This window comes from Pararge aegeria, chromosome 10 (genome assembly GCF_905163445.1).
Source record: "Pararge aegeria chromosome 10, ilParAegt1.1, whole genome shotgun sequence".
In the NCBI taxonomy this organism is placed as follows: domain Eukaryota; kingdom Metazoa; phylum Arthropoda; class Insecta; order Lepidoptera; family Nymphalidae; genus Pararge; species Pararge aegeria.
Window position 1 is genome coordinate 8,451,144 of NC_053189.1, and position 288,358 is coordinate 8,739,501.

Sequence of the window (288,358 nt, forward strand, 5' to 3'; positions counted from 1 at the left end):
TCATCCGGTCGCCAGATGCGACACTGTAATTGTATCCTCGTTATCATTCAATATAACTCATTAATTATTACTATAATTATAATTGGGGCTCTGTTGACTACTTTTTATTGTACTGTGTGTGTTAACGGAGTATTATTTATGTTATCTGTGTGGAGATAATAAGTCTCATATATTTAAGAACTTCACTTCAGCCTTTGGATGAGTGTAATCGTAATAAATACTACAGCGACTTGAGTCCGTATTAATAAAAAAATATTTATTTTTATTAGTTTCAGTTTTTAACATAGACTAGCTGACCAGTGAAACTTCGTCTGCACCAAATCGGTTATTACCGGAGAACACAAATAAAAAGACATTTTCTATAAATGAATCCTAGCTAGATCGATTTATAGTGACTCCAATTATACCGAGATTCCAATTATATAAATATACATGAATTGCTCGTTTAAAGCTATACGATACGTAACTTGATAAGCTATTCTAAGGTCAATTTAGGTTTATTAATACAGTCCTTAGTCTTACTCTTGCAACCATTTCCCATTATTATAAAGCCGTCAGTAAAACGCTATGACTTTTGGAAACGTCGTTTACTGCATCTTATTAAAAGTGCAACCAAAGGCCTGAAGTTAATTTTGCGATGTCAAATTTGAATTTTATCTAAAAGAACTGTCAAGTTAGATATCTCTTAATGTTATATACGAGTGTCAAACGATATCAGTGTAATAGAGTACGAGCCCTCGGGGTTAGCAATGAACTTTGGCAGCAACGATATTTCGTATATCGCTTGGGTTGATCGCAATGCTTTCCGATTAGCTGCCACTTTTACACTATAGGCTAAATGGAGCGATTTGAGCAAGAATACTATCAATTCAGTCGTTAAAAAAATCATTGCAACTGCTCTGCTAGCAGACGTTAACTTTGTATTATTGTGTCTATATTCACTATCTAATTCTCGACATGATTTCTGCATTAGAAAAGCAACCTTAACAGTGTTAAGGTTGACGTGGTCTAGTGATTAACGTGTTTGACCACAGAGTGACAGATCACAATTTTCTGATGGCATCTAGTCCCGGTTGGGGCCTGTTACGTTGTTGGGACTTCAGGTACTAGACGTGAAATAAAAGACGTTTTTCACGTTCTTAGCTTAGATAAGAAGGGTTTAATAGACTCAAGAGCACAAACAAATAAATTTCACCTTCGTTACAAGATTTTTTTTTTTTACTGAAGTATAATATTTATATACCTATTACGAAAGTGAAACGTAGGTGATAAATGAGAAATGAATACAATGGTCTACATTACTTTAGGCTTCTGTATTAGAGCTTTTTATGGCATAGCGAGTTCCGGGGTAGTACTATCGCCATGCTTATATTAGCCGATAAGCAGCATTGTTGCAATGCTGTGTTCCGGTCTGAAGGGCGCGGTTGTCGTTGTAATTACAGGCACATGAGGTTTAGCACCTACGTCTCAAATTGATGTTGCAGCACTAAGTTATATGCGTTTCAAGCAATTCAAATATCAGTTAATTGAACGGTGAAGGATGAGATAAAGTCGTGTGAAGTCCACCAATCCGCACTCAGACAGCGTGGTGGACTACGGCCGTAATCCTGGAAGGAGCCCCGTGCCCTATAGTAGGCTGGCAATGGGTTTATATGATGATTATGATACCTATATTGTTTTTCCACGCGGCTTCGTCCGCTAAAAAGCTTGGCGGCATGTTTTTGCTAATTGCACGACAAGCACCCCTAGCGCTCACCGCTATACCAATAATCGATCACCACCGGTCGTCAAAAATCGTCGTGCTACAACTTTTACAATAATTCCGAAAGATTCAACTCTATTTAGAACACGATCTCACAATACTCGTATCTAATCCGAATCAGGTCGAACAGTACGTACTTTTAATTATACACTTACGAAATACGATCTCGTAAACGTAGTCCCTATTGTCTATTGCTACTAACTCGTACATAGCTAAGGCGTTAATTGGGTGACCCTAACTGGCTACAAGTCCCATTAGGGCCAAGACCGTATCCCTTATTCCATAATTTCCGAATCCCCGGGGCCAATACGCCTGTAATTTTACTTTAATGAACGAAACTTCCGCCTTCAGTCCCCTGTTGATAAGAAAAGCTTTGGACTAATTACAAAAAAGAACTGGGGATTGTTAAATTTACATTTATCTTGATAGAGTAGTTTTTTTGACCAAACTCAAAAAGGTGGAGGTTATAAAGGTTCATTCGCTCGTCATATTTGAACCGATTGTGTTGACTTTTTCATATCTTCTTTGATCTAGAGGGTCGCATGTTCACTAATGGCGTATGAAATCCCCGGTTCGATTCCAGGATCGGGCAAAAAATTTAAGAGAATTGAGTTTAGTCATAAAATTAGGAGAACCCCAGTAATTCGGAGAGTTCGGTATTACTTGGTCTCGGTTATTTCGTTATAAGATTATTATTATATGATAGTAAAACTACTTCGCTACTGGCGACGACTTAAAGTGCTCCCAAGGTACGAAGTTTTTTATATAATTGGGTTGGATTTGTTACAGAGAAAACTAGAGTAATGTTCAAGATTTACAAATATAGCCTTTTTTTACACACAATTTTTTTACAAGCTTCTGGGGAATTTTTGTTGCATCTTGAAGAAAGACAGGACAATCCCGGGATAGTTAAAGATTTTTGCGGGCAACAACTAGCAGTTGTTATGATAAATTGGCAAGAAATATAACACATTTTAGTTGAAGCTGCCTAAAATAGTCCTGAGATCCAACAATTCCTTTTAAGCTTTGGGAGGGAAATAGCTTTTTCATTCCCAGTAATGGCCGTCCTTTTCGGGACGTTTTAATTAACTTCGACGTGAGAGCTTTTTTAGTTTCGCGATGAATTATTGATATGAAAATGCTGAGGAAATTTGATTGAATATTAAAAATTAAGTACCTTTTTATAATATTAAGACTACGACTCTAATAATAAGGTTATGAGTTTTTGGACCAAATTAAAAAATAACCCAGTTAGGTCATTTAATTAGCGCGGGTGCCCTGCCTCATATAGGAAACTATTATTTATTTATTTCTTGTTGTCATCAAAACTTTAAATTATTGTTTTAGTTCATTAAAACACAAAACAAACTATAATAGTTTGCAACGATTCCAGTCAATATTAATTTAAAATATCGATTTTAAAATTCAATACAAAAAGGTTCTTTATAGCATTTCCAGTATATGTTAGGAATATTCATATGCATAATTCCTACATACCTACAAGAAAATAGGAAGATAATATGCATGTTATCAAAGGTGTATTTGTAAGAATTTTGGGATGCCACAGAAGCAGTTTTGTTTGCTACATTTGGTAGATTCAAAGTGGGTTTCCGCCTTCAGTTCTGACAACAAAGACTTTCTTTACGCTACGTAGGACACAGTTGACGCGTTAACAGCCTTGTTTGTGTCGCATTTTCGATATAATAAAATGTAATGCACATGGGGAAGTTTTTCTCTTTACATTGTATAGCAAAGCCCTATGTGCCATGGTTTTTTATGTATATCTCGTACATAGGAACTGCCTCCCTTCCATTGGGATAGTCTTTAAGTCCAGTAGTGGACTGATATCGGCTATTTGACATAGAAATTAAGACTAATGGATGGCCTTTTTGGCTTCTTACCGACCGATTTATGCATACCTGCAAGAAGACTACGAGTATCTCCAGAAATAGAATTACCTAACATGATCCTTCTGTATCTACACTATTGTTGAAAATATAATAAATTTTTTTTTTCTAAAATAATGCAATTGCGTTGTGTATGTTTTTTTTAAGACAATTTTCTTTGTTTTCCATAAACGATTTAGAGCTTATAAAATATAATCCAAAAATTATAAAACGGTGGTGGAAATATAAAACATAAAACTAAAGTTAGAAGAAACGACATTTTATTATGTGGAGCTAAAATAACAAAAAAACAAAATAAATTTTAGATTTAAGGAGAGTTAAGAAACTTTATTATACCTACATTCATAACTCAAGCTAATAAGTACATATAGGTTTATAAACATTGTATTTTTTGGTTCAATAATCGAAGTTTACATGGGTCTGAATTAAAGGTTAGTTTTTTTTTAATTCAAGTCATTATAGCGATATTTTTTCTAATGAGAATGAGAATTTTGTCTTACTCTTACAAATACTATAACAAATTACATCAGAAATATTAAAATGAATTGACAACCCTAAATAAAATTTAAAATAGGCACTATAAAAAACCTTAAATAAAATTAGGAACACTATATATGACGACCGACTGGCGCAGTGGGCAGCGACCCTGCTTTCTGAGTCGTAGGCCGTGGACGTCACAACTGGAAAATGTTTGTGTGATGAACATAATTGTTTTTCAGTGTCTGGGTGTTTATCTGTATATTATAAGTATTTATGTGTATCATATTCATAAAAATATTCATCAGCTATCTTGGTACCCATAACACAAGCTACGCTTACTTTGGGGCTAGATTGCGATGTGTGTATTGTCGTAGTATATTTATTTATTTATTTATTTATATATTGTTTTGAAAGTCAATATTTTTATAAGTGCTTTTTACTTGAATGTTCCTACCATCAATGTTAACATGAAGTAAAGAAGACAGGCACATCAAAAGCGGTGCCCTTCTCCGTTTTTCATAATCACAACATCGCAGCGGGATAAAACTTTTTATGATGTCTTTAACCTTTATACCGGTTTGAATTTTAATGAGTTAATACATCAATACATCATCTTAACACAGACTAAATGAACAATTAAATCAAAGTCAAAGTCGAAAATATCTTGTTTCAAGTAGGCCCATAGGTGGCACTTTTGAAGCGTACATTACAAGAGAATTACACGGTAGTAAGATGATGGCGATAACTATATTCTTAAACTTAAAACTAAAACTACGAGGGTTCCAAACGCATCCTGGTCTAAGAAGAAGCCCACAAGAAACTTAGCTGGTGTTTTTTTTTTTGGTATTACCATTTCACAATGTCAAAAATACATATTACTCGTCAACCAACTCCAATTATAGATAGATAGTTCGGTGCAAATTCAGGCGCTCCTATAATAATATAACTAAAGTAGGTATTACTATGAAGTTTCTCAAAATGAAAATAAAAACAAGGTTCGGTTACGAAAGTGGATACCTACAGCCGTGTATGCAGCACAAAGTCGTGAAGTGTCTGAAGGCAAACATAGTAATTTAAATTTAATTAAATATTATATTTATTAACCTCCTATCTATCTCTCACTTTATTTTTCATTTCAGATACAATCTTACTCGCTAACTATGGGACTTAAAAGAAGGCTCAGTGTTACTCAGTGGGCGATGCTGATGGATGGCTATGCGCGGAGATCTGTAGAAGAACCGGAGTCACCGAAATATCTCGACGGCCGACTGGCGCAGTGGGCAGCGACCCTGCTTTCTGAGTCCAAGGCCGTGGGTTCGATTCCCACAACTGGAAAATGTTTGTGATGAGCATAAGTGTTTTTCAGTGTCTGGGTGTTTATATGTATTTTCTAAGTATTTATTTATATATAATTCCTAAAAATATTCATCAGTCATCTTAGTACCCATAACACAAGCTACGCTTACTTTGGGGCTAGGTGGCGATGTGTAGTATATTTATTTATTTGTCGTAGTATATTTATTTATTTATTTATCTGTGCAGCTCTCTCGCAACATACTTCAGTCCGGTTCACTTAAGACGCTCTCAATGTGCGTTATTCTTTATTTTGTCTACCTTTTCCTTTTAGTCTGTGCATATAATAGTGTTGCGCTAAAGAGTTATCGACTATCGAGTTTTCGCTTCACGCACGCAGCGGGGTGCCGCCGTGTCTGAAGGTCCCGACCGACCCCTGGTGGAAACACCTGCCCCCTCATTGCATGCGACATGACACAATTAACTTACAACCTCACACAATAATAAACCATACAGCCTACAAATTATGAACGCGTTTAAATAACTTTACAAAGCAGATGATAATACTCTCAAGAGCAAAGTCGTGCACATATTTCATACAGCGTGTCATCGCCCAATAAAACAGTACCTCTCGATAACTTGGTAATGCACAATGCCGACATACTTTAAGTTATTTCGAACGCAACTTTTATGACCGACTAAAAATATTTATATGCATATTTTAGAAGACTATTACCAGTGTAACAGCTAGGGTAACCAACATTCTCTATATTGGTGGATTCTTTCGAACAAATCGTACGTAAACTACTTTTCTTTTTTTTTATAAACATAGGCCGTGAACGCAGCATTGGTCTCTGGAACTCCCAAAAAAATAATTATGTGCAACAGTGGACGTCAAACGGTTGAAGTGATAATGATGATGATGAATCTTTGCTAAAAAAAACAAATATATGCCGATTGGTATTAGTTTGTCTCCTTTTCACAGAGCTGGTGCTATATACATAGATCATACGCAGGGAAAACGACATTAGAAACTCAAGGGGCTAAATTGAGAACCACGGGATCAAGCGATTAAGCCGGAAGCTAGCACAAGCCGGAAAAGGCTGTAAAGTGTCCTGCTCTTGAATGACACCTATCAATCAGTGGAATTCATTTTCTTAAATTTAAATATGCACTCTAAGTTGTGTTGCATACTCGTATTAAAGCATCAAGTTTTAACTTTTCTATTGTAGTGAGGCGATTGTAGGATGGTGATAATTATCCGAACTCATTTACTTAAAACTAAGTCTACGTAGGTGTCAACCCTGATCTCAGATGAAATTTCAATGATGTGCCAACTTCTATAATTTCGTACCAAAAACATATCCTATTTTCTTCGAGTTACATCATGGCCACCGTAGGCAAGCACCGCTAGCCAAATACTTAAGCGGTTTCTGTACAACCACCTATATATTTCTACTTACCATATTATAACCGAGTCAAACACCATGCATGCGCCATTACTTGTCGAGTGTTTGTGCATTGTAAAATAACCACTGCACCATTTAATATAAATATTTATCGGAATGTCGTTATGTGTGTAATTTATTTGATTTGATTTGATGCGTCCGCAATTTATTTAACATTCATTGCTTAAGATTGGCCGTCGCTTTAAAATGAAGCGAAATATGTACGTACGAACATTTGCACATTGTACGATCCGATATCTACCCTTAAAGATGTTCTGCTTCTGCAATCATAATGTAGAGGTAGTTTCTACGGTTCAATCAGCATCATATCATCATATCAACCGATAGATACCGATTGACATAGGTCTTTTGTAGGGATTTCTAAATTCCACGGATCTGTGCCGCTTGGATCCAGCGGCTACCTGCGATGCGCTTAATGTCGTCTGTCCACCTCGTTGGGGGTCGACCAACGCAGCGGTTACCCGTGCGGGGCTGCCATTCCAGCTACTTGGGACCCCAACGTCCCATCCACGGTCCATCTACGGTTCAAGACACTATTTAAATATTTACTCTATTGCAATTTTCCATTCTTTTGATTAATAATGCCTTTGCCTGCAATTTAACTTGGTGCTTAGTGATAATGAAGTCTAAGATGGTAGCGGGTGAACCTGGTAGGAGTATGGCAATTGTATTGAGCCCCTACCCATAACCGGTTTCTATGCTGTATGGAGATCTACACAACAACATCTGTTGGTCATACAAGATAGCCTCCCTAGGTATTTACTTCGAGCTTGCAACTCATTGGGTTATTACAGTAGGTTAAGTTTTTGAAACTGTCTTTTCTTTACTTATTTAATTACGTAGGGATGACTCATTCAGCTTTTTATATAGCCCGCTGAGTAAATTAACATTCTCAGTAGATTCATAATTTAAATTTACCATAGTTTAGAAAAATTAATTAAAGTTTAATCTGATACATTTAACGGTCGAATAAGTTGGTAAAAAGATCACGTTACGCACGATGTCGGGGTACGTCTGACGCTACGTCTTCATCTTACATCGGATCGCGTAATGTGAAAAAGCTTAAAGCAGCATAATAAAATCATTAATATTATTATGACTTTCTCACTTCGTTCTGACCTAACGACTTCTGACTGTATGAGATAAAAGTGTCAGCAATAATTCTGAAATACTGCTCAGTCGACGGACGTGTTCTATAAAACAACAATGTCTAAAATGTTATTTAAACTACATTCGAGCCGAGGTTCTGTCCGTATTTAGAATAAGAGTTTTATAAAAGCCATGGGATTTTTTTCTCATAATAGTTAATGATATAAAGGGTATACGCATCAGGCTTAAATGCACGGTCTATACGTATTCAAGTACATATATGTTTTCCTCGCAGTACATTCTTACATTATATATATTATATGTCGTCTTGTCTATCTACGTCATATTGTTAATACTCAGATGCCACTTTTGGAAGGAGAGCCGTAGCTTAGTCGTAAAGCGTCAAGCCTTGATTGCCTATGGGTACTAAGATGACTGATGAATATTTTTACGAATAATATACATAAATACTGCTAATATACAAATAAACACCCAGACACTGAAAAACATTCAGTGTCTGGGTGTTCATGTTCGTCACACAAACATTTTCCAGTTGTGGGAATCGAACCCACAGCCTTGGAATCAGAAGGAGAATTGCGCCAACTGGTCTTAATGTATAGGTATACAAACCTATATACTAGGGTAACTTGGCATAGTGATCTAGGGCTTAGCATATTCAACTATGAATCACGAGGACCTGGGTTCGATTCCCAAATTGTTCATTGGGTTTTCTTGTTAAAATGGTTGTTATTGCGGACTTATGGTTTAAAGCCCGCCAACCCGCATTTGAGCAGCGTGGTTCGTCAATGCTCTAATTCCAGGTAGAAGGCAATGAGGCCTAGCATTGTTAAGTTTATATTAACTCTGTTATGCTAAAAAGTAGAAAACAAGGACTGCCAATTATGGACTTATCGGGTAGGTAACTCAAGAGTCCATGCATTTTTTCATTGGGCCAACCATACAGTGGCTCAAGTGCCATTAAACGTTTGTTGTTCGTGGTCAGATATTAAAAATCAAAATGAGAAAGGATATAGGTACATGCCAAACAATAAAAGCACAATGTAAAAATACATGTTTTTCTATTATACGAATCCCCACAGACTGGAATCGGTGGGCGAATAAAACTTAACGCATGGTTTCCTTCAGCTTTTGTTTCCTCAGAATGCCTATGTTGTTGATTTTGTATTTTAGCATTATATTGTTTTGTGGTGAAGTTTGTGTACATTAAATGATAAAGACCACCCGGCGTGCTTGTACAAGCATATGCATTCGGCCTTTAGGCTGTAACCAGACTAGCGTTTATTTCGCCAGCGTTTAGCTATAGACGTGCAGCAAGAGTGACAAACTAATGTGTCGGTGGTTATTTTTCAATCTAGTTAACATAAAATTAAAGATTCTTTTATTCCTCTAGAAGTTACCCCTTGACTGCAATCTCAGTCTCCGGATGGTAAGTGATTATGCAGTCCAAGATGGAAGATAGCTAATCTGTCTAGGAGTATAACAGAAATATTAAGCTCATGACCCTAGTCGGATCCTACAGGATATGGTACAGAAATGCTAAATCGCAGCAGGTCTTTGTCAGTAAGGTAGTAACTAGTCACTGCCCAAGCTTCTCATCACACCAGAGCAGAGAGAATTTCCAAATCTCTGCCGGGATTAAAACCCTAGACATCCAACTTAAAACCTGGAGGTCTTCTAAAACGCTATGGGGGTCTCAAACACGTGCTTCACTACATCCTGAGTTGCTTGATGATCGGTGCATCTCCTAAATGTTAGACACTTATTTTTAAACGTATTTTTAAAAACATTTAAAGTGTTGCCTTGGCAGCTCACTTAAAAAGTCTGCACTCAAAATCAAAATACTATGAAATGGAAAGTAAGCTTTTCATACTAAATGTGGGTAAAAGTGTTTCACTTTAATTTAAAATATCACATATAAAAGTCCAAGAAAATTTTCAACGATATAATTCTATAAGAATAATTATTGTCGTATCTACTCACACTTAATAAAATCTCCACATATTTATCATAATATGTTAACGTAATATGTCTGTAAAGATTGTTCTAAGTATGAATAGCTACGACAATTATTGAGTATTACAAAATCTTTAAAATTTTTCCTTGTCTTTCATCTGTGATATTTTTAAATTAAAGTTGGAAAACAAAAACAAATACTCCCTATTTCAATAACATGGCAAGCCATTAGTATATTTCTTTCAGAAAATAGACAGTCTTCTAGTTTTATTAAACGCTAACAAAACGTTCATAAACGCAACTTTGGTCGTGGCTTTACACCAACACCAGTTGGTTTGCCTCAAAGCACACTGACACAGCAAACAAATACCATCGAGAAAAGCGCTCGCATTTGATTTTTATTCCGTGATCCTACAAAGAAAAGTGCTAGCTCTCAATACACGAACTCTTTGCAATTGCTCGGATTTTTCTTCGGAAACGGGAAAATACCTCTTTATTGTGTCCATTTGAATTGTTTAAAGGGAACATTTACATTGTTTGATGTCTAAACATTGAATGTGTATTCAACGTGTGCACACATAGTGTATATTTGAGTACAAAGCTACCGGGAAAATAAACAGGTACACCCATTTTATGGCTTTACTATTTTTCTATCATTTCATTTCATAATGTACCTACTTATTAAGTTACTCCTACTCCGCGTAGAAACCGATTAGTGTGGTATGGGTTTAAAATAATTGCCATACCTCTAACACGTTAACCTGCTACCATCTAAGACTGCAACATCTGGGTGGGAAGTATGAGTGAGAACGCAGTCAGGGGCTAATTTGTAGTGGAATTAAAAACTACTATCTAGAATCTTTAACGGCCGAGTGGAGCAATGGGTAGCGATCCTGCTTTCTGAGTCCAAGGCCGTGGGTTCGATTCCCACAACTGGAAAACGTGTGTGTGATGAATATGAATGTTTTTCACCGTCTGGGTGTTTATCTGTATATTATAAGTATTCATGTATACTATTCACAAAAATTCAACAGTCATCTTAGTACCGATAAGACAAGCTACGCTTACCTTGGGGCTAGGTAGCGATGTGTGTATTGTCGTAGTATAATATGTATTTATTTATTTATCGACTAGAAATTTCACTTATTCATCATGAAACTCATGTACTAGGATTTTTTCTAAATTACTAGATTCTAGTCATGGGTATTATAATTATGACTTCAAAAGCTGACGCGTTTTATAATTGCAGACGAAAAAGAGTATTAATTCCAGTTAGATAGCGCTTGATAGAGTACATTATAAAAGAAATAAATGTTTATTTAAATTATATATTAAGATACACTATTAGTTTAACTGGGGCAAAAGCGTAACATTGGACATAAAAACGTTAGCTTATTGTCATCACATGTAATTGTTTGAACTTAGGCAGCTCGTTAGAGCTCTTATTACTTGACACAACCGAAAATGCCACAGTAAGTACGCATTTTTATTATTTACCAACAACAATTTTAAGGGTTCCATTTTAAAATGAAGTTTACCAATCAACACTTTGCAAGACTCTTTCCGAGAAGAGACTCGTGCCTTGCAGTGGATCGGTAATGAGTTGATGATGATGATGATCGTGACGGTAATGATTTATAAAATAAAATAAGAAAAATTGAAAATAATAGTTTATTTTTTTCCATCGTCATCATTATATGACTACAGAGTACGGGTCTCCTACCACAATGAGAAGGGGTGAAGGCCGTAGTCCACCACGCTGGCCCAGTGCGGATTGGTGGACCCCACACACCTTCGACAACCTTATGTACAACTCTCAGGTATGCTGGTTTCCTCGTTGAAGCAAGTGATATTTTAATTACTTAAAAAACGCACATAACTTAGAAAAGATAAGCGTGCTGGGATTTGAACTCGGCCCCCCGAAAGTGAAGTCGAGCTCCTACTAACTGGCTATCACCGCTTCTATTTTTTTGAAAGGAAAATATCAGAGCAGCGATACCTGAAAGCGAGACATATAGGCCGAATGAATGGGTTTTACTTGTAAATTCTAACACTGATTTTTATTTATTTTTATACATTATACTACATAAAAGTATGCTAACGAATTGAGTAGGCAAGTAGTAAATAAACGTGATTCCTATTGATCCGACATATAGTCTTTCAGATCTCAGACTCATTCACCAAAAGCTATATGGGAATAAAAATAGTTTTAATCATATTTCCCGACGAGAAGTTTCTGAAACATGAAACTATCGCGTTGTTACCAACACTCCAAAAGGCTCTAAATACATTATCACCATCAAAGGGAAAATCGTCGACTAGGAAACTCAGTAAATGCGACGGGGAGACTAGACGAAAAAATTTGTTTCCGACGCCTACATGTACAGACTAGGCGCCATAGTAAATATCACATTATTAACTTTCAAAGCAAAATAAATATAGATATATCATCGCTATCCAATATTATACAAGCGAATGTGAGATTGTTTGTTTCGCTTTCATTTCAATATTACTCCTGAGATGGGATAATTACTTTTGTTGACCAAATCTACATTAACGAAAGTAAAGCTACGAGCAAAAGCTAGTTTTAAATATAAATGATGGTAAGCGTAATAGAGATTTCTAAGGTGCAGTGAGAGAGGAATATAAGTCTTATAACCCAAACTGCACCATTTTGGGTTGACGCGATTTAACTACGTTGTGTATTTTCTACTTTTAAATTGTTTTAAAAGAAATAAATACACATTTTGAGTTTCAAATTTCCACGTTCAACCTATTAGTGTATATGAGATACAGCTGATATAGCCCAGATGGACAGACAGACAGACGGACAGCGGATGCTTCCTTTTAGCACTCTTTGGATACAGAACCTTCACAACTAAAAACTAAAAAGTGTAAATAATTTCTGGAGTGTCTGGTCTTGCGGAAGGCGACGGCCGTGGCCAGTTATCACAAAGACGTGCTGCTAAGCGATTCAGCGTTCCTGTGCGATGTTGCTGACAGGTTAGCCCACTACTAGCTTTGATTGCCTCATCACTTACAACTAGTGACTGCAGACAAGGGCTAACTTGTATAGCCCTTGACTGCAGTCACTAGTTGTAAGATAAAAAAACTAAATTTTAATGGGTAAAACAGTGCCAAACAAAAAAAAAGCGTGGAATTGTTTTGAATTTAGAATATAAAATCTCCAACTGTTTTGAATTTAGAATAAAAAACGAATAATAACCTCTTCAGTTGTCCAACTCTGTAAGTACACGGACCGTATTCGCGATCCCCCTGTCGCGATAACACGCACGGCAACTGATGGTACTCGTACCTCGTACCTATTTGTAATTTACTTAAAAATATGGCGGAAGATAAGTGGGGGGTCTGCGGCGGCTAATTCTGAACTTTCACGGTGAATTCGTAATGTCTGATTGCGATCGATGGGACAGATACAAAGTACGAACCAGACATTATTGCTGTATTCATTTTGTTAAAGTAATACATGAACAAAACCGTATCACGATTTAAAAATCTTGTAAAAAAAATTATGTCTCAATATTTTTAAGTCCGACATAAACTCCCCGCCACCCGAGACAAGAGGTATCCATGAGGATTTCTCAACGGAAAAAAAGGATTTTAGGAATAAGTTGGAAACTAAGGTAAGGTTTTGTTTCAGAAATTGTTAGGTATTGAATTTTTAAACTGCAACCGTCTGCCTCATGTATCAGAGAGCACGTTCAGCTACCAGTACGGGTTGTTATAACTAACATATTTTTGAATCATATCAATTTGTGAAGAGTTATGACCTTTATCTCCGACAACATTTATCAAATCGTTATTAAAATAAGACAATACCTACATGCTTGATAGTGTACACTTTCAAGTATAAAAAGAATTATTATATTCGGTTCAAATTTAACGGAGCTATGAAGATTTAAACTTGAAAATTGATAAAAATTTCATCCCATTTCCCAGAGGAAACGTATTGTTTATCGGGATAAAAATTATTCTATATGTTTACCCGGAATATCAGCTACCATTATATCAAATTTGATTTAAATGCGTTTAGTAGTTATCACGTGATGCCCAGGCAGACAGACAGACAGACAGACAAAAATTAAATAAAAATCTGTTTTGGATTCAGTATCCAGTAAGTAAAGCAGTAAAGTATCCTGTTCAAAATTTTCAAAATATATTAAATATACAGAAATCTTCCAATTCCAGTTTTATTATAAGTATAGATAAATTACTACTACAAAATCAAGTCACGCTTTCATTGCAAATACCAAAGAAACGGTAAAACGACGCAGTTGATAGCATACAATTAAATGGAATGCGATGTAATCGTGGATAAACTATCGATTAATGGCATTAGCATTAACAAACTTAGATTCTATGCTGAACTTAAATCATTAGGTTCTTGAACGTGAATTTGTATATATAAATTTTCATCCATACGTTTTGTTTATCCTTTGATAATACTGCAAGAACAATTGATTAATGTGGTTATTTTTCATATACTATTCTGGTGGTGCCCCACAACTTCGTCCGCATGCTTCTCATAAGTGTACCTTAAAAATTGTCATTCTCAATAGACCCTGACCTGCGTTAACTGTCCAATGCAAAAAGGTTTTTTAAATCGGACTGATAGATTTTTTTTCTTGTTCCACCAACATCTTATAGTTAGCAAATTACTTGGCTCTCCTACCATATACATTGCCATCTACCAGGCATGTACTAATTTCAGCATCGACGGTAGGTGAGCCCTAGCTAATAAGTTCTAATCATAAAAGTCGGGATACAGTTACATTTGTCGTCTGCACCAGCATTGGTTAACACGACAGGGTATTACATTTAGGAGGACCTATGTCGACACGTCCACTGCCATACCCCTAACAGGTTAACTGCCACCCACCTTACCACATTTGACTGCAAAACGATTTAAAAAAATACATCTAGTAAGTAAACGAAGAAAGCCTTCTGTTAAAAAAAAATCTTAAAAGAAAACCCAAAGGAAACTTTTAAATACACCAGCTTTACTTTAGAATGTAGATAAATAAAAGCAACTTTGAGTTGTTAGTAGCCGAATTCGAATATTTGAAATCGCATTTACTTTTTGGAAAGAGAAGTTTACGGTTTAATACATTTGAAAGATTTTATTGGCATTGAGCTCTATCGTTCGAAAATGCTCAGACTTTAAATAGAAAAGTAGGAACTGTATTCATAACGAAATTCAATTTAGTAAAAGCAAAATCCAAACTTATACAAAAGAATGGGCTATGAATGAAAAATATTGAAATTTTACCTTTGTACAGAGTTTTCAGTTAGCCTTTGTTGATTGTTCATTTATTTTTTACTCAGCACATCGTCTTGTATAAACCCTGTACTTTATTTTCATACATCTTAGTAATTCTCTACGATATACGCACCAGCACAGAATGGTAAACTAATTGCTTAAATACGGGGCTGCAAATTAAACCCAATTTGTATTCAAGATTTATCTGGAGAAATCTAGTGACGCTTTAGTTATTAATGGGTAATATTTATTATTTAGATGCTGTACTCATGAAGTGGTTTCATGAATATATTTTATTCTTATTTAAAAGGGAGTTATCGCATAAAGACAAAGTATAAAAAAAAACTCTTTATTTTCATTTCTTTGATAATAACTCTGCATGATATTACCCAGGTGCACCTTTATACACTCCATGTTTCAATGTGCATTCTGATATGCAAGGGTTTTGTATATCATCAACATTATCATCATATAACATATTCATAAACCTATTACTGGCCCACTACGGATTGCCGGACTCCACACACCTTTGAGAACTTTATGCAGAACTCTCAGGCATGCAGGTTTCCTCCAGATCTTTTCCTTCACCGTTGTAGCACGTGATATTAAATTGGTTAAAACGCACATAACTTAGAAAAGTTTGAGGTGCGTGCTGGGATTCAAATTCTGCCCTCGGAAAGTAAAGTCGAAGTCCTACCGACTGGGCTATCACCGCTTTGAATATACCTCTTTATTATAGACGACCTGAGACTTCCTTGGCGCAGTGTAAAGCGTCTGTGTGGTCTTATAAGTTTTAATTTCTAAATTTTCTAGTGTCGTCATAGAGGCTGCGGACATGGCTTATTACCACCCTACTGACACGTGCCAGCTAACTTAGCGTTCCGGTACGATGTCGTGTGGAAACCAATAGGAAGTCATGGGTTTTATATAACTGCTATACTTAGACTGCATCAACACGTACCACCAGGTGGCCAACCAGCCAAAGGCTAAAACGAGGAGTAAAAAAAAAACTTTTATCCCTACTCGATACTAACATGGCACCAAACACTTCTTGGACCTATCGACATTGTGCCCCAAAATTTAGAATAAAATCTTGAAACAAATCAAAGAGAATAATAACTTCAAGATATTTAAAGCGAAAACTTATTGACATGAACATAAAATTCAACTAAGTATAGCTCTTTAAATTTTTTTTTTGTTAAACAAAGAGTTTCATTTTCCCGTCCATAACTGATCACAGCAAATGTTTCAGTAACTGATTTACTACCTGCTTAAATAAAGGAGGCGGACTAATAAAACAAAGGTACTCTGATGACAATTTATTATAAGTATTACTCATTGTTTATACTAGACAATAAATCACCGAAAACGCACCGTATTGCGTGACCCCCCACTGAGTTTCGTTCACCGGTGTTATAACTCTGTTTTGGTTTCCTTAACCCGTGACTAATGCAAGGGTCATTTGTAATGTCTTTTAAATGAAACGCCTTCTTATAAATCTACTGTTTACCTTAGGTGATTGAGTTCAATCATCTTGACATATTTCTGCAGAACATTTGTCCAAATCGTAAAAACCTAAGTTTTATCTGTGCTAGAATGTTCAGGGTGAAGGACCATTTATTTAAAAAGGAGGTTGACATTTGGCCTCGGTGGAAATTAATTAAAAAGAGCTGTAGAAAATCGCACAGAAGTCGGTTTTATAAATAAGAGATTCCAGAGTCTATATTTCTAAAGTCCATAAAGGAAAGGAATCAATTCAAGTCAAAGAAACATTTATCAAACAAGTATGCCGTCGATTCGCTAGAGACACCGCCTACCTGAAGTGTAGAACTGGAAATTGGAAACCATAACTCAACGAGTATTAGGGGAAGGAAAACTCCACGCCATCTGTAGGCCTTATCTATGCCTATAAATATCATACGGAACCCCGGGTCGAAGGAGTACGAAATAGCTATGAAAGTACTTTCAGTCGCTGTGTTATGGGTAATTCATGCACCCTCGCTTTCTAATTTTACGGGAATTTTTGGTAATTATTTTCAAAAATTCGTGACTTCCGTCAGTAAAGTCGATTTAGTAACAATTAAAGTTGAATAATGGATTAATGGTTCCTCATTAAAATTGGATTCTATTACGTAGATACGGTAAAATAATACGCCTAAATCTCAAATTTGTAATTTGTGAAAGTAAAAATAATGCAGTAAATACATTCTATGAATGTCACGATTTTTTTAACTACGCCATCATGAACTATTAGTTTGCTAATATTTCAATTCCTTTTCCACAGAAAATTTTATTTACAATTTAAGATAAACAGGTCACTATAAATAATACCAATACTAATATTTGATGTTAAACGTTGCCTCACTCACTTTTTTGATTTTTTTGCAAATGAAAGATCGAGAAAATTGCACAGGGGTTTTCTAGATTGATAATGATAATAAAAAGTCAGAAAAAATTGGGTTTCAGGTTGTCTATAGTTTTAACGTGTATGAGTTATTGTAACTCGATTCTACATGCCACATAGGTAAATTAAGTTTGTCTGGCTATTGTTAGACCTTCAAGGCTAAATTTTTTAGTTCTTCTTCCTAGATTGCCATTTCATTACGAGATGTTGATTTTGTCTCTTCCCAAACCAATGTCGCAAGTTTTTGAGCCATGATATTATTCAACGGGCGTTACCTCCACTGTACCTAGTGTGAAGTTGCAGAAATTAATAATGTTTCATGTTCCGCATTACTTGTACAAAATATACCAATTTTTTTCTTTTGTTTTCTTTGAATTCCAAGCACAGGCACCAATTGACAAAATCTTACCTAACGCATAACTCTATTAAAGGTTCTATAACAAACTACGTCATGCATCTTATTCTTCTTTAATTCTCGTAAAAACTTATGGCAACAACCGTTTTTGTTTTTAACTCAAACCTGCTTTGGTTTAAGGAAAAATATAATTTCGAAAAATCTGAAGAGACAGTCGTGAAATCTAATTTTGTACAAATGGCCACTTTTTGATACGAATAGTAAAACTAAAATTTTCAGGTGGTACAAAGTCCAAAGGGTCATCAATCTACCTAATTTCAAAAAATCTGTGGGGTAAATGTTGAAGTAAAGGGCGTATATTAGTGGAACGGACTATTAATACAGTGCTAATTCGATTGACCTTCTAAATTGTGTTATCTAAATTAGCTTAGTGTAATTGCTCTTCAAAATATCACTGGAACTGACATGGGGTTACGCCGTCTATTTTCTTACAAGAGCCATCATCCAACACCTGGTGTGAAATGCAATCAAGTTTAATTATTACGGGTATTAATAACAAGGGCGAACTGGGGACTGGTTGCTATGGTAACACCCCAAGTTAGAACGCAGGCTGCGAATCTACCACACAAATGTTAGATATTTATGAGCAAAGCTTATTAAGGGCTCTAATTATTATGAAAGTTCTACTCGTTTCCACTAAATGCTTAACTGAAGAGAGAATAACAGCGCTAACTATATTATTTTTAGAGAATATCCGAAATGTTATTTTTTTATTTAAGATATTAATGTTTTAGTTTACTGTTATAAAAGTTTTATGTAAATCTATCTCTAAGAAAATTTGTATTTGTTTTTTTATTATTTAATTCTATATATTTACTTAAATCAAGTATAACTGTTATGTTTAAAAGGCCATTCTCGAAATAGTCCGAGTTTTTCTTTTCGCTAAAGGTATCGAACATTACTTAAGAAATACCCCGAATGTCTTCAGTTTGGAAACTATTAAGCAGAATGTGTCGTACATGATTAACAAGCAATTTGCCGGTTTAGTGCTGCCTAAAGTGGTTTGATTACTCGTGAACGACGATTTTATTGGGCAACTAATTATTTAGAGCTCTGCCATTTGTTTGTAATAGCCTGAAGTAAAATTGCACATCAAGGACAAAGACGTTTTACTACACTTTCTACCAGCTTTAGATTCAATTCTCATGTATTTACAGGCATTATTTTTTCATACAATCATAAAACACGCTATTCATAAAAACTAGTAAAAAGAAGTGAAACAACTTTATAGAAATTTAGTACTTTAATCCGGTTTCTTAATCATCAAAATATACAAACAGATTTTTTTAATCTAGATATCCGGGATGTACAAAATTCTACAAATGTGATACTTGATAACAGTAAAGATTTAAGTCCGTTTTTAATAATTCGTTAAACTACACACAATAAATAGAATAAGGGTAAAATTGTATAAGGATATCAAACATTTTGAATTATATACAAAATTAAAATCAATCAAAATTATACTATATCACAGTCACTAGAGAAAGATAAACTAAATAATGACTACATTACGTTATATGGCAGTCTATACGTAAACACATCCACGAAGCTACAACCCCTAAGAGTACCATCTTCAACACCGCTTTTCGTTTAAAAGACTGTATGTATAATAAGTAGGTATAATTATTACGTTTTAGCAATTAAAAAATATTAACAATTGTACGTTTTTCTCCAATACACATAATTTTCATAATTATAATGACATCCTTTATACTTATGCAAAATAAAATTTAAAAGCGGTGTAACAATCCTCCAAATCCCTTACTCATAATTTTGACAACCTTTTTACATTGTTTATAATATACATTCCCCCTTAACTTAGTATTGCTTTTATTAGTTTCTAATGATATTTTAGAATTTATTAAATTAACTGCGGTAAGTATGACCCGAACATCCTGATGCGCCAGAATTTGTGGTAAACGCATGCATATCCCTGTACGGTGATTCTCTGCAACAATTTTAGATGAAAAAATAGTGAATTAAATTTAAAAGAAACTCAAAACATAACTTATTCATTTAAGTAAAAATATTAAAATAGCATTTATTTAAAAGTATGCTACATGTTACTGTACTCTTGATTATTTAATTTTCTTAATTTATTATCGTAGCTGTAATTTTTTAACATCTAGTTTTAAACACGAGATTTATAAATCTCCTACTAATTCATCATACTATTCAGTAATTCCTTAGTAAATGCTGTGCACACGTTTAAGTGGCTCACTGATTAGTGTTTAACATTTCCTACGTATTGTGAACAAGCTTTTGGTGTTCCTTTGATAAGTTAAAAAATCTTACCTCTCATATGGCGGCGGTGGAAGTATATCACATAAATTCATTCTACAATTTTGTTCACTACCTCTCCCTTGACTGGAATGTTTTGACTCTTGAGCAATTTGTCTAAAACTATTTTCTCTACCCAGCCATTGCCATTGAGGATAATCATACTCTACATCAGCAATTGCTGTCCACTCTTTATTCCCACCATGGTGACTAGATGATCGAGACTGAGTGGTTTTACATGATGGGCATTCATCCATTGATAACTCTTGAATATCATCACCGTCATTCCCACACTTTGTCATTTCACTGTAATCTTTTGTCAAAGTTGAACTACTACTCCGACAACACGTGGAGCATTCTTCATTGGAATATTGATTACTATCTGCAAATGATCTCACCATACTATTATCGTATGATTCTGGACTAACTGCACATTTTATACAACAATCTTCTGCATCTGTATGATCCTGCAACTATCATGCAATTATTTATATAAGTACTGTAAAGTTATAAGAATAACTACTTAACTAAGTGTATATCTCAAAAATACCTGATAGTTTAATTCAGTATAAATTGCGCTAGATGCATAAGGTTCCGGGGGGTGCCGTCTGTTATCTTCGTGAGACATCATATTAACCGCACTTGTGTGTTGTGGAAGACTATATTCGGCTTCCATAGCCATAGTACCTATAGTATGACCACCTAAAACGTTTGTATGTTAATAAATTGATAATATTTATGGTTAAAAATGTTCTAATACTTCATAAAACTTACTGTGCAGTAAACTTTGATGACAGTTTAATATTTCTATTCTTGGTTCATTTGATCCTTCATACAAGGGTCTTTCGCGAAGCCATACAGCTTCTTTACCCAACAAACATTGAGTATTAGTTATTGGAGTACCTACAAAATGATTCCTTTGTAGATTTATTTACGAGTATGAAAACTAGTGTGAATATTCAAAATAATCAGTTTAACAATAAATCGAATACAACATTAATTTATCAATATAACTTACTAGCAGTATTGTGACTCTTTCGCTGTTTAGTCTGCCTTCGTCGTAAGTAAACAATAACAACTGCCCCTACCACTATAATTGCTAATAGAAACAAAGTTAGCACTAGGAGCCAAGTTTCTTGGAACATTGACAATATTGCTTTATCAGTCGCAGGTTCCGTCCTGAAACAAAGTTTCCGCTGTTTGAACTGGTTCATGTAAGGGGAAAATAATTACTAACATAAATAAAACAAATCACAAGTAATAGATAAAGTTTGATAAAAAAAAGGAAACAATGCAATTAATTGCAATAAATTTGATTGAAATTGCAATTTATTAAAATACTCTAACTATCAAAAGAAATGAGTTGAGAGACATCCAATTAGTTAATGATATGGTAAGATAAACGATATTTAGAGACTTATTAAATCGTACGTTTTTAATTTCCTGATAAGGATCTTGATTCTTTATTGAATTTTAAATAAGTAACTCAATATTCAAAACTTCAGATTCAGATTTTTAAACTTACAGTACTTCATTGAAAATTAACGTCATAGATAACTATCATTGCTTTATCAAGAGATATATATGTTTAAATTTTCACGATCACTAAATTGATTTCAAAACTTCTAAAATACATCTTCTATAACATTCTATATTATATAATAGTATCTTCTATAAATATTACTAGATTGATGTACTTACTGTACGTAGTGTCTCTGCGAATGCGTTGGCAGCATGTGTATTTGAGTAGGTGTACTGAAGGGTCCATGACCACGTCGCGTGACGGCAGCTGCGCGTGCGCTGTATTTTCCACCAGCTCTGAGAGAACTAGCTGCTGCTGCTCGGGTACGTGCACCTAGTGACATCTGACCCACCACCCGACCGTTACTGGTCCCACCTACGCGCACCTCAATCTGTTTGCGCATTGATTGATTGTGAGCACAAATAATTATTATTTATCTTATAATATGACTATTAATAACTACGTGTCCTGACGAATGTATCAAAGACAAAACCGAATAATTCAAAGTCAGTGATCTAAAATTACTTATATCTAAAATTAAACATGTTTGATATAATTTGTAAAGTAGTTTTATTTTGGAGCGTAGGAATATTTTATTAAAGTATTGTATGCAAAATCGTAATCTATGATTTCAGAAGAACTCTATCCAATTTTATACATTTGAATACTGTAATGACTGGGTTTTTATTTCGATTTAGAGATTGGGAGAAATAACGTTTCTTAAATTCTCACCAAGAAAGCAAGAATCGTCGAATTATATGTACAACAATTTCGAACAGCTTTAAATTAAGGTTTTGGTGGATAATACATTAGTAAAGATGTGGTTCGTTATCGGTCGTAAACTTACTAAGTAACCGGCAAGTTCACCATTCCATGTATGAATAGGTGGTGGCTCCCAACGTATCCAAGCTGCTGTAGCGTTAATAACCCCTGCCGAAACATTTTGTGGAGCTGCGGTTGGAACTAAAACAAAAGCCACCCTTAAATATGAGAAGCTTCAATTCAAATAAAAATGTTTAGGCTCAATCATCAACTTACTGTCTTCTTCAGTGAGACCACTTTTCATATTGGACGGTTTGCCAAGTAGCAATTTGTAAAATGGCATCAAAAATATATTATATTTAGCATATGGCATTAACCCTGTCAATACATGGCTCGATGAACCACTGTTATGAACTGTCGTCATTGTAAAATTATCATATTTTGTTAATTCGATAAAACTTTCTAAAGAATTATTTGTCTGATGTATATTTTGGAACTCTATAGCGTGTTGCCGATTCAAAGAGGTACCATTAAACCAAATTTTTACACCTTCTAGGTATTCATTATAATCTGTTAACACCTGGAACGGATATTGGCAAATTAATTAATTCGGTCGAATAATTTTAGGTTTATGCAATATAATTGCGGCTGTTAGATTTCGATTTGCACTTACATCCCAAACAATTTTCAAAGTTGTAGAAGACACTCCTTCTACCCTTCTCAAAGCTAAAACATCTTGTTGAAGATATCGACGAGCCTGAACAAGCTCATATTGTGTCATTGGAGGATGGTTTTGTGGTTTATCTCCATACTCTGGATAGGGAGATGATGATTCAGAATGTCCATTAAATGAGTTAGCTTCTCTTCTTAAGACCTATGATGAATACAAAAGATATAACAGATGGAAATGAAGAAAAATCGATACTACACATAATATAAGATAGTTAGATACTAAGAACTATAGACGTATCTTAAACTACTCTGAAACCAAATTAAGAACGCTTACGAAAGTCTTTTGTAACTAGAATGTCTTATATAAGGCTAACCTGCAAAGTTGCCGTGTGTAAAGCACTTCCTGCTGCACTTACAGCTACACAAGTCAGTCTACCAGCATGTTGAGTAAGCACTCGATCCAAATAAAGAGACCCTGTCCCATGGACCGAATTTGGAAAGACTAGTTCCTGTTGTAAAACAAATGCATCAGATATTATCACTTGAACAGAGGGAATAATAAATAAATTTCTAGTAAAATAAAGTGATAGATTAGTGACCTGAAAACCTTCCATCGTCCAAAATACAATCGGCTTTGGTGTGCCATCTGCTTCACATTGAAATGAGACTGATTCACCTTCCCATGCTGTCTGATCGGAAGGAACTCGAGTGAAATGTGGTAAGGCTAAAATGCATAAAGATGTTTCATAATTTTATTAATTAAGGAACAGAATGTCATTATAAAACTATTCGCAACTTTATTAAAGTAGAAATGAAACAAAATTTATTGGATTTGAATATATGATAATCAGAAAATAATAATGAATCTACTGCGACAATTGGTACTATCTTATTTCATACTAACAATGTACTGTCAGTGAGGCACTGGCAACGCTAAATCCAGCCTGGCTTTCAGCTCTACATGTATAAGTCCCGCCGTCAGATTCCACAACCCTATCTATTCTTAGCGACCCTCGACGTATTATTGCATACGGTGATAATGACCCTTTATCACGTGACCATGTCACGGATACGTCAGTCTCTGGTGATGCCTAAAAAGAAATGCTTTTATTATTCTCTTAAATTAGGAATCAAATAACTAAAAAGAATAACAATAAAAGAAAAAAGTAGCTGCCCTTAAAATTAATGTACCTGCACGCGATACTTTTCTTCAGTACAAATTACTCAATTTAAATACTTAATAAGTTATTATTAATGTTTTTTTTTTAATATAAAATCTTAATTATTTAATATAATTATGTTGCAATTGTAGCCTGTCTCAAATTAGTCTCACGCACCAAACGAAGCGAGTTAAGGTTTAAATAATAATCATACTGCAAGTCGGTCACTTAAAAATAAAAATTCTATAGCAAGTCGCGACTGAAGTGTTGAATAATTAATAACAAAATGCTTCGTCATTATTTATGTTTCAAACATGCTTCTCAATTTTAATACTGCATTTAGCTTAATTAATGCCTAACTAAACTTATGATACAATAGAGTCATTAAATCTGCGATCAATAACATACAATAAGGTGTCAAAATAAATTTCACTTCTGAAGTGGGAGCCTGTTTTCGTTAATTTGATAAACAAAAAGCTGATAAAAAGGGTTCGTTTTAAAAGTGCGAATAAGCAATAAGTATGACGGTATATACAGTTTTAAATAAGAACATATTAATTGTAATTTGACGGCCGACTGGCGCAGTTGGCAGCGACCCTGCTTTCTAAGTCCTAGGCCGTGGGTTCGATTCCCACAACTGGAAAATGTTTGTGTGATGAGCATGATTGTTTTTCAGTGTCTGGGTGTTTATCTGTATATTATAAGTATTTATGTGTATTATATTCATAAAAATATTTAACAGCTATCGTAGTACCCATAACACAAGCTACGCTTACTTTGGGGCTAGATGGCGAAGTGTGTATTGTCGTCGTATATTTATTTATTTATTTATTATAATTGTAATATTTTTTTAAATAATTAATATGTCATTTTAACACTCAGCAGATACGTAAAAACAAAAATCAACCGATTTTTCTGCTGGATTTTTAATGGAACTGCATGTTCAATACATTAATGTTTAGAGCATTAGGTCAATTAATTTTTAGAACTCTGCTACCATTCATCAAATAGTTGTGTGTCAAATATTATCCGCTGTTTGCATAGTGACAAACAAAACATTCTTGGTAATTAACTACAAACCTGGCAATGAAACTCGATGTTCTGTCCTATTAGCGCCGTTATGTTATTGGGTTTCACTAGAAAATGCGGTCTGCGTAATACGAGTAACGTTGCAGGACGCGATTGTCTTTCCCCAGCCACGTTAGATGCCACACATCTATACACACCACTGTCTGACGGTAGACTTTCTACAATCTTCAAATTACCACCGTCTATTATTGTAATCCTATGAACAAACAATCAAGGTTGAGCCAAAACATTTTTTTTAAATATTTAAATTAAATAAATACATATAGTAAAAAGTTTAACATTATATTTGAAAGCTTACTTTTTAACACTCTACGAGTACCTGTAAATATCAGGCCAGCTCCTTTTCTTGTTTTTATTTGTGGACGCAAATTTTCTTTTTTGTTATAGCTCATATTTTATTTGTTTTTTTTTAAAGATAAATATATCCTGATAATGTCAGTTTAATAAAGTAATCGCATCATGAGAAAATATATATTAAGTTTTAGATACGAGTACCTTCCATTAACTTCGACGTCTAAAGTGTGCCCATCTTTTGTCCAATGTACTGAAGGATCAGGAACTCCTCTTGGAGACGAACATTCAAGAAAAGCTGGTTCACCACTAGCTACTCTTATATCCCTAGGCTCATTTCGAAAATCGTCCCGCAAAACTGCAAAAATAAAGAATATTTTCATGAGTCTACTTTACACTAATTGATTTAAAGTGCACTTTATGTAATATGTAAGGTTTAAAAAGCTCTTTTGCATGCTCCAAAACACTGCAAAATTATTTCAGTACAGTGGAAACGTTCATTTGAGTCTCAAGACGATGATATAGCTATAGCTATAACATATATTTTGAATAAACTATTGTCATCGCGCTGAGCCTATATTCTCCTGTAGAGTGGGTAGCTCAGACCGATTTTACCTATAAAAAATTTAGGAGATTGACCTTTTATATTCCCCTGTTCTTTTTTCTTCGTTCTTTGTTCTTATTCGAAGCTAAGCTAATTCATTTATTAATGATATAAAATTCGGCTCCTCAAGAAAAAAATAAGAGCTGCATGTCTTTACTAGACTTTGATTAAAAAAAATAGTGCTTTAGATCCAGGGAGGAAAAAGGGGAATACATTTGTATGGAAAATCCCGCCTATACTTTTCTCTTATAAACCTCTCCTATCCTAATAAATTGAATAAGTATTTTTACGTATACATGAATGCTACTTTCGAATACTCAATTTATTTTTCAAATAATATGATAAGCTAATTTTCTATTGCGATAGTCATACGAGAATTTTATAAAGTTCGCAATTTTAATATCTATGTTAATAAGATAAACATATATTTAAAAAACTTAACCGTATTCTCGCAGACTTAAACATTTAACTCACTAGACAATAGATTTTATTTGATTTGAAAAGAGTTTAACAAAAATGCTGTATATGGCTATACAATCTAAGGATTTCCATGGAATCTCCTAATAAGATAATGACTGTTCCGGGACTAATTGAAAGTAACACTACCTCGAGGGGAAGTAATTTTAAAAAAAATTATAATAGAAGAAACGAAATTGGCCCACAGAAATGGATAAACAGGCATACAAATACACACATTTAAGCATAGAACATTTACCTTATTCGGTTTAAGTTTATTCAAATATTTAAGTCAGCTGATTGTAAATATACTGCAAGTGTGATTGAAACCATTGAGCATATGAGATGTTTTGATTTGTTGATTGCTCAATTTGCACATACGTTCACGTCGTCCCATGTTACGTTCAAAGTAATACTTAGCTGTGTCAGGAATAATTACATTGTGAATGTTTACTGGAATAGTTTATATGAGGATCGAGGTAATAATCGTGTATATCGCCTATTCATACGGATGCTCAACAATCCGTGTGCATCGGGTACTGTTAGCATTAGCTGATGTTAACATTCTATTATATTTTTGATCTATAAGCGGAAAGGATCTTCCTTTCCGCTTATAGATCAAAAATAGCTATTATGTCTCATACCAATAAGAGCATCCACTAAAATATTATTACGATATAGGAGGTATAATATTAGGGATTTGTTTTATTATTAGAGGCCATCTCAATGAACAATCTTTTTGAAAATTTTATTAGGTACATTTTTCCTTAAATTACGTTATTCATTACTTCAATATAGCATTTTGTGTCATGTCGAAAATATTATGTTTATATTTATAAAGTGATTTTTACACCTTCTCATACCTTGCATTATAGCCTGGTGAAAGAGCATTATTTTCATAATATTAATTGAGATCGTTCTAGTTTATCAGTAATATTGTAAGAAATATTTTAAATTAAAGTATTTTGCTAAAAAGTTAGTAAGTATCTTGGAGTTCTTGGAGAGGAAGCTTCACTGTAATACATTCCTAAAAAAAAAAAATATAAGATCTCTATAAATTTTAGACTGCTTTTTTCCGTGTTTTCTTTAAATCCGGTCAGTATGAAGTTGTACAGAATAGAAGATGTCACGAGAATGCATCTATTCGATTTTAACTGCTCATGTATTTGTGACGTAGGTAAACTTAGGCAAACTTAGGCATGCTGTACGTAATTTTTACGTCACTAATTATACCAATTTTACTTTAGGAAGGTATGTGAAGCCCTATGCGCCAAGCGTCTATAAAGTTTTCTGTTCACGACCTTGTTTGCTTCGAAGAGATCGCTATGTTCGCTATGATCCCGATAAGACAACATTTTTTTGTGTATTTGCATTTTAGTTTTTTTTTTGTTCTACAAAAGATTTTCATTCATTCATAATCCACATCTTTGTAAGGAATTGCTTATATGACTACTATTCAGATCAACCACGGAACTCTTGTGATGATAACGAATATACCTGAAATGGTGAGGGTGGCATTCTTGCTAACCGCTTCCCCGACCGTGTTACGAGCGACGCACCAGTACACGCCCTCGTCGCTCTCCTTCTTACTTCGCATAACCCTAAAACCAAAATGACGTCATAAAGGGAAGATATTAGATAAGCCATACTCGTGAACGTAACATACCGTAAAATATGATTAGTTACAGTCATAAACGTTAATGCATTGCACAAGTGGCTACACGTTTTAGACATAATCAGCAAAACTGCACAAGTAAAGTGTTTGTTCTCAGCATCAACATCCTTTGTCTATTAATACGCAGATGCTGGACCTAGGCCTCTCATAGGAAATAAAGATTAAGAGGTAACATCCTCCACGCCAACTAGATTCACATTAACGGCTTACCGTTCCGGTAAAATGCGGCGTATACACAGATTTAGCTTACTTAAGGTTCAACTGTCACACTTCTTCCCGGTAGATTTAAAAAATATTTTTTCTGTTTTCTTAATGATTGCGATTAATCACTTTCAACCCCGCTCAGTTTGCTGATCCCAAGCTTCTTCTTTCAAAGCATAGAGGGATTTAAATCTTGGAACCTCTATGATACTTTAAAATAGGGTGACGGGCTTTTTTTTATCACATTTCAGTAATTATAACCGGGACTGACGGTTTAAGGTGCTCTCCAAGGCACAGGGAAATTTTTTAGTTCTAATATACTTGGTTAGCAAAAAAACAATTTGAGTTTATTTTGTGGTTGTATTTGTACATACAAATCTTGGGAATAATCCTGCAATTATTATAATTAAATAGCAATTTCACTCCATAAATAAACAAAAAGCTATATAACAAGGATGCAAACCCGGGTACGAGAGACAATTCAAAAATCATAACGCTATAATCAACGTCAAATTAACTTACCTAAGAAATAACAGTCCATCTTCTAGCAACACCCTGTGTGGGTGGTCGGTTGGCGCAAGGGGGAGACCGTCTTTATACCACTGGATGGTGGGTTTTGGCTTGCCTTCAGCTACGCATCTCAGCGTGGCGGGGTCGCTTCTTCCTACTATAGTATCAGCTGGGTGCTCCTTGATCCGCGGGGCCCGACTTTGGGCTTATGGGAAAACAATACGGAATACAGTCGATTCAAACATATATTTTATTACCACTTTATATAATATAGCTATTTTGAGCATATGCTACTGATATAGGAATTAAAATTAGACGTGTAATATTTTGTTACACCAACCATGTAGGGCCTTATTCGTAAACATGTGGCATAAAGTCGGAATACTTGTGCAGTCATTAGTGTTACTTCAACGGACAGCACCTATCTAATAACTTAGGATAAAAAAAAATCAAACAAATTAAAATATACTTTCTGACGTAATTAGGTTTAGATCGTAAAATCCTGGAACTAAAAAAGTTTAGATCTTCTAATGAATTATTCTGAACAGAAGCTTGTTAACCACTGTAGTAATGATGTGGTGAATTTAAAAGTTACAAATTATAGATAGGCCATGGGTACTTATGTACCTATCAGAGCTGAAATGTCCGTGACATTCGCACGGGTGCTAGCACCAATGCCATGAGATTTTAGATTTTATAGGTTTTATTTTATTTTATTGGCTCAGAAGCTTGTTACTATGGGCGATGCACTGCTCAGTCAGTATGGTGCTGCGATCGCTCGTTTTTAGACGTCAATAAACGTGCGAAAGTTTTGCATCCATAATGACCCTAAAAGGTACAAAAGTATAAATCGAAAAGTAGTAGGTATAATAGTATATGTTCTAAGAGAGGAACTTATAATTTATGTAACAGACACGTTAGAGCACAAACCATATTTACCGGTTTCTAACCACATAAACTAGGTACGGTACACTCAAGAGTACCAATGTAGCGTAGGTGCCACGTAAAAAGACCGCTGGCTGTATGACTTATACAGAACATTAGGCGATTCTAGTAGAAACTTCCGACTTAACGTTTTGGATAACGTTATAAAAATACAAATTAATGTATTTCAAGCGTGTGTTTAAACTAACTAACTCTTTTAAAAGTCATGTCTGTCGGTTTCTTGTGATTTAGATTACAGCCGGAACACAGATGCTACGAAAAGCAACCATGAAAAAAGACAGCAGATTTTAGATGTATTTCAATTGCATCTATTATTTCTATTGGGCATATAAAAACGTTGCTAATTTCACCCAATCACCTTTGTCATTACGAAATTAATTAATTGTATAGTGATCCAAGGCCTAATAAATGTGTTTAACAATTGACATTGGCAGGTTTAAAATCATGCTTCGGGATCATGATATAGTATATAAGTGTATGTGTCCATAGTTAAATGATTATACCGCGTTATAAACATTAATTAGCTGATAAGCTCGCATATATTTACGTATAATTTAGTGTGCTAAAAGTTATCCATTGCGTAGTTAAACTGTGAGTGTTCCTTTTACTTGACACCTACCTATGACTTATTTGTACGCATGCGCGTTAAACAAAAGAGTGCGGGTTCTGTTCCCGATCGCTACCAAAACTTAGCTTGATTTTAAAACATCAAGACAATATTCGTAACATTATCATAAGGAGGTAATATGCATAATATGCACAAAGCTCTGATATCGGTTTAAGATTTAAGCTTTAAGCATGTGTTAATTTCGTAATGTAGAATTTTGTTATTAAATTAAATACCTAACTACCTAAGTAGAACATGTTTTTATCTGAAGATTACTTTTTATTTATTTTTGAAATATGAAATAACCTAATAATTTAACAAATAAGAGGTTAAGTATTAAACTTTTTTATTAAATAATAAATTTATGCAACATCTTGGTAGACGATTTCAATGTTAAAAATACGTAGATATCTTTAATTGTTAAAGTTATCAAAATGTTTTAAAGATAATGAGGTAATAAAAAAACATTCCGCATACAGTAAGTAGGTTTAATTAAATGAAAGGAATAAAGTGACATTCTTAATCTTATTCTTCGAAATATTTAATGCGAAGCGAGGAGCTTTCTTATCAGTTTCGTTTACATCGTCCACGAGCAACTTAATTGGCAAAAGAACGCACAGTAGCTTTTTTTACTCACCTTTTATCACATGAAATGTGAACAGAAGAAGCAAAAGCACCCAGTGGTACTTGAACTGGTTCCATGCACGTTTGTTTCCTATGATAATTGCACTCGCGACCATACTTGACACTACCGATTAGTGATTACCGACACTTCGTATTTCACACATCACTAAAACACATAATTTTCACAAGTGAACTATGTAATAGACCATTCTAATTTTTTTTATCGTCCTATAGAAGTTGTTTACGTAAATAAATTCGGCAGTTTATCCCGTCATCGCGATGTATATGGGCACGAAAGTGACACAGCCACCCCGTCGGACGTCCAAAAGGTGACTGCCCCCCACTCTAGATGTCATTTCGCGCCGACTCAGTAGCTTTCGCGAAGTTGAGCTTTATGGGGATAAGCGGATAAATAAATAAACACGCTGTAGATCTGTGGATTTTGATTGATCTGTAAATTGTTTATGGCTGGCAATTTGCATGCGGTTTTTTATTATTATCCTTTGAGGTATGAGGTATTTTAACGAAGGCTTAATTAATTGAATGGCTATAAGTATTGTGGGATAGCTGTGTTAATGTGTTAATTGTGTGAAATAAAAAGGATATAAATCGATTAGTTTTGATTTATTATTTAAGGAATTCGAGAACCAGTTAGGTTCTTCATCATTCTTAGCTTATTATCCTTTTAATGCCAAACACACGTGTTCTATCATACGTGTTAAGAGAGCGGGACTATACGTTACGATTCTCTATGCTGCTCTAATGCGGGCTGTAACTATTATTTTCACATATTGTGGTAATAACCAATACTGAGTGCAAATTTAACGTCCAATTACTAAACGGGGCATAACGTTGTAATAGTTATGCAGTGCTCTGTCAAACTTAGTGAAATAGTACTGCATAACTAATAAAGTTTAATAATTAAAGTGTCAAGAGAACAGCTATGGGCAAGGCCATTTTCTTAGTTACGGCAAGGTGCTGTGAATTGCTTGACATAAAATCCTGATGTATACTTACCACTGTTTTTACAACCAGGTTAAACTGTACAACTAGAAAATAATGTAAACATAGCTTTAAACAAATAAAAAAATTTAAATGAAATCTCTGAGGTTGTACCACTTAAATTTCAAATACCGCATCTAAAAGTTAGGAGATTATGAAAAATAGATGTAAACATTAAAGAATTCACACATAACTTTCTTCACCATTCGCATACACGAAGTTAGTAAAAATACGAATTTGCAGTCGGTTTTGAAATTAATAGCTGATGACAATACAAAAACATAAAAATTACAACAGGCAATTACGCCTTTATTATTTTATGTAATACAAGAGTACATATATGGATAAGTCTTTATTTACACAATTAAACAAAACAAAGTTAGCAAAAACACATTATGAAATACATATATATGCGAAAAGGCGATTGTAAAAAATGGTCAATTTTGTTTGAAATACATTACATATATCTAGTAAAATATCATAAATGCGAAAGTGTTTGTTTGTTTGATAGTTCAGTTTACGCTATTATAACTAAGGAACCAATCGACTTGATTTTTCGCATAAGTTCGTAGAAAGGAAAACAATCGGTTTACACGGGATTTGTTAAATACGGCAATAACACGGAGGAAGTAAGAAGACTGCTGGTAGTTATATACTTTAGACAATAGTGCCTTTGTAGTCACTTTGTAAGGATGACCAAACGTCATATTTTTCCTTATACTTCCCTCCATACACATTTGGGAGGTTCTCCTAACTACAGTTACTTTATTTTTGCAGAATGTGGGAATGGACGACTTCCAATTATAATCTTTCGTTCTAAATTCTGGCAGTTTCCCGATTTAAATATTTTTAACACAGTGAGGTCAGTTTACAATATTAAATAAGTGTGATGTAATAACATTTTAAGACTTTCTGAAAAATGTTATAAACTAAAATGTGATTTATTTATATGTACATGTATTTAATAATGTATTAAATATCAATGAAAGTTATAGTGACGACACTGCTTATTAAATTATATAACTACGTACTGAGTCTATAATAACTTCAAACTATATGGCGTTGCTGTCGAATGAAAAATATGGTTTGTACGAAGCCATTGGGTTGGCACCAGTTAACAGGCAAGCCACCGCAGGCCACTAACTTGAAAACTATTTGCGTACTTTAATCCCGCCAGGTTGGGCGGCCAGGGCTGGCTTGGCTTGAAAAACTTTTAAACGAAGCCAATACCAAGCCAGCGTTGGATGCCAGTGAGAGAGGCAGCCAATGGCCTAAGTAAAGACTATGCTTTAATCAGAAACATTTGCTCACGAAACTTAATATAAAATAAGACCAAATTTACTTATTTCGTTAGAGTAGAACAGTACCCCTTAACTGTCAAACCAGTTACATGGACTTAGTCAATTTAAGGGAGGTAAATACGTGACTTGCATAGTTAAGGGGCATAATTGGTCGAATCCGGAGTCCAGGGAATCAAAAGACGTGTGTGTCTGTTAGGGTTTTCAGCAGTTTCCGTTAACGTAATGTCATTTTATGAGCCTGTGAATGCTAGAAACATTCATTCATTCAAAAGATCTTAATAGGTTAATAAAATTTTCTTAAAATAGTCGGTATAGTTTCGATTATTTGAATCCTCAGCTTATTCACGTCCTACTGCTGAGCTGTCTGTTTTTTTGCACTATGAAACTAAGACCTTTTGAATGATCAACTACTAGGATCTTTCATAGCAAGATTTGTTCATTGAAAAGTCAACATGTCCTGAGGATGCTGCTATTACGGAGCGTAACGTGCGTAGAGAGTACATCGCAGAAGATCTATTCAGTGTGGAGTACTTATACAAATTTAAAAAATCATACATTACACCGTTACGATTCTCCTGCTTTTTGTGAAGTGAAGCAAATTAATGTGCATTGCATATCATGAAATTTCGCAAAGCAACGCATGCTTCTAGCGACTTTTGAAACATCTTGCCTATTCTTAGAAAACATACAAAAACAAACAGAAACGTTTTCGAATTTATAATATTAATGAGTATGTAATGAACAAATCAGAGCAATAATTTAACACGCAGATAATTAAAGATTTCACACACCTTAATGAAATGAGGTCGGCAAAAAGCCATCGAGCAATGGCTACGTGGCACGTGCTTCTGATTTCCTGGACCCAGGGATGTGTCAATTGTGATCCTAAAGAACTCAAGTCACGTATTTCGTTACCTAACTCTGCGGTGGCTGATCTAAATTAGATGCTGGGTAAGAATTTTAACCTCATTATATACCTACTTTTTTGTTATATACTAACCTTATTCAGTTTCAATTGTATGAATGTTGATTCTATGGGATTGCTGTGCTTTCACCAGGTGCGGAAATGTGGATCTTAAAACTACTTTATGAATCTCTTGGATACAAATAGTAAGGAAAGAGATGCCACTAGAGTCTAAACAATATCATAAATAATTGTCAATTCTGTGGCTATTGCCTGGAACATCGTCTCCGTTGGGTTCAGTCTTTTAAAATCCGGCAAGAACAGATTGTTTTTCCAAAAAAAAGTTATCTTATCTCTGTCTCCAGATTGCAAGCTATCTGTATTCCACCAAATTGTCTTCGTAAAATACAGCAATCATATTTGTAATTGACGTGATCATTTTATGATTTTTATCTCCTAATAATCTGTTAAATTTATTTCTACTTTGTTTACTGTGGAGCAACCACTCGACTGCGCTTCAGATAAAATACTCCTTTGCTTATAGTGACGGATAGCACTCGCTGATAGAGATCAGTGATTTATATACATACATATGTACATAGAATTTTTCTGTTCCATTTCGCTCTTCTCACAGTATTTGAGTTTTTTAAGAATCAAGAAAAGTATTCCAAAATTTTATATTTCAGATGGATTAGAAAAAAACAAACGAAAGCCCTACCTAATCTATACGGTGAGATCTTGATTGCTGTCTATTTAATTTGTACTATCGCAACTCGTATCTAGTAAATGAAGCCAAAGTGAATTTGGTCCGATCCCGTAATTAAGCCATCAGTTCGAGACAAAGGAGGCTTCCTTTATTAACTTCACACTGCTGAAATATTCATGAACTTGTGTACACTTCGGAGTATATTTTGGGACTCATCTATCCCAATATATACTCTGTATACTGTATATACTGTATTTTGGGATAGATGCCTCCCAAAATAATATAGCAAAGTTCAATTTACCATGTCATATTGGCACCGGCTAAACGTCCTATTTGCATAAGCTTTCTATCGCAGTTTCCACAATAATTTATTATTAATTAATATAAAAGAAGCTATTACAATTTCATCACAATTGCAGTTTAATATGTACTGTGGAGCAGATAAATATATGTACCTACATTTGAATTAAATGTAATGATGTATAGTCTAAAACTTTTAAACAAGCATGTAATCTAAGTATTTTCGATTCCTTCTTAAAACTCATAAAAAGGCTAAAGTAAAAAATAATTACATGAAAACATGAACACTTTATAAGCGTCTAAGCTCATGCTAAAAGGAGGCGCAAACATTAATGGAAATATTTTTACTAAAAAGCACTAGAATTATTTAATTAAGCGGAGAATTTTACAGATATGTACTTTAATGATGTGATTTTGACAGGTCAAACATGCAACGTTACAATAAACGGGCAAAGGACATTATCCCTGGATTCTGAATGCAGATCACGTGTGACCCGGACTTACGCAGGTGAGTCTTACGACGACACAAATCACCAACGCGTGTTTTTGCATGAATGGTATCAATATAAGATTTGGAAGTTACTTCAGAGTTCCAAAATATTTAAGCTATGAGATTTAGATTCAAAAATTTGACAAATTGTGACTAAGTGTCACAAAACGTGTCCATTTTTTGAGGAGGAATCTCAAAATTCAAAATTCATTATTTTCAAGTAGGCCTACTTTATAAGCACTTTTGAAACGTCAAGTCAACATCATCGTTTTCTAACATCATTTTATAGTGCCGTATGAGTGGCCTCCTTCCAATCAGCCATGTCATTAAGGAATTCATCAATCGTGTAGTAACCACGATTGGTTAAATGTGTTTTAATATATTGTTTAAACTTAGGTAAAGGTAGATCTAATATTAACTTCGGTATCATGTATCAAAAGCCATATACACAAAGGATTTCTGTACTTTTCTCAGACGATATGCAGATATCACTAATTTATGTCCGTTTCTAGTAAGTCGACTGTTTATATCGACTTTTTGTTTATAATTACTTATGTTTTGTTTAATAAAGATTATATTTTTATAAATATATTGCGAGGATACTGTAAGTATAACTATTTCTTTAAATTTGGCATGAATGGATTCGCGTGATCTAAGTTTACATGTCGATCGCAAAGCTCTATTCTGTAGTATAAATATAGTTTTTATAACAACAGCTCTGCCCCATAACAAGATCCCATACGACATTACACTGTATTTGATTTATCACGATAACATATAAAATTCTTTTGTTCTTAATGTTCAAATTTATTTTCACGTAAAGAAGCCTCAAACGAAGAGAAGGGTTACATAAAATGCAATTTTATTTTCAGAAAGTAAACCTGCCTCCGGTAGTTCTCTGGATACTGGATGCGGAACACGTTTCATTCCGACTTGTGTCAGGTGAGCCTTGCAACGATGCCTTAATCGCAGACACGTGCTTCGTATCTTATGGTCTTTGGGATTGTTAAATAGAAAATAGATTATGTTATTTAGGGTTTTCCAATCACCAAATAGCTGAATAGGAAATCAATTTATGTGAATGGGATAACTTAAATTATTTTGTTACAATACACATTAGTTTGTTATCTTAGTTTTGTAAAATTTAAGTCAAATCTCCAAATTTTTGGATTTATTATATCAACTTGCACGAGAGTTATTACCAAGAAATATGTACTTTTCAATATAAATTTTGGCAAACACAGATATTTTAATTTAAAAAAACGAAAATGCAGATGAATTATATGTTCTACTAAGATATAATTAAATGCTTCTGAATTAATACGAAATTAATCTTATCAGTCATTTCGACTTTATAATTTTAACAAGATACAGTGAACCAGAGTTTATAACGTTTCAACTCTGTTCTCTGCTACTTAACTACAACTTTTCCTAGTAAACCTGTTATATAATTAAAGCATTTTTTTAAATAAAATGCAAGTTAATTATTTATGAATTCTATCATTATAATCTAAGATTGTTTGTCTCAAATTATAAGAACACACCATAAATGATACAATTATTGAGCTAGAAAATGGTTGGGCTAAAGCCGTATACTACAACTCCAAGTTTACTACATAAAGTAAACTGAATCGGATATTGCTGAGGATAGTGGACGCAAAGCACGTTTGTCTCGGACTTGGTCAGGTGAACTTTACGGTACATATTACCAGTACGTGCATCTGAATTTTAAAATACAGAGAAAACACAATAGTAGACGTTATATTTTGTATTTTGATAAGGATAAAAATCTGTTTATGAAAGGAAAATAAGCAATTTAAAATAATAACGATTGCTCTATGGCTTTGCATGCAAATACTCTTGTAGTAACTTGGAAATAAATAAAATAAAATTTTAGTTGCAAGCAACGTTAAAATCGTCACATTGCTGATGCATAAATACTCAAATATAACAAATCACAAATTATTTAGATTTAGAACCACACTAGACTTTCCTAATGCTTTCAGCAAGAAAAAGGTAATTAAAACTAGAATGGACTCTGTATATTGAGGGTATAAGAAACAATTATAATGATTTAATGAGGTATATGTTGTAAAAATTTACATTGAAGCTGAATATTTTACGTTGTTTGCTTAGATGCTGTAGTAGTTCATGCGAAATATGCAACAAAATGCCCCATTTTTATGTTTGTAATTGTTTTACAATTTATAGTAAGCACAGGCAGTAGTTTATATTGTTGTATTCAAAATATATAACCAATTAAATAGCCGCAGTATTTCAATGTCAAGGATAATGAAACCATGAGATACGTTCAGAATAATGAACATGAGACTTTCATCGAGCGTTGTTTTTTACTCGAGTCGCACTGGAAATAGAAACGGGCGATCGGCGCCTATGTAATAAATTCCCGTCTATATAAAGTATGTCCAGTATGCGCCTCAAGGTCCACTAATTCAATCAATTGACTGACCATAAATAATACGGAACGCATTCGCGATACGGACCGCACCGCGCTTAATTGAGCAGCACTGATACTGCTTCAACGACAAATCAATTAAGGCAGAAAAGATAAAAGAAGCATTGGTAATATAGAATGTAAAACAAATATCTGATGCGTACACATTCATTTGGGTGCAGTAAATGTATCTTTATATTATACAAGATTGTATTATAGCCCTAAGGTAAAAAAGACAGCAAAACATACCAACTCTTACTTAATTACTTCATTATAATATTGATTTTATATTTAGCAATCGACAAGAAATGGTCATAAATTAGTTACGTCTGCAAAAGCTACATAGCTCATATGTGGAATTGAGGGTACGCTTTTATTATATGATTCCTAAGGTAATTTTGGTCCTACCAATGCATAAGTTGAAGAAATATGTAAAAACACATTTATTACAGCGAGGTTACTATACAATTAATGAATTTCTCAATAACAAGGTTGCTTGGACACATCCCTAAAAAAAACTACTACCGGCCGTCAAACGGATTCATTTTTAGTTTAGAATTTTATGTGAATTTTTATTTGCCAGATAGTTTTTAGAACATCAAAGTTAATATAAGTAATCAGCAATTATTACTAAGAAGGGCTTTCGGTACGGAACATTGTAAAACATTTTATGTATAATGATCATTCTCTGGAAAAACTTTTTCTGATAAAATAAGTTGCCCATCTTAAAGACGTTAATCCATAACAAAAACAAACAACTCACAACATAGGGCGCTTTAATCCTGGTATTTGTCAAGGGTGCCTGCACAAATGAAATTGACAGGCTGCAGTAGAAAATTAATCGTGAAAAATCTTTCGGAACGAGAGCTGGGCACCGCGTCGGGGATAAGCCGAGCTGCTAAATCTTGCCACGTGCGCTGTCTATTAACAGTTGACACTATTGGGATGAAGCCAAAAGGGTGATTCAGTTTAATCGTGATCCCAAAAGTGATTTCGGAACATCCTCGCCACATAATGTAGTTTGCATAATTTAAAATCTGATAGTTTAGTTATTATTATTATAATTCTTTATTTGTACACCACATTAAGAATTTATTATACAAGAAAAAAAAAACATAAAAATAGAAGTAGAATACAAAAGGTGGCCTTATCGCTTAGTAGCGATCTCTGTTATGCAACCTTAGAATTAGGAAAAAAGAGGAGAACTAACTGCAGGTGGTACATAATATATAATTGACACATACGAATAACTAAATACTAATACATAAACTGATTTACACAAATACATCTAACATATAATAAATATTTAAAAAAAACTAATAATAAACTACATACCATATAATAAATACTTAGGTAAAAGTAAATAAATGCTATGAAACATCGCCTTCAGTTGGACAAATAATAACACTTAACGGCTTTTTTAAATATCGCCAGTGACTTTGACTGCCGTATGTTCATAGGAAGCGCATTCCATAATTCGATGGCTTGTACGGTAGGTTAATATCGAACACTACTAATAAAACTTTCTTATTATAACTATTTTATTTGTAAAAGTATTTTTTGTAGGGGAGGCCGGGGCTGAAAGTTCCGATTTTCAAATAACATGTAATTTTATGATAAAAAAATAAGATTTCAATTTTTAATATTTGATTTTATTAAAAAGTCTTAATCGGTCTCTGTAATAGTGAAGTCATTTCTGCTAGTTTCTCAATATATTTTTTTGTACAGGCATATTTTTGCATAATTTTGGAAAGGAACATTTAACCCCACTTTGGGGCGAGTTGTTCCATGTGTGGGGCAAATTGTTCCACTTGGATAATTTAAATAAAGTAAAAGGATAATATAAGGTTTCTTTAAAATAAAACAATAATTTCTATAGTTACGTTTATTACGTTGTTATGAAATGGTATAAACTTTAAAAAAACAACACAAAAAAATTACTAGCTACATCTAGATTAACATTTTGAAATGTTGACACTTCCATAACTGAACTTAAAAAAAGATAACAGAATATAACTGGCAATCTTCAGATAAATATTTCTTTTAATTTAACTATAATAGAGATTCATCAAGTTAAAAACCTTACAAACATAACTGCACTTATTTTAACTACATAACAAAATAGGTAACCTTCTTGCAAACGCTTCAATAATACATTTAATGGAAAGTGAGATCAAAACTTACAATTATAATAACTAAACAAATAACGTCAAATTATTTATCTCCTTGAGGTTATCAAATTATTTTAATTAAGTGAAATAAAATTACAATGAAGACAAGTCATCAGTCTTGTTTTAATAAGTCGTAATCAACTTTGGTAACTTTTATTCTTATTCATCGTTAAATTCTTCATCTGACTCACAGTTGGGACACACATAAGTAATGTTATCAGTTTCATTTATACATTTAACATGTGCCCAATTTTTACACAAGCTACATTCTATCCACTTTTCTCTTGGTAGTGAATTTGAATATGAAACACAACAAATTATGCAGTACCATTCCAGAACCTCATCATCACTATCACTCTCGCTTTCTTGTAATACTCTTCGTTTAGCTTTTTTTTGAGCTTTTCCCTTGCCTTTACCTTTTTCTTTATTATTGTTGTTTTCTTTCCCCTTGTTTCTAACTGCTTCGTCTTTCCTTGATTTCTTCTTTACCTGTTCTTCAGCTAATGCATTTTTTTCTGGCGTGTCGGTCAATACAGCTGTCTTTCTAATACGGCGTTTTGTAGCCATCTGCAATCTTGGGGATGCCTTTGGTAAAGGCTTTACAATTTCAGGATTAAACACAGCTGAAGCATTCATCTTTACTGGTGTAAATTGAAGTTCTTGGGCACTATTAATGGTCACAGAGGCAGCCTGAGATACATCACCCTGATCTTTTGCAGATTGTTGAGGTGGTTCACAAATCTGACCCGATGTGAAGTGTTTATGGTAATAGTTTCCGGCTGCAAAGTAATCTGAGGTAATATTTGAATATTGGATGGTCCTGGCTGGTCATCCATTTCAATCGTAACTAAACTGCTAGAAGGCTGGATGGGTTCCTCATTTGAAAAGAAAATTTAACTACACATTCATACGCAAGTTTTCGCACCTCTCCTGGCAGCAAACCGAAGTATATCGATGAACACTTTAAAATGTAGTTAACTAGCTCTTTTTCCTGTTCTGTGGTAAACACTGATCTGCTTTTATAACCTACGGTAAGATCTTTACCAGCTTTAATTTTTTTTACAAATCGATGTAATGTCATGTGGCAAATTTCCAGTTCTCTGGCTACCGTTTTTACTTTTCTTCCATCTTGTATGACAGCATTGGCAGCTTGACGTAATAACGTTTCGGATATTTCCCCTCTCTCAGTTTTCCGTTTGTAGGTACGTACCATCCTAAAAAAATGAAAAATATACTGTAAAAATGTATAGAAAATTTAAGGATCGATTGGGGTAAGTTGTTCCGGGGAACAACCAGCCCCTTTAGGAGGGAACTTGTAGCCCCAAATTATATTTTTGGATAAAAACTGTCATGCTAGCAAATTAACAAATTCAATTGAAAAAACATTCAAGCTATAAAATACCTCACAAATGCCACTCTAAAATTTGAAAGATGCACATAAATCGGTCAATAATAAAGAAAAATAGACCAAAAAGTTTAATAACGAAAAAATTTACTCACGTGGTGTTCTAATAGCACAGTGCACACGGCCACTCTTTCGCCGCCGTCGAAGCAACTAAGATGTCCGCCAAAGTGGCGCGGTACCTGATGCTTCAACGACGCACTTCACGTGAATTGCTATCTCTTTTCTTTACAAAGTTATTACTGTCGGAACAACGTGCCCCAGGAACTTCCAGCCCCGGCCTCCCCTACTTTAATTTGTTCTTACCTATAAACTAACGAGTTTTCTTGCAACCTAAACTAAACATAGGTCACTAACTCACATTTAAGCAACTCTGCAGGTATAACCTCTATAAGTCTTTCCTTTCTAGGAAAAAATTGAAGCTGATGATGATGACGATGATGACACAGATAATTATATTGTAAAGAAAAAATCGCCTTCTCGTATTTATAACATTTAGATAGATACGTGGATAGAAACCCATTAGTCAACACTCAAACTTTGAAAAGCACTGAGGTTTTAATGTCTGATTCTAAGAAGGTGTTTAGAATATTATATTGTGTCATCATAAAGTAAAAAGGAATACAGTATAACTTAAGAATAACATCAGTCACTGGCTGCTTTAATTATATATCTATACTTATTTAATAAAACTGTAACTGGAAGATTTTTGTACATTTTATATATTTTGAAAATTTAGACCGGGGGATGCTTTATAATCGATACTGAGTCCAAAAAAGATTTTTATTTAATTGTTCTCTCTCTGTCTGTTAGTCCGGGCATCACGTAAAAACTACTGATCGGATTTAAATAAATTTTTGTATAGTGGTAGCTGATATCTCGGGTCAACATATAGGATACTTTTTGTCCCGATAAACAATAAGTTTCCTCCGGGAAATAGGATGAAAATATTTATCAATTTTACTTCAAATCTCCGTTAAATTTGCACCGATTTTAATAATTATTTTTTTATTTGACAGATAACAGCGGGGCGCAAGGCACATGGGACAACGATAGGATGCATGCATACTATCCTACTTATATTATAAACGCGAAAGTTTGTGAGAATAGATGTATGTATGAATGGATAGAAGGATGGATGTTTGTTACGCTTTAACGCCACAACGAATGAACCGATTTGGCTAAAATTTGTCAAAGATACATACAATATAGTCTGGAATAGCTCATAGGCTTCTTTTTATCCCGGAAAAGCAAACAGCTTCTACAGGATAGCATCGCTATTTTTCCGAATTTGTCTTTCACAATACGCGCAACGGAGTTTTAGATTGAGGTGGTTTTTTGGATTGGCATAATTGAAATATTATAAAGCTTTTAACTTTTGTTTGATTTTACGCGCTAATCTCGGAAAATGCTGTTTCGTTTTTTTTTTTGGATTGGTAGTAACAATTATGGCTATATAACATCACGCTACGACCAATGGCTACTACCACAATTGATGCGAAATGTTGCAAAAATTTGTTGAAAATATCCTTTTTGATGCGTGCGATGCGTGATCTGTAAACGTTACGCAAAACGACGGAAGTATGTAGTAAGTATATCGGAGTTGCCGGAACTGTTGTTTCTTTTAAGTTCTATAAAACAGTCCGCGACAACTTACGACTATTTTTATAAGTCGACTCATTCGCGGAAGAAATCGCGCGGGTCCGCTAGTTTTCTTATGAATTTTAACTGGTAGTTCTTGCTAGACACAAACGAACTCACATGAAAATACTCATCAAATCAAAAGTAACGCTTTGATGATAAAAATGTACAAATTGAATTATTTAAAATCAATGTGAGATGTTTATTATTTAGAATAAGAGGAAAATTAATCGATAAAAAATTATCACCATTAACCACATCACAATAATGGAAAAATGTGTTTTAAACGTGGTATCGTGTCATAACAAAATTAGCGTCTGTGATTTTAGATGGAACAACAAGACAAGTAACATAATTCAAATAATTTTATAACACTTTAACTTTACTTCATTACATTGATTTCACTTTACGTATAAATTTCACATTACTTTGAGTTAGTGGTAATAGCAATCGATAAATTTAAATGCAATTTAAGCATCGGGAACTCCAAGACCTCCTTGTCACCATGTTCGCATTTGCTTTATAAATACGATGACTAATGACTGACTGGCATGATGATTGTCTGACACTAACATGAAATTAATATATTACTATCTGAAATTAAGCTATGATAGGAACTATAGAGTACTACTGAATACGAAAAGAAATGTATACCTCTGACGATACACAGCGCAGTACCAAAAATGTTTTGTAATTTGGGAGTTACTATTACATGGTAAATTATTTTCTTCTCATAATTTCAATTAACTTACAAAGTAAATAGAGTTGAAGGTGGGTAAATGGTGCTAAATTTCTTATAGATTGATTATGACTTTTACCTTACAATCAGTGTTGATGTATTCTTATGTTTGGAACACAAAAACCTGGCTACGGTATACAAGCTGAATGCCTACCTCTTATTGAATTTTAAACAGAATCCTACGAAAAACCAGTTTTAGGTTCCCCAAAAAAACAAATCGCATTATAATAGCTATCTATGACTATAGGACATCATAAATTATCTGTAAACAATAATATAATACAAAAGCATCTATTAATAACACATAATATTAATTCACTTACAAAGTAAACGCAAGTGAACGGGGACAAAAGGGGACCATATTTCTTACAGTTTATCGGAGCTTTTACAATAATATTACTTATCGCAGTAATAAGAGATGGCAATGGGTAACAAATTATATCGGTCCGGTTATCTTCAACGTAAAATGCCGAAGCTTGGTGGTCCCGATGGATTTCATATTGTATTCGTGAGAAGTATCAACTGTGTATAACTCCACATTTATTACATAGGTACCTACCTTCGTACTTTATTTATAAATGGTGTGGTAAAGTGTGGATTTTATCACGAATGACGGCAAGGATTTATCTTTGCTATAAATTTTGTTATTACTTTTTTTACTGAACTTTGTAGTCTGGTAGAGGTTTCATCGGGAGTTCGCAAACAGAACAGTTCCCAATAGTACCTAGTAACAATATCCGCACACCGCAAAAGTAGTAACAATATCACCAAATGTATGGAATAAACAATTCCATACATTTTGGATTCCTTTTTTTACGATCTTTCTTTTTTGTTAATTTCCTTGGACGGGACCTTCCTATTGTCACGCTTGACCGTAACAATAGGAAGATCTTCCTCCGAGCTGATATTGTGCTCGGGGACCGGAAACCGACTATTCATTTTTGAAAGTTATGTATGTAGCCGTCGTATGTAGTAACTTCCATTCATTTGTCGCCATCTATTTTAGTAACGTGAAGATCACCTTTTCTGGTTTGGACACAATAACTTTAGCGATTTCCAAATACATAGTAAAAATAAATATATAATATTGTAAATACACTACATAATTTTTGGTCTAAACATCGTTTTCTATTTATCACGAATGACTCTCTACTCGCTTGTTTGCCTTATTTAGAATCGAAAATGTATTCGCAAGAGAGACGTAATACCCACATGAATTTTCGCGATAACGGAGTTCCCCCTAAGAGACACGCTTAGCGCATTTGTACCGCTTTTATCAGGGGTAAACAGCTTTTAACAGATAGTAACTCAAAAAAGTTTTATATCACTTTTATAATATTATAAATCTCAAAGTTCCATAAATAGGCTAAAAAATGCACGACACATATCATCCTACTTTTAATACGTATTATTAATTCGCTGGTCTGATCGTCGTCTGTCTGTTGTCATTTTTACGCTGCCAGGGAAAAAATGTCGCACATCATCATCTTTATGTCAACCAATGCATTTCCACGACTGGACGTAGGTCATTTGTAGGGAGTTCCACATGATACGGTCTTATGCCGCTTGGGTCCAGCGGCTCCTTACGACTCGTTTGATGACATGTTTCCAGAACTATAAATCGCGCGTAAAAGACTATTTAATATCTAGTAAAATATGTAATGATTGAAATATATATAATATTGAAATATATTATATATTCGTATATATGATTAATCTATATATTATGTAGTATTAGTATGTAATGTATTTCGATTTTTTATCTTTAAATTGAGTATTGCACCATCCCATTTTCCGTACCAAACGTGCGTCACCAACCAAAGGTTGTCTGGAGGAGATCACGTCTAGCGATAAAGCCGCCTTTGCGCATATATATTTATTTACTTTTTGTACGCACATATATTGCTATAGAGCTGGAGAGTGATAACCGCTAATTTTCATCCTACTCAAAAGTTAGTTACAGATTAGTAGGCTAAGAAAATTCCTTTAGTACAGTACCTTAGCGAGCTGTAATTTTTTTTTAAAAGAACCTATAAATACATTGTTATTATTGACCTGCCCCCAGGATTATAACTTTAATTTATTAATATTATATTAGGAGATATTATCCTGGAGTTCAGGATATAATACCAAATAACCACTTATATATGTTTATTTGAAGTTTTGTAAATTAAGACTTACAAACCCCAATCTGCAATAATAAGGTTAAACTTGTATATTTTATATGTTTATTAAATTCATGTTTAAAGAACGAAGTACATAAAACTTAAACAAGTGAAAATCCCTCACTATTTGATAAAATTCAGTGTGCTCTGGCATTCGACTCTTTACCTAAACTCTGACACCCTCCCATAAAATACGGTACCTAGTGAATTGTTTCCAACATTTTGCCGGAAGACACAGAATGGATTCGGACTAATACACGAGCCCTTCCTCACCCTCGCATAAAATGGAAAATGCCTTCGGTTGCGATTTCCGTCGGACCATTGTCTGCTCCGTTGGGTGCAACCCTTCTATTTTGAAATTAAAACTGTTTTGTAAAGGTACAAATACGACCAAATCTGTTTGGTACATGAAAGCGTTACTTTGCGGAAGGCCGTGTTACACCCTTTGCTTTAATCCGCTATAGCCAGATTAAGTGGATTTTAGACACCATCCATCGAATTTAAGAGAAGTATATAACCCAGGTTTGCATTTTTCGGTTGTGAAGTTAACATCTGAAAATATCCTCCAATATCGAACCTAACTTGCGTATATACTATTTTTCAAAAGATCTTTGCGGTGTGCCGTATAATACTAATAAAAAAATATTCCTTAAATCACAAAAAAAAAACAATTGTCTTGTTATCGAGGATTATAAAAAATTAAGGTTTCTTTTCTCTTTTGTTTTATATAAATAGGAAAGTCAATTGATGAAGATTTTGAACGTTGAATGTAGTAATCAAATGTCCAAGGCCCTCTAGAACTACATTGGCAATGTTTAAGTGAATGATGACACGAGTTTCCGACATCCGTTGGGACGAATGAATCATCGCGAAACAAATAACTGACTTTAATCCTTCATACATAACTTTCGCGAATAGGTTCGACCTTTTACAATGTGATCAATTATTTTTAGTGTTTTTGCTGGCCGCGTCGTTTATGTCACTGGAACTTAACCACCGGTCAGCGACTTCCACTAATATTACTAAGGAAGTATTCCTTAATCTGACCCATCGACTAACTAAAAAACAACGCCTAGACATAAGTAAACTAAGGAAGATGGTGGGTCTCAGTAGGAAGCAGAATAAATGCAGACGCAAGTGCTGCTAGTCTAGTCTTAATGGTCTAGTCAGAATCTATTTGGGATCCTCAACGTCATTCCCTTGGTAACCAGGACTTCCTGCTTATAGGTTCCTGGATTGGTGCCCGTCGCTTTTCAGTGAGGTACAGAGTGGCGTAACTCTAATGTTAAGAACCTGTAAATAAAAGAAGTCGACATTACTTGAAGTTTCTATTATATTAATAATTGTGTTAATTATTGTTTGATACTCTTATATAGTTTAGTGAATCTCGAATCTATTCTTATTTGCCTAATCCAAAATTGCTATTGTTCTTTTGATATTTGGTTTTGGCATTTTGCCCTTCTTGTCACCCTATTGGTGTATCTCCAGTGGCCACGAGTACTGCATAGTTGTAAGAGTGCTAACAGGATCAGTTCCTCAATCAACTTAGTTGATTCAGTTGTGTTTACGTCGCTCAAATGCTTTATCTCGGCACGAGCAGAAAATTGTTTGAATAAACAAATAAGAACGTGCACAACATCCCAACTTCAAACAATAAACACGAAAACAATTATATTTTTGTTGTAGGCTTGCTTGTTAGTTTATTGTAGATTTTGATTACAATAATATACACGCTATTTGGAATGGGCTACTAAGCTGATGGGGTATTTATAATAATAAAAATCTTTTGTTCTAAATCCTTTTCGTGAGATCATTACTTTTATATAAATCATAACTAATAATAATTGTAAAACGTCGTCAGCAATTAATATGCAGTGACAACCATAACATCAGCTGTAACTAAGTAGCGATAGCCTAGTGGGTGGAACTTCAGCTGTCCTTTCGCGGGCACCGAGGTCGATCCCCGGCACGCACTTCTAACTCTTCGGAAATTAAAAAAATCACTTGCTATAGCGGTGAAGGAAAAATCCGCGAGGAAACCAGCATGCCTAAAAGTACTTGTAATGTTTTCAAAGGTGTGTGAATTGGCCAGCGTGGTTGACTAAGTACTGCCTGAACCCCTCTATCATTCAGGGAGGATACCAGTACCCTGTTATGGACCGGTAATAGGTTAAGAATGAATATCCATTTATTTTATTTTTTATTAACTTTAGAAGTCGTTTTAAAAAATATCGATGTATTTATGTTTGTTACAATTTGAATGTATAAATCAAAATAGCATGCTTCACCATTTGGATACGATACTCGACGTCCCGACATTCGCAAATAGTATAACAAATGCTTCTTTGTAGGTGTTCCATTAGTCATGAGTTACCATGAACTAACCGCAATTGGTTTTGGTATTGCATTCATGATATACAGTGATCCTACTTTATATGCTAGAAATTTAAATCGTTAGATGTGTACTGCACGTCTTAAAAGTGTCTGTGCTTTTGTTTGATTGATGCTTTTGTTATAGTGATACCTCAATCACTGGCCCGCTTGTTCTATCCCCTTCCCTTCTTCTTCCCTATAATTCTATTATTATAAATGTATAATCGTGCCAGAAGGGCTGAACGGATTTGGATGGAATTAGATTATAGTGTGGAAAAGCACAAAGGCTACTTTTCATCTCAGAAAAATATACGGTTCCCATGGGATAGATTTGTTTTCGTTTTAACAGAACAAGAGATAACTTAAGAAAACGACGTCTATAACATCTACCCTCAACTTCAGCTCATGTGGATAAACGTCTCGGCTACAATGCTTTGCTTTAAGCACTTGTACAATTTTATTTTAATACACGTAGCTCAAGGTTTTGTTTACGGATGAAAAGATTTCAAAACATAAATATAGGAAAGCAGAATGTCTCACCGCTGAGATGTTACAGAGTGCGGTGTGACATTGCACGTAAATAGGAGACGACATGCTTTTAGCGTTGGCTCAGAGACTCAACGGATAGTGGAAATGGGATCAACATTACTGACAGGGTTTGGTACAAGTGATGGATTATTGAAACAAAATATATTTTGAAATAATCTCATATCAAAGTATCTCATACGAGACGAGCGACAGATGACGCCGATTTTAGTTCGGAAATGCTTTGGACATTGGGGATTTCCTAATACAGATAAATTATCATTATCTAGCTGTACCTAAGAACCAATCTGGGAATAAGTAATTTCTGAATTTTCTCTTATCTGTTCTGAAGGCTCCAACCGTGGCTAGTTAGTTACCATCCCATCGACTGACACGTGCTGCCAAGCGATGAAGATTCTATATTTTCTAGGTAGGTAAATAGCTTTTCAAGAAAATGATATGATAGTGACATAATTACACTAGACACAGTTGTGTTGTATGCACTTAGCAGGCAGATGATATAAGACATTTACAATAAGACAATTCTCCAGAACGAGTTATAAAAACTGAAGACTTTTTATATCTCGGTAATGTATAAAAACTGAAGGTATTATTTTACGAAAAACGTACAAGAATACCTTATGTTTTTAAACATTAACTCTGTTTGCAAATACAAATAAATGATAATAAATAATTAAATATACTACGACAATACACTCATCGCCATCTAGCCCCAAAGTAGCTTGTTTTATGGGTACTAAGATGACTGATGAATATGTTTATGAATATAATACATAAATACCTAGAATATACATATAAACATCCAGACACTGAAAAACATTCATGCTCATCACACAAACATTTTCCAGTAGTGGGAATCGAACCCACGGCCTTGGACTCGGAAAGCAAGATCTACGAAATACAAATAATAACTTAAGAGGCGTAGGAAAGGGGTTATCCTCTTAAGGAGTAACCAGCTCTTGGTCTTTATTTAAGCATGTCCACTAGACTAACGAGGAAGTTAACTAATGTGTTATCTAAATTAACGTATAAATAACATTTAGGCCGTTGATGACCGATAGCAATTAGTCATCGAAGCGAGTGATTAAGATAATTAATAGCAATATCGATAGCAATATCTTTGTCTATCTAATATTAGTCGCAAATCGCGCGTGCTTGAAAAGTGAAGCGCCGATAGGAGCAATGTTGAAAAAGTTTATTGAAAGCACCATTTTGTAATCATCATCCACCAGTCCGCACTGGGCCGGCGTGGTGGACTACGGACTTAACCCCTTCTCATTGTGGGAGGACACCCTTGCCCTGTAGTGGGTCGGTAATGGGTTGATATGATGAGAAGGTTCATCGTCTTAAGTCATTCTTTCAAGAGGATAGACGTAAGACGATGAATATAAAACAAAATTACATGAAAGAAAAAAAAAATGTATTTTAAGTCAAACGTAGGTGTAGTTGCAATTCTTATTTTTAAAAAAATGTATTATCTGGGACAAAAAGTATCCTACGTACATCATCAGGAGGCAAGCTATATTATTACATTAATATGCCAATTTACAGCAAGAGTTTTACAGATACCTGGTTTGTTTATTTAGGCGAGGATAAGAAACGAAAAAAACCAATCCTCTTCCGCTTTTTCCTTGCAGAAATAACGTTATATCTTATTGAAGTAATGTAATTTCTGCCTGCCAATAATACAACTCTTAATCTGTATAATTTTTATTAGTTTACACTATAGTTTCGTTTATTTCACCCCTTATTTTGCGTTGAGGGATAAAAATCAACTTTACGAGCGAGATTCCCGGTGCTCTTTTATATCCGTTTTACCGCAGGCAATCTACTTTCCATTAATCTGTTACTACTGAACGCTTAATACAAAACAGTCGAGTAAATTAAGCCTTTTAATTCCGCGCTGCAGGGCGTAAGCCTCCTCTTATTAGGGAGGTACCGAAATAATCCGTTCCGCTGCGTTATTATACGCTTAGTACTGAGCCAATGGTCCTGCTGTTTCATAGAATTTACTGTCTTCCTATTGTCTTTGTCTATTAATGCAAAGCAGCGATAACTTAGTGGTTAAGACTTCCACTTCGTTTCGGAGGTAGCGAGTTTGATCCCAGGAATGCATCCTTAACTTTTTGGAGCTATGTGCGTTGTTAACAATTAATTATCACTTGTTTTTTAAGGTGAAGGTAAACAACCATCGTAAACAAGCTTGCATATCTGAGAGTTCTCCGTTATGTTCTAAAAGGTGTGTGTAGTCCACCACGCAAATGGACTACAACCCAAATTCTTGTCATTACTATAAATAGCTACATAATTTTTCTCCTACCAACTCTATATAAACTATGTGATGTGTGACTCTATATAACTAATTTTGATGAACATTCATTCGTATTTATCGCCAGTTATGGTATCGGCCTTTTCCCATAAGTGAGAATGATTTAGAGTTAAGACCCTACACGCCGCTTCCATGTGGGTTGTCGAACTTTTAGTAATAATCGGGACCAACTTATTTTCCTCTCCGGGCTGGTAAACAATGTGTGAGATGATAATGGAGCTGACTATTTTCAAACTAGCTTTTCTTAAAATTTGGAATTGCTGAAATTAGTCAATTGCGACCATTTTAAACCAGTTTATTACTATAATTTCAAAACCCGGTCCGAAATATACCCGGCTAATCGGGCTGTGTAAACCGAATACGGACAGATGGAAGCGGGCAAGCACTAATTGCCGCTTCACAGGGTAGAACTGAATTTGCTCTATATCGATTTGCTTAAAGCATAAAGCGTGCTTTAGTCTGCAAGCGATCACTACCCGGGCTATTTCAGACGTTGGTTACTTTCTGTAGCTATATGTCTGTTTGGTTCGAACAGGAATTTGTGTAATTATCGACAAATCATTGAAGTTTTGCTTGCTGTTATGACCCTAGTTTGTATATTAATAATAGGGTTTTTAAAATACATCCTTACTAATATTATAAATGCGAACGTTGGATGCGGAAGAAGGAGGTTTTTTACTCAATAAGAGCACAACGGCAAAAGTGATCTGAATGACATTTAGCATTGAAATAGATTAGTCTGGAATTGCACGTAGGCTCCTTTTTTTTTATAAATAGTATTCTGTTCCCGCGGGATACATTTGTTTTATTTTTCACATGCAGCATCGACATGTTTTTTTGCTTAGTGGTACTTTAGGGATCAGATAACATAATATACATACATACACATTAAAATTTCCAACCAACAACTAGTTAAATGTTATAAACCTATGTTGAAACGGTTTTTTTCCAAAACGTTCAAAGTGAATTATTGTACTATTGGTACAATTTAAAAGCCTTTTTCGTTTAAAGCTATCATGGGTTCATCAAGCGCTCATGCAACGTGCAATGTAATCTCTGAAACTTCCGACCGTTCTGATTTCAGAAATCTTTGTTTGCATTTTATAGTCCGAGCTTTATTTAGAAGCCCTTTAGATTTTATAAGATACTAGCGGACCCCAGCGCCATCTGGCGGGCTGATTTGTGAATCTAAACCATCCAGGGTGCCACCCAAACGCATACTAAAAAAATCATTCAAATCGGTCCAGCCGTTTAGAAGGAGTTCAGTGACATACACACGCACCCAAGAAATATATATATAAAGATAATGGTACTACTAATAATGTTGAACATGCTGTTTGGTAAACTATTGATATCTACCGATGTCGTCGAATGTCGAATGTCGTATTCCCGAAGATCCTTATGAAATTAAAATGGGTTTAAATGAAATCATCGGTTTAAATGAAAAAAAAAAAAACAATGGAATCGTTCGTATTTTTTTTTTTTTACAATTTGAACATTAAATCGTTTTTTAACAATAACAAGTCTTCAACAAGCTTATTTAACTATGTAAAAGAATGTATTACTTATTCCTGAATATACCGCTCCGATTTGTGCAATTCTTTTAGCGTTTAATAGTCCAATTTAGGAACCGAATTTACAAACAAAGAAACAAATAAAGAAATGGTAAAAGTATTGTTGTATGAACTATTGTAATTCATCTACTGTCGTCTCTCGAATGTCGTATTGCCGAAGATATTTTTTTTGTACACAAAATAGTAATGTTAAAATACGCGAAGTTAAGATCTCTTCAGGACCACGATCTTCATTGATGAAGGAACAACCATAGAGAGAGAGAAAAAGTAGGTACTATTTATTCAATTTGTAAACGAAATGAAATTGAAAAATAAAGCGTTTCTCAAATTTATTGTGTAAAAATGATTGAATCCCCGTGTAATAAATAAAGTAAATTACGTTTGATGTCGAAATTCAATTACTTATGCTCATTCTTCGTTTGAGTTCAAGAGGGATTGAAGAGATACGGCCCTTTATATTATTATGATTTTTCGTCAAAGCTTCGTACAATTTATTTACCTATTCAATCTCAAAAGTGGAGCTATTTTTGGATAAATCTTCATAATTTAAACATGGAGTAAGAAACTAAGTTCAATTATTTATCATTAAGCTCAAGATTTCGTTTTACTTTATAACCTAACAATTATGTAAAGGCCTGTCATTTTGTTCACAGTTGTAAGAGTTGTTCCATACCTTTTATAATTGTATAATAAATTTAAGCGAATATAAATTATTAATATATACTCGTAGTTTTATTAATTCATGTTCATCTAGACCCGAAGATCATCTGGAATTGAACCTACAATACAAGCATACAAACATATTAAAATAAGAAAATAAGTTTCATCTTTTCTATACTAAGACTTTTTTCTCGCGTAGTTACATATTATGTGAGTTTTATTAAAACGTGCAACTTTATATTCGAATATATTGACTTCTTCTTTTTGCTACTATCAGTTTAAAAGTTTCTATTGTGCTTGCAATTCCGTTAACATCGTATAGATTAAATTCACGCATACATGTCCAATAAAAGTATCATAGATCAAGGAGCAAAGGTATATTGCTGTGCACGTAATACAATTTAAACTTTTGAGGCCACATGAGCCTCGTCTGGTTGCCATAGCAACACCCCAACGGCTGAATTTTGGCAAGTGCAAGTAGGAAACGCTTTCCCGAGGTGAATATCATTAGTCCATCGAGCCTTCCTTACACGAAATAGACGTTTAGCCTGATTGAGTGTACGTTCTTGACAGTGTACTCGTAATACTTACGTAAATGAAAATATTAGGATAATACTTACAAAATTATATGAAGAAATAAATAATTCAAAAACGTTTAACTCCTTCGACCGAGTACCGATGACGACTAAGTGCATAATATTTAGAGGTTAGAGCCTAGAGGTTAGGGCTTCGGCTATATTTTCGGGGTGCCTGAGTTTGATTCCCGGCACGCACCTCGAATGATGTTCAAAGCGATTTAACATTACTTGCTTTAACGGAGAAGAAAAACATCGTGAGGAAACCTGCATTCCTGAGAGTTCTCCATAATGTTATCAGAGGCGTGTGAAGTCTACAAATCTGTAATTTGCCATGGACTATAGCCTTCTCATTCTAAAAGATACTCGTGCACTGTAATTGGCCAGAAATGGATTTATAATGATGATGAATGATAAAGAATAGTTAATACACTTGGATAGATACAGAGCAAGTATCGTTATAGTTTACGACGTAGCTCACTAGTACAAATAAACCTGACAACACATATGAGTGGGTCCGAGCCTTGTTCCAATTTGTGAGTATAATTCTTTCCGAAGTAATCCTAAGCATCTGAATTATTAATAAGAGTAGGGTCTGATAATTCAGAATCGCTATCCAATACACTTGAATCACTCGACCGCGATAAATGGATGAAATTGATTTATACCTAACCTCATATACCTATGTTGAGTAGGTATTGATTTGTACTATGTCTTCGAGCACATTATGGCGAAAATTAAGCTTAATTTGCTATAATCCGCGAAAAGCAGGAGTTTAATATATCATAATGATTTCCGCAAAGTAACGCCTGCTTCTATCTAATATTCGAGTATATTACTATGAAGACATTTTTATTTAAACTACTAGGTGAGGTCCTATGACCATTCTGCGCAATTTTTATGATGCACATTGAATTTTAAAACAATCTCGAACGCAACGCGATTCCTAGAGTGAATCAATACGTACTAAATCAGTGCGTTGTAGTTCACATTTTCGTGTGAGATTCTTTACTTATTCGATCTCGTGAAAGTTAACTACTATTTGTATGGATTCAAAAGAGCGCCCCCTAGTGACAATACAATTCACTATTATTGTAACTCGATGGCTTTCTTTTGATTCCATACAGTAAACGTAGGTAGAAAATCTCATACAAGGCACCCTGATAAAATATCAATAAGGCGAAATGCGTATTATTGTGCACTCCAGGTTACAGGCCTCGTCTCTCATAGATAGAACGGTTGTAGAGTATATCCAATGGTTGGCTTTAACGATTAATTCAACAAGTAAGTGAAAATAACCGTGACTGGAGGCTTAACGTGCTCTCTGAGGCACGGGGGTTGACACCAGCAATTTTCTAACTCCGAGCTGGTGAAAATTCCGGAATAGAAAATACCTTATATAATTTTTGGTTTAACCCGGGATTCGATCCCAGCTCAACATGCTAACCACTAGACCAACGAGTCACAGGGAGTCACTGGACAAAAGCCATGGAATATGGAACTCCTTCCAGGGTTGTATTGTCTAATATGGTTAAGGCTTGATTTAGAGACACTTAATTGTTTCAATACGTCACCACTTTCGTCTACATATTTAGAAAAAGATCAAAACAACTGCCGCAACAATAGGTAATTCATATAGAAACAGATAAGTGTTAAAAGTAATAAAACAGTACAGTAGTAAATGTGATACGCTTTTTCCCTTCAGTATTTCAGCTGTAAAATATACTTCAAGTAAATCCTTCCCGTAAAAAAGAGGCAATAAAAAATAACTGCAGAAAACGAATAAGGGGATATTTAAAACGAAAATACTCTTTCGGATAAGCAGAATATATCACCGAAGAGCAATGAAAAAAGAATCTATACTGAGGAGCAGTCAATACATTTTATTTACGGTTCTAAAGATGCCTACAAACTACGAAACTGAAATAGTAAGTAAAATGCACCTACTAAGGATTGGCCTTTTTTCTCCAACGTTGTTCGGTAAGCTGTAATGATTTTATTAGCACAAGTAAGCATTTGTAACATGAAGCTACTTTAGCAAGGTTTTTATGAACGTGTTAAATTCATAAAAATATTCATATTTTTTGATTGTGAAACAATTAAGTGCTAAATAGTATCTGATTTCAAAAGTAATGTAACCTTTGCTTCTTTAATTGCGCTTATGTAAACATTTTTTTAATACCGACCCAGCAACTGGCGAATATTCTGTACATTTAATCGGTGTCATGAAATTGATTACCCTAAAAATTATTTTCAATTTCGATAACACACAAATATTATGTAAAGACAAAGCTTAAATTGGAGGTCGCAGCATGGTGCTAAATGAAAAGAGTTAGGTAGAAATTGATTATACTAAAAGTTAAAGTATGATAATATTATAAATAGATAGATATAATAAAATTGATCTTAAAGAAAGTTATTAAATATTTGTGCCCCGAGCTCTCTAAAATTAGTAATTATGAGATAATTACGACTCATTGAAAGCGTGGAAAAAAGGAATAATGCTAATTATTTGTAAAAAAAAACATATTTCAGTCTTACGGGCTGTTTATGTATAAAATTCAGCCTCCGCATGATCGTGTTTACAAAACTCTAAAAGCTACTGACAAGCTGGCTTGAAATTTTTACAAAACATTGCATTTCTGTGTAAGAGTGTTTGTATATTTATTTACTTTTACCTCAAGTTCCCATGAAAATTGGAAATTCTTAGAGGTATCAAAAACAAATAATAATAATTGATCCACAGCATGCGTGGTCGTGTTTAGCTAGTAACTATGGTAAGAATGTTTACTTACAAGATTTTGGAGCACAAACTTTGTAACTGTACTTTTAACAACTTTTGCTGAGTATGTAAGCTGCTTTATAAGAGTAGGGATTTACTGATTTTAGTAGAGATCCGGGAGACCTTGTTATCTCCGTCTATATGGCGGCGATGTATGCTTTCTTAACCAAACGGACGATTGTTCATACTCGACAATGTGTTTGAATAAAAACAACATTTCTCGAGATTTATTTTTAAGGTTATCGCTTCGGGATATTGAAGCAGTTCTAATAACAAAAAGAGACTATAAATAAAAAGTATAATAACCAATGTATTTTTATGCTACCTTCGCTGTAGTAGGTACACTTGGTTGGTAGGTGTAAAGTTTAATAGCAACATACTTACTTGGTATTTTATACACTTAAGAGTTCTTTGGCTGCTGTCTTAAAAGAACACCGTACTAATTACGCAATTATAAGTATAAAGTATACCCCATACAATTATTTTTATCAATCAGTTTCGCTTATGTTTTTTTTAACACCGCATACAAATCTATGAAGGTTTCCACGCAATAACAAATCAATCAGAAATAAAAGGATGTCCAAAGCCAACGGTTTTCAAGATCGATGTTTCGGTATCAAAGCGGAACATAAGTAAGCGGATTTTCTAGGTTCTGTATGGTGTTGCGAATAAAAATATAAAATGCGGTTAAAAATATATATAATAGCCTGGTTATCACTAGTTATAGCAAGTTAGTTTAGTGTACATAAAATTAAATTATCTCTACTTTTCAAGTGAAACTTCTAATGCGACTTGCAACAAAAGGTTAAAGATTTAACGCTGCCATTCATGGGTATTTATATTATCTGACAGATTGTCATATTCTGATTGGGTAATTCATTCTACCTGATGCCAACGTCCATACCATGTTGAATACACCGGTTCTCGTCCGATCACCGAAGTTAAGCAACATCGGGCGCGGTCAGTACTTGGATGGGTGACCGCCTGGGAACACCGCGTGATGTTGGCTTTTTGCTTTTTTTTGAATTGAATGTAATTTAAATAAGGAAAAAAAAATATCTTGCATTTTTTACCTTGTTTTAAATAAAATTAAAATAAAAACATTATGTCATAAAGATGTTTCACTACTTACGTGTGTACAGTAAAACACACATACTTTTTTAATAATATAGCTTCAAGCTAAAGAGTGCCTCTTGCTTTTCGGAGTTACAAGTATGAGTGTTTGCGTCATAAGGTTACCTGTATGCCTAAGAGTTTACTTTAATACTTAGTCAGAAAAGTATACTAGCGCCTAAACCCTTATTATTCTGAGACCCACAGCCTTTAGAGGGCCGCTATTGGGATAAATATTATGAATACGCTGAAAAGATTAAATACCTACGCTCGCTTATAACAGAAACTTCATTTTCGATTTGAAACATTTTTGCGATAGATTTTAGAGGTTTTATTTATATTTTTTGTTTTCCAATTTCTGCTCTTCTGTAATCGTTCTAGGTAATTCGCAAACAACTCAATTTGTGTAATTATCCTGCGACGTATACACGAAATACGATAAAGAATCAAAACAATAAAACAGACACGCTTTTCCACTCCGATAAACGCGCTCTAAGACAATTGTAGAACTTTAAAATAAAAAGAAAATGCAAGCTTGTCGAGTGAATTCCTTTCCTAGAGCGCGTTCGGTTCTAGCTATATCACTGTAGCGGGGAATGAACCCGGGTAAATCCCGGCTTACTGCGCAATCCCACCCAAGCCCCTGCCGCTAGGTGAATAGCTATACGAGTGTATGTATCACCAATTGTTTTCATTTCGTACAATTTTCACAGGTGCAAAAATTTTACTCTAGGTAGTTATTATTCCCTGGTATTAATTAATGAATACACTTTTAATGTGTGTGCACCGCAGATAATTTTAGGAGAATGATAAATACAATGTAGTAGGTTTAGTGGTGCAAGTTTTTTGGCCACATCACAAGGAATTGAACGATTTGAAGGTCGATTGAACGATTGGTGGTGCAAGGACAGGTTGAAGGAAAAAGGGCAAGAGGGCGGTCACCTACTCGTTGGACAGATACGGTGAAATCGCTGACCCAGACAACCGTGGTGGAATGTTTTCGACACGCTATCAGCCAAAAGGGGAGAAGACTCGCGCGGGAAGCCGTGCAATCCAATTATCCCTAGCGCCATGAAATTCATCTCAGCAGCCACGACCACTCTGCCAAGAGTGCACAAATAAGAAGAGAGAAGAGAATAAATACAATACACTACTTAGCGAGCACAACTACGCTTTTTAACGAGAAATACCTTCAATCGTCCATCTTTTAATACAGCTATAGAGAAATATACTACATTCTCTAACTTCAACCTTGCGTTGAAAGAAATATTGGTAAGTCTCAGAGTGAAAAATCTTAGTCTACGAAAAGTACGTTTGCGATCTTCGGGTTAGTTTCGATAAAGAAAATGAGCGAGCAAGCTAGCCAACGAGAGAAATAAACTATGATCATCATTTTCAGCCTATTCATATCCCAGTGCTGGATACCAGCGTCCTCTCTCATAGGATAAAAGGATTAAGAGATTAGACCCTCGACGCTATAGTAGATAAATACTGCAGCGCGCTTGCGATATTCAAGGGGAGGATAAACAAGCGGTCGACGGACGTATTGTTGGCGTCTTTGGTGCAAATAATCACTGGCAGCGGTCACCTAACTCGTGACCCGATTGTTTATCTAACCGCTATTTTAATCAGACTTGCCCATATTCATATCATCTTAAGACTGCAGACTGCGAATGCACCCAAAGTGCTCTAGACATTGGCCATTCTTGCTCGGACTTGTCTTGGTTTGGCTACTGTTATAGATGAATGACGTAGAAAGGTATTAGTATTAAAAGTTCGTAGAACGGAACGAACTGAGTTCTTAGAAAGTCTCAGAACTCTTTGAGTACTATCTCATTACGAAACCAGTGGTGGCGCAACCAGTCGGAGTGTCCGCATTATGTTCATTGGTTTCACAACCAATTTTTGTTTCGGCAAGCGACTAACTACTATATAGTTCTACTATTACGCGTATCACACTCTCGATCATCTGTTCCATTACCAGGGGCCGGACGCCTCTCGCATACCGCTCGTTCTTTTATCAAAACCGGGGCAATTTTAGACGTCTATTTTAAAACTGCTGAACCTGGTATCTGCTTTAGTGTTTCTTGCTTCATCATCATAGTTATCAACCTATTGCTGGGCCACCACAAGGTCGGAGTCTCGTGGTTAAGTGTGAGTTGTTAGACTTCACTACAATTCACTTTGGAAACAGTATGGAGAACTCTCGAACGTGCAGGTTTCTTCACAATGTTATCTTTCACCGTCAAAGCAAGTGATATTTAATTGCTTAAAATAAAGATGCGCATTACTCCAAAAAGTTATGGATGTGTGCCTGGGCTAAACTTTGTCCCGCCTGAAAGGGAGACCGCTCACCACGTGTTTCCTGCTTGGTAGCTTAAAAACTCCGCTGGCTGGCTGTGGTGTCCTAGTTAGATATTACCTTACGGATATATAAGTAAAACCTACACATGAATCTTCAATATACCTAGGTTACTGAAACTTTTTAATTCTGAGCGAATACCGTAGAACCACAAAAGGCCAGCCTAAGTTTGTTCCGAACTACACCCGCAAGACAGAGGCTAGCAAATGAGTGATTAATCAAAATGAAAGCAATTATCCAACCCTTTTCACTTACAGACTACACGGAGGTGTTGGTCCTGTGCCGTTAACTAAACGGCCTTACCCTTTTCGTACATACAAATTAGTGAAATTAAACATCAACCTATGTAACTATATTACCGAAGTTTCAGCGGCCCTTCTAACCTGACCATCATATTTGACGGCCGATTGGCGCAGTGGGTGGCGACCCTTTTTTCTGAGTCAAGGCTGTGGGTTTGATTCCCACAACTGGAAAATGTCTGTGTGATGAACGTGAATGTTTTTCAGTGTCTGGGTGTTTATTTTTATATTATATGTATTTTTGTATATTTTTCATATTCATAAAAATATTCATCAGTTATTTAAGTACCTTATGGGTACTTGTACTAGATATATCGTCCTAGTATATATTTTTTTTTATTTATTATTTTTCCCTAATAAACGCCAATTCAATTTGTATGCATTAAAACAATCCCAAATAAGTGAATTTTAAAATCTAAAAGAGCTGAGTAAGAGCTGTCTTGTATAAAACGGAGGTCCAAGGTTCGATTCCCAGCTTGGTTGTGGTGTCACATTTCTGTTCTGATGTATGCCTATTAATAAAAACGTGCTGCGATACAGAGATACAGCATAGAAACCGATCAGGTCTAAGAGTTTATTATACCTGACTAAAGGTTAGCCCGATATCGTCTTAAAATGCATCAATACTTACCGCCAAAAAGATTGCAGTCAAGAGCTACCTTGTAATTAAACAGAAAATTATAAAAAAACTGTGCAATCTGATATTGTCACATAAAAATATACTTATACTAGCGGACCCCAGCGCCATCTGTCGGGCTGATTTGTGAATCTAAACCATCCAGGGTGCCACCCAAACGCATACCGAAAAATTAATTGAAATCGGTCCGGCCGTTTAGGAGGAGTTCAGTGACATACACACGCACACAAGAAACATATATATAAAGATAGTACAGTTTGAGCGTTACGACACAGTATTATGCACGCCCTTAAAAATAATAATTACTATTTCTCAAAGTTATAATTTAGGGCTCCAAGTAGCGACAGTGTGACAGGCCTTAATTTCCGTCAATTATAAATGAAACGTTTAAACAACTTTCGAAGACTGATTTGAAAATGATCAAAAATGGCGGCATTCGGGTTGTTTCCAAAGAGTTTGTTAAATTTTCCTGTCAGTATCCGAGAAGTAAGCTATTAATCATTCTGTCAAAAGAAAAAAAGTAATTAATGAGATAGGTACCATAAAATAAAATGCGAAAGAGAATTTCTGATGAATCCGTTCTTACCTACTTAAAATTGTCTCTCGTAACCATTTGGTTATGCAGTATGCTCCTTATAAAAAAAAACAATCATGGCAGCTTCGAATCTTTAATTTATATTAAAAGACTATCTAAAACATACACCATTTATTAATTAACACCAATATGCAGGTAAGTATAATAATGTTCTTTTAGCAGGAGTTATGCTAATACATATTTATAGAATGCAATTGATATGTCTGAACATTACAATAAATAGGACGGTACAGGAATAACCGTTTGTAGGACTACAAAATCCAAACTGCTGCAGGCTCAATACGAACCGTAATCTTTTATTAAATAATCCTTAATACAATACCGAGGTTACTTATATTTTTCCAATACGCTTACAACATTTTTGCATGCGGCCAACTGAATGGAAAAATCTACAGCCTTCCCGCCATTTTTCCAGCCGTCGTACCACCCGTTTTTCGTTTAAGCCCGCGCCGAGCGCGCCGCTAGTCCAATGCTGCCACCCACGTGACCACAGATAACGCACAATATCCATGGACGACCACATTTATATATTTTAAATTAATATCGTACCCAGAATTCCTCATTATGCAGTTTCTATAGTCACCTAAAAGTTAAAATTATTAATCAACTTCCGTTTTTAGGTTTCCGTAAGCTGAAAAATACATTGCTAAATTTACTTTAATTATTTTCGAACGTTTTTATTATAATAAAAACCTACAGGAACGACAAAATTTATAACCATTCATTATTATCATCATTATATCAACCCATTATCGGTCCAGGACACGACAGGATACAGGACTATACTTCCCACATTGAGAAGGGTTTAGGCCGCAGTCCACCACGCTGGCCAAGTGCGGATTGGTGGGCTAACGTGTGAAAGGTGGGAAAGTATAACGCCTTTGAGAAGATAATGGGATTAGGCATGCAGGTTTCCTCATGATGTTTTCCTTAATCGCTAAAGCAGGTGATATTTTAATTGCTTTTAACGCACATAACTTAGAAAAGTTCGTGCTGAGATTCGAACCAATACTTAATTTTAAAGATAGTAGATACATAATAAATATGATGGTACTTCAATAATAAACATACTACGACAATACTGACCTGGCCATCTAGTGTTATGGGTACTAAGATGACTGATGAATATTTTAATGAACAGTATACATAAATACTGATAATATACATATAAACACCCAGACTCTGAAAAAAATTCATGTTCATCGCACAAGCATTTATCGAGTTATGGGAATCAGCCTTGGACTCAGAAAGAAGGGTCGCTGCCCACTGCACCAATCGGCCGTCAAAATTTATTTGTATGAAAGGTGGGAATTTCACAAGTAAAAGATAAATTTTATGAAATTTGATACAAGAAATGAAAGCTCGAAGCGACGTCGATTGTATTGTGCACTAAGGTCTCTAAGAACTCTGCAGTAGCTTGTTGCACTACATTAAACCACGAAATTAATGCATACTTAGTTGCATGTTCTGCAGGAAACCAGTCTCCCAGTAAAAAATACTCCATAAAGATGTCACGTAAAACAAGGAATAAGTAGTTATGGCACTTTTATAGGCAACCTTTTGAGTCTTTAACTATAAAGTGGAACGGCAAATCATTAATATCAATACATTTGCTGTGAGTGGTCAATTACTTATGTGCATAAGCTATTAATCATTCGACACAACATTCAACAACATTCGACAGCAAGCGACACGAAGTTTTGAATTCTTGTAAGGCGAATTATATATAACCCAAACAGTGATACATCATGAATACCATGTTGGCTCTGATAATAATTATTGTGGTAGGGTATACTTAACGAAAGATTAGAAGACATAGCCTTGACTACATATAGATGATTTCATTCGTATTCCAGCCAACAAATTACACATACGTGTTGGCAACAATCAGTTTATTGTTCATTGTTTTCTATTTAGCCTTACCAAATAAACACAGGGTTTAGAAACTTAGTTGAACTCATATCGTACTCGTATCGTACTCGTATATCTATGAAAAAAATAGTAAAGTCGTGATAAGGAAAACGAGCATTAAGTTTGGTTATCAATTCGCTTTAACGAATTCTGTAAACATAATTTCTATAAGTTGTTTTTAATATCGGGGAAATGAACTAAGTATTTACTATCGGGCTTCGAGGTTATCGTTCGTTCATTAGTCATTTGCCGCCAGCCAGTCGTTGAGCTTGTACACACGTAAAATGACAGTTTGTGTTGTGTTAGTTTTGCAGCCGATATGCGTGTTCTATTCCTACTAACTTTTTTATGTTTTTTGTGTTGTTCCTGGACCTACGATATGATTGTCGGTGATACAGTGCACAGGAAGATGGTCTTCCATCAGAGGGTTAAGGATTTTGCGATTCCTTTCAAGAAGAGAATAAAGGTGTTGTCTTACCAAGATCCAGAAAAGAGAATTATTAAGGTAAATTTCCGATTTCCGTCCAACTCGATCGAAAGTTTTGCAGATATATTGACATCTCCTGACCTCAGTACTTATCAAGAAAATTTAATGCCCATCACGCATTAAATATTCTTGATAAGTACTGATGGATAAAAGTAAAACTTGTTAGATTTGGTTACCAATCGAGGATCAAATTTAGTCCACCCTAGAACCGTTCTGCTGGGAGGCGTAAATTCAAAACAATTCTACCACTAAGGATTGTTAATTTGTCGGATTCTTTCTTATGGATTCTTTGGTACAAGTAATTTAAATTTTGAATACAAAGTATGCGTTGCAGAGAAATAAGGATGTTACTGCTTTTATGAAATTTCATGATATTCAATAAAATATTAGATACTTGCTGGCATGGCTAGCCTAAAGAACTACAGTTGTTTCAAAGTTAGTTTTATTAGAAACTGCGTAATTCGGTGTGAAATTTTTCGCCGCTCCGTGATTTGTACTTGAATAATGTGTTCATTCTTGTAATATTGGTTGTTTAGGAAACAATTAATATTATTTGGCATCTTAATAGTTTTAATGAAACTTGTAAAACTGAGTATGCTTGCTGAATAATTCGATCTACTCGTATTTTAATAACTGATGAAATTACACGTTTATTGCTTTTGTTTGGCGATAATCTGTTTAATTTATCGATTATCTGTTAATTTTTTATCAACAAAAAAATCACGAGCAGTTCTACATTTTACTAATATCGACTTCTGCAGTGGCATCCTGATGTGGTTGACAGCCAATTAACTCTAACAAAACGATTTCATCCACGTTTCTGAAAAGCCAAAGATTGGAAAACCAGTCTGGCACCAACATTTTCTGCTACGTATAAATTCAGTATTTCCAAGTCAAGAGTGGATAGTCATTTTATCAACAAGACCTCGACTTTACCAACTAACTTATGCGGTACGTTAATATTCAATGCATTCTAAAATCTTAGGATGGCAGATTTAATTTATTAATGCTATCCTTATATTTATAGGGAAGTATAACAAATATGATAGCGCTACTAAGTTTAAGATTGATTAATACTAATTTCCGACTAGTAGACGAGATATGCTGTCTAAAAAAAAAAGCAAAAGAAAAAGAAATCGCTTCGTATTAACTTACAAAAAAACACGTGCTTTGAACACCTTTGTTAAAATTCAAAACTAAAAATCACGTATAATATTTTCGTTTCCGTTTTGTGTACAGAATCAATTACAATAAACAACCGTTTCTACTTTCTTCATCATTACCACTAAATTATTAGCATGACTCATAACAAAATAAGTACGTTAGCTCATTGGAATAACTAAAACTCCATTTGGTAAAGCCATGTAAAATCCGTCCGTTTCTATAATAGGTCAATAACGCAAATCACACATGCAAAAAAATTTATATACACTTAACGCTCGACCTTGGTTGGCTGTGATTTCCGTTTTGATAGATAAGTAAATCTGTGTTTAAAATTAATATACCTACATACAAACAGTGATATTGTTAACCACTATATTGTATACATATTTCGCAATTTAGGTATGTACGTACTTCCCTTATTTTACGCAACTTGAGCATGCATTACAATCGTTATAATTTATTGAATTTATGGTAGGTTTAAATAAAGTAGGTAAAGCCATTAAAAATATGAGCTAATCTATTACCATGCGTTTAGTTTAGTTCTTCGTATTTGAGTGCAATATTATCATACACACATGTTTATTGTTATATGTATGCTAGCTCCGCTTAAAGAAACTCGGGATGTATAGTACCATGCTAATCGTTTTAATTTACTGAATTTATGGTAAGTTATCTATGGTACGTGATAACAGAGAACGGGCAGCAGCGTCCTCTATGCTACTACTACCCATTAAAATCATGATGATGGTAGGTGTTAAAATGGTACCCATAATCTATCTATTTTTTTTACATATATTTGAGGTCACCATTCTAAATTTATAACAATACCGCAGCACAGAAAATGTATATATAATATATTATGTTTCTTGGCCATCTTCATCTTGCCCTTATCGCACATTACGAGGGGTCGGGATGGAATGATCATCATTAACATCGCATCAACCTATTACCGACCCACTACAGAGCACTGGTCTCCTCATAAAATTAGAAGGGGTTAAGGCCATAGTCCACCACGCTGGCCCAGTGCGGATTGGTGGACTTCACTTCACACGTCACATCTTTCGAGAAAATTATGTAGAACTCGCACGCATGCAGGTTTCCTCACGGCTTTCCTTCACCGTTGTAGCAAGTGATATTTTTAATTATTTAATACACACATAACTAAGAAAAGTTAGAGGTGCGTTGTGGGATTCGAATGTACTATCACCGCTTCGGAATACCATATAGTCTTAAAATTTTAAGACAGACTTGTTGTATTTGTTTTAGAATATTTTTTACGACCATCTGTTAGGCGCCAACGCTCCTTATAAATAAATATTTTTATTGATGGATTAACCTATCTGTTTTAAGAGGTAAGTTTATAATTCCCTTTTAATCGCAAAATCAGCCAGTCTCCTCCAGGGATCATGCGGATTTAGAGTACCTATATATTTTTTCTCGGTTATTTATACAAGCTATATCTAAGAACTCTAAACGTGCTTCCAATGTCTTAATGCAACAAACCACTTGAAAATAGGTGTGATAAAAAACATACAAAAACAAAAAGAGGTTGCGAACTGGCGAGATACCTCCTACCCCAAACCGTCCGTCATTCTTCGTTTTCGGTACTAGCTCTTACTCTAACAATATTACCTATGTAAGGCAACAAACCGCTTCAAAATTGGTCCACTTAAAACAACAGACGATATAAGTTGTTGTCGGAAATTACAATAAAATACCATGGCAACATCAAGGTGAAAAAATTTCGAGGAAACTTTATTTTATTATTATTTGCTATTTGACTATAAGTTTAAGTATGTCTGTTATTTGAACATAAACATATTGGCCAGTCTACAAACGACAACAATCATGGCAGGTCGCGGAAAAGACGGGAAAGGTTTAGGCAAAGGAGGCGCGAAACGTCACAGGAAAGTCCTCAGAGATAATATCCAGGGCATAACCAAACCTGCCATCCGAAGACTGGCCAGGCGGGGTGGTGTGAAAAGAATATCTGGATTAATATACGAAGAAACTAGAGGCGTTTGGAAGATATTCTTGGAGAATGTGATTCGCGACGCAGTCACTTACACAGAGCATGCGAAAAGAAAAACGGTGACAGCAATGGATGTTGTGTATGCTATGAAACGCCAAGGTCGCACGCTCTATGGATTTGGCGGATAAGAGTGCATATTTGAAGCTTATATCTATTACAGTTCTAAAGTAGACAGTAAAAAAAAACTATATTTAAAAATTGCTTCATCGGCTGAAGCTACGGTCCCGCTGTAACGCTTGCTGGACATATTGACGGACGGACTGACCGATGGAGGAGGCTTGGTAACAGGGTCCTGTTTTGCACCCTATAATGTAAATTGCCCTTCTCCTTCGCGGCGAAAAAAACTATCATGTTTGCGTCTGGTCTTACAAAGTTACACTTTTGGGGGGTCAAAAGTTTATTTGCTTATAATATTATTCTCCTCGCCGGTGGTCATTATAATTGGATGGAATTTCGCAATCAGCTTGCGCAGATGCAACGTCGCCATATTGACTAACATTGTGATTGTATTAAACCATTGCCAAACATTCTACAGTCATTATTGAGTTCGTACAATCACCAGTTATTGAGTATTAAGCTCGTTTAGTTTAATTGCTATTGTTAAGAAACTTAATAAGGTTTATTGAAACCATTGGGACATGCTTATGCAATAACTCCCACTTAGTAATATCCGTTATTTCAAACAATCTGTAAAATTAAGTTGGTATACATTGGCCACTTTTTCTGTCAATCCAATAAAAAAAAATATGTTGAAATCAGCTCAGTCTTAACTTCAGTATAATGTGGCTCGTCTATGTCCCGTAGACCGTAGAAATGTTTTTATGGACAAATAGTTTATAAGGGACTGTTAGGTTATGTCATCGCTATCATCTTTTGTAGGGAGTCCAAAGACTATCTGTGATTCACTTGATGTCGTCAGTCAACATGAGGAGTTGTTCAAATAATTATACGATGAGCTCAATACGACGTATTTTTTTCGAATCAAAGAGACTCTTTGAGGTTTTTATTTTATTTATATTTTATTTATTTATATGGAAGATCTGTCTGTATTCTGACCTTGATATTACTAATACCAAAGATTTACTCGTATGTGCACCTACCTAATTCACATATTTACCATGTCCCAGTAACCTACATGTACTAAAATGTCAAGAAGTAATTATTAGTCTGCCTTGTATCAATGGCGCCAATCTGTCGCTAAAATGTTCAAATAGGCCTTTGGATGACTTCAATGCCTCGCAGAGCACGTTAAACCCCCGAACCCACTTATTATCATATTATCAATTATAAAAATTGACATTTGACAATCTGAGACCGTCTATCCGCATTGTCGCCACTAGGTGGGCCCATCAAAGGCTTGTTAAAGTGCGTTATACCAAAGATGACTTCGAATCATGTTAGGTGACTATGAGCCTGTATGCTCATAATAACTCAGCGGACAATAGAAATAGTAATCTAATTGTCGGAGTATTTCTAAGTGATCCGTACAATGATCAGAGACCTACAACGCTGAATGAGCTAGAAGCCATCATTATGACTTCATCAAAATGTGACGCTCATAGGTCTAGGGAACGTTGGACGTTTATGCCCCAAGGTTCTAAAACGGCGATTCCCTGAAACCAATGGCAAAATGTCGCTGGATACAAGCGGCAATAGATAGAATTTCCTTACAAAAGACTTATATCGAGCATTGGGCTGTACATTAATAGCGATGAGACTTAAATATGTTGAAATATGGTAAAAAAGATATTCTTATGCAATAGGTTTGTAAATATGATGTTTAATAGAAAAAAAATTATCTTTTCAGGGCGTAGCTGTGATAGACAACGACTTTTCGCACGCCAGCGCGAATGTCACAGAAGGTGGTGTGGGCAGCTCACACGTTACAGTGAGAATGAAGAGTCAGAGACATCACCCGTTAAATTTCGAAGTAGAAATATATGTGTAGTGGACAGTTATACACCTCACCCAGAAACTCCCATTTTAAGCTGTATCTACATTGATATAAATAGCGGTTACCCACGATTTCGTGCGAAAATAAATACACAGTTTTCTCAGCGCACGCCACTTTTTGCTACTTTGGGTTACATTACGGCTATTTTTTTAAGGATCTTTAATATTTTTGAATAAACTTTATAGCCTATGCTTCTTTGTGATAATTAAGCTTTCTGGTAATAAAATGATGGTTAAATTTGGTCCAGTAGTTTCGGAGCCTATTGGGTGCAAACAAACAATAATTTTACACTTAAAATATGCATTATTAAGTCAATTTTATTTGGACGCTGTATTCGACTTCATATGAGAGTAAGAGTGCAAATCGTATTCTTAAGATGTTGGTTAAATGGTTACTTACTTTTTTTTTAACCTTTATTTTTTAATTTACTTTACCAATATTATAAATGTAAAAGTGTCTGTTTGCTTGTTTGTCCTTCTTTCTCGCCTTAACGCCGCAACAAAAAACTAGATTTTTAGCATAGAGCTATTTTAAAGGACGGATTAACGGATGCACAGACGGACGGACTACTTTTATACCACTAAAACTAACGCGGGCAATAGCTAGAATCATACGAAATGTAAAATCGTTTAGTTAATTACTAAAACAAAATAGATTTTCTTGCGTATTTTTTTTGTAAAATAATCATAGTCTTAGTTAGCTTAATAAACCTAAGTTTAAGACCCCTACGACATTGGGAAGCTCCTTGGTGAAACGTTCCACTGTAATCTCGAATTTGTGTTCTTGAAAATTAGCGTTCGTGATAAACCGCAAACAAATAATTATTATAAAACCTAGATTAAAACCAAATATAAATTTATTTATTTCTAGATAAGATGTAATCGTAAACTTTTAATATTATGAAATATTTAGCATAAATAGGGAAAGTTACGAACTCATTCAATATTTATTTATCAGATTCTTATCTTGATACTACGGTAAAATAAATACGCTCATTTGGCTTTATCTATTGTTGTAATGCAAATATAATTACTGATGCAGTTTGATTTTAGATGCCAAAGTTATTTATTTAAGATTTAGTTATTAAACTACATCATTACAGATGTCACGTAGTCTAATGCAAAGGTCAGGAATTCCTACACAAACAGATCGTGTTCTGTTTTCTTTGTTTGTATACACAGTCTCACATAGTCATGTTTCTACAGCAGCACGAATTCTAACACGGATCTGGTTAACATATGTTCGTCTCCTGTGTTAATCTCAAAAGCCCCAAGTGTATAATTATTTTAAGTGTTCAAGTTACCACAACGTCTGAGTTACGTTTACTCTGTTTGTATGGAGTTCTGAAATCATGTGTTTTGTGTTATCTTTATTTAAACATTAACTTGGAAACTTATGTGGCGTTGGACTAGGATCCTTATTTTGTACGGTTGTTGCCATTTATTAACTAAGTTTTCGTGGTCCTTTTATATAGGAATAGTTCTTTCAGTTTTTTTTTAACGTTTATAGAATATAAATTATATAATCTAAATTTACGCCTCCTGATTTAAAAACGAAAATTCTTTATTAAATTCGAAGGCAAGTCCTTATTCACTAGAAACCATTGATAAATATGTTACTATCCTAGAAACACAAATTGGGCCTGTCAATATAAAACTAAATGCAGATGTCGAATATTAACTATTGATTCCTGCAAAACGTAAAGTTATACTATTAAACGTAAAAACATACTTGTACCAAAATATGTACAAAAAAAATAAAAATTTTATACAGTTGTAATATTATAATATTGGTAAATCCATTAGTGTTGTTTTATTTTTAGCTAGATGTAAAATGCTTGAGTTTTCCTAATAAGAATTAATACTTCCTAATAAATGGGTAAATTGCAGACAAATCATCTGCAATTTACCCACCTACGAAAATCGGATACATTTTATAGCTAATTTTAATTTTTCTTTAAAAAGTTATATTTGGTTTGCAAATCGGAAGATAATGATTGGTGATTGGCTATAACCAATGGTATACAGTAATAAAAGCTTCAGAAAGTTAATAACAAAAATTACACTATTTTGAAAAAAGGAAGAAGATAAAATAATGGAATGACAGGAACAGAAGAAAAAAGCTTAGTATTAACGGATGAAGGTAAATACAATCCGACGAACAAAGCGAGAATGCTCACGATGCCTGGTTTTTGCGGAAAGCGGTAATAAATCAGACAGACCGACATTGGTCAGAGTTTGTGGAACTAAAAATGTATTGGATAAGCCAATTTTGCGTATAACAGAATATTTAAAATTAAGTTTTGATCACGCCAAAACGAAAATGGTTATTAATAAAATATATTAATGATTTTCCAAGGACTTTGGCCGCTGTGAAATTATTTTAAATTTCATCTACCAGCCTAGAAAATTTGGACAGTTACAAAGTCTTCCTTTATAAAACAGAAATAGAATAGAACATAGAGAGAACATCGAAAAACAGATTCTAACGAGATTCTGCTCCGGTAGTGTAACTTGAAAATAACGAGTTGTAGTGGAACTCCCGACATGATACTAAAAATATCAGGAACATGGTATAATTTCGTAGAGTAAAATAATTATAGCTTTTCCCCTTTTTTTGGCCCTAATAAAATTTTGGACCTAAGTTTCGAAAGTTCATTTTTAGGCCTTGATTGAACAGAAAACATTTAAGTTTCTATAGTAGATACACGTAATGTAATTCATTGTGTATGTAATTCATTCCGTAGGGTATCCTGACTAATATTATAATTAATGTAAATGTTAGTTTGTTTGTATGTTTGATACGCTTTCGCGCTAACTACTCAAGCGAATATCACGAAATTTTGCGTACGCAAAAGTTCTATAACTTAAAGAGGAGCATAACCCGAATTGGTTAATAAAATCAAGAGCGAAGCGAAGCCAGTAGCAAAAGCTATTAATAATTCATGATAGGTATTTTAAGATTAAATAAGTCCTTAATGATAATTTACTCCAGTCCTAATCGTATTTATACATCCACGGCCTCATCACAGTAGGTGAAAGTTGCAGCTATCCCTCGGGATAAACAAAAAGGGTTGGGTTTTTGCGGCCCTGCGTTATTAATGTAATAACTGACACTTTATGGGAGTTCCCACTTTACTAGTTTGTTTTCGCCTACGCCTATCGGCCTTTGAAAGATGGATCATGAATTTTGTAAGGCCTTTAATCTTCATGCAAACATAAGCTTCTTTGAAATTAGGCATAAATACGTCGAGACCCTTTTACTCATATTAGAAGCAGTAAGTGCTCTGTCATACTTATTTATTAGATCATAGCATTCTGAATTATTATAATATATATCGCTGCTGAAATACTGTTTCTAAAACTGAAACATTTGACACACAGTTCATAATAAGAGACCTATGTATTATTTCATGAATATTATTATACATCTATACTAATATCATAAAGAGGTAACGTTTGTGAGTTTGTGAGGTTGTGAGTTTGTGACGTTGTAAGTAGTAATATATGGATCTACTGAACCGATTTAAAAATTATATATTAAACTGAAAACTCAAAGAACTTTATTTATTTAAACTCTTTATTTGTACACCACTACACAGTTAAGTTAAATAAAGGACGAAAAGAGAGAAACACAAAAAACTGGAGTAGAATACAAAAGGCTTAAAAGCGATCTCTGCCAGGCAACCTTAGGATTAAAAGACAACAAGGGCGAGAATAAATAGGTGGTGTAAAATTATTATAAACCTACATTCAAATAACTACATACGAATACATAAACAAAATATACACAAATAAAAACATAAAATAAATAAAGAACTTTGCGTAGTAGTCAGATCTGTAAGTCGAAGAAAAAACGGTCGAACGCTGCCTTTACGATGAGGTATATGATTGAGTTCTATAGAAAAGTTGTAAATCTTAATAATGCCTACAAAAAGTCCACGGCAGCATATGTATAACTATTATAATATCTATGTTTAGTGTGTTTATTATTAAAAACATTGTTTGTTTGTGGGAAGAAAGTCTTAAAGTGATATTATACCTACAGCGAGTGACTTAATAGTTACTATAATACTTGCTAAACTTGCTTTGGGGCTGGATGGCGATGTGTGTATTGTTGTAGTGTATAATAGTATGTATAGTATATCGTACACATATATAAGAATTGCTCATTTTAAGGTATGAGATAAGTTGATAGATATTTCTCAAGCGAATGTATGGCATAACTGTAGGACTTTTCTCAAAATAAACTTCTGCATATGAGTTAACTAACAGTAGTAAAATTTTCATGATTGTTGCATTTGTCAATAACGCACATAACACCGGAAAATTAGAGGTGCGTGCCAGGGATTGATCTCGGTTATCCCGAGGCTAGTAGTTACACGATACACGATACATTATTATCGTAAGTATTTTATAATTATAGCAATTGTGACAAAATTGCAGTATTCTTTATAAAAACATTTAACGTCACGTAGCTGGTAAGTGAAAAGCTCGCTTGAACGTAATAAGAGTTAGCTGCAATCGCAACTCGAGTAGTCGACGACATCCGATATCGCAACGCTCCGGACATTCAGGAATTTCCAATAATACAACCTACCCAATACGGTTTTATCTAAAGAAGCGAACAAACTCAAACAACCAACTTTATCTCCAGCCAATAAGACACAAAGTCCAATAGGTAAATAATTTATGGACGTAAAGGATAAGTTTGTCGAGTTTCGTACGATATAAAGGTAAATTCGAAAGAGTTTCTCGTATAGGACGCCTGTTTTGTTAAAAAGGTTGAGTAGCGAGTGAAACGTTGTTGCCTCGATAAACGATACTTTTCTGGGAATAGATGAGAGAATTTAGGAAGCAATTTGAACGAAAACGTTTTTTTTCTTTGAATGTGAAACTAAATCTTAAATCGTCAGATATACATAAGCTACAGAACACTCTAACGCCGGGCAAGGCATTCCTACTTGGAATATGTTATCACTCATCACGATTCTGCAATTGGTATTGACGGGTAAATCCCAGAACTCGTTCCATGCCATCCACCAAGCTTCTCAAAAGTGAGTATTCCTCGGCACATTTACTTCCTACCTCTGGACTCTGACTTCCTGTCTTATGGCAGAGAAGTTTGCATGGCTCAGAACTTCTGAGGCTGCTCCAATATATATATTGGCGAACGATAATAATAAATTACTATCATAAGTTACAATGTTAAACTGGTAAAATTAGTTAATCAACTCTCCACAGGATTATTTGACAGGCGTTAATTCGATTCCCACAGCTGAAAAGTGTTTCTGCGATGAACATTAATGTTTTCAGTGTGTTAGTGGGTCTTTACCTGGATATTATAAGAACTTATAAGTATATATTGTTCATTAAAATATTCATCGTTGTTAGTACCCATAACACAAGCTACGACTAGTTTCATCTTAAATCCCAGCATGCACCTCTATTTTCTCCTCCTCCATCCTCTAAGTTATTTGCATTTTAAGCAATTAAAATGTCACTTGCTTCGACGGTGGAGGAAAACATCTTGATGAAACCTGCGCGCCTGAGACTCCTCCATAATGTTCTACAATGAGGGTGGAGGCCACCTTAACTTCGTGGACTAAAGCCTTAATTCTCATTCTGGGGGGAGACCCGTGCCCTGTAGAGGGCTGGTAATGGGTTGATATGATAAGGTGACTAAAACAATTTTTTTTTACTTTGATCTTTAATTATTTATGCCGAATCCCGCACTATGCAATTCCGTTGGATATGTCCCTAGCTTTATTAGGATTAGGCGATAAACGCTTTTTGCTTTTATGTACTTAACTACTTTTTAGTAGATCGAGCCGCGTACGAAGGGTTGATTACATTGAAAGAAGCGCCATTAACCCACTTTCTGTGTATTTTTAGCAACGTCAGCGCATCAGTTTGCGCTGTCAGTTCGTTGAACTTTGAGACAAACAAAAAATATAATCGTGAGTTTGTAAGTTAGCAGAAAGTTTAGGTATATACGAGTAGTTTATAAAGTAAATACCGGTTTTTAAAAGTGTTATTTTTTTTTCCACTACACGCAATTGAAGAAAACTTTTATTATTATTTATTGATGAAAGTGTAAATGCCTGGGACTCCGCCATTTCATTTAATATTCGCTATTTCATCTTATATTGTATATAAAATTCATTAATATCACTTTCACATTTAATAAATATTTTCATTTGTTAAATAGAATAATTGATAGTAGAAAATTGAAGGTTAGATCAGCACATGTCGATATAACCTTGTCATTAAATATTATAGAATGTCGCAATCGTCATAAAAATTTATTAATAATTTATTTATTACAAAAGTAATATATAAACAAGTATATTCAGAGATTTTCCAAAAAACTTAGCAATTTAAATATTTTTTTTTTAAACTGTTGATTTTTTATTCATTTTGAATTTGATTCTGATATTTGCCACTAGCTGGCGTATAAGTCAAGAAGCGCGGAGTATATGACATGTACTTACGACCAATCAAAATTATTATTTTTAAATAGCGTAAACTTTGTAATTCTTCTTACGTAGTGATAGATCATGACTTATAGGGATCTAGGGGTCGTTTTAATCAGCCAAAATTGTTGGCGGCGTGCGGAACCCGTCAGAAGTTAATTGCGTAAGACTCCGGCAACCCATCCATCAATCAGGCTCCGTCAGGCCGAGCAGAGACTAATTTGCTCGTTTGTTTTACCGCTAAACCCCGTGCGGCTTAGCCTGATAGATGTTTGATTAGAGGAGCCCTTTGTGCGGCACAATATTGTTTGTTGTTCCTCTTTATACCATCCCTCGAATGGCTGGCTTAGTTGTGACAGCATAATAGGTACGCATTATGCGATATGCTTGCATAACCCACGACGGACCCTCGAATGGTTCATACCTTCATGCTATTTTAGGGTTCCCGTAGTCGAAGGTTTTAATAAGCATGTCCGTTTGTCCATTTATCTGCCTGTCCGTAAGCGGTGTTATCTCGTAACTATATTGACATCCTCACATCCCTGTCGCAGCGGTGATCACTGCGTACCTATTAAGTATAAGGTCCCGGATTTGTGTGTTCTCGTTTCAACCTGTATAATTTAATCTACAATGTATTTAATAAGTGTAATTGGTGTTAACCGTACTAATTGAAATAAAATAAATAAACAAATAATAATGGTAAAAAACATGGAAATTTAAATAAAATTTCGAGAGTATATTTTGGATTATCGGCATGTAATGTTATTAGCTACTGTAAAATTAAAATTATTAACGTATATTTTAAACAAGCTGATGATTAAACGCTATCGCTCTCCTTATAGAATTTCCCAATTCTTGTAAAACTTTCATCACCTTTAGGTGTACTTTGTAAATTTCTAACAAATTTCATGCTCTACGGGTGCGCTATGAATGAATGAATGAATGAATGAATGAATGATTTATTTATTTCTCCACATTACTTATAAGTACGAGTACAATATAATGTTGCTTACGGTCTATTTTGTTACACATTTATAATGTGGGGACTGATGCTTGAACTAGGTAGAACCTGTATCTCAAGCCACCAGGCCCTTTCCCCAGGATAAAGTATACAAGGATGAATATAATATAGTTTAAGTAATGTTATAATCACAGTTATTCGGTAATATTTAAATTAAGTAAGAGTAACTTTGTGTTCTATATTTTAAATAATGAATTTCTTTATTTTAACAGAAGATTTAACTTATGCAAAGATTTTAGATTTATTAGAATGAATAGTAATAATTTATTTTAAATTGTATTGTCTTATAAATTGTAGTTTATAGTTTTTCATGCGTGTACGTGTGTGTGTGGAGTGTGTGTGTGTGTGTGTGTGTGGAGTGTGTGTGTGAGTGTGTGTGTGTCTGTGTGTGAGTGTGTGTGTGGCTGTGTGTGGGTATGTGTGTGTGTTAGGCATATGTGAATCATTTCAGTATCTGAATAATGCTTTCAGTCTCATCGTAGTTTAGCCCACTTAACCAGTCATATAGTCGAGTTTTACAATTATGTATGTTTAACTTATCAATATTGAGTCTTTTGTTTACCTGATTATAAAGATAGCTCCCCAGAAAGCATGGAAAATTATGTGTAAATATTTTTTTAAATTTATTAGTCGTAAATTTTTGATAAAGTCGCCTTTTTCCTATGTTATTAATTTTATTTTTATTTTGAATATGATATCTCATAACAAGTTTAAAAATGAACAATTGTCGTACCGTCAGTACCTTACTTTCACGGTACAATGACGTTGTGGAATAATAATATGGTAAAAAGCGGCTAACTTTTAGTAGCAGTCTTTGTGCTCTTTCGAGCTGTATCATATGAGTCTTTGCCGCTCCTCCCCATGTGTCAATCCCATATGTTATAAGTGATTGACATAGTGATAAGTATACTGTTTTCATTAATTTAGGGTCTGCAACATCTCATCATAGTGCGATAAGTTTGTAAAAACAGTACCTTCAAATTAATATAACACGTAACTCTAACCAGACAACAACTCGTATAGTATCGTATAGTATCGTCTAAGATTTTATTTCCAGATTTGAAACTTATTTATAGCCCAGATTCATTTTCACCCCATAAATAAACCATTTTGTAACAACTATATTAAAAGTATCCGACATGATCACGTTTCAAACATTAAAACTAGTTACTTAGTAATTCAATAATAGACATAAAAATGAACGTGTTTATTAAGTTAAATCACATATGTTATAAATCGTGATATCTGGATTGGCATGTTAGAACAATTGATATTTATTATTTAATAGCGTACCCAGCCCGCTTCGCCGGGCAAGATTTTGCTTTATTTTATTTAAATTACTATATAAAAACTATAATTATTATATAAAAACTTACATCGTTAAATTTTTAATTTAAGTCTCAATATATATTAAATAATTGATTTCTCTCCGTATTCATTCTCTTCTATTCTCTTCATGAGCGGGTAAAGATCATTATCTTCACCCATGATACAATACACCCAACAATAGAATATCATCATAGTAAATAAAAGCTGTATTTGACAGTTTGACCGTTCAAAAATAGGAGTGCTCCGATCGTCACCAAACTTTACAGGATTACTCGCCAGGTCAATCCGGAGATTCCCTGAAAGTTACATTGAAATCTGTCCAGCCGTTTCGGAGCCTATACGGAACATACCCACACACTTTCTCTTTTATATATATAGATAGATAGATAGATTACTACAGGGCACGGGTCTCCTCTCACAATGAGTCTTTCTTGGTGTGAGGAGAATTATGCCCTTCTACTGTTAAGGCCGTAGTCCACTAAGCCGGCGTAATGTGGATTGGTGGACTCGTAAATGTATGAAAACTACACAAAATATGCGGGTGGCGGCGATTTGTAGTAGTGGCAAGGGTACACTTTAACATTAGATTGAAATATACTGATATCTAGAGAGTTGTAGGTGATCTTTCAGGAGAGTGGAAGAACAAGCAAGAAGATACATACATTAGATACAGTCAGTTAAAAAAATATATACTCTACCAGCTGTTGCCAGCGGCTTCGTAAGCGTTTTTAGGTTTTTGATAAATCTAGCGGGAACCGTACATTTTCCCGGAAAAGCAGCCTATGTTAATCCAGGGTATAATTTATCTCCATTCCAATATTCAGTTAAATTGGTTTAGTAAATTTTGCGCGAGAGAGTAACAAACATCCATCCATCCATACAAACTTAGGCATTCATAATATTAGAAGGATTAAATGGTTTTGATCTGGCGAATAGATGCCACCGCTATCAACAACACTGCTTTTGAGTTCCGGCATGTTGAATGAATTTGGTAAAATACCACGTAGATTAAAAATATAGTATAAATAAAAAAAATATGTTAAAGCGTTGTCTTTAGCTTCACTCAATAAGAATATACATAAAGTTTAATTACAATCCGTAGTGAGATTATTCCAACTACGTGGATGGAAAAGATTGCACAAGTATTTGCGAAAACACATTTGCAATCTACCGACTCACTCTCATCGTCTGATGGGACAGCAGCTCCGACAAGACCGGCGAAGAAGTCCGGCGCAGGACCGACAACTGAACGTGTTCTCCGGGCATGGGAATGAATCCCTGCGGACTTTCATACTCCATGCTGGTGTTTTCTTCACAGAAAAAATCAATACTATAAATTGGCCTGATCAGTATACCGAACCTAGGACCTTGTGATTTACTGTCGAATATGGTCAACACCAGACAAACGAAGCAGTTAAATAATTAATTAGATATAAGGTCTCATACAAAATCTAGGAGGAAACATGCCATTATGTTTCCTTACTTAAAAAAGAATTTCCGTCACTAGAATAGATTTTTCTTATTTTAAGCACAAAAACATTTACTTTTTCACTAGCGAAGTATGTTTTCACGTAAATATACGTTTCGCATATCAATAAGTCAATAAAGCAGTACTTTATTGACTAAAGATCCTCAGGCATTATTATCCCCAGGTAAGATCGAAACTGATGTCGATAAAAAAGCCCGTTAAATAATATTACTTTCCAAAAAGTTTCTCTTTTAAACCAGTAAAGAAAAAAAGAAGAATAAAAAGTAATAAAAAGTTTTCGGCAAGCTTCCGTTGAGTTGGAAGTAATAAAACAGTTACAGCTGAATCTTGGGGCGGTCCTATATAACTTCTGAAGTATTTGTTGTTGGAAAGAAACTCTTTCCCTTTTACTGCGGACGAATGGCCGAGAGAACAGTGGACTGTAAATCTTTTGGGGATTAAGATGTTTACACATTGCTACTAAATTTCTCTGTGCACTTCCTGGTATGTATTTCAGTACATGGTAAAAAGAAAACGTGTCTATTTTTATCACGGTAACGGCTAGTTTCCTTTTATCTCATTCGTAGTGTAGAACACATGTATTTTCTCCATGGTGTGAAATTTAAAATAGTGCAGCTGTCTGAACTGCGTATATAACTGTTATATTAGAAAGCGAGCTTCAATGTTACATTGTACATGATTATAGTGTGTTATAATATTTCCTCAAAATAACAAATTGTCAGGTAGTGTTGTTTCAACCACCAGCTCGAACTTTGTCTGTCCGCTCCATGGCTTCATAGCATCAAAAACCGATGGGCTTAGGTTTTATCACTAACACATAACGTGATGGCTATCATAAAAAGCCCACCGCTCTCTAATTCTGAGAAGGCAGGCTTATTTATGAATATTGTTATAAAGAATCTTATTACAAGAATATCAAAGTATATTTTCGCTCATGGAAATGTAACGTGTAGCTTTTTCCAGACACTCCAATACCTACGAAAATATATTTAAAATATTGCACTATCCCGTTTCCATAATCATTTATTTTCTTCTATTATTAATTTTGCCTGGAGGAGATCACTTAAATCGATAAGAGCACTTTTGCGCATTTTTATTTGTGTCGTATTACTGTTTCCAATATTTATAATCTTTATCCCTTAATTGTGTGTAATAAAGAATTTATCTATCGATCTATTTATCTATCCACGAAATAACAAAGTTATTCCGAGAAAAGTCCAGAGATTATTCCGTATGTTTAAATTTTCTAAATAAAGAAAGTTCCTCATAAAAGTCAACGTTTGGACAATTACACTCACGGGTTGCACACAGCGAAGCAACTTCAAAGTGAATCAAGTGATCAAGTGCGATACCTAGTAGCCTAACTACCATTTTTGACTATCACTTGCGATGTATATACCTTGGTCTATCCAAGGATCCAGAACACACATCACGAAAGAGTTAAAGTGCCACTAGAGTCAGCAGGCGTTCTTATTCCACATCCTCTTAACAATTTTAACAAGCGGAGTATATCGGCAGATCCTTTTGTTTAATCTAATGAAAGAAATGCAATCATTATTAACAACCCATTACCAGCTCTCTACAAGGCACGGGTGAGAAGGGTTAAGGCCGTTATCCACCACGCTGGCCAAATGCGGATTGGTAGACTTCCACACGGCTTTGAAAAAATTACTGGATTATTTAACCGAGCAGTTCCAAGGCATGCGGGTTTACCTTACCTTCACGGTTAAAGCAAGTGGTATTTAAATGCTTAGTGCCCGTCACTCAACCATCATCGAATGCCTAATGATTTAGGCGATGTCTATAGAAAAACACGTTTCACCAACTCTTAGGTTATAACTATCGATGAACGATTAATCCTAGGAATCTCCTTAGCCTATTTCAGCGTGAGTGAAAAGGGCATAAATTACTCTACTATTGCTTGAATTGCACCTACTCGTAACTCTGAAAAATTAAAGGTGCGTACCGGGCATCGAACTTGGTCCTCCTGAAAGAAGCTCTAACCGCTAGGTTATCACCGCATAAAGGACCTATCCTCCAATGTATCACAATATATAAAGCAGTCATCACATTTTCTAATGATAATAATTTACGAATGTTTCATTTTTTCATTTGCAATGCGCTCACGAACCACTCTATGAAACTTGACGAAGGGTTTTCGGTAGGGGAAACTTCCCTAGCAACGGAAATGTTCCGTACATACAAATGACCGTAAATTACGGTGGTGTTATGGAAAAATATTCACAATTACCCTTAGGAGTAAGAAAGGAGAGTGAGAACAGCCCAGCCACTAACAAAAATATATCATTCAACAAAGAGTCATAGAACGTTTTATATAGATAGTTATATTTATTCGTTGCTGTAGGACAAATGTCTAATTGTTGTATTTAATAAAAATAACATTAATTTAATAACAAACTAGCTTCTGCCCGCGACTTCGTCTGCGTGGACTTCGGAATTCGCTCATTAACAATTTTTAATCCTACCACGGTAGCCTGGAAGAGATCGCTATGTAGCGAAAAGGCCGCCAAATATTATACTTTTTGTTAAATTTTTACTTATAATTTTACTATATGTTTATGTGGTGTACAATAAAAGTGTATTAATTCATTCGAAGTACATGTCCTTCTCCATATCATATCTACTTTCAAAGCTCCCTAGCTCGTAACCAATTTTCAATATTCTCTCGGGAACTACTTAAGGAATCGAGATATAAGGTAGCCTATGTTCTTTTCCATTTCAAAGGCTACACACATGCCAAATTTCACCCCAATCCGTTCAGCTGTTTTTGCGTGATAGAGTTACATACATCCACACTTTCATACAATAAATATTAGTTGATATATTAATGTAAAAATATACTAAAAAAGGGAGCTTTTTCTGTAAAGATTTTTTGAAAAAATATAGGAATTCCTATATCCTATAGATTACGACCTATCTCAAAGCAAATCAAATCTTTACAACCATTTGGCTTGGATTTCAAAAAAGACTCGGGTTCTGCATATATTAATTATTTCGATTATTTTACCATGTCGCTGCCTATTCGCGAAAACCCGTGACCTTTGGTCCCTACTGAAAATCAGCCTTGCAGTATTCCTTGGAAGTCACTGCCATGGTGCTGCGGCATAGAGCTGAGTAGGTGACCCGTCGACCACAACGAGGCAACATACTCCTAAATTATGAATGAATGAATGAATGAATGAATGAATACACTTTTATTGTACACCACATAAACATAACAAATTAACAGTAAAAATTTAACAAAAGGTATACAATTTGGCGGCCTTATCGCTACATAGCGATCTCTTCCAGGCAACCAAAGGCGCTAAAAACAGCTAAATTATTGTATCTTTTTCTCTGTTCTCTTGTTGTAGTATATTGTATTTTATTTATTGTAGTTAATAAATATTTATTATTATTATTATTTATTATTAATAGTAAATACCAACTATTAAGCGTTCTGGTACTGGTAAGGAAACTCTTTACTCAGGTATAAGAAAAGGTTTACAAAATATGTTTTTCTCAATATGCTGAAACTATAATACAAGATATACAAAAACAAAAAACTGTTGACTGCATATGACTGCATGTAAATATAAAACTGTTATTTGCATAACCCCATTTCCCTAGATCGGGTTACATCTATTTGAATAATATCATATTTCCGCATACCTACTAAACATAATACCTCACGAAATGTTAACACCAAAGAGCTTTGCTTAGTGAATAGAACGGATATTTGACCACATCTTTAAACTAATAACTATTTTCATTTGATAGCATCCGTATGGTGGCGATTCCAATAAAGCAGAGAATAGCGGAGAGAATAATAGTGGAGCAAAGATGTCTAGGAAAAGAGAGTCCAATCGCATATGTACCTACCAAACTGCCATGTAAATAATAATTTACTTCGTGAATTCGTCATTTTATTTAATCGAACTTATTATTGCTATCTTATTTGTGTGCCATTTTGACCACTTTTAGACATCATGATTTAACAACTTCGTACAATTTCAAGAGACTAAAGCAACTCCGGTATGAAGTTTATAAATGTTAAACCATCCCCGTTAATTCCCCCATCACCTTTTAATGATTGGGTTGGTCGAAATGAATTGATATTATATCGGGCGATTTAAAGTTTTGTTGTTTTCAAGTTAAACTGATATTGACTTATAATTTTAGTCATTTTTCCTTTCTGTGATTAATATAACATTTAAATATCTTTGGTTAACACATTTCCCTGACCGTGCAGACTGGTTTTTCTCGGCCAATATAAATCATTGTAAGCGGTTTCTGTGCTCGAACATATTTACACCTTTTTGCCGTTTCTTGAGAAATGGGAGCGTGGATGTATAACGCTACGTCGGCTAAAAGAAAAAAAATGGGGAAACAATAAAAATTATGGTTCCTTTGTATTTGTCAACAGACGTACGTCCCTTCTTCACTGCGAATCCACACTCTCATAATAAAATACTTATATTATGAATTGTGTCCGTTTGTTTGTTGCGTACGCTAACCATTGCACCGAACTCGATGAATTTTGCCGCAAATATAGCTTCCATTGAAAATGCACTTTCTCCGCACGGTTCGCTCCGACACCATAGCATCCCCAAGAGATTTTGACTTTTAAGATGTTGACTGCTAAGATTCTAATAGCACTGCTGGCTTTCCTATACACAATTGCTAAGACTCACATAGCAATTGTGCATTGTAGAGTCAACATATCTTTATTATCATCACTATTTTGGGAGATCTGTGTCGTGTGGTACTAGCAACGATTAAGCAACGAAATTATAAATGGTTTTATCTCGCAAGAATGCGCAGTTTACAAAGGTAGCATAGTAACTAAAACAACAAACTAAACTTTAAAATGATATTGGAAAAGAGCAATCTGCTGAGTTTCTTGCCAGCTCTTCTCAGTGGAATCTGCCTTCTGAAACGGTAGTAGAGTCACTATAAACGCACTGATTTGACGTTTCAAAAGTGCTTATTAATTAGGCCTACTTGAAATAAATGAATTTTGAATTTGAACACCTGAGGCGGCGATAACCTAATTAAATGTTATATAGAAATAACTTTTTATTAAAAAAAAAAAAAAAAAAACTATTACGAATAGAAGTAAGTTTGTTTTATACCACTTTTTACGCGACAGTATAATAATCTAGCTTTCTTAGTTGTGTTTTATTCATAATTTAATAAATATTTTAATTTTTGTTCGAAACAAGAATGAAAATTAAAGAAATATGTACTCGGTTGACAAAATGCGGAAAACACGGCTTTATAATTCAATCCACGAAAGGAAAAACATTTTGCAGCATTCCATGGAACAATTTCATTTGCGGTGATGCACGTTGCATGCATAAATCACTCTGACCCGTTGCATTGCGGTATAAAAGTGTATCTACTGTTTTTATAAACACCAGCTTATATTCACGACTTCGTCCGCATTCACTCAAACATTCAAATTACTATCCTGTGTCAAATTGTTAAAAAATGACAAAAGCTTTCCTTTATAAATAATGATAATTTGGTACATATTGAGTGATTTAGGTAACAAATAAACCTACAAATTGCGACTAATTTAAAAGAATAACCTGTTTCGCTACTCAGACTCTGTATCGATGGTTCCGTACCTCAAACGAGAACGTATATTTAACATTTTACTTGTAGAAAATATTGTTTGGTTTCGATAGTTATTATTCGACCACTACGATAACACCAAACTGCATGACTATTGTTTTTAAGGATTATATCCGATTTGAAACTATGCTTATGAACATAGAATTGAGAATATATAGAACCGTCATTCGGCAAAAACAGCGAAAAGCCCCGCGCACGTTTCACTTTACACCCGTGGAAAGTTGCTAGCTCACAAACTTTTCACATATTTCCAATTTTATGGTAAAGTTGAGAACATTAGAGGTAAAATAATCACTATCAAATGCTAAATGGAATGCCTGTTCGAAACACTACTAAAGTGTAATGGTTTTTGATGCTTCAATATTAATCGTTTACACGGTTTCAGTATGTTAATTTTGTAGCTAGACATTGTTTTTTTATTAAAATTTGTAAGCAAACATCGGGTAAAGGTAACCAGGGAATGGGATGTCTTTAATTGTTTATGATTAATCAAAAACTATGCAGTTTTAAAAATAGCATAAACCTTTTTTGGATTCTAAAAATGAGGTTCAATGTTTAATAATCACTTGAGTATTGTTATGAGGAGTTAGAGGAGTGTTTAATATTAAGTAAATTAAATATTTTCGTTTATTAGACGTCTAGACAGAATGAGCGTGCCCTTACATAAATTGCCGAAACCTCAAGCTAAATAACGCTGTGGTGGGGTTGATAAAATCTTGTCCATCGTCCGTCAATTAATTCTACCTTAAATTATTAAGTATGTAATTTTGATAGCTTTTAGTAACAAAAGTTATAAACTTACAAAAGTTATATAAATATTTATATACATTCAAAGAGCTACAAAACAGGTTAAGTGTCAGTTATTGTCATATATTCGAATATACAAAAAAAAACTATCTATTAGGTATAGAAATCATCAATCAGCAAAATGTATTATGAGTCGTAAAATGGAATAACATAGTGTATAGAATCAAATATTAATAACTGTAATATATTTAAAACTAGAAGTATGTACTAGAGTTATGCGTCTAAAATTTATAATTTAAAATAATGAAATAAAATAAATTTACTACCAACAATACACACATCGCTATCTAGCCCAAAAATAAGCGTAGCATGTGTTATGGGTAGGTACCAAGACAACTGATGAATATTTTGAATATTTTTTTATTGATTTATTTATTTATATTCTTTTGTTGATCCATATCAAGTTCAGTAAATCAAAAAAAGGACAGATACTTCAAGTAGGAAAACTATAAAGAAAACAAAAAAGTGGTACACTCTTAAAAACATACATACGAATAACTACATACTAATACATAAACCAGACTACACAAAATCAATACTATTAAAAATTTATATAAAAAATAAATAAACTAATATATACTTTTGCATACCATAAATACTTAAATAAGACCATGAGTACATAAATAATATTCGTCTTTATTTAGCCTTAACATCATTATAAGTAATATGCATAAAAAAACTTAATTATGTAAACAATATAAAATAAAAGAATATATATTATTAGGTTTTTTTCACTTATTAGTCCCTGAAAAATATTCATATTCCTCACACAAACATTTTCAAAATGTGGGAATCAAACCCACAGCCTTGGATTAAGAAAACAGGGCCGCTTCCAACTGCGCCAATCGGCCGTCATATTCCTCTTACGTAGCGTAAGAGAAACTATGCAGTTTCATATTCCTCTTACGTAGCGTAAGAGAAATATGGCAGAGGAATATATTATGGGTTGATAGCTTAGTGGTTAGAGGCTTCAGATTACCTTTCGGTGAGGCAGAATTCGAAACCCGGTACGAACCTTTAACTTTTCGGAATATGTATGTTTTATTTTAACATCACTTGCTTTAACAGTGGCCGAAAACGTCGTAGGCAACCTGCATGCCTGAGAGTTCTACATAACGTTCTCAATGGTCTAAAAGTCTTAAGTCTACCAATCCACACTTAGCCAGCTTGTTGGATTACGGCTTAAGCCCTTCTTATTCTGACAGGATATCCGTGCCTTATTGGCCGGTAGTGGGTAGATGATGTTGATACATATTACTTACCTAAAGTCATGTATAGATAAACCATTAGTCAACAAGCTTTACACAGATTCTACTAAACAGTGTCTCGTTGTTATTACGTTCAACTAAGCTAGGATCTTCTAATAAAAATCCCAGTATCAGGTGCTACAAAATTACCCATTTCCACATACGTGCCTTGAATAACACAGGTTATTATCAGTAATATAATATTATAATAACTGCTTCGTTGTTCTAGTAAGTAGCATGTGCAACTACGGACCTCGAAGTTTTGGGTTCGATTCCCGGGTCGTGATAAAAAGCCTTCTGCATGGGTCACTAGGTGCAGCGTGTGGGTCTATGTTCTTAAATCATATTTCCAACGACAAATTAGGCTGATGCCCTGCGTTGTGACGTTCATATTCTTCTGATGTTAATTGCGTAATATAGTTACCACGCTAGTGTCACTCTAATAGTCAAAACAAAAAAAAAGTTAAAAGCAAACGCTAACGTGAAAAACATCCACGAATGTCAGAAAAGCTTTAATTTATAGCTACTATTAGAAATACGGAAATTTCGTAGATTCTTCACACCATAGATAATACTTTGATGCTATTAATGCACGCCTACGTATAATTTCAAAATTTGTGCCAGGTCGATAAAAATAAAGTGCTTTCTTTGAATTTACTTTTAACGTCGTTCTACGGATATTAATAGACCAAATTTTATGCGATTCTACATCGACCGTTACTTGTGCATTTTCATTTAATGACACACTGTTTCTTCATAAATTCATTCATAAACTAGTCAGTAATAAATATAGAAATTCAAAAACTCAAACTACTAATATTATAAATGCCAAAGTGTGCCTGTTTGTTTGCTTGTTGGTTACATAATTGGCTCAATCACTGCACCGATCTTGATGAAATCCGATCGGGGGGATCTACCGGGGGTTTAAACAGCCCTTGCACAACTTTAGAGCTAAGATAAAAATAATAAACTTAACAAAATGGTACCTACTCATTATTCCTAGAAAACTAATACCTCCACAGACATTTAAAAAATCTTAACGCGGGTTTGCTTGTAACTAAATAAATCTAAAATAAGGCTTCTAAAAATCTTAAAATAATAAAAATATCTCATATTTAACAAAAAGGCGCAGTTGGGGGCCACGCACTAAAAATCAACGAAAATAAGGCTTCAAAAGGCTTGGACCATCTATGGTAGGATCCATCACAGTTTAAAAAATTCAAATGTTAGTTATGAAAACTCGGAGTCCATTTCTAGCCTGTATCAGAGAGTCGCGACTTGTTATACAAGTACTTGTATAATTATCACGATAGTAAGTGAACAGTCATATTTCAACGTCCGTAACTATCGTTTGTAATTATTGTCCGTTAATTATAGTACAATTATAAAGCGACATCAACAATGATAAATGTATAATTACGCGAGATTAGAGTGCTTACAGCGGTATGTATGATACAAAACTGATATCTACTGGTATTAGTTGGATTCTTTAGTAAAAAATAAAATCTCTTGATAGGTGGATGACTAGTGCTACAGACAAAAATATGTGGAAGTCTTTTTATAAAAGGACTTGAGTAATTATCTACAAATTATAGTCAGTTGAAGCCTTTAAAAATGAAACTACCTTTATTGTGTATGGAGTATACCTATATAAGTGCATGGAGAAAAAAAACCTTAAACTTTTTCAATCGCTGGAAATACAATTGCTTCCGATTTTGGAAGTAGCATTATTATGTGCATTTTTGCCAACACAATCGAGATTTTCGTATTTTTCGCGGGAAGAGGTGGTATGTATGGTGACAATTGGAGGTATTCTTTGTAGGGCAAACTGTGCCGCTATAATATAATAAATCATTCAATTCATTCCTAATTTCATTAAAATAAAAAATGTAACACGTGAGTCATTCATAAAAATTTATAACTATTTAGTTTAACGATAAGAATGTAAACCAGGTAAAAAATTTAATTAATAGAATGAATTTCTTGATAATTCTCTTTGATAGCAAAATTAAATTTAAAATAGATACTTAAAAAGTTTCATGTTACTAAAGAATCTCTTTTTACTTCGTTAAAATGGAGTTTCCCGTGCTGAATGATGTGACGGCGGCCACTAGGGAAATTTTTCAAATTTTCATTGAAATTAAAGTAGGCGAACTGGGAAGGCATTTATCATGTCGGAACATTCATTACCTCAGATAGAATTAAATTTTATGTGAGTGAAATGAAATGAAAATGAAAATGTTTAATACAGTGGATTTTAGCGCTTTGTGTAATATGAGGAGTATACGTTTGGGTAGTAAGTACTTTTTTGTACTGTAGCCATAAGCAGCTCTACCGGAGTTTGAATTATTTTTGTCAGTTGGACTACGGTACGCCGGTGCAGTTTCGCTATTTCAGCACCACACCAAAACCTCCACAAACTAATCCTTATCTCCTATAACCTTATATACTTAGCTTTAGTTACGAGCTGCTTCGATGCTCGATTAGATCCTAATAATGTGATATGGATCATTAGGCCCTGAGTTTGTTCTGAATTTCAAAATATTAAAACTTAGATATTTTTGACAGGAATTTCAATATCAGACACACTCCATTACCCAACTCCAAGCTTCGAATAGAAAATAAATACGTCACTCCCTGTTAACCTGGAATCTGGTCAACTTGTTACATATATACATGTTTAACCTCCCTCGCGCAACAGTGAGCACTGTGGTTTTAAGTTGGAGGCCCCGAGTGCGAACCCCGCTGGAGTCAATATCTGTATTTATAATTTCATATTTTTCTCTGGTCTGGTCTTTTAACCCTACCGCCTGCCATACATGCATATGCTGTGTTTACTTTTAAGAAAACATTACACTTAAATAGAATAGTTAAAATTTTACAAACGGTTGTATTAGTGTGTTTGTAAGTAAATCTAATAAATAAAATTACAATAAAAAATACCGATTTAGCTTTACAGTACTAAAGCGATTAGGATTATGAGTTTAATTTAGCTGCATACCCCTAACAGGTACGACCGTTACCATTTTAGACTGCATCCTGACATACATGATTGCAGTCAAAGACTAACCTCTAGTGGCATAAAAACAAACAAATGTTCCCAGTAGCCAGAATGATGTAGATGATATACATAGCGCCATTGGTAACATTTTAAGAGATAAACGTACGAAAGTATAGGTAAACGCATCAGATCAAAGGTTACATAAACAAAGGCACGATCTCAGAGGCACATTTAAAATCACTGGCGCAATACAGTTTTCCTTTTGCTTTAGTGCGCTCGCATTGAATTTGAAAACGTGTGTAAACGTAAGAAAGTGAGTGTCGGCGTGCAATAAGTCCCACAAAGGGGAAGTAGTTTACGACCCCGCGCCCTCTACGTTGTTACGTTGGTCCGGGTTGATTCTTTGCGCAGTTTATGGATAGTTTTAGATAAAACATTAACTATTTACTTCTTTAAAATGTACTCGTTATTAAGGAACTTCCTTTCCCTTCGATTAGCTTAAAAGAAATTCAAAGCCTGAAAGGACTATAAAAAGTCCAGTTACTTAGAATTCTGTTAAGTATGTAATATGGCGTCTGATGGTCGCTATGTTAAATTTCAATTAATGTCGTATATTTAGTAAGTTGTAGAAATCTAATGACGTAGGAAACTCAAAAAAAAATTCAAAAATTCAAAATTCATTTATTTCAAGTAGGCCTAATACAAGCACTTTTGAAACGTCAAGTCTGTCTGTGTGTAGCGACTCCACCACCGGTTCGGAAGGCAGATTCCACCGAGAAGAAGCCGGCAAGAAACTCAGCAGTTGCGCTTTTCCAATATCAACAATTTACATTTTACATTTTAAAATTAATTTTTCTATGAGAGATGAAAGCGGAGCCGGATGCTTCCAAGCAACCTTGCCATTAAGAAATTCATCAATTGTATAATAACCTCGCTGTAATAAATGTGCTTTAACACATTCTTTAAACTTATGCATTGGTAGGTCAAAAATTTCCTCAAAATCAACCTACGCGTTTGGTATTTCGAGGGCGACAAGGAACAAACACATCTAGATAAGCAACACCAAGCTGTTCCAAAATTCCCTCTCTATGTACGTTTTACGCTGACACAGGAGTATCTTTAGGAGATGATGACTCCCATGTTTTGCAGTGTGAAATGTCTAATGTATATTATCATCAAATTAAGCAAAGTAACGTCTGGTTCTATCCAATGTCTGCTGTCTTATTAGTTATCAAATAATATTTGATAACTAATAAGACAGCAGACAACGAATCTTGTATATTTTTAATAATTTCTTGAAAGCTGGAATAATAAATTAAATAAATATCATTTGTACTCTAGTCCAAAAAAAAAATTTCCATTCAAGAGTGTTTTCGAGAGTATTATTTGTCTCCATAAGGCAATTTGTCTCTTTTAAAATAGATTCCGTTAAGATTGGTTCAACGGTAGAGGTGAAATAATATAGTAAAATAAATTTTAGGATTAATCCTTTATTTAGACGGCCCATTAGCGCAGTTTGCAGCGACCCTGCTTTCTGAGTCAAAGGCCGTGGGTTCGATTCCCACGACTGGAAAATGTTTGTGTGATGAACATGAATATTTTTCAGTGTCTGGGTGTTTATCTGTATATTATAAGTATTTTATGTATATTATTCATAAAAAATATTCATCAGTCATCGTAGTACCCATAAAACAAGCTACGCTTACTTTGGGGCTTGATGGCGATGTGTGTATTGTCGTAGTATATTTATTTATTTTATTTATTTTCCCGGGGTTAAAAGAATACAGTGTCTGTCTTAGGGATGCGAGCTATCTTTGTTCGATACATCTATTGAGCTAAACATAGGTAACAAAAACACACTTTACAAAATTATTGTATTAATTGGATAAAGTCAAAAACTATGGTTTGATCTGTATTTTTCCATATACTGTTAAAAATAAGAATGCACGGGCGTCTTGAGACGTCCCCCTAAGGTTCAGTGCAATTTTACGACCGACTGCCCCTAGCCATCTAGGACTCCCTTGCACGCACAGCTCTACGACAAAAACAATGCCGATGAATTATACTTATTCCGACGCACGATAAAGCGTTCACCTTGTGGGGTTAGTTGGAATCCGAAGTGCATTTTATAAATAAGTAACAGAAACGGATAAAACAAAGAAAAACAAGGGTTTTGGCGAAATATTGTCTTTCGGTACGTATGTCGTAGTTTAAACTCGTTTAGACAATGCCGTTTATTGCTGTACGCTGGAAGCCAATTTATGACTTGAAATCGGTGTCATAACTAATGTTTCTCTGTTTCTGGTCTGTGTTTCACTACCCAACTTGGTTAAGTTTGTTGTGGGCTTCTTCTGAGACCAGGACGCGTTCGGAACTCACGTAGCTTTAGTTTTGAATTTACGAATATGGTTATCGCCATCATCTCACTACCGTGTACTTAATTCTCATGTACGCATCAGAAGTGCCACCTATGGGCCTACTTGAATAAAGATATTATTAAATAAATAAATAATAATAATAAATAAATAATAATAATAAATAAATAAATATACTACGACAATACACACATCGCCACCTAGCCCCAAAGTAAGCGTAGCTTGTGTTATGGGTACTAAGATGACTGATGAATATTTTTATGAATTATATATACATAAATACATAGAAAATACATATAAACACCCAGACACTGAAAAACACTTAATGCTCATCACACAAACATTTTCCAGTTGTGGGAATCGAACCCACGGCCTTGGACTCAGAAAGCAGGGTCGCTGCCCACTGCGCCAGGCACATGAGGGTTAACACCAATGCCTACCTACGACAGAGCGGCAATTTGTAGGATCCTTGCATGCTCTGCGAAGTGTTGTGCTGTTTATAAGCAATGCTCATCCCTTAACCTAAGGTGGTCCATCTGCTTGGTCCGTCCACTATTATTTAAAAAAAAATGTGCTTGGACTGCCCAGACCATCCGTTAGTATTTATCTACGTAAAATTTACTTAATATTATGTAATGAAACGTAAATATATATAATACTAGCGGACCCTCGTGACTTCGTCCGCGTAAGAGTCAATCAAGAAGCTAGAATAAATCGGATGCTAACATCATAAGCATCGTGGCTAGCTATGTACCTACTATTATTTTAAGTGAGTTAGTAAGTTATCATTATTTTAGTTATACATACATAAATACATCCATCCATACATCCATCCTCACAAACTTTCGCATTTATAGTATTAGTAGGATGGTACGCATGCATTCGATCGTTGTCCCATATGCCTTGCGACTTACCAGTATCTGTGAAGAGTTATGTCCTTTATCTCCGGCAATATTTATCAGATCTTCATTAAAATAGACAATGCATGCTTGGTAGTACACACTGTCAAATAAAAAAAGAATTATTAAAATCGGTGCAGATTTAACGGAGATATGAAGTAAAATTTCCCGGAGGAAACTTATTGTTTATAGGGATTTAAAGTATCCTATATGTTGACCCGGGATATCAGCTACCACTATACCAAAATTAATTTAAATCCGTTCAGTAGTTTTCACGTGATGTCCGGACAGACAGACAGACAGACAGACAAAAATTAAATAAAAATCTGTTTTGGACTCAGTATCGATTATAAAGCATCCCCCGGTCAAAATTTTCAAAATATATTAAATGTACAGAAATCTTGGATAGAAGCAGGCGTTACTTTGCGGAAATCCATGATATATTATCAAAATTAAGCTTAATTTGCTATACTCCGCGAAAAGCAGGAGAATCTGTGTGGTGTAATTTATAATTTCTTCAATCCTTATACCCCACACCAAACAGATCTTCGGCAATATACCCTCTACGCACGTTTCGCTCCGAAACCGGAGCATCATCAGGAGATGTTGACTTTACAATTATTCATTTAAAAGTCAACGTGCGTAGTGGGTATATTGCCGAAGATCTGTTTGGTGTGGGGTATAAGGATTGAAGAAATTATAAATTACACCACACAGATTCTCCTGCTTTTCGCGGAGTATAGCAAATTAAGCTTAATTTTGATAGTACAGAAATCTTTCAGTTACATTCTTATTATAAGTATAGATAATGTATAAAACTGGTCGATATTTTGAGATACGTTGCGAAAGAAAAACAACATTAATTTAGGGTTATCTCTATAAAATCTTCATAGGCACTTCACTTATACCTAAATACGTTATCCCATTCATCATTTAGGATTTTATCGTTCACGTGACGAAGATTTATTGTGGGCCGGCCTATAAACGATAAAAATAAAAACGTGGGCTCAATTATGCATCATTTATTGGAGCCCATGCATATAAATCAAACTAATCATAGCGCATACCTGCGTACTTTGATAATAACAAGGTGGGATACCGACTTATGAGTCTTGGCTGTGACACCTGACAGCCAATCAAGTTATATACCAAGTAGCGTACTCGGGGTGCTCAACCAGGGATGGCAGTTGATGTTAAATTAAACAATTGTTTTCCAAAACGAGTTACACACAAACCTCATCGCAGGCAGAGTTTTTAGGGATGTGTACAGTGTAATGCACTGAACTACGACAGCTTTCTTCAAAACAATAATAGCATTGTATAATAAAACATATTTTATTATACCGTGTATATTTTATATCTTTAAACGATCAATTCTTGTATATATATAAGTATATGATATAATTGGAATCTCGGAACCGGCTCCAACGATTTTCACGAAATTTAGTATACTGGGGGTTTCGGGGGCGATAAATCGATCTAACTAGGATAAATTTTTAGAAAAAGTCATTTTATCGTGTTTTATTGATAAATTTATAAATAAGTATATATAATTGGAATCTCGGAATCGGCTCCAACGATTTTCATTAAATTTATTATACAGGGGGTTTCGGGGGCGATAAATCGATCTAGCTAGGATTAATTTGTATTGGAATCTCAGAATTATTTATATTGGACATACGACTTTTTTTTTTAAGTCGACTCATTCGCGGACGAAGTCGCGCGGATCCGCTAGTTTCTATAATATTCCTACTAAACTCAGACAATGATATAATATTAGTTAAATCATCGCCAACCCTTGTCGTTTTTATTACTTACTCTGGTCGAACACCCTGTGTACGACCTATACAATCCCACCTGGCATGTTTTTAATCAAAGTAATCGGTGCAATTACAGTACAATCTACTTTGATTAAAAACCAGAGGTAGGAAGTAAATACCTACTTCTTATAACCACGAGCACTGCCTTGCTGGTCTAGTGGTTACCATATTAAACTACGGGTCCCGAGGTCATTGGTTTAATTCCCATGCCAGACTAAGAATTTTAAGGTAATATCTTCATATTGGATATATTGGATAGAAGCAGGCGTTACTTTGCGGAAATCCATAATATATTATGAAAATCAAGCTTAATTTGCCATACTCCGCGAACAGCAACAGAATCTGTATAGTGTAATATATAATTACTTCAATCCGTACACTCCACACCAAACAGATCCTCGGCAATGTACCCTCTGCGCAGGTTGTGCTCCGAAAGCGGAGCATCCTCAGGAGATGTTGACTTTACTATGAATAATTGTTAAGTACATTCAACAGACTGCTTTTGTTTATAATATTTTAATTAAATGAATCATTTAGGTACCTTTTAAACTTAACTTTTTTTCTATCTAAGAAACATAAAGAAATTAATTACCTAACTAACCAAGTAGCAGTTTCAGTTGTCACATCTAGTTGTGGATGAATCCATGTTACGTATGCAGTGACATAGCCGCGGCTCGCGTCAGCAGTTGACCGTCGATATGATTTTGATGCGATGGTGCTTCAAAACTACCCACTTACAATTTAAAATTTATTTATTGTGCGCTCGAAGATGCAATTTTATATAATTACCCTCTTTTTGTAAACTAGCCTGTAAGTTCCATTTAAGTGGAAATTCCTTTATGGAACAATAAATATCTTAAACCAGAAACCAGACCTTTATTTCATCCTGTAGGTATAACTACTAATGTTCAGTTAATAATCTACCGAGAGTCAAACTTAAAATATGAAAGGAAGATGATGATGACGTATTGCACTTATAACGCCCCATGAAATGAAATACCTTATAATAAGAAAGTCTGAATTGTTTTAATCTCAGTTTTAAAACATTTTCAGTATAAGAATCATCATCATCATCTCAGTTTTCAAACATTTTCAGTATCAGAATCATCATCATCATCATCATCTTCATCAACCCGATATCGGCACACTACTGGAATCGGGCCTTCTCCAAGAATGAGAAAAGCTTAGGCCGTAGTCTACCACGCTGGCCAAGTGCGGATTGGTAGACAAACAATTGAGAAAATTATGGATAACTCTCAGGAATGAAGGTTTAATCACCTTGTTTTTAAAGCAAGTGATATTTAAATTGTTTAAATTGAATACGCACATAACTCCGAAAAGATGGTGGTGCGTGCTGTGGCTCGAACTCGGTCTGCAGGAAAGGAAAGTCGAAGCCACACCTAGGCTATCACCGCTTTCGGGATGCGTAAACAAAAATAAAATTGGAAAGCGTGAATATGCAGACCACTTTTGTAGGGACGGGAAAGGGTAGACCCACTCACTGCTGTTCATTCCCACGTGCCCTGCGACCGGCAACGGGGAATTTAATATTCCATTTTCAAAAGTTCAAATTGCAACTGCCTCGCTTTAATTTTGTAAATTCTTGCATGGGGGCACAACATGCATTTGAAGAATCAATGAATACGGTTGACGAGCTTTAATGATTAGTATCATATTTTAGTGATAACAATCGCGAATGCCCATCAAAGCCAATTTTATAATTAAGGACTAGATATAAGTACCTAATAGGCACTTAGATACCATCTTGGCAAGAAAAAACGTTAATCCGTTTCCTATGCGGGAATCAAACCCAGAATGTTTGTTATTGATGATTCTAATTAACTTAATCACTAAAAATAGACGCCATCTACTAAAAATACATGGAACCTGTTTGAACCACAAATGTCGCTGTACTGACGTTTACCATGAAAAGATTCCAGACTCCGCTATAAGACTTGCTTGTTGGTGCCGTAGTCCTTTATTCTGTCACTAGGTGGCTCTATAAACTAGAAATAGTAGATACCTACGTAGATATCTATTATCACAATATCAAATTTCGGCAGTAAGTACTACCTTTTGGTTCGACTAGCTACCACCCAGTGACGATCTATAAGATTCTTTCGTAGAGATTGAGGGTGCAGTAGATAAATAATGTATGGGTATTTGTAAAGCAACTTTAGAATTTGTGTGTTTGTGGAAAATAACTGATTAAACAATTATTTTTCGCTATGGAACTATTCAATTTTTTCACTTTCTAACAGAAATTCAGTTTCTATGGCGTCATATTCTGTTTGCATATTGCATATGAGGTTAGATCTTGCTAAATATTAGGTTGTAGGTTACTTGACGAAAACTTTAAGTTGGTACCTTTTTTAACGCACCAATATCATATCCACTGTTATACAGAATAGTCCGTTAGGTACCTAAGCGGGTTTTCATCTTATTGTGCGGGCGGTGTTTTCCATCGTGTTATATCGCTGTCATGCTCAAACTTGTTTAAACATTTAAATAAAAGTGTTTATTCCGCCATACTCGTTTCTAGTGCTAAAACTTTGTTTTAAAACTAATAGAAAAAATATAGGCCGAAACTATATTCAATACTCGATTTTCGATACAAAAACAATAGCCCTTGTGATATGTTGGATCACGATAGACACAGAATAAGTTATAATTTGTATTTATTTGAGAGGTAGGCAAATTAAATTATAACTAGCTTATATTTTGAAGGAAATGAAAAGCATTTTTATTTTTTCTAAATAATATATTTACTAATGCCAAATCAATCTTAAACACACATCAAAACAGACATAAGTAATATGCACAATCTCACTTAACTAAATTATAAAAGTAGATATACTCTATTTTGTTTTTGGAAAACAATTGTTAGAATTTATTCTCCTTTAGAAATATAATACTTTGAAAAAAAAATTATAATATCATATAAAATATTTACAAAGTTAATCTTAAGGCACTTGTGTGATTTGCCATAAATGTTTAGGTATAAGTACAAATAAAATATAACATGAAAGTCCGTATGGTGATGGCACAAAAAATGTTTCAAACATAAACAATTCAAATGAACAGCATAATTCAAAAGTGGCTTACAAAGATGTCACTTATTCTTTTCGAAGTATCTAGCCAGGCAACAGCAGAAGTTTAATAATATGGAAAAAGTATCCAGAAACTAGATAAGCTATAAAATCATTCTTTTCAACTGCAAGTTTTTTCTTTTTTTAGTATTTAACAAATACTACAGCAGCCTTCTAACCTGATTATCGAATATTACAGTTGTTTCATTTATTTAAGCCTTTTCTTAAGTTCTGCCATAAATGAAAAGCGGGAAATTTTCTATTCTTTTAACAAAGGTGTATGTATCAGAATTTTTTGACAAGTTGAATATGTATACTTATGAATAACATTTTGTAGTTTTGTGAATATTATTATGTAGACTCATCTTAAGTTTCATGAAGTTATTTGTTTTCCAAAAAGATTCGTACAAAACCTTCAAACAATCAATTTAATTTACCCAATTAATTTGCAGCCATCTTGAAGTTTAGCAGTTCATATTTTGTTTATGGTTTCACGAAACGATTTCGTTTTGAAACAACGTAAAATAACTATTAACAGGTAACAGACCCTCACAATCTTTGTACGATATTAACTTTTTTAATCACAATAAACTATTGATATTTTAAGATAAATTTCACAACGCACTTTTAATCACTATTTATAGATTCGATTAAGAAAGTTCAAATCAATCTTCCGTTCCGTTCGGAAATACAATAGAAATTGAATAGGTAAGTGAATACAAAGCTCACTCGTATAGTGCTGAACATAATTTGAATTTAAATGCGTTGCGATATAAACCTCTAGGTTAGACCAGGACGATGAATTCTCATCCAAAACTATGGCCTCAAGTTATTTTGTAAATGCTTTTTCTTATTACTCAGTTTTGTACAATAATATTATAATATACTAAGAATTAAAAAACGGACTTAAAAATTAACTTTTTTTTTTATTTTATTTTATTATTTAATTAAAAAATTAATAGCCATTTTAAAAGGGTTTATTATAATTTTTTTCCCCCGTTTAAGTTTTATTTATAGCTATTGATAGAATCATTACTCTAGCACCATAAAGAAAATATGGTGGATATTTGAGATAAATTATATCAGATCATTAAAAAAAAATTACTTGGGATAGTCGTAGACGCCATAATTTAGTAAGAGATTTTAATAGAAAAAAATTACAAATAAAAACATAAAATGTTGTTGATAACATGGTTTTTAATACCTTATCCGGTTTTTTTTCGGAAATAAAGTAAGAGTATAGAAAAGAAGAAAAAATATTGCTAGTTTATTAAGGGTAGAAAAGATAAAAAATGTTAACACAAATGTATAATTACGTTGATATTTTACGGTCATACGAACGAGAGACCAACATATTAAGTACTTAAATACCGAAGTAATCATGGACGGAGTGTGTTAACAACTTCAAGGATTTGATTTTTTTTTATTTTATTATTGTTTGTTAGATTAAATGTTTTTTTTAATTTAATATTTGATCGCTTATTTCTCTCCGATACTGTATTTATTTAAAACGTAAACAACATAGTTTTATTTCCGAAAAATATAAGGGATTGCGCCCATATGACATTGATTAATAATCTTGTAAAATACAAATCATATTCTTTAATTTAATTTTAATAAACTTAAATCTAAATAAACTATAATGCTAAAGTAACGGGCGAAGTCATTAATCGAATGCTTAGAAAACATAAATAGTGCATAACACGATAATAAGAGATGTAAGAAAAAAAAATTGTACAATTGTTTATTTATCACATTACCTAAACCTTTCTTATATTAAGAACAATGAACATTGCTAAGAGACTATTGCGCAATGTGATTAAAAGGCCTCTATCTACTTAACCCTTTTTGTATGTAGAACATTGATTACTAAATTACATTAGAGTAAAAAACTGATTAAGGCCCTTGAATCAGTCTCTTAGAAAATTCACATAACGGAGACAATGTGATATATATATATATATTAAATCATATTGCCTAATTCAGATTTGCATCATTCATATTTCCCGGGCATTATAAATAATGTCCGATTAAACACTTCACTCGCAACATTTATTAATATTTTTTTTTTGTTAAGTTTATACGGCTAAACGTTTCTTATATTTTCATTAATCTCAACGTCAGATCTTGCTAAACTATATTTTTATTTTCACTCAAACGTAAGTATAGACGAATTGAGAATTCTCTATAAAATATAAATTTCAAATAACATCTATTGCACTAGCGTTAGTTAGAATAAAGTAAATTATTTATTGACATATTATTGCTTTTAACAATACTAAAAATATTATGTTAGCTATGTACATAACAATTAACTACATAATATAAGAAAAAAATTGCCCCAGCTGCGACTGCATTTGATTTTGAGAATTTCATCAAACGGTATTTATTTTATAAAAAGCTTTCATCTGTTAATGTTTTACATACATCCGTCTAGCTAAACACCAATTTAGAGACCTCATTATTTAAAGTTGTCACCAACGATTTTTTAAGTAAACGATATTAATAATCAGAATCTAAAACAATGTAGTTAGAGTTTTAAGATCGCTTATTAAAATACCTTATCAGGTTGGGAATAAACGTTTATGTAATCAAGATTCTTAAAAACATCAGCCAGAGGCTTTTTAAATGAAAAAAAAAAAGTATTTCAGAGATTTTGAATAGTAAAGCAAATTTCACTTGAATTAATTTAATCGTACCAAACCCTTTTACTTTTTAATAGTTTGGACATTTATTATTAGTTTGAATGTTTTATAACGTCACGTAAATTACGTTTGCGCATTGTGAACTTTAATCATCATAGCCTAAAAATGGGGAAGCCTGTTATTACGAGTAATCTAGTTATCTTTCTTAACAACTCAGGCTAATTCGATATTTGCATAATAAGTATATCTCGTAATCAAACCATCAAAAATTCTCAATCAAGATGATTAAAATGTCATTTGATTATCGGCTTGTAACAAGAGATTCTCTAAAGAGATTGCAAAGGCTTATAATAATAATATGCTTTCAAATCAAGTAAATCTATTTTACTTATAAAATATTATTTTCAGTTTATTTGCGAATAAAAAGTAGTGGCGAGGTGTCTCTATTTTCCACCCTGCCCTCTAACGTTAACTTTATATCGCGATAGTTTAAAATATGCGGGTAGAGTCAGGTCAGAACGAGAGATGCTGAATAGTGGTTTCCCCTAGTAACCGAATACCGAATATTATTCGAGCTCAACCGCTAGATCAATATTGTTGAATGGCCTAAATTTATGTCGATTTAAGGTTTAAAATAAATGTAGACTATACTAATTACAGGTTATGAAATAAAACATAACTCTTATAATAGAAGATTTAAACATAAAGGAGAAACTTAAGACATTTTCTTTCAAACTAATAAATGTAATAATAAATAGTTGGAACATCCTGTGTAAAGTTTACTCAAACGATAAAGTGCGATATGTGGAACTGGTTAAAACGCGATCATTATTTTTTATATTTTTTAGAACTACCCGTCATATTTTGTATGTATCTTTAAAATACTTTACCTACTTATAATTCCGAGCGCTTAACGATGAATACTGGTGTACGGATAAACCAGACTGGGTTTTTGTTACGCCGTAACAGATATTATTATGTTAACATAAAAAATGTATATTTTTCATTAAATAAAATAATTTGTTTGTTGTTCTACACTTTGGCTACATGAGCCAAGAAAATAGAAATGCTTGGACTGAAAATATTCAGCAAAAATTTTTATAATTTAGCCGAAAAGATGCCGAATCCAAATACCAAACTAATATTCGCGCATATCTAGTTAGAGCCTATTTATTACGCAAATAAACTATAATAAGCTATTTCATCGATATTTCATAAAATAGTGCAAGTGTAACCATTAACATAGCAGAGTTAACAATAATTTAATCTCGTCTATCATTAAATATAATCGATATTAACAGTTTTTATAGAAGCACAAAAGTAAAAACATTTTTCATTATTAAGGCACTTGGGATGCGCAATATTTGATTTGTTATGTATAACATTAGCACTAAAAAGTATAAAATATAAAAATTACTTTCAAATATTGTATATAAACTAAAAGATAAACAAGAAGTTCATATCTGTGCATATCATTTACTCATCAATCATGATTACAATATGTGTGAATATTTCTAAACTATCCAGCATTCAGTGCCTTTATAGATAAACAATAGGCAAATTGATTTGCAATTCGTCTTTTAGTTATAGCTAGAAAAACACCTTCAACATTTGGTATATAAAAATAACCAACATCATATTTTTGTGTTTTCGTACTGGATTGTATAATATTACCCTAAGGAAGACATTCGACGTTTATGTTCAGTAGTAAGCTCTTAGAAATTACTACTATAAACATGTGTTTGATCACTCTTTGGCATAAAGTATGTTATGTATTGCCAAAACTATGTGTAGAATTGATGAGTAAATGTAAAAAAAAACATTTATAAAACTATCATTCGATCATATCAGTTCAATTAAAGAATATGTAGATATTATATTCATCTACATTTTGAGAAAACCTTAAATTTGTTACTCATACTTACACTTAGTTACCGCTATCCTGCCTTTCGTATCATGATTATATGAAGACGCGACGTTTCTTCCCATCTCCGTTTCAAAACATTTATGTAATTTGTACTATACTCTTTATACAATTCATGTAAAAACTGTAAGGTTATATAAGAAGAAACTTACCCACATCCTGTGCAATAAATAATAATCATGCATTCAGATAGCAGACAGCTAACTATACTTATCCAAATTCTATTAAGTCTACCAAATTGAGTCAATATAATTTAGAATTTAGACTTTTGAATAATCAAACAATAATTTCTCTAAACGTTTCAAATAACGGCGCCAAATTTGATTAACAATATAATAATAATAATAAAATTGATACTTTTAAATATTTCGAGAAACTATATTATCTAAATCTAATAAATAACTAAACACTAGAACATTTTAAATAAATTTAGCGCCGCCGTAGGTAGGGTAACCTAACAACACTCGTGCTTCAACAACAACATGGTCAAGCGACAACAGAAGTACAATGTTACAATACAGTAAATATAGTCGATGGCGTGTGCCACTATAAAAAAAATAATATAAAAATGTTAATAAAGATCATCTTGTTATAAACATAACAGGCAAATAAATGTTAATAGTTAGACTATTAAAATACATAGTACATGTTAAACGTGAAAGGCCCAACAGCTATAGCTACGAGTACATGGTGGTCGATGTTCCGATGATAATGTTACGCGGCGAGATAGGGTCCGGTGCGGGCGGCCTCTCCTGTTAGTGCGTCGGCGCCATTAGCACGCACCTAGCCGGGTTAACGAGAAGAGAGAAAACAGATGTTAGTATCGGTCCAAATGTAATGCTCGTACACACGTAGCCACGATCGCTAGGTCGAACGCTTCAACGCTTTTACGCTGCCCGCGCCGCGACATATACGGAACAGGTGTTAGAAATTATTGTGCTTCCAGCTTAACAGAAGTTCTGATTAGAGGACAGAGGACTCGAGAAATCGACTCGTATAATACCATGTAAGGGACCGGCACGACCATGCAGCTAAAAAGCGATGAAACTGGATCTCAGATCGATGTCTATGGTGTACGGATACAAAAATAAAGAGTTTGATAAATTCATATCGGGGGAGGCTATCAGGCATTCGTGCCGCGACATTAAACTTGGCTATGGTCCTGTTAATAAATTATATAACGTATACTTAAATTAGTTTACTTAGTTAATGGTTGAAAAATGTTAAAATAATTTAGTATGATAATGATAATCTACAGAATATTATTAAATGCCCAATAGTTCCCAAAGAGCCGTGCTTGATACACGGTGGAAAAGCATTCGTAATCCACCCGTATCAAACACTGCCCACAACAAACAAGCATAGGTAATAAATTTATCACTTATGTATAACCATAACACCCCGATGCAAGTATGTAAGTTATTTAATTAACACATTGCTGTAAATTCAATAATAATTGTATATGATAGCATTCATTTCAAAGTTGTTAATAAGTTTGTGATACGTATCCATTATGTCGTTACATATTTGCATGTTAGTGACTCATATAATATAAATACATAGCTACAAATAAAGGCCCGAGGGTAAGCAGGTTTGAGGGAATATTTGATTAAAAGTAGTTTTGCTACTTGATAGTCCAGTAAGATCTGCCAGGCGATAGGTGATAAATATATTAATATATTATCGCTACTAAGCGATAAGGCCGCCTTTTGTATTCTACTTCTATTTTTATGTTTCTTTTTTTTCTTGTATGATTCTTAATGTGGTGTACAAATAAAGAGTTATAATAATAATAAAATTTCAATTTTAATTTTAAATTCAATAAAATCTGACATAAATCTGATGGGATGTAAAAACAGATTGATTAACAGCTCTTCAGAGCGGCAAAACTTTATAGATGGTTTAAATTGTTATTTTTAAACAATAAAAATTTTAACTTTATGATTTACGTCTATTGTTACTTTGTCAGATTATCTGATCAAATTTGCCATATTCAAGTAAGGCAGAACCTGCTAGAAAAAATTACCTAAATCAAACATCCCCACAAAATTGTTCGCATCCCCTCGGAATATAAATCTGCAGTGACAGTAGCAGTTATGACAGTGCAATTCGTAATTATTATGTCAATATACGGGAACTTGGCCTTGTGGAGTTGCATGTTAGTTGTGTGAGGCTACAATTCACCAAATCGACTGCACGTCATCAACTTTATTAACTCATTGTTTTCGTAAACGTATATTTTTTTGTTTAAATAATCGCGATCCTGCCCCAGCTACAAATAAAAGAACGCACGTTGAAAATTTCAGACAGTTTATTGCATGTATATTTTCTGAAAATGCATTTAATATTTACAATTAACAATCGAAAAAATACTTTACACAAACATCATCTTTTATAAATCTCTTTTTAATATAATGGATAGCAATCTTATCCAAATTCATTGCATATAAAGCGTGAAAATACGTAATAGGCAATCGAACGCCTTTTAAAAATCCACAAGGACACAAGTGCGTTAATCTTATGTTAAAAGACTTTCAAATAAGAAAGTAAATAAAATAATACCTAAGGCAAATATAGAATCAACTAGCTTAAAAATTTCATATAAAAATCTTATATTGACTAAGAAAACTTGTGATGAATATAAAAAATGTCACATAAGTCAAAGGATGGGGCATTTTGATTAATACTGGAGCGATGGCACAAATTCAGAAAATGCTCTTCCCTTTGACTAATACTGGGCGAAACTTAGGAAAGAAGGATTTCACAACCCGAATGTAGCACCGGTGCAGGATTTTGGCTAAGTTGAACACGAGAGCTGGGCTAAATATTTATTTAAAACTTGAACTAAGAACACTTTTATTATCACTGGAATTATAATCCTTCTTTCCTCGAATATACTTCTAAACAATATAAGAACGCTACTATTTGCATAGATAATGCATAAGAGACTCTCAAAAAGGCACATGTTGTGATATTAAATTACAACAGCAGCAGAAAATAGAATTATTAAATTTGGTAACGCTGATGTTCGACTTCGAAACACTATAAAATATTTCAAAAACAACACTGTTATAACGCCTTGCATCACAACATGTAACAGGTTTAAAAATCTAAAAAAAAAGAAATATAAAAATCACAGTTACAATTATGCAGTGTCACTTCAGATCCGGTATGAAGTAGTGATGGGCATAATATCCTCGTACTAACTATTCGGAATCTTAACTAATAAGTACACGGTAAATATAGAAAAAAGAACACAGAGAGACGACGAAGCGAAGGCACTCACGCATTCTTACCGACGAATATGATTGCTAGCTACTCTGCGTGTCACACTAGGAAATACAAAGCTTTGAAACGGTCAAGTGACGTATCGCGTTATTAAAATTGGGATTGAGATTCAATGATTGATAGGTCACTCGTACGTTCCGATAACACCGATATGTGTAAGCAAGCGTATTCATGGTAAGGCATGCGGGCACGCGCGCATCTCACCTTGTGAACAAAATGGCGGCGTGAGAGTGTTTTCGCACGAATTAAGGCGCCGGTAAGGCAGTGCGCTGGTAAGGGTGCTCCCTCACTTGCGCCAGTCGACCCGCCCTCCGCACGATACCTAGCGGCATAGGACATTTATCATCTGTGTCTGAATAGAGCATTTTGAACTTTCAACCAATGGGCGTCGAATGGCATGCCCAGGGTTCAGTTAATTAGAAATAAACATCCAAATAGCTAAACAAATAAAAATAATATTAGTAACGTATTTATAGGAATGAAGAAATAGTTTGAATAGAAATGTTTTAAAATTAAACATTCTGCATTTTAAATCGAACAACCTGGGGGTAGCCTTTAAAAATAAATGCTGAAAAGAAATTTAATCTCATTAGTTGTATCATAGGTCTCTTGTCAATTGTTCGTTTGCATACAGTAAATAAGTAGATATTATAAAAAAAATACTGCCAACGTATTAATAATTTTATATTTACCGACGCGACGGTTTATTTTGGCAGCATAACTAATTTCTAATATTATGCTTATCTACGCCTAGAATTTATCTATAATAAATTGTATTGCTTTGGAAAAATAAAACATTATTTCAGGTATTTCTATATCCGCTCAAGGTACAAGTGAAAGTCTGCTTTAAATAACCTTGAAAAATGTAAAATTTGTGAATAAAAGAATACCTATAATAAACGGATGTTTATTATTTTCTCATAAAGCTCACTCTTTTCTAAACTAACTAAAAATCTTTAAAAGATAAAAAATAATACTTAATCCTATGGTATGTTCATAAATATAATAATAATAATAATATGGCTAATAAATTAATAAATTACGACATAATATTATAACAATAATATAACATTTTCGTTCGGATAATTTCTATAATATGTTACAATGTTACGTTATTGTTATAAGGTGAAAAATTTGTAATTGTCTAGAATGTTGTTTTTTCATGTCTATTATTAAAAATGTTTGTAATATATTTAGTAGTCAGTTTTGTTAAAAGTTAAAATATTACGTGTTGTATGTTGTAAAATTTAATTTTTATTTGGTCCCTTTTGCTTGTAATTGATTGATTGTTCGTCTGAATCATTATATCGTCATTCAGAAAATTTAAGAGTTAATAAAAAATTAAAAACACTTTTTGTTAATCACATATGGGAAAACTCTAATAAAGGTCAGATCACATTACATGCGCTTTATTAATGTGGATTTTAAAGTTATTTTATGACGATCCAAAATATTAATATGTAATGTGTAAAATACACATTACAATATTGTTAATAGATTAGTGTTATTACAAGCGAGGGTTATCACAATAGAGAATGGTGTTTTGTTCAGTGAAATTATAGAGTGCAGGTAATATAATACTAGTTGTATAATAATATTGTATTCTGAAATCTAATTGTATACGAAACATCGGTAACTAGAGAAATCTACTGGCAGTTGCAAAAAAATTTAACTAGAGTATCATTCTAGGTATTTAAATCATAAACTGCCGTTCTATAATAACATTGTTACAACGGTAAAATAAAATTTGCAATAAATATATAAGTTAAAATAATTCATGTAAATAATGATAATAAATAATAATAATCTTTGTTTGTTCGGAAACAAAATATACTTTGTATGACTGTACAAAACGGCTAAAGAGAAATAAACAAAGTTTTTTTATTTTAATTAATAACATAACGTAGGTACAATAATGTTCGAGTTACTAAACTAAATCGTCCTTAATTTTAATACTTAAACTACGTTAATGGTTCTTATGACTTTAGAAGAGGCGTTTGAAAATCTGTCAAGGACGGAAGACCCAGCACGAGTAAAAATAACCTTGACAAAGGCTAAAAGTATTTCCGATATGATATTTTTAAACGTCAATACATAAAAAGTAGTTTATTTATAAATAATAAACGTTTTGCTTTCGCAGCAGCATCACATTGGGACGATTTTTGAATTATTTTCATAAGAGACAAGTTCTAGCTCAGATTAAAATATTATGATGGAAAAGTTATAACGTTTAAGAAGTTAGTCTGTGGCAAGGTTGCTTTTCCAACAAAATGCTGGGTCCTAAAAGTGATGCGATGGCCGAAACGATGAAGTTGGAAGCCTGCCGTGTCTTATTGTGGTCTGCAATTGTGGCCAATGTCAAAAGCCAGCAAGTAGGTATCTCGACGCTGCAACCCCATTAAAACATCTTTTTAATACAATTCAAGAAGCTCAACGATAAGAAGTGTACAAAATTAGTATGTTAGTTTAAATAGCCACTTCTACCGATACTTTGTTATTTGATTTGCTAAATTATTACGGGGTTATTAAGGTCCTAATTATAACTTTATTTTATTACCGCTCTCAATATGACTGAATGAGAATTTAAAACGAACCCGAAAGACTTATAATATTTTATAAAAATGTTATTATTAAATTATTTTAAATCGAAAGAATTGTTTTTAAATCATTACTAGCCCTAACTTTAATGGGGTTTATAGGCAGATGTTAGACGGGCAAGACAGGCTAAGCTTAAAACAAATCTCAACACTAAAAAATAATTAAGCATGCTCTCTAAATGACTGAATTCTATAACGTGCTGTTAAATACTTAAGGGTATTTTTAAACTTAAAACTTTTTATGAAACATCTTAATTTTAAATTTTTCAAAACTAAATTTTTGCGTACCTAACTAAATATATAATGACTACGTTTTGAGTCTATTGGAAGTATGTAGGCAACCCGATACCTTCAGCGTTAGTGTTTTAGTAACATTCGATAACATCCCAAAAATATTAAATTCGTCAAAATGCGTTGATTCCGTCTTTTTGATTTGTCAAGAAAATATGTATTCCCCAATACTTGTATAAAAAAAAAAACACATATTTCAGATTAATCATCGATCCACTAATACTTCATACCTACCTACTCGAAATATATAAAAGTTTACCTAATCGTAGCTTTAATAATTTACATTGGCTTAAGTATTCGGAATGAATTTTGTTAAATCAATTTCGAAACGACGTATTGCAAAACGATACTGGACGTGTTCAACTCATGCTTATGAATTGTTAAACCACGATTATCTCTTGCTGTTTTTGGTCGATGCTGTACCTTAAAATTAATTGATCGATAGATTCAATACTTTGAAAGCAAGAGATGTTATCGAATGTTTGCTTTATGGAAAGATCAGCGGGCGAACAACCCACCCGTATGGTCAGCAGCGGCGTAGGCCTCAGTGAGAAGCGGATTGGCCGTCAGTGCTGCGTAGTTGGCGTAGTCAGCATACGGTGACGCGTAGATCAGCTGGTGTCCTGGCTCCCCAGGAGACAGTAAGCCAGCCGCAGCGCCCCCTGTGCCGTTAAGCAGCCCAGCTTGGGTGCCAGGGCCTCCGGACATGCGCGGGGAGAGTATCAGAGGCGCTCCCAGGGGAGCAGAGGTGCGTAAAGCTACACTTCCAACCCCGCCAACTCCGCCTCCTGGCGCAAGGAGCCGTTGTGTTTCCGCAGCAACGCGTCTCCATTCTTCGTCAGCTGTGAAGTCCCTTTCATTATCAATGGCTAACAATAATACTATGTTAGTAATATTTTATCAATACTGACGCTTTTACAATTTAGATTATAGGGGGTTGATTTTTATCGTACTTATTATAGCTATGCATATACAAATAAATATGGTATTTAAAAAATATGAAGTTACAATTATCCAGTCCTAAAAATACTCGTTTATATAAAAATCCGTACTGAATAATAATCTCTAATCTCCATCAATTAATAACACAAGTAAATAATTGAGCAGTAGGTGCACATTGTATTATGTACTTAATCTTTCGAACAATATATAAAATACCAGTCTTTGTAAAAAAATATCACAGACAAATTTGAAAAAAATAAACTTATTATTGTGTCATGCTTTAAAAAATCATAACATAGAATGGGAACCTACTTGAACTCGAATTATTTTTCAAGATATATAAAATTAACAACGAGATTTAACCTTAATATCTCCTGCACCTACCTTTATTTATACGGTCATAACGATTGTAAAAGCGTCTTGGAATAGCTTACAAATATACAGTACCCAAAGTCATATCGCAATAGTCGCAATGAAATCACCCATATTAATGGTTAACAACCGTAACATGCCACAAATCAATTAAGTTAGTCAGTCAGTTAGTCATCGATGACTCATTGTAGCTGACAAAGGACAAAAAATAGTCAATAAACATTAATTAATCACAAAGAATACACAGATATTTACACAATAAGTAGAAAACAATAAAAAAAGAAATAACAAACAATAAAATATATCAGTAAACAACAATTCCATTTGTTAGTTATTTTACAGATCAATAAAGATTGGACTTAAGGGAGCAGGGCTTTTTCGATATATGCCTATGTAAATTTGCATCAATAGTATATTTGAATATAGAAAGTTTTTACACACACTTTTATAAAGGTGCTTCCTAATTTAGCGCGCTTCTATCATAGAATTGCAACCTTATTACCCATAAATCTGATAAGAAAGCAGTCAAACGCAAACTTCTATTAAAATAATGAAGAGATCTTATAAGTTTTCCATTTTCCAGAATGAGGCTCCAAACTTTGAGGTGCTAATGATTCAATGAACAATTCTGAACTAAAAGCCTCTCCCAACGGGAGGGTTTGCCCATAATAACCACTCTAGGCAGTTGGTACTTGGTGGTCACAGTAGATGGTAGCACAGAGGACGCTACTGCCCGTTCTCCGTCGTATTCCTTAAATCGCCTCGTACAACACCCGCGGGAATAAAATATCAAAGGGGCGATTTTTTTTTCTGGTGAATAATTCTGACAGTTTTAATAGTACATACGTAAGCGAAATGGGACAAACTTTACGGTCACTGAAACTTTACGCGCTTGAAAAATAACCCCTTAGTGAAATAAAAATTATGTGAGTGCTTAATATAAGTTAGTGACAAAACATGAATGCGACCATACTTATTAGGCACTGACCGTTGACGGGCACGACGGCTTTCGTGCTAGAATCGCGGTATGTGCCGTTTATGATGGCCAGCTCCATGAGCTGACGCTTCTTCAGCTCATCTTCGCCATCTGCTTGCTGTAACAATAGCATACAATTGGATATTAAAACAAATACATTTAATGATTCAAGTAACAGCATCATCATCTCGCGATCTTGCAACGCACAATTTTATTGATTAACCCTTTTTCTTATACGGGAAAAGACTCCAGTTTGTTACATAAATACTATATTTATAATGTTCATGGGCAGGTATAAATAATTTAATAGCTTATATATTTCGAATTTAGAATAAATTATTTTGTATTCAAAAACATGAGGTAACAATAAAGTTCACTGCAAATTTTTAGATATCGAAAACTATTTAGGTAAGTTATAACGACAAGAAACTTGCAAATCGACTTAACTAATTTAGAAATTGGAACGTTGGCCCCAACAGCAAAGTTTTCAGGTGTCTAGTAAAAAAAGATTTACGCGTAGTCATAATTTATAAGGAACTGCAGGATTATTATATGTTTTAAGTGCTGACAATAATAAAATAGAATCACGAAAACTAAGAAATGAACTAAACATGATTGTTCTGACATTAATGTAACGATATTGGCAAGTTTAAAGGAGTACTTGTACTTACAGGCTGCGTTTTATAACTGTGTCAGAATAGACCTGCAAGCTAGACCGATGAAACTCATGATATTTGAACTACCAGAACTTTACGTTGCAATGTTTGCCTGACATTAATAAAACCCGTATTGCACAATCTGAAATAAATTGTAGGATCTTCTTCTCTTTATAATTTATATTTTTTTATCTATTTCTCATCCCAGTTCCGGAATTGACATCTGCTAATCTGTTTTGCATTGTATCTATATTTTTATATGTTTATTTCGGCTGGTAGGTCTCAAGACTATGCTCAAAGAAGGTAGAAACCATAACACAAAATTTCAGATAATTAGTCTATTCTTATTAATTTATTATGGGAGTAGAATTTGGTAAATTGAGTAAAGAGAATTCAAAAGCTTCAATAAAAGGGGTTGTGTAATATATGTTCAATCAAATCAAGAAATTTACCGGAATAAGAAGGCGTTTAACTTCTTCAACTGCTCTGGCTAACTTTATCTTTGCCCGATTCTCCGTGTCTTCGACTGTGAGCAGTACGTGTAAGTCGTCAGCCAGATGCTCCCAATTTGGCTTCCCCCTGTTTGCATCCTCCTGGAATATGCCCAAATAATAAATCATTGGACATGTAATATATAGCAGACATTTTATCCCGATTTATATGAACGAAATTATTCCGCTAGAAAAAGGAACACCAGTGCCAAGAATGCATAGTGCTTCAAAAACGCTCGTAAACATGAATGAAGACAAAATATAACAAGATTTAATATGACTAAAACAAGTGGATATTTTACATTTAATACTAATAAAGCTAAATTTATTTGAAATACTGACATAATAAATCCTTTAAAAGGATCTCAGAAGCTACATGGAAATTACTTGACGCATGATTCTCAGTATAATGTATTGTGTAAAATAAACCTGACTTGCATTCCAATTGACGCTGCATGAAATATAAAAAGGAGGTTTATATAAGATGAACAGTTTTTTATGTTGTATCTAAATTAAAACGAAACAAAAAACATACCTTTTTCTTATCCCTCATAGATCCCTTGCCCCTAACCATAATTTTGCAACCTGTTTCTTGTTCCAACTGTTTTGCAGTCATACCTCTGGGTCCGAGAATCCTTCCCACAAAGTTGAACTGTAATAGAAGAAAGTCAATAAATAAATGTTTATCTAAATACACTTCATAATACTAATGTTCGAGAAAGTGTCTATACCCGAAAACACGTACACATTGATACCAAACGGTGCCTTGTATTTGGGATATTAACTGCGCAACAGTTGGGTTAACTATCGGCGTTAATACAGAAATCTAGCTTGCAGCAAATACGTATACTCTGGAACATTACGAGTACGGAACATTAGACCACAACCTCATTCCCTAGCATCAAAGCCGTGGTCAGTTCGACGTATATGAACCGTGAACGGCTATCACTCCCCGTGTCTACAATGTAAGAAATGGAGCATCTGGAATAGAGCCAATGAACACACAATATCATAGCAGTTGTTTTTCCATATTCTCGTTACGCATTCGAACTTTCGGTTGAAACACGAAATGTTTAGAAGTAAATGGTGGATAAAATTAAGCCTAAAGATTTGTCACACGTGTCACATTGGATTGTTTCGCGTGACAGCGTGTAAATTGTTTGAATATATTACTTTTATTTAGTAATATTTTACCGTACAATGTTACTTTAATAAAAAGTAAAGTTTTTATTGCAGAAACTGCAAAAGTGCAGATTACGGATGATTTCAATTTACGATATGGTATGTATCTATAATATCTTCTATTTTATCAATTAACAAACTAGAAAACTTATAAACTACTAAACAATTAAGCTACAACTCTTATAATCTAACTAAACAATAATCTAGGTAGATATGGTTAATCTGGAAAATTTGTAAGATGAACTATTGAACAAGTAATTTCTACCTACGTGTTTTATTTTGATGACGACTTTTTATGCTGCCAGTGTTTACATAAAATTACACTAAAATAGACAGAAACATAGAGTTTGTCTCTTTGGTTTTAATGGTTATGAAGTCATGTCGTAATGCGTTAGAAAACTTCTCTTTCATGTAAGATTTTATCTCATAAATATCTCTGCTTCCTTTATTTAATTTTAAATTTAAGTTATTTTATTTTAATCATACCTACTACAAAATTTTGTCACTCGTTATAGTAATAACTTTTTTATCATTTAATTTGCTATGATTACCATAAACAACAAAAACTAAATTATATAACAGTTTATACTAATAATCGACGTTACTTAAAATATTTGAATGATCATATATAGAACGAAACACGAACACGAAATCAACTGGCAAATACTCCAAGGTGTAATTAGGAATTTGTATATAATGTCATCTTCTTCTTTTGCTTTTGGCTAAGACTCTAGTTAAGTTAAGTTCCCAATGTCTGTCGGCTGTCAATAACAATACTGACTTTATTTTTCCCAAGTGCGTACAAAGCTCAGACGGACGCGAAGCCATGTTGAAATAGCGTCGCACCACTTGGCTACGAGCCCAAATACGTTTTCTCACAACCAGTTGATATTTTCATGACAAAAGTAATTACAGTATTTTAGAAAACGCAGATCATAATCTTCGATGGTATTTAGACAGCCACGAGCAAAATTATAGATATGCTTCTGCATATATTGAGTAAATTAAAGAGCTTTTATACTGAATTTAATTTCAAAAATGAAAAGGCCATTCATTAGTGCCTATTTATTACCTATTCTATGAAAATTATCATCATCATCAGCCACTGCTCACTGCTGGGCAGAGGCATTATCTCCGTAAGGATAGAGATTCCTAGAACATCACCCTCCTCACACTTATAACGAGTAAGTATTTATATTATTACTTTAAAATTAGACTTGATCTTATTTGGCTTAATAGGTGATTACGCTTGGTAAGTTCACTCGATTTTTATAATATTAAACATATTTCAGTCATAATTTAAAGAAGATCTTTTAAAAGAATTGAAAAACATAACTAAACTGTAATGCAAGAAAGATTCTATATAGGTGACTGATAATGAAATAAATCCTTGCACATGGGTCGCTACGGTCATAGCTGAGTGCTCAGTACCAATTAACACGGTGGTCGCAACAGAATGTAGGTTAGACATTCTAAATGCTTCCCAGTTGATCATAACTCAATTTGAATTAGTGCTACAGCTGGTACAAGATAAAATATTCGTTGTGCCTCTAGAGTTAAGATTAGTTGCACGGAACCACTTCCTCAAAATATATACTCCAAAGATTATTCAACTGGGATTTATAGGTACCTACAGTTCATGCTATGTTTCCATATGTTTATTCCAGTAACGGATGTCTGTTAATTCCAAAATAGCATTTGGATTATTTATATTCTAAACGTTTTAAAAACACGATACAAGCAACAAATAATACTCCTAAACAAGCTTAGATGTAAGAATTGATAAAAATTAACATGAAATACCATAACGCAATAAAATCACTTCATTTTAAAATCAAGTGTTTTAGTATTAAATTTTTGATTTATATCGTACCGATATAGAAATATATTTGATTTATAAATGTACATAAGTAATCATTTCTACATTGGAAACGCCCTAGCCGTCGGCGCATCTAATCGATAAACATCAATTGCATTTCAACCCGAGCCAGTATTAGGTACAAGCTGCATAGACTATAAATACTCACAATTTTGTTCTACCATAGGAATAAGTATATTTGAGTCCGATTACTTTTGCCAATTAATACCAAAAATAATATTTACTTTAAAAATACTTGCAATCGCGGAAATATCACATTGCATTAGTTAAATAATAGTAAATACCGCAAAACTCCCCAATTTTATCTTCATGTTAAAATAAAAATTATAGACCTCTACCACAGCTACGTAACCTCAAATAATTGGTTACCATAAAACAAGTAAATTCATGGGTATTATTTTTAGAGTTCTTACTTGCATTTTTGTTTTAATATTATGTCATTAGTTACATGTAGTTAGCGTTTTTATTTGTTATATATATGTTGGTTTATTTCAGTTTATTATGTTTCAAACTTTGGGATTTATGAGCAGAACGCTGAATTGTTGTATACCTATTGAATCTTATATTTAAATGCGGTTCATTGAAACATCAACGATGTGATTGTTTAAAGATACCTACCCTTTCAAAGCGCTTGTGTTTTTTCAGCTATTCTCGACTTCATAAAAACATATGCGATGCACTTACTCAGACTGTTTTGATTTCTCAGATTGGATCTTCTGCAAAGTTATACTCATGGATATATAAAACGTTTTGAAAAGAAAACATGTCAGGATTTATGGGCAGATTTATTAGCTGTTATAATTTTACCTACCGCAGTTTCACGGGTTAGAATGAGATAGCGATCCAGGTTAAGTTTCTTAATAAAGTTGATTCGATTTTTTTAATCTTTTACTTTTATCCACAACCAATCACCGTCTTTAGCTAGTATTTCGAAGGTACTTTTTATATTCAGGTGTATTAACCATCTGTATTGCAATAGATTGATGGTTTAATTTCATAGTAATTGCCCTACAATCTGTTACGCTAATATTTAGCACATAATATGGATTCTAGTAACTATTGGTTTGTGATAAGGTATATTTTTCTTGAAGCTTTAAAGAGTTGTTTTGTTGTTGAAGAATGTATAGATTGGTCACGACGTGTCTTGCCGTCTTGCTTAGGCGATAGTGCCATTTAAAGTTAAGCTAAGAATACATACACTGGTGAATGCATGGATGTCTAATGTCATAATTAATCACACGTATCTATCACATAAAGTGCATGGAAATAAATCATGTGATTAGAATGATCAAAATATATTGCTGATACTCTTTGGTTTTAAAAACATCTTAAGGTATTTTATCGTTATTTTCAATTATAGAATTGAAGATAGTGTATTCAGGTACTATATTTTGATCGTGTTCATTCAACATTCTACCGCAAAACGCAACACAGATTATCATCCACATGTTGGCAATAAGAACCCCCAAACTTATACTATGAGATTTGCGTTCTATATTTCTTATAACCGATTAATTAGCTGATTTTTATGACTGTACCAGAGAATATAGAGTCGTAGCATTTTAAACGAATCATAATGAACTTAGACCTTCTTACTTTTTTTATTTAATTAATTAGGACTGTTATGATATTGTGAATCGCAGTTAACATTAAAAGGCTACATGAGCGCTACTCCTAATACTGTTCATTATGACCAATAGAGGAAAACTGTCAGTCAATCCGGGATCATAGTGCAAATCATAGAGAAAATAGAATTTGTCACTTGTAGATAGTGTACGTTTTGAAATTAAGCTTTGGCTTTTGTAATATATTGTCCTATTTCTGTTTGTGCGCAAATATGGCGTAGGTACTACTCCATATCGGCATTATTTATGCAAAAACGTCGGTAGGTGTGCCTGCAATCCTTTACATTATTTTAATTTATTTATAAATTCACAAGTGGATACATGCCCTTAAGTAGGAACACGTGAACCGCTATGTATTTGTGTAACACATTATAGTTTTACGTTCAACAGAAGTTTTACTTGAGTGGCCTAAGCACGACATTTTGCCCACCTCGTAAACGGTTTTCGAGCATCAAACCACAATAAATTCAGAGTTTAATGTTCCTTATTTCAAAGTTGTATTTTCCTATGACGAAATTAAGCAAGTCGATCGAAGCCGCTGGAAACAAGCGACCCTGGACCGAGGATTTCGGAACTCTCTACAAAAAACTATGTCCAAAAAATGCATTTTATTTCGCACTAATGTTTACGATTTATATGCATCTCCGACAAAGGATGAAGTAATAATTTATTTGCTGTTTAAGTCTAAACTGTAACTACTACTACAAAAAAAACTTAAATGTCAATATAAAGTTAAAGAAGATTGTAGCAAAGTATGCTATGAAGTAATTTAATTTATTACTTTTATTAAATTTTCCTTAATATTTCGGTAAAGGGTTAAATAAAATTTAAAAAAAACTTTTAATTATTGACAGACAGCTTCAAATTTATAAATACGTTAAAATACATGGTGCTTAGTCCACTCTCACAAAATTCAAAAAAATTGTCGGTAATAGTTTGCCAAAAAATAATTTTAAATCTACAAGATTTGAGAAATGATTTGGTTTTTCGGAATTGCACACTGCCATTGTCGTGAGACTTAAAAATGCGAAAGAAATTAAAATATTAATTTCCAAGAAAAACTCCAGTGGCAGTTCACAAGTAGTAAGAAGTCTATAGATTGTAACGTCTTCGACAGTTTTTTTTTGTTTTGGCACAAATACTGTTCATTCACACGTTGCCGATGCTTGAGACGCAATGTGCTATGTCCGGCACCCAAATTTACTAACCTAATTACTCGTTTGGCTCCGAGACAAATGTCAAAGAATGAAAAAAAGTATATTAATATTGACTCGCGAGAAGTAGTTGTACATCTATTGTATTTATGAAATGCAACGTCTGTTTTATCAGACAATTGTCTGAACGTCGGAGACTAAACGTTTAAATGTTATTCTCAAATTATGCCTATTTTGTTCATTTAGTACCGAAGGGTTTCTCATTATGCTTAAAAAGGTATGGACAAGGAAACACTAATGGCCACCCGATCTTTACCAGTGTCCCTATGGACCTAGGACCTTCCCTCTTCCAACTAGGATAAGGAGAATAGGAACGACAATAATAAAAAGGTACAAATGGTAAAAAAATAAAAATATACGTATCGTACACTGAGGTGCATATTTTTTTAAATTGATATTTGACTAGAATCTAGATATTTATATATATATATAGAATCCATACAATTAAATAAATCCTAATGACGTATCTTTTAAACCAAAATTTACATAATACTCACTTAAAATAAATATTATGACGCGAAAGAAAGATAGGCTGAGTATTGATCAAGGGGGTTATTTTTAAAGCGGTTACCAACTAATAAGTTCCGGAAGAACCGGAAAGGTTTTTGCATAAAACATTATACTGTAAGAGGTACCGCAAGCGACTGTAATTTTTCACAGGGATTCACTGGTCCCTCACGTCGTTGAGCTTCGCGAAACCGTCACGTACATGATGATGATGTCCTAGCAAAGATCTTATCTCTTAAAGGACCTCTAACCGGTTGGGAAAAGTTACATACATTTACACTAGGGAATAATTTCTATCAAGTGTTAGTGACAATAATTAGGACTCCAATTGACTTAGTTTACTTCGTACTCGTATCTATAGAATCATATCTGTCTGCTATTTATATTAAGACAACATGACCTAGAGAGTTATGGGTTTTAAACTTCCCAGAAGCTGTTTTATTACAACATTACCAGTTACGACATATTACTTGTCCATCCATAGATAATCGCCAGATGGTTCGAGCAAACAACTAATAGGTCTGTTACAGAGTGTCATATAATGCAAGTGATAAAGTACGAATTTTACTGTCGGACCTAAACTTCGCAACAATAGTGGGTACCGATTTCGACGGGATTTTACAGGTAGAGCTTTTACCGGGATAGAAACTGAAACCAATTATTCCTTGAGATTCGTCTTTATTAAATATAAATACTCCATTGATAATCGAAATACTTCTAAGACTATTTTTCCTAATTATATATATTAGTCATAAAAGGCAGAGGCTCCTTTTACATTTCACATATCTATTACTTAGCGAGTTTCTATCAAGCTAATCAAGCTATAGAACCTGACTAAGGTAAACATGGTCTCAAATGTGCTACTGGATAAGAATCATCAGTTTGATGTTTTCATCATTTTTGATCAGCGGGTACATATAAGATAATGTACAAGAAAACAATTCTAGTCCATTCAAGTCCTACTTTGTTAGGTATGCATAATTTAATTTACATATTATACACATTAGGGGGGCATTACAATCATGACAATAAAATAAGTGGTGAGCTCTTGGGGGAGCTGCTTAAAATGCGGGTTGGCTCTATTAAATATTATCACATGATGATAATAATTAATACCTAACTAAGCCATGGAAATATTACGCCTATGCGAGATATTAATGATTTTTCTTGAACAACCCACTTGTCTCATTCTGCGCCGTCCCAGAAATGGGAATCCTGGACCTCGCAATCCGTAGTCATGCGAAAAATTTAAAAAACGCAACATTTGTTATTTTTAACTACACAATAATTTTAATAAAGCAAAGAAAAAGCGCATACTATAAAGGGATTTTCATACAACAAAACTCCAAGTAATGTTTGAGAAAACCGGAGAAATAGATGACCCAAGATTGCTCAAGATACATCATACGCTTGACCTCTCACCGTTGACACCGACCGACAGATAGCTTGTAGATAATATTAACAGTGTTCCTGCATTACGGTTTACAAGGTGATTTTACTTTGTGTATTTCATACAGTGAATTTTATGTAACTGAATATGTTTCTAAATATAGATAATTAATATAAGATACAAATAATTTACATAAAATACACTTTGTTATCTGGTTATCTTCCGAACTGCCCTTGAACATAGCGCTCTTGTCGGAATATCCGCATAACCCAGTCTTCCACTTGTAAAGGAGTGTCTCCTTTTAAGCATTACAGAAACCAATTTCCCTCACAGATTATCTCTCTTAATTGCTAAAGTGCTACAACATCCTCTTAATCAATGGAATAGGTCTAGTACGGATTTCAAGAAACCAAGGTCCTATGCCACTTGTTTTCAGCAACTGTCTGCTATTCCTTCGAAGTCGTCTGATCGTCTTGTGGAAGTCCTACCGAGTCTTTATTTTCTAGTATAACTTAACGATATCACCACCTTAGAACCTCAATATTTATCGGCCCCGTGAACCTTTGCTCGTCGTTGAACAATGTGCATGTCATCAGGATTGTGCTCCTTCATAAATCACGAAAAGATCCAAGCACCAAGCACAGTTTTTTATTAATTTCTATCAGGAGGCCATTTTGTACAACTTGCTATTTTAGAGATAATAATGATTGTTAAATAACTTTAATCATTAGATTACTGTTCGTTGGCTTCTTGTTTACTAGATAAACAGATATCTGATTATTTCTTCTCGGTAAATTAATAACTCCTAACGTAATTAGAACTAAGCTTAAACTTACTAGCAACTTCAAAAGGTAATTATTAAATAAATTGCGTACATTTTATCAAATAACACAAAAATCACAACATATATACGTTAAACAAAGTATAATTATAGTTACAATTTCTAAAATGTTTTACTGACTGCGAACTCTGGTGATAAGAGATTAGGGCGTTAATATTAAACGAAGGTTATGGTCCACGACCCGCCAAGTGCATAAAATGCAATCTAATCATTAATAATTCTGTATGCACGCCTTATCGGAGCAAATATGCAGGTGATAAATAGTGTATGTATGAGAGTAAATAAATACTAAGGATGAGTGCCTCCGTAGCGCTTATCAACTTCTGGGCGGTTAAATATTTAATTAAAGCATTTTTTTTATAAACATATTACACAACAGGTAGGACTTAACGCTAAACAACTTTCTGTATAACATAACACATTCCAACTGGATTTAAAAGCGTGAGAAGGTTTTTCTTATATTTTACGTTGTTCTTGACTCTCATTATCAAAATGACTTAAATCGTAGCAAAAAACGGAAAGATGATAAATAATTTTAGCGCATAATATATAACATAAGAGCAAGTGTGGCTATTTTTATTTGGTAAGAATATATTATGCGGCCTTAAACTAGTTAAAATTGCACCATTGCACCGCCACCTTTAATTAATCGAAAAATTGGTTTGGACTTAATGGTATTTGTTTGGTAGAGTTTAGCAACTGCAAAAAGAACAATAGTGAAATTGCATCTTTACGATACGCCACCTTCAGTTATAACTCGCTCTTTGCTGGTTCTAGGGCGCAATATTTAAATATTTTTTAATACATTAGGAATTTCTACAAAGAGAAACTCATACCATGAGTTCTTTTTTAAGTTAACGTTATTGGTATTTGTTTTCACAATAATTACTTCTCTATGGTCACGTTCCACACGAAAAATTTTTTAAATATGATATTTTTTTTATTTGATCGCCTTGATCAAAAAACGAAAACACGTTTTTCGTCAGCTCTGAGAACTAATTTTATTTCATGCATACTCATGGTCTTCATTTTTTTCACATTTACTGTTGTCTTAACTATTTTTCAATTTGAAACCACGTATTTCTCTTGGTATGGTTCACTGCAGTAGACACCAAACAAAATTGTGACAGCTGGACGGATCTAAAATAATTCTCAGCGGCATAGAATCACTTGTACCGCCTTGGATTTTAGCATGTTTACGTAAGTGATGTAATAAAACGGGTATTTAAATCTAGAAATACAGTCGAGTGCTATGAAAATAGGTGGCTATGATTCATCATTTGCCATTTCGTGTAGCTATTCAGGATAATAAATGTAACGGAAATTAACGGATACCCTACACATTGGATATACTAGTCAAATATATGGCTCAATATCTAGGAAAATTTTGAGACATCAATTACAAAATATGATTCTAACAAAAGAAATGCCTAAATGACAAGTTCGTTTTTAACGTCTTACCTCTTTTTTAATAGTGACTGCTTCCGACTGAGAAAGCAGATTGAAGAAGAGGTCAGGCAGGAAAGATAGCATAAATCAACATTGCCTCAATTGTCATTTTTAACAGCTTTTATTGTTTTACCTAATCGGATGCTTTCTTATTTCTGCTTTGAATGTATCTCTTTCATCATAAAGTTAATCGGTTTTATCTTAAAATGTTATCATAGAAATCTTCATATCTTGAATAGAAATGTTGCGTACGCGTCACCTTGTCACCGCGTACGAGACTCAGAGCACTCAAATTTTAACAGAACATTTGTAGCAGTTAGCGATTTTGTTGTAACTTTTCCTCTTACGTTCTAAGACAACTAGTGTTTGCCGTTGTGAAAAATAGAAATGTATTACTCTCGCAGCTATAGTTCGGTGACAAGTGTTTTCTGTACTTAAAGTTCTAAAGGACATTACTAGTGTCTCTTTATTTAGATTTATATTCTTTTAATGATTAGAGTTAAATTACTCTACAGATTTCTTTTCGCAGACGATTAAGGTGGTTACTTATATGCTCTGAGCTCTAAATTAATCTTCGTATGGGTACAGTCTAGATTCTTCGCATTTCGGCCCGAAAAGTAAAAACAATAATGGTTAAAAGAGAGCCAAATGTAAATCGAATAGGAACAGTTCAATATTTTTTATGTTGTAGGATCGCTTGGTTTTCAACTACGTACGGTAAGGTAAACTAACTACAAATACTGCCAACCATGTTGCAGTTGTTTGTTTTATTTAAAGACTGTTTAGCCGCGAAGTCGCCGCCTCTACAATTTTAGCGGAAAGCAATAACTCAGTGAGGTAAAACTACAAGCTCTTACAAAACAGTCGTTCGTTTGAAGCGACATTTTGATTTAGATAAAATGGTTTTTATAGCTATTCTATTCTTCGTTGGGACTACTAAACTTATTCAACACATATTATCTTCGACATGTTATACTAGATCTGCGTGTACTTCGTTATAAGCATGCAATGATATCATATATGTTATAAATGCGAATTTTTCGGAAAATTTTCATTGTGTTTCATATTCTTTATTTCAGTTCTTATTAAAGAAAGCTAATACAATTGTCTTTTTTGCCTCATATTACCTATTTGCAAAATAAATATAATTAAAAGACATGTAATTTATTCGTGAGTACATAAACTAGTTGAATCTAATTTGAGCTGAACATAAATTTAACCTTCAACAACTGGCCAACCACGATGTATCTACAGCAAAAAGGAACTTTGCTTCAGCCATAGATTCGATATGTTTATTTATGCACATGTGTTTACAGTGAAATATTATTGCTTGTTTCTAGATCTCCTTCTCAACCTAAACTGTTTTATCTTCGTTCGATTTGGCTTTTACTGACGCTCGCTTTCGTGAATGATAAAGCACACGCCGCTTGGGGAATACTTCGTATTACTATTTCAACCTTCCCTCTGTACGTAAATGCAGTTATTTTGCTAGCACTTGCCATGCTGTTTTACAAATAATGCAAGTTGTTACAAATTATAAAACCTACTTCCTGGGTATGAAGATGTACCTACATGGTACCAACCTCATCCTCAGCACTTTCATGTTGATATGAAAAATATGAATTTCTCATATTTTCATAAATACATGACACTTTAGCAGTTTAGGTATCAATACCATAAAATCCCTATCCCTACTATTATTACTATTATTATAAATGTGATTGTAAGTTTGTTGTTGTTACGCTTTCACGTGAAAACTACTAAGCCGATCTTCATGAAACTTTTTATACATATTATTGGAGGTATTAGAACTAATATAGTATACTTTTCATTGAAAAAAAAATTACGTAAGATAAAAAAATGTTTGTGAAAGAATCTCAAAATCTCATATATGACTATAGGTGTAGATTATGTAGCAGTACGCTGCCTCCCAAAAAACCGCGGGCGAAGCCGCAGGGCACATCTAGTTTATAATCGACATTCCAATACAAGTGCCTAAACTGTCTATCAAAAAAAGATTACGATTGAAAGTCTCCTTCTGCACTAACTAATAAGGTAGGATTAAATTATACATACATCAGATTACATAATAATTCACCAGATTAGGGCTAACTAATAAGGTGAGATTAAGTGATATATTATACTTCAGAATTAATATTAATTCACCATGTAAGGTAGTATTTCTTTAAACAAGACAGTCAAAACTATATTGAATTATACTTTTGATATATTTGATTTCGTTAAATTATTGGAAGTTATAAGCTTTAATACAAAAAGACTTAGCTTAAAAACTAAAACCTGACTTAAATTGGTGCACCCAATGGCATAATGGAATTTACACAAAAATTAATTTTATTTGATATGAAACAATTTTTTTAATATTCTATCGATAATTCTAATGAACACTAAAATTCTCATCAAATATCGATTATTCGTAAAAACTACGGACTTCACGGTAGCGGGTAGCTACAGCATTTTTACTTATAAGTTGGGTATATAAAAAAAAATATAAAACATGGTCGCAAACTAAAAATGGAAGTGGTGGTTTGGCCAAAATTTCGAAGTGTTTTGTGAATTTTTGTCGCCATCTCCCTAATCAAATGGAATAAACAGGAATGTTCCGGAACCTTTTGATTTCGTTTGAGTTGTTTACCTAGTGTTTTCCTTAAAAGCGCATAGCCCTTGAACACCTACTCAGGTGTAGCACCTTTGCAGGAAACCAATAGACAACAAAATGTTATTCTTAGATATGTAATTAGTATAAAGTCTTTGACAGCCCTTTTTACGACGCACAGTGTACGTGCCATGAAAATTAATACAATGGGGAACTGTGCAGGTTTGTAATGTACTTGTATATGGCAGGTAACGCTGGTGTAACAAGCACGAAGAGGTTACAGTAACAGTTAGCGGATGCTGCCAAGTTATGCATGCTAAAAGTAAGCAGTTACTGCGCAGGTCCGGAATGTGGGGGGCGGGACGGGAAGTGTACACGCTTTTTCTTGACTGAACAACGACCGTGGGTTCTGTAGTCTGTTCTGCATCGCCATTTCGATCATATTCGTAGAACTATTACTTTGTTTTGACAGTACTGAACGTAGGTACATGGCGCAAGATTCTTCCATCATACACTCGAATATTATACTCATTAGCCTAACCCACCAGAGAATAGACCCACCACGCTGCTCCAAAGTAGGGCTTTAACGATAATTTTAATATATTAGTAATAATACCCAGAACTGATTTCTTAAAAACTTGCATAGCCACTGTCCGAAACGTTGGTCTAAGTGAAATCGATGTTGACTAAATTCCATCTCCGCAGATTTGAACCTCACAACATTAATAATAGGTACAGAAGATGGATGCACATTCAGACAATTACAAGAGACATTCTGTGTTGCAAGAGTAGAGGTGTGTTTATGATCTGTGAGTTAATGCGTAGGTATAATATTATAAATCTGGTTTTACATACGAGTGGGAGTCTTTTTAATTCGCCGGTGTTTGTGGATTCCAACTAATTATAATTAGCATCGTAAATAATATATGCCTGTAAAACAACGCCTACCAGCCACCAATATCCTTCCTCTATAAATCATCATACTCAACATCGACCCATAATAACATTTTTGGAATGAGAAAATTACATCAAACATATTAGCGAAGTATTCGCAGATCTGAACTATATTAAGCATACAATTGAATATTCCTAATTATATAAGCAAAGTACAGCCTAGTTCAATTCAATATATTCTTCCTATTTAAAAATTATCATCCACAAACTATTAGTTAGCCATTGCTAGACAAAGATCTACTTTACCATAGAATAGTAATTTGGACTTCTGAGTTTTTGGCTCAAACTGCTTCCCTCCTACTGGTGCTTATTTATTAGCATCTTTTATTATCATATGTTCGTGATAATTACTGGGATGATTCGCAAGGGGTGTAACAACTCATATCTTTTATCTCCAGACCGGTCTACCGACAGTCTTCGGCAGAAAACCCCAATATCTTTTGGACCCGAATTAAACACAATATTTGTCAACTTTAGCCAGGCATGCAAGTACTAGATGCGCGTTAAATCGTTTTTAAAATGAATAACCTACCTCAAAACATAACAATTCCAAAAATACGTATATAGGTGTATAAACTAATAATAGTTATTAATTAAATATTAAAACGCAACCAAAACACGGAAATAACGTGATTGACTACAAATAACTAATGTGAAATCTCAAATGGTATTTATTAATAAATTTTGTCAAACAAAAATAAGGACGTCTATTTAGGAATATGTACATTTTCTAAAACTAAAAGAAAAACAGAAATTCATTGCAGCATGAAATTATACGTAGTGAAGATATTTATTATTGTAAAATAATAGCAACAATGGGAAATTATTTTTTCACATGCCCACTTGTATTACATTCCATAGATCCTTACTCCGTAATTTGATACTTATGTAATAAATTTAAAGAAGTGCTTTTGTCGGTTTGCCTTCTAGAGCAGCTTGCCTTTATATTATTTACAAACCAGAGAAAGACAAAGAATTTTTATACCACGGAAAATGTACGGTTCCTATATATTTTCTCTTAGAAATAAGGTGATTATTAAATAAACTGAATATTCTAAGGCAAGGTGAAACCACTGCGTCCAAATCTGCGTCCTTACCGGCGTTCAAGATTACGTCTAGTTAACGACCAATGATAAGAAGCGAGCGTTAGAGCAAGTCTTACGATTGGTGGCATGCAGGTCTCAAACTGAAACGCTGCTAAGGATGCACGTTGGACGCAGTGTTGCGGCCCTCGCTGTTGGCATCGGAATTATTATTAACACTTTAAAACCACTTGATATTATACATGCGAAATTGTATTTGTTGATTTGTCCTTAGTTAAACAACTACGCAAAAAGGAGTGTAATATTTTTAAGGTTTAAGTATGTATGTGAATTTTTCGCTAACTTCTGAATTCCTCATCAGATTTCGATCTATCTGACTGAATTTTTCAAGACGTTCAGCAGTTTTTTCAGTCTTGTTTTCAATTTTCTTAATTACACGCGCAGCAACTTTGGCATTTATTACATTATTAGACTAGAAGTAACTGTGAGCAGAGCGCGAAGTCGCTAGTGTAGTCTTGCGCTTAGGTACATAATATTTTATCGTCACATCGTTCAAACGAGCTGTATCACATCCAGTGAAACCAGTGAGACGAGTTCACAAGTTGCAACAAACTCCCATCTAGTTGATACAGCTATGATTGAACCTGATTTCTATGCGCATGCGATTGTACATACCAACCGCTATATCTCACGCAATATACAGAGTGATACTTAAACATTATTAGAAATACATTTGGGATCTAATCTGCATCTCTCTAGGTACCGCGGCCAGATTACCTCAAACAAATTGAACACGGTTCACTTCCCAAATATTCCGATTTTTTAAATATTTCTTACGTGACTTATTTTTTACTGGTCAGTTTTTTTACTAAACAGTGTAGATTTATTGCGTTGGCATACCTACTATATCGACTCAACGCCAGCTAAACTAAAATTGGAGCATTGAAATATAAGTTTTATATTATTATGTGCCATTGGAGTATATGACGCGTTGTAAACACGTGCTCCACTTGTCAGGTACTACTACAAATTAAAAATAATAAAAAGTGCTGATATCTGTTATAAAGATTTATTATACTTTGAACCAAAACAGAAAAAAATCTAAATTGTAAAGTTGATTGTAAAGTTTCAAGATGATCTTGAAAAACAGCAAATAAATTAAATAAAAACACTCTGTACATATAATGCGTTACAACTATACGGCATTGTGCACTACATTTGGCCCACGTCTGTGTCTATTAAGGGAAACATATCGCGGTCTCTAATCTAAACAGCACCATTTTTACCGTCTATATGATGGATGGCACTTGAATAAGCTCATGCATTAAAACTTGAGATAGGCAATGAATGAGACACAGAGTTTCATTCATAATATTATGATGCAAAGGTAAATGGTTATTTATGTTTTATTGACGCCAAATAAACACTTGAAGAATTTTAAATTGCGTGCCAACTTAAGTCGATCGTATCTTTATACTCTTAAATGAAACAAAATCTGCGTTTATCATTATAATTATCTCTACCACCGGTTTGGAAAGTTTCTGCTATTTCTTGTTTGAATCGGCACTCTGTATAAGATTGTTGGAGGCAACCCGTACTTTATGTAGCGCAAAACTTTTCCTAAATGATTGATCAAAACATTTTTTGCTGCATTTCTTTGCCGAAAATTCGTGATAATAAGCGAAATATCTAATTCCTAGTACTGGATGTTCATAACATGGGAGTGCTAGCAAATACCTCACGTTCTTTGAGCAACACTAACGTTTGTGCCGTTGTGCTAAATTGATTTTGGTTCTATTTCAACACTGCGCGGTCGTAAATAAAATATATTGGGCGGAAGAACTAGCATTAGAAGTTAGAACACACGCGTAACGAGAAGACGCGGGTACACACAAGTCATTAAGACAAAATTAGGATGACCTACATATGAACGAACGCTATAAAAGCGTTCATCATAAAGTAATATTTAGAATTGAAGCTAATGTCTTGATAGATGGAGAACCGTATCACAATTAGATAAGTATTCAAGCAAGTGGTTTACATCTAGAAATATGAATAAATTAGATGGAAAGAAGATCAGAAAAATGCACAAGTCCTAATAGCGTACCAGCTTTAACTTTGAAGAAAAACGTTTAATGTAATCAAATGGATAAGATTGTCTAATCCAAAAATAAGAAAATGTAACTCGTTCAGTAATCCCAAATACTAAACCCCCTAAGGCTTAACCCTCAAGAAAAGTAGAAGTATTTATAACAGCTAATTCAAATTAACTTTTAATAAAAATAATAATCAGCGGTCAAACAAAGTCACGTCAAGAAATATACACGATGGCAATAAAACGTAAACAGAGTGTTAAAAGTACACTATAGAAACATATTTCGGTGGCATTAGTCACGGCCTCCACTGCGCGAGGCCTAACTATTGTTGCCACAATGTGTTCGACATACTAGTATCCCTCACTATTCTGTTAGTTCTATTTCTATTTGAGTTACCGTTTGTTTTTGCAAATTGTAGAATTTTAAACTAAATAATAGAAGTTTTCTTTGAACATACACATCTAATGAATAATTTGTTAAAAACGAGATAGCAAACGATTTTATATATAATTGTCATCTCAAGTAGTTCCTGCTATTAAAATTGTATTCATTGTTATTTTCATTGCTTGCTTAGAAAATAATATCCACATATTTCCATAGAAGAGCATAGTTATTGTTTGTTATGCTGTCTCTTCGTGGTAGTCATGTTTAAGTTAAATAAAGATAAAGCATTCGTTTTTGTTTACTTAGTGTAATAATTAGGTAAGTACTGAAAATGATCACGGAAAAGGTAAACTTTAAAGCAAAATTAATAAGTAAACGGATATCCTCTACTTTGTAAAAGGTATGTATAAAAAATATCTATTATTTTTTGTCAATTGTCAATCATTTCAGAAATGCTGGAACTCCTCAGAAGGATACTTTTGATCACAAATCAACATCATTTAGGACTGAATTTATCTTGAGATTTATGAACGTATTGTTGAATTCCCACAATAATCAACATGATAAATAATATGGTTAAGTAAATGTGCATGACTTGATTCCTTATTTAATAGTTTTATTATAATTTTCCTTGAACAAGTTTAATAAACGTACTATTATTTGATATAATAATATATTGGATTACCACCTGTGGACTATTCATAAGTATTATTCAATAAATAAAAACTAATCTCTGCGGTCTTTTATTTAATTCTCTCACACTTCATTACTCCGATCTGTCATCACATAATTTCGTTATATTAGAAGTTTATATTCAACTATAAAGCCATATCGGTAAAATTTCAAACGTATATGACCCTATATGGAAACATACTTGAGTCGGATGGCGCCAACCGCACGCTAACAAGAACGCCGACCATACAATCTTGAAAGCTACTAGCTAGAATTCATTAGAAGTATCAAACTTATGTTTGTGCTTTGGCCAAAGACGTGGTGAATATCAATAACCTATTAAATAATCACGTAAGAATTTAATTAAAAACTAAATAACTGTAAAGAGGAAGCGATGTTTGTTAAGATGCGACAGGTTATATTTTGGGAATAAAAAGATAGAAGAATATGCAGTCAATATGAGACAAACTGAATCTATTCATAAAGTCTTATGGGGCCTTACGGGTGACTTTATGGTGTAACCAATCTTTAGGTCGGTGACTTCATATCCAAATAGAGCACACTTTAAACACAGCTCGCTTTTAGATGGTATACAATTCACTAAACGATTATAAGATATTTCTTCACATTTTTAGTACGTTATTACGTATGATCAATAATTGCATCTGTTCAAAGATTAAATTGTTTTAAAATATATATGGAGATATCGTGCTTTTACTGATTCTCTTCTTCTTCTTTTATTTTAAAAAATGTTTAAAAACAGGTTTTTAATAGCACTTCATAGTAAGTATGACTAAACTGAAGGTGACTTCAGCATGACTATTGTTAAATAAATGTTACAGTATAAAAAGCTCAACATTATTTTCAATGACCACAGTCAATCCAGCAGCCAGCTGTTGTATTAGGAAGTATCATTTGCAATTATTAAATTTGATTACAATGAATCATTAAAGCTATAAGCCTCACCCGAGATCTTGTACCCGTCGTAACACGAGATCGCCCTGACATAATAAGTCACCAAATGCAGCAAGCTGCCAACCTTGTCTTTCTATTTATATGACTAACACCAGTTTATTCTGTCCCCAAATGCAATAAAACTTACAACCTGTGACATTTATCTCAATCTAAGGCGTAATGAACCAAAAACCCTTTTAAGAATAACAGCTAGAGAATGCCATGGCATTGTACGATAGCTTTACTTGGACTGGGTGTGACAAGTCAAACGACAGATGACAATGTTTATACCTTTTAGTTGTGGCTATAAAAGCTGTGGCATGCTTCGGTGGAGTTAAAATTATTACGCGTATACCATTTCATTCATGAGCCGTTCATGACGTATAAAGATATTTTCTTCAGAGTTGTACAATCTTGCTTCCTAAAGAACTTCCCTTTTATAATCTTGCCTACTTTAACAAATTTTTCATGTAAAATTTGTTGCTTAGATGTAATTTTTTGTGTCACATTTAATTAAAAATATATAGACGATATTTCAATAGGAGATTAACTCTTTATCAAATTACGATTGTAAGTTTACATAAAAATGCGAAATCCCTCAAACGCGAGTCCATTAACACGACTAGTACATATTGGATACAGAAACGCTTTCTTAATTGAGTTGAAATGTTACTTTGTTTGAAAAAAATTAATATAAATTATTTTAATATATTATGAAAAACAAGGTAATCAAATCAGATTAAAACCTATATATATTATAAGTATAGATTAAGAAAATACTTTTACTGTAACGAGCTAAAGAAAGGCTTTGAGTTCACAAGAAAAATACCCAACTAAACTTTTACTTTGATAAAGCAACGGTTTAATGTAAAAGGTATTCTTAATCATTCTTAACTTTCCTTCCTTCCTTTTATGTATAATAAAATATATAACTTACATCTGGATGTTCCTTGACTGGTACATATACTTTTTCTGTGAGTGTGGTGACCATGCCATCTGCTTCTGGTAGAACTAAAGGTTCTTTCTTGACTCCATTTATTTGGAATAGACTTGCACGTACTTTTGCTATTTCTGTAAAGAAAAGAAAAAAAATCGTCAGTTCTTATATAGCTGCCTTCATACATTTCGAATATTAACCATATCATATTAGTGACGATATTTTAGAAGTACCTATACCCAAAAGTTTACTAGGAAAGATAAAAGTTAATGCGCGGTTTTGAATTCGCGTTTATGAGTAGTTTATTATGACTTCGGGAAAACTACCAAAGTTTCTGAGGAACATTCAAGACTTTGATTTACACTAGGGGCTATTTATGAGGTTTTAGTGGTTTGCCAATAAACAAGTACAAAATAAATAAAGCAACATTTTGGCACATGGCAAGTTCGAAAACACCCAAGAAATCACACGAGATTTTTTTTTGTTTCAGTAAAAACTGCTTGAGCTGCTGCATCATGCAATAATGGATGAAATTGGTGCCAAGTATTGATGTTTACACAAATCCCTAAACGGATTAAACTGACAGAGCATTAAAGCTACTTCACAGGGAATATTGTGATAAGGATAGCAATTAGTTCAATCCAAAAACTTGTTATTATTGTTTTGGTAATGACAGAGTTATTTAAAATGTTCTTTGTGTTGAAATTTCTATTTAGGTTTCCTACCAACTGTACTAACACGCTTTCTCTCTCTATATGTAACTTCGTTATTTAAATACGAGATTTCATTTTATCTTCCTCATCCAGATAAGGAGTTGATGAGTCATTGGGTAATATCCGGAGTACCTACACGATTGTACGACCATATGTTTTTGTAACATCACTTGCATAAAAAGTGTGTCGGGTCCTTATGTTTACAGTATGTTATACTTATTCAACGAATGACTAGTCATGATATTTTATACACGTAGAAATAACATACGAAGAATTCTAAGTAAAATATAAAGAAAACATGTTTCATTAGATTAAGCTATTATTTTAGGATGCAGCCATTATGTATGAGCTCGAATAAATTACAGCTTGTTTCAAAAACATAGTACCTATCGATGGATAAGAAATGCAAGTGTATAATATAAAAAAAACAATACAGTTGGAAAATTAATTTACACATTACAGAAAAACCCTTTAAACATTTTTTAAAGATGGAATATGGATTTATTCCTGTTTGTATGATATCATGTAATGAAACCGTTTTTTATTCTTCATCAAACACGACAGACGCGTCCGTCCGTCCATATTGAGTCCAACGAGAACTGGCGACAATGTAGTCGAGCTTTCACGCCATATAAGGTCAGCAAAGTGAGTAAACAAGCCATTAACCCGCAACGGGGCTCTGTGATCCATGGTGGATTATGTATTTAATTGCTACCTGCCAGTGTATCGAAATCTTTTAAGAAAACGGAAGAATATTTCCTATTGCGGGACCGAATTTTTTAAATATAATGTTGGTATTGAAGTATTGACTGATGCCTGTGAAATTGTTTGTAATTTTCACATTTACGTATATTGAACAATTTTGTCAGTTTTCGCCAAGAAATGTTTATAACAGCTTATGTGATTAATCAATTTAAGCAGACGAATATTAAAACTATTATGGACGTCTTGATTTTGGAACAGACAACAGTTAACCTATCTGTTTGTTCAATTATTTAATAACAATATTCGCTAGATACCTAGCCTTAGGCCGCATATCAATTTAATGTGACTTATTCGATTTTGCTCGACAAACGTTATAATATAGTCAAAAAAACAAGGCTGTAAAGGGTACCTTGTCAAAGCGGACGCAACGTTGACGGGTGTCGAAACACTTGTAGCTTGTAGCAGTCTAAACAATGCAAGCGCCTTTTGTTACGAAATGGAACTTAAAAACAACAACAAAAGGCAACATAATAGAGGCTTTATTGACGCAGGTGATCTTGAGCCTGTCCGTCCATCATTCTTATAAATAAATACACGGTGACTTAGTCATACAAGAATGATCCAGTTAATCTTTCACATGTCTATTATTCAAATGTATCTTATTATTGCTAAAAAATTAAAAAAACAGCGGTTTTAGTTTTAAAAATTATGGTAGTTTTTTGCAGCTGACAAAAATATGCTAATAGGTACCTACGTAATTTGATTCACTGATTTTAACATTTTTTAATTCAGAAATGGAATATTAAATTTTCACCCCTGGTGTAGTAAAACTTTAAAAATAATTTTGAATTTTGGTTCCAATGTAGATCGGATAGCTTAATATATAAACGTTAAAAATGTATTAATCATAATATATAAGCACATTTTAAGCATGTTATGATTATTTCATTTTTACTTCTATATTTATATATATTGTGTAGTTGTGTTATAGTATCAATAAAAGTCGTTATAATATATAATAAAATTATGACTGCCTTTACCTTAAACAGTGGGAAATTATATTGTTGGTCCCCACAAACAAGTAGAAAACCACAATCAGCATAGATTAATTTTCCGATTACTTCTATTACAAAAACCGCAGTCATGCTCACTATAAATAAGCAGGGCTAAACTTGGTAAAATTGTGTCTACTGCTGATTACGTAAGATTTTATAATATTCAAGAATAATATCTTAACTTCATTTAATATTAAAATTTTACTAAAGAGAGTAATAATTTGGTAGGAAACACAATATAATAAAATAGGATGTTATTATTGATGTTTTAATTATTATAAATTTTGAAAGTACATTACTATTAAGTGTCAGTAATAAGTGAGTCCAGGATTTAAAAATATAAATGTAAATAAATTAATCCGAAAGACTAACCTAGATGCTCAAACATATATTACGAGTATATTCTATAATAGGTATGCAAGTTAACTCAGACTCAAAACCACTTTTAATTTCAACGTACAAAAGCAGAAAATTTTATTACCTTAATTAAAAGCACTTCTCTTGTTTAATAATTAATAAACACATACAATACGTTATACTAAAAAATAAATAGGTCCAGTAAGCGAAGGTGTAGTCTAGACAGAGAAATTATACGATGGTACGTTAATTAAACTTGACGGCGACAATTGGAGCAGAAATGAGCAAAATATATTAGTTCACATACCAGAAAATGCTGAAAATAATTTAATGTCACCAATGTGAGGAATGGCACATGATAAAACACGACATTTATAACTACTAATTAGAAAATCGTAACAGACCAATAAACTCCTTATTGAAAAATGAGTTAAAAGATCTGATGAATATGTACAACTCAAGACTTCCGACAACCTAAATGTTAAAGATACAGTAATGTTTAATTTGGCTCCTGACAATACAAAGTGGTGTACACGTTTGAACAATAAGATACAGCGGGAATTTTCTCACGTCGTGCAGCGATGCGTTAACGCACCGCTACGGTCAGTTTGCGTGTTGAGTTGCAACCACCGTGACTTGGATCACGCAAACGTCGATATATTAGAATGTACCTGGTCGCACAATTAAAATTACAACATCAAGAGTCAAGATTACATACAAGAAAAACTTTAGATTAAATCTCATTAAAGCCAGATTCTTTAGTAAATAAACACAAGCGTTTAAATTATCACATCGCAACTATTCAAAATTCACTTCTTTAAAGGCATTTATTATACATATAAGGTAAGTGCTATTAACACCATCATCATGAGCGATGTTGTCAAACTTAACATACCTACGTCTTCAATCAAATACAAATATTGAATTTACATTTAAACTGGACATAATTATATTACCAGATACATAATGCGTAAGTAAATTTATAAAAAAACAAATTTCTATGCCAAGCAAAAATAGTTGTAAACTTTACAAATTGATTATTAGACGCCATAAATCTTAAAGAAAAAAATAATATGCGAACGTATTTAATACAAACCGTATCTAATACTAACGCATGATTAATGTGAACAACATTTTCTCGAATGCCGATAATTATGAATGAATCTGTTTTAGTGCAAATTTTTCAATCGTTAACTACCTTAACCGTTTTTCCGGATTCTTCAGTTATTTCCCTTCAGTTAGGTTCTAAAATATTATCACTTTGTCAGCCAATAGGTGCAGCGGGCAGCAACTCTGCTTTCTGAGTCCAACACCGTGGGTTCGATTCCAAAAACTGGAAAATGTTTGTGGGATGAACATGAATGTTTTTTCAGTGTCAGGATGTCTATTTGTGTATTATAAGTATTTATGTATATTATTAATTAAAATATTCATCATTCATCTTAGTGCCAATAACACAAGCTACGCTTACTTTGGGGCTAGGTGGCGGACGAGTATGTATTGTTCTAGTATATTTATTTATTACTTCTTTTTATCACCCGAATGTCGAAAGTTAAGTTATCTCTTTTAGTGCAAATTTAACAATCGTTAACTTACTTAACCGATTTAAGAGATTCCCTTTAAAATATCTTCTTCTTCTCTTTAGATGCAGATCATCATTTTATTTGTATATACTAAAGTCGTACGAGTAAATACCTGTGATTTTAAAATCGCTTAATATACTCTGTAAAATAAAATATGTCTCTACTCTAGTTATCATCATTTATATTTTTTCTTCGGTGGACAGTAAGTCGCCTTTACTGTTCATCATCGTAAAAATACATAACTATTAGCCATTTTAGACAAATATTGTCACAAGCGTATTTAAACGTGTTATTTCAACAGAATGGTCACTTTCAGTCAATACAAGTGGAGACTTCCTGCCTCCGATGTCAAGCACTGATGTGTATGAATTATGCATAAGATTTAAATGGCTGCAGCTAACAATGACTAGCAAGCTTTAGAAACAAATATTTTCCATCTCTGTGAATAGCTTTACACTATTTTTCTATTGATGTTACTTTAAATAGCAACCACACATGAAGTTGCAAAAAAAATTTATGACAAAGTATGTAATTGAGTTTCTCTATTTTTCCTCTTCTCTATGCCAATTAAAGGAAGGATGGAAATAGAATCTGTGGTAATCTGCGTAACAAAACATGAATGAAGCGACAAGAAGCCAATCACTATTTTGAAACATTACTCATTACCACGCCGTGTGGGTAGGCAAAGATTTTTTTCTACCCACCATTTCTAAGTAGGTACTGCAGCAAAATAACCAATAATAATATTAAACTTTGGATCACTATTTGAACGAGGGAACGCGCAAAATATTTTTTAAAGAGATACAAAACCTCTTACTCATCCAGAGTAAGTTTTTTTTATTGTGATTAAAATTTTTTAGTAAAGCATGCTTCAAAAAAAAAAACTTTAATTGTATTCAATGGATTATAGAGTTATTTGATAGTTTTACCCTATTATACGGTTGTGGTCTTGTTTACAGGGTACGTTATTGACTGAATAAATACTATAAACTGTCACATTGTTATAGTGACTAATGCTCAGGTCGAGCTAAAAATTGAGAAAATCTTAGCCATCTTCTTGCTTTTATCCTGAACTGTGTGTGTGGGCACAGCATGTCTTCTTGAGAACATTGTAATACAACCGAAATAAGGAAATTGGCGTTGTCCACATAACAGTCCGTTTTCATCTTAGATTACATCGATGCATACCACATGTTAAGACATATCAAGTACGTCAACAAATATACATAAAAAAACATTGTAAAATATTTATTACTTATTTTTATCTTTCAGTTTCAAGGAACTGTTCCAAGATAAAATAAATAATTCTTATGAATATTATTTCACATGTAAATTAAATAGGTACGCAGGAATTAAATAGTTATCTATGTAGGTACTCATGACAAAGTAAATACTAAAAAACATAGTCGTGGTAATTAATGGCATGTTCAAGAACCGGTGGCAGTGGGATTTTTATGTTATGTACACGCGTATGCAGTTTTTTGTGATATTTATCGGAATCTAATTCATTTAACAAAATGTACGTACATATGCACATATTTTATTCTTACCATTTGCAAGCTGGGTAAATTAACGCAAATTCTTGTTGCTCTTGACTTCAATTATTGTATACCGTAAAGTATCAAAATACTTTTAAAACTTACCAAACTCTGGGACTTTACAAAACCCTCAAGAAGTTATAAACTATCCTCCGATACTTATTAGCAACTACCAATTTCAAAGTTCAGAAAATATTTATTTTTTAACTATGAGAATTTAACCTGAGTGTTGTGTGTGTAATTAGAATATTATAGATTTTATGTCCTATCATGTGCATGCTGCACCCAGATTAGGTGTGGCTTAGTTTATTTCCACGCATCTTTAATTCATCAATTAACAACCTATAAGATTAACTGGTTCTTAAAGCAAATAAACTTAAAATGCAACATATAGTTTTTACTGAAGATGCCTAACTTTAACAGAAAATTTATGTCATTATAAAAACACTATAGAGACTTACTTAAGACTAAAGACTAAGGCACGGTAAAGACTTATTTTCATCTCTCCGTAGCGACGTGACAAATATATAAACAATTTGGGCCTGATGATCTAGTTTAAAATAAATTCATAAAAACAGAAATTGTAAGGTAATGTTGGCTTTGTCTAATTCAATACATTTTCTTTGGATACACCCAAAGATAATGTGTTAAATTAGACGGCAAAGCAATACGTTACGGGTGGCATTTTCAGAATGCAGGCCACGTTCTGTACTATATATTCTGTGTATACAGTACGCGGTTGACGAGTCTTTTATTATAGCTATAAAATCAGTGGAGCAAACGGGCGATTTTCGCTGATTTATGGCCCAATATTTATTTTTCCCGCTATACTTGCAAAACTACGTAAATAGGGAGTTCAAAATACACAGTACACTACATACATAGATCATATTTATTTAGTTAAAACCACTCCAAAGTATTTTATGATGCTCCTGCTTACCGTATCTCTATAGAATCAAATCATCTTATAACTCAAAATATCTTAATTTACGTAGAAGTCTAAGGATAGTTTATTTTTCACGCTTCATCTATTTTTATTATCCTTTTGTGGGTAAAATGTGTACAGTGTATATTGGACTATATTTCTCCTACGACATTCATATTACACACTAATATCTTGTAAATGTAAATATGTATCTGTTTGTTTGTGATTTTGTAGGCCATCTTAGGCTAAGCCGGCTTCACTTCGGCTAACAGAGATAGCTTGCATCTCGACAATGGGCAAAAATACTTTTAATGTCGAGAAATTAATGGATTCCTATGGAATCTACAAAAATATTTAACCTTAGTAGCAAGCACGTCAGTTAATGACTCAGCATGCAAGGGGTATAAACTAGATAGGATAACTTTTCCTTAAACACGCCTGCATCATGCATGTAGATAATCAAGTATATTATGCCTCCCAAAAAAACACTGCTCCAACTTTCCAATGACTGACAGTAACTTTTTTATATAAGTTAGTCAACTATAAAAGAAGATGTTACGCGGTTTCGTCGTTCGTGATTTTAGTGCGCCATTATTCTAGTTTACAAGATATTTGAGAATTTATAACCTCCGGTGTAAAAAATTGATTATAGATGCTGCCTGGTAGGTAATGAAAAATTAGGAAAATTTAAAGTTAATTAATACTGGGTTATATGTAAAAGGCACATATACCAGAACATACCTACTAATAATTTAAATAATTGTAGTAAACTTTCTTATCAGTATCAGCCACAACATCTTGTCAAGTCTGATATCAAGGCGATTAAAATATACAGCTTTTTTAAAATGTTTGCACCAAACTATTTAATATTTTATAGTTAGAATGAGATTCGTCCAAGACATTCAGATAACTGCCTCAAAGCTGAATTAAAACGTAGGAGATTCCCTAAGGGTTTGATCATTGACACTCATTTCAAGCATACAAACTTTCAGTAACTTAAATTAATGAAGTCCATGGTGACTACAGTAATGGCACGAAACAAAAACAATAACACAGTTCGTAGAACATTTTGGCACAACCAAACGATCAAACGCTTGTCATCTCATACATTAATAACCCCTCATCGGTAGTAACGCCTATCTAAAACATGTCAGTATCGCTTTTGATGGGCGCATACTAATGAGTCTGTCTCACTTAATGTAAGGTAACGTAGTCCAGATGTTTAAATTACAAGATCCACCTACGCTGATGTGACAATGCATGTACCTACAGACTGTGTCACTTATTGTGACAGCAAGTAGGTATGGCTTTTTAGTGCGAGCAAAATGTGCCATAAGCATTGATAAGTTACTGATTTAACATTGACTTATAATACAATTATTGTAAAATAATTGTTGTTAATGAAACGGGTAGTGGCTATTACAATACGAGTATGAGTTTCAAAAGCAATCCGTATGCGAGGTTTTTAATTGTAATCAAATGCATATAGTAGCATTTTATAAACATTTGTTCGCATTTTGTACGCTATTTTATCGTAACTCAAGCAAAAGGTAGGTAGGCCAATACAAAATTCGTAGTTATAAGTATCGTGTACATTATACTTAGAATTTTTTTTTGGGTTGTTTTTTTCACTAATTATGAAAACCAAATGTCAAATTTATGATACTGTTATAAACATATTTGCTCAGAATAACCCTAACGGCAAAACAATATAATTTTCCCGTCATTTTGTAGTAAATTAATTATATTAAAATATGTGGCCTAAATCATGACGATGATGACGACGATGTTGGTGACGAAACTATGGGCGCGTTTGCAAAATATCACACTTAAAAACTAACATCCGTATGGGAGTAGAAACTCGAGTTTCAAAATAACCTGTGAGCATTTGCTTTAATTGCAAGCTAAAAAGCAAATTAAACTATAATATCTTTAATCCAATTGATGAAGAACATTGAAATATTTAAGATTTCTTATTAAAAATTAATTAAAACTACGACAAAAGTATTAAAGTGGCTTGGTTAACTGATCGGTACTTTCTGAGCTCGCACAATAGTCAATTGTCTCCATAACTTCAGCCCGAAATTCTATTTTGTTATATTATAATGTTCTGTCTTCTACAATAATTAACATTCCGTTAAAATAATAAGTTTGAATGTGACACATTAAAATAGCAACATTCCAATTTCGTTTAATCACCACTTTTTTAATTTTTCTATTTGGTTAAACAACACAATAAATATTTGGTTAAACATTGCTTGGAACCAGTTTAGTTGTATTGCTGATTTATTGTAAATACAATATGATAAATCATTTTATATGATTATTACCGTACCTATTTTATAATAACGGAAACATGTATCAATTCCATTTACGTTTAATTTTCCTCTTTACAAAGAAAAAATAATCGGGAATATGTAATTAATTTAATAAAACTCTTGTGGCTTAAAATTTAATAAAGACATAATAAAAAATTAAGTTATTATGAGGTAAATAGTAGTAACAGCTGACAGCCTAAAGAAATCGCGCATAAAGAGTATTTATTACCACGGTGGTCTCTGGAAAGAGCTAACAATGCGCTATTTGAATTCAGAAAACGTTAGTTAAGAAGCCGGAACGCATCAAAGATATCTTATAAATGAATCTAGAAACTGAACGGTAAGTAACTGGTGTTTGTAAGTAACTATAAAAACAAAGCTACAAAACTATGATGAATATGCCATTTAACTGTCGTGACGTGAAGTTTCGTGACGTATCGTGAAGTGTCGTGTAATATCACGTCGTATTTCGAAAAAACTGATCACAAATAGGATTCAAATCTATCATAATTACATCCTAATAAAGTGAAGTCATATAGGTCATTATTTTCAAACCAAGTTAAAGAAGGTATTATAAAATAGGGTGTAAACAAGGAGTATTCTTTATACAGAAGATTAATTAAAAATATACTCCTGCCTGTTATAAAATCGTCATTCTTACATAAATATTTGTCATTCAAGAATTCAAAGGCATTTAAGTATATATTTAAAGAAAAATGTGCATTTTAAATTTAAATGACAATATTTCTCTTACGGTGTAACAAAAATCTAATCAGGTTTATTTTTACACCGGATTACATTGGTATTTGCTACAGCAAACACGACGTATAAGAGGACGAAGTTTTTTATAACTTTATATTTTAGGTGTTACGTAGTCAACTTGGCTGAACTAAGTATAACCAACTAATCCCGGTCTTAACGTTGGTACTTTAAGCAGATTTATTAGTTTAGGTACATATTTCTTCACAAATGTAAAAGTAGGTATTAATGTTGGCATTAGCACCCATGTACCTACATTACATGTGACGCTGGCCGAAATACGGGTCGTTATTATAATTCAACAAGACACATCTTGGACTCCATTTTGTCGTATTTAATAGTTGAATTCATTTACAGGCGTTAACTTACGAGCACAAAATAATTATTATGTTAATATAAACATTATCCTTGACAGAAATATTTCTGCAACTATACCCGATTTATGTGTACATTTTTTAACTAATGTATTCTAAGTCGTTTATTAATAATATTAGGTAATAATACATAATTATTTTTATTCTTGCATCTGGTGCATCTTCTCGGGAAACGCGATTCTGAGACAATAAGAAATCTTTTCGTAGTTTTGAGTGTTCACAATTGGAATAATAAATAATAAAATATGACCGCAGTTTATAGTAATACTGTTATCAATCATATATTTAATTAAAGTATAAAGTTATGTTTCGGCCTTTTCAGGTCGCAGAACAAAAGCAGGAAGGAAATTTAACTCCCTTTTTGTTAATCCCAGAGCACGTTTGTGTTTTATTTCGTCTGGTGCGATTGTACTATTCAAGTAATTCAAGCGAAGATACAGTCTAGTGAACTCTAGATCACATAGGTCAGTTAGAGTTCACTTGACTGTATCTACCTACGCCACGCTTTCTTAAATAATGTTTTCAGTATTCCAAAACTCATAACCTAAATTTTACATTGGGTTTTAGGATTTTTTCTATAGGTAATTTACTAGCGCGTGACCACAATCTAACCTGATGGAAGTGCAGACGTGGACCAAGAGAGGAAGCGCTGGTCAAGATGATTCACTACTGTTTTATAAATACCCTGGGTTTATGAATTAGGAAACACAGGAGAGCGTTCCAAACTTCAGTCATACGTATATGAAAAGAAGATGCAAATAGCTTCGTGCGAGTTACTGGGATATTGACAGGGACAGAAAGGGATGAAAACCCATCCGGTGTCTTGCAGTACGATGGTATAATGGGGAATAGGGAAGAAGATCGAATAGTTCCTGAGCATACTCTCCGAAGTACATCCTATAAAACTACCGTTCGACAAATTGTGACAAATCTGAAAATTTTCATTGATAGTAATCTATGTCTTTTTTATTCATTAAAGCAGTTAAAATATCCAGTAGGATATTTTAACTGCTTTAATAAGACATAAAGACAAGTACTAGTCGACCAAGTAACTGCATCGCTAAATTTTTCCTTACCTTGACCAGTTGTTTGACTATATTTAACGATTACACGTTGCTGGCTAATCGATGATCACGTGAAATAAGCTTCAAATGATTACATCATTGACGGAGATGACAAGATGACGAATAACTTGATAAATTTACTTGCTAGCTTTATTACAGTATTGTGGTCCCGCTAGCTTGATTATATACTGGGAGTAAATGTTGTAAATCATGCATTCTTATGTAAAATACCTATTGTGGGTATAGCGGTGCGTTCAGGCGATGTATAAAACGTCGCACAAGATAAAAGCGTTCTTTGCATTGATATTGTACCTATGCCGATATTCACGTTACAACGCAAAACTTAGAAGTTAACGTTGTTTGAATTTTTTTCTTCAATGATTATTAAATGTGTACCAAAAAGGTGCTTATATTTTCAGGGTTCCTTTATGTATAAATCAAGGTATTCCAGCCTGGATATTGAGACGATACTGGTTAAAATTACAGTTCTCTAAATATTTTAGACATTGATGGCAACGTTGTTCTTTAAGAAAAATCTTTGAGCGTGGTGAATATGGATGGAAAAGTAAACAGATGATAAATATACTTTATTAAATCAGAAATGAAGATATAGGTAGAAGAATCAGGGTTTCCGACGTAGCTCAAAGTGCCGCAAAACTAATGTGGCAGTGGGTGGATCACATGGCTCCGAGAACCGATGGATGTTGGGCTCCCAAGGTACTGTAATGGCGACTTTTGTGATGTTTGGACGTAAAGATTTAGTCATGACTATGAATAAATAAAAATTTTCTAAAGCTACGAAAACCCATTGTCCCAGTCTGTAATTGATTAGACTGTATGTTGTCCACAATACACGAAAGGTCAAAAAAGCTTTAATTCAATCGATGTTTTTTTTATGTAACGTACATTATGTAGGTACCTCTATATGTAGTTTTATTGTTTTTTTTTATAAATAACTGAATAGCTATAATTGTTTTAATTATTGGCCTCAGAAGTGGTTTAATAAAATATATGATATGATCTATGATAATTTATTTTCCTATTTAAGGAACTTAATTCAACGTTAAGTAGCCATCACCTACATCTTAAATTATGAAATCGGTTTTATATTGTTCAGTAATAAAAATCAGAGTTATCTTTGTTTTTTTTTCACAATATTGCATAATATTTACCAGATGGTGTACTTAAAGCTTCCCACACTGCCTAGAATCATTACGAAACCAAAGCATAACACATATTCTTTCAACCTCAAGTTCCACTTAATAATAAGTGGTATCTCACCACCTACGTACCTTTAACTTTATATTGAAGGTGAATCAATCGCCCACGTGGCGGCTAAGACTAGTCATCGGTACCTACTTGGTACAAAGGTAGCCGATTTGTCGTTCTCTTGCCGTAACGCCCATAATAACATATATAGAGTTTTAAACGCTGCAAGTGTAGGAGGCAGAGACGTCCCATACCTTTATAAAGACAAAGACAATTTAGATCTTTGTTATTAAACTCTACCATGTTGTTTAGGTACAGATCAAAATAATTCGTAAGTCAGTTAGGAACCTTCTTAATTGAAATACAAATTTGAAAAACTCCCCTTCTGACAAACTTCCACTATCGAAATTATAAATATAAACGAATGAAGGCAAAAATAAACAGTGTATTTATCGTTAAGTTATTAACTTTGCGCATTGTCTCTATCTGTCCTGTGTACCTATGTATGTATATGTTTTTTTTGTAATACCCAGATGAATCGACCGATTTCGACGTGATTTTTTGTATTGAAAGGAGTATTTGATCGCACTCCTAACGATTCTTTGCCATCAACCGGCGATAGTGCTATTCTCAGCAGGGATTTCAGTTAGTCTATTATTATTTAGCCACTTATTAAAGCAAGTTAAATAAAATTAAAAAGTCATTCTAATTACGCTGCATACATTATATAGTTATCTTAAACTTGCGCTCTATCCTGGCAATCCACAAGGACAGTTTGTAATAACCAGCTGTGCAAGTAAGACGTTTTTACCGATGTTTATTAAAGCTCCGCTCAAAACACTAGGCTATCATGAGTCATGACAAATATTTATACAACGGAATCACGATAACAATTTACTGAGAGGAAGTGAAGTCAAAAAGGTTCAAAACTTAAGATCCTGATAATAAAGCACCGCATCTGATTATGAAAACGAGTGCTCTTATGCAGGATAAGGGCTGTTCATACTCAAGGGCTTTTAAGCTGAAAGTTATTTTTAACGTCCCATTACCATCTATCGAAAATATCCATGCCCTTTATTTAGAGTAGCATAAAATTATAGCACACTTGCAGAGAAGTTCAATTTTCATTTACGCCTTATGCAAGAAAGAAAATTACAAAAATTAATGGATTGCCTTAGTTCGAAATGTTTAAGATACTTTAGGAAGCAAAATATTATCTATGTTTCATCTTAACATACAAATAAATGAAATAAAAGTCTTGTCTGAATTACACACAATTGCACAATTACTACTTCTCTTATTAAGCTTAGTTTAGATAGTTTGTACGATAGCTTAAACAAATGTGTCCGTCCGTCTGTTTGTTTTTAACCACTTATAGTGTGCCTTACAAGTTGTAATTTTGTTATTGTAAATTTCAGCGGAACTTTTTGAATTAAGTAGGAAAAAGCAATATACTCTCAAGTTAGTTCTTGGCGCGTTAAGTCTTAAAGAGTTTTCTAGGTGGTTCCATTGTTTACAACAGTATTCTTTTTAAATGACAGGTAATTTAACATACCTTGATCTCCGAAAAAGACATGCGGCGTAGACAAAGTCGCGGGTAATTGCTAGTAGATAATTAAATTGATACGTACGAGTAAGTTATAACATAACCTAAGATTAGATTTCCTATAGCACAATGAAAACAATCCGCAATCATATGAAATGCCGATACCTCTCAAGCAACGGTTCGTTGCCGCAAAAGGCTATATTTCACACAACGAATGGCCTATTGTATGTTACTCTATGACAAGTTGTACCGTCTTATATAAATATTATTATCAACTCTAATATTACAAATGCGAATGTGTGTCTGCGCCGATTTGATTAAATTTGGTGTGTAATGAAAACCGAAATAATACTTCGCAGGCTTTAGAGGTACATTATGTACTGTCTCTGAGACTTATCTGTGAAAACAAAAACTAAAAAAAAATCAGATATAGCCCTAACATCACATGCAAAATTAAAATCATGTGACTCCTGTCACTTTTTAGGTACGTGTCCCGTAGCATAGGTACTATGCGCGTGTCGGTCGTTTATCTTCAATAGGGTTGTATCTTTTTGTAAATGTTTTGAATTCGTTTGTATGGAAAAATTAATATGTTTCTTTTGACTTAATGTTTACACAGGGTGATTTCTATATATTATATATTCTATGATTCTTATGAAATATACTTATGCAACCTTCAATATTATTTCGTAACTCTGTTTCACGTTGTATAGCTTGCATCCTGAAAATGGACATGGATATTTATACTGGAATAGCAAAAGGGTAACGCTCCCATTTAAACCTTTGTTACCTATGCAAGGCTGCACATCCAAGCCGATTATCGTGAAATTTTGCATATAAATAACTTGCATTCGGACTAGAGACTGATAAAGAAGAGAAATAAATAGTTTTATGTGCAGGAAAAAATGTATACACCAAAACGCGAAATTTTGCAACGTCATGATTTAAATAAGATAGAGCGACAGAAGAAAGACAACAGATAATATGAAAAACTTAATTTTTTGTTTCTCTATTCCATCTTCAAAGATAAATATACCAATTGTGTAAACAACTGCACGTCCATGAATCAAATATACTCGTAAACTGGATAAGCGATATTCGTAGGAGTAACTAGTAACCTAATGATAATGCATACAGTCTCATAAAGTAGCTTGATTCTTGTCTTAAGTGCCCGGTTCGCCTCCAGACCCTCCATTATAATAAGCCTCGCATTGTTTTCAGAGCGAAATGCCTTATAGATTATGTCACTCTTGGCTCTTGCTCGTATCTCGATGAGGATAAAGGGATCAACATAAGGCCAGGTTTTGTTTTTAAGTACATGTTTAATTTTAATAGTATGCAACATGTCGATGATTATGATTCCAGTTAGAATTTTTATGATATACTAGTAATTATTGTTTGTTTTACTATTGGAAATATAATATCCCAATCAAAAACGGTTGGAATGTTATATTTCCAATAGTAAATTTTCATGTAAAATGTTGTTTGATCATATGACTCACACTGTCAAAAGTTATCAGATCTCAAAAGAGCCAAGCTTCTACCTCTACAAGTCCTAGGTCTACAAGGTGTAATTCAAAAAGACCTAGCCTCACAAACTCTACATCTCGTGCATAATTGGCCATTTCGCGAAAAACACATGGGCGTAAGGTATAAAAATGTTCCCACTGTCGATTACTTTCTATTTTCTACTATACTACAATGCTTGTATCACTTGCTGTAACGGTCAAGGGAAACATGGTGACGGAACCTGCATGCCTGACAGTTCTCCATAACGTTCTCAAAAGCGAGTGACGTTTACCAATCCGCACTTGGCCAGCACGGTGTAAATTACACATACGGTACATTGTAAATTATAGCCAATTTCCATACAGAAGGTATATTGAGATTTGTGTGATCGAAATAATTGTAAATTTATTTCAATTTATATCGCTAAGGTTGATTGCACATATAATTAATGCCAAAGCGATGCAATTATTGCACATTGGTTTAAACAATTAAAATCGGTTAGAGAGCAATAAATAACGGCATTGTTTCAACTTTGCCTAAGCATAAAGGGCGGTTGATCCTTGATGCGTACATGGTTCTGAAATGTGATATGTCTGCATCCACTCTAACTAAGATCACTTGAGCGTGGCTAAAACAATCAAACTCCTAAAATAGATCATATTACGATAGCAATTGAATTCAATGTCGGAGTAAAAGCCCTAATATAGAAGTGCGATTTAGATTTTGAGATATATAAATGAGATTACCAGCAATAATATTATATTGTGCATCTACTTTAATGGCCAATACTTCCTTTCATGCACAACAAGCTTATTAAAAACAACTAGCCTACTTGGTCCACATACCTACAACTTCTGATAAGTAATTTTTTTCTTAGACAAACTTTCATGCGCTACATACGCAACGTTTCATTGTCTGTGGTTCAAATGTGGGCTCTTAGACCAGGGCGCATTTGAAAAACTCTCTCTAGCTTTAGTTTTAAGTTAACGATTGTAGTTATCACCATCACCTAACATTATTAGTAATATATTATACATATGAACGCTTCATAAGTGTATGTGATAAGGTATACATGAATAAAACATTTTTGAATTAGAATTAGTATTTGAAACGTAAATAGTGAACAAATAGTCACACTTCTTGCAAAAAAAATTTAGAATAGTTATATAGGATAAGAAATCTTTTAACATTTACTATACATTAAAATACAAGACTAATTAATGAGACCGTAAAATCATCGTGGAAGTTCTTTCATTTTGATTTAAACTTTGGCGTCTCAATTTCCCTGCAGTCTTCTGAACGCATTTTAGGTCACTTGATTAACGACTGTTTTCCTGGTGTTGCTTCATTAAATGTTAAGCATATTCCGGGAATATTCATAGTTGACACATTGGCCTAGTTTTATTTAGTCGTATTAATACCTAACTTGCTGAAAAGCGAAAAAGAACTTTTGTAAAATTATTCTAATGATAATAGAATTATATATTTCAAACATTTCTTATAGTTCATAATATTAATGGAGTGTAAGAATTTGTTGTGTCTTTAAAATCCAGAAATTCAACAATTTTTCAGAAAATTTTACCATATACGAGTACTATGTACACCTAATTAAAGAATTATTATGAATTTAGAAGTCATAATATGTACTCACTAATAGTAGTTAAAAAAATAATTTTAATTACCTTTAAAATATACGTAAGAAAAGATCACGTTTTTCATTTAAAAAAAAATCCTCAAACATTGCCTTCGCATCCGCCAAGAATTGAATAGTTGTAAGCATTATATAAAGGGTATTATGCTAATGCTTCTATAAAAAGGATAGAAGCTGTATTAGCATAATACACTTACAAACACTTGTCGAGTGAATGTTGTAAAAAATGAATAAAGGGCTCTTTTGTGATTCTATCGAGAACCTGCCGTTGAGGTGTTTTATTTCACCTGTTTGATATCACTTTATAGTCAAGGTTTTGGGACAAATAATTTTATAATATTGAAACGTACAGTTAGATAATATTTTATAAAAACTTGTTTGATAGTGTAAGTATAAAGTGTAACAGAATTAAACATTTGGTTGTATGTATAAATGATTTATGATTTACCGAGAGAGTGAAGCTGTGGTTGACTTTAACTAAACATTATATTATTCTATAATTAAATAAAACGTCAACCTATCTGGAAGTTACTTGATGACAGATGTTGAGAGAACTTTGTATTCCTATGTCATATTAATTTATTACTAATCCTACAATGTAACCTCAATGAGTTTTTCTGGTAAACAAATTTTCAATTGTTGCATTCATAATTAAAAAATATTCTCTATAGACAACTTATTATTTATTTGAACACATGCCTCCGTAATCAATGTCTGGTTCCCATTCATTGCCTTAGTAGATACTTACGAAATATAATGGACATGAATACAAAGACATAATATTAAACAGAAGCTACCCAAGTGGCTATTGAACTTTTAGCGATCATCTAATAGCTGAAATAATATCATATAAATCATTTTATATATTTACAAAAGGTTATTGAATAATCCCCATTGATCGGAATAGATAGTACAATTTGGTAGAATTGCATTAAATAAATAAATAATAAATAAAATAAATATACTACGACAATACACACATCACCATCCAGCCCCAAAGTAAGCGTAGCTTGTGTTATGGGTACTAAGATAGTTGTTGAATATCTTTATGAATATAATAGATATAAATACTTAAAATATACAGATAAATACCCAGACACTGAAAAACAATCATGTTCATCACACAAACATTTTCCAGTTGTGGGAATCGAACCCACGGCCTTGGACTCAGAAAGCAGGGTCGCTGCCCACTGCGCCAATCGGCCGTCAAATCGGTTGCATTATTATTTATCAATGTTATTTAATATTGATTTTCCATTTGCAGAGTAACTAAGGTGGAATTTATATATTTTAATTGAAAAGGGTTTAATATTTCATCACTAGATAAATAAAATGGAGTGTTTAAAAATTAAAAGTCTGTAATAATCATATAAATAATTTATGAAACACAATAATTTGCAATTGAAAAGCTTCCAGGTTTGATTATTCCTTCTTGGGACGGCTGTTGATAAGAACGTAAAAATTATTATTTGCAAGAGAAAGAGACAACAAAAAATTTAATATTTTGAGTTACACAAGTCCCATACAATGTTTGCGATCATTGACCCCAAATTGCACTACCTGTTCTGATCACGGGTACAATCATAACGTGATTTCGAATACCATAAAACATATGATTTTGTTAACGTCGATAGAAAGACAATAACAGTTACAAAAACGTATAATGCCGTGGAACCGATTCACCAAATGCGATGGAAACTAAGATTTTGATGATTAACACACGATACAAACAAGCTTACTTGTCACAACCGCAAGTTCAAGGAAAAATCTGAGGAGGTTGCAGTTCTGTTATCTCCTTTTTGAATCGAGAATCGTCGCTGTAAAGTTCAAATTCATTCGTACGAGCAGTTCCGCATCGCTACAATAAACGTTTTAAAACTGCAATCACAAATTGTTACGTGGCACGGTCGGCTACAACCTGATTGTACCGTTAAGTGAGACGCGCAGAACTGACCTAGTGCCGGGAAAGTTATCAGGGACGACCGAGTTCCGCTTTAAGGCACGATATACTGTCCCAACGCCTTTAATATCAACCCAATACCGGACTCCTTTCAGAAGGACAAGGGTTTAGGCCGGAACCAACCACGCTGGTCAGAGTTCGGATTCTTATAGACTTCACACGCGTTTTGAATGTCGTGGAGCACTCGCAGGCATGCAAGTTTCCTCACGATATTTTCCTTTACCATTAAAGCAAGTAATATTTAATTGCTTAAGTTATAAATTCACATAACGAAAGGGAAGCCGAAGTATTAACCACTATGCTATCACCGCTCTATATCCACGGTATAGCTGACTTGTAGCTTTTTAATTATAAAAAATTATAAGCAAAACTGTATTCCATTTTTGCCGTGCCACGAGTATTAAGACAAATTTTAATTTAGTATTATTTTCCTCGAACCTTGTATCAACTCCAGATATCTCGAAAGACCTAGAAAATGTTGCAATCTTACACCGACATGGTAAACTCCATCCTGAGTGACCTCAAGAAATTCAACAATACTTAGTAGATTAAAAATTTTTAGTAATAATTATTATAAGTGTGTAAATTTTATAGTTTTAGTTTATCTATGTGTATAGGAAGAACAGTCTGGCCGATGTATCAAATCGCAGGACTGTACTTTTTTTTCAAAAATTGTATCTTACGAAACTGTTAATTATAAGCATATAAAATAAGATAATGTAAGAAAACTAAATTAATAAAAAAAAAAAAAACCTAGAAACTGTCACCACGTGTCTGAATTTGCTGAATAAGATTGCTAGGTGTCAGGAATTACTCGAATGCAATGTGCACGTGGCGATGGGTGTTTATGTCTGGTGATATGTGTTTCAGTCATTAATAAGACGTGATTTTCTAGATACAGATTAAGATTAAATGAAGGTTTATTAAATAACGATAAAATCTCCTGAATGGTGTCGTCGTAGAATAGAAACAGGACATCCCAATAAGCGTTTTACTGTTACAGCCATGAGCCAGAGGACCTTAGATATTCTTAAGAGATATTTCGTAGGACGGTCAAGCGGTCATATGATTGTCTCTAAATGAACATTAATTTGTTGCAAGTGGAACTGATTCAATTGCTATCACCATTTAGAGGTGGCATTGACCTTTATCGAAACAATTCGTATCAGTTAGCTAAAGACATGAGCGTTCAGACTGTGACCTCATTATTTTTTGTAAATCGCACATCTAGAAGTGATAAAATCGGCAATAGGAATCCGTTGATATAGGCCATTAACCTTTGAATTAATACAGTCTGGTAATTTTTTTTTTATTTGACTAGCCTAATGTTTACTCACGTCTCCAAATAATACAACTACTAGAGATTCTTGACAAGTTAAGTAAACTTGTGTTAACTAATTTTAACTTTAGGACTTAATAAGCATCAGCAGTTCGACAAAGTAACTGAAATCATCATCATCCACCCAATACTGGCCCACTAGAAAGCACGGGCCTGTCAGGTGAAAAAGAAGACTTTAGGCTGCAGTCCACCATGTTGCTCATGGTCATGTGCTGATAGACACTTTAAAAACATTGGAAAATTCCCATGCATGAACGATATGTCACGATATTTTTCTTCTCCGTTAAAGCAATTGATATTTGAGTCACACCGAAAAGTTGGGAGTACGTGTTGGGATCGAAGCTCTTACAACTAGGCTATCACCGCTGTAAAAAATAAAATAGAAATGAACAATAATAAAACTATCTATTTTAATGAAATCCATGACCAAGCAGCTGCAACAATGAGTGAAATCAAGGAGTAAGACCAATAGTGAAGGAATGCAAAAATGATGCGAATGGTATTATAGTAAGTGCGACTGAATTTAGGCCTTTGAAAGACAGGAATAGCAAGGCAGGGAGTTCCCGATGTGCGTAGATTAAGTATATTTATAGTTGCATGCGGGGTCGATGTTCCGCGCTCATCTCCCACGCGGCACCACGCCGCGCCACCGGGACGAACATCCAGGAGTTTGAATATTGATACTACTAATCTTTTATTTCAAACTTCTATAGTCTATGCTTTCCTAATACTTTTTTTTTCTATTAAGTGGCTGAATGCTGCTTAATGAGGTTGATGAAGTTTAAACTATCAGTAAATAATCTATGTAGTTATTCACGGCGAAATAAAGATACTTATGTTACTCTTGAACATATATTTCCTGACTGAATGATTGTCCGTTTTAGTGCTACAATATTCAGTAAAATGTCCTCAATAAAAAGATATGTCAAAGTTACCGTGGTAACTAGTAACGAAAATTATAAAAATTGTAGTAACGAAAATAATAAAATAAAAAATATTATATGTGTAAACATTACCGAGTGTTTTGAGTATTTCAATATTATTAATTACTTTAGTTGTTGGCGTGTTATGGTAGGTAGGTAAGAAGTATTTAATGAAAATTATAAAATTTAATTTAGGATCCACTTGCGGAAACCTAGAATGCATTAAAAATTGCAAAAAAAAAAACAAATTGCAACGTTGGATACTGAAATAGAGTCTGCAGGAAATGCCTTGATCTGAATACGATCTGAATACATGTAATCTTATTTTAGCAGTTAATATTATGAAACACATGATATAGAACACCTGTGCAAAAAGTAGGTATTAAATAAACTATAGGCACTAATAGTAATAGCAAAAAAGTACCGGATTTCGTTTCATTCATATAAATTAAAAGTTTGATTGAATTATTGTGATGCACTTCCGGTTGAATAATTTGAAATGTTACTACGTTCTAAAATTTATATAAATGACATTATAAGTTGATAAGCTAAAGTATACTGTCTTAATCAATTTTGTCCAAGGTCAAGGCGAATTTTAATTATATCTATTTATTTGTAAGGTGCAAATCTGCGCTATTTTTGTTATATTAAATCAACGGTGGCAGATATATAGAAATAACTTTTAACAATGATGAAATATGAATGAAGTATTTATTCTTGAGAGTTTAATTGACTTATCTACTGAAAAATCTGGAATTAACCAAAGTAAATTGTGCCCTAATGTTTCCATCATTATTGTCATCAATAAATATAATAGAATAAGGACGTGAAGGGTAAAAGAAAATGTGAGATAGGTAGTTGACTTAATGTTCTTCCTAACTAAGCTTAAATATTTTACATCCCTTTCCATCATAAAGCTACCGCCGAATACTTCAAAGACTCAATGCTCCGCACTCGCAGTATATATAAATGAATAAATAAATATACTACATATGTTACGGGTACTGAGATAACTAATGAATATTTAGATGAATTTTATATGATATTACATGAATACTTATGATATACAGATTAACATTCAGACACTGAAAATTATTTATGTATATCACACAAACATTTTCCAGTTGTGGGAATCGAACCCGCAGCCTTGGACTCCGGAAGCAGGGTCGCTGCCCACTGAGCCAATCGGCCATCAAATATGTTGATGCGCCGCGCTTAACTGACAGCAAAGTTTTATACCAAGCACACAAAGTGATTCCGAGTGCCTAGTGTGACACCTACGACTACATATTCATTCACGCAAAATAAACTACAATTAGTATGGAACCGATATAGCGCCATCTACTTTATTGCAATACTACGAAACTATATTACCACTAGATGGCGCTTCTTAGGTTGAAAATCTCATATTCTAAAATAGCCAGTAGATGTACTGCAAACTATTTGAGTGAATGAACGAATGTATAGGTATTGCTACTAGGTATAATATTTGAACATAAGTAATGGTTGTGTTTAAAGTTAACAAGGAGGTCACTAGCGCGCTAAATTAATAAAGAACACGTGTAACTTATAAAAATCCACCATTTTCAAGTTATCACCAAAACTATTAAGATTTAGATGATATACATTTATTTAATAGTGATAGTAGTGGACGTTTATCGGTTCATCATCATTATCATCATCATCATGTCAACCAATGGACGCCAACTGCTGGACTTAGGTCTTTGTAGGGAGTTCCAAATACCACGGTGAATTGCCGCTTGAGTCTAGCGGCTCCCAACTGCTCGCTTGATGTCATCCGTCCAACTCGTCGGTGGTCTATCAACGCTACGTTTACCGGTGCGAGGTCGCCATTCCAGCACCTTGGGACCCCAACGTCCATCAGATCTCCGAGCTATGTGCCCCGCCCATTGCCACTTCAGCTTCGCGACTCACTGAGCTTTGTCAGTAACTCCGGTCCTTCTTCGGATCTCCTCATTCCTGTTTTTATCACGTACACTCCAAGCATATGTGAGATACATATGCCACCCGCCAAATGACCCAGAGCCTTCTTATGAGTCATAACTGACAACACTCTCTGTCTCTGAAGACTGGTCTATCTATATATGAGTGAAACAATGCTAGAAATTAGGTAAGTAAATTTGTTGGAACGACAGTTCATGCATTGCCTATTATGGAGATGGTTCGGCTTACGACCCTTGTCCTAAAGTAGGTTACATCACTTTTGTGGAGTCTGTGGACTTGTAAACCTACACCCTCCGTGACTCATATTTCAACTAATACGTATTCCAGATAGAAACTTTCAAACAAGTACCACTACAAAACAAAATGTGAGGATAAATACGAATCGTATTAACAACATTCATATTAATATTATAAATAAATCTTCCTAAATGGTTGGACTAATGGTTGGTTGGATTTGTATAAAATTTTGAATAACTTGGAAATACAATTCTTAAAAATATTCTATTGGCATTTAAAAATTGACATATCTATCATGTTAATTAATTTCAATGTATAAAATAACTGACTTAGACATTGACATTGATTACCTACAGTTTCATCGGCAAAACAAAGCATTTAAAATGTATGGTTAGGTTTGGGCAGGTTATCTAGTTTATAATTATAGTTTACGTCGTAGACAAAATTATTAAAATATAGCTGAAAATTACAATATCAAACTTTTCATAGACAAATAAAAGTTTAAAAAATATAACTAAAATTAGGTGACACAGACGACAGACCTCAGCTCTCACATGCTTTTACTTTAAGCAGTAGATTATTGTGGTCATTGAACTTCTGAGATCGTACGCAATATTTTATTCTACTCAACCCGGTCCAGCTATTCTCTTTAATATATGAAAATTTTCACACTTACTGTTCGTCTAGTCAATCGGTTTCATTAATAACATTTCAACAAGTTGTCATAACGTCCCACTCAGTGTAAATGGCACACTTCTAGCCAACTATTCTGAGACCGAAAGACAAACAAGAAAACAATATTCTGTTGTTTTTAACAATATATATACGTAAGTAATGCCAGCTTTTTTTTTTTCAGAAAAACGTTTATCCGTTGGACAAGAATAAATCTAAGCTTCCTAATTACTCTTTGGACAGAGTCCCACCAAGATAAACAGCTAACTCCAGCCAAAAATATACAAGATGGCGGCGAGTTCATAATAAAACAATTTAATGGGCCAGCGCGTTTTCCGCGGTGACGAAATCTGCTGCGACGCATCTTGAATTGTATAACTCTCGAAAAATATTACATCAAGAGAAGAGTGCAGCGATACTATATGAAGTTATCAACATGTGTCATGATATCTGGTTCGTCAACGTCTAAAGGAAAAGGAATTACAAAAATAAGCAAAAAAATATTTTTAATATTGTCAATTCATTTGACTGTTACACGTTGAATAATGTGTAGTGCTTACGAGTACTTCCATAAACGTTTTCGTATGTAAAAATAATTAAAAAAAAACAATGTTTAAACTATAACTCGATGTAATCTATACTAGCTTAACTTTCTAAATCTTATGTAGATTCTAGTGGAACTGAAACTTCATTGTAATTACAAGCAACTCTTAAAGTTACACCTCACTTCCTATCGCATTTTAAACTGAAATTAAAATAATTAATATTAATGCTTCAGTGCTGCCTTCTCCAGAAAGTTTCTAGGCAAACAGATTACGACAACATAACGCATCTAATCTAACAATAAAATATAACTTTACTTATATCCTAATGTAACCCATTTATAGTACGTATTGAATCTAAAAATTCATTTTCATGTGCATCAACTTTCTTTTTTCATAGACCTTGTTACGTATGGTACTTTTATATCGCTGTTTGTAAATCAGGTTTGCCTCATAAGAACTTCCTATATCTTTGATCTTAGAAGTGAAGGAAGCAAAAGGCAAGATTTATAGTCGCCTTTCGCTACCATTCAAGGATTAGATTTCTTGTAAATCGTTTTATCTCTGTTATGCAACAAAAACTTCAGAGTTTCTTGGCAAAAAGTGTTTTATTTAACTTTCTGGTATTATGCGATCTTCCGTATTATTAAATATTATGGCAATGAGGAACTCCTTTGAATAAATATATTGTAAAAGTAATAAATAGATTAGGGTCTTAAGGTTATCTTAATCAAAATTCCTTTACTTTAATTATAAACTTGTACTTTGCTTATTCAATGATATGTTAATAAGAACAGCATTTTAATGTTACCAAATGCGAATAATGAAAAGACAAATATGAAATTAGCCACCAAACGGCGGAGAAATCAGAGTAGGTGCAAAAAGACTTTTGAAAAACACAAATGCAAAAGACGAACATATATAAAAAAACCTAAAAAAGAATCTTGTGACATAAATGTTAGATAGAATATTAATATAATTTGGAATGAAATTTATCTGCTTACATTGCTGATTGAACCAAATATTTTGAACTGCGACTCGATTTAATTTAGTTAACTTTATGCATAGTTGAGCCTGCACGGTCAAGCTCCCCGTTTTTAAATATTGGATAGAAGCAGGCGTTACTTTGCGGAAATCCATGATATATTATGAAAATTAAGCTTAATTAACTATAGTCCGCGAATTTATAATTTCTTCAATCCTTATACTCCACACCAACCAGATCTTCAGCAATTTCAGAATTGAAACATAACAAAATTAATTTTATAGTGATGTTAATTTCTATACCTTTGTCATTCTAATACGAGGAAATACACGCCAAAAGCGACGATAATGAATAGACTTATAAACCAATAACCGGAACGTTATCACAGAGTACAAGTAGTAATAACCGTGTGTTTCCTCTAGCCCAGCAGGGCATTGGGCACGAACCTGGATTGTTTACGCGCGCCAGTACAGGCGCGCCGGAAATGCCGGATTCTCGCGTCATTGGCTCGAATACAAACAGGGATGTCACCTATAATTTTACCCACCATAAAACGGAGACAATGGTGCTAATTCCGTTGAACACAACTCTCTAAACTAAACAAAATTTACAGCTTTAAAAGTTATGCAATCCTTTTTATATTGTTCTCTGTAGAAAAGTATAGCCATTGTAAGACCTGCAAGCAGGGCTAGGCATGCAGGGGACAAAAATTATATCCCCATGACAGGGGATATTATCAGTGGCGTTCCTAGGGTTTTGAATTTGAGCAAGCCCAGATACCTAAAGGAAAAATTTAACTCGTCATAATCTCTAAGTCACCATTCTTGTTATGCTAAACGACAAACCATATCAACAAATCTTTGAAAAACACTACGGTTAGGGTCAGCACGCGAATTATGATAAAGAAGTTTCTATGCAATGTTTATCAAAATTAAAAAGTAATCATAGTAATCCCAAGTGTTTCTTTGAGTTCTGCTCTCTTTAATTCTTATGATGCCTGGTAATTTATGTCATAAACAGCCGCGTTCCAACCATTATTTTCATTAGAAAAAAATATGCAAAAATTTACCTGTTGTTCGCCAATTATTTTTTGATTTGGCCACAGAAACAATTTGCACACAAATTGAGCTCATATTTAACAAAATTTACTATAATTTTTAAGAAAACCAACCAGTAAAATGCACTATTCAACTCAAAAAAACAATAATAAACTCCTAACTAAGTAGTTACTAATCAATAATAATGAATCTGTCAAGTGTCAACTAGTTGTAACGCAAACAATAACACGCGTGAAGTTGTTTCAATTCGCTCAACTTGCAATCTGGCATTTGATCTCCATACTAAATTATTAAATAATCTAGATTGTCTCTGCTAAATACATTGAAATTTCTATGAGAGAGAGCAGTAAAATAAAAGCCCCATATAAGCAAATGAGTGTGAGCGAGACAAAGCGGGGCCTCCGATTGCGTACGAAGACACGCGAAGAGCGCGATAGTGATAGTTCGGCGCGGTGCCGCGCCATTCGGCTGGTTGCTACCACAGAGACTACCTGCCAGAGTAACTTAGTGCTTGCAGTAAAGTAGACAAAGAGTATATACATTATTAAGCAAAAGTTAAAACATTGTATTTATATCCTCATTGCTATCAAGTTTTAATTATTTTGTTAATTTCATTTCGGAATAGTCGAGAAAAATTTAAAAGAGATATTTATTGCAACGCAAGCCCGGCTTTTCGGCTTGTATGGTAGTACCGCCACTGGATATTATTAACGTGTCCAACTGCTAAAGCACGAAAACATGGAATAAGAGAAGTTTACCCACGTTTATTATTATACATTATATTATTTGGATATTATTTCCACTTGTGCGTCAATGCTCTGAGAGTTCATATATAGCTGTGGGAGAAGATACATTTTTATCCTTTCCCAGGGCAGATAATTGTCTTCTTTCCATGTTAGCCGTGCTGCAAGATTGGTTGAGTTGACATTAAAATCAGATATATTTCTAATGATAAAATAAGTAATCAAATAGATTCAGTAGTTTCAGAGTTTATTGATAACAGTCAAACAAACCTTTCCTCTCAATAACATTAGTCTAACGGTAGATATACGAGTATGTATAGATGTAGAAGAATAGAATATTTATCTCGTATACCAAACACCTATTTCGGTAATTAAGAACTATAACATGTGCATAGTTAAAAATAAATGGACAACCCTGGTCGAAGAACTCAGAACGTACGCCAGTATGGTGACGCTTCATTCATACTGGGGTGCCATCCGCTTGTCATCCATGTGCCATCCATGTTTGTCATTCTAAGATAAAAATCGCGCCAGAAATAGTCGTTACAGCTAATAGGACTTCAAAGATCGTTGTCAAGATACTCAGTAATTGTGATGTAAAATTACTACATATTTCTAATAATATCAACAAAGGAAAATGTAGTATTCTTTGAACTAATAAAAAAACAAAAGTGATTACCCGCATGTATTCATTACTAAAATCATCAACTCGATAGATTTTTCCGCCGAGAATAATTTTAACTTTAGTTACTTACAATTTTTTAGCTTTTTTCAAAAAATAAAAATAAAAATCAGTACAGGATTTGCAACTCAAAGCAACAAAGTAAGATTCATTTTTTTTGACGGTATAAAGAATAAGAGATCGATAAAAAAAAAAATAAAAAATAAAAAATAAAAAAGCCTTTTAATTCTTGCTTACAACATACTGATAACATCAACATTACAAAATAAACAGAAAAAATAAAAAAAAAAAAAAAAAAAAAATAACAAGTGATTCAATTAATAAGTGTTATCTGGTGTTATATAACTTCTAGCAGGAACCCCTCTCATGCGAGGGTAAAGGCCTCCTCCAGAGATGACCACCGGTCTCTATCCTTGGCTATTTGCATCCAGTTTATGCCGGCAACTTTAACGATATCGTCAGACCATCTTGCATACGGTCTGCCTACCTTTCTATGGCCTGCAGGACCTGGCCATGACGTCAGCCTTAATGTCCAACGGTCGTCAGCCATCCTAGCTATGTGGCCTGCCCATCGCCATTTTAATCTTTGGGAGTAATGAAGGGCATCTGTTACCATCGTCTTTTGTCGTATGACATCATGGCGGATTTTTTGAATTCTTTTTATTTTCATCACACTTCTCTCCATACTCCTTTGACAAAATTTGATTTTATTTTTTATGCGATAGGTGTATTTCCAGGTTTGGCAAGCATAAGCGATTGACGGCAACAAACATGTATCCAAAACCTTTGATTTTACTTTTATTGGCATGCAGCTTTTTAAAACTTCTTTTAAGCTCCAGTATTTGTTCCAGCCGCCTTTAATTCTTCGGTCTACTTCTAAATCGTTACTCTGACTTTTAAAAGATATTTGCTTTCCTAGGTAGATATAGCTGTCAACATATTGTATAGGTTCACTTCCAAGGTAAATAGGGGACTCAAAAGAATTTGTCATGATTTTGGTTTTGCTGAGATTAAGTTCCAACCCAACGTCTCTACTTGCTAGTTGTAATGATTGTAGCATTAGATTGAGCTCTTTGCTGTTTTCTGAGAACAACACTATATCGTCAGCAAATCTCAGATGGCTGAGGTATTTACCATTTATATTTAGTCCTAACTTTTGCCAATTCAGTTTCCGAAACACCATTTCGAGTACCGCTATAAAAATTGTAGGAGAGCACGGGTCGCCTTGTCTCGCGCCTCTTTTTATAGGAATGGGTGGCCCAGTTCGCTCCAGTTTTACTCTGCTAGTACAGTCTTTGTATAGATGCTTCAAAACATTGATGTATCTTCTCTCTACACCCTGTGATTGTAGAGCTTCCCATATCGACGAGTGACAGACGGTATCAAAAGCTTTTTTATAGTCTATAAAGACCATGTAGAGTGGTTTTCGGAATTCCTGGTACTTCTCTACTATCATTTTTTTGGACAATGCATCGAGTCCAAAGCTAAAACTGCTGGCAAAAAACTTGGCATCCTCAACAAAGTTAAGCGCTACTTCACGCCAGAACAGCTTCTAACCCTGTACCAAGCTCAGGTTCGGTCGTGCATGGAGTACTGCAGCCATTTATGGGATGGCTCTGCCAAGTACCAGCTCGATGCTTTGGATTCGGTGGAACGTCGTGCTAGGAGACTCATTGGCAACGACCTTGTAGTCAGTAGACTTCAAAGCCTTGAACACCGGCGCAAGGTTGCTTGTCTGGCTGTTTTCTACAAGATACATTTCGGAGAGTGTGCTCAGGAGCTATTCGATTTGGTCAAACCATCTCCTTTCTACCATCGAACTGCGAGGCACCGAAAGAATCTGCACCGTTACGTGGTTGAAATACCATCAACACGTACGAAGCGTTTTGCTTCTTCCTTTCTGATCCGCACCGCAAAGGCCTGGAATGCCCTCCCATCTTCCGTCTTCCCTGATACCTATAATCTGGGTACCTTCAAATCAAGAGTGAATAGGCATCTTCTAGGCAAGCGCGCTTCATCTTAGGCTGCATCATCATTTACCATCAGGTGTGATTGCAGTCAAGCACTTGTCTATATACTTTAAAAAAAAAAAAAAAAAAATCTCGACTGAGTGAATATGGTCCACAGTAGAAAAACCTTTTCTAAATCCGGCTTGTTCGATTGGTTGGTATTTTTCCAACGAAATGCTTATCCTTTTCTCTAATATTGATGCAAAAACTTTGTAAGGGAGGGAAGGAGACTTATTGGCCTGTAGTTGCTCATATTTTTAGGATCGCCTTTCTTGTATAGTAGAATAATGTTCGATTGCGACCATTGTTTAGGTGTAACGCCAGAGTTAATAACCATTTTAAATAACTGTGATAATGGTGTTGCAAGATAGTCACTCGCTGCTTTTAAAGCCTCGTTGGTAATATTGTCAGGGCCTGGACTCTTCTCTAATTTTAACTTTTTTATTACGTTTAATATTTCAGACTCGTCCACGGGAGTAGTCTCTTTATCATAATGCAGGTCCTCTAGTTCGAGTTTGCGAGGCCTAGCATGTTCACTGTAAAGGTCTTTGTAAAAAGATGTTGCAGCGTTGAGTATTTCTGACCTTTTTCGAAAAATCGTTGCTTGTCCATGAAGTCCTTCAATCCATGTTTTGTGATCATTTAATTTTTTGAAAGCTTTTTTGAGGCTTCCCGTGGTATTTAAATGTTTTTGAATTACATGCAATCGATGTTTTTTATAGTCATTTCTTATATGTCTGCTTATGAGTTTGAAAAGAGCTCGCAGTTCATTCTTCATTGAACGTGTTTTTGGCTTAATCGCAAGTAGCTCATGTTTGCGATGGATTAATTTTCTTGTGCTATCAGATATAACAGAGCAATTCCGTTTTTGCGCGCTGGGCCTTTTTGCTTGTTTCAAACAATTTTCAATGACACCAGTTATTTTTCTATAATATTCCTCAACGGAATCGTTTTTGTGCGGGTGAATAAGGTATTCTATAGTGGTTTTGAATATTTCTCGGTAACTTAATATTTCTTCTTCCGATTCAAGCGCGCTCTTTAAGTTGTTGGCATACTTTATACGACTTCTGATTTTTTGTAGACTTATTGTAGCCCTTACAAACCTGTGATCAGAAGGAAAAGCTAAATTTATCACGTTCATATTTGTAACGTTTTTATGCAGATTAGTTAAAATATAATCTAATTCATTTCTGGTGCTACCACTTGGAGACCGCCAGGTCCACCTCTGTTTGCTGTTCTTCCTGAAAAACGTATTCATGATAGCCAGTTTATTCTCATAAGCAAAATCAACCAACCTTTCGCCTCTACTGTTTCTAACTCCGAAGCCATAATTCTTCATTATCATATTTTCTTCTGGTTTAGGTTGACCTACTTTCGCATTGAAGTCTCCCATAACTATTATGTTTTTACCCGACAGTTTTAACGCTTTGTCGATAGTACAATAAAATTGCTCTACAACTTCATCGTTTGATGTTTCCGTAGGAGCATAGACTTGTATGATAGAAATTCGGAAGTTTTGAAGATTTAGGTTTACTAGAGCCACTCTTTCTGATAGACCAATAAAGCATTCAATGCATGATTTCAGATATTTTTTTTATTATAAACCCTACACCGTATAATCCTGGCGTTTCACCTATGTAATATAAAATGAAGTCTTCGAATTCATGTATTGAGCTACCGAGACGCCTTACTTCTGATAGTCCAATTATATCGTATTTAGTGTTTTTTAGAGAGTCAAGAAGTTCCAGTAAACGGTTATTGCTTGACAGAGTTCGTACGTTATATGTTGCGATGTAAAAAGGTTACTCGTAGAGTCACTTAAAATGTCATTCTCTGGAGGGTTTTGGTCTGTACCTCCCTCGGGGACCGGCCGTATTGGGAGAGTGAGAGGGGGCGATGCTGGTTGCTAAATGATAGTATTAGTGTCAAAATTGGATACAGAGGAGTCTTCTAATGAATTGATTCTTACATTCTTTGGAGCAAAGTAACTGTTCATTGTATGTTTGGTTTTTTTGGTAGATTGCGTGGAATTGATATGCTTCTGTGTAGCCCTTGGCGATGGTGAAAAAGTCCGTTTTCTTTGATCTTTGTTGGTAAGGTATCGTTTTTCAAGGATAACAATTTTGTCGTACTTGATTATGGCGTATTTACCTTCTTCTCTAAGTTTATCTACTTGCGCCTGCAGATTCTTCCTCAGTTCTACTATTTTTGGGGGAAAGTCTTCTTTCACATAGTATGATGAGCCTTTAAGACTGCTTTTATTTTTCAATATTTCAATTTTTTTCCCCATTGTTAGTAGAGTGACAGAGATAGGCCTAGCCTTGCTCCCTTATTTTCCGATGCGTCTAATATACTCTACGTCTGAGCTGACACAGGTTACGTTCATAGTTTTTGATATGATGTTAATTACTTTTTCTTGCAGCTGGAAGTAGCTGTTTTCATCATCGGGAACTCCAAAAAATATTAAATTTTTCTTCTTATTTTGTCTTTCCAAATATTCAATTTGTTTTTCTTGTTTCTCTAATTTTTCATCTAAGGTTCTGAATTTTGAATCTATTTCACAAAACTTTTCATTAATATTCCTTTTCCATTATTTTGTTATATTTATTTGCATATCCTTCATTTCCTTCTTTTGTGAAGCCAAGTCGCTTTTAATAGTCTTTAAAATATTCGTAATTTCCTCCATTATCGTGAAATTTCCAACGAGCTAGCGCTAGATGTCGTTACTATCGAGTTTTAAATGGTTTGTTGGTTATCAAGCGGTTTTGAGTGACTGTTTACTAGAAGACTCACGTTGATGAAGCTATTCGGCAGTAGATGACTCTGTTCGCCAGCAACGTGTTTGTAATAAATCAATAATGACTAATTCTTGACACTAGATGGCACTATAGAATGAAAAATAGTTGATTTTCTCTACGGGGTTGATGCAATTTTTGGAGTAAGAGTACTTCTCAACAATAGATGACGCTGATTAACGTTAAATGATAGGCAACAGCTTATTTTTAATGTATAATTAGTAGTTATGCACTTGTTTACTCCTAATTTTACTTACTGCGTGTTTAGTTTTTGTTATTATGAAATATGTATGTCTTGCAGTCCAGCTCTCAATACAATTAGCACTTTTTCTCGGCTTTTTCGTATGAAGTGACCGTTGTAAACCTCGACGGTTTTGAGACAGGTTAATGCTTTTATCTGTCGCTTTTTCTTGATTTTATATATTCACTCCACAGATTTTTGCACCGCGCGATATTTGTGAGTAATTCCAAGACGAAAACACTGCTATTTATATTTTATTTCAATAAAAACAACACGGAGCTATTCAAACTGTATGTTGACAGCGCGATGGTAGCGCCCTCTCTCGATCGATAAGCGAAAACAAATCCTCGATTGCGAGCATGCAAGTCTTGTACTAAAACTACAGATGAAATAATATATGTGTAACGAAATTACCTTCGAAAGTTCCGTCTTGTAAGCTTAAAAAAAATCATTTTATCTTCCATCAACTTTACCAAACTATACACTGTATCAAATGAATAATACACTGTATTAAATGAATAAAAATAATCATCAAGATCGGCTAGGTATTGACTAAGAAAGATAGGTTACATCGACATAACATACACGTCGAAGCTCCGGTACAAATGTAACGTTTAAAGTTAGATGACCCACTTCTATCCACAAACTGCCTCGGTTCACTGAGTTGGGACCAGAACCAAGTGCTATTAGGCGCACCCATCCTGGGCATCTTGGTTTTTATTACGACAACCCCGCCTTGCATTGTTTTGGTTTGTAATGATGTCTAAGCAATGGTATTTCTACTAGAGGAAGCATTAATCTATGAGGCAAGAACATAAATCTTGGCTTTAAAGACAATTACACAATGACTATTCAACTAAGTTAGGAATTGGTCAGGAAAATTATTCGTAATTACAATCGTAATAATTGTAACGTACAATGACATTTTAATTACTCACGACACTGATTGTCTACATGGTCGATGCTGATTGGTGACATACCTGCAAAAAGAAAAAAGATACTATCATATTCTGTTACTTTGGATGCCCCGTAACAGGCTTGTGGGGTATAAATTTATGTGTATAAATGTAAGCTTATGTTGGAATTCTAATTCTAAGCGTGTCGGAACTCGAAATTCTCTATTTTAGTATCAACCGCCAAGCACTCGATTCCAGATGTTTAAAAAATATCAATGACTATAATATGAAATATGTTGGATTAATATTAACACAGCTCTTTCATTTCATTGGAATCAGCTAAATTTAGTTCTTAATATTATTATGATTAAGGTTCAAACGAATTCAAAACTAAAACGATTTTATCTTGCAGGGAAATTAAACTGACGCCTATGAGCAATTAGTAACGGAATTCTGTGATATTTTAAAACAAAATGTCAGCATTATTTTTCTTTAAATTGATCAATGCAAGTATCTATCAAGAAAAGTAGCGTGTAATGTGTTTGGTATTCTGGGAACCATAACAATAGTTTCTTACTGTATTTCTAGTCTGGGTATTTTTTTATAGATGTTTTTGTTTTGTGATGCTATTCCAATGAATGGTTATGCAGATAAAAAAAACGAACATCGATAATCACAGTGTAATTTAGAAAGCAAGAACGATAAAATAGTCTAAAGAAAAAAAGCAATAAATACAAGCAATCGTAAAATAGGGGAGTTTTAGCGTTCTCACAGTGCTCAATGGAACGCACCGTTAAATATCAAATGAAATGCAGGAGAGGTCGATATTACTATGCGGGTTATACATTGGCTTTTTTAACTCGATCAGTTAAGGATTACTATAGTACTTCCAATCATGATATGCTAATTTATATTTATAAAATACATTTTACTGAGGACACTGATGTTTATTTGATAAAATTATGTTCAGCATCATTGTCAGCCTATTTATTTCCCACTGTTGGGATAGGATTCTTATATCAAAGGAGAACTGACTTTGTGTGGAGGGTCCACGCTGCGTAAATCTGGCTCACTGCTTTGACGATTATTTATTAGCACAATCTTCAGACAAGAATCCGTAGCGTGCTGGATCACGTGACTCTCCCTATCAAAAGGTGCCTCAATCCAATCTGGAAATTCAACTGAAGACATCGTGATCCACCTTATTAGGACCACTTAAAATAAGTGAGTTTTAAATTTCATTTTTTTATACAGATTTAGTTTTTCGATTAGAATTTACACTTAACCTAGAGATAAATCATGATAAAATTTGTGAAAGCGGTGATAGTACCCATAACGCAGCAACACACAGCTACGCTTACGTTGGGGCTAGATAACGATGTGTGTATTGTGGTAGTATATTCGTTATTATTATTTTGCAATTATTTTATCGTGATAAAATATTAAAGATTTAATGGAGTTCACTAGTTCGGTAAATTAAAATGAACGGAAACTAAAAGAGCATCAAAAACAAAGAAATACTGTGAAGCGTTTAAAAAATTTGCTATAAAAATTTCTCAATTACAAGATTCTGGCTTCGGTCCAGACGCAACATTTTTTATTAGAATTGTCGTTGAACTTTCTTCCTACCTACAAATCGTGTGACTAATTTATAAAGAAACTATTCTAAAAAATATTCTTTTGAATTTCTTTGCATTTATTTATTTAACCGCAATATCTTATGATTCGCCGTGGGTTCGTTAAAATGCATAAAGTTACAAATTACAAGTAGTCATTTCTAGTTATTTTAATTTACCTTTTACAAAAGATTAAACTGAAATTTTACAGATATTAACAGTTATACCTACTTAGAAAATTTCAAATACAAAATTTTAAAGGCACAATCGATCGTTCATATATTGTTTTAATCTTAGATGTTCCCAAAAGGTTTTTCAGTAAGTTGATAGTCATCGCGGGGGACAGTTGTTACAAAAAATCTCAAATAAAAAATTGGGTACCCCAGTTCGTTTAAAGCCATAATTCTTCGAACTATAAACACATATTACTTCACCAATATCTCTGTTACAGCGGCGAGTGCTATGGTTTTATAAGGTTAAGGGAGGTTACTAGTTCAATCCTCGCCTGGGTTAGGTTAGGAATTCATAATTTCTGAATCGGCTTATGCCTTAACCCTTAATTAGGCTGCCTTTCCACCAGAGATGTACTGCGTGACTAAGCTAAGGATAGGTTCTGATATATGGGGCTTTCAAGTCAAAGTTATTCACATACTAGTTGAAATAAGGAAGCGAACTCGGGATATGCGAGTGTAGTTATGTATAATATGGGGCCTCGCTGATGAGCCACATATTGAGCACACATCCACTCCACTCCACCCGTTAGCTTTCGTGGATATAGGTATATAGCGTTAACCTCACTCATCTTAGAACTATATCGCACATCTCTCATGTCTGTCTTTTGTTAAAAACTAAGAGTGCTAATCCAAAAAAAACTGCTATAAAAACAGTTTCGCGGTACTTACCTATCTACCCCATCCAATACACACTTATGTATATTGCAAAAACTATACAAATGGGTAAAATCTTGACATTCGTAACTGATGTTTCGTGAAGTTGATTCCAACGTCTCAGAAGTACAATAGTGTATTTACAAACGAAGCAAAGTAGGTAGAAATATAATTAAATTAACACATGTCGTCGCGTCGTGGGCGAGCGAGCACAAGCGCTATTAGAAGAATGTATGTAATGTTAGAATGTAATAGTAACATCTGTAATAGACAAGTAAGAGTGAGATGATAACAATCTGTCAGATTCATACAGAAGAGCTACTACGTCTTACGGCTAACTACGGCTAACTTCTCTTCGATGAGTCACTGAATCACGCATGGTATTTTTAGTCACGGTCTAAAAGAGATATTGAATGACATAATTGTATGCAATGATTGAAAATTTTGAAAATGTTTCTAGCGTAGGGTTCACAACGGCATTTATATAAGTGCTTATAGGTACGAAGTTGTGATAGTCTAGTGGGTAAGGCTTCGGCTTCCATTTCGGGAGGTCTTCCCGAAGTGAGGATCACCTCTAACACTTTGCCGCGAGGGCCGCGCACTTGCCCACCGTGGTGGAATTCGGCCGAAACCCTCTCATTCTGAGAGGAGACCGGTTTGCAAAGTTAAATTGTCGGGTAATGAGAATTTAACAGACAATTTGACTTTGCAAGCACTAATCTAGGTATATTTTTATAGCCAGAAAAAACAATTCAACTGATTGGATAAACTTTTATGTTACATAGGAAGAGAACTTTTTTTTTATGCCCAGAACAACGTAAAAAAATACATCTGTATATTCCAGGTTAATATTCACTAAAATATAACTGTGGAAAAGGGCCCAGGTTTGGTTTCAAGGACTTGCATTCGTTCGCAGTGTATAATGAAAATTCTGAGGGTTCTAAAATTTGATTGTAAGAATTTATTTGGGTGTGAATAAAACTTTCACGCATGTAATAAGTATGAGTTTGGTGGTCGGTGTATCGTCATGTTTTCCGAACTTCGCGTTCACTCACTGCCATATGTCTAAACAGAGAAAATGGAAACAAGCCGCGGGTAACTGCTAGAGAGTAATAAATATTAACTTACAATTGACTAATTTACGTCGCTTAGTTGAATCGACTACCTGCTTACACAACCGCATGAATGAATCCGCAAACAGTGTGCGTTCACCAAATTGCTTAACGCGAAATGAATGGGACCTTTAAGCTTGTATATACAGAGCCGCCGACCGACAACGGACCGGCGCGGCGCGGTCGCGGCGCCAGCACATCCCACACGTGTGGCGCAACAGAGGCGCTTTCAACATTCACTGTTTGCGGTTCTACTTAGTAACAGCCAGTCTGTCGATTTATAGAAAACTAACATTTCGGATCTGTGAGACTAATATTCTCATCTGTAGCTGTGATATCATCTTAGAGGACGGTTTATGATGATATCATATCTCTTACGATCATTTCATTCGTAGCCTGTCGTTCTTGAGCACACTTAGGTAGCTGGCAACGAAAACCTTATACTTTGGAGTTTTGTGAGAAGTGGTTAAATCTCCAATGTGCCCTTTTTTCTTCTCCTGATTCTGGGATGTAGTGTGACCAGTAGTTAGTTGGCCAGAACTATGCGGGTCCCTGCTAGGTGATTCAATCTTACCAAGCACAGAACCTTACCAGGTAGTAATTGTTACCAAACCACAAGTAACAACCATTTTAGCTAAGATATATCGCCATTACGCGACACGTATTTGAGTCGTGTTAATAAAGTACATGCATTGAAATGAAAGATGTTCTTTTCTAAAAAAAATATGGTGATATTGGACGGACCCATCAGATGGCCCACCTAATGGTGCATGAAAACCATTGCCTATGAAGAGTGTATGCAAGGAACACATCATGCAAAGCATGCCCTGTATCCATCAACCTAACTAAGGAGTTGGTGCTACGCCTCATGTGCCTGTAATTACACCGGCAATCACGCCCTCCAGACCAGAACAAAGCAATGTAAAATTAAGCAATTATTTAAGTCCATCCTCGCACTCTGCTACAAGATACAAAGCAGATCCTTCATATAGCACTTTCCCTTATCGATTTTGGCAGTTAATCTCCAGAGAGATTTCCCAACAACGCGGGAGATATTACAGTGCAAAAACAGGTACACTCTTTATTCTCTTACTTTCATAGTCCGAGGGTACGTGAGATCAGACATGACCGGAAAGAGATCAGGCGTAAAACGGGCAGCTAAATTTCCTCTTCCGAGGTACGAGGGTGACTCACTAAGAATTTCTTCATTAGAAATTGTGATCTGCATTCGGGCATACTGACCATTAAACCAACGAGGCTATAAAGGTAGCAGTTAGTACAGTACTACATGCACGGCTGAATATGGCACTGGAGGTAACACTACTCTCAGAAATAATTACCAAATCACTGATTGAAACTATGACTGCATGACATGATTAGCTGGTTACTTTGTCGCCATTTGCCACCTACAAGCTTTTGTAGAAAGTTGAAGAACTAGACTGGCCCCGATTGGGCGAATAACGACACCGTTCGAAATCACTCTTGTTTTGATTTTCACTCGACGGAAGCAATACAGAAAGCTTATGTGAACGGAGCGCGGTCGTTGACCAGTTGATGTTACCATCAAGAAACATTTCCATGCAGATCGACGAGATCTTGTAAGATTTTTTTATTACATTTTTTTTTTAAATGATTTTTACATGATTTTTTTTTTACTAACTCTACTGCTTCGGCCCCTTCTACCAATCTATTATCCGCGAGAGCTAAAGCCCCTTAACAACCTAATGTTATAAATGCGAAAGTTGCTACGTGAAAGAAGAATAAAAAAAATTGTCTTGTCGGCCGTTACTAGATACCACAATAAAGAACAAAGTGGCAGGCTACGATGCCATACCTCTGTAAGAGTATCATCTTAGAATGCAATAAATGCATGCCAGGTGAGTTGATACTTTGAAGGGCTAACTTATCTATATATCTTATAATAAAACTATAAATGGAAGATTTCTGTACATTCCATTTATTTTGAAAATTTTGATCGGGGGATGCTTTATAATCGATACTGAGTCCAAAACAGATTTTTATTTAATTTTTGTCTGTCTGTCTTTCTGTCCGGGCATCACGTGAAAACTACTGAACGGATTTAAATAAAATTTGGTATAGTGGTACCTGATATTCTGGGTCAACATATAGGAGACTTTTCTCCCGTTAAACTATAAGTTTCCTCCGGGTAATGGGATGAAATTTTTTATAAATTAAACTTTATTACTCCGTTAAATTTGAACCGATTCTTTTTTTATTCCGAGGGTTATACTATCAAGCATGTATTGTCTAATTTGGATGAAGATCTGATAAATATAGTCGGAGATAATTGACATAACTCTTCACAGATAACAGCAAGTAGCAAGGCGCATAGGACAGCGATCGAATATTTTTTGAAATTGACTCATTCGCGGACGAAGTCGCGTGGGTCTGCTAGTAGTGTAAAAAAATTAAAACAAATTTACCTAATTTCGCATTTATAACTTAAGAAGGATTTTCAAATTTAACGAACATACCATGTGCGCAACACAAATATATGGTACAGTTAAGTACACATGTACTTATTCGTATATAAAAATGAAAATACATATATTACGATTAAATAACACGTAATGTAGTAATGCGTCCGCACTATGCACAGATCGCGATTAGTTTGAAGCGTGAAGGCCGGAGAGCGATATCGCGGGAACAAAAGGTAAACAATATAAATACACTAATTTCTACTATATTATATCACGAACGATATATAGCTACTTCATTTGTGACTTAACACACAGTGGAGATAACACATAGTATAGTGCTCATTTATTCCATCACATTTGTCAAACTTCGTCCAAAAAAATTCATCATGTTAATTCAAATGTTAATACTCCGTGTAGGCCAAAAAATTAAGATTTCAGATTAAATGCTTTCCTGTAGAGGAGAAGATGCAGGTCCTGAGAGTAGGAAAAGGATGATGGTTGGACGAAGATTTTGTATAAGTATAATTTAGGTCATTAAATGGTAAGTATACTTTGTAATTTATAAACTCGTATTTGTGCAAAGATGCATAATAAGTAATCCCAAGGCAGTCTGTTCACGCTCATCTAACTACAGGGTATATGCCTCCTTTGACACAAGTGAGATGGAATTAGGGCTTAGACCTTCCACGCTTTGAATCGATAGTAACATATTAAATCAATGGATGAATATTGAAAATGGGCATAAGTCAATAAACCGCATGACACAAAACCCGCAACTTCTCTCACTTTTAATGTTTACCAATAAAATGTTGCCTTCGAGCCAGAACTTACAATGAACATTACGTATTGAAACCATACCCATTGTCTCGTGGAACGTGAACTACGAATGAGTGTGCGGCAATTCGTACATTTCAATGATGTTCCCATTCTGCATAGCTTTTGTTGCAAATTCTACAAATATACAGATAGGTGAACAACAAACCGAGAATATTGGATGGAAACCAAAAGAAATTACATTTATAATCAGCGAATCAGAATAGCTTTGATTTCTAAACGATTTCATTATTTTGCCATAACTTTTAACTGTCTGAATAGATTTGATACTCCATTGGGCGTCATTAGAATTTTTACATCAGCTCAAGAAAATCTTAAAGATTCAAAATGGCGGCTGCATGGCTGCATACGTTCAGTGGTCGGCATTTGTGTTTAGTTCTATTTTTAAATTAAGTATTTATTCACTTCACACTTGATAGGTTTTATAAAAGATAGTAACGATAGGAATCGCGCCCAGTCAATTTAATTTCGACTTGGTTTACGTAAGTAAATAGGGTTGTTAGAGCGGAGATCCACCACTTTGAATGAATTGTGAAGGGGATAAAATAATTAATATTGAAGTCGAGAAATCTTTTGTAAAACCAAAGTCACAGAACAAGATCGTGGTTCATGTTTATAAATTTTAATTCACTATGGGTTTTCATTTCATTTCAACGAGTGTCCTGTAATTTCAATGTAAGATGAGATGATGTTAATACTTTCGACTGAGAAAAAAATCTTGTAGTTTGTCTTGCATAAAATACTAGGTTTTTTTTTCAATTAGGTACTCATGGTGTTGTTTTATAATAGAATTCGTTAAAAATATTAAAGAATTATCTACATTTAAGTAGCCGTAATTATTTTGATTCGCATTTTTAATGAGTTAATTAAAACAAATAGTAATTCATTTTAATATAATGCTTTAAACGTACTCATTAGTCGTATAGATAAGCTGATCATGACGACAGGTAGGACCTCGGTCTGTACAGAACCATGAACGTAACGACAGGACGAGAATAATTAATTTGCGTATTCTATTCATTATTGCCGCTTTTTCTGCGAAAGTTCAGTACTAATGTAGGTATACGAAAACTTTTTAAATCACTCTTGTCACAATAAATAAAAGGAGAAGAAAATAGGCAAAAGAAAATCTAAAAACCGTATTGACAAGCACTAAGAGGTTCGACTTAGAATAGTAGCGCTAATTCTTACAGGCCAAATTTATAATTACAGACGCAAGTCCATATCTTGGAAGCCAACAGATTTTTATGTAGCGACCCTGCTTTCTGAGTTCATCGCACAACTGGAAAAATTTTGTGTGATGAACATAAACGTTTTTCAGTGTCTGGTGTTTATATGTCTGTATATTATAAGTATTAAATACTAGTAGGTATATTAATCATAAAAATATTCATCAGTCATCTTAGTACCCATAACATTACGCTTACTTTGGGGCTAGTTGGCGATGTGTGTATTGTCGTAGTATATTCATTTTATTCCTAAACTAAAGTTTACGTATAAAAAAGAAATGTACACAATCAGCAAGCTGATGTATGTAACCACTAACCTGATATTCGATCTACTAAGTTTATATGAATAATAAAGCTAATTATTGCAGCAAATGACGCTCTATATTTTATTTTAAAACTATTTTATGAACCTAAAATAAGATGCATATTCATCCAAAACAAAGCATTATTAAAACAAACTACAAATGCAAACTATAATAGTAGGTATGAACACGTTCTTTTGCGAAAATAAGCCACGGTAAAAGTTCATTTCGCAAATTGAATTTCCGATAGTTCATAATATAAACGACTCTCAATGTTAATATAGAATACTGCTAAATTTATTATAAATTTATTGTTATCGTGGCGCCGCATTAGCTGCTTTATTAATATTTATCACCCAAGATTGTATCATAACTTCGTCGTTATTAACACGTATAGCTCAGCTTTAAATCAAAATCAACGATTGGATTTCAATAAAACTATGAGCCCGTTCTGCTTGGCGGCATTTATAAATTAAAATGGGGCCCGTGTAACGAAAGAACCAAATAACAGTTGCAATAATTCACGATGTAAGTCACATTTGAACTGAACAATGAAACTTAAGCCTATGTCAGATCAAGGTTGAAGACATAAATCTATCAAGTAGAAATCTCTGTCCAATATCAATGGTCGTAATTAATGAAATAATGCCTTTTTGTCTAAAGCCAGATTTATTTAGCCTTTGTTTTATGTAGGGCAATGGTTACACAGCTGTAGTTTCCGTGCGTTTGAGGAGTAACACTATTTTTTTTCATTTACGGTGTTCTTTAGTGGACTGTTAATTTGTGCAGTGTTAATGGATTTTTAATAAACATTAAGATTTATTAAAAATCACCAAGCAGAATAGTAAGGGGCATCTATCAAATCATTTCGGTTTCGTATTTTTTCCTTTCCTTTCACGGCTTTGAATATTGTTCCTTCAAATAATTGCCTTGCGGGTACGGGTTGTGCCCATAACCATTTCGCTGGGAAGACGGGTGGGTGCTGCTGTTTTTCGTTATATTCCCTTAGTCGCCTCCTACGACACCGGCTGGTAAATGAGAGGTAGTGACAACTGCAATCTGACCTGCGGTCACCACCCAGCCAAAAAAGTTTCACATTGTCAATGTTTTACTTTTATTGTTTACCACCTCACATGCATTTTGCGTATCAGTAGAGGAGTTCCTTTACCTCTTTCCGCAGTTCGTATCTAGTACATTATTACATTTTTTTTTTAAAGAATTAACAGAATTAATAAATTTGTCTTTTTTTTGTTAAAAACTAAATAAATTTTCATATTTCATGATAAAATTTAACACAAAACTACTATCAATGGTTGTTGTTTTTTTTTTAAAGTGATTTGTTTACTACTTATTATTTCTTCTCAAAATTCTTTATTCTGACAGGCAATATTCATAAGTATCTTAAATAAATCTTCTGTAAGATCTCGTTTACTTTTAAATGCTGATTTCATGATAGAGCGGGTATAAAATACTAATAGCAAAACAATGTACCTATACGTTACTGACTTGATTATTATGGATAGCTTAATTGCTGTCTTCCTTTGTCAGTCCTTTGGCAACACAGCCTTGGACAGTTCCAATATCCGTTTCTCATCACACCCATGATTGCTTTACTAATCGAGATAAAGATATCGACACGTTACTAATATCCGTTTTTGAAGTTTATCTAGTTTATCTTATATATGGCAAAATATTTGTATGTAATGCATTTTCGTTATACGGGAGGTAGGAAAGTTGTTAGAGTACTTTGTTTCGCTAACTTAGCTGTTTCTAATGGACAGCTAGACACATTTATTTGCTTGGAAATTACAAGGATTTCTTGGGATGTTACCGTACCTATATAGACAAGAACAGAGCCTATATCCGTTTCTCATCACGCCCATAGTTACTGATCAAGGTAAAGATATCGATACATCCGTTTTTTGTATGCTCTTTTGCAAATTTTTATCTCTGCTTGTTTTGGTTTTTTAAAGTTTTTTTTTTGACCTTGCAATTAATTAAACACTCAACTATGGTTGAAACGGGATTAGTTCTTTGACACAAAATTTTCCTTTAGTAGCCAACAACCAAACAATAATGATAGTAATCTACAGGGAAAAACAGCAACACCCATATTGTGAGGAATAATGAATGTGGTTAGGAGCCAGATTAAAGAATTTGCCAACCTTGCCATTTGTGGTTAGACCTTCTGCAAACATTTCTCTAAGAAGTCTCTCATTTGCTTACTTATAAAACCTTTTATGAATATATTGGTTTAACTATCTGCAACAATATGGGGGATTGTTTTCAATTTAAAGTTAAATTTATTGTAAGAAACCTCTTAGGTACTAAATCAGGCAAACTGCTTTATTTTTATTTTTACAGGATTCAGAATGAAAAACTATATACTTAACTATCAATATTTTTGTCACACTTAACCACAAAATTACTGACATTATTTGTACCTATAAAAAAGGGGTTTATTTTTTATACAAGTCCCTCTTGATTTAAGATTCACCCATGTCATCCGAGATACCTAATGAAGGTAAACCCAAACCTAAAAGTACTTCAAAATGTTTCATTTCTGTTATTACGAAAAACCGCTGAGGCTTAAATAAGTGTATAATAAAATTTATCCAAATACTTAATTACAAGCTCCACGTGTGACCGGCAATTAATTTCGTCAAGTCTACCCCGCTTGTCACTTAAAGTTGTAGGCGGAATGCTCCCACGTTTAAAATTGACCTTTTACCTAACTTTTACATCATGATGCAAGTAAAACTGCCGCATTCAAACTATGTGTGGGTTTATGCTTCATATCTTTCTCTTCTATGACAGAAGAGGGCTGCTCTGAATCTATAAGCCCGATGAAGGTTAATAAACTACAATTGCTTATTATTCCTTATTCTATCCATTAATACTAATTAAGGATTGAATTGTGATTTTACTAGGAATCTTTTTTGAATAACCAAATTTTTAACCTGAAGTAGCATATCAAAACTATGGTGTTACATTAATTCTCCTTGTTTAATATAACACTAACATCTATATGAGCCTCGGTTGCCCAAATAAACAATTTATTTATTTCCCAATCTCTGGCCAGTAACTTAAACAAATTTACAGTAGTTGTACCTTACAACATAATGGCTAAAGGCAGAATAGTGTGGGACACGTCACGCTACAAGCGCACCCCCTTCCAGACGCAATCGAAGACCTTCAGTAATGAAGCACGTTTCTAAAAAGAGATGTGGTTTTATTTTACACGTCAGTAATATAAAACGAAAAAATAAGGAGGCATTTTATTTTCTTCTCACATATCGAATGTTTGAAGTAGCCTGTCATCAATTTAAATTCATAGGACGGAGTTAGGTAGTCAGACACGCACTCCCATTAGCACGTCTTGGATTATGACAAACAAGTGATGGTATTACGACTTTTACGTGGTACTTTCTCTATCTCCTTAACTTATCTTATAAATACCAACTTTAAAAACAATAGATGTTATGCATGCCTTATTTTATAAGAAGGAAGATATGAATAATGAATAATAAATAATCAATAATAAATAAATAAATAAATAAATATACTACGACAATACACACACCGCCATCTAGCCCCAAAGTAAGCGTAGCTTGTGTTATGGATACTAAGATAAGTGATGAATATTTTTTCAATGAATAATATACATACATACTGATAAAATACATATAAACACCCAGACACTGAAAAACATTCCTGTTCATCACACAAACATTTTCCAGTTGTGGGAATCGAACCCACGGCCTTGGACTCAGAAAGCAGGGTCGCTGCCTACTGCGCCAATCGGGGCGCTACTTGAAAATATATCTAGAAACTAAATTAAGACGTTTAATTCATATTGAAGTGGATTTGTATAACTATGTATTTTTTGCTTTTGAATCAGTAATGCAAATTCACATATTTGCCATATTATTTTAAGCAGCATGTTTAAAAAACAAGACAACCCATGTTCTCTCTGGCCTATTCGAGATCTAAATATTATTTACCCAAATCGGTGATAAACCTCGCTGCATTCGGCGTAGAGGTAGGTAATAAAAAAAAATCCGCCTCTTGCTATTTTTAATAAGATTCAAAGCAACACAACACTTTATAGCCATCAAAATAAGTTTTTGGAGCAATGAAAAGCATTTAATAAATCAGATAAAGTGCGTAGGTGACCAAAAATTGAAAGGTTTTAGGCATGTAAGCTGGGTAGGCGTAGGCTTTAGTCACACCCACAGGACAGGTTCCCTTGGCGGTCTGAAGCTATCGATTTTCATTACAAATTACAGTTCAGCCCACGCGCCCATATCGTATGCATACTTAAGCGTTCTAAACAAGTACAAGTGATGGTTACTTACTTTCATTACTATTCAGCGAAGCACCTTTTGCTTTTAACGTAAACTTACTGTGACTCCCAAAAGTACTGCGAAATGTTTAAATTGACTTGACGATCTTCAGAATTGGAAGGAATACCGAAACTGATTATAGAGTTTCAAAACAATACAAACCCGACTTAATGAAGTCGGGTTTGCACTATTTCACTAATAACTGTTAAAAAATCTAATGTTTACAAAACTATTATACACGATGTTGACTGTTGAGTAAATTTTTCCTCCATCTCTGAAAATCATAATCAGATATTCACTTCAATTTATACATATATGACAACCGTAAATGAGTTAACTATAAAATAGAAAAAATAACTAAAATCGCTTTACACTGTAAAAAGTGTGTATTGAATATACTCGAGGGTCGAATTGAGGACCTTTCACGTACATCTTAGAAGAAATAATTAAAATATAGTTTGTTGCTAGTAGCATTTTGTAGACATTGTTTGTGAGTGCACTAATAACAGTTGCATTACAAACGAGATTTTCCTGACGGTAGAAATCTCTCATTAGTTGAACGATCACGTCGCTTAAGATCAAGAGTAGATACATAAAGCAGTGGTGTCGTGGGAACGGTTGAAGAATAGGTGCCTACATGAACCAGTTTGCCAAGAGATGTAGTGCAGCCTTATCGAGGTTGGTACGATAAAATGAGTCGCGTGTCAATATTTGCCATTTGACGCATTGTCTGTAACAAAGCCCGCAGAAAAAAGAGCCTTAGTCTTCGCTTGAGTATTTCATCTGTTATCTGTTTGTGAGCCATATTAGGCAACGGCCACAATCTAACCAATGGACACTTTATTTTTTTAAACCGATGACTGTTTTGAATGAGACGTATTAATTAAGCAACCCACTGCGTATTATGTCGTGTTGGAGCGACTGGAACAGCCTTGGCTCCTACACCTCCACTCTACCCACGATTTACCCTCATTTGGTCATTCGAGTGGGCGCAAACTACTAATCACAAGCTAAGCAACCTTATAATGACTCTCCTTAGAATCACTTTAGCTACAGGGTTGCGGAATAAAAGTTAAACAGCACCTACGCTTCAAACACATCATAATTGCAAAATTATAACAATTTAACATTAACAGTTTTATGATTCAATTCGAGCACAGGTGTGAATAACAGTTATCAAATATACTATGTTTTGTTGAGGTTTCTGATTTTTAGAGGCTTTTTTTTGAGTTAAGCTAATCGCACCATATTATGAGAAGTTAACTGAAATCCACTCTTTATGACCTCGTCAAGATTAAGTTAAGTATAAATGATCCTAAACTCTATGAACTCGTGTTTATAAAGTTTTGGATCGTTTATTCTGTAGTATGTAGATATAATTACTTTAAAAGTTAAATCTTTTAATACTAACATTAAATGGATTTGTATTCCTATTTTATTTATTTTATGTTAAATTCATAACCCAAAAATGAGAAAATTAAAGGCAATCTTTAAATCTTGATTATACGAGTAATTAGCTTGAAATCTACACCAGCTAATTTTTAAGACTAGATAGTGCAAGGGACACATACAAAGGCTATTAAACTCTTTATCTTTTATCATCGCGTAATCACAAAAGACCGTGTAAAACATTTTAGATAAAAGTTATCAGTAAATCTGGTAAAATGTGTGTATCGTCAAAATATAAAGCAATAGTTCATTGATACAAATAGCGTTATCATTTGATTAGTCAATTTGTGTCAATTTTGATGATTGATGAGTGATTAGGTACTTCAAATTAAATAACATGAATACTAGCTTATACATACATTATTGTTTTATTTTTCAGCTCAAACTTAGCAATTCCTTGGTTTCAGATAGACGGCATAGTTGAAAGTTGATCATTTTATATTTGTACTTCTTACTGACAAATTCTATTTTATTACTCCGCCGTAACCCGATATGCCTCACCGGTTGACTGTCAGAGGGCCGTCGATATTTTCGTCAAGTCCTCACAGATTTCACTGGAGCGACAACGTGCCAAATAAACCATAAAATAATCTAATATCGATGGCGCAACTCCCAAACCCAGACGGTGGCGGCGAAATCAACTGAATCATTCTTAATTTGAATTTAAACCTTTAATCAGATGATCTCGTCATCCTATCAAACGCTTATTATAAAGGAATAAACTATTCTTAATGATTGGTTGTACAGGCTGTTTATGGCAAATGTTAAATCAACAAGTTTACTGATGATGTAAGTTTAATATTGATATTAACTTACGGCAACCCAATTCAGATGCAATGTAATAAAATCTTGGAAATAAGTACGTATGCCCGACGCCATTAACAAAAACAAGTATGACATTTCATAAGAAATTTTATGAATCAAAAATTACCTCATCATTTAAGAAGAGGACTGTTCAAAACAAGATTTTTTCATAATGCGTTTGGATTCCTCCAACTTTAATTAATTTTTAAAATTCATCTAGCATCTCAGCAACGTTGAACGTAAATCGTTACGGTATTATGACATGTTGTATTTAGGTGTCAGGCTAACAGTCCTTGCCGAGTTTGAGACGTGACCAGATTTAATGATTTCTTGTCACATTTTATAGCTTTCGGTGTGCTTCAACTTGCTGTAACACTTCACCGCGAATGTACAAAATATGATAATAATATATATATTGGTACATACTCACATTTTACACAAGATTGCTTATTTATAAATATAGCTACCTAATACGAAATAAAAAATAGTATCTACAGTTCTATGATCTACAAAAAAAGCGGTGTCTAATTTGTGATTTTATGTATATTACACGATTTAGAGATCGATTTATGATATGACGGGAAACTGGAATAAAACTTAGACTAACATGTAGAAAAATCTATTGATTTATGTCCTGTTATTGAAATCTTTGATGCACCGATCGGACCTCAGCTCCCTTTATGTGTTCTTTAGACTTTATGATGGGGAGTGTTATGATAACCTTCTCTCTGACCAAACATCACGCCGTAAAAGAAATCATTAATCCAAACCATTTATCAGCTAAATTCTGCTGCACGCTTGTAAACTGTGGCGAGATCTTCCATCTACGCATAAACGTTCATATAAACTAATTCTTCAAAACCCGGCAAAGGTTTGGTGGCTCATCTGGTATAACAGATTTTCATGGGCGGCGGTAATCACTTAACATCAGATGACTCGCTTGCTCGCTTTTTACTAAAGTATCATAAATAAATTAAAAAATGTATCCTATTTCGTTAAACGATTCAATTACATAATATGTATAATAGATCAAGTTACGTTTGTATTTTTTTGTAATCCATCTTTATTTCCTTCTTCTGAAATTGTATCTGATATTGATAAAAATATTGTTCCTATTGAAGTAGGTAGGTAACGCTTTAGATCCAAGTTGTCAACCTTAGTAGATATTACTACTATAATTCATTAGATCTTAATTTTCCTCTCAGATCCCCTTGATTCAAGTAGGTAGGTAAGAGGAAATAGAAAGTAGGGTAAAATGATCGCAATATGGACATTGCGCGATGATAAAGATCCTTGCGAAGTTTTCCAAGATTTCTACAACCTATGTGTCTAAGCAAATTCGATCTAAACGGGTAGTACCTACCTACCTAGTTACTATAAACATGATTTTGTATGGTACCTACCTACCTTCATAATTAAATAACTAGGTATTTTAAAATCTTATAAACATAATGCCTATGCATTACAGAGATTATTATTCAAATTGTGTGATCAGGTGTGCCTAGAATTTCAATCGGGTTTACTGTTATTGAAGAACCGGACCCATTTCAATAGAATCAAGTCTAATCACGCAACTAATTAAAACGTAAATATGATTTAATTACCTATTCTGAATCTTCTTGTTTTGTCCTCATGAGTCATTATTATTATTGGTAAAATATTTATGATTGTTTCGTTGCATTCTTCACCAGCTGTTAGATGTCTTTACCGCACCGTACCGTTTGGTGGCGTAACAAACATCTATGACCAATTGTTAGCTGATATTTTGCAAGTAGGTAGAAATACCTACCTGTTATTCATGAATGTTTTTAGGCTGAATACAGAATGCCTATGTACTGTTATCTTAACATTTTTTTTTTACCAAATTTTTTTATGCTTTCAAATATTGCTTTAATATCTATATGGTATTCCTTTTTTTAAAATTTTCCTTCACGCATTAATGCAGGTATTCGGTTTTATATTAATGTAGGTAGGTAGTAGGTACCTATTCCAAATTTAACTTTTGTTTATAGAGGGTTGTTTTTTTATTTATCGAATTAAAACTATAATTTAAATATTACTAGGTATTATAAATATTTACATACTGTCCACCTATTTACTTATCTAGGTATCTATGTCATTAAAGAGCTATTCCAGTGAATAATTTATTTGCATATTAAACGTGGAGGCAGTATAAAACATGCAGTAGTTTAAGATAAGGCGTAAGTAGCTAGGTAGGTACAGGCTACCAGTTAGGTAGCCTGTGTTAAATGAGGCTATAAGCGACGCAAAGCTGAGTGCCTGCGTCGCGTTGCGTACAAATCTCGTATGCCGCATGACTGAAAACGATCGGCTACGGTACCACTCGAAGTGGCGACATTCCACTACTCGCACGGTATGTAACACGGCCCTATAAACAGGTTCAGCGCAGGACCAGCCATCCTTCTCTTTACGCGCCCCCATTTCATTGCTCAAAATTCCAATCGCAATACCAGAAGTACTCCAATCCACTTGGAATATCAACGAATCGAACAGCAAACACGCTCACTTAACCACATTCATTTTACAAGTAGGTAGGTACCTACCTATCGCGACAATCTAACAGATGCTGACCGCAAATCGCGACCGCTGAGACGTTCTGCTTTACTTCACTTTTCGAAATGCAGGATCGCGTTACAGTCATCACTGGACCATAACTCGGCGGGACGTAGACAAAAATAAACTTTAAATCGTGTACGTTTCACGACGCATCCAATTTATTGCGGACCCGGTGGTTATAAGCAGCATTAGATTTGATTAGCACTTGTATCCGCCAATGTTTCGTGATAACCTAAAATGAGAAATACATACCTTCATCAAGAAGTCTCTCCATGTGCATGAAAACATTCGGGAAGGCAGCCAGTTGCTTCCTGTCTTTGAGCAACTGAGCTAAGTAGTCCGCTATACTTTGTGTCGAAGGATTGGTATTATCACACATTTTGATTTCTATTTTAACAACTTATGACACGTTAAATGTTTGTAAAGAACACGATCAATTGGTGATTGTACTTTAGTAATTGGTTATTGTTATTTTGTGAGAATCCTATGTTAGAAAAGTTAACTTCACTACCACACACATCGACGTTTCGGTCACCACTAAATGACGAAGTTGACCGAACTGAAGTTGTGGGCGAATATAGCGTTGCGCCTGCGCTCTCGTCGGATGGATTTTTTGTGTGCGCGTGCGGCTTCTGTCCTCAGTGTAGGCGTAATAATAACCTATAGTGCGCTCGCTCGCACTAACGTTTACTGAATATGACTCTCTCCCTTACGAGAACAGCTAAGAAGGAGGCGCCATCTAGTTAACCTACATACAACTACCACAGCAAGTAGTAACTGCTTATTATATCAATGACGTACATTCTAAATCACAAATCTGCAATAGTAAAACTAAATTCTTATTACTATTAGTTAAAAACAAGTATTCATCAACATAAAGAAAGACTGGGGTTAGTACCCCAGCAACTACAACAGTTAATGAATTTATCTTATATTTTAATGAATATAAATATCTAATATTGCTGCCTATCTACTAAGCTCATAAAAAGGAGATAGTGTTATATATTTTATTAAGGAAGATAGGTACCTAAACAACCCACACGTTTTATGTTGAAGTGCATCAAATGAAGTAGGTACCTATATCCTATTTTATCCTATTTTATTTTTTATCCTATTTTTTTAGGTGACGTCATGGTAAAATGCATAACCTGAAGTGATAAATTGGTTATATTCTTTGTAAAAAGCTACATAATTTTATAGATGCCATCGAAGTTAGATAGGTAGGTACCTAGTCATCCGGTTTTTAAATCACTTTTTTGAGTAAGCACCTTTTATAAGGTACCTAAGGTATACCAACTTTATACCAAGACACATTTTTTAAACTATCATTACCTAGACCTTCGATCGGCTAAATTGATGATCAAAGATAGTATGTAGCTTTATTAACAGTAGAATGACATTTGGCGCATTACCAAACTTTCCAATTACTTGAGGCAGTGTAAAAGAATATAAATAGGAATGACGAAACAAACGATATTTACATAAATTCAAAATGCGAAAACATCTCCATCATAGTAATGTACGGATGCTTGCAAAAGGTTTAAATGATAATATAAATTCCTATACACTATGTTTTAGGTAAGTGCTGATATTCTTAAACGATTTCATTCATTAAGTTAAATTCAAAAACCTTTTGTTATATATATATTATAATTTCAATAATACGTGAAACGTCCTACATGATAAACAAAATTACATCATATTATGGTCAATAATTTTCTCGTTAGTAGATTAATTGGTATATATAAGACTAATTACAGCGAAGGTTAGTGGACAACCGAAGAAACAAACCGAATATTTTGTTTTGAATGTTACAAAAGGCTGTAACAAAAAATATTTTAAAACTAAAAAAATTTGCTGTACTATAAACCTACTTAAGGGTTGCCACAGTTTAAGAAAACACAATCTAATACACAGACTAGAGTTAACAGATTGAGTTTAGTTGTACCAACTATCCTTTGTCTTCTCTTCCCTGTATAGATAAGGATAGCATTACTAAGTTCAATCTGCCATCTGAAGATTTTTGACGAGTGCGGCCAGTGAAAAAGGGTTATTTTTATTTTCAGCTCTAAATAAAACTTATTAGCTGACTGGATCTAAAACACACGATATTATAAAATTTACAAGCTTAGGTTCCATAAAGAAATCATTTTTTTTTACACAGATTAAAAATACCCCGTCATTAATCTGAGAAAACAAAGAACAAAGTTTGCGGCAATATGCCGTACAAGTAGTTAATTATATTAGATTCATAAGAAGCAGTTCTAGTTCTACTACGCAATAGCAGAATGACACTGCCCCTTTTATTAACAAACGTGACAAAACGTCGGAATAGTTCGATGTTTTGTCACACTTCATTTGATAGCATCTTTCAAATGTGAAATTTCACTGCGTATCTATTCCAACGTTATGTCACATTTAAGCCCTTTATTTGTTATAAAACAATGTAAGACATAAACGTTTATGAGGACCTCCCTGGCGCAAGGGTGAGCGTTGTTAATTTACGTAGGAGGTCCCGGGTTCAAAATCCGGCAGGGGCAATTTGGGAATTTATATTTATTTTCTCTGGTCTGGTCTGATCTGGTCTGGTGGAAGACTTTGGCCGTGAGTAGTTACCACCCTACCAACGAGGACGTGCCGCTAAGTGATTTAGTGTTCGCGTAGAAAACGATTAAGATTATGAATACCATATACTCAGTGGCGTGCATAGAGTGTATGTACAGGCAGATGTATGTATGCAGATGTTATAAAATAAAGAAAATCTCCAGTATAAGTTATAAAATCTAAAGGGTAGATTTTTTATAACTCTTACAACTGTTTTTTATAAAGCGTACTGGAGATTTTTTTCATTTTACATTATCTGCCCGCTTAATGCATACCCTGTGCATACCTTCAATACGTATAAGTTATAAAATCTAAAGGGTAGGATTTTTATAACTCTTACAACTGTTTTTTATAAAGCGTACTGGAGATTTTTTTCATTTTACATTATCTGCCCGCTTAATGCATACCCTGTGCATACCTTCAATGCATGCCACTGCATATACTACCCAACAGGTTAGCTCGCTACCATCTTAGACTGCATCATCACTTACCACCAGCTAAGATTGGAGTCAAGGGTCACAAATTGTAGTGGAATAAAGAATAAACCTAAAAATGTTTTATTAATAAAGAGTTAGAAGCAATGATGTATTTAAAAATACTCATATTCCGGTTCCCGGCAAACCCCTATATTCATCTATTGGGTGAAATTAAGATCTTATCATACATTCGATAATATGCAACTGATAGTGGTCAAATTTTGGGAATTATTTCAAACGGCAAAGTTTTTAAAATGAGATGGTTGTATACGACATTTGCACGTATTACGTATCAGATCGAACCTTGCGTTAAATTGCGGAAGTCATTGGTACGCACAACAAAATTTCGGTAATACGCTTTCTAAGCCCGATTAATTTAAATACCAGAGGATTACCATTCTCAGGAGATGGTATTTTACAATGCACATTTCCGTCATGTTGATGGCTTTTTTTTTTTTTTTTTTTTTAATCTTTATTTATTTCGGACTTTTATCCAACACGGATATGCCAGCCCCATCATCCCTTAAGTAACTAGTAAATAAAAAACCTAATAACTATATTAATATAAGGGAAATGTAACAGATAAAATCTGTTATTGCTGCCTATGCACAAATATCTCAACAACAGACCTGAAACCTTCTGTGGTCGGTTGAGAGAGAAGGCTCGTTAGAGCACCCACGTCAAATCTGTTGATTTTGTACCGCCGCATAACATCTAGTCGCTCCAAATTGTATCTGCTACATTCCACCAGTACATGCTGGACATCATCCATCGGATGGCTTTTTAACCTTGGCGCAGTGGGCAGCGAACCTGCTTTCTGTGTCCAAGGCTGTGAGTTCGATTCCCACGACTGGAAAATTTTTGTGTGATGAACATTAATTTTTTTAGTGGCTGGGTGTTTATATGTATATTATAAGAATTTACGAATATTATTTATCAAAATATTCATCAGTCATATTAGTATTCATAACAAAAGCTACGCTTACTTTTGGGGCTAGATGGCGATGTGTGTATTGTCGTAGTATATTTATTTATTTAAGTTTCAAACCTGTCCTACATCTAGAAGCAGTTGTGTGTAATGTCAAAAAGTCGCATTTTTTTCATAAGCAATGCAGAATATCGGTTTAGATGAGTAAATATAAACTAGTAACTAGGAAAATAACTAGTAGATGTCTCGAAATCATGTATATGCTTGTTTTAAGGAACATTAAGCGTGATAATAAGAGGGGAGAAGTTCATGTTGCGGCACCATACCGTAACGAGTTCATGACATAATAACTCTGCCCCATGGGTTCTAAATTAGACTGGTCATCCCAGTAAATTTTGTAGCAGATAACTAGACAAGTGATATTTAATTTTTTATTTTTTTATAATTATTAATTAATGGACCAAGCACCTGTTGGTAAGTCCACCCACCTGATAGTAAGTGGAAAACTATCTTTATATATATAATTCTTCTGTGCGTGTGTATGTCACTGAACTCCTCCTAAACGGCTGGACCGATTTGAATGAATTTTTTTGTATGCGTTTGGGTGTCATCCTGGATGGTTTAGATTCACAAATCAGCCCGAAAGATGGCGCTACAGTCGGTATCTAGGTTATTTACCTATACTGCAACTAAACGGCCGATTTATTCAGGTACGAGTCTGATTTGATAAACTCTTTCAGTGTTGGATAGCTGATCTATCGAGGAAGGCTATAGAGTATATTCCATCACGCTAAGACTAAAAGGAGCATAGGACCAATGAAGAATGTTTCAAAATCGGCCACTTAGCTTACGCCACGTGCGCTGCGTAAACGGTTAAAGTTTCGATAAAATCACGCATGAAAAAGTTTTTTCCTTTATCAGTTCTAAAAAAAGCCTGGGACAGGCGACAGCATGTCTATCTTTTAAGGTAAACTTTTGCGCGGACGACGTCGCGAGGGACCTCTAGTCTATATATATAAAAGAGAAAGTGTGTGGTTATGTTCCGAATAGGCTCCGAAACGGCTGGACCGATTTCAATAAAACTTTCAGGGAATCTCCGGATTGACCTGGCGAGTAATCCTGTAAAGTTTGGTGACGATCGGAGCACTCCTATTTTTGAACTGTCAAACTGTCAAATACAGCTTTTATTTACTATGATGATATTCTATTGTTGGGTGTACATGGGTGTAGATAATGATCTTCATCCGCTCGAGAAGAGAATGAATATGGAGAGAAATAAATGATTTAATATATTATGAGACTTAAATTAAAAATTTAATGATGTAAGTTTATTGTTTAAATAATATAAAGCAAAATCTAGCCCGGCGGAGCGGGCTGGGTTTTGTTTTTTGCATGATGATACCGTAAAGAGCAAATGTCTAAAGCAAAAGGTAACTGATTACAGACTATATCTGTAACTAAAATCCTGCAAAGGAAAGCATTGGATTTCCAATCACTTTCTATCAAAAAAATGATTCCAAAAGATTGAAGTTAGCTATTACATAATACCTATCTTCTTTAATAAATATGTCGAATACAGATAGATGGTAGATAACTCATAAATAATAGATACTTTTGAAATTTTTAATTAGAGGTCGTAGATAGGCGTTAGCGTGTTTTGTAATGCTTAGAAAGAAAATAATTTATTTTTTTCCCTCCCAAAAGGAAGTAGTGGGCGAAGTTGAATTGGTTTCCATATTGTTATGGTCTGACAATTCACGAAAGGCGTAGCTTCAAACGATTACGCAATTGTGTCATGTCCCTTTGTCTGCACATGTATTATTTATGCTACTGTGACTTGAAAGAGAATAGGATTCCAATAGATTTAGTATCAAATGCATTTTTCACTTAGCTAGATAATTTGGTACAAAATTACTACTTCTGCAACTATTCATTTCATATCTATACCTACTTATAATAAAACTGTAACTGGAAGATTTCTGTACATTTAATATATTTTGAAAATTTGGACGGGGGATGCTTTATAATCGATACTGAGTCCAAAACAGATTTTTATTTAATTTTTGTCTGTCTGTCTGTCTGTCTGTCTGTCTGTCTGTCTGTCTGACTGTCTGTCCGGGCATCACGTGAAGACTACTGAACGGATTTAAATAAAATTTGGTATAGTGCTAGCTGATATTCCGGGTCAACATATAGGATACCTTTTATCCCGATAAACAATAAGTTTCCTCCGGGAAACGGGATGAATTTTTTTTTCAATTTTACTTAACAGATCCGTTAAATTTGAACGGATTTCAATAATTCTTTTTTTATTTGAAAGTGCATACTATGAAGCATGTATTGTTGTAGTTTTAATGAAGATCTGATAAGTATTTTTGGAGATAAAGGACATAACTCTTCACAAATAACAGCAAGTCGCAAGGAATATGGGACAACGATCGAATGCATGCGTCATGCATCTGAATGCTACCATCCTTCTGATTTTATAAATGCGAAAGTTTGTGAGGAGGGATATATGGATGGATGTATGTATATATCATCTGAAATAATTACAACTTACTAACTCATGACATGGAACAGACAGGAACCGACAGGATTTGAACCTGCGATTGCCAGAGAGTCGCAGGTTCAAATCCTGCCGGTTCCGAAAATTTTTATATGCATTTTAAATTTATAAAATTGATAATTCCTCCAAGTGTAGGTAGAAACACTAATAAAAATTATGTATATTTGTGTTTCATAAGGAAGGATCATTAAGGCAACATGGTCTTAAAGGTCTCCCCTCCAAATATCAACTTCTTCATTTAAGAGATGCAATGTAGGTATCGTCGACCAAATTCGTTTTTAACTCTCTATATTATTCGATCAATTAAAATCACCCGAGTTAGTTTCGTTTTATCAATTTCGTTAAAAGGATAAATGGACAATTGACCTCCATCCGATGCCCTGGGATCTATCGAATTAAGCGGATTAGACGGAGTTCCACGCTCTATTTCCGAAATAACTATTATCTTAACTTTTACTACGTTTAATTTGGTCTTGATAACGGTTTAATTTATTGGTTTGGTGGAAGCTGTTAGTGTGGTTTATATTTACGTCTGTGTTTGGACTATCTAACTTTGTTACTTATTCTTTAATCATCTTACGATTGCTTTTTTTTGTTTTATTTTATTTAGTTGGTTTTGTATTTTTATTTTACCATCATAATTATTTGTTGGTTTTAGATCTGACTCGTTAAACGGTATTGATTATTTTTGTCATTTGTTTCCAATTTCAACTTATTTCCGCAATAATTACTTTTATCAAGTGTGCCAAGAAACTTTGTAGTGTCACGCAGCTACCTATTCAATCGTAGAGATCTGTATTTCATGGTAAATATTTAATATCTAGTTTCTATTCAAGAAAAATAAATTATTTGCTAGATATTTTTTTTTAATATGAGGAAAAACTACAGTTAAAAAAATGTTGATTAAAATAATAATGTTTGTTCGTATCCCGGATTCTTTAGTAATACAGCCTTGCATTATACATTTTAATAGCACTCTATAATCCATACCTACGTGGTTCGATGTAACTTACCTACCCAAGGACCTTATAGTTATTGTAATAGGTACGCTCTTTGATGGCTAAAACCATATTCAAGTTAATAATTATAGACACTTTAAAGATCTTGCCTACTTTAGGTATAAATTGCTTGATTATAGAAGCAAATAACTCAACGTTTTTTATGTTGAGACTCTAGGTTAGCCGTCATGTATGCCCTTGTAGCGCGGGACAAGTCTTTTAATACAAATGAGCTCCAATACTCAATAGATATGTTAAAATAGTTGTAAGTACTTCGATGTAACAGGAGATAAGAAAGATTTAAAATTGATTATGCTTCATTGGATAGAGACGGCAACCGGATGGTTCCTAAATTAGTCTATCACTTGCCTTCCGTCGGTCACTAATTATATCTACCTAATTTGGACCTACTTTGGAAGATATATTCAAATCTACTACCTACTTTTTGTAGCCATGTAGTAGCAAAAAGATCGTGTTGCCATCGCTCAAGCTACGTGCTGGTAAAAATACTAGAACAAATGTAGGTAAAAAATTTCATTGTAAATACGCGTAACGCAATTTGTTTCACAGTTGCTAGGTACCACGATTTTGAATTGTTGCGATGAAGCATCGATACAGTCTCGTACTTCTTGTAAGTATTCGCTGTCCCCCAAAACAGTACTTACATACGAGTTAGCGTACCTATATAGAGTTGCATTGCGGTCGCGCGTTTGCGTCGATGCAAATACGATGTTGATTACAACGCGATTTTATCGTTTCTGTCAAGAGTTCAAAATTAAACAACCAAACCTAAGATGAGAAAGGGGTGATAACAGAGCGCACTACTGATTCGCAACAAATAGTTGTGGTGGTCGACCAGCCATTGTATTGCTTTACTTTCACGCGTTTGATATGCGACAAATGGTCAAAGCAGCAATACAAACGCGCTTCAACAAAATGCACAACTTCAAAATCACTGTAAAAGCCGTAATGGGCGAATTGCCTTAGTGTGTTGCATTGCGTAGTGTGGTTCGACAACGCTGAATTGTATTCTATGTATTTTAAATGAACCGCCACAATACAGCGTTGCGGCGTTGCAACGCTGTACGGTTTGATTGCAACGCGACGCGACGATGAAACGCAGTAATGATGAATCGCAGTAATGAGGAATCGCCCTTATATGCCCTACAGTTTCTTAACGTTAATAAAAAGCTATAAGGTAAATCTTCCACCGGAATGAAAAACGTTGGTTTAATTTTATTGATTGGCTATTGTTTCTTAATAGACAAGTTCTTATTCCTAGGATTTTTCCGTAGCAAATAGGTAACTGTAACCAGTTGAACAAGGTCTACAGATATTCATGGCCAATTCTTACATGCCCATTTGTTTTCAAATCCCACAATTGTAATCCACTCTTATTTGGAAGCTCTGTGTTGTGCTGAATTAAAAAAAAATATATGGAAAACATACCACACAGAGCTTAAATATCGTAGATTACTATAGCTTGCCAACTAGGTGCCCGCGAATTCGTTCGCGTGGAAATTTGTATGTGTATCCCTATGTTATTCTCTGAACCGTGAACTACCACTCAGTACCAAGTCAAAAAACACGAAAAAAAGAAATCTTTACCACGAGAACCTTACATTTTGCCGGGATAAAAAGTAGCAAGTACGTGCTATTCCAGAATATATTCTATTATTGTACCAGTGCATAATTTAATCCTAACCCGTTCCGCCGTTCTTACGAGATTGGAGTAACAAACGTTCATCCAAAGTGTTATGTAAGTATTGATTATGTTGTTTATAAGTATAGAATATAATTACACCTGTTTCTTTCAAAACTGGTTCAATTTTAATAATAAGCCTATTCATGTCACACATTGCTCGGTAATTCTAGGGCTTCTGGAAGAAATCTCTTTAGATATGTTGTCCTTGTACACGTCTTGTCCTTTGTATGTTAATTTTATTTTTTGGTAGGTACTAAATAAATCCGAACTCTAGTAAAATTTTATTTTGCCTTAAAGATGTTTTAATTACTAATTTTCCTAACGATAAATGTGATTTCTACGCAAACTAAGTACCTAAGCAATTACTTCTAAAGACTTCAAAGCGATTCAAAGAACTGTGAAATATCTAAGGCGCTTAAAATCGTTTTATAACATTGAAGTAACTGCTATACTAGAACAGTCATAGCAAATATAACACAATCTACGCATTTTAACGCAGAGTTGCCATCCACGTGCTCTGCTGGACATATGTATATTGTAGTGAGTTTCAAGAGCCACGATCCTAGGGTGCTTGTTGCAAACGGGTCCCATCAACTCAAATGATGTCGGATAGAAGCAGGCGTTCTTTGCGGAATTCCATTATATACTATGAAAATTAAGCTTAATTTGCTATACTCCGCTAAAAGTAGGAGAATCTGTATGGTGTAATTTATAATATCTTCAATCCATATACCCACACCAAACAGATCTATGGCAGTATCCTCTATGTAAAGTCAACATCTCCTGAGGATGCTCCGGTTTCGGAGCGAAACGTGCGTCAAGGGTTTCAGGTTTAAAAATTACAAGACTGAAGTTCAGAATATCATCGTAATATAGATAGTCGGTCTATCGGTAAGTTTCTATTCTAAAAGATGTATTTCGGAGGGTGTGCTCGGGAATTATTTGATTTAATTTGATCCCTATATTTCTACCTATAAACAGCGAGGCATTGCATTGAGCGAATGCCTTGCACCGGTACCTACGTAACTTATTTTTCCTAAGTAAACGTACGAAGCTACCTTGTATACAGCAAAAATCTCAAAGCCAAACCTTCCACTTAGGTATATGATTACAGCGCTCTACACCAGGCAAGGGAGTTCGTCAAAAATAGATTCCTTCAAGTCAATTATTTCTCAAATTCTAATAGGCAGAAATGCAGTCAAGCATATTACGAGTATATACCAACGTTACATACTTGTTATGTAATGTTGATGTTAGCGAAGTGGGACTTTATATAAGTATATAAAATCTCACTTCGTTGAGATCAACAAGTGAGTCCGTGCCACTGTTTATGTATTTACTTTAATCTACTAGAAATATGCTGACTCTATCGTCATCACCCCGTAGCTTTTGTAAGAAAATTTGTTGGCATATTTCCAGTTCGCCTAGCAAACAAACAGTTTTATGTAACAATTTAATAAAGTTTCCAGTCCCTTCCAGTATACATTACGAAGATAAGTTTATATGTTTTATAACAGCATTTTTCACAAACACACGCGTTAGTCTACCATAAATGTATCGGTCTGTTCGGCCTCGAACCACCTATGGCAGCTAGCTCCAAGCTTAATTATCGAACTCGATTATACGAAGATGGTAATAAAATGGAGCCGCTAACGTGTCTTGATCAGAAATACAACTTCAGATCCAGTAACTGGTATAAACTTTCACCGTCGAGTCATTTCTTTACGGATCGCATAGTTTGAAAACATATTAAAGTTGTTGCTCCCTAAGATGCTGAAATGGCGACACTACACCGACCCTACCAACGACGTTGGTAGACCCCAAAGTGGACAGGCGACATCAAACAAATCACAGAGAGCCACTGACCAATCGGAACAAGGGCGTGCAAATTGGAACTCCTTACAAAAGAACTAGGTATGACCAGAACTGTTATTCCGTCGGATAAATTAAAAATATTCTTTTAACCGACGGAATTTTATTTCAGAAAAGAGTACATAAGTTTTTACATTTAATTTTATTATAAAATCAAGTCCCTTAGCTCTGTGTGACTTACGGCTAAGGCCCCCTCCAGCTCTCGCCAGTGCTTACGATGCTGTGCCACCCTTCTCTATAGTGGACCAGCTGTAGGTTTCAGCTCGTTTTCCCAACGTCTATGCTGCCGACCCTTTTTTCTTTGCCCGTCTCGTGGGTACCAATGCGTTACTAGAGTACTCCACTTGCCCTGGGTGTCTCGGAGCATGTGATCCCTCCAACGCCACTTTAGCTGATCCATCTTGGTTTAAAGTCTGTTACCTCGGTTTTGTCTATAATATCGAGCGCCCGTTCCTTCGGTCAGTGATTATTTAATAAATATTAAAAATCTCTATACCGTTATAGTTCATGAGATATATTTATATTATCAAAAAGGGAATAAACATTTCCAGATCTAAAATTTGGTTTGAGCCTAACTTGAGGTACTACTAGTCGTTAACTTCTTCTTTAAACAGCCTCTGAAAAAAGACAGAGGTTCTCAATTCAAAATAAATTGGCAAATGTAATCCTAAATCATTTTAAATCCTAAAATAGAGTTGCAAATTTCATTGTGAATAGCGCATATAAATCAAAATCTCCTAAATACTGAAAGCGTTTTAACGCTCCTTATGTAGGCTGCGGTGCCGTGTGCACATTTTGCGTCTTGATCTTGCGTGTCCGGCTTTCTGCCTACAGTTCAAACGTGGAAAACATTGCGTCATCAGGCAACTTCATGTAAAACATTTCATCTTTGGTAATGACATCGGAACTTGATCGGGCAAAATTTAATATTGTTTATATTTGGAAGCAATAAGTTTACTTAGTTTCAATCCGTGATAAAGAAAACAAATTACGCATCGCCCGCTTCGAATGTAATATTTATGGAAAAATGCTATAGCATATAGCATACCTATTTGTTTTATATCATATTTATTTTATGGGTATATGTATGTATTCACCACCTATTTTCTATATTTGTTATCTTCGCCATTAGTTGCCTGGAAGAAATTGCTATGAAGCGAAAAGGCCGCCAAATTGTACACGTTGTTTTGTTATACTTTTCCTTTTTTATCTACTTTTTGTGGTATGCAATAAAAGTTTATTCATTCATTCATACTTACCTTATTTATCCTGAACTGTCTACGACCGTGGCTAGTTACCATCCTACCGACAAATACGTGCCGCCATGGGATTTAGCGTTTCGGTACGATGTCGCGTAGACAACGATTAAGGTTATGGGTTTAATATAACAGCTATAACCCCTTAAAGACTAACCCGGTTAAAGATAGCAGTCAAGGGCTAACTTGTAGTGGAATTAAAAAAAAACCAACCTACTATGTCAAATTTATCGCTATATTTGTCCCTAAAGCATGCAAAGCACTCCGATTCAATTAAATAGAATTAATATAATTCAACTACATTGTTATTTTTTTTTATTTAATACCTAGTAGGTTGACTGCCATTAATTGGTAAGTATCGTAAGAGTTTTATTCTCATCGCCTGTAACAACCCACTGCTGGACTAAAGGCCTCTCCAAGGGAAGGTTTGTACATAATCACTACGCTTGGCAGACGGATCGCAGTAGGTACGTAGTAGTGGCACAAAACTCTGCCTGCTCTGTCTGCCCCCTGGCTCATACGATACCCGCGGGAAGATGAGGGATCAGTGTTGTATACTCATAGAGCCTTGCAATGAACATGGTATAAACTTTGGAATCTTTCAATCTTAAAAATGCAAGAGCGTGAAAAAACAATGCGTAGGTAACTGTTCCGAAGTTATGCTATGCTTGGATAAGGCCAATACAATAATTCGCATAGCAAAACGTTACCAGTGACGTTGAAACTAGTCATGGCCGAAAACTCCCACTAGACCAGATTTAAGCTTTATAAATTATAGCTGTTGCCCGCGACTACGTCCGTTTGTTTTTGGTTTTAAAGCATCCCCTAGGAACAGTGTACAAAAGTAGATTGGGCTGGGTAAGCAATGCTAACTGGAGTCAGCTAAAGGACCCGCTTTGCAGGGTTGCTGCATAGCTTTAATAACTAACAACGATTATACGTATTCTGTAAAGCAGGAAATTTAGGTGTAGTTCGACGGATATTTTTAAGCTGTGTAATCATGTACAAAAATGGGGTGTAGTTTTTGAAAAGAACTTTTCCAATAATGAAGAGTAGCTTTGAAAAGTAGATAACAACGCATGCCTTTGAATTGTATAGGCAAAATTTCGCTACTTTGGATTGGTGGCAATTTTCTTAGTGATCACATTTTTTTTATAAAATAATTTTAGTCTTTCTTACTTCCTGATATTTAAGCTTGTTTGTAGTAACGAAACTATTCAAATCGATCCGGTTCTTTCGGAGCCTATTCGATACAAACAAATAAACAAACAATTTTGTAACATTAGTACAGAAGTATAAATTATTAACATTACCTCCTTGCTGGGAGTAGATGTCCCACGTAAGACCCTGACGTACACCCGAACGGTATTTTTCTTATACTACAACTAGGCACGTCATATTACTTGAAACAGCCCGGATTGTATATTACAGAGTATACAGTATATCAAATAATAATAAAGTGTTATGTTAAAGTGAAACTGCGACCACACAAAGCTTTTCTTTAAAACGTAACCTACGCTTATCTGTGTACCATTGTGGTTTTTTTCCCACGAAACCTACTAGTTTATACAATCAATTCTGCTAAAAGGCACCCACTAGATTTTCATTATCACATGTTTTATATTGCAGTTCCCTTTGTTATTACAAAAGAAACTATCAACTTCAAACGTGAAGATACGTAAGAAACACTTAGAAAATGCGTAAGTGAATACATGAAACTTATATTTCACTTTAATGATTTTTTATAAATTTTTATAATTTACTTCACATGGGAAGAGGGAACCCTCAATGGTTTTCCTATTATCATATCAACCGATTACCGGCCAACTACAGGGCATGAGTCTTTCATACTGAGAAGTAGTCCACCACACTGGCCAAATACAGATTGCTGGAATTCACACGCCTTTGAGAACATTATGGAGAACTTATGCAGGTTTCCTGAAGATGTTTTTCCTTTACCGTTAAAGCAAATAAGCGAGTATATTTTAATGGCTTTCCTACACGTCTGTCTAGTTGCCTACCCTTATGACGCCTACAGCATAAAATTAAAGATTTTAAACTAAGATTTTCGTGGTTAATCAAGCTTTCTTAAATATAGATCAACGGGTACATACCACGATAATATTTTTGGATTTGTCGATATTTCGACCTAGATGTCAAGTTGGATGTTAAATTATCGTGGTTTGTACCCGTTGAACTATATTTAAAAAATAACATAGAATGTTATTTAAATTAATATTAAATACTAAAATGTATTAACTTGTACCTACTGCTTCTAGTTTCTCGAGTTAACAGGTTATAGCTGTAACACGCCTTTACAAATAATGTCGGATTACTCATTCTGTTTTTTATTATTAAAAAAAAATCTTGTTGTTATCCAACCTCATGGGGGGTCAGCACAATTACTCTTCTTTAAACTTAAACACAGACTTGATATTTTGTGTTTTGCATATGTTTATTACCACAGGGGTATTTCGATTTACTGCTTTCTCCTTATCGGCGTCCAATTTTCAGAGAATGATGACGGTGACAGTTCCAGTTTGAGTATTTACAAGTTTAGACGCAAAATAGATAGACCCGATTTATCAATTAACCCTACTGCTATAGGGCGCTTTTCGGAGGTACAATCCCATAACATATTGATTGAGTTGGACGGGCAAAAGCGCCAGAGAACTTATGCTATACTTCAAGAACCCCGACCCGACTTTCACAGCAACAGGCTACGTTACGTGCTCTTAATTTACACTAACTCTATGTGGAATCTGTTCATTCTATCAACCATTTTCTTTGCATACTTCTTAGAAACATGTCTCTATACGTTTAACAGACCACACGAAAGGTCTATCTGGTTCATCGTCCTAGTGCTATTTTTGAACGCTGTGTTCACCATAGATGTCGCCATTGTCTTCGGATTGAAGTTCTTCGAAAAGTGGCGAAAGACACTAAACTTAGTGGAACCGGACACAAAGCGTGTAATACTAGATGCTGTTCTGGCATTACCATATTCCTTTGTGTATTTCATGAAACCTCAAGAATACACACCATTTAGCTACCATGCTGTCGCCCCAATAATGGCCACTATACGTGTGTACAAAATAATTGAATACTCCTACAGTAAATCTTCACGAGCTGGAACCAACCAGTGGACTACGTTCTTGGCACAGTACCTTATTCTGTTTTTATTGGCAGTGCATACTTGGACCTGTATATGGTACTTATTTGCGCACAAACACTTTGATATACATGAAATACGGTCATCCTGGTCTGTAGCTACTGTAAAACTTCCAACAGAAACAACGTTTGATTGGTACTTTGTTGGTGCTTATTGGTCTGTATTATTTTTTACGACAAACTCACTTGGAGATATTTATCCTGTAACTACATATGAAAGAATAGTAGCTGCGATCGCCATATTACTAGGATTTTTGCTAACGACTGTAGTGTTCGTTGGTTCTCTGACATCACTGTTTATTACCATAACGACTAGACGAGCAAAGTATGTAAGGCAATTAAAGAAAATACAAAATCATTTGTCATTGATAAAAATGGATCCTGAAACGACAAAGCGTATTATAAGGTAAATAATTTCCTTCAGTATAATACGTAATTAAATTAGCCTAATAATGCAAACGCATTCTAGTATTAGTACCTTAATGTAGTACTTCACGCAAATATGATATACTTAGAACAAAAGTTTTAGGTACCATGATACGTTGGTTGTAGTAAATCAGATTAATAATAGCACTCACTTTATTTAAGATATTACGAGGATCTTTGGTATCAGAAATCTGGCGTGTTTAAACCCAAGCTCATGAAACTACTACCAGCTCCATTGCAAATGGAAATTTTTTACGACCTTAATGCGGTGCCTCTCTACAGTTCTTTGATATTCAGAAAACTTCCGGAAGCATTCCTTAGAAGACTATCTGTCAAAATGACTCACCAGTTTTATTTACCTGGCGACATTGTTTATAATCACAATCAAAACAAGACTATTATGGTAATCATAATATATTTCTGCATTGTAAAATATTTACAAATTGCTCATTGAGTAGCTACAATAAATGCCAATACGAGAGATTAATGTATTTTGTTTACATTCAACAAAGATTTGTGTCACAAGCGGCGTCTTAGAACTATTATCCGATGAGGATGACGAAAGCCCAATGATATCTTTTGCTAAAGGAACATGTTTCGGGGAAATTTCATTGGTGTATAACATACCAGGTACAACATTATTTTACCCTATAAAACATTTTTAGTATATTATTTAAGAGGCACGATTGCAAACTTTTATTTACAGCACGATGTACAGTCAAAGCAGCGACATACGTGGAATGTCAAGTTCTTAGTAAGACAGACTTCATTAAGTTGATGATAACTTATCCTGATATAGTTGCTAAGATTCGTAAAGAACTTCAAGAAAGAATATATCGAAGTCATTGCAGAAAACAAAAGCAGGGAAACGACAATCAGTTAACTTTGAATATTTATGCTTCCAAAGATAGAAAGAAGAGCAGCATTAAATGCTTAAAAGACAAACTACGTTATATTCAAGGTAACAACGATGAACTTATTTGTTTAAACTACGATCATTATCAACAAGTAACAATGCATGAACTTCAAAAAAACTAATTTGATTTATAGGTTTTAGTGATATCGAAAATTTCACAAAGGATGATGAACTTGATGAAAATTGTTTAGATCTATACATTTTATCGGAACACGTTAAAAAGCGTACTACTGCATTTACCTGCTTAACTTCAAATTTTCCTTGGATCTTGGAATCAGATTGCTACCTCGTTAAATATTGGCAACTATACATGCTCAGCATTGTGTTCTATGTGTGCCTTCTTTATCCTTATTTTATTGGTTTCAAAAGAGAATTCCCAAGAGGAATATTCTTCTATATAGAAATTGTCATTACAATTTCTTTAGTGTTAAATGTGTTCATAACCATTGTCACTTCTGTGAAGACTAAAAAGAGATACATAAGAAATTTTTTAAGCATATTAAATTATCGAATGTATACTTTGGGATTTTATATGGATGTCTTTGCTATTATTCCATTCGAATACATTGTTACAATACATACAAATGCATCGTACCTAGATAATTACAGAAATCATTTGTTTTATCTCTGTAAAGGCACTAAACTTTGCTTAGTGTGGAGATTATCAAGCTTTTTTGATGAGTTGGAAAGGAAATTGCTCGCGAATACTATAATAGTTAAGGTATTTTCGTCACTTTATATGTTACTGTTTATTTATTTATAATGATGGATGAAAATTTTTTATCTTTTACTGACTTATTTTATAGATTGTCAAGTATTGTGTTTATATTGGATTCATCTGTTACTGGTCTGGCGTGATTTTATACATGGAATCATGTTTCGTGAGTAGATGTTCCAAAAATTCGTGGTTCGCTAGTGCTTTGACCTGGGAAAATCAAAGAAGCGGCGTGACATCAAGCAAGTATGTATTAGACAGGCTATAAAAACATTTTATGCCTTCTAAAATTATCGTTGTAGAGTTAAGTTCAGTAAACTCTTCATATACAAGATTATTAATAGACTTATTTTTTACAGAACAAAATATCATATTCTAACCGCGACCTATTTTGCTACTACTACATTACTTTCCGTTGGCTATGGTGATTTTACTCCTGGTGATCAATTTGATATGGAATTCGTAGCATTTCTTAGTTTATACGGAGTTTTGCTAACTGGATATTGTGTATCTGAGTTTTCTGCTGTTGTGACACATTGGTCTAGGTAAGCACGTTAAACTGTTTAAAAACAAGAATTCAAAAATTTTCAATTCAATTATTTCAAGTAGGTTTACTTTATATATGTTTTTAGTGACTCTAAAACCGGTTCAGAAAGCAGATTATACCGCGAAGAAACCGGCAAGAAACTCAGCAGTTTTTCTTTTCCAATATCACCATTTATAATATTTTTTCTTCGTAGTCTATATTGGTTATGTTACAAAATTTTCAAGCCTGTGTAATGAATTTTCAGGACTAAGACAGCTTTTCTGGAAGTTATTATTACTATGGATAGATTCATGAAAGAAAATAATATGCACTCGGCGATAAAATCGAGAATCATGTCCTTTTACGAGCTGCAGTGGCAGTATAATTCGGTAAACTCGTTAACTCTGTACATAAATCTACTTATTTTAATTGTGACAATTAATGTTGTTGATATAATTCATGAAATTAATAAAAAATATCAAAATAGAGACAATGCTTAGCTATTTACCTAGAATAGTTCTGTAATATCATAAAATTTTGTAGGGTGTTGAACTAACTGGCGAAAATTGGCTTGAGAGAACTGTAGTGCCTTCTGAGTTACGAAAAAAAGTGCTTCATCAGGCGCGATTCAGGACGCTTACTTCAATTAGGTTCTTTCAAGTGAAAAATAAAGCTTACATTCATACGCTAACAGAAAGTATGTATTCATGAATGGGTATGCTATCTTTGGTAATGTAATTATTAGGGTGTAAAACGTTTAACACGCATGACCTAATTGTGTCAATAATGCTCGCATCTGCCAAGCTAATTACCGCTAGTTCCAAAACGGATTCTACTCGTACGCAACAGATTTTTTAACAGGCTTCTGATAATTTCTCAAATTTCTATTATGTTTTTAAGGACGTTTTTTTTTATTTATGTGTTGTTGTACCTGATCTCAGACGTCACATTATGAAAAGCAACATTAAATATGCCTATGGGAGAATTTTTCCATGGGTATTGTCCTCTTAATAGCGGTATTTTGTCCACCAATAAATTCAGCCAAATTTTATAAGCGCTCGACGTTGCTGGAATTGAATTGGAAAACAAAAATTACCGGTAAACTAAATACTTGTTACATTAATAAAGCGGCTTCAACAATAAAAATAACGTACTTTTTTCATTACAGCTGCCAGGGATATAATCCTACCACCGGGAGAGATAGTATACTACGGCGGCACCGTTACACGAGATCTGTATATAATTGAGAGCGGTTATTGTATGGTGACATCTAAGGAGATGAGAGAAACTAAGAGGGAACGTGTCATTGGCCCCGGGAACCATCTGGGTTTATTGGTGTTGTTATATGGCGTGCCCGCTGTCAGCACTGTAATTACTCTGACACATTGCAAAGTAAGTGAGAATTTATTCGATGCGCTTTAACATATGCGGGATGAGACCGTTGCATGTGAAATTAAACCTTGATTAATAACTGAGCCAGTAACTTAGAGAAAAATACCTGCCATGTAATGACCCTTAGTAGGAAATAAAATATGAATTAATGATATCACCTCAGTAATTCATAATTGTCAATAATTTCAGCTGATAAGTATAAGTCATTTCGCGTACACATCAGCTTTGAATCTGTTCCCGGATATGAGAGAACATGATGGATTGCTCTTGCCAGAAGAACTAAAGAAAATAGAGCAAATAGCAAAATCTCAAAATACGGATGCCTATTTAAAGCATTACAACCTTCTGACGGAAAAACGTAATAAGAAACGGATAACGAATATGCTGCAGGACTTCTTTAACAGTAATAACTTTTTTTTATATAACATATAATTAATTATATAACGTATAGATTTATTTAGTAGCCCGTTGGACAGATGACCTTAAAAAGGTAGTTGGTAGGCGGAGGACCGTGTGTGGTGGCACGGTCGCGGTAAGAATTATGATGATGATGATGATGTAGTAGGTATATTATAAGAAGGTACTTAAAACGAAAATAACCAATGTCTTTAATTTTAAATTAGATTCCTTTATAAACGTTTTGGAGGATTATAGAAAAAGGAAGGAGAAATATTTGAAATCATACAAACAGTTCCATGTATTTAACAATTTATCTCCGTATCTGCTGATGCCGATAGCGATCAAGCCAGATGGCGTCTTTATTAAAATATGGGCTATCCTAAGAGTGTGTGCTGCTTATCTCCTGAGTTTGCTGATTCCAGTAAGTCATTGGACAAGTGCATAATTTACTTATCTACCATATCATCCAACGTTCAAGCGTACATGGAATTAAACGGGCTATTAAGCGCAATATTTTGTTTTAAAACCGGACCGGTTCCTAGGACATTTGTTTTTATTCATTAGTGCAGATTTATTAAATAATTAACCAGTGCATTCACCTCTCAATCAATCTGACATCGTCCAAACACACAATAACAGTACTTATATCAGCTACAATATAATATTAATAAATCTAACTATTCTTACTACTTTTGCTTACTACTTTGGATTTATTTAAAAGGCTGTATTTTAAAAAAAAAGTTAAGAATCTACTAAATATTAACATACGATTATACTTCCTGTGTCTTCCATAATGAACACTAATAGGATGATTGGAGTTTCTAGATTACGTTGCTTGTTTCTAAAAGGTTTACGGAGGTCTTACTAGTTATATAATAAAAACCGACTTTTTTCAGATTGTTATTGCGACGGCTCCAACGTGCAAGCTTTTCAATATAGCAATTGTAGTTTTGGAATGTTTTTGCTACGTAGATTTATATCTGATGCTACACGTTGCCTTCTATGGCCACAAAAATCAACTTATCTATCACCCATACCTAACTGCGAGAAATTATTTAAGGGTAAGCTCAAAATAGAAGTATTGGAGCTATAACTAAGTATACAGTCAAGAGTTTACCGCTCACGTCATCATTATTCCATCATTTTAATCATTAGCGCCGCGTAAAATAGAATTTGAATCGATGGTTGCCACCCAGGGGTATTGGTGGGGTAAGAATTCCACATAACCCAAGTATTTTCCCCACGAAGCAGGGTACACGTAATAAAAAAGGTGGCATTATCGCACAGATATATCCACAAGTATAGTTCTAGAGCTATTGAAAAGAACCGTTACCACCTTACTACCCTGACCAAGAAGTTCAAGCTAAAAATTTGCCACCGATTTAAAAACCGGAATACTGATCGTACGGATAGGATTCACAAGAACCTAAAAACTTTTTGTCTTTAAGCCAAAAAATAGACAAAGCGTGCAATCCATATTTGAACTAACTACCTACATTATGTAACCTAAACAGCTACCAGTAGTTTAAATAATAGGTAGGTCAAATTTTATGAAAATTACCACAACAGCTGTTATATCCTAATTTCAACGAGATTTGCATAAAACAGGTCAATTTCCACAAATAACACGCATGATTTTAGGTCACCAACTGTTCCTGGTTTATTGAAATAAGCGCATACTCTTTATAATTTCCACAGCTTTGATTAATTCGTTGGCGAAACTACACGATTCGGATTTCCAATGTATAATATTTCAAATAATGCCAGTTAAATTCTGAAATACTTATGTTAGTTTTACTATATTAATTAATTTAATATTTAGAATTATTATATTGATATTTCAAATTTGAAACTTAATCACACTTTTTCCGTGTCTACCGAATCGAAAGCGATTACGTTATTTAATTTTATAATCTGAACTTCCTCAAGAGTTATACGTATATAACTTTCATTTATAGAGGACGTTCGTGGTAGATCTTCTCACATGTTTCCCGTGGTACGCCTTGTGGAAACTATTTGTGCCAAAGCATAATGAAGGTCATACTCTAGATGACCATCAAGCTAACGCCCATATGTACCATTGTATCATCAGAATGGTTAACGTGTTGCAAATTTATAAACTTTATGCGGCATTTTGGGCAGAGTCGATCGGTGCTTTAAAAAGGGTTTGTATATGTCTGTCAATTCTATTTATAGTATTCGGAATCCCAACTGTTTTATTTTTATTTTGTACAGGTATACCATACTGTAGGACTATAGAACCAAGAATAACGGATTGACGAAAGACTAGTGTGGTAATTTGGGTGATCGCCTAGTGGTTTGGGGGTTCGGTGCCGAGTTCGATACTCGTTCACTATTTTACCGGATTTATGTGTGCATCAAGCAATTAAACATCATCATCTTTAAATACGAAGAAAAATATTGTGGGAAACCTACGTGTCAGAGACTTCTCAGGATTTTTTCTTTCTCTTATAGTGATAATTAAAGGCAATAAGTTCTTAACGAGCGTGGCTCACATTTTTTATTCTGAAAGGAAAGCTGTAGCGGCCGGTAAAGGGTAGATAAAGATGAGTGTGGTTTCTTACGTTTGTAACGGATTTTAGCCTAGCTTTTTAGCAGAAAATAGAGCCGACCATATTGAAGTCTCATCTTTGATTTCAGGCATATTTGATGAGCGTCGTCCAATTCCTGCTATTAACCCTTTTCTTTTTAAATCTGTACACCTCAATATTAATGACAATGACGTGCAGATATGTAGTTGCATATGATAACGATGATTTTGTTACAAAGCTTGAAAAGTTGTCCTTAGCGGGACCGTACATGAAAACTACGTATAACTTGAGAGGAAATATGATTTGTAAACAAGGTATCTGTAAAAAAAAAAAATTAAGTCGTAGTTGTTTTAATGCTATGGATGCGTTTAGATGCTCCCCACAGGGTGGAGATATTCTATATTGGACTTTCATTTTATATGGCCTCACAAACTGAATTTGAATAACTGTAAATACCTAATCACACCTTTCTTTATCATTTGGCAACGGATGATAACTCAATTCTTCTTTTAATTTTTTACATCACTTACATATTAATATTGAGTTAATAGTTATTTAAATTATATTCAGTAACTTCTATGAGTAATATTAATGTTGACTAACATGAGACGCCAACCCTTGAAAATAGATCCGCGAATAGGACCTTTGCTTCATCGGACCTCTGTATCTATCCTTTATGATTCTGGGTTTATATATCAGTTTTCAATCGAGGTCACCCAGCTTCTTGTATCGGAGTGAATTCAAAGCTCTAGCTGTTTAGCTTTACATGACATAAATCAATCAGTCAGGTCAACTACTTTTTAGATATAATAGATACAGTAAGAGGTGTAATAAAATGTATGATTTTATTCTTTAACAGGTTCTTGGATAGATGGTAGTAAAATATTTACAGACAACTATCTATCCCCAGACAAGGTTTATTTGCTGGCTTACTATTGGACAGCTGCGAGTTTCACTGGCGCAGGTTTTGGTGATATCACGGCCCAAGACACCTCCCACATGTTACTCTCAATTTGCATTAACATACACGGCGTTTTGTTTTTTGGGTGGGTGACTTATTTCGTCATTCTTAATCCTAAAATGGACTTTGGCTGATTAGAATTCAGAAAACGCGTCTGAAGAAACGAACCATGTTTTTTGCAAGGTGAAATCGACTTTAGTTTTACGGAGGCATCATGAAACGTTTTTTTTTTTTGTTTACCGTGTCTTGAGGCAATTTTTTTTTTATGTTTAACCACGGTTGCAACGACATCACCGTAAGGAAAATTACTTTGGCATTATGCAGTTAAAAATATTACATTTTTCAGAACGTATGGCTTAATGATATTGCTTAATATAATTGAACTTATTTTCAGCTACGTGTATGCACGTATAGCATCATTAAAAGCGATGGCTGATCAAGTGGTTACTACATTCCAAGAGAATTTGAAGCATTTAGAGCTATTTTTAAATCGAGAGAAGGTACCTTATCTGTTGAAAAAGTCTGTCATCGACTACTGGAAATATCAATGGAAAAGAACCGGGGGCTGGTCGGTAAGTTATTATTATGTTGTATTCAATCTTTCACTTAAAAACCTGATATCATTACAACAATAACGCTCGAAAAATTTGTAAAAACCAGTCTCCTCCATATTTAGCATCAAAAAATTTTGGGCAAACTACATGCCAATTTGAACGAAGACGCAGTTTTATACATGTACGAAAAAACATTAAGAGAAATACCGTTATTTGAAGATGTGGAGTATTCTTTCTTTAGAGCTTTCGCGAAAAAACTTAAGGAGAGATATTTCCAAAAAGGCTACATGGTGATGAGATCTAATGAGGTCATAAGTAACATGTACATTATTTATCGCGGTAAAGTGAGTAAATTTCCCGTTTAAAATTCTGGTTTTATATGAGTCATGGTACTTTAACGTTCAACTTGAATCTCTTTTGAAGGTGGATATAATCAGTAACATTAACGAAGTTGAAGCCTGTATGGGGCCGGGAGGAATTTTCGGAAATATTCGCGGTGCATCAAAATATTTAACCATGTCTAATGTAATGGCATCAAGGAACACAGATTTGTTGTGTATTGAAGGCTCGGATTTCTATTCATTATTAAAGGTCAAATATCATTTTACTGTCTTATACCTTATTATACCTAAAGGTTCAGGTAGATTTACATTTTAAGTGCCCGTACATTTGCGTTTTTAATTTTATTTTTAATTTGCATTTTAGAGTTACCCCACAGTGTTGAGGAAGGTAAAATATTCAGTGGATACTACAACGAAAGATTATGTTTTGCCAACGGTTATGTCCGAAAAATGTAGCATGGAAGTAAGACTGAACGAATTATTATCAGTGAACATTTTAGTTATTATGTACCTAATTATTAGTTAAGTACGTATTTACAGAATTCTGGACAAAGGGGTTAAATCTCGTTTCTCATACTAACATATTTCTGGTCGAGAAGAAAAAGGGAGCTATTTTCACGAATGATAAGTTTAACTCATAAGCAGAAAATTTTATAGTCTAATCGCATTGTGATTAGTTTCATTTATTTGCAGATAGAAACATATCCCCTAACGTATGAAGCTGATGAGGACGATGATGAAGAAATAGACCCGAATATATTTCTAGACGTAAGTCACAGTTCTCTTTTCTATTTCCTGAAGGTTATCTATTTGCTAATCAGGAAACAAGAACATCTATCCCATAGTATTCCTGATTTTTTTTATTTTAGAGCCCCGATGACAAAAGTGTTGCCGAATCTCACGGATCAAGGTCTATAACTTCTGGTGATTACGCGGACTATATTTCAGCGATTTGGCTGTTATTTAAACCACACAGGTACTTTTTGTTTTTAATATTTGCGCTCTGGCCTATTTAGCTCTGGTTTCGTTTCCCAGCTCAGCTAATTACGGAATTTTAAGTTATCTCAGTTAAACGATTATATGGCTCATTACGATGCATCGTAGACAAAAAATATGTATATAGTGAGATAATAAACGGCTGAAAAAATATCCATTGTGGACTGCATCTTCAGTTAACAACAGTTTTTGTATTGCGTAATTGAATTCATAACTCGATGGCCCATAAAATTGGTAATATTTTATCACGGTTAATTACATTATCTGTTGACAAAAGGGGCGACCTAATTAACGAAACGCGAAAATTTTGCTAGCATTCTTTTGGGTTTCAAAACGACAAATTTAAAGTGGGAAATCAAAGAGTAATACTCTTTCTGCAGGTGGTTTCGTAGCAGTGTAGTTCCAGATTCTACTTGGCTCACATTTATTGGTAAGCCTTTTCGATATTATACTCAAATGGATGACATTTTTGATCTCTTGGTAACCTTCAGAGAATTGGCAAAGTTCTTTCCGAATGATTATAACAATCTGTTGTTTTTGGCCCTTAAACTGGAAAGTTTGGAAACAGAGAAACCAAACCAAACAATTTTGTTCCAACACGGGGATCGAAATCGGGGACAAACCGTTGTAGAGCTAACATACTAGATAACAAGACCAAAGCAGCAGTTGCGTTGAGGCAATCCAGCATTGCCCTGTATACTGCAATCTTCTGCCTTGACTTACCAGACCGTAATAATATTATAAGGTAATTAACACGGGTTTATTTTACTTACAGATTATTTAATTATGGCCCTCTCGTACATGGACTTCTTGATTCTTGTGTACCAAATGGCATTTCTGTCCAATGCTTACTTCTTCTATATGTGCGTTGTGTTCGATATCATCTTCTTGTATAAAGCGTTCCTAGACATGCACAGCGGCTATATGAACAGATACGGTGATTATGTGTTGAACCCGAAGAAAGTGCGGAAAATGTACGTAAGGGACGGTATTGTAGAAATTCTGTACATCAGAATAGGACATAATTTAAGAAATATACATTGGCTGGGTGATATGGTTGAAATTTCAATTAAGGTGAAGATGGAAAAGTTATCGGTATATCTACCAATAGGCAACTTTTCCACACTGGCGGATAAATTTTGCTTATGTGCGTGGATTTCGTACAACGAAAGAATTTTCTTCTGAGTAAGTGGGATGAAAAGATAATTTATTTTTTCTAGGTACTTTTCTAAGGTTTACCTGCGTAGACGTGACTTTCTAGTCAACTTACCGATATCATACTTGGCATTTTCAATGACTTTACGTCCGTCGGTGCAGCACGCGTTATTCTGCTATTTGCGAACACCACAGCTGTTTAGGATATCATACTTGTTCACATATCGACAGCATAGGACGATAAATATCGGATCTGCGAACCTTTTCCTTAAATTGACGTAAGTATTAAATACCATACCTACACTCTATTTAGGTAAACAAATACAAAATATATACGCAATAATAAATATCTTGAAGTTGGCGTCCTGTCTCCTACCTACGTTTATAATATTCTTCGATCAATAAAATTATTGACTACTGGGTACAGACATTTTCACTCATCTGCATGCTGCTTCAATGCGCTTTGGCAGGATAAATATATACAACGTGTAACGGAATTACTAAGTACTATTTAAGGGTGCATAAGTATATTTCAAAAGGAATCACCCTGTAAAAATATTAAATCAATAGAAGCATATTTATTTTATCATACAAACTAATTCTAATTAACTAGTGTCTAATTATGACAACCCTATTAAAGATAAAATACCGACACGTGCAAAGTACCTACGCTACGCGACGCGTACGTAATAAAGTGACAGGATTCACTTGATTTTCCTATTGCATTTGATGTTAGGACTGTATCTGATTTCTTTCAGCAAAAACTATGGCAATTGTTAACTCAAAAAATATTAGCATTTCGGTTTCACAGATAAGTCTCAGAGTTTCGTACAGTAGGTACATTGCACCTAAAACCACCAAACACATAAACGCTGTAGCGGAAAACACTTTTGTGATTATTTCTATCCCAATACAAGTTAGCCCTTGACTACAATCTCAACTGGTGGTATCTTATAATTTATGTTGCTGTCTCAGATGATATCGGACTAGCCTGTTAGGAATGAGGCAGGTGCGATTTCGTGTAGGAACCAATATGACAAGTGACTACCATACTCCTAAACAGGTTGATCCGATACCATCCTAGATTGCCACCAAATGAGATTAAAAAAAAAAAGATTTCTATGTGGCATCGTACTATAACGCTAAATCACATAGCGGCACGTCTTTCCCGGTTTCGTCTTTAGCTAGCCATACCGATGACAACTCAGACATTTCTTCCAGAACGATTGCGATATGGGCATCACTGCTATCACATGTAAACGCATGTCTATTTTTCAAACTGTCCTGTCTCACCCCAGTACATTGCACATCAGCTAATTGGATATCAAAAGAGGAGTTGAATTTACGAGGAAACTACGCCGAGGTATATCATTTTTCTGCATTAGTAATTAGTACCTAATAAGCTACAAAACTATTTTAATTTGTACCTACCTACATATTCGTTTGTATATAATATTTCATTGTAGGTTCCTCTAATTTTAAAAGAAAAATTAGCAATCGTTTACAGCTAAGCGCTAACTCCTCATGGAGTAAAACTAATATCCTTAGACACTTCTATCATTATCATAAACCCATAACCGGATCTCCTGAAATGAGATGAATGAAAAAGTGTCCATCGTGGTGTCCAAGTGCAGATTATTATAATTCTTTCAAAAACATTATGAAGAGCTTCCAGCCATGCAAGTTAAAATTTCCCCCCGATGTTTTCGTTCACCGTTAAAGCAAGTGATATTTTGAAAGATTAATTGCTTAATTTTCAAACGCATTTAAGTGCGAAAAATAAGAGGAGGATCAGAACCGGATCCCAGGGATCGAACTCAGAAAAAAAGGGGGGCCGATGCTTTACCAATTGCCTAGGCCAGTGTTTTTCAACGTATGGGTCACGAACCCCAGACCAAGCCTCTTAAATCTATAGGGGAACTGAAAACGGTTGGGAAAACTACTGCAGTAAAAAACAATAAAGTTTTAACAGATTTCCTCCGGTTACGTATGCGCGTAAATTACGTTGCGTATTCGCGATGCTTTGGAAGTACAAAAATTTATTTAGGTACTTAATTATGTATTTATCCGAACCCAAATAATAAGTATGTGGGATTGAATCACAAATAAAATACTTAAATAAAAAGCAACGTTTAGGTTGATCGAGAAATATTTCTACTGAACAATGTGCCGTGTTATGAAAAAGGTTGTAAAACACTGGTCTAGGCTTACACCGCACATATACCTACAACCATATGACGGTCGGTTGGTGTAGTGGGCAGCGACCCTGCTTTATGAGTCCAAGGCTGTGGGTTCGATTCAAATTGAAAATTGTTTGAGCTATAAAAATATTTTTCAGTGTCTGAGTGTTACACTACTAATACATATGTATAAAAAATATGTACTAATACATATTATTATATGTATTTATGTATATTATTCATAAAAATATTCAACAGTCATCTTAGTAGCCATAGCTAGCTTACGCATTGAGGCTAGATGGAAGTGCAATTTACACATCGCATAGTCGTAGTATGTTTATTTACTATTGAATATCATATGCTCGTTGATAATACTAAATAATATAATAATAACTCATAAATATAGAAAGATATGATACTTATAATGCATGTATTTTTCAGAAAAACTTCTTCCCACTCTACATAGCCTCGCTATGGTACATGTTTAACTTGCTTACCATAACAGGGACCGGTGACGTATCATCCCAAAACGATTTTGAAGTCATTGAAACCATATTTATAACAATCATTATAAAATTCTGCACAGGTCTGGTTGTCAACACTATTATAATACCTATTTATGAAGTTAGGATTTGGAAAAGCGTTCTCGCTGTCCCGTATTCTTAGACTTTAAGTTAAACTACTACAAACTGATTATTGTAAATGAGCATGATTAGGCAGGTTTTCTTACTGTAAAGAAAGTTTCTAACTAGTATTATAATGAAAAAAATTTGTTAATTTAGAAATATTGGAGTTCGAAAGAAGTTCATTTACTGACAATAGATATTAAATACTCGAAGTATAACCAACCATCTCGTTGACTGTACCTACCTACCTTAACGTGCAATTTAACTACCTACTGGCTATTTGCTTGTAACTGTCAAAGCCGATGATGGTCTAGGGAATTAATGAAAATACATACCTATTTCAATATTTCATTAAAAATCACAATAGACTTGGATATCAAAAACTATTTCCCGATAAATTGTGCGGTAGTAATACAGCAAGATACATGATTGAGGAAACATTTAAGAAAAAAATGTAAACAGACTTACGTATTACCCAAAGATCGATATAGTAATTGGCTCATACTTGGCGTTCTCATAGCCAAAAAAAAATCTACTATTTTATATTTCCTCATTTCTAAATCTCGATCTTCTTGTTTTTCTTTTAAACTTTTACTAAATCCGTTTAATATTTTTAGGTCTCCTAATATCAGAAATGTCAGCAATGATCACAGCACACTCGTCATCACGTATTGCGTACGACTACGGTATAAACGAGTTGCGTGACGGTTTGCGTGATACAGACCTCAGTGATCATCAAATGAACAAGATGTGGGACTATGTGCGGGAATTGTGGAATCGACAACAGGGGAAACAGGTGTTTAACTTCTTAAATAGGAATCTAAGCTGTCTTAGTCCCGGCTTCCTCCTCAAGTGCAAAGAAGTGTACCTATATGAGTGCACAACTAGCAAGGTGTTACGAAAAAGCGGAGCTTGGATGTGTCTTCGAATTAGCGCGAACGTTGAACGGCGCATATCTACCGCTTGGATCTCCAAAATCGCTTAAAAAATAAGTCATCTCCTTTTAAACCCGCTTAAGACCAGCTTTCCACCAAGGGGGAGATAAGCAAAGAGAAGAAGAACCATTCCATCCACCATTCAAGCGGGCGGAGGGCCATCTCTGCTCCGTGTTCGTAGATATGCTATGATGCTATGCTACTCACAGCCTATTTCCTCTTACTTTGATAGCCTGCCCTGAATGGTGTTATTATTGGATATTTATTGGATACTCTACTCGGCGTAGCAGAGCGGACCGATGAACGTACATTTTTCATACTTAACGTCATAGAAAAAAAATAATAGCTTAGTTGCAATTAGAAAATAAAAAGTGATTTAATGTTTTTTAGATTAACCTTATCTCTTCTCAGGTCTTAGATTAGATTTATCATTATTTATTGACAAGTAAAAAATGCTCTTTGTAGTAATAAAACTGTAAATAATTTGTCGTTTCAGTTTTAACGCCTTTTTATAAGACGAGAAATTTAAAAATGGTTATAAGAATTTTGAATAACTAACTTCTTTACAGATGCCAATACTAGTTTACGAGTTACCATTCCGTCTTCGTTGCCAAGTCATGCAAGCAGTCTATGGGAGTCATATAAGAGAATCGCTCATATTCAGGAAGGCGGACGACGATTTCAAACGGATGCTATCAATGTGGCTTAAGCATTGTGTGTTTTTTCCCGGAAACTATATCGTTCAACGTGGTGATGCTGACCAGTCCATATACTTTATACACAGGGGAGAGGTCTGAGCTATTATATAATATCATATTTATATCGTACCTATTTATTAATAATTTTTAACAACCTACGGGTCTCCCTCGAATGGAAGGGTATTGAAGGGTTTTCCGCAACGCTGGCCAAGTGAATTTGTGGACTTCATACTCTAAGACATGCAGGTTTTCTAACAATGTTTTACTCCACTGTTATATCATGTGCTATCCGTTAATGCCGAAGTTCCTAGCTAATTAGCCCCTAAAAGTGAAGCCGAAGTCCTAATCCAAGACACAGTCCGTGTCATTAAAAGTTTCCGATAAAAATATCTATAAACACGCGAAGTTAATTTGATGAACTGACGTGGCAGGCGGAGTGTTAGATAAGTGATTGTAAACCAAGACAGAATGTTATCAACAATATTGCTTTCAGCGTTCGTTTTGGAAAAATATTAATGCTATATTTTTATACCTATTCAATATTTAGCTTATTAATTATCCTCTTATTAATAAACCTGGCGGCGTCGAAGTAGCACTATTAAATGGATTATACTATTAATTTCTATAAAAAAATTATATAATTTCTCTGAATAAAAGTTGTATAACGTCAGAACTATCGCACTTGAACCGACAGCAACTTTCAAACGCCAGAGCGTGACAAAACAATGCGTGTTTTTTCCAACGTTATAACATTTTTATTGCGATGGATAATGATTTTGGCACTGGAGAGAGCAATGTTATGAGATCAAATCGGAAATGAGGAGATCCGTAGAACTAGATTTACCGACATAGCTGTGGGTTTGAGTCGCAAAGCTGAAGTGACAATGGGCGGGGCACATAGCCCGGAGAACTAATGGACGTTGAGGCCCCAAGGTGCTGGAATAGCGACCGCGCACAGGTACACGTAGCGTTGGTCGGCCCTCAACGAGGTGAGCAGACAACATCACGCGAGTCGCTGGAAACAAGCGTCCCAGGACCGTGGATTTTGGAACTCCCTACAGCAGTGGACGTCAATCAGTTGAAGTAATGATAATAATTATCAACACTTTTATTTACAGTGAAATAAATGATATGTGCTTTCCAGGTGGAAGTGTTAACAGTCCATCAGAACCTAACCGAATCCATTTATGATATCCTAGGACCAGAAGATAGTTTTGGTGTGGCTCAGGTATGCATTCCCCCTATAATAATCGGTTCTTTTTTCTAAAAGTTGTTTCCCAAAGGCGAAAATAAAGTTTTAAATAAATTTGAAGTTCTACAGCCAAGGGCTATATGACTTCAATTTTCACTATCGACAGACAAAGCAGAGATTAGTAACGCCTAATCAAAGATAATTCCTAGGCATACATCTACCTTTCACCAATCGATTTTCACTAGGCAACTCTTAAAACCTAAGTTGTCTATTGTTCTTTTGTGTTTGTATTGTCATATTTTTCATTTAAGGTTATTAAACAAGACCGGATTTATATATTTTTTTCATTTGGTAAGTGTCAGTTTAGGGCGCCTAACGTCGTAAGACATCACATAAGAGTTAGTGGAACGTTTTTTCGAAACTGTTTAGGCCATGTAAACGCATCCAATTAAAGCGATACCAAGATTTAGTGAAACAGGCATAAGTTCCTCTTTTAAGAGAGATTTTTCTCCGCAAAGGGATGCGGTGGTAGAGTCACTACAAACAGACTGACTTTACGTTTCAAAAGTGCTGATAAACTAGGCCTACTTCAAATAAAATAATTTTGAATTTTCATGATCTTTGTATATGTTCATCCTTTTCTGACGGGGCACGAGAAAGCTGACCTTAATAAATTTCCTTAGATCTCTAAGGTATTATAACATAAACTCATTTCAGGGCTTATTTGTGGGAGTGACTCACCACTTTTCCTTCCGAGCACGCACTGTCGTCGACATTGTGTATTTAAAGCTTGACGAATGGAAATATTTACTGGATTTCTACCCGTCGTCAGCGAAAATTGTACAAAGAAAAGTTGAAAATGTCTACTTAGCTATTTAGCAAATAAATTATATAGGTACTAAAGGCATGTTACACCACCATCCGACAAACGTCGGATAACCGCTATGAAAGTTTTAAAACTTTCTTACTTTATGTCAAGTGACAAAGACAAAGTTTTGTCACTTGACATGCGACTATTATCAGATGGTGGTGAAATAGGCCATAAATATAAAATAATACAAATAACATGAAATTATACAAAATAGTTTTATTCATATATAATAACAAAAAATATATAAATGCAACTATTACGAAAATTAAGCTTAATTTGCTACACTCCGCGAAAAGCAGGAGAATCTGTATGGTGTAATTTATAATTTCTTCAATCCTTATACTCCACACCAAACAGATCTTCAAACCGGAGCACCCTCAGGAGATGTTGACTTTACAATTTTACTTGTTGACATATGGAGTTTAGAAAATTAAGCTTTATTTTCATAACATATCATGGAATTCCGCAAAGAAACGCCTGCTTCTATCCAATATATGAATGCAACAATAATGTAAAAAAAAAATGTTCAATTTAGCAACACCTCTTTGGGTTTTCTTTGGGGTTGACTTTTTCCATTTTACAAAAGGAATTAATGATTTTTGGGCATAAAGTTTGTTATAGTATGTTAATGTGTTCTCCCTTATCCATACTTCACACACTTCTACATTGTAATATCTATAAAGGCAAAGTTTAAGTAATTATTGCTCAAGCAAAGTATTGTTCTATAGGCGGTATGGCAGTGGCGTGCACAGGGTTTTTTACCAGGGTACGCATAAAGCAGGTACATGGCATAAAATGGTAATAATTACCTTCCGATACGCTATATCAAATTATTTGGGTATGCAGTGCTTTTGTGCATGTATGAAGTGCACGCTACTGCGGTATGGGTATTATTATATGGTTTCCAGTTTACCAACAAGACCTTCTTGGTCCGTCAATTATTAATATAAAAAAATCTTGAAATCTTGAAATGAGAGAGTTATTTGAGAAAATACAAAGCACTGATTTAATCTTCAGTCGCATTACAACATCTCTCTATTCTTGTCCTACTACACAAATCAATAAAACGTATTTTTTTTTTTAATTCATTAAAGCCCTACAATTATAGTTTTACTATTTGCTACATTTTCATTTCCCTTTATTTCAAAAACCTCCAGGTTGGACATATCTCATTCTAGCCTGGCTGATGGTGACCCGAAGTTACGACATCGGATATTCAGTCAATGGACAGATAAGTATGAAAGCTTCCTAAATTATAGATTCGATTTGACTTAAAATTTAAACAAATAAACGGAAAATATTAATAAAATTATCACATACAGCTTATACCTTAAATTCTCAACAAGGCAATTGTAATTTCTCAAAGGATTCAATCCCTCGTCATCCTTTTCCTTTTCCTAGAAACTCTCTGTGAAACACCCGGTATAGGTGTTCCTAGAGTTTGCTCAAAATCGTCGTCGGATGTCTCTATTGATTCTTCAATACTATCGTTTCTCTGCTGGGTTGTGTGTTGGGTTCCGTTTGTCTTTTGAGTTGTGTGTTGAGTTGTGAGTTGAGTTGAGAGTTGAGTTTCTGATATACTGAAACTTAAAAAAAAGGTAATTACAACGAATGACGACAGTGTCAATTTGGGTATTTATTATTTTGGCTTTTTTTGTCTGGTCCGGTATATTGGGAGGCTTAGCAAAAATGGGCCTACTATATCGATAAGGGGCTCATAACTGCCATACCACTACCATCTTAGACTTCATTATTACTTAAAATCAGATGAGATTGTAGTCAAAGGCTAAAAACTTGTGGTGGAATGATAAAAAGTCTGAAGATCTATGTTCCAAGATTATAAGCCCACTAGATGACTGCGTTCTTAGTCCGCGTATTACAGTTTTTTTTAAACCCGGTGGAAACTATTTGTTTTCCTAGGATACTGGGATAAAAATATATTATGTTACTTTGCGTCCTTTCAACTAACTCTATGCCAAAAATTAAGTTAATTAGTTACTAAGTTACGGCGTAAAGGAAGGACAAACAAACAAACGCATTTTCACATTTATAATATTAGTTACTGCCAGGGTGTCAGTCTCCTCTGAGAATACGAAGTGTATAGGCCATAGCACAGCAGCATACGGGCTAGTTACGAATTGGTAGTTTTCTGACAATCGCTGTCCCATTATATACCCATACCGGTCCACAACACAGCACAGGTCTCCTCCCACAATGGGAAGGGTTCAAGGCTGTCGACCACTATGCTGGGCCAGTGTAGATTGGGGGACTCCACACACCTTTGAGAACATTATGTAGTACTCCTCAGTAGGTTTCATCATGATGATGAAGCAAGTGATATTTTAATTACTCAAATCGCACATAACTTAGAAAAGTTAGAGGTGCGTGCCGGGATTCGAACATGGCTCCCCGAAAGTGAAGTCGAGCCCCAACCCAATGCGCAACCACTCTGCAGCTGTCCCGGATGCAAGTTGTAAAATCTACTATTTACCCATTAAAACCTATACATTATGCAAATCTGGTCAAGATTAATGCACTAGTTGAGCCAAAAATAGGTTACATAACTTATGGGTGTGAGGTCATCCTAAATTTGACAAGCATAGCAGATAATGATAGAAACATAAACAGGAATGTTATATAGGATAATTTTGTCCCGTAAAAATGCTCAGTTCTTAAAAGATGGCCTCATCTACTTTTTCCTTATCATGCTAAAATGGCTAATCTGATCTTGACAAACGTAGTTATTAGGACTTGAAATAATACTTAGGATCCTTTTTATGGATATCTGAACCTACTAATTAAAAAGCGTTTAAGTATTTAATTTATTTATACTCTACTACACTACTACACTACTACAAAGTTAGGAAAATAAAGGATTCATAGAAACACAAAGAAGAGTAGAATACCAAGGGCGGCCTTAGGCTTAGGACAATATTAGCGACATCGAAGAATCTTAAAGGTTTGTTAAATGTTTATGCCTTGAAACAAATAGCAAGAACGTTGAATTACCTTTCACGGTTAAGAGTTTCTAGTTGCGCCGTGTCGAAATTAGCCTTACAGCACGGCCACTTCGGTCCAGCTTCCAAATACATGTTCAAGCACCGTGTGTGCACTGCATCTCCGCACAGTGGACAATTGTAACCCTGGAATAATTAAAAAAAAATACCTGATTAATGGACGCCGCCAGGGTATTTTTTCCATTTGCTTTTGTTTATAACATTGTATTGTTAATTACTAGAAAATATCACAATTTGTTGGATAGAAGCAACTTTGCGGAAATCCATGATATATTATGAAAATTAATCTTAATTTGCTATACCTTCGTGGTATAGCAAATTAAGATTAATTTATTAAGCAGGAGAATCTTTATGGTGTAATTTATAGTTTCTTCAATTCTTATACTCCATATGAAACAGATCTTTGGCAATGTACCCTCTATGCACGCTTTGCTCCGAAACCGGAGCATTCTCAGGAGATGTTGACTTTACAATTAATAATTGTTAAGACAACAATACAACAAGACAACCAAACAAAGTGCTTGCGCTGACAGTAATGCGATGCTATGAGTCAGGGTATATTGTACACTTTTTTTTAAAGAGATAGAAAAGACATACCCTAAAAACAATCTCTTTGCAAAGACAGCATTCATTAATAGTGTCTGGCATATTCTCACGTAGGTAATGTTGGAACTCATGTATAGCCCGTAACCCCAGAGCATAATTTGTGTTGATCTCCACCAAATAATGCATTCTGCACCAGGTACGTAATAGTCTCTGAAAAACATATGAAGTATATAATAACACATGACTTGAGCAGCTTTCTACTTAATTGGGTAGTTAAGTAAGAAGGTAATGGTAACATATATGTCTATATACCCTATCTATATACTTTAGTTTAAACAAAATAAAATTGCAAATAGTTCAAGGCATTTTCAAGAAATTAGGGAAAATGCATACAAAAAAAAAGTATTCCAAGAATTTCAAAACCTTGTCCAACATATTATGATTATATTAATCATTTATCATCATTATTTATCAAGAAGAGCTATAACATAGATATATCATACATAGGTCTAGTGTCCTTCTGTTCCAAGGGGAACAATGCCGATACAATGTGTTATGAACGTAAAGTGTGTCAATTTCATACTATGGTACTCATTGAGAGTACTAGTAAGCAAGTATAGCCAAGCCGGGCTACTGCAGGCAGGCAAGGGAGGGGCTCTGCAGTCAACAACACTGCACTTATTTGTTGCCTTTTTGGCAAGCAAAGTTAGCTTACTAAATAATCTCTACACGTCTAGAATTACATTTAGACCTTAGAGAGTTAGAGATTTATGTACAACCAGATTGGCAGAATTATCTATTTGTTTGTTTAAAACCATCTTCAAGCAAAGGTACTAAATGCTTGGTCTAAGATGCCCACAGAAAACTCAGCTGGATATTCCATTTCAACATGAATAACATTGTCACAGTTTGGAAAGTATAATTACCTGTGCATCAGTTTTGGGTACTTTCAATTTATTCACCAAATTCAAAGCATACTGTGATGATATTTGTCGGCTTTCTGTAGTCATGATCTCCTCTATCAGTGTTCTAAAGAATTCTAGCTCTTGTGCGGAAAACATATTCTGAGACTTGGTAGCATCATCAAAACCAAGGAATAGGAAAACAATATTTTTCTCCGAGGTCACCTCATCATTGACAATTTTAATTGTTTGTTGGAATGGCCTTATTGTGTCATTTATCTGTTTGGCTAGATCTTCTATTGAAGGTTTATCTTCTGAAAATATTTATTAGTCAATTAGAAATAAATAAAAGCGTAGCATTTCTGAAAATAATTGCCGGCACACACATTACTTTAATTTTGAAATTTTATTTAGATGACTGCTATGACGCTGACGGTATGCATATGGAAGCCAGATGGCATAAAAAGGAAAAATTCTTCTCCTCAATGAGACATACATTTTAGAGTAGGCAGTGCTTGTGTGAAGTGCACGCCACGCACGGTTCCCACAAACTTAGTAAACAGGCAGCAACAATAAACCAGACCCAGAAGTAAAAGTGTTTCCAGGGGATATAACTAATACCCCCTGGAAACACTTTTACTGCCATGAAAAGCAGCTGCATGGCATACTTACAATGCCATGATGAAAGAACATGGAAGGAACAAGGCTAGTACACATTTTCTTGATACAAAAGTTGTCTCTAATTTGCAATAATTTTACCACTTCCATGGTTTGTTAAGTTAGTACTTTTATATTTACTTTAATGATGCTTATTGAATTTTCTTTTAAAAACTCCTATGAGAATAATCATTAAAGCTCACCAGTAAAATATTATAATAGGAGCAATGTTGTAGGGATAAGTTCTAAAAACATCTTTCTTACAAGGGGATGTGCAGTGTCACTAATTGGCTAGTGATGATAATAATATATTTTACATTTTAACTGCATTAATATGATGCTAGTGCTAGTTTGAGATGAAGCTAGAAATGAATTAAATGTGACATGAAATATTAATTTGTTACCGGGATATGACTGATCCAAAATGTTCTGCGCGTTTGAAAATGTGAGCACCCCCTTACTTGCGATAGTGCGTAAAAAAAACCTATGCACTTCACCGTAACTCATTTTGTTTATACTATTTTGTTTCGTTATTTTCTTATCCAATAAATGTAGTACTTCGAAACCGATTACTGAGTACAGGAGCGGAAACAAACAAAATAGGTACTAAAATAATTTTCAATTACTTTCAAACTGACAGCGGGAACGAATGTCAATGTCAATTAGATTTTCTGTTCTGTATTATTTCTATGGAGTTATGGAGTGTAGGGAATTATTTCCTGTAAGGAAAAGGCAAAGGTATATGACCGTACAGCCATGTCAATTAGAATTCTGAAAAAGACAAATTACGGATCACGTTTAGAAAAAAAAACAGACTTGCAGGCTAGCTAACTTAGCTAAGCTTAACTAATAAAATGAAAAAATTATAAGAGTCAGACAAAAAAAACATGATCTATTAATCTGATAGTAATATGCTATCTAAACCGCATAATTTTGTACGTTGCAGATAGGACGCGACGCTCAATTACGTAGGTAGGCACCCAGCGCAGCGGTTTAATTGCAATCCTGTTTGTAATGGCGTCTTTTCTTTTTAATGCTTCTTATTTTTCTTTTACGCTTGAACAAATACGTAGATAGGAACTAGCCGTTCGTTCATTTAATGAGACAATTTATTGAACAACAGAAATAATATCTTTTACCTGACAGAACACGGGCTGCCAATAATTAATGACGCGAAGTAAGAACCAGGTAATATAAGAAAGAAAAGCCCGAGTCCGAAGCGAATTCGCGTGGGGAGGTTTTCGTACTATTATACTTTTTTCTATTTCCTACTCTGGGTCAGTAATAAGCACAAGATTGGATGAGATCATTAATCCTCTAAATACCAGTTTCTTCATCCGATGTTGACCCTAAAAATATTCGAGTTGCTTCTTAGGATTCAGGCCCGAAATGTTCAGTAGCATTTTAATTTGCAAACAAATTAAAAGGTGGGGAGGCACGTGCATAGGTTTTGTTGCCTGTCGGCCGGTGTGAGTTCCTAACCACAGCAGCAGACTGGTTTTCCTAAAATACCTCTTCATTAGATTTGCTGCCCATGCTTGTGGGCTTATAGGCCTAGGATTGCCTCCTCATGTATGTCGTAATTCGCGGTGAAGTATTATATATGTATTGTTGTTTTGGGATTTAGTCACTATTACGAATGCTTGCAATCAGTCAATCAAAAATAAGTAATGGCTTTGCAGGCCCAAAGCCTTCGCTGTGTCTTTTTCTAGGGCCCTGCGTTATCAGCGAAGCTTTCGCCTTCATGCGTGCGTTTATCGCTGTATATGTACCCGTACATACCATCCTTTTTCGCCATGAAAATTAAGCTTAATTTGGCTGTTCGCGGAGTATAGCAAATTAAGCTTAATTTTCATTACGTAATAAAATGTTTTTATAAATATATTTCTACCCGGACAAAGGACGAAATGTTATCTTCTGCTACAGTTTTATCCACTTTCTTAACATGGGCGCACGGCTGATAATAGTAGGTAGTAATATCCAAACACGTGAAAAGGCGATAAGCCTTTACCTTGTTGCTGGGCTTTGCATGGTGGACCAGTGGATATAATCAGGGGTTAAAAATGTTTTCTCCTGCCTATGCTAGCCGTGCTGTGATGGCAGGGAATGGCAGGAACTCCTGATATAGCGATTGCCCGGCTGGCAGTCGATCCGGCCTTGACATTATAATGTGGAGGTATTCGCAAGGATAGCTGTCCGCGCGATTATCACTGGACTTGCAGCTGTCACTTTACTTTTGTGTCCACTTTATTGAAGCAATCACGGCGCTGTGAGTGCTGTGCCATGAAATCCCCCCTTCTCATTGTTGGAGCGAAGACGTGTCCTGTAGTGGGCCGGTAATGGGTTGATACGATGATGATTATAATGAGGTGATGAGACGCTGAAATACGAGTGTCCGAAAAACTAAAATTTAAATAAAAAAAAAAAGAGTTCCAGATCCTCATAATTTATATGTACCTATGTTGCGCTTCAAATGGGGACAAAATATAAGCTGTCGTTTGTACAGCTAGTCCAGTGGGAGTCCGTAATAGAGGTCAGTGGGAGTGCAAGAGTTGGGTCGCACTTCTCCGCGGTAGGAGTCTTTATGTCATGATGTATGGAGTAATTTCTGATGTATCTCTAGGTTCAATCCACATTCACCCTCAAAACGGCCGACTTATCAGTTTATTTTTAATAAATACATCACCTTTTTCCGAACCTCCCACGCTTCGCCACTGAGTACCATACACGGTCTAGTTTAATAACAAAGATAAGTACTATACAGTGTTGTTGAAAATATTAATCACTTTATGAAATAGGTACATTTTGTATAATATAATCAAGTCTAAGTCCGGCTTTCCACTAAAACTAAACAAGTAGGGACGCGAAGCGAAGATATCAAGCGTAGTTATGGGACGTTTAATGACGCTATGCCGTAGGTACAGCTTGTATCCTAAGCTTGTATAAACGTTCTAGCTATTAATTTAACTTATGAGACATCGAAACGAGTTAAATAAATAGCAAGAAATAGAATTTTTAGTTGAATGCTTTTAAGACGATCCCATGTCGGTTTCTTCTTAATAAAACAACCCTTAAGCACACCCTTAATAGCGAATGGAAGCTTGTATAGGAAAATTGTACGATAATGATATCGTATACTAACGGCTAGTATAAAACACTAATGAACAACTTTTTTTGAACAGCTTTGTTTTATTGTTTGTTTGAATTCTTTACCGCGCTCACAAAATAGAAAAAAAAGAAACGGCACATGAAAAGAAATTCATCAGAGAAATGCTAAGCTAAGCTCAAAATCATCATTATAAACTTATTACTTGCCTACTACTCATCCAGCTCGCTGGATTAGGCCCTAGTATAAGGAATAGTGGATTGGTAAACTTCACAAGTCTTAGAACGTTATGGAGAACTCTCCCGAGCAACGCGACATCGCAAGGGTTCGGTGGAAAGGCGCCTTAAAGTTGGCTTGATGACTTCCAAACTAACCGTTTATCCTCTAACCCTTCAGCAAGGTCTACACTATTTTGCTGACTAATTAAATATAAAGTTTCAACAAACTCATAACCCCAATTTAACCTAAGTGAACCGTGAATTAGATACTTAACCAGCTGATGTTTAAATATTAAGTAATTACCTAACTATAGTCCGAACGTTGATAAAATGCGTTCCTGACAGGATATGATGCGATGTAACTTTGTAGTGTAGTTTGAATTGAATATTAGGTGAAAGGACGGAGATTAACATAGATAATACAATGATATATCTTAATCTTCGTTAAATAAACGATAAAACATACTTTTGTACACATTCAAACTTATAATATGACCAAATGACAAATGTAAGGAATATATATTCGAGAATATCTTTCTCATCGGCCGGATTATGTAGGAAATTACAATATACAATCGTTTATTTTATTTTGTGTAGAGAGCTTTTTGCAGGCATTTTGGAAATATGAAAGTAGTTTGAAATGCCTTCACCTACCAAAGGTTTGGAATGAGGATTCTAAAAGAAAAAGCCGCTAAGATAATATACAGCAGTTTTAGTTCAAAATATAGCTCCTCTCCAGATGAGGCCAATTTTCAGAGTTTCCGCTATGACGTGGGATAGCCATTTTTGTTTTAGCCGTTTTGCGTTTTTGCGTTCCCGTCGCGAGCGTGTCTGGGAATGTTGCCCTGATTCCTATGTAGGGTGTGATCTTATAAACAAATATTGATACAAACTAGCGACGACATTCTCTTAATAGGTAACTATCTAAAATAATGATTATGAACGACCAGAAAAACTTTGAAAAATGTTATTAAGACAGCTTTTATGAAAACTTCAATTCTGATTGAGTATTAATACCTACGTAGATTTTGAGAAAACACAAAGTCAAATAATTACTTCCTAATTAGTTAATTAGTGCATAAGTTCGTTTGGTAACCTTCTTTTGCCTGCGAGTACTCGTGTAGGTACTCGCGGGCAAAAGCCTTAGTAGGTAGCTAGGTACACATAGATAGGTAAACTCGTAAACGCTGTCTCAGACCGAAAGTGATCTCATCTGTATTATTGTTATTATATACTTTTTAGTACCTATCTATTGCTTTTTATTTGAAAGACTGAAAACTAAGATAAATAACAAAATAAAATTTATTTTAGTGTTTACCTAAAAAACTATGAAATATTCCTATTATTAAATAGCACAAAACAAGTAACTAGGTATTAATCATTAATGTATGGTGTAGATAAAAGTCAGAAAATAAGTGCATGTGCAAGACTAAGATATCTTTTAGGTACATTTCTTGTAGTTGTATCGTTTTGTGCTGTGTTATTTAAAAGAGCAAAATAATCAATGACCTCCATGATGGTTACCAGAACATAGAAGTTCTTTATTATTATTCTTGTTTTCATAACTTGAATCAGAATGTTCACATTCTAACAGCGCCCTTGATATTTCATCGTCCGTTATTATGATAAAAGTTACTAAAAAGAAATAAAAACGGTTCTAATAAAAACTATAAACTTTACCCAATAAGAATTATACGCCACTTAAATAAATTACCACAACTACAATTCCATAGAATTATATTCTATAAAAATAGTACCTAGGTTACTTTCCAGAGCCACATGTACTCGCGTTGGTCTCATTGACCGATAACAGTCAAAATGTGCCATACGCCCACACCAGCGCTTACGACGTACAAAACAATGTCCAACCACAAATTAAGAAGGTACTTAAAACCACAAAGTCACCGGGTTGATATTTTTTGAGAAAACAACGAATTTTTCATTTGTCGGTTTTGCAGACCAACGCGCAACGAAGTTTAAACGTTGTAGTAGGTATAGAATGGTTAAGTATACACAGTATTGTTATGAATATGTCATTTACTTATGGTATGTGTATTATACTGTTTTATGGCTTTGCTTAATCTGCGCATTTGAAATTTTTAACCGATATACTTAAACTTAAAATGCTTGTATGGTGAATTCCCCAAACTCGAAACCTTTAAAACTTTTAATGGCCCCAATTTGAGTTCAAAACACTCAATGCGTTTCATGACGTCGATACAGCGTATTTCAATACTATTGTGTTAGATACGCCATTAGGGGCTTAAGTGCTCCTATCGTTTAAAGTATGTACCTACTTAGTATTATTTAAAAAAAATATACACCGTACCATGTACCTTGGCTAGTGTCAACTTTAGTCCATACTCCATGTTCGTAGCTTTTTATTTAGCTTTTGTTTATAGTTATTCTACATTCGTTAACAGAGAACTAAAGCCACCTAAAGGCTTCAAACTAACTTTGATCGTAGAGGAAATCCTCAACAAACTTCTCGGTTATTTCAAGTGGTATCACCAACTACCAATTTTACCAACCTTTGAAACAAGTTTCCCAAGTAAGAGGAAAATTTAGTGCCAGTAAAATTCTAAGGTAGTCAAAAGGCATTCAAAAAGAGGGACGTCTAATAGAGCAATTTGTATGTGCTTCTTGAAAGTAACTGAATTGGTCCATTCCACATAAAACGATTAGAAGAGCATTGTTGTAATTTGGCCTTTCTCCAAATGTAGCGCTTTTACGTTTTCTTTTACATTTGTACCGTTTACTCGTACAAATTGAAAATCGTTTTTTTAAAAGTATTTAGTAAAAGTTAATTTTTAAAGGATATAAATTTCGTTAGCTATGCCTAAAATCTAGCATTCGCGCAACGTAGTGGGACTAAATTCTAATTCCCTCTCTTCAATTAGAGAGTTTGCCTATGCCCAGCAGTGGGACGTCGGTAGCCTAAGATAATGATAAAGATATTTACTTAAACAAAATCATTATCCTTATTAATGCCTCAAGGTCTCTTCATTGTGTGAGAAGTACCCAAACAAGGTTATTTAGAACGGTGGGTACTCTGTGGCGGACTAAAATAAAAAGAATCAGTAATACTCGATTCGAATAAATGATTGTATTTTCAAGTATCTTATATTTCATTATTTGTGTACAAATCTGCAAACCTATCCAAACCTATATTCCAATAAGTTTAAGTCACACTTTATATAAAGTTATTTATAAGTTATTTATATAAGTGTGTGTGATGCAATGATGTGAATTTTTATTATTAATAATAATGATTGGCACCATTGGAATCTGTTGGAATTACTACAGACACTGAGTTCAGTAATTTCATCAGGATATAAGCTCGGAGTGTACAAGTGTTCGGTCTTGCATATTGAGAGGTTTAGGTGACTCACACGGCCGGGATTAGTCTCGAGCCATCGAACATAAGGACCCTCTGTGAAGCTGAATCATACCGGTATGCCACAGACTAGACTATGAGGCGTACATAAAACATCAGACTGAAATCTGTAAAAGTTACTTGTAAGGCGCCAATAAATCCCGACCCTATACGGATATGTTATGCCTGTCCTTATGTACGCCTTTGGTGTACCTACTGAAAATAACTCGAACCGAACTTAACGCCCTGAATAGTAAAAGACAAACTACACCACGACGACTCTTCACCCGATGGGCACTTCCACGCAGGAAGGCACTTTGTAAGGCAGTTTGCTCGCCTTCGGAAGTGTTTTTTTGTGTATAGACACATGCTTTATAGACATGTGCTTTTGGGCTGTTAGATTCGGTGGATCGTCGCGCCAGGAGAATTATAGGCGACAATTCGTTAACACAGGCGAAACTACATAGTCTCCAGCACCGACGGAATGTTACCTGTTTATCGGTTTTTTACCGGATATACTTCGGTGAGTGTGCTCAGGAACTTCACAATCTTGTTCTTCCTTCCCCGTTCTTCCACAGAACAGCGAGACACCGTGAGCGGTGGCATCCTTATGTGGTTGATATTCCATCAACACGCACGAAACGTTTTTAATCCACATTTCTGATACGTGCCGCTAAGATGTGGAACGCCCTCCCGGCAACTGTGTTTCCTGCCACGTATAATTTGAGTACCTTCAAGGCTAGAGTGAATAGGCTTTTTCTAAGCAAGCGTGCTCCAACCTAGACCTCATCATTGCTTTCTAACGGGCATGATTGTCAAACGCTGGCCATCGTTAATAAAAAAAAAAAAAAAAACCTTCTAACACTGAGTGCACAGACACAAACAAGCAGCAAAAACTGCTAAATTTAAATAAAGGCAAGGCCAAACCGTAGCGCTCAGTCTGCGTCCTGAACGTCGTTAATGATTGCGTCCAGCGTGCGACCATCTCAAAAGCGCTTTCCAGCAAGTCTTGTGATTCGTCGCTAGTAGAACGCGTATTTGAACGCTGCTAAAGTCACATATAGCCCGCAGATGTGGGGCTCTCGCTTAAAACAAAGATCAAGTGAATCAAGTATGAGCTCAATATAAACTTTTAATTTGTCTCGAATCAACTTGTCTTGTATTTTAAACTTTTTAACGTGCCATAAGTTAGGATTTACATTAATGAGACATAACTTCTTCCACATTACGAGTAATGGATATAATGCTTTAATTTTATTTTTCTCATAATAATGTAACCTGTTTAATTTCTTTTACTTACTCGAGAATACTATACTAAAGTAATATTATGAGGAAAAGCAAACAGATACGGAACACTAAATCCTTGATTTGATTGCTGGACTGGACTTGGGTTGGGCCAAATTTGATCCTGATTTGATTTGTTGTGTGGAGTTCAATTAACCTCCAATTTTTTATCAATTCCTCATAGAGTTTCAATGAGCCTAGTTAGTCGGAAAACCTTTAATACGAAAAAATAAACGAATACTAGGAGTTCAATCGTAAATAATCTTATATCTCCCAAACTTTAAACCTTTACCAACACGCAAAAGATACAGAGTTACAAACTTTTACGTTAACGATCCTATCCTAGAAGTTCTGTGCACTTGCCTTCTAGCTAAAACGGCAGTGAAGCAAATAAGTTTAAGCAGTTTTGGTAAAATTATATGGCACATTTGCATGGGATAGTACGTTCTGGGACCTTTGATCAATAATGTACCTACTAGATATGCAGATCATACAAAATCAAGCAGAAAGAGTGACCGGTTTTTTACTGATGGTTGTCTGTTGAGTGTTTTAAAATATTAAAGCTTTGCCCACGTTAACTACACATACCTACCTATATAAATCATATTCCAAACGTAAAGTTTTTCAATTGCAGTGGAAGTGCCAAATATACAAATCTATGATTTAAGTACAGATAGAATGTCAACATATTAAAACAAACGACTGAGATGTGGGCGAATAATATCTATATATGTCCTCGCTCTTTTAGCTTTAATTACTTACTTAAATTTGAAACGTTGAATCACGAAAACATAACCAATCGCAAATGCCAATCCCGAGGACCTACTCCCATTTTGCCTTTTATAAAAAAAACAGTATTATATTCTCAAAGAGTTGTTTCATAATATAGGTGACACTGGGCACGTCTATCTTTTGCTGGACCTGGGGTAAGACCAAGGAACATTAATTTTATTTTTGTTCTTAGGCTCTAGTAGTATATTGACATCCATTTTCAGTATACTTTAAATTACTAATTCTCATAAGTTAGTCTAATCTAGTATATTATTTATAAAAGACTAGTACTAACAAACAAAAGCAACCGGTTTTCACATAACAGCAGTTTCTGCAAAGTTTTTATGAGTGCATTTGACCTCAATATCGCCTTGCAAATTTTGTAGGTATTTAGTTTTCAAAGGGCAAATTGCGATTTGCTTGAAATCGATCGTAATAAAAGTTTCAAACTACACTTTCAAAACTTTGGCTTAGCTGCTCTTGATTCGCCATAACATTATAATGACACTAAATCAAAATTTTGTAATCTAATATTCTACAGTCACTGTTTATAAAACACAAATAATTTGACGCTACAAAACACATACAGCAACATAGATATTAATTACCGCAAAATTGCAGACAAATAACACTTTAAGGCCATCAAAATAAAGATAGGGTAAATCAAATATGTTATGCAATATTTAATTTTATTTAGTCAAAGAAAAATGTGCATGCATAAATTCCTGTTACCAAAAATTATTTTATCATCCCAAAGTCTAAAGACGTAATGAACTAGTCTCCCTGCGTGATAAACTATAACTCCCTTAACGCGGCAACTCAATAACTAAACATAATAATTTAAGAGCTAGAAATAATGAATAGCAACGAGGCTGAAAAAATACCCATTAGGTAATCGGACGGCAAGTATAGCTTTTCTCTAGAAATCATGGGAATTTTATGTTATACTCTCTGATAAGTATAACATAAATGACTATCGTTAATGTAGCTTAGGGAACATAATCTAGTTTACACGAAACTTTGTCCGCGTTATTAAAATTACGCGGAGAAAAATATCCTATGTAAATTTCTGAAAATTTACATAGGATATTACATATGTGCCAATTTCATCAAGATAGGTGTTAGTATGGAATAATGAAGAATCATTGAAAAATCAATCATTAATTTTTTTGGCATATGTATGTCAAGGACTTAACTACGATTGGACCAATAAAATAACGTTTGAAGTTGATTATCAAAGTAACTTTAAAAAGTGGTAATGCAACTAATCCTTGACAAAAAAATTTATCGTTCCTACTCAATACTGACGCCGACAATATTAGATTACTTTAAGTTCCATCGGGTTGAATCGAGTGCATCACCGATTCCGTTTGCTTGGTTCAAAAAGACTATGGTGATACTAAATAAATAATTGTTCTCCCCTGATCATGGCTTTCAGTTCGAATAAAGATTTTCAAATGTTCAAAAAATGTCTAAAAATCTGGTTTCAAGTTTTAACTCCGGTTTCTTCAAGCTATTTGGCACGCTTTCAAAGAAGCGAAAGCGATTCGGCGCGGTTGATTATTTGATTTACCTACAGTTTGATTAAAACGCACGGTTAGGTATTCATAGTCATATTCTTTGTTCATGTAAGAGAACCTACGTCGATCAAACGAATTTCACAAAATACTAAGGTCACATAGACGTGGGTTGCTGAATATTTGGTGAGAACTTTTTCTTTCTATTATATCTTCCTACATACTTACCAACAGTATAATATTTTAATAGCCTTATTCTTAGAGCCGTACCTCGAGTCATGGTATATCACATTTATCATCATCAGCCTAGTAACGTACCTCTGTTGGGTACATACCTTCTCCGTCTTATGAGAGAGGGTAATCAAATGCATTTAGTAATAAATAACGAGGACCAACGGCTAAACGAGGCACGGAAGTGGACAGCACCAATTTCTTTGCTCTATGTTAAAAAGTTTGAACAGAAGAACATTTTTGGCCTGACCCCAAAAATCGGAGCATGCAAACCAAAATTGATGGAGATCTTCTGATAGAACATAGCATTTCCTTTAAAACTTATAAGAGTGGGCCCAACAGTGGGATATGAATAAGCTAAGGATGTACACTTGGAAATTGAAATATAGAGTGTTACGAGAATTGACATATTTCCTTGCAACGTTTTAACTCTTTTTAAAATACAATATGTTCAAAACCATTTTTAAATACTGGTGTATATTCATTCTGTAATGATATACAATTTCATTACAAAATTTAATCATTCAAAATTGTAATATTTTCACTTAATTTAATAGCCCAATCTTATGTTGGGCTATATTTAAAAAAAAAATGGATAAGAATATAATTTAAATCTAGCAAACATTATAATGCGACAACACCGTAGAAAAATCAGACCAAAGCTTAGCTGTAGATTACTAATGCCTTATACTAGAAGACAAAAATATTGAATTGTTTTCTTTATTCCAGTACAATCTTACCAACAGAAACGATTAAGATGGATGAGAGATTCAAGATGGTAACGTTATCACCGGTATGACGGTTATATAAAAGCTATACCTCTAAATGGGTTCTACTCGACATTGGACCGGAACGCTAAACCGCTTAGAGGCATGTCTTTGTCGGTTGGGTGGTAACTAGCTACGGCCAAAACCTCCTCATTATTTAAATTACGTAAAAGTAATCAGAGAATCACGAAACTCGAAAGGTCAAAGAGCTGCCGTTTGCCGGACAACTGCTGGTGTAGTCAGTAAAATAGGGTTATGTAATGTTTGGCACGCCTTCAAACTTCGAACAGTAAAGTTTAAAATGCAGTTAATTCTTCGATTTACAAATCGATTAAATACTGCATCACACTTAATCCCTCTTTGATTTTTTATTTCATATCTTTGCTGGTATTCAGCCTAGACTCTCAGGTATTTCTTATACTATCTAAAACATTTAAGCGAATTATTAGAGAAGGTTATTTATTCAAAGGTAAGTATCTAATACTATTGAAATTAAGAAAATAATAATATATTAGCACCGCCAAGCATACACAATTTAATGGTGTATGTGTGTATGTTTGCACAAATAAGTGGGCATACACTTATTTCTACGCAATTATTAGCCGCACTGTGATCATTCTTTTTTAATAGCTTACTTCAACTAATAATATTTAGTCGAAAATTATTAAAGAAGTTTACAAGATGAACTTAAGTATTAACATTATAACTGAAAGCGTTTTTAAAAAGCCGGACTCTTCGGCCTCTTAATTTACGGAGTTTTGTGCGTTAATATGACTTGATTTTACTGTGAAGAAAAACATTGCGAGGAAGCCTACACGCCTGAAATAAATTTAATATAATAATAATAATAAAATCAAATATACTATTGAATAATTTTGGCAGTCGTGAAGGAAAACATCGTTAGGTCAGAGTGTGAAGCGTACTAATACACACTTGGCCAGCGTGGACTACGGCCTTAACGCATTCTCACTTACACAATCTGAGAGGAAAGCAGTGCACTTTAGCGGGTCGCTAATAGGTTGAAAATCATTGTCAACCCGTTACCGCTAAAGATGATGATATAAAAACTAGGTAAGATTATTTAAACTATGTTCTACATGAACTAATGTCTACGCGCTACATTATAATAGCAAACATAAATCGTTAGCTAAAAGCAGTCTCTTTACACTGAATTACGAGTGTTCCCTAAACTTTTAACTGCATTCAGCTAGCTTAATATGAAACGACCTGCGCGCATTAGAGGCATTACTTTAGAAATTTATGACTGAAATTTTGCTAAACTCAAATAAGTAGATACGTAATTATTGTTAGAGATCTCGCTATGTCTTTCCAAATCATTGGAAGTCGTTGAACTCATTACCGGGCCACTGCAGAGTCGAGGTATCCTATCAGAATGAGAAGAATTTAGGCCGTACCACCACGCTGGCCAAGTGATAATTAGTAGACTTCACACTCCGACCTCACGATGTTTTCTTTCACCACTCCCGCCATTGAAGCAAATGATATTTAACTGCTTTGATCATTCCATAAACCCATTACCGGCCCACTACAGGGCACGGGTCTCCTCCAACAATGAAAAGGGTATAGACCTTCGTCTATTTTTTCACTAAAAAAAGTTAAGAGATGCACGTTTGGATTCAAACGCCCAAAAGTAAAGTTGAAGTCCCAACTACTAGGCTATTACCACTTAACTGCTTGAAAGAAACATAACCCTGAAAATATAATGGTGCGTGCATGAGAGAGAAGGCCTGTGTCCAGTAGTTGTCTTAGTTAACAACGTTTGAATCAACCCAGAAACGCTGGAGAAATCCGCAAGAAAAGAGAAATGGCACTGTATTTGAGATCGAAGGAGTTTTTTACAAGTCGAATTATATAGGTTGGGTTTTCAGTGAGGAAGGCAGCGACCCGTAATATAACATTTACCATTAAATAATATACCTATTTGCAATCAATGTCTAATCTTTGAAACAGCTTATGTGCTAAAACGTTCTGCTCTCCTTTCGGATCTATCCAATTTACTTTATTATAAGTAATGGAAGCGCTCGAATGTTAGAAAATCTTGCAAACGTGGTTTCATTTAACTTTTAAAACATTATATAGATTGTGTGCGTTTCAGTTTTCTGAGATGAAGTTGTTATCTTCATAAGAAAGTTATTAGTTAATCATCACTCTAAAGCCCTGGGTGGATTTTGGCTTGGTCAAGCAAATTTCCCCAACATAGGCGGTCAGAAGCAGCTTTCTTCCAACTCTGAATTCCCAATATCCTCTTATCACTCTCTACTGAATCACTCCACGGGCCCCCTAGGTTGCCCTCGTCTAAGCCTCATTAATTTGCCCCTCATCAACTTTTTTGGATTCTCGTACCGTCCGTGCCTTGCACATGTCCCGCCAATTTGACGACCTTCGGCTTCTTAAATTTGCTGAATACTAATTTAAATATATGAGTAGTTTAATTTTAATTTTTGCAAGAATAAAATATACAGAAATTATATTATCTTAGTACTTAGTTCTTATTACTCTTCGTCTGTTTTTCTAAGGTTTTCCAATTTTTTAAAGGAAAGATATATATTCTTTTAAACCATATCTTTCTAAATGTCACTTAGATCTATTGCGTCGCTTAATCACAAGAGTGGTTTAACTGCAATGCTTTGAATGGAGGTATCTTCTTTCGGAATTGGCAGGTACTTATTTCAGTAAAATGCTCTTATATTTCGTTCTCAATGAATAAGAAGTAATGAATTTCCATCTTGCCGGTCTATTAGTTAGCATATTGGACTATGAAGGACGATATTGTAGGTTCTATTTATTAATTCTATTCATTCATTCACATACAAAATCATTTTTAAGTATTCAGTTTTCTGTTACGAAGTTTTCAGTACAAGATCGGAGTTGAGCAATTGACGCTGTCAACCCCTGTCTTTACTATAATCACTTGAGTGGAACCGAATTGGAGCTGCACTGCAGCGTGGGAGGCGTTAGCTGTTGCTTAACTCTAGTGCTTATGAGGGGTGTGATTGTGATAAAAAAAACATCGTTCAAACATTTCTTGTAGGCTTCTTTTTATACAAGATAGGTTTGCGCTCGACGACAATCATGCCAGATGGAAAGCAATGATGAGGTCTAAGTTGGGGCACGCTTCTCTAGAAAATGCCTATTTACTCTTCCCTTGACATTTCTTGTTCTTTTTCTACTTCTTCTAGGACCAGGGCGCGTTTGGAACCCTCAAAACTAATAAAGTACGCATAAAAAGTGCCCATCTATGAGCCTATATGACACACACAGTTCGACACTTAAACTGTGTAAATGATTCATTCGGATTCAAAACGATATTTTTTCCAGTTTGGGAGAAATCCTGCAGTGATATTGGAATTTGAGTTATATTTGATCTGTGTCGAGTAGCTAGAAATTCGATCGGACGCATACCGTAGTTCTGACTGTTCCAAACACGAATGCAGTGGAGGCAAATAACATCGAGGGCCCCGCTAGTGTGATAGACGGATTTCGTTTTTACCCTTTTCTATTTATTAAGGTTTTATCCCAATCTTTTTTTGTGCAACACATTCATTTACCTGCAAAAAATATATTGTTTAAGTGTATATTTATGCATTTCAAAGCTGGATTATAAAAATGTACACAAAGCAAATTTTCTCGACTTCATTCGGGGAAGTTTTTTAAGCCATTGTATGGGGCCATCGACTGATCATTGCATTCTTATTATTAAAACTATCGATTCTCGAGTTTTTGCATTGTCCTCGCATTATTTGCACCTTTGAAAAACATTAGATACTTATTGCTTTTGGCAGGAGTAATAAGCAAATAATTAATTATAAAACAAAACTTTTGTATTGAATTAAGTATAAAACACAATACAAATATATTTTGTAAATGTAGGACATTATATTTTTCCTATTTGTGCAATTTTGTTTATGTATTTGTATTTAGCTATTTGAATGTAAGTTTATAATCATTTTTCACCACCTGTTCATCTTTTCCTAATCCTAACGTTGCCTGGCAGAGATCGCTACTGAGCGATCGATAGATAGAGCGATAAGGCTGCCTTTTATATTCTACTTCCGTCTTTATATTTCTATTCTTCTTTTGTTTTCTTAAATAGTGGTGTACAAATGAAGAGTTAAATAATAATAATAACATTATGTCCAGCAGTAAGTGTTAAGTGCTTCGGTTGATATGATGATGATATTTAATGCGAAGATAAAAACAGCTTAGGATATAGAATAAAATTACTAGCAGGTAAGCTGATATCTATTGTTTTGAAACTTGTACGGCCAGAGCCCCCTTAAAAATGTATGTTTTCCAACTTATGAGTGGTAGTTTGGACGTAAGTGTGGTCGTAATCACTATTATAAGAAAAAAAGTACAGCAAAAATGTACCCCACAATATTATGTTAATATAGTAGTAGACATACGATTTGCCTAAAATGCACCATCCATCCATCCATCCACCAAATGCAAAAAAAATATGAAGTAGGTTTGGTTTGGATGCATGCGTAAAAGATGCGCGAGATAAACAGAAAGTATAACGCGAGTCATACCCAACGGAAAAACAAGACGGAGCTTTACTTTTTAATTTCACAAAATAAAAATAAAAACAAAAACATTAGCAATTGCGCACTCAGGTAGATACTTGTACAGGAAATAACTCGTTTCATACATTATCTAAGCACGAGTGCGAGTGCTTTTAAAACTTTTAATGGAGTCGATTACGCTTCTCATTCAGGAGAGCCAGTTCAGCGATTCGAAAGAGAAAACCTCCCATTTGCCGGGCACTAAATAATATTGAATAAATAGTTTTCTACTTTTTGTTGAGAGCACATAAACTTTGTTCTTATTTCCGTACCTACAATAAAGAAATCAAAAAAAGATATTCGCTACACGACGACGACGACGACGACGTCGATGACGATTACGAAACGACTTTAAAAGGGCCTGTCCCGTTTCAACTGCAATTGTAATATTTTTACAATACAGAAATGAAAAAAATGTATAATACGCTAAACGACGACGACGACGACGAAGAAACGACATTAAAAAGGCCTGTCCCGTTTCTACTGCAATTGTAACTAAAAATGCTTATATCTGCTGTGGTTATTAAGTAATCCGTGTGGTGACAGCAGATCTGAATACACTTGTCACCACCACATCCCTCTTATTCCAGCGGGTTTCATAAACAAAGACAAACGGAATGCGGCGGAAAAGGGGCAGGAGCTACTACTACCAGCTACTGCGATCACCTGTCACAGTCCTGAAGGCAATATAAATAATATATGAGAACCTGACTGACGCGACAATATTAAAATAGAAAAGGGGCATAAGTATAATCTTTCAAAATAAATCGACTGTATTCTGACGCAATCACGAAATAAAACTTTTTTGTTTATTCCAAATGAAAGACTACCTTGATTGCGGCCTCAGCAATGATGATGCAGTCAAAGATAGTAGCGGGCTAACCTTCTATTGATATGTCAGTTATAACCAACCCTTATCCTTATCGGTTTCCACGCAGCTTACTACTGGCGCCAACCAACTAGATACAATTCAGATATTATAAATTCCATATTGCCCCAGCCAGGCATCGATCCCGGGACCTCCCACTTTAAAAATCACACCACTCCTCGCTGCGCCATGGAGATCATGACAACCTACCTAAACCCACAACACAGAGCAAAACATATGGCGTCGGCAATCAAAAACTAGCCTACATACAGAACAAAGCTGCTGCAAGTTTTAATCGAACTGCACAACAAAAACTGTATCCAAAGGCAATTGCAGTAAAAGTTTGATAGTCCCCAAAACAGTGTCGACAATTTGCACTCGATTAACGCATTTGTTCCATCTCACTGCAACATTTTTACTAACGATAAAATGTGATATCACGAACGAAATAAATATAAAATAAAAAGAGATAACTTTAAGAACACTGCCATACTCAGCTATTTCTTATTCATTATTATCTTTTTCAACGAAACTATTTTTCAAATCAAAAGAAGCATATTTATTTTTCCTTATGACAACCCTCTTGAAGATAAATTGATAATCACGCGCATAATACGAATACCTAATAAAGTGATACAAGTCACCCGATTTTAATTTTGCATGTGATGTTAGGGCTGTCTCTGATTTCTTTCAGTAAAAACTATGGCAGTGTTTTACTCAAAAACTATTAGGTTTTCGATTTCACAGATAAGTCTCAGAGAAAGTACATACCTCTAAAGCCTGTAAAGAATTATTGCTGTTTTAATTTACACGTTGCATAGTAATAAACTAGAATTTAATTTGTTAGAGAACTTCTTATTGCTCGACTTTCAAAAATCGGGTAGAATCAAAAGTTTTGCTTAGAATGCAGTTAAACTTTTAATAGGCAATTAGTTGAAACGGCCGGATTTTACAGAATCAATACGTGTAACGGGGTTACTAGAAAATGCGGGGGAATTTTATGACAGCTTCACTAACGGAAGATTAAATTTGTTTCCAGAAAACGTTAAACGTTAAGTTAGAGAATAAAATATTGAGTTACAAAAAACACGTTTCGAAGTTTATAATAATATAAAAATTAATAATTAACAAAAACCCCGGACCTTCAATATAAATAATATAAAATTTTGCATTTTTTGGTAGCCGCTATCTTGGATTTCAAATTTTTCAAAGCGTATAGTAATCTACTAGTGAATCTCTTTGATTTGATATATTGAGGTAGTTGTGAAAAAAATGTGTAATCCGCCATTTTGTGGCAGCGGCCATCTTGGACAAAGTTTTCATCAAACATAGCTAAGAAAACTCCCAACTAATTCACCTTTCAAACAAAAAAAAACTAAACAAAATCGTTTAACCCGTTCAGGAGCTACGATGCCACAGACAAACACAGACGCAAAACTTATTACACCCGTCGTTTTTGCGTCGGGGATTAAAAATGTAAATAACCTAACTGTATACGAAAAGTCACAAAGTCTTTTTCAGGCACCGATAGCAGCTAGAATCTAGTTAGTATTTAGATTGCATTGAGTAGTTGGGTTCGGAAGCTTGCATTAGTGATTCTGTTTCAAGCTTGATCGCATCAGAGATGTAAAAGGAAAAATTGCGTAGTTTCCGGGGGAATAGATAGGAGGAAAAACAACAGATAACAAAATTACTTTGCGAATAACTACACGATATTCTTAATTCGCCTTTTTTTACAACACGGCGAGAATCTCGTTCCATCAGTTTATGTTTATGAATTAGACAGTTATGTCCATGGCCACGTATTTAGTATGTAGCAATTTCATAATGTTTGTCCAGGATACAAAGCATGCCTCGCCTGTAGTAGATCGTGTTAAGAATTAACGGTTGAGCCAAACTTAGGTCGCATATACGTCAAAAGAAAAAATTATTGTGAATAACGTAGGAACCAATATTTTCCCGGGATAAAAACTATCCTATGTCCGTCTCCGGGATGTAAGCTATCTTTGTGCAAAAATGGATTAATATCGTTTTAGCGGTCGAGATAAGTGACCGACAAGTGGGCAGCGCCCCTGCTTTCTGCGTCCAAGGCGGTGGGTTCGATTCTCACAACTGGAAAAATGTTTGTGTCATGAACATGAACGTTTTTCAGTGTCTGGGTGTTTACCTGTATATTATAAGTATTTATGTATATTATTCATAATAATATTCATCAGTTATCTTAGTATCCATAACACAAGCTACGCTTACTTTGGGGCTAGATGGCGCTTTATCGTAGTATATTTATTTATTTAAAATATTAAGTATGGATTAAGCTTGTAGTTACTGCTGAAATGCTTTATTAAACTGTATGCTTACTATTGTAGCTATTACCGCCGATTTAGGTGTAGAGTTTGTTCGTCAGCTAACCACGGATTCTAGTTTCCACGCGATTTAATTTCTTTCCACAATTACGTACTCAAATAGATTTAATGTTGAGGTTTTGAAGTGAAACGATTAGATAAACTACTGAAGAGGCTAAGTTTATTCGCTTACTTATAATTAAACATACAAAATAAAAATTGTTAAATTGTAACTCAATGTTTATATCTTCTGAGTAAAACATAGGCGACGAGTAGGTTGCAGAGGCATGCTGTTGTACCCATCCTTAGGAAATATGTTGTGTATTTTATTAAATAAGTTACTATGGAAGTGTCTATACAGCAGACATACAGATTTGCTTTAATCAACAAATTTTTTCACTATACAAAAAACGCTTCTTTCAGTATTTCAAAATCGCTTTTCATTGATGAGAAACCTTTTAGTACAGAATAATAAAACGTTCGTCTTTTAAACTTCTTTAATCGTAGTAGTATGTAGGATATGTAGGATGGGAAAAAGTAGTCAAATATTTTGACTTATCTATAAAATTCGTTACGCAAGACTTGCAACCCCTTGCTAATAAATTATAATGGAACTGAAATTTATAGATATGTATACATATTTAATTTAGCTATATATACTACATACCTATAGGTATCTTATAGGCTAGCTTTATGATTTTTTTTATCACTTTGTGGTTTTAAATAAATTTATATCAAGTGATTAAAGAAAAAGTTTCAAATAAAATAATAATCGCCCAATCGATTTAGTTTTTAACAATTTTATAAAAGAAACAATATATGCTCTGAAAACAAAATATGATAATTTATACTATATTATTACACCATTTTTGTTCATTGGTACAATGTTATTATGTATATTATTGTGTGTATAGATTTTACGAATGAACACTCAGTCACTCACTCAGTTTTTTTTTTATTTGCATGGCAGCCATTTTGACATTAACATTTTTGACAGCTTGGCTTTTATTAGATATTTAAATAAACTATTTTAACTGTCAGACAGACCGACACACAGACGTCCGACGAACGAAAAGCGCAGTTGGCGCCCTTAAAAGCAAAATTCATAATGAAACAAACTTTAGTTTCTAAGTACCCAAAATCGCTATTAAAGCTTAGATAAGGAATTTAATACGCTAAACCCTGTTATTGTTCAGTATTTGATAGTCATGAAGCGTTAACAATTTACGCCGAGGCAGTTCGAAACTTCTAAATTCTAATGGAGCAATTTGAAGGTGTATTGGAAACTACCGATCCGCGGAAAGCTTGGAATGAAGCTTTGGACGGAATAATCAGTTATAAAGTAACTGGTTGTAATTATGTCCATACGTTTTAGGTTTTAAGTATAAAATTTTGCCTATATTTTGAAAATTCATTAGTAAGTATTGGTGAAATATTATTGGAAATTAGATACCTAATTTCGGAAATTAATTGCCTTGTCCAAACTTACAAACTTTAGCTCTTTATAATATTAGTATAAATACATTTTCTAAAGGCGTTGTATAAAAATAAATCTCAAAACATGCGCTTTTAGTCTTATTTTAAAGTCTTATTTATTTCTAAAATGCAACTTTACGCGCCGCGTAAAGCTCGAATAAAAGTAATTCCAACAAAGAAGATAAAAGTTGCGGCGGTATAAAGTGATCAAAAGAATTTGCATTCTCTGGAAATTAATTGTCCCCATAACAAAAGTTTTTATAACAGTGAAAAGTAAGTTAATTTTTAGGTTATCACCGACTTCAGCATTCTCGGTAGGTTATCTTATTGACAGCTTAATTATATTAATACGTATTCATACTTTTGGGTATCATAGCTTTTCTCGTAGGTTATTGAACCCTGGCCGAAACAAGATAAATTAATTAGATATGGGTATGTATCATTATCATCGTCAGCCTATTAACGTGTCCCTGCTGAGCATAGACCTCATCGAGAGAACGTTCGGGATACATTGTTGAACAGGCTAACTAACCAGGCAGATAAGTACGACATGTATACTTTTATTTTACTTATCTACCAAGATATGTGTATATTACTAGTCTCATAGAAAATTATGCTTACATGTTTAGGAAGTGATTCTGAAGCTTTGGAAAGTTGGTTAACTGAGAAGAGTAATGACTATTTTTTTATAATTATTCCTTTTGTTCTCTTGCATCTATAGCAAGATAAGTAAGTAGAAGGAATCGAGAGCATCTGCTTGGTATAAAATAACTCTGCAAAAATATGATACTTCAGGTCCCAATTTCCTGATCTACAACAATGGGACGCTTGCTGGCGCTTTGCCATTTAACGTTTTAAAATCTGTAGAAAACGTCTTTTTCATTATTTAATTCAACAAGCTTCACATTTGCACCGATGCCAAAATTTATTAAGAAGGTGAAATAATTTCTATGAACATAGATGCTACTGAATTGATAGAGACAAGAATAAAATTGAAACCCTACACAGATCACACCCTAAGTAAGTGCTACTGCCTCGATTAGTTGAAATATTCGTACATACTGATACTGATGCTTGTTTTGCTTTGTATTTCATTGGACGATTAATATGATATTCGTCCCACTACGTTAAAAAGCCCCGGTATAATTAGAATGATTGACATTACATTGCTCTTAGGGTGCAAGCACAAAATACGTAAATTGTACGCGATGTCGAATCACAAGAATTTGCGAAATTTTAATTAATGGATCCGCATTGGCCAGCGTTGTGGACTACGGCATAAACTTTACTAGTTGTGGGAGGAGACCTGTGCTCTGTGGTCGGAATGGGTTGTTATGATGATATACAAGCCAAGCCCAACTTATGCTTGGCATCAACATTAACGGCGAGTACATCACTCAACTTCGGTTTGCCGACGATGTAGTCATAATGGCAGAGACTCTGGAAGACCTTAATGCGATGCTCAATGACCTCAGCAGAGTTTCTCAACAGGTGGGCCTTCGTATGAACATGAGCAAGACGAAAATTATGTCTAACGCTCATGTTCCGCTCCACCCAATAATTGTTGGAAGCTCTGCACTCGAAATTGTAGACGAGTATATATACCTAGGACACACGATCCAGTTAGGTAGGTCCAATTTCGAGAAAGAGGTAAACCGCCGAATCCAACTCGGATGGGCAGCGTTTGGGAAACTTCGTGACATCTTCTCGTCCAAAATCCCCCAGTGCCTGAAGACTAAAGTCTTCGAACAGTGCGTGTTGCCAGTGATGACTTATGGATCAGAGACATGGTCGCTAACTATGGGCCTCATAAGAAGGCTCAGAGTCACTCAGCGGGCGATGGAGAGAGCTATGTTAGGAGTATCTCTACGTGATCAAATCAGAAATGAGGAGATCCGTAGAAGAACTAGAGTTACCGACATAGCTCAGCGAGTTGTGAAGCTGAAGTGGCAATGGGCGGGGCACACAACTCGGAGAACCGATGGACGTTGGGGTCTTAAGGTGCTGGAATGGCGACCCCGCACCGGTAAACGCAGCGTAGGTCGGCCCCAAACGAGGTGGACAGATGACATCAGGCGAGTAGCTGGGAGTCGTTGGAGGCAAGCGGCCCAGGACCGTGCATTGTGGAACTCCCTACAAAAGACCTATGTCCAGCAGTGGACGTCAATTGTTTGAGATGATGATGATGATGATGATGATATACAAGCTATAACTTAAGCCACGTAATATTGTGACACAAAAATGTTGATATCTATACTAACTTCCATAATAAATACCTATTTATACATTCAATCTCCTTTTTTGACCACAGTGAAATGTAGGTATGTACAAACCCGTGGTTTGACTAACTAAGTCAATTTGTGACCGCTGGTTGGTCACTAATTGGTTTACTTTGCAACAAGATATCTACCTTAGTTAAAAGTGTTAATATTATTAGCTGGCGGTAGGCCAGTTTAATTTTTCTAATACTAGCTGCGTCTTGCGGTGTTACCTGCGTTAAATAAGTCCGTATGCGGAATTGTACTTATTACAAAAAAATTACTTGTCGTACAGACTTATTATCCGCGGTATGTGTAGAGAGAAACATTTTTGTGTAAAAATACAATTATTGGGAATTTGTTGTTTTTCCAGGACTAAAAATAACCTTTATTACTCTCCTTCTCATTCTGTTAGTCACAAATAAAGTTCATTGGTTTTTGTTAGGACATAAATAAAGAACGACGTTCGTGTACTAATACAAATTCTCCTCTCCTGTTTCCACCCTTGGGAATTTAAAGTTTTTCTATGTTACTCTCCGTCCTTTCAACTAAGAAAGACAAACATAGAACACAAACTTTCGCGTTTATAATATTAGTTAGAATTACCCCTTTTTTTATCCATCCCTAAATTGTATTTTCACCTTGTGGTAAGTAATCATTGCTTACCACCTGGTGAAAATGGCAGGTTGGCGAGCTGATCGATTAGGAGCAAAACCATTATATGAAACCCATATACCTTGTCAGCTTCTACATGAATCGTACCAGAACGCTTAACTGCTTAGCGGTGCTGTTTGTTGACAGTGTAGTAGTAACCATGCCAGAAGTTTCAAAATCTATAAATTGCTAATTTGCCTCTCCCGGCTAATAAGAGCACTCGCCACTGCGCCAGGGCCATCAAAATCTAACAGATCACTAAAATGGTTTGTAGAATAACTGAGCCTCCTTCCAGGAAAAAGTCAGTTTTTTCCAATGGCGGGATAGATGTTGAAGCCTTGTTAATTTTAGGGTTCCGTACCCAAACCTTACCTAACACCTTTTTACTAAGACTCTGCTATCCGTCCGTCTGTCACCAAGCTGTATCACATCATGAACCGTTATAGATAGACAGTTGAAGTTTTTTACAGAGGATATATTTTGTTACCAGTATAACAACAAATAAAAATAAAATAGATATTTAAGAGGGCTCCATATATCCATGATCATAAATATGAGAATAAAGTTTAATTTGCTATACTCCGCGAAAAGCAGAAGAATGGTGTAATTTATAATTTCTTCAATGTATTTTTTCCACACCAAACAGATGCTCGGCACTGTACCCTCTAGGCACGTTACGCTCCGACACCGGAGCATCCTCATGAGATGTTGACTTTACAATGAATAATTCTTATAACTTAACTCCTAGAATTTCGCAAGGCCTGCTTCTATCCAATATTCTTCTATCTAATTTTGCCGTTTTATATATAACTGTACGGAACTCTTCGTGAGTAAATCCGACTCGCACATTGCCGATATTTCTTCTTTCATTATAGATTCTACTAAAACAATACATCTTTAGGGCGGAGACACGTTTCTGAGAAGAAAATGTTATTTGAAAAAGATTCTCTATAAAATCAGGGAATATTTCAAAAGAATAGATAAGAGAAATAAGTCACAGCTTACAGAAAAATTGCTATCAAACTCAGGCTCGCAATTAAAACTGTTTTTGTACTGTGCGCTGTTAACAAACAGATTGGATTTTGAAAAACGCAGCAGGATATAACTGGGTTTTTTGAGTGAGTTAGTTTGTTCGGGCATCACCTAACCAATGCAGCTTTTAACTGTTTGATAGCACGTAGAAAACGTTTCCATTAGGTATTTTCGGCGTCAATCATAATTCCTTCAACTATACATACTTATAAAATAATAATTGGGGCACCAATAACTGACATCAAATGCCAGGTTTCTATTACACCAGGTACCATATTTGTTGTATTATCGCCAATCATAATATGACTTTCAATTCAAAAGCAGAAAAGCAAGTGTTTGAAAATGGTTTACAAAAATTAAAACGGAACATTCATATTAACTCATCAATTTTAGTTAATTTTGAAAAATGCTAATCAGGAATATCATTAATTTGACTTTTGTAAGTAAGGCTTTTGATGTACAACACAGAGATTGGTGCCAATGGTTGAACCTCTAATAGAAGTGCTGTCTTCTTCCCACAGACCTGGAAAAGAATAGCACTATGTTTAAACGTGTCAATTTTGTTTACTTTTGCGATTTGGGTATAACCGAATCAGCATCAGTTTAGGTAAAGTATCGCTCAGGCTCTTTGCCGTTAACACAACTTGTCAAGACTGTGACTAAGCACCGCTCGCCGTGTTAGTAATTGTTGAACGACCCTGCCTGTGGTTGCTTCAGTAAAAGTGCCACTTTTGTATCACATATCTATTAACAAAACAAAATAGACCGGTCTGAAATCAGTGCTATTCTTTCCCATGGTAAACATTGTGAAAAAGACGGCATTACTTTATGACCTTTTATTGAGGCTGTCAATTTCATTAAGAGAGCTTTAATGTACACCAATCTTTTGAGCGAAAGTAAAGAGAAATGAGGGGAATGAGGGATTTTCTCTGAGGCGTCAGGCTTTGGCCGCTGACACAAATTGGCAAACGATGTTTAAAAAATCGTGCGCCACCGTTGCAATTGCTGAACAATCCATACCCCTTGTCGCTTCAGCATTGTTTAACCAAAATTCGTTATTTATCTTCTACGAGTATATGTATACGCCCTTTAATAATTACAATAGCTTTAGTGAAAGTTAAAGAAGTATGAAGGATCATCTTAGGGTTTATCGCTTAGGCGTCAATGTCTTTGGACGCTGACACCACTTGTCAAGGCGCTGTCGAAACGCCACGCGGCGGGTGAGTGATTGACGAACGACCCTAGCTCAAGTTACTCAAGCAACGTTACATTTGTTAATCAAGTTTTATGAATAACGCTTTGTATACAGGTAGTTAAACGTAGCTTAGAAATATTAACAGAAGTAACTATATGGGGATCGCTGAAGAATTCGTTGACACGACTTGTCGAAAATCCTCGCATCGAATGAGTGATTGACACACGACCGTGGATTGACTCTTGGTTAACAGGTAATGTTACATTTTATCAGTTTACGTAAGTACGTAAGTATATAGTTGAAACATTTCTAATAACGTTATAAACGTGATGGTTGCTGCGTAATGTTTGATTGGTTACTCTCTCAATAAACTCAGCAACTTTTGCTTTTAATTACAACATAATAATAATAATTAGTGAGTTTATCTGTTTGCAGCATGTAGGTTAGGCTACAGGAACCTTCCACCCAGAAGTGGAAGAGGGTTTTATGAACCTGTAAACCATGTAAATATAATATCCCACTTCTGGTGAAAGCTCCAGAAGTGGGATATTAATAGAAACAACGGCAGCGTAAATGTATGTTGTATGTGTAAGTTAAATCAATTTGTTTACGCTCTAGAAGACTTCGCATGACCATATCGAAGGAAGCCGCGGTAACTGCTTACCATGGTTATTTAGCATCCTTTTTGTCATATGGACTTCCCATATGGGGGCAATCAGTGGATATTGAAAGAGAATTTAGAGCTCAGAAGAAGTGCATTCGGGCTATTTTTAGTGCAGACCATTTTTTAAAGAACTACATGTGCTTCCATTGCCCAGCATGTATATTAAAGATATGTGAATTTTGACAAATAATAAACGGGGTATTACTCGTATAAGCGCAAAGGCCGTTTTAATCAAAATCAATGATATGCAAATAAACTTTATGTGCCTAAATGTAATTTAAAAATATTTAAAAAAAACTTTTTTTATGTATGTAATGTTATTTAACATGTTCCCAGCACAGATACAGCCATGCCTCTCAAAACTTTAAAGGTAAAATTAAATGAATATATGCAATTCAATATTAATCAAAGTGTAACAAAAATACATTAAATTATTGACATTGAAAGTTTGAATATTATATAGAAAATTTATTTCTGAGAATAAACTAAGGCTATAACTGACTTAAAATAGTCCATAGTTTATGTACCACGGTATCGTGGTATCACGGTTGTTAATAGTTATAAACAGGTTGGGCAAACTAAATCAATTTGCGAGTGATCGGTGTTGGCCTGCACTAATTAATTAACTTTGGGCATCAAGATACCTATCTCAATTAGGTACCTTTGGTTGACGGTATCTTACTTACTGTTATTTATGTGTTATTTAAAAATGCATTTATTTCAAAAAAATGCAATTTTAAGCATTCTAGGTGGCGATTCGATTATCATATACGATACTTAAGCAATTTTTGCTCGTCACCACAAAGCTGATGGTGAAGTGCCAGGAGAACTCCTTAACCATGAACGCCCCAGGTTCCGGAAAAGAAATATTTTGTAAAAGGTTATGAGCAGTTGACATTTTGCTATAAAAACTTGTATAGTTGTAAATCTAGCCAGTAAAAAGAAGCAGTGATAGCCCAGTGGGTAGGACTCCGACTTCACTTTCGGGACGAGTTCGAATCCCAGCACGCACCTCTAACTTCTCTAAGTTATATGCGTTTTTTTAAGCAATTAAAATATCAACTGCTTCAACGGTGAACGAAAACACCGTGAGGAAACCTGCATGCCTGAGAATTCTACATAACGTTCTCAAAGATGTGTGGAGTCCACAAATCCGCACTGGGATAGCGTGGCGGACTACCGCTTTAACCCCTTCTCATTGTGGTAGGAGACCTGTGCCCTGTAGTGGGCCAGTAATGGGTTGATATGATAATAATGACTTCGCACCGACTGAAAAATGTTGTAGAAAATAATTATTTCATGCTTTTTTGTTGTATATAAAAGGTCGGTTTCTTTTGTCAATTTCTTTTTTGTGTGTGTGTGATGTTTTTTATATTATTCTGAATTAATAGATTTTGATTTACCATGATTAATAGCTGTATTTCCAAATTTCCAAGCAAAGCGATAAATAAATCTAGAATAATAAGATTCGATTTAAATATTTAAAATAAAACTATCTATATTTTTCTTATTTTAAACAAACTAAATTGATTAATTCTCAAACATTAGGTGTTTTTATTCTAATATGTCATATAATGTAGGCCAATAACTTTAAAATACGATTACCTCCAAGGTATGAGGTACCTCTGAGTTCGCGACTCGCACGTTAATTATGTTTTTTTTTTTAATTAGTCACTATTTTCAAATTCCTTTTAATTTTTTTTAGATTTATAATAGAATGTAAAAGCATAGGTTTATTCACACTTATATTACAAACACATTGAGAGCAACACATAAAGACATTCATACCTATAAAGTTAAATTAAAACATTTATATATAAAATGTCAATCAAGAGTGTATGAACGACGCAAAGAAACGATAAAAATTATGTCACCATTATTTTGAGCATTATAAATTGTTGCAAAATCTTTTTGAATCGCGCCGAACTGCTCAAGCAAAAGTAATTCAAACAAAGTAGGTAAAAGTTGCGGCGATAAAAAGCAATTAGGAGAAAAATTTGCATTCTTTCAAATTAATTACTCTCGTAACAAAGTTTTATGAAAGGCTATAAGGGGAATAATTCGCACAGTTTTCCAAAAATATAATGAAAAATATTTTTATCGAAAAATTTAACATTCCGAATGCTTTTTAAAGCTTATCTTTTCTTTCTTATGACTGCCGTGCGTGTGTTTTCCTTCCAGGGATTTTTTAAATTAATTGGTTACTTTCATACAACGTCGTTCTTTTAATTGTCTCGTATGCAGAAGGTTAACCAAGAGCTACTTCTTATTTGAATTATAAAATAAATACTTCCATTTTTTCATCACGAATATATTATGTAGCATGTGTTTACGTAATAAATAACGATTTTTTACTTAATACGTACACACATATCTAATGTATAACAAAATAGTAATGCAATGGTTTGGTGCTGCCTTTGAGGATTGGGGTCCTCTATCTCCAATGATATTTACAAGATAATAACGAAATTTAGGCGAAGCAAAACTGATACTATATTCGAAATTGTTTTAAATAATATGACAGTTATGGTGTAAAATCGATTAAATCTTTCATTCCGGGTATAAAAATAAACTTAATGTCAACTCGAAATATCAGCTTTAATTTTTACAAATTACACTAAAATCTGTTCAGTAACATATAGTTCGAACAACCAGACAGATATATAGTACAAAATCTGTCTTGGATATTTAATCTTTCCCTAATAAAATTTTCAGGAATCCTCCTGTCATCTCATGTCACCGGTAATTACAAGTATAGATAGCGGATAAGTAGCTCATCAGAGCGGAAAAGAAGTCAGGACTAAATGGTGAGCTGCAATATCAAATAACCCCAGCGAGTGGGATGTGATTTAGGTGCAAAATAGGAAGTTAAATATTTCAAACTTAGAATAGCTTAAATCGTTACTATTATCCACTTTCGTAATTAAATAGAACCTAGTTAGCTACTAGATGATATATTACTTGAGTTTTATAGTTTTTTTAGCGGAAAAGAAACGAATTAATCACATTTTAAAACTGGAACTTTTCTATAACATGAGTAATTGACCCCGCGTCCGCTTCGCCTCAGAAGCGTGTTCCGTTAATTGAAACTCAGTAAACCGCTGAAGCAATTTATGACAGCTAATAAATGGCTCAGTTTAAAGAGACTGGGTTGTTTGCCAACTTGCTTATATTCCTCCTATGTTACATGCTCCGAGAACAAGATTACTTTCTCGACTTACACAATATTACGCTTGTATTTTTAATAGCCTAGTAACGCTTTTACACTAATTTAATAAATCAATCTTTATTTATAGTCTGATTTTGAATTCCGTGGAGTTCTGACAGTACTCATTTTATAACGTTTCATTTAGAACAAACATTTTTGTGTGGCTTTGTTAGTGATACACAGTTTTTATAAGATTAAAATAAATGTGTTATGCAAATTGATTCAATATACCTTTTAATAATCAAGTATTGTATGCAAGATCCAAATACTTATTAGTGACGAAAGTCCAAAATGAGACAGAAAAGTTTTGCTAAGAAAAAATAATAAAGAAAAGCCGCGTCTTCGCCCGCGTTTCTCTGTGTTTTGAAAGTATCCCTTAGGAACAGTATATCTAGGGAAACATTATTATCATGCGGAAACAGTACCCATGTGCTTTTACGGGATACAAATTATCCTATGTCCGTCTGTTTAGCACGATGCAAGCTATGAAATTTCATAAAGTTTGGTAAAAAGCTATGTGTTTACAATATTGCGAGATCAATTTAGGGCTGTCCGAACTGTTTCAGGGTGCGAGCTATTTTTGTGTCACTTTTTGGTAAGATCGGTTCAGCCCTTGAACAGTATAGTATATTACAAAGCATATAACAAATAAAAAAAACAAACACACTCTCACATTTAAATCATTCGAATAGAATCTAAAATGCTGTAAACAGTTACATATTTTAGCTCAAATCAAGATTTAGTAAGCCAATTTCCATGATAATAAATAAATAGATAAATATCATGAAAACGCTATGCCGAAGAATAAGAAAGTACAATCTGTGCAGATAAACAAGGAAAGCTCTCTAGCAAATAGACTCTTGACAAATTGTTTTTTTTTCAACTCGATTGGTCTTTGGAGAAAAAAATATCGGTCGGAAAATCACCCGGATATCGCCGTCGTCGGGGGTAATATCTTAACTGTCAAAGCAGGTAGGTATTTGTGTTCGCCACAGTTCTACCAACATTTAACACTTCATTAGATAAACGATAAACGTTTTGTGCTTATATACAGATTAATGTATATAAACACGAAACATTTATCGTTAATTTAGAGTTTGACGACGTTCTTGGCGCAACGGTGAGCGCTGTACATTAAGTGGGAGATCCAGGGTTTGATCCCCGAAGGGGGTAATTTAGAAAGTCAAAGTCAAAGTCAAAGTCAAAAATATCTTTATTCAAGTAGGCCCACAGGTGGCACTTTTGATGCGTACATAAGAATTACACGGTAGTGAGATGATGGCGATAACCACATTCGTAAACTTAAAACTAAAGCTACGAGGGTTCCAAACGCGTCCCGGTCTAAGAAGAAGCCCACAACAAACTTAGCCGGGTGTTTTTTTTTTTTTTTTTTTGTTATCGCCATCTCACAATGTCATTTTAAATTATTAGAAGAGCAACCTGGTTAGAGCAATAATTTACACCCAAGCTTTTTTATCGTTGACGTAGTCCTTTATACTATAATAGGACTTTTCTATAAGCTTACGTTTAATACAAACTTTGAACTTTTTAAGAGACATCTCCAAGATGTCAATTGGTAGTTTATTGTAAAATTGTATGCAATTTCCTTTAAACGAATTATGAATTTTATGTAACCAAGTATATTGCACTGTAAGTTTATTCTTACTTCTAATGTTTAAATTATTGCAGTCACATTTTTTCTTAAATTTAGAAATGTTTTTATGGACGTACATTAAATTTTCAAATATGTACTGACTATACACTGTCATTATTTTAAAATCTTTAAATTTATCTCTCAATGACTCTCTCGGACCCATTTTGTAGATAGAACGAACAGCCCTCTTCTGCAGCACGAAAATAGTGCTAATATCAGCAGCATTACCCCAAAGTAAAATTCCATATGACATAATGCTGTGAAAGTAACTAAAATATACCAGTCTAGCAGTTTCTACGTCGGTCATATGGCGTATCTTCTTTACCGCATAGGCAGCAGAACTAAGCCTGTTCGATAAATTATTTACATGAGGGCCCCATTGAAGTTTAGAATCTAACGTTATTCCTAGAAAAACTGTCGTATCCTCCAGTTTCAGTTCCTCATTATTAAGTAGTACAGTGGTTTTCACGTGTTTAACATTAGGTAAAGTGAATTTTATACACTTGGTTTTTTTTCCGTTAAGAACCAAATTATTAGCTTCAAACCACTGTACCACTTTAGCGAGAGAGTTGTTTACGTCGTCAAAAGCTAGTTCACGTCGATTTATTTTAAAAGTCAGTGATGTATCATCGGCAAACAGAACTATCCCGTGTTTATCCTTGGCAAGGTAAGGAAGGTCATTAATGTAAATAAGGAACAGAAATGGTCCTAATATAGACCCCTGTGGGACACCTATTTTCATAACTGATCCATTAGACCGTTTTCCATTCACGTCGACTTTCTGAATTCTATCGCGTAGATAGTTACTCATTAAGTCTAGAGCTACACCCTGAATTCCATAGTGGTGTAGTTTCCTAACTAACGTTTCGTGTTGAACACAATCAAACGCCTTAGATAAGTCACAGAACACACCAAGTGCATCACGTGACTCCTCCCCGGCTTCAAATATGTTTTGTATTAGCTCAACACCTGCGTCGATTGTTGAGCGACCCCGTGTGAAACCAAATTGCTTAATATGAAGTAAATTATACTTATGAAAATGGTAAAGTAATTGATTTAAAATGAGTTTTTCAAAGATTTTACTGAAAGTGGGTAGTACGGATACTGGTCTAAAGTTAGTGGGGTCAGAAGTACTACCCGATTTAAACAATGGAACTATTTTACTAAGTTTCATTAAGTCAGGAAACACACCACAATCTATACAATTATTAAATATTAAGGCTAAGTCGGGTGCAACAATATCAATTAATGATTTGACAACGTTTACGGAAATGCCCCACAGATCATTTGTTTTTTTATTAATTAATAATTTAAAGGCTTTAATAACGTCAGAGCCACTAACATGCGTGAATTTAAAAGAATGGTTACACTCAGGCACATTTTCCTTTAATAGAGAGAGAGCCATATCTGGTGAAGAGTTTAATGATTCTGTTGTGGAGACGGGAATGTTGGTAAAGAAGGTTTCAAAAGCAGTAGCCACCTCGAAATCTGTTGTTAAGGCTTTATTATCTACATTAAGTTTAAAGTTAATATTTCGTGGTGTTACTCTTCCCGTCTCCTCATTAATTATGTTCCAAGTAGTTTTGATTGCATTGCTGCTATTTTTAATTTTATTTTTGATGTATCGCGTCTTTTCTAAGTGGCAAGCGCGTTTAAAATTCTTGGAAAACAATTTAACATAATCCCCAAACTTATCACCAGTGTTAAATTGACGTTCAGCATACAATTCGTACAGCTTTTGCCTATTTTTATGAAGTTCAACTGTCGCCCACTCACTAAAATTTAATGTATCAGTAATCACAACCGACTTACTAGTAAATATAGAATGAAATAGTCTATTAAAGGTATTGAAAAAGGAGCTGTACATTGCATTTGGAGTCGCCCCTGAGGGTAGGAATGGGAGGTCATTTACTAGGCTATATCTCATTTTCTCTATGCGGTTGGATGTTAAAGGAACAAATGTTATTTTACGTTTAGAAACATTTTTCTTCACATTTTCAAATTGAATAATTTGACCACAATGATCAGAGTCTAATTTACTAATAATATTTTTGCTTATAGGAATTATATTTGTAAAGATGTTATCCAAACAGGTGGCGCTAGTAGCAGTTATTCTTGTGGGCTCCATGAACATATTTGATAGATTGTAAGTTTTAAATAAATTCAATAACTTGATACTTAAAGAGTTATTTTCTAAAATGTTTACATTAAAATCTCCGCATATTATTAACTTTTTATTACACTTTGATATTTTAAATAACACTTCATCCATTACCTTTTCAAAAAGTTCAAAGTTTGACAAGGGTGGCCTATAAACAGTAACAATTATAAATTGCTCTAGTTCAACCGAGGCTAGCTCTATTGTCCGTTCAACAGAAAGGCTAACAATATCGTTTCTGTTTTTAAATTTTAAATTTTTATTTAATAAAATTAAAGAGCCTCCATGAATCGCTTTAACCCTGGTGAACGAACTACCAACCTGGTGGTTACCAAAATTAAACAAATATTAAAATATTAAAATATTAAATTAAAAATTTGTCATTTCTGAATTTGGTCTAGTCTGGTTTGGTCGTGTGGGACTTGGCCGTGGCTGGTTACTACCTGCCAACGAAGACTTGCAGCCTAGCGATTTAACGTTCCGGTAGGCAATGTTCCGGTACGGCGTCGCCACGCAAAATCGTACCGGAACATTGCCTTAGGCAAGTTGCTGTATTTTAAGATTTAAGATTCGCTAAGGTTGCCTTTAAAATATCATTTTTAGTGATAAGGCCGCCTTTGCACCTTAGCACTAAGTACTATTACTGTTTTCCTTTGTTTTTCCTATTGTGTTGTGTTGCAATAAAGTTTTTCTATTCAATTCTATTCAAAGATACATGTGTGAGGCCAGCCTTGAAATAGATTTTAAATATTATTTAAAATTAAGCTAATATAAAGTTATGTATAGTTCTGTGTAGTATATATTATATAATTATTAGAACTATAATTAGCTACCTAATTATTTAAGTTAATAAACGGGCTTACTATAATTAGCGACACTAATACCTAGCAATCATATTGGCAGTAACTACCTAAGTATTATGATCATCAGTGAATAATAGATTATTGTTTACTGAAGGACACACCTAGTAGGTTTGATTATTATTAATGACTTCACAACATGATTCCTAAGGAAATTCTTGACCTAACAATGCATACATTTAAAAAATGTGTAAAAACGCATCTAGTACAGCGAGGTTACTATACATTTGATGAATTCCTCAATGACAAGGTAGAATGGAAGCAGCCAGCCTCGCTCTCATCTCCCGCAAGATAGCAAAATGATTGTAAATGTTGATGTTGGAAAAGAGCAACTACTGAGTTTCTTGCCGGCTCTTCTCGGTAGAATCTGCTTTCCGAACCGGTGGTAGAGTCACACAAACATGCATACTTGACGTTTCAAAAGTGCTTATAAAGTAGGCCTACTTGAAATAAATGAATTTGAATTTGAATTTGAATTTGAATTTGACTTCGTAGATTTAGTTGTTTATCAAAATGAGACGAAATTATTTTACCGTCCGTCATAACCGATTATATTACTAAGTATTAAAGCTAAAAGATACTATCAAATACTAAAAATATTCTAATCAGTTTTATATTATAATGGTGAAACATAATTCGAATAAAGGAACAAAGTTATTCTAATTTTAATTAAATCGGGAGGAATAAATGTAGACCTGTTTTATTTCGTGGGCTATTGGAGCAAAAAGAATAATTTTTGATTTAAGTGGGTACAAGTAAATTTGTTTTAATTATTAAATATTAATTATATCTGTATTTTATAAGTATTTATGTATATTATTCATAAAATTATTCATCAGTTATCTTAGTACCCATAACACAAGCTACGCTTACTTTGGGACTAGATGGTGATGTGTGTATTGTCGTAGTATATTTATTTATTTATTTATTGTTACCTTCACAATACGTTTCCTTTCCTTTAATACAATACACCCCAGAACTAAGAACATACAGAAACCTCATGCAGCCATTATGGTGACCAGCCAGTATGCAGTGCACTGTGTCCAAAAACAGTAAAAACACCCCGCACACATTTCACTTTACACCCGCGTAATGAGCTAGCATGCTTATAAACTTTACCCATCTTCCCGATTTTATAGTAAACGTTTAGAGCTAAAATTAATACTGCCAACTGCAAAATGGAATGAAGTGACTAATCATATGTTCGAGAAACACAGCTAATGTGGTTTTTGACGCTTCAATTTTATTCGTGTACACGGTTTCTGTATGTTCTTAATTCTGTGCAATAATCCTATCATTCTAACAGACTAGCTGTTTCCCGCGACTTCGTCTGTTTTTGATTTTGTTTTCTGATGTGGCATTAAATTTAGTTCTAGATCTAAAAAAAATTAAAGTATTAGTATCGCTAAGCCTTAAATGAGGGGTTTGCTGCTGTCCGCTGAGGAGTTCTGTCTTCTATCTCCAACCACAGTTTGGGCAAAATTAAACACATATTATAACCTCTATAGTACAAAAACAATTATTTAAATCGGTTATAATTTGTCGGAGTTATGGTGTAAAATCGTCAAACACTCAGCCCCTCTCCCAAAAGAACCGAGCTTAATGTCCTATCCTATCCTATCTATGTATGTTAAAAAGTATCCTATATTACTCCTAACACTTCCAAGAATATGTGTACAAAGTTTCATGAGGATCGGTTAAGTAGTTTTTGTGTGAAAGCGTAACAAACTAACTTACATTCACATTTATAATATTAGTAGATAGATAGATAGGTACCTAGTACCTATTATATTTAATTTTGAAAATTCGACACATTACGGTTAGATGACCCCAGTCAAAACTTTGCTAGGTTTTTGGTATTTTGTAAAATTTTTGTCAAACACGCTTACTTACTAGGTTTTGGAACAAGGGCAGCCGAATTATTCTTATTTTAGTTAAATTTTAAGTGAGAGCCCCGTCTTCTTCTTCTTTTTCTTTCTCTGGGCTTGTCTCCGTACTTGGTAGGCCGGAACCTTCCGTTGTAAGTAGTGACATTGGTACGGCTCCCCGATGGGTCACTTCAGCCAGCCTAACTCACTCCAGAAGCTTAGCAGGCCACCCAGGTCGCCAAGTGCTTCAGGGAGTGATGCTGGTGAGTCAAGGTATGCTGCGCTTTGTTCTGCTACTCCTCTACATTGGAGCAGTATGTGAGTCGGTGTTTCATCTGCACCCATGCACGCTCTGCACAGAGGACACGAGAGCCCCGTATTGGAAAACAAGAAAGGTCTACTTTATTTTGAAACAGATTTTTATTTTATTTTCACTGAGGGTACAGCATTGTTATAGAAATGATGTCATTACTCTTTCAAAATTTCCATTGTCATTACAAGCAAATATAAATTCAATATTACGTATTCTGCAAACTGTTTAATGAAAGCATTGAACATGATGTACGCGTCTCGTTATAATAGAAATAGCCTTTATAAGCACATAAATTGGCGATCGGCCATACTGTGGTTCAAAAACGGCTGTAATTGGAGTCGCCATAATTTGATTCTGCTAACGTAGTGTTTGTCGATGCCAGCGCGCTTAAATTGAATAAAAAGGCGGGTTGGTTTACAACGGAGCCATGTCGCATCAGTTTCGGTAGCCAATTGAATTTTTCCATTGCTTTTACGCTTTTCTAGTTTACCTGTTCCATAGATTTTGAAAGACAAACGGTAATTATCAAATTGTTAACGTGCTAGGATTCGAGGTTAAGGAATAAGAACGCCCGATGTAAGTCCATAATTATCTTTTCAGTCCGTAAGTTTCCAGAACAAACTTCCTATCGCATGATCATCGCATTTCAAAATTGTAGACGTAACTAGGTCTTAATAATGAATTGATCACTTATTTTTATACTTGAGAGTTTCTTCGCTTCCACATTAGAGCAGATTGATTCCTGAATTCTGGTCTAAAATTTTCTTTACACAGAAATCTGAAAATTTCAGATATATATTGTAAATGTTGACATTGAGGAATGTTCTAGAACCATTTTGTTGTTCATAGATCTGTAAGTATGTCGTCCGTTTATGGACATACCTAGATGCGGCCAGGGGTATGGTGGATCTGCTGCCTACTCACGAGGGATTATAAATCGTATGTCTCTAGTGATAAGTATTCTTAAGTTATTAAAATATTCTTTGAAACAAAAACACGGTTTCGTTCCTCGTCAGCGGTTTTACTAGATCGACACCATGCGACAGGACATTATGTCTTCACGACAGCGTAGTCATCAAATAAACTAAAATATTTATTACAGCAGGGTAAACTTGCTTTTACCTATCCTTTAAGAAGAAAATTAAATATTTGAGAAAATCACTCTTCAAGCCAATGCTATGTCTTAGTAATGAAAACCCTCCAATGACCTTTCTTGTTAAGGGGAAAGTTTGCGGGTTCCTATGGAACATTAATAATTATTTACTCATTACAAATATTACAAATATTTGAACAAGACCTATAAGCACGTGGTATATACTAAAGTTATGCTATTTTCTGAGCGCCAGGCAGCCTCGCTTTCAACGCTGATGCAGCGACAAAAGTGAAACGTTTTTTGGTCTATTAATCAATCAACGATCCGAAAAGAAACTGAAATATGTACTTCAAATTATATCTGGCTCTATCATCATCAAATTAAAGTTGGACTTAATTGTATTTATAGGGATAAGAAAAATTCACAGCCTTATTCGCATATGTCACAACGACTGGGTCCAACAGCTTGACATGCTGTTAAAGAGCCAGAAAAAACGAAAATGCCAAATTCAGACATGCAAATTCAGTCACTCATCCAATTAGTATCTTGGGGTAACGTAACGTAACCAGCACAACAACTTTCACAGAAGCAATTAAACCTCATCACTCTCATGTATAATACGTTACGTCGAATAAATTTCGTTGGCGAATTCGAAGACAAACTCACCGCTGCATAGAATAACAACGGTTATTACCGTTGTTATTATGTATGTATCAAATAATTATATTCTCCGTTACTATCAGCACATAGTTACCGAATATATTTCAACTCCTGCGTTGGTCTAGCAGTTAACATAATCAATGGTCAACAACAAGATCCAGGATGGACCAAGGTTTGGTAAATTTCTAGAAACGCGAATAACTTGGCTGACTCAGTTTTAGTTAGTTCAATAATTATACGCCAAAGATGTGCTGGTATTAGATATATTCAAAATAAATATCAATAAATATTCATAGTTCACAGTATATTTTATATTATTTTTCTGGCATCTAGATATTAATCGCTTTCTAGACGACCTACGTTGTAAATGCTTGCGTAAAGCTTATGGCTAGTTCATTTCTGGATTTTAATCGACATTCCTTTGGCAACTTTTAGTCGCAGGTAAGGTCTCCTAAAAATAATATATTCAGAGTTAGTTTACATGAAGAGTTGTGCTGACACATTCGCCGACGGGGCTGCTATATAATGCGCTTATACTGCTAGTGTGGACTAAGCTTGATATTAATCGCTTTCTAGATACGGACTACGTTCTAAAAGCTTAGACGTGCCTCTGCAAAGCTTATGGTTAGGACATTTCTTAGTTAGATAAATGAATTCGAATTCAAACCAAACTAATTAATAAGTAAAGTTGGTGTAGAAATTACTAAATCCAGAATTATTTGGTGTATAAACCTAAGATTCACGATAATTTAAAACACATGATTTAAAAGTTTTTCGTCTCTTAAATATACAATAAGCACATTAATTTATAAACTTACTTATAATAAATCTTCAAGAAATAAACTTGTAAGTTTAAATGTACGATCTGAAGCAAACATCTCGTGAGGATACTCCAGTATCGAAGCGAAATGTACATTGAGGATGGACAGTATATTTCTGAAGATCTGGCTGGTTTTGCTAAGACAGGCTGGTTTAATAAAGAAATTATAAGAGGCACATATTATTATATTTATATTTTATTTATATTTATTCATATGACACACCAGCAATTAATTGTAAATACATTCATAAAAAAAAAAATTATGTGTTAGAATTACAAATTATGGTTATCGTGGCCTACAGCAAATTAAGTTTGTTCATAACATGGAATTAATAATTCAAAAATTAATTAATTGCTCAACCACTGAATTAATCTCGATAAAAGGTGGCGTCATAGGAAAAAATTGCCTATGTCGCTTAAGTTACTAGAAAGCCGTGGAACAAAATCAGTTTCTTTTAATTTCTCTTGACGAAACCTTGCAAAGGAAAAGTTTACTGAAATACTACCTAAAATTTAGAACGGTTAGCAGTAAATATGCAAAATATCCGCATATTTTGTATCCAACTATTTCCTACGACTAGGTATTTTACTGAACAACATTGCTTCAAAAAGGTCTCCGTGTATCGTAACCACTTAATGACATTAACGTCGTATGAATTCCAAGTATATGAGACCTAACTTCCAAGCAACAGTTTGGTATTTATAGGTGCAAATATTTGAAAGGTATGTACTTTATTAGGTAAATTAAACTTAGTTATAAAAATTATAAAAAATAAGACAAGTTTGATTACGGATACTTTGCTCATTACCACTAACTTTTCAAATACGAAAGTTTTTTTGTCGTGTTATTCTTCTTTCACGCAGCAACAGAGTTAAGATTATGGTTTTGCATACAGTAATTAAAGTAGGTATGTACGCAAAATAAATAAATTTAGAATACCTCGCTGAGATTTTGGAGTTTCTTGGTCTATTGTATGTAAATCTTAATATATTTGATGACGGTAAAACAAAAGATACAAATTTGTTAAAAGTGTGTTTGTTTATTCATCGCTTTTGACAGAAACTTCACGTGCAGTAGAGCATGGAATTCCATTTTCACAAATTTAAAAACCACTAGTTTCTGCCCGCGACTTCATCTTCGTTGGTCGCGTTCTTCGTTAACCTTGCCACGGGAACTATATGAGAGATCAGTATAGAAAATACATGTAATTTTCTTGACCATAAGTGACATGCATACCAAATTTTAAAGCTGTCTGCCCGCGGTTTAGCTCGTAGACTACTTAAGGGGGATAAAAAGTAGCCTATCTTCTTTTTTATGTCAAAGGCAACGTGCTTGCCAAATTTGATCTAAGTCCGTTTAGCTGTTTTAGCGTGATTGAGTAACAAACATCTACTACAAACTTTCACATTTATAATATAAGTAGGATAGGTTTAATGGCCAGCGATTTTACGGCATAACACAAGCTACGATTTCTTTGGGGCTATGTGCGATGTATGTTTTGCCCTAATATATTTTTTTATTAATTATTAAGAGAGCATCAATTATCTGCAATTGAAAGAATTAAAAAGTAACTAATAAAAATCTTTAGCAATTTAAATATCACTTGCTTCAATGGTCAAGGAAATCATAGTGAGGAAACGTGACTGCTTGCGAGTTCTTCATAATGGTATCAAAGGCGGGTGGAGTCCACCAATCTGCACTGGGCCAGCGTGGTGGACTACGGCCTAAACCCTTCTCAATGTGGGAGGAGACCCGTGCGCTGCAGTCGGCTGGTTATGGGTTGATCTGATGACAATAATTCAATAACATTTCGTAAATGTTTACATGAGTCTTTGTATTAAATTCAAATTTAAAAGTACATACATTTTAAAAATCTTGTAACCGAGTTGTAATGCTTACTTATCAACCAATTCATCAATTTAAGATTGACAATTACCAAAGTCCATTTTCTCGAAAAGGTAAATGTGTCATCAATTAAACCCTCTTTATTCCAACCCCATCATTGGCTGCCCCCAGTATTGGCTATTGTCACCGTCGAGCAATAGTTTTTAATTGCGTTACGTATCCTGTTGCAAAGTAAATCAATTAGTTCCCGGTATTGCTAGTGGCTCACAAATTGATTTACTTGGCCGTGCCTTTGTGGGTAAACATTTTGTACTAACTTTCAGTTGATTCTATTTTCAAAGCTGAATTATGCATGCCTGTTTCTTAAAAGAAAATGGAAAAAGCTTTACAGAATGTTCAATTAATCCTCATTTGTTTGTGATAAAACTGATAGGAAAAATTAAGTCTGATGACAGGAGTAATAGTAAAACGGACAGGCGGTTTTAAATTATTCATACTGAAGCTAGTTTGGAGAATAGTACATTATTATCAATTTCCAGCATGAGTAGAATAAAATGAAACCTAGAAAACTATAGCAAGAGTACGCGATATTTAGGAGGTGTCTATCACCGAAGAACGATCGAACGAATATTATCAGGTTTATGAAAAATTATTTAATAAGCATGGATATTGTGAATTTTACACCGTATAACACGATTAAAAATTATGCAATTTATACGCACCCGTGCCTTAATGCATTCCCTGATTAATTTATTAGGGTCCGCGGTGTTGCAAAATTGATGACTATAACGAGATGACCGTTATTTTATTTAACGGTTATATTTTAATACAACGTGTGGAAAGTTATTTTTTTATATATTTAACATAATTTATGAAAACCTGTTCACGCTATTGACGCCTCATTATTTTGTAGGAATATTTATTGGCTTATTGTATATCACTTTTTAGTAGGAAATTTCCTCGATCCGGCTATAATAATTAACCTAGAATACCATGTCATGCTGTGAAATTTTGTGGGATTAATAATATGAGACCTGTATAAAATGCCAGTTTAACGCCTATTGCAAAATTTAAAATGCATTAGAAATTACCTTGAAAATTTGATTAAAATCTTTTTCGGTAAAACTTATTTCATAGAACTACAAATATGTGTTATGTGTGTAGTATATGTGTTCTAGGCACCTATAATAACAAGTATATGAGAAAAATAAACCAACTGCCGATTACTTCACTCATTTGCACATTTTAAAATGACTGCAGACGCCATATTGATTTAAAAATATTATAGCCAGTGTCTCGCGATGATGAAATAATATACTATTATTGTACACCACATAAACATACAGAAAAACTGAAAATAAAAATTTGACATAAAGTATACAATTTGGCGGCCATATCGCTACATAGCGATATTTTCCAAACAACCAACGGCGTAAAACACAGCTCAAGAAGCAGGTGCGTATAAATATACATATATATTTGCATATATAAGTATTTGTATATATTTACATAAATACTTTATATATGATACAGATGATACAGGGATTTTAACGATACCTCATAATATATCCCAATCTGTTTAGGTATTTTGTCGTTTTGTAGATTAAAGGAACTTAATCGTATGTGTGATACGAGTAAAGAGTGTTTAAGCTTCCCTTAAAGGAGGCAGAGTTCGAACTTCACCTCGCGCCACAACTTTTATAAGTGATGTTTGTTTTAAGCTATTACAGTATTACTTGCTTCTACCGTGAAGAAAAAACATCATGACGAATAGATTTGTGGATTTGGGACTGTGGACTGGGCCAGCGTGGAATACGGCCTAAACCCTTCTTATTGTGGGAGGAGACCCTTGCCCTGTAGTTGGCTGATATTGGGTTAATATCATGATGATGATTAAAGACATAAACTTATATACGCGATCCCAGAAAACAATTTCGGACAGTCGTGTAAAGAATGAACGATAAAAAACTTAAAAAGAACAATAGGATGAAGAGGAGAAAATTGATAAGGATTTTATCTATTACACACAATAGTAAAATGCGCCTTGTAATTTATTACTATATGGTAATTTGCCTTGTCAACTTATTGGCATGAAATTTTAGTTTTTTTTTAATTTTATTTTTCTAGATTTTAAATTTAAATTTAATTTTAAGTTATTATTAGATATTATTCCACGAACATACCATTTCAAACGTTTGGAGAGGCCTTTATTCCAACAGTGGACTGTTCATTAAATGCCGATGGTGATGGAAACGGAATGATATAGAAACTAAAAATATTATCTGTTGCATAATAAAGCTCTTCAGAATGTTTGTCAAGGGAATAAGTAGACCTACAAAAAACCAAAATTACACCCTTCATGTAATAACAATACAAAAGAAATACCGTCATTACGATAATATAAAGGGCGGTGTGTGAACTCTGTATTGTGACAGCAGGTTATCTCGACAGAAACCGTATATAAAATTATTTCACAATATCATATAATAACACTTAATGCGACAATCAGTTCTTTTCATCATTGTGTTGTGCCTCTTTTGTTGTAGATCCGAAACAAAATTGTCACTAACAAAAGATTATATCGTCGAGTGTAATGTTTACCTTTATGTTCACGATTATAGCAAGCTCTTGATGCTACGCACTCGTAACTGTTATTCCCTTTTGGATCGCAGAAACACGTGAAACTTATAGCTGAAGGATTTGATTTCAAAAGAGCTTTCCGTTTATTGGTTAAAATTACGAACACAAATACATTTTTTTTATTTCAAGTAGTTTTATTTAAGGACACTTTTGAAGCGTCAAGTCTATTTCTTAGTGGTACTGAATCTATCAATTCAATTCTGCTCATAAATACGCTTCTGATATTAAAACATATTTCAGGTACTTAGACTTGTTTAGAAACAATATATGACATGCAAACAACGATGGATATATTTTTCTATCACTGCATGTAAATCTTTAGATTTCCAACAATGTTTAGATTTTAGAAATAAAATATAAATAAATTCAATTATCTAAAAATATAGAAAATTACTGAAAAGTTTAAAATACTTCAACATATTTACGACTTTCAACAATTCTACTAGACATAAAATTAATTTAATTTGATAGCCATATTAAGCTAGTTGTGGAAAAAACTCTTCTATTATTTTTCACTGATGTAAGTTTTAAATTGAAATAAATAAAAAACATTTGAAATCACTGTGAATCGCTTTAGATCTTGAATATAAATTACTTTTCCGAGCTTTGTTAAAATAGATTTCACAAGCCCTTTGATTCATCAAAAGTCCGCCGATACTGAGAAATCTATTGGCAAATCTACAAACAACTATTTCATATTAATAAATAGAATTTATGAACGTAATTTTACAGCATCATCAACTAAGGGTAGTTTAACCAATTTCCATTAGGGAGCATAAGTTATTTCTATCAAACCACGAGTTGGTGGTTTCTTAAATTATATTCACGTGCTAGTAATTACGATTTATATTGTAAGTTTTAATCACTATAATAACCACCATTTTTCCGTTTTGTTTTAACATTTGCCAACCTGCAATAGAGTCTATGCTCTTAAATCATCTTGTCTCGCGATCGACGCTGTCAAAAGTAACTTTACAATAAACACATAATAAGGGTTTGATATAACTGCTATACCTCTGAAAACTTAGCTATTTTGTTTTTTTTACAAATCTCGTATTTTTTTTTCCTAGGATAAAAAGTAAGTAGCCTATGTAACATTCCGTCCTTTCTTCTAGCTCTATTCAAAAAATCAAGTTGATTTGTTGCTTAGTTAGGGCGTGAAGAAAGGAGATACAAACAAACACACAACGTGTTAATGAAAAAAATATACAACGTGTAAATGAAAACCGAATTATTACTTCACATGCTTTAGAGGTACATAATAATGTCTGTGAAACCGAAAACCAAGTAGTTCTTAAACAACTGCCATAGATTTTATTGAAATAAATCAGATACAACCCTGACATCAAATGCAAAATTAAAATCAAGTGACTCCTATCACTGTATTAGGTAAGCGTCGCATAGCGTAGTTACTATGCACGTGTGGGTCTTTTATCTTAAATAGGGTTGTCAGAAGTAAATATTTTGAATTAGTTTGTTTGGTGAAATAAATATGCTTCTTTTGATTTAATGTTTTCACGTGACTCCTAATGAAATATACTAATGTACCCTACAACAGTTTTCGGGTTACACGTTGTATAAAGTCAGGTTAAAACAATACTAAGATTCGTCGCTTCTTACTCGGACATTTTTCAGATAGAATTCTTTTGTTCTTTCCCACAAGAAATGATAAGAAATCTTAACGTCGTTTATCCACCTATAAGAGAGAAATTACATTTCTGGCTAGAGTATCCACTGACCACAATTTACAGCTCTAGATACGGGTCGGGCTAACGATCGATTGTGAGATCAGCTTCTTAGAACAGACAAATTGCGGTGAACGTTGATTAGTTAGCTCCAAATATAGGTTTTAAAATAACTTACTTAATAGTTGTACGAGACTAAGATTATGTAAACAATATTTAACTTCTAATTGAGTAGCATATAGTGAAATTATCGAAATACGAGTACGCATATTCTTATCCACATTAAAGCTTGTTTAGGTCATAAAGTAAAACAAATAAACACACTTTGGCATGTTGTATGGTAAGATGGCATGTTACCTACCCCAATAGTTTAATATTTTAATTAGCAGCTCTGATGTTCCTGAGATTCTACAAGACATTAAAAAGTTAGTACAAATGATTTTCGCGCGTTACTTAACGGGTCTTATACAGTTCTAAATCTTAAAAATAAACTTTAACTGCGGTTTTCATATTAAATAATGACGGGGCCAAAAACACAGAAACTCTTCACAAAGCTGGCTAGGAACACTTACCTACCCTTCAGCTTGGTGAAAAAACAAGTTCACTTTGTAGTTCCGTGCATTTGTTCACAGTCTCTATGCTTTTCCCATCTGCTTGCTCCGTCCATTTTTAAAATAAGAAAATACTTAGATACTATATCCAGAGTGTCACTTCCTATATAATATTATTAAAAACAAAACATTTTCAAATGAAAAAGTTCGTCCGGTATTCGGCTGTCATGTTTTATATATTTTTTATTACGGACTTGTTGCTTTAAAAGAATATTTTCTATTCCTGGAAAATCTACACAGGAAGTGCAAAGTTAATAAGAATTTATTAACAGAGAAAAATATGAAGTTTTACCGTAAAATGCAAGTGAAAATTATCATGCAATTTATCGCACCCGTGCCTTAATGCATTCTCTGATTAATTTATTAGGGTCCGCGGTGTTGCAAAATTGATTACTATAACGAGATGAACGTTTTTTTTTATTTAACGGTAATAATACGTATTTTACTACGGCACGTGGGAAGTGTTTTAAAGTATAACTTCAATGTACGTTTTTTGATTCCTTTTTATCCCACCACCAAATTTAAAGGTACCTTGATCTAGGATTAGAGCTTGTTCAGATAAGGAATTTTACTCGAGTCCAGTAGCGCGGAGCTATCGCGAGATTGTGAGATACTCGATGTTCAGACATTTCAAAGTTCATTCGCAGCTAATCGCCTATAGGTACTGCACAGAAGAATGGCATGTGCCTCTAGTTACTAGTAAATAGCACGAATGGCTACGCTCGGTTCGAGTCGCGTGTAAAAAGCGTCTTCTGGATAGATCCAGGCCTCAGTATTATTTTACATCAACACTGAACCATTATGGTACAAGGTTGCCGTTGACTGTAATACTAATTGAAAGGGTTCTTAGAGATATCTACTTTTCACACTATTTCTATGAGGTAAGACTTACAAATGGGTAAAAAAAAAAAACAAATTCTAATTTTCGTTAAAATTTTGTGAGGGTTATGGGCTGAAATATAATGAGAAAATAAGCGAATACATGATCTTTGGGGCCAAAGGAGGACTGTGAAGTAAAGTATCATACAGAATAGTAGCCAAAATATGTCAAGTATTTTTAATATCTAGGAACAACTCCTAGATGACCTTAGTGATGACCTTAACGATGATGTAGACATAGAACAAAAGCGTAATATGCTACTCCAGTGGTTTGTCTGTTGTAACCAAGAAGTAAAAGTTAGTTTGTTCAAAGCCTTTTGTTACTTTTACACGGGACCCCTGTGGAGCAGCTATACACAGGAATCGCAAAGTTGTGCATGCCTGATGATGTTCTCAAAGGTGTGAGAGGTCCACCAATCCGCACTGGGCCAGCGTGGTGGACCCGTATCCTGTAGTGGGCCGGTAATGGGTATAAATGATGAAACGTGTTATGTGTAAATACCTATTTCAAAATGTACACAACTATTTCTTTCATGGTTTTAGTATTAATAAAAACCAGTTCACGTGTTGACAGCTTGTTCTGTTGTAAGAATATTTATTGGCTGAATTGATGCGGCTTTTTATCAGTGATTTCCCGGATGGTTGCATCGTTTGCACTGCATTGTAATGCAAAGCACGTCGTGAACAATTTTTGCGTGATTCAGTGTTGCAATACAAATAGGTTACTTTTTATAGCTTTTACTAATAATGATGTTTAACTATGAAGAAAAATGTTTGAGCTAATGCAGAAACACGAGTTTTGCAAAATACCGAAGCGAGGTAAAGCAAAAGTTAGGAGCTGTCTTATTCCACAGAACACCAAGATTCCACAGACACTGTATGGAAATAATTGTATAACTTAAAATTATATTTTAAAAACATAAAACTGTTTGTAACTACGAGTATAACAACTGACAATATATACTCTACTCTACGAGATATGACAAAATTTTCTTTCAACTTTGTAGAGACATTTGATCTTGTTCTTCTTACATTTTCACCTTCGATAGTATTGTTTTTTCGTTTCTAATGTGCACTGCTAAAGTGTGGCATCACCTGTGGGAATACCCTTCTGTTCGTTTTGCGTGCCATGAATAATTTAAGTACAACGAAGATAAAAATGTGTTGTTTACTTACCATATAAACAGAAATAATACTTCATAGGCTTTAGTACATTATTTTCTGTCTCCGAGACTTATCTGTGAAACCGAAAACCTAATAATTTTTGAGTTAACAACTGCCATGGATTTTACTGAAAGAAATTAGATATAGCCCTAACATAACATGCAAAATTAAAAGCGTGTGACTCCTGTCATTTTATTAGGTACCTACGCGTCGCGTAGGGTAGATACTATGCGTGTTTCAGTCTTTTATCTTCAATAGGGTTGCCAGTTGTTTAGTGACGCCTATAAGCCTTGCATGTACCAATTTTCATTCTTAAGGAACTAAATATACCGTACATTATATGAATCATTAACAACATCATATCACACTATTATAGGCCCCCTACAAGGCACGGTTCTCCTCCCACAATGAGAAGGGGTTAAGGCCACCAGGCTGGCCCCAATGCCAATTTGTGATCTACACACTACATTACACGCCTATGAGAACACAATGGAGGATTCTTAGACATGCAGGTTTCCTCACGCAGTTTTCTTTCACCGTCGAAGAAGTAAAATTTGAATTGCCTAAAACGCACACAACTTAGAAAAGTTAAAGGTGCGTGCTGAGATTCGAATTCGGCCCCCCGAAAGTGAAGTGTAAGTCCTCACCACTGGGCTATCACTACTATAAAATATGAATAGTAGGTACCTAAACGTGCTCAAAGCCACGGGTAGAAGTAGTCATAAATTCAGGCATTACTAAAATCATTACAGCTGTTACTGTTGCACGTTTTACATATTTTGGGAAGCTAAATGGGGTTTTTTATGAATATTACGCGTTTTTTGTTCTCTTTATTGACAGCCGGTTATGTCCTAGGAATATTTATTGGCTCGTTTTACGTTGCTTTTTGTCGATAGTTTCCCTGGAGCTTTTCAATTCTACCGTATTACATGCATGTCACGCAGCATGAAGCTTTAAAGGTATAATGACCATTAGTTGAATTGCTTTCACGATTTATTAAAGTTGAATAAAATATTTTTTTGCATGAATTGATACATTAAAATTCAACAGGCTTGCAATTTTGGGGATAAATGTACCATATTAACGGCTGGCATCAGATGTCTAAAATAAAGTTTTACTTGAATACAGAACATTATTAGTCATTGGGGTTTTCAGCGAAGAAATTCTCAGTAGGCTGGTACTGAGAATGTCTTCGCTGAAAACCCCAATGGGTTACAAAATTGACGCTATCCAACTCCGTGTCTTGGACAGCACATCCATCACAAGAACCCAACCATCCACGTAAAGCAGCATGGCGCATCTATGCTTTTAACATCTTGCTCCTATGATTGAAGATGCGTGTGTCCAACAGTGAGAAATGAATAGGCTGAGGATGGTCATGTATTTTTTTCAAGTGAAATTTCTTTAGAATTTTTGTCATTTTTGTCACATTTTTTTTCCTAATTAGTTAAGTACCAATCAAATATAAGATAACTTTTAAGCTTGGTATTTATCCTAATACTATATACTCTAAATCCATATGTCTAAGGCTACTTTTCAGAAGTTTTAAATCTACCAAATTGCACCGGTTATATTTATTTATATTTGCGGATTTGGACCGTCTCCGTCACTTGTTCTTAAAAAGAGTATCTTAAACCATTTTTCGGTGAAACGCGGTGAAGTGGGTAAGACTTCGAATTCACTTTGGGGAGGTCACCTTCGAATTCAAGAACACACCTCTAACTTTTCCGAGTTGTGTATGTTTTAAAAAAATTAAAAATTTCACTTGCTTCAACCCAAAATTGTAACTTTTATTTCTTCACATTTTACTTCATTTGGAACCAGACTGTCGTTACGATAGTAACATATTTAATCAATGGACGTAGATATCAAAACTCGTTATTCTGTTCGCAAATAACATTACGAAATAACGTTTCGTAAGCTGACAAAGACAGAAACATAAACAAAGTTTTCTCAAGCAAGAATAGTATCGTCATTGTTCCGCGGTTTCTCGGGTTGAGACCCTTGTAAGCTTAATACGTATTTGTGGTTATCGAAATTGTTGGGTTGGTTGAACTGTTTTCTTGGAACTACGTTAACTGAATGTTATACGGAGCACCTATTAAGTGTAAGGTCATATTTATCAAGCCATTTTACCCCAGACGTTTATCCCAAACAAACATATTATACCTAGTTATTAGGGGTTTTGTCTATTTATTTATAGTTGTATATTTAAATAATATATACTGTATTGCATGTATTTTTTATATGCTATCTGTATAATCTTCTCGGTAGAATCTGCTTTCCGAACCGGTGGTAGAGTCAATACAAACATACATATTTGACGTTTCAAAAGTGCTTATAAAGTAACTTGAAATAAATGAATTTGAATTTTGAATAAGTTATAGATAATAATTGCACCAGCCAGCATGAATAAAGTTTTTGAATTATCTCTGATGTGACTATATAAAATTTCTGTTCTTTCGGATACCAGCTTGAAAAATAAATACAAATTTTAAACCCGAAGGAGAGACGGCTTGTCGTTAACTATTATATATGTGTTATTAGTAGATACCATCACGAATTTCTTAAAAATAGTTCGGGTCCATACCTACTGTAATCCGCACTGGGCCAGCGTGGAGGACTACAGCCTGAAACCTTCTCATTGTGGGAGGAGACCCGCGCCCTGTAGTGGGCCGATTATGGGTTGATATGATGATGATGATGATGATGATAAATAATAAATAAATATACTACGACAGTACACACAACGCCATTTATCCCCAAAGTAAGCGTAGCTTGTGTTATGGGTACTAAGATGACTGATTAATATTTTTTTAATGAATAATATACATAAATACTTATAAAATACATATAAACACCCAGGCACTGAAAAACAATCCTTTTCCAGTTCATCACACAGACATTTTCCAGTTATGGGAATCGAACCCACGGCCTTGGACTCAGAAAGCAGGGTCGCTGCCCACTGCGCCAATCGGCTGATGATGGGTACATACAACGGTACGACGTGACTAAAGCGTTGTGACCACGATCCATGCAACTTTTGTGCATACCCGTTGTACCTACTATTTTTTAAGTAATGTGAATTAACCACGAAAATCTTAGTTTAAAATACTATATGTGGATTATAAAGTAATATATATACCTTGAGGACGTTAAGCTGTTGGCCCTGTTTATTATCACTAATACATTTTAAATAGAACTCGCCAATTCGCATTAGAGTAGCGTTGTGGGGCTGTTCTCGAGCTCGTAACCCTTTTCCTTATGAGAGACCAATGAATGAGTGAATATACTGATAATAAATATGCCAAAAACTTTAGAAACATGTAACCATACTAATTTAGAAATAGAGAAGCTCTTAATCGTATAACCTTAGCACATTTATATTTCAATGATTTTATTATCCTTCACTTAAGTTAGTCACAACAAAGTTGAAACCCACAGAACACCTACGACTCACTCCGGCTGAGAAAGAAAAAAGCTCCTCTTTTCTCTAAGTGTTGTAGTTTTAAAATGATATTGCCTTCAGAATATTTACTGTACTAAAGTTAAACTTTGAAAACAGTACGAAGCGCAACTCTACTCAGGACTATTTAAACTGAGTCAAGATTAAAAAAGTTTTTGTAACAAAAGTTTTTACTCTCCGCTGTTAAATTAAATTTAAATTTCGTATAAGTTTTTGGTAGGTATTTTTACGTAAATACCTATTTGACTACCTTGTGTAACGTGAGCAACCCAGTAAGATAATAATTATCTATATAAAACAGAATCTAGTTAGAGCCTAGTTGGGAAAATTACGGTGGGGAATTTGATTGCTCTAACTTTTAGGGTCTCTCCAGACAGGTAGACTGAATTCTAAATAGGGACCGAATTCCTCAGTTGGGCACGCAAGCATTTTGAATTTAATTTAAAAATATTTCTCTTTTATTGTTTTTTTTTCTTTAATCGTTTTACCCTAACTGATATTTATATTTTAGGTCATATTAAAACGCTTGCTCATACGAAACCAAAATTCCAAGTACTTTACCCGGAATTAACAAAGTAGGCCAATTGGTGCAGTGGGCAGCGACCCTGCTTTCTGAGTCCAATACTGTAGGTTCAGTTCCCACAACTCAGCTTAGTGTGCTCGCTAGCGATTTATTCTGTTGTGACTTATAACTAATGTTGATGGTCAAATAAACTCTTTCATTTTTTTTCAACCGGAAATTTTTTGTGTTCTCCCATGAATTTTTAAAATCATAAAAGTATTAATCAGTCTTCTTAGTACCCATAACACCAAGCTACGCTACTTTGGGGCTAGATGGCGATGTATTGTTGATGTATATATTTATATTTATTTATTTAAACTATTTTCTTTGAATTTGAATAGCATTTTTTTCCTCATTCATCCCAACTCACAGTTCACACGTACTTACTGAGAAGTGAGAGATAGATAGATAGATAGATAAAGTCTTTATTGCACAATTTAAAAGTGAAAACAAGAAATAACAAAAACAAAATATATAGGCATATAAAATGCGCGAAGACGGTATCGCTTTAAGCGATAAGACCGCGAGAAGATATAATGTGCTAATATCTGATAAATCCCAGTCAACTAATGTTAATATCATAACCTAAGAGCCAAAACTCGCCAATCTACACTTGCGGCAAATCTATTATTAAAACAGCACTTAATATTTTTTAATCTACAACAAGTTAGCCCTAGATCTCACCTTTTGGTAAGTGATAATGGGTTAACTGTTAGGGGTATGAATACACTGTTATTGTACATTACATAAACTTATAGAAAACTTGTAAATAAAAATTTAAAGTATACAATTAAGAGGCGCTACACATCTCTTCCAGGCAACACAGCTCAAGAAGAGAGGTAGGTGGTGCACATAAATATAAATATATACCTATGGATACATAAAACTATATATATAAGTATATATAATATCTTATGTATTTTTAAAGTATAATAAATGAACCTTTATATTCTTCCAATTTATGCTACACATTTGTTAAAGAGTTTTTATTATGGGTAAATTTTCCGTATTATTTCATATATTTTGTAAAGAGTTTGATGGGTTCTTCTTTCAAATACAATAAACATTATAAATGATAATGTATTGAAAGTCGAGGAAGTCGGAAATTGTGTATTTTTTAATTTTCCGGCTGTCTTCACGAGGTCTGAGCAGACGGCTTCCGTTGGCGTTGCGAATGTGTTGTGAGTTTGTATTATAAATATTTCTGATAGATGATACCCCGTACAAAGGAATTTATTTTACATTACAAAATACTTGATAAATAAGTCTAAACTTTCCGTACTTCCCTACTAATATTTATAGTGGGGAAGTGTCATGCGAGATGAGAATATGTACCAGCTTGTTGATTTGTATTATTTCATTGGTATTTTAACTATATTTTGAACTATACTTATTTTGGCACGTTTTGAAAATCAGATAAAAGTGAATTTTTGCTTAGGTAAGATGTTACGTTTTCTCTTCAATTTCCAATTCAGTTTTTGTATGTAACGCAATATATAAATGCGTACTTGAATATGTAACGCAACTTTCTGATATGTGATTTTTTTCGGTAAACATAGTTGAAAAGCATTAAGTTTTAAAAGTATAAGTGTTATATATCGGAGAAGAAAGCGAAGTACGTGCTTGTAATAAAAACTTGCGGTTTTGCTAAATTTTTACGCATCTTTTGCCCGATCGGTTCCTAATTTTTAACTGTTTTTTAGTTACTTAATGGATTTTGTTTTAATAAATAATATTTATTTTGGTTTTGGCGAATGAATAGAGCTATTTTTAGCTGTTATGAAGATGCATGGTGGCTACTGGCACTACCTTATTGCATTATTATAGCACATAGGACATTCAAGATTTTAAGCAATTAAAATATAACTTCTTTAACGGTGAAGGAAAATATCAAGCGGAAACCTGCGTGCCTACGAGTTCACCGTAATGTTCTCAAGACGTGTGGAGTCTCAACCCCTTCTCATTGCGGGATGAGACACGTGTCCTGAAGTAGGTAATCATGATGAGGATAGGACATTCTAGTTTCCATTCATTTGTTTTATGGTTGTCTAGTGTCTATACTTTACTGATTTTGCAGGTAACAATAACCCATCGACGAAATGGCTTGAAGCTTATTAAAATTTATATTTAGGCATAGAGAAGGTGAAAGTCCCTGTTTATGCGTACATATAAAACACCACTTACATTTAAAATTATTTTTGTATGTAGCATAGTTTAATTTACCGTAGGTACAACAGAATACAAATTAATAAAGCTTTGGATTGTTAGAATATAGTTTAAGGAATTTTATTATTTTCAGGCCGTTTGAGTTGTAAAGTTTTAGCCTAAAATACCCCGCTAACATTTACCCAGAACTTGTTATGCTACGAAAAACATTTTCAGATAATTGAATTGAAAATTTCAAATTTTTATGGGGTAAGTAGTTACTGTTTTGTATAGCCCGGGGAGGCAATCACGAAGAGGCTTTAAACTTTCCAAAACTTTTTTACTCTCACGCCGTTGCGTCGTGTAAGTGCAATCTTTTTAACATATTAATTCAGTTAAATAAAAATGTAAACAAGTTTCCAAACAATATAAAAAAGGCCTATTTGTAATAGGCCTCTGTTATAGAGTGGATTCATACTAGCTGATGATGTTATAAACAGGTTTTTCAAAGAACATCATTGGTGGTATTGGACGATAGTTAAAGTAACCTATGAAAGGAGAGAATGATTAAATGAGTTCTAAGATCTAACAACAGTTTTTAATTAAAACTCTGATTATTCAAATAATAATAAAAATCTATAAATGATACCGTGCAACGGTTACCTTATTGTTGTGCTTGTGTAAGAAAAAAAACATGTGTCTCCAGGATGTCGAGCTAAGCAACCCTACGTCCTGTGCCCATCAACCTGAACCAAAACGTTTAACATGCAACATAAAGTCCATAAACAGTAATAAATAATTATAATAATCTTGAGCAATAAAGACGACATTAGGGAATTTATTCTTACTCATATTTATGCATGTATAGTAAGGTATAGTATATATTAGTTTATTTATGTTTATATTTATTATTATTATTATTTAATGTGTGTAATCTGGATAAGTATTAGTGTTTAATTATTCGTAAGTATGTATGTAATAATAACACCTCCCCAAATATTAAGGTTGCCTGGAAGAGATCGCTACTAAGCGATAAGGCCGCCTTTTGTATCCTTCTCTTTAAGTTCCCGTTTGTTTTGTATTTTTTTGTATTTTGATGGTGTATTAATAAAATAAAAAAAACCTGAGGCGTAGGCTTCTGCCATTAGAACGGCAAACACCCCCTTCAGACCAGAGCACACCATTGCTGCTTGGCGGCAGAAATAAGCATGGTAGTACTTCTTCGAGTGAGCTGCGTCTCAAACAGCTCTGCTACTACAAAATGTATTAGCCTTAAATTACCTGCGTTAATACAATTAAAAGAGAAAATGGAAAATCAAATGTATTGTCATATTTTTCTAAGACTGAGTCTAACGCAACACCTAGTCTTATTAACTCTTAGTAAATTGTTTATATTTATGATTAAGTTATCCATGATAGTTTTTTTGGCGAAACATTGTTTCCTTGTAAAGAAACGGCTTCAAGAATTATTATTCTCATTTCGCAATAGAGAAGTTTTAACAAGAAAACTTCCCAATGTTCTTCGGCCACAATGCTCGTAAAGTTATTGTACTAGTGAATAATTTTGATCTTTCCGTCCTATCGATTTGTGGTCACGAATTAAAACTTTTCCGCTCCCTCGGCTTAATTAATTTTATCGACGACTATGAAGTACATTTAAAAGTAATTAAACTTTCATTGGGTGCAAACGGTAATAAAATGTTGATATACTTCTGGACTCGACTTGGTTCGTCATACAAATAGTCTAGTGTCTCCATACCTATTTTTTTGAAAATCAAGTCTATATAATTGTTGTTACTACTATGGAAGGCAGATTCTAATAAGAAGATTTCAGCAAGGAATCCAGCAGTTGCTATTTTGAAAAGATCAACGTTTTACAATATTTTTAATTCATCATCATCCGCAGTCTATTAAAGTCCGACTGCCGAGAGTGAAGGCCAAGAAGGTTCCATAGCTTAGTCACACCACCCTGCTCCAATGAAGGCTGGTGTGCCAAATTTTTAATAAAACTTGTATTTATAATCTATGTAAATAAATTAAATCAAAGTGTTTTTCACCGTCATCTATAGCATAACCCAAATACCTACACGTTTTAAAATGTTTTTGTCAGCCTTATAGAGATAGGTAGTCTTAAAAAAATATATATAGACATAATGATAAACATATAATATATACAATTTATTTAGGAATTACACCCTGAATTAAACATGGCGTTGGTAACAATGTATATCCTATGATTTTAAGGTTAATGACAATAAACAGGCAGGTAGATTGCTAATTTCTTCTTCTGATAAATTTCCTGCATTGTAAATAAATAACTTATAAAAAATACACAGTAGGTATGTATATTACTAAATGCTGAAAAACAATTGCTGATATACTAAACTGATAGAAAGCGTTGTGTAATTTACTAGGTATAGGTACGATAAAAAACCTGTTTTACTTTATAAGGAATGGAAACAAGCTATTTGATAACTTCAAAGATTAGGAATACGTATGAATATTCACGAAAATAAACGCAAAGCTTCAGAATTAATATAGGCATGGCATTTTATAAAGAAAATCGTTCGTGAAAAATAATACTCAAAGCGTTTTCTTGGTAAGCGGTCAAAATAGGTGACATTATTTTTGTACTTTTGTTACATTTGTTGATGAAAACAAAATTTTTGTAGTCATTAAAGCTTAAATGTAGACATTGAAGGTATTACATTAGATTTTACTCTTTGAAATATCATCGATAGAAAGTGTATCAATAAAATATATAAATAATCTTTACTTATAATTATATCTGTAACTGGAAGATTTCTATACATTTATATTTTGAAAATTTTGACCAAAACAGATTTTTATTTAATTTTTGTCTGTGTCTGTCTGTCCGGACATCACGTGAAAACTATTGAACGGATTTAAATAAAATGTGGTATAATAGTAGCTGATATTCTGGGTCAACATATAGGATACTTTTTATCCCGAAAAACAGTAAGTTTCCTCCGAGAAAGGGGATGAAAATTTTAATCATTTTTACTTCAACCCTCCGTTAAATTTGAATCGATTATAAAAATTCTTTTTTTATTTGAAACTGTATACTATTAAGCATGTATTGTCTAATTTTAATGAAGATCTAATAAATATTGTCGGAGATAAAGGACAAAACTCTTCATAGATAACAGTACGTCGCAAGGCATATGGGACAACGATCGAATGCATGCGTGATGCGTACCATCCTGGAATAGCTCATAGGCTTCTTTTATCCCGGAAAAACAAACAGCTCCTTCAAGATAGCATCGCTTTTTTTCCAAATTTGTTTTTCAAAATCCGCGCAACGGAGTTTTAGGTTGACGTGGTTTTTTAGTAGTTGAAGTTGAGTTTGTTTGGTTGAACGCGCTAATCTCAGAAAATGCTTTTTTTTTGGATTGGTAGTTGCTTAAGGCTTTATAACATCATGCTACAACGAATGGCTACCATCATTAATGAGAAATGTTGCAAATGTGGTAAACGTTACGCCAAATGATGGAAATATGTAGTAAGTATATCGGAATCGTTTATTTAAAGTTCTATAACACAGTCCGCGACGTACTTTTTGCAGTTGACTCATTCGCGGACGAAGTCGCGCGGGTCCGCTAGTATCTGATAAATAAGGCAACTGCGAAATTTACAAAAACTTTGTAAACAATCTCATCTTAAAGTAAGTGCAGTCTTCGATTAAAGTGTCCCAACCTGGAAGAGGTGTGGTAGTTCATTCCATACTCCTTATTACACATACAATTTTAAACATTCAAATCTAGTTTCACCAGCTAAATATTATTTAACTGTAAATAGTAATACAAAGCTTTCTCTCTTTCTGTCACAGTAATTGGTCACTCGAAAAAGGAAGATACAATATTGTGCGAATATAAAACAGTCTTTCTTTGTAACTGACCGCAACAAACGCCGTAGAATAAATTCCACCCTCATCATATGGATGCCTGGTATTCTTCTACTATTCGAAATACCAGAAGAAGAAGAAGAAGAAAAAATACACAAACATCAAAATATACATAAAATAAAGAACAAGAATTGTAAGCATGCAAAGGCGGCCTTATCGCTGCAAGCAATCTCTTACAGGCAACCTAAACCAGATCATTACCATTAAATTGTGGAACAACCTCCCACCTGATGTGTTTCCTCAAAAATACAATCTAGGGTTATTCAAGGGGCGGATAAGCAAATTCCTTAAAAGCCAGCAACGCATCGGTGGCTCCTCTGGTGTTGTAGATATTTATCGACGGCGGTTATCACTTAATATCAGGAGACCTACTTGCTCGTTTGCCCGCTATTAATATTAAAATTAACCGTGTAATTCTTATGTACGCATCAAAAGTGCCACCTATGGGCCTACTTGAATAAATATATTTTTGACTTTGACTTTGACGTTGAAAAAAAAAAATGTTTTACAACGTTCATTAAGGGGTTTCATATATACCTACCTATATATTCTTAAATTGACTCAAGGCAGGAATCAACATGGCATTTTCATAGTTTGCAAAATGTTTTTGATCATAAAACTGAAGTTATAAGCGTTTATACACTTTATGAAATCACTAGATTTTGCACGCAGCTACGCTCACGATTAGGTCCATTTTGTTTGGTAAGGTAAAATTTTATTCAATTTTTTCCTTAAATTATGTTATGTCGATGTTAAAATAATATACAATTTCCTGCAAAAAGAAATACTGATTTCATGTAGCCAGCACACTGCATTGGTATTGGCTAAAAAGTACTTAAGAGAAAAACAGCTGTTCCTCCACGAAAAATGGTATAAATGAAACATGAAATCAAACATAATTTACGGGCATTACTTTAAAAGCGTAATGATATTAAATCGACGGAACGTGAAAACTGCAGCGATGGAAATAGCGCTTGCAATTTTCCTGACGTCATATTTTTACGGACAATAACTGTCTCATTAATATAATTGAACATTTTGCTTCCGGAATTTAACCAAACCACCGATTTTATGAAACATCAATTTAAATAATCGCCGAAAATATTTGGTTACGGATAATCGAGCAACTACGTTTACAATAGTAGGTGCACGCCATGCGATTATTTAATTATTGAAGAAGATCAATTAACTTTTTTTAAATATTGATCAATATTATTATATTAATTACTAGCTGTTGCCCGCGACTTCGTCTGCGTTTGATTTTGTTTTTTGATGTGGCATTCAATTTAGTTCTAGTTCTAAAAAAATTAAAGTTTTCTGTCGCCAGGCCTTAAATAAGGGGTTTGCTGCCGTCCGCTGAGGAGTTCTGTCCTCTATCTCCAACCGCATTCATCAGATCTACACAAAGTTTGGGCAAATGAAACACATATTATAACCTCTATAGTACAAAAATAATTATTTAAATCGGTTATAATTTGTCGGAGTTATGGTGTAAAATCGTCAAACACTTTCATCCCCTCTCCCAAAGGAACCGACCTTAATGTGGTATAAAAAGTATCCTATATTACTTTTAGCACTTCCAAAAATATGTGTACAAAGTTTCATGAGGATCGGTTAAGTAGTTTTTGCGTGAAAGCGTAACAAACAAACTTACATTGACATTTATAATATTAGTAGGGATTTTTATATTTTGGGGTACTTGGAAGTATTAAAAGTATTCTTTGATATTGATATAGAGTAACGTTTAATTATATTTACATAATATATAAATTTAATATACCAAAAAATTATGTTTTGCTGTTATTGTTATGATTTGAAATCACGTTTACAAAATAAATATATGCGCACGTGTGAACGTGTCTGTTGGAATGTTTTACCGGTACTTTGTGCCCCTTTGAGCTTCAATGGAGCAGCCGATGTTATGGTTGTCACCGCGTAATTTTAACGAAAATTTCTCAGATATATTTGTACTTGCTACGAGAGTTGATGCAAGGAAAAATTTGTGGATTTTTATCGTGTGCACTACTTCGTGACTTTATTTGGCCTTATATGTATGATGTTACCGCCACGTATTTTTAAGTATATTTCCAAAAGTGTTGATCGCCGGAAAAAAATTAGAAACAAAGAGACTATAATTACCCTTTGTTATAACTAGTCAAGGGTTTGCACGTTAAAGTAGCACGTCTATCTAGGAGTACAAAAAAATCCTGATCTCAATACTTATTATAACGAGATCAATTTAAATTTGACCATAATATAACTATGTAGGTACTCCGATGATATTGAACTGTTAACATTAAGCTACGATAAAGTTGATTATTATTTCATTTGTGGTGCTACTGGGGTTATTGGTAAAATAGCAAAAAGGTACTGTGGTTGTGATAATATATAAAATAAAATATTAAGTTTCAGTGATTATTTTATTAATAATTAAACTTTATGCGTTATTGTTACTGCTTTACTCGTGAATATTTATATTATTTAATCATTTTAAGTGTTTCATACGGTTACGGACTTACAGTCGTTGACGTACCGCGTCAGTACATTTGTCGAATACTTATACTCGAAGGTAAATAAATAAGTCTTGATAGTTTCAAAATAGGATTACAGGTATTTTCTAAAATAAACAATGACAGGAAGCTTATTATTTAATTATAATGATATTATTTGAAACTAGTTTTTAACCCCCGACGCAAAAGCGACGTGTGCTATAAGTCAGACGTGTCCGTTTGTGTGTCTGCCTGTGGCATCCTAACTCCCACCCGGACGAACTGATTTTGATTTTGCGTTTTATATTGGAAAGGTGAATTTTCTGGGAATGTTCTATGTTTGATAAAAATCGGCTTAAGATTAGCCAACAATGGCGAATTACTTATTTTTCCCAAGAATGTGAAAAATAAGTAATCTCAATATGCGCATCAAATTAAAGGGCTTGACTAGTAAAGAACTGTGACAAATTTCAAATCCAAGATGGCCGTCACAAAAATTCTACTCTTTAATGAATTAAGTAAGAATCGGGGGTTTTTAATTATTATTTATTTTATTTTATTGAATAACACCTTCAAAAGGAACTAACAATAATGTAATGTCCACCTCTTCATTATTTAAAGCCGCCTTCGTCGTCAAACAGAGACGTTATTATATAATACCTACCACAAGATATCTAAATCTTGCAGCTACCGGGAAATGACTGGGAAATTGCTCCATTATGCCTGTGGATCGTGAGCTGCATTCTTAACACTTCTTTCCTTGTAATTTACACGGCTCTAAACTCTGAACAATATACCATCAAAGTGTGGCGTACATTTTAAAATAGCTGTTGCTGCGTTTTTCGTCCGCGATCATTACGTTTTTTTCAAAAATTCCTTAGCAACCGTTAGTTTTCTTGGGATAAAAACTACCATATATTACACTACCAAGTTGATTTATAGCTTATTTTGGGCGTAAAAAAGCCAAAAAAAAAGAACAAACACGTTTGCATTTATAATATTACTAGCTGTTGCCCGCAACTTCGTCTGCGTTTGATTTTGTTTTTTGATGTGGCATTCAATTTAGTTGTAGTTCTAAAATAAATTAAAGTATATCGCTAAGTCTTAAATGAGGAGTTCTGTCCTATATCTCCAACCACATTCAGATCTACACAAAGTTTGGGGAAAATTAAACACATATTATAACCTCTATAGTACAAAAATAATTATTTAAATCGGTTATAATTTGTCGGAGTTATGGTATAAAATCTTCAAACACTTACATCCCCTCTCCCAAAGGAACCGAGCTTAAAGTCGGGATAAAAAGTATCCTATATTACTTCTAACACTTCCAAAAATATGTGTAAAAAGTTTCATGAGGATCGGTTTAGTAGTTTTTGCGTGAAAGCGTAACAAACAAACTTACATTGAAATTATAAATGACAATATAATTAGGGATAGGGATGTAAATCAACAGCGTAGCAAAAAGTATTGTATTCAAACTCTTGAGTGCTGTACAGCCAATGATAGATATTCTTACAATAATAGATAATAACAATGATACATTCTAAAACCGGTTATGAAGGACGCAAAGTTATAAATAACAACGAAAGATCCAATGAACATCTAGTGGTGGTCAAAGGCGTCAATGTGTGTACTCAACAAAATGGACTGAACTAATTAGATTTGCCTTGCAATCAGTACCTACTGAGTACTTTTAATGTCACTATTGGAGGATCGGAAAGCTGTTATATTGAATCTTAACCACGATAATTAACTAATTTATATTAGTGAAGACTTGGCAATTCGCCTTTTTTGTGGCGGTCATTTTAAATTTGAAAATTGTCATAGGTAGTTTTTAATAGTCAAGTTCTATCATCTGATAGCCATATTTATGGGAAAGGTGAAAAAATATACAATCCGCCATTTTGTGGCTACGGCCATCTTAGACTTTGCATCAAACATAGCTAGGAACACTCCCGACTAATTTACCTTTTACAAAACAGAAATCGGTTCATCCGTTCAGGTAATGCGGGATCGCAGACAGATGCCCACACACCCACACCCACCCACACCCACCCACCCACACACACACACACAGAGACTCGCACACACACACACAAACACAGACACGTTAAACTAATATCACCCCGTCGTGCTTGCGTCGGGGGTTAAAAAAGAACAAATTCATTTAAAAGATATTGCTTTCTAGAGCTCAATTCTTTAAGTCAATTAAAATAGTAGTAGGTTGAATTTTTCAAAGCGACGGGCCCCATCTTGTACGCCTTTAGCATTCGATACCGTTGGCAATGCGATAATTCAAACCATTATCCATTAATAGGAGCAGTGAAGAGCTACGCACGTGGTGAGTGGGAAAGGGGTTAAGCGCACTTAAATTCTCACAGTAACCTCACGTTAGCGGCATGTCGCTCGACAAAATCTTGCTACTATATTCGCCACTTTAATCAAGCCTAACTATCCCCCGCTGGATATTGGTTTATTTATTATTCATTTATTAAGGACACTAACAATATACATACATAACCATATACAGTAATAAAGTTGTACAACATTGTATATATATATATATCGATAACAAGTGACCAGTGATAAATAAATAATTACTACAACACACATCGTCATCGAGTCACAAAGTAAACATAGCTTGTGTACTTTTTTTGAATAATAAGTATACATAAATACTTATAATATACAGATAAATACCCAGACACTGAAAAATTATGTATGTTCATCACACAAAAAAATTGCTGTTGTGGGAATCGAACCCACGGCTTTTGACTTAGAAAGCAGGATTACTGCCCACTGCGCCAGTCGGCCGTCTAAATGATAAGAATAATCACACGAAGAAATAGGTGTTATGTCTATGTTAAGGTAGGACTCATCGATAGTTAAGCAATGAGCTTTTATTTAAATACCGGATGAGTTTATGTATATGTTATACCATACACCATTTTATTTTTCGTAAAGCTTTTTGTGACGGAGCTCGTCCGGGGAAATACTGTCGCCATGTTTGTTCCTGCCTACTATCGGCATTTTTACACGACACTGCATTGCATGCCGTGGGCGTGGGTGCCGGTGTAACAGGCATTTGAGGCCTGCGCCTGCAATTTAACACCTGCGCTTCAAATTGATGGAAACAGGGCGGCATGTTGCGGGGCGTGCTCCTTACATACCCTGTGAAGTTTTGCTATGTTTATAGGGATCGCTTTCCACTTATCATCACGCCAACTATTGCTATAAAAAAAAAACCTTTCTATTATCATCATCATCAGCATCAACGAATTACCGGTTCCTTAAAATGGGTTTGACTGTTGTGACCGCTGACCAAGTGCTGATTGGTATATTTCTGACGCCTTTGTGAACATTATAGAGAAATCTCAGGCAAGCAGGTTTTTCTGCAGAAGTTTAACTAAAACGAACATATCTTCAACAAATTTTCTTCTGGGCGTGCGGTTCGAACTCGGTCTTCCCGAAAGTGAGACTGAAGTCCTAACCAATAGATTATTTTTTATAATAACAAGTTACCGGGATTGTCGGCTTAACGTGCTCTGGTTGACCTATTTTTACCCATTTAGCTAAAATCTGCACGGTAAAGGCTAAGTTTGGAGGAACATAGAGGTACAGCCCATATTGCCATTAGAGAATTTTCAAAATGCGTTCAAACTGTTGCTAACAAATTTCTTATTTCCGCTCTTGAGTCTGAGAATGTTTTTTTAACCTTTTATTACATAATCTGACTGAATGCAGGTACGAGGCAAGAATGCAGGTACGAGGCAAGAATGCAGGTACGAGGCAAGAATGCAGGTACGAGGCAAATTTAGACTTATATTTTGTAACAAAAAGTCGCTAATGTGCACTAAGCGTACTCCAATACTCCACAAGAGTCTCTTTAGGAGGTTCCAAGGGCTATTTAGATATACCGAGAAACACGCCCGAGTTGCTGTTAATGAATCCTCTCTACTTAATTAGAATTAAGATCGTAAAGAATATCGTTAGTCTTAATAATACAAATGAATATCGCAGCTCAAACACAGTAACTAAATAATAAATAGTTAATTAAATAAACCAAATCGGTCCAGCGGTTCTCTAGTTTTAGTTTCACTCTCACATTTATCTAAATATTAGTTGTTATGTATACTACTCGGAGGTTTATTTGTAGTATTAGTTTTTAATTACTGTGTTTTGGTTTTATTTAAATAAGTTTAAGTTTATATATCTATATATATATAATGAAAATGGTCTTCGTTTGAGGCTCAATCACGCCTAAACCACTGATCGTATCGACATGAAACTACCACCATTCGATGCGAAATTTTTCCTAGATGGTTTATGGCTATCTATTTTTTGAATTCCAACATTCCTTCATTTTTTTATTGCTGTTTTACTTTTATGAACATTTATCCCGCTAATAAAAACAAAAGATAAGCATTTTCTCTTGATTCTTTTGTTTTCATGGATTTCAACAGAGTGTATTAAACGGATTATGGTTTTTTACATTCAGCTAAGAATCTACTCACGGTAGTGGAGAACGGCTGGACCAATTGGGCTTTTTTTTATCTTCAGAATTGTCAGGAGAAAGTTTTGTATGTAAGAAAATTTTAAAAAAGCCCGATAAAAAGTTAAAA

General features: G+C 34.3%; 6 protein-coding genes, 1 non-coding gene and 1 pseudogene across 12 annotated transcripts; 4 read left to right on the plus strand and 4 right to left on the minus strand.

Moving 5' to 3' along the window:
- Positions 1-19,334: 19,334 nt before the first annotated feature.
- On the minus strand, positions 19,335-31,779 carry LOC120627117 (neogenin-like). The gene is made up of 17 exons (XM_039894975.1): positions 31,489-31,779; positions 29,312-29,504; positions 28,411-28,514; positions 26,058-26,211; positions 25,554-25,758; positions 24,218-24,404; positions 23,913-24,037; positions 23,688-23,822; positions 23,315-23,515; positions 22,918-23,221; positions 22,727-22,842; positions 22,059-22,270; positions 21,376-21,536; positions 21,132-21,260; positions 20,908-21,059; positions 20,373-20,830; positions 19,335-20,025 (listed from the first exon to the last, which is right to left on the minus strand). The coding sequence occupies exons 1-17, from the start codon at positions 31,589-31,591 to the stop codon at positions 19,944-19,946; spliced, it is 3,021 nt and encodes a 1,006-aa protein (XP_039750909.1). The 5' UTR covers positions 31,592-31,779; the 3' UTR covers positions 19,335-19,943.
- A 26,701-nt stretch (positions 31,780-58,480) lies between these two features.
- On the plus strand, positions 58,481-58,599 carry LOC120627167. The gene has a single exon (XR_005658892.1). It is a non-coding gene; the product is annotated as a 5S ribosomal RNA (ribosomal RNA).
- Positions 58,600-64,454: 5,855 nt separating this feature from the next.
- Positions 64,455-71,874, plus strand: LOC120626807. The gene is made up of 2 exons (XM_039894556.1): positions 64,455-65,012; positions 69,998-71,874. The coding sequence occupies exons 1-2, from the start codon at positions 64,827-64,829 to the stop codon at positions 70,136-70,138; spliced, it is 327 nt and encodes a 108-aa protein (XP_039750490.1). The 5' UTR covers positions 64,455-64,826; the 3' UTR covers positions 70,139-71,874.
- LOC120626808 (histone H4-like) lies at positions 67,987-68,325 on the plus strand. The gene has a single exon (XM_039894557.1). It carries the CDS (start codon positions 68,007-68,009, stop codon positions 68,316-68,318), a length of 312 nt encoding a protein of 103 aa, XP_039750491.1. The 5' UTR covers positions 67,987-68,006; the 3' UTR covers positions 68,319-68,325.
- Positions 71,875-103,137: 31,263 nt separating the features above from the next.
- LOC120627104 (protein held out wings) lies at positions 103,138-185,776 on the minus strand. 4 transcript variants are annotated; one of them, XM_039894955.1, is made up of 8 exons: positions 185,462-185,776; positions 133,260-133,393; positions 114,054-114,170; positions 113,480-113,620; positions 112,369-112,489; positions 110,600-110,923; positions 107,398-107,515; positions 103,138-104,688 (listed from the first exon to the last, which is right to left on the minus strand). In XM_039894955.1, the coding sequence occupies exons 1-7, from the start codon at positions 185,586-185,588 to the stop codon at positions 107,439-107,441; spliced, it is 1,041 nt and encodes a 346-aa protein (XP_039750889.1). In that variant the 5' UTR covers positions 185,589-185,776; the 3' UTR covers positions 103,138-104,688; positions 107,398-107,438. The 4 variants fall into 4 exon arrangements, with proteins under 4 accessions (XP_039750889.1, XP_039750890.1, XP_039750888.1 ...); XM_039894956.1 differs by lacking the exon at positions 103,138-104,688 and having other exon boundaries at positions 106,199-107,515; positions 112,384-112,489; XM_039894954.1 differs by lacking the exon at positions 103,138-104,688 and having other exon boundaries at positions 106,199-107,515.
- Positions 165,507-166,486, minus strand: LOC120627105 (annotated as a pseudogene).
- Positions 185,777-199,263: 13,487 nt separating the features above from the next.
- On the plus strand, positions 199,264-218,341 carry LOC120627130. Of its 2 annotated transcripts, XM_039894985.1 has the most exons (32): positions 199,264-199,314; positions 200,129-201,191; positions 201,374-201,614; positions 201,724-201,841; positions 201,918-202,172; positions 202,262-202,848; positions 202,934-203,088; positions 203,202-203,387; positions 203,634-203,757; positions 203,912-204,065; positions 204,537-204,760; positions 204,950-205,163; positions 205,384-205,580; positions 206,056-206,220; positions 207,118-207,324; positions 207,821-208,025; positions 208,571-208,757; positions 209,067-209,244; positions 209,349-209,570; positions 209,650-209,817; positions 209,932-210,030; positions 210,261-210,335; positions 210,437-210,543; positions 210,944-210,993; positions 211,339-211,537; positions 211,784-211,996; positions 212,940-213,081; positions 214,340-214,484; positions 215,142-215,320; positions 216,029-216,250; positions 217,302-217,385; positions 218,067-218,341. In XM_039894985.1, the coding sequence occupies exons 1-32, from the start codon at positions 199,311-199,313 to the stop codon at positions 218,226-218,228; spliced, it is 6,531 nt and encodes a 2,176-aa protein (XP_039750919.1). In that variant the 5' UTR covers positions 199,264-199,310; the 3' UTR covers positions 218,229-218,341. The 2 variants fall into 2 exon arrangements, with proteins under 2 accessions (XP_039750919.1, XP_039750920.1); XM_039894986.1 differs by lacking the exons at positions 214,340-214,484; positions 216,029-216,250; positions 217,302-217,385; positions 218,067-218,341 and having other exon boundaries at positions 215,142-215,231.
- A 220-nt stretch (positions 218,342-218,561) lies between these two features.
- Positions 218,562-223,966, minus strand: LOC120627111 (non-structural maintenance of chromosomes element 1 homolog). 2 transcript variants are annotated; one of them, XM_039894967.1, is made up of 5 exons: positions 223,747-223,966; positions 222,710-222,999; positions 221,835-221,993; positions 221,230-221,363; positions 218,562-219,800 (listed from the first exon to the last, which is right to left on the minus strand). In XM_039894967.1, the coding sequence occupies exons 1-5, from the start codon at positions 223,847-223,849 to the stop codon at positions 219,590-219,592; spliced, it is 897 nt and encodes a 298-aa protein (XP_039750901.1). In that variant the 5' UTR covers positions 223,850-223,966; the 3' UTR covers positions 218,562-219,589. The 2 variants fall into 2 exon arrangements, with proteins under 2 accessions (XP_039750901.1, XP_039750900.1); XM_039894966.1 differs by having other exon boundaries at positions 218,562-219,806.
- Positions 223,967-288,358: the final 64,392 nt, after the last annotated feature.

Bases quoted from the DNA above. Each gene is read 5' to 3' on its own strand.
- LOC120627117 (XM_039894975.1), bottom strand. From the start codon at position 31,591: ATGGTCGCGAGTGCAATTATCATAGGAAACAAACGTGCATGGAACCAG. The intron at 25,759-26,057 runs GTACTCGTATCT...GTTTGTTCATAG, and splicing joins GACGTCGAAGTTAATGGAAG to GATTACAATAATAGACGGTG. The intron at 23,222-23,314 runs GTAAGTGCAAAT...TATCCGTTCCAG, and splicing joins CTTTGAAAATTGTTTGGGAT to GTGTTAACAGATTATAATGA.
- LOC120626807 (XM_039894556.1), top strand. From the start codon at position 64,827: ATGCGTGTTCTATTCCTACTAACTTTTTTATGTTTTTTGTGTTGTTCC. The intron at 65,013-69,997 runs GTAAATTTCCGA...TTATCTTTTCAG, and splicing joins CAGAAAAGAGAATTATTAAG to GGCGTAGCTGTGATAGACAA.
- LOC120626808 (XM_039894557.1), top strand. From the start codon at position 68,007: ATGGCAGGTCGCGGAAAAGACGGGAAAGGTTTAGGCAAAGGAGGCGCG.
- LOC120627104 (XM_039894955.1), bottom strand. From the start codon at position 185,588: ATGTGTGATAATACCAATCCTTCGACACAAAGTATAGCGGACTACTTA. The intron at 110,924-112,368 runs GTATGGTCGCAT...GGGACTTCACAG, and splicing joins CAACGGTCAGTGCCTAATAA to CTGACGAAGAATGGAGACGC. The intron at 107,516-110,599 runs GTGGGTTGTTCG...CTATGCCGCTAG, and splicing joins CGCCGCTGCTGACCATACGG to GTATCGTGCGGAGGGCGGGT.
- LOC120627130 (XM_039894985.1), top strand. The intron at 202,849-202,933 runs GTATTTTCGTCA...CTTATTTTATAG, and splicing joins CGAATACTATAATAGTTAAG to ATTGTCAAGTATTGTGTTTA. The intron at 208,758-209,066 runs GTGGGTGACTTA...ACTTATTTTCAG, and splicing joins CACGGCGTTTTGTTTTTTGG to CTACGTGTATGCACGTATAG.
- LOC120627111 (XM_039894966.1), bottom strand. From the start codon at position 223,849: ATGAGTTACGGTGAAGTGCATAGGTTTTTTTTACGCACTATCGCAAGT. The intron at 221,364-221,834 runs GTATGTCTTTTC...TAATTATTCCAG, and splicing joins GCAAAGAGATTGTTTTTAGG to GGTTACAATTGTCCACTGTG. The intron at 219,807-221,229 runs GTAATTCAACGT...CTTTTTTTTAAG, and splicing joins GAAACTCTTAACCGTGAAAG to TTTCAGTATATCAGAAACTC.